Genomic DNA, 286654 nt, shown 5'->3' on the forward strand with positions numbered 1-286654 from the left:
CTCTGGCACTCTGCCTTTCAAATAAACAAGATAAATATTTATTTTTAAAAAAAATAATAAAGGTTCTTAGAGCTGGTGTTATGGCATAGCAAGCTACTCCTCCGCCTGTGGTGCCGGCATCCCATATGGGAACCAGTTCAAGTCCTTGCTCCTCTAGTTTTAATCCAGCTCCTGCTTATGGCTTGGGAAACCAGTGGAGAATGTCCCAAGGCCTTGGACCCCTGCACCCACATGGGAGATCTGGAGGAAGCTTCTGGCTCCTGTCCTCTAACTGGCCCAGCTCTGGCCATTGTGGCAAATTAAGGAGTAAGCAAGCAAATGGAAGATCTCCCACATGCCTCCAATAGCTAGGGCTGGGCTAGGCTGAAGCCAGGAGCCAGGAGCTTCATCCACTTCTTCCACATAGGTGGCACTGACCCAGGGATTGAGCCATTGTCTGCTGCCCCTGGGGTACACGCTAGCAGGAAACAGCATTGGAAGCTCAGGTTAGGCTGCCATCCACTCTGCTGTGCTATCCAGCCATCCTAATGACTACCTTAACCCACTGTGCTGCTACGGCCATGTCCTGGAGCAGCATTTTCAGGATTAATGTAATATCCAGGGTTCACACCAGATTCCTAGAAACCAGTTCTGAGGTTGTATGTGAATTTCCGAGGGCTACTCTAACAGCCACAGGTGGGATCATTTACACAACATAAGTCGGTTCTCTCACAGTTCTGGAGAAGTCCATCTCCTTGTACAATGCAGGGTGGGTCTTACCAAGGCTCCTTCTGGCTGCTGCTGATTCCTGGCACTCTCTGCACCTGACTGTTTTAGTCTGTTAAAGACTTATTTATTTCTTTTGGAGAGGTGGAGATACAAAGAGAAACACAGGGTGAGATCCCTGACCCACTGATTAACTCCCCAGATGGCCATAATTGCCAGGACTGTGCTAGGCCAAAACCAGCATCCTGAAACTTCCTCTGGTCTCCCACATGGGTGCAGGAGCCCAAGCACTTGGGCTGTTCTCTGCTACCTTGCCCAGTGTATCAGCAGAGAGGAATGGGTCAGAAATGGAGCAGCTGGGACTTGAATTGGTGCCCATATTGGATGCTGGCACTGTGAGTGGCAGCCTAACCCACTATGTCACAGTGATTACCCCAGTTTATCTATGTGCTAGGCAAAGTTGAATACAGAGAAAAAGAGAGAGATTTTCCCTATGCTGGTTCACAACCCCAACTGGCCACAATGGCCAGGACTGTGCCGGGCCACAGCCAGGAGCCACGATCTTCATCCTGGTTTCCCACTTTAGAGTAGGAACACAAATACTTGGGCCATCCTCTGCTGCTTTTCAAGACATTTCTCCATTGCAGGGAGCAACCATGGCTAGAAGCAGTGCCCATATGGGATGCCGGCACTGCAAGCAGCAACTTACTGTGCGTACCACAGTGCTAGCCTCACCACTTGACTTTCTTAGAAGGACTCAGTCATTGGACTTAAGGCCAGCCCTAACCCAATAAGACCTCATCTTAATGAATTACGTCAGCAGAGACCCTGTTTCCAAATAGGCTCACGTTCAGAGGTTTTAGTTGCCCAAGGAGACCCTAAGCACTGGTGACAGACACATCAGGATGGGTTTTTATACCCATTGTGTGCTGGACCCCAGCAGCTTTGTTCATTTAACAAATCCCATGTTGAGAGAAGCATGCCGGACAGTGCTACAGGCATTGCACAAGGTGCTGCACATGGGCAGTCTGGGGTAGCAGTGCTGAGAGGGCCTTTGTGGCCTCTGAGTCCATGCCACAGTAGCCATCAGTGCCACAGGGAACCCCAGATGGAGAATTAGTCACCCCGAGTTCACGATGTAACTGAAACATCACACTGAAATGCCTTCTAGACCAGATCACAAGTTCCCCTTTCTCTTCAGAGCAATGCAATTCCGTTAGCTCTGGAGAACTGAATCCCTTTAGAAAATACAAGGGTACTACAAAAAGTTCATGGAGAGCACCCAGAAGTTTGTTGTGCAGTCCCACGGGACTGTAGTTCTCAGTAATGCATTCTGCATCGTATGAAAAATTGCCAAGAGGAGTGGGTATTCCAGCTAGTAGTCAAGGCACAGGTGTGACCCACAGGGGTCCCTGGTTCTGCATCCTGGCTATAATTCCTGAGCCCAGCCTTCCTGCTCTTCCTGCTGTATGTGTGTGTGTGTGTGCATTTCATATATATATATATATATATATATATATATATATATATATATACATATATATATATACATTTTAAATATATATACAGTGCATCATGACATGACTGCATGCATCACAAGGCAAGGCAGAGTAAGTATGCTTTTGTTTGTTTGTCTCAAGACTTGTTTATTTGCTTGAAAGGCAGAGGATCGGGTCTTCCATCTTCTGGGACATTCTGATCATGAGCAGGAAGCTGGATCAGAAGTAGAGCCGCGGGAACTCTAACCAGTACTCACAAGTTGGCAGCGTCAGATAGGCAGTGAGTCAACTTACTATCCCCTAGCACTGGCCCTCTCATCCTTCTCTTATAAAGTGATCAATGCCATCATGGGGACTCCACCCTCATGACTTCTAATCCCAATCGTTTTCCAAGGGCTCCACCTCCAAATACCTTCAGCACATGAGTTTGGGCGTTGAGTTTCCAGCGTGTGAACATTCAGAGGATGCAGCCCAGCCGTGGCACATGTCTGCACTGGCTGCTGTACATTGTTGGTCAAGGCCCCTGCTGAGTTCTCTGTACTCCCTCATTAGCACTGCTGCTAATGCAGATCCTGGGAGGCAGCAGTAATGGCTCAGATCATTGAGTTCCTGCCACTCCTATGGGAGACCTGGATTGAGCTCCCGTATTCAGGCACAACCTGGCTGTTATAGGCATTTGGGGAATAAACTAGCAAGTGAAAGTACGTTTTCTTTCTCTGTGCCTCCTCCACCTTTCGCTCTCAAGTAAAGCCTTTAAAAACATTTTTTAAAGAAGGTGGGAACATGCAGAGACTAAAAGCATGCAGAGAGAGATGTGGTGTGAAACACAGAGTTCCAGAGGAATCCAACCCTGCATGGACCTTGTGCCTGAACTTCCAGCCTTCAGAGCAGAGAGACAACAAAAGCCTGTTGCCACAGTCACTCTGCCTGTGGTGTCTCCCTGTGGAAGCTACAGTAGGTTAATGCAGCCTGTCTCTGAGGTGGCCAGCAAGAGCCCTGGGAAGGCACAGATACGAGCAGGCGCAGAACTCCCAGCAGCAGCTGCTCTAGTGGTGTTAGTCAAAGAGGGCAGCGTGAAAGCAAAGGACTTGAGACCACGTTTACCTAGACTAGTGTATCTTGGATGTTATAGCTCATTAGCTTTTCCTTTTTTTTTTTTTTTAGATTCGTTTATTTTACTTGAAAGTCAGTTACGGGAGGTTGGGGGAGAGAAACAGAGAAATTTTCCATCCACTGGTTTACTCCCCAGATGCTCACAACAGCCAGAGTTGGGCTGCTCTGAAGCTGGAAGCCAGGAGCTTCTGGGTCTTTCATAAGAGTACAGGGGCCCAAGACCTTGAATCATCTTCCACTGCTTTCCCAGACTGTGAGCAGGAGGCTGCATCAGAAGTGGAGTAGCTGGGATTAGAACCGGTGCCCATCTGAATAGTGGGGTTTGTTGGGCTGAGTTAGGTTGCAGCACCCATTGATGTGTACAAGAGTTGACTGGGAGGCAGGACCAACTAGGTCAGTCAGCATGTGCAGCATGCACATACCAGTATGCATAGGAACTGGGGCTGGTGGGGCTGGGGACAAGCGTGAAGAGAGTTATTAGGGGTCACTTCAACTGGGCTGGTGTGCATAAGGGTCAAATGTATAGTGAGCAGGGTTAGGCTCGGCCACAGCATCCGCTGTTTTGTGTGTGAGATGGGTCTGGAGACAGAACTGACCAGGCAGCTGCAACCACCAGTGTGTGTGTAGACTGATGTGGGTGACAAATTGAACCAGACCCTACACTGGCTAGCACTTATGGGAGTCAGGTCTGGGGCCATCTCTGGTGAGGTTTCTTTGTGGACCACCCTCCCCCTCCCAAAATTGGATGCTGGATTAAAAAATCCAACCACAGGAAAAAATCACAGGATGTGTGTTCTGTCAGAACTGGGCCTCTGAGGTTGCTGAAGTCTGCACAGTGGCTGGCACGCCCAGATGCACATGGGGGACACGACACTCATTGAGGCTTGAAACCGAGGAAAACCTCTTACTGCAGCCTCTCTGTTGCTGGTGAGAGCATTTCGGAAAATAATTTGGTAATATACATTTATGGTCTGATAATTGTCGATAGCTTCTATCTAAGTTATCCCACTTGTGGAAAAAAAAAGAATACTATCGTAAAGACACCAAAATCAGGGAATCTTTTGTTTCTGAGACACTCAGTAGCATTTTTATGAGCAACAACATAAACATCCAGGAACAAGGGAAGGAAATCTGTGATACCTCCATCCATGGGGATATTATGTGATCATTAAAAATGTTGTTTACCAGCTATGTAAAATGAATATGGGAAATGCACACCAGAGAATATATAGTACTGAGCAATAAAAATAGAATGAACTAATGATCTCTGTAAGAACTTGGATGAATCTCAAAGGAATTATGCTGAGGAAAAAATACAATCTCAAAGATTCTGTTTATATGAAATTTTGAAAAGAACAGCTCTTCAGTATTTAGAGATGGAAGATGTGCTGGTGGGTGCCACGGCTTAGGGGTGACTGGCAGCAGAGAGGGGGTTTTAGCTTATGGAACAAGTCTGTGTCTTGGTAGTGGCTACAGGGACATGTGAGGAAAGCTCACAAAGTTTACAGAAAAATAGAATGAAGTGATAAAACAGAAAATTTACAGAAAAATAGAATGAAATGATAAAACAGAAAGTTTACAGAAAAATAGAATGAAATGATAAAACAGAAAGTTTTATCATTTAACTTTAGTTCTCAACATCATTTCCATAAAGTTCCAGCTTTGTAATTGATCGTATCAGCCATTTAATCCATCCCTTAAGAACTGAGGATTATAGGAATTTTTAAAACATTTAAAACATATTTATCTGAGTTACAGAGACAAAGAGACACACAGAGGGCTCTCCTCCGATGACTCACTCCCCAGGTGCCTACAATGGCTGGGGCCAAAGCTGGGAGACGTGAGTGGCAGAAACCCAGCTCCCCGAGCTATCACCACCGCCTCCCAGGATCCACATCAGCAAAAAAGCCAGAGTCAGGACGTAGAGCTGGACATCAGACACTGGCACTGCTGTGCAACGCGGCTGTCACAACCAGTATCTTACCCGTCAGGCCAAAGGCCTTCCTCTACAGAGTTTTCAAGATGAGGAAGAAAAGTCAGATAAGGACTAAACTATGGATGCCTAATGACTTAGCAGGTGCCTCATTTGTAAGAGACAGGTGTAACAGGACCAACTTCAGAGGATTGCTGTATACGAGACAATGAGCAGGGTGTTCAGCACACACATTCTGGCCCCAGCAGATGCTCAGAATCATTCATGTTCTCGCCCCGGGGTTTGTGGACTATCCGCTGCCTGAATCTCCCTAGTAGCACGTAAGTGTCCTTGACTTCCAGATCCCATATCTTATTTTTTATTTATTTTTAAAAGATTAATTTTTAATTTTTATCACAAAGTCAGATATACAGAGAAGAGGAGAGACAGAGAGGAAGATCGTCTGTCCGATGATTCACTCCCCAAATTACCGCAACGGCCAGAGCTGCGCCGATCTGAAGCCAGGAGCCAGGAACCTCTTCCGGGTCTCCCACACAGTTGCATGGTCCCAAGGCTTTGGGCCGTCCTCACCTGCTCTCCAGGCCACAAGCAGGGAGCTGGATAGGAAGCAGGGCTGCTGGGATATGAACCTGCGCCCATATGAAGATCCCATATCTTAAATTAGCAGTTCTCAGGTTAACTGGTCTCGGGAACCCTTTGTACTGTTCAAAATTATTGAGGATCTCAAAGAGCTTTTATTTTATATGGGTGATAGCTTCTAAGATTTATCATGTTAAAAATTAAACCAGATAAAATGTTTGAAAATATTTACTCACTTAAAAAAAAACACTAAAAAGAGAGCCTGGCATTGTGGTGTAACAGGTAAAACACACAACCCATTGCACCGATATCCTATATCAGCAATGGTTCAAGACCTAGTTGCTCTACTTCCCATCCAGCTCCCTGCTAATGTGCCTGGGAAAGCAGAGGAGGATGACCCAAAGCCTTGGGTCCCTACATCCCTTCTCCTGGCTCCTGGCTTTGGGCTGACCCAGGTCTGGCTGTTGTAGCCATTTGGTGAATGAACCAGCAGCTGGAAGATCTTCTGTAACTCTGCCTTTCCAATAAATATTTTTTTAATTAAATTTATTCATTGATTACGTTGTGTTGTAATTACATAGAATCTGGGATTCTCCCCCACCCTCCCCCCATGGTGGGTTCCTCCACCTTGTTGCATAACCATAGTTCAAGTTCAGTTGAAATTCCCTCTTTGCAAGTATATGCCAAGCATAGAGTCCAACATCTCATAGTCCAGTTCCAATAAGTATTTTTTAAAAGTAACAATAAGGATGTAGGCATTTGGCTTTCAACGTCAAGGGTGGCTTGCCTGTTCCAGCTTCCTGCTAGTGTAGATCCTGAGCCACATCAGGTGATGTTCAGGCAGATGCGTCCCTGTCACCCAGGTGGATACCTGCACTGAGTTCTGCACTCCAGCTGTTGCAGGCATTGGAGAGTCGAGCTCTCTGTCTCTCCTCTCGCTCACACACTCTCTGTCTTTTAATGTTAATGTTGTTATGTATTTGAAATATGAGATTGCAGCACAAGAGAGAGAAAGAGCTTTCTTCCAGCGGTTTACTCTCCAGATGGTCACAATAGCCAGGGCAGGGCCGGGCCGATGCCAGGTCTGGGTCAGGCCAAAGACCTGAGCTGCATCCAGGTCTCCCAGGTGGGTGCAGGGGCCCAAGAACTTGAGCCTTTCTCTGTTGCTTATCCCAGGCCATTCACAGGAAAATGGATAGGAATAGACTAAGTGAGACTCAAACCTGATCCCATATGGGTTCCAGTGCTGGAGGTACCCACTAGGTGTTTCAAAAAACTAAACAAGGGCCCACTGCGGTTAACTAGTGGCTAAAGTCTTCACCTTGCATGCGCTGGGATCCCATATGGGCACTGGTTCTAATCCCGGCAGCCCTGCTTCCCATCCAGCTTTCTGCTTGTGGCCTGGGAAAGCAATCGAGGACGGCCCAAAGCATTGAGACCCTGCACCCGCGTGGGAGACCTGGGGGAAGTTCCTGGCTCCTGGCTTTGGATCACCGCAGCTCTGGCCATTGCAGCCACTTGGGGAGTGAATCAACGGATGGAAGATCTTCCTCTCTGTCTGTCCTCCTCTTTGTATATCTGACTTTCCAATAAAAATAAAATAAATCTTAAAAAAAAAAAAAAACCCTAAATAACTAACAAGGAAAAGAGCTGCCTTCAGCCAAGCAAAACACATTTTGCAGAAAGAGTAGCATTGTTTTCTGGTTTTGCAAATGTTACCATCTGGCTTAAAGGAAGACATCTGGTTTCTCACAGTTGCTTTTCTAGTTAATCTGTTGGGATTTGTTTCAGTTGATGCACATGAAGAAAGCCTAGCCAAATTCAGACATGTAATTGAAAAGGAAAACTTTCCGTAACCTTCTTACATAACTGTGTCTGCATGGGTGCTACAACAGGCTAGGGTGCTAAGGTTCTGCAATGATGTGGAATCTGAAACTACATCAACGAAATTTTTAGTTATATTCAGGTTTGTTAGTGCTTCTTACACATTGTGTAGACCTTCTACCATGTCTGAGTTTTGGACAATTGAAAGTCAATTTTTGGGAAAACATAGTTGAGTGTACTTATACAATCTTCCAAGTGTTGTTCAAGTATCTACATTGTATATGGTTAAAAACCACATCTGTTAAAAACCCCATCACTCATCTCATTAGAAAAACTGTGGTAAGTCTTGAAAAGCTGGAGCTCGTAGGGACAAAGACAAATTGTCCCAATTCATAAGTTTCATAAGAAGATTTAAATTTTTTAAGAGTTTATTTATTTTTATTGGAAAGGCAGATAAACAGAGAGAAAGAGAGACAGAAAGGTCTTCCATCCGATGATTCACTCCCCAAGTGAGTGCAACAGCTGGAGTTGTGCTGATCCAAAGCCAGGAACCAGGAGCTCTTCCGGGTCTCCCACGCGGGTGCAGGGTCCCAAGGCTTTGGGCCGTCCTCGACTGCTTTCCCAGGCCACAAGCAGGGAGCTGGATGGGAAGTGGGGCCACCAGGATTAGAACCGGCACCCATATGGGATCCCGGTGAGCATGCAAGGCGAGGACTTTAGCTGCTAGGCCACCGTGCTGGGCCCGAAGAGTTAAATTTTAACAATGACCAAAACATTGTCAGTAGTTTTTCTTCAGGATTACTTTATCTATTTTAAGGAAAGTTGTCCAAATTGAAAAAAAAAAAAAAAAAAAGTAAAACCAATAGTGCATCTGTTAATAATGCTTTCAGGTAAACGTTCCACGAAGAGAAGGCCGATGCACTCGATTCAGCTCACAGACACTCAGCTGGGTGATTTTTTTCTGGGGCAGCTAGGTTTACAGAAGTACTTTTTACAGATCTCTCACTTCCTCAGCATGATGTGAACAAGGCAGGTACACAGAGGATGAGATCTAACAAATGGCTAGCTTTCTGTGGTTCCAACCGGCACATGCTTCAGGAAACGTCCTTCCTAAATGTATCTGACCCGGACCATCGTACTTTACGGTACAGGGCGACGCTGTAAGTGATGGCAAATACGCCTTATGCTTATCACTACAGTATGCCTCCCGGAAAGGAAAAGCTCCTCAAATTGTACCCGTTCATTTTTACCATGCTGTGTCCTGCTTGCTGAGAACTGCTGCTGGCCGTGAAGAACCAGCCAGGACTTCCTAAGGAGCTGGGCAGCCTGGAATCCAAGCATCCCTGCACAGTGGAGTGTTCTAGACTGGCTGCAGCTGGGCTAACCCTATGTGACATGGTTGCCCTGGAGGCAGAGAATACACAAAGGAAGGAGGGCAGGCCCCCAACATGTGAGTTCCCTGTGGACCAAGATCAGGTTCATGGCCCAAAGCCCTCGAGAAAACATGAGCTAGGTGAGCTATCTCTGACTGGACTGGGCTGGGTTTGGACACACCCAGGCGTGGCATGGACTTCAGGCCATCTCATTACCTGGGTGGAAGAAGCCTGGTGGGGCCAGACTCCAAAGAAATACAACACACCTGGGCCCGGCGGCGTGGCCTAGTGGCTAAAGTCCTCGCCTTGAAAGCCCCGGGATCCCATATGGGCGCCGGTTCTAATCCCGGCAGCTCCACTTCCCATCCACCTCCCTGCTTGTGGCCTGGGAAAGCAGTTGAGGACGGCCCAATGCATTGGGACCCTGCACCTGTGTGAGAGACCCAGAAGAGGTTCCTGGTTCCTGGCTTCGGATCGGCACGCATCGGCTCACTTGGGGAGTGAATCATCGGACGGAAGATCTTCCTCTCTGTCTCTCCTCCTCTGTGTATATCTGGCTGTAATAAAATGAATAAATCTTAAAAAAAAAAAAAAAAAAAAGAAAGAAAAGGATATCTGGAACCTAGAGCAGGGATTTAAAAAAAAAAAATAAAGAAATACAACACACCTGTAAGCTCTGCGTGCCCTAGCGATTGTAAGGACTGGGTTTTTGGGTCAAAGGTTGACTGCTGGGCATGCATGTAAAGTTTGGATCAGAAAAGCGTTGCTACCTGAAGTGTTCTGTGTCTTGTGTGAGAAACACTGGGCAGTGTTTCTGTTTTGCTTTTTTGGGCCGTGTATGTTGAGCAGCCAAGCAGAGTCGGAGGCCTCGCGAGGACCCAGAGGACTCCTAAGCTGTCTCAATGCAAGGGCATATATGGCTGGGATCCTCCGTTTGGCCCTTTATCAATTTAAAATTATCTCTCATCGTTACATGCATAGCTAGGCAAGCAGATGCCAGGAGACATTGGATGAATGTATATAGACATGTGTCAAATATCTATCTTAATATATCGCCAATTAATGTTGCAGGAGAACTGGTGAGATGAGCCCGGGTTCGTGTTCTGTTGTCGATGACAACTTCTGAGGCTGGATACAAGAATGAGAGTGGAAGAAGTGATGCTTAAGAGAAAGAGAAGCTCCGAATGACACAGAGGGGCTGACGGAGACCCCGGGCCCTGAGGTCTTTATGTCTTCACCACGATCTCTCCAAGGAACAAAGGTAGTGTGCTACGTTATTGCAGCCCTTTCCAGCTTGTTGGAAACCTAGATATTGTCACAGAATCCTACATCTTGTCACTGTTGACAGTCATTTCTTTTAGGGGCTTCCATGCTCTGTGAAGCTGGCAGGGAGCTGTGGGGTGGAGCCAGTCTGGGTTGTTTCTGCTCCCAGGCTCCCTAGGCACTTGTGCACATCTGTAAAATATACCAGTTTATTAGCGCATTGTGAAGAGGCCGTGACTGCATGTTTGATGTGAGTGTGCGCGTAGGCAAGCCCCAGTGTATCTCTCTAGGAACAATTATTATCACTAAAAAAATGCCTAACTCCTAAATGTGTTAGAATCTGAAGACCCTATATAAATTGACAAAAATATGGCATATATATGTATATATATAAAAATATATTTAATTATATGTGTAATATAAATATATATTATTATATATATATATAAAAAACAGAAAATCTGACCCACTTCATCCACTCAGGACAGGCTCCTGCAGATCATCCTGTCTTCTTGAAATCATGGAAGGTGGGACCAGCATTGTGGGTTAAGCTGCCACTTGCAAGGCTGGCATCCCGGATGGGCGGTGTTCATGTCCCCGCTGCTCCACTTCCCATCCAGTCCCTGCTAATGGTCTAGGGAAGCAGTGGAAGCTGGTTCAAGTGCTTGGGCTCCTGCATCCATGTAGGAGACCCAGAAGAAGCTCCAGGCTACTAGCTTAATCCTGATGTAGCCCTGGTTGTTGTGTTCATCTGGAGAGGAAACCAGCAGATGGACAATAGCGCTCTCTTTTAATCTCTGCAACTTTGGCTCCCAAATAAATAAATAAACCTTAAAAAATGGAGGTCTAGCCAGTAAAGTCCTCACCTTGCACGCGTCAAGATCCCATATGGGTGCTGGTTCCAATTCTGGCGGCCCCGCTTCCTATCCAGTTCCCTGCTTGTGGCCTGGGAAGGCAATCAGAACAGCCCAAAACCTTGGTACCCTGCACCTGCGTGTGGGAGACCCGGAAGAGACTCCGGGCTCCTGGCTTTGGATTGACTCAGCTCTGACCATTGCAACCGCTTGGAGAGTGAATCATCGGACGGAAGATCTTCCTCTCTGTCTCCTCCTCTCTGTATATCTGACTTTCTCATAAAAATAAATAAACCTTTAAAAAAAAGTTATGGGGGGGCCCGGCGGCGTGGCCTAGCGGCTGAAGTCCTCACCTTGAACGCCCCGGGATCCCATATGGGCGCCGGTTCTAATCCCGGCAGCTCCACTTCCCAACCAGCTCCCTGCTTGTGGCCTGGGAAAGCAGTCGAGGACGGCCCAATGCATTGGGACCCTGCACCTGTGTGGGAGACCCGGAAGAGGTTCCTGGTTCCTGGCTTCGGATCTGCAGTCTCTTGGGGAGTGAATCATCGGATGGAAGATCTTCCTCTCTCTCTCCTCCTCTGTGTATATCTGACTGTAATAAAATAAATAAATCTTAAAAAAAAAAGTCATTGGAAAAAAATTACCCAGGGACTGTAGACCCACACCTAAGGACATCCACTGAGGCTCAGGCCGACCAGGGCTCAGATAGCAGAGTAGTCTATACAGTTTATCTGGAGTGGTCAGCTTGGTGCTTCTGTTGCAAAACAGACCTTAGATAATATGTAAATTAAGGGATGTGGCTGTGTTCCCAGAAAGCTCTATGTACAAACATTGATTTGGTTCAGGCAGTAGTTAATTGTGCCCTGCTTTATCTAATCCAAACCAGCAGTGACCTATCGAACCCCCTGGTGACTGGTCCTATAACTTCTCTAATCCCATCAGAGCATTGTGGAGTGTCTCAGCGCCCCCAGCCCACGGCCTCTTCCCACACCCTCATTTCAAGCTTTACCCAGTGCGGGACGAGGCTCTGAGTCTGCTGTCACATTGCATTTGTCACAAGTAACTCAGCCAAGGTTCCAACAGCAACAGGTGGCAAGTTCCAATTACTGATCTCCACGGAGGGCGGCTGGGTGGGCGGATCAGAGGGGAAACGGGACTATTCCAGAGCTGGTGGCAGCGGAGCAGTTAGCACCTCCAGGCCCAGAAGGCAAAGGCAGAACCTGGGGGAAAGGACTGGCCTGGACTCTCAGCTACCTCATTACACAATGTTACAAACCCGGTTATGTTACAAACAGAGGTTTGTTTGGCTCCCATGTACGGTGCAAGGCTGAGGGTGGCACAGTGTCTGAGTTGGTGAGATGCAGATTGCATGGGCTGGCTCTTACAGCAGACCCACTGCTGAGATCATTCAGTGTGCCGTTAGTCACCTGAACAGATCCAGCCTTTCTTCGGAGCGGAGCCCTAATCAGCTCCTACAGCTCCCTCTTGGCCCCAACTCTTCTTTCACTCGGAGGATTAAATGACCACATGAGTTGCAGAAGGGACAAACCCTATTGAAACTGCAGCATGTCAATCAGGGAACTTCATCTGAGCTAGGAAGACAAATAAACCAAGACAGACTGCCCTGCCCATTCGGTCTCCTGCTGGCCCAGCCCAGCTGGGAGCGAGAGACCGGGGAAGCCTCTCCAGGGCCTCCTTCAAGGTGTCCAGTGGCTGGGGTGAGGCAAGTGGGAGATGGGCAGCTCCGCAGGGCCCTGTCGCGGCCGGTAGGCCAGCCGCTGTGCTCAGCTGGCTGCTGTCCACAGTGATGAGGGGCAGGTGGGCGCCCTTCATGGTTAGAACTGCAGCTGCAGTTGAACAAAGAGAAATTTCAGGTAAGGGGATTCTGTAACTAGCAAAGGCTGCTGGTTACTCTGTGCAGTTTTGTTCTGTGTGCAGGAGGGCCTCTGGAGCAGGAGCCCTAGGAAGCCAGTGCCACCTCAGTGCAGGAGGGAACTGCAGGGGCTTGCAGGGGTCGCCTTGGGTTCTAGAGCAGCCTCTGCATTCAGCTGTTTCCTTCTGTTTCCCTTACTCAAGATGCACGGTAGCCTAGTGGTTAAAGTCTTTGCTTTGCATGCCCAGGATCCCTTATGGGTGCCAGTTCATATTCTGGCTGCTCCACTTCCCATCCAGCTCCCTGCTTGTGGCCTGGGAAAGCAGTCAAGGATGGCCCAAAGCCTTGGGACCCTGTATCCATATAGGAGACCCAGAAGAAGCTCCTGGCTCCTGGCTTCAGGTGGGCTCAGCTCCGGCCATTGCGGCTACTTGGGGAGTGAACCAGCAGATGGAAGATCTTTTTCTCTGTCTCTCCTTTTGTCTGTAAATCTGCCCTACCGATAAAAATCTTTTTTTTTTAAAGATGCATAGATTAAGCATCCTAGTCCTCAAGGATCTGCAGAAAACTAAGTGGGGATTCCACCCGCACACTAGGCATGACACCTGACACACAGGAAGCACGCAGCCAGGGTGGAACCCCGCAGCAACAGCATTGTGGTTGGTTCTCTCCTGGCTCACGGTGGCCCCACCCACCTGGCGTTCCTGCCGCCACCCTCGCTCCCTGGAGCCTGCTTTCCCTGACATGGAGTGACCTTTGAAACACGTCAGTGAGACCCATGTAAAGCTGCCCTGGTTTACGTGTGCGGTAATAATTGTGCAGGGAGGGAGGAACCTGATATAAAGAGAGTTCTGGCTCTTGACCAGCTGGAGGGTAACTGCTAAGCGTGGGATGCCCTGCCACTTGGTCAGAAGGCACAAACCCTGTTCAAGTCCTCGTTTACCGGGGGACTTAGGCCACCCTGGTCATCCGTGCCAGCTGATTCGTAACTGGGTTATCCAGAATGAGCTCGGCCTCTGGAGGGCCTGGGGACTAAAACCAGCCACATGGCCAGTCAACACCACCGACCTCAGTCACGACCTTGGATATCTGGGGCTGGCCTCATGGCACAGCAGGCTGAGCCACTGCCTGCCACACCAGCGTCGCATATGAGTACCGGTTCAAGTCCTCGGCTAGTCTGTTCTGTATCCAGCTCCATGCTAAGGCACCCGGGAAAGCAGTGACTTCTTTCTAAGTGGAATCCAGCTGAACTGGAGGAGGCGGTGGTTGGACACCGTGACTGCGTTCCATTAATACCTGCTGGCTTGTGTCCCTGCCACCCATGTGGGAGACCTGGATGGAGTTCCAGGCTCCAGGCTTCAACTGGGCCAAATGGCAGCTATTTTGGCCATTTGGGGGAGTGAATGGAAGACCTCTGCCTCTCTCTCTGTCTCTCTCCCTCCCTTTCAAATAAGGTAATCATTGTTTAAAAACAGAAGGCCCTGAGTCAATGCTCTTCTAGTCGCCCTGGTGAGTGATTCCCCAGATGTCACAGGCCGTGCTGGGAGAGTGAGAGCTCACGTGACTCCACTGGGAGAGCCGCCTGGAAGCCTGCACCTGGTGTCTCCCGGGCACAGCTCTGTGCGTCTTCCTTCTGTATCTTTGCTCTGTAGCAGATCATAACTGTGAATTCTAGAACATCAACGAACTGGAATGGTCTTGGGGACCATTCACCTATTAAGTTAAAATTTAACAGAGAAACCAACTTCAACAAACAGCACATATCTAAGGACTACCTACCTGAGAAACCATTTTTTTATTTAAAAGGATTTATTTAGGGGCTGGCGCTGTGGTGGTGTGAGTAAAGCTGTCGCCTGCAGCACCAACAACTCACAGGGCCACAGGTTTGAGTCTGTCTCGTTTGTATTGGAACGGTGGTTATCCATCTTGACTCTGCATTAGAATCATCTGAGCAGCTTTTAACAAAGTCCAGGTATGGGGGCCAGTATCAGTGTACAGGGTTAAGCACCTGTGGTGCTAGCATCCCATACGGGCTCGGGTTCGAGTCCCAGCAGCTCCAATTATGATCCTGCTCCCTGTTAATGTGCCTGGGAAGGCAATGGGAGATGGTCCAAGTGCTTGGACCCTGCACCCACGTGGGAGACCAGGAAGAAGCTTCTGACTCCTGGTTTCAGCCTGGCACCACCCTAGCCATCACAGATGTTTGGGAATGGAAGATCTCTTTTTTTTCTCCCTCTCTCTCTGTTACTGTTCCTTTAAAATCAACAAAATAAATCTTTAAAACAGAAGATGAAAATCCCAGGCATCCACGCAGGCTGTTCCTAGCTGCTCCTAGTCCGAATCTCCTGGGGCTGGTTCAGCCATGGGCGCTTCCTGCTGCTCCCAGAGGGTTTTGCAGGCTGACCACCGAAGGCCACGCCCAAGGGCGGTGTTGTGACCACTAGATGGCGCCAGAGACCGGTCAGCTGTCAACAATTCTCAGGCTTTCAAGTTAAGCCCTCAGCTAATGATAAACCCATTATTTCCCTTTTATGATTAAGGAAAAAACAGAATGTCGACTGTAATTAGTAGTTGCATGAGCATTTGCAGTAAACTCCAACTCATTATAATAAACCTTTGAGTTCTAATAAAACAATACAAATATGCAGTTTGTGAAATTAACTTTTGAATGAGTTTTAACTGTTTCTAATTCCTTGTATTAACTTTTTGTAGGCATACTAAAAAAAAAAATTATTATAACAGCACCTCTGTGGTAAATGAAAGGAAAGCTTACCTTCACCCTCAGCAGGCTCCCTGGGAGGAAGTGAGGGCAGGCGGAGTATGTAGGAGACTCACCGGTCTGAGGGGGTTTACAGGTGCATGAGTGCCCAGCGACTCCGTGCTAACCTGTACTTCCATCCCCTCCTTCGTAGAGCAGAGGGATGAGGAAGGTGACAGCTCTGTGGGATTCTAAATGATCATTAGGGGAATGGACTTAGCTTGCCAAACAGTTTTTCGGAATTGAAATGAGCCCAAGGACAGACATGATTTTGTCACCAAGTCCATCCAGGTGCCACTCCTCTTCTCCCCTGCCATAGATGGGAGGTGTGGGCAGGGGATGGACTCTGCTGTTTATTCTAGATAGCATCCACTTGTTTATTTATTTATTCGAAAGCTAGGGGAGAAGACAGAGAACTACAGCTTCTGATTCATTTCCCCAATTCCTGCAAACAGCCAGGGCTGGGCCGGGCCACGGCAGGGAGCCGGAAACAAGACATCCCTCCATGCAGAAGCTCCCTAGCCTGCAGCTGGGTCAGCAGGAGGACTCGGGCTGGGTGCCTCCTGGGGAGGCCACGGGATCTGAACCAGGCACCCTGAGGCAGGGCATGGGTAGCCCAGATGATGTCCAGCACTGTGCCAGAAGCCTGCCCCGTCAACGGCCCTGACCACATTGGAGACCATGCTTCCCACACAGGAAACAAGGACACACTTAACCCACAGCAGGGTCGAGCCCTGGGCAGTGAGGAGGGGCAGAAAGGGATGCCGATGCTGAAAGGGGAGGAGAGGGGACAGGCATCTGGTGCAGCAGTTGAACCGCTCCTTCCTGGCCGGCCCACTCTGATGGAGCTTCGTGTGAATGTGCGCCCTGGGAGGCAGCAGGTGGCGGCTCACTGCTCCTTGGCCTGTCGTCCAGGAGGGACACATGGATTGAGATCAGCCCTGGCTGTTGCATGCATGTCAGGGCATGAACCAGTGGATGGAGGGTACCTCTGTGTGCTTCAGATAGAAAACAAAAGTAAAATAATTTTCAAATTCATTTTTTTTTTAATTTGAAAGGCAGAGTTATACAGAGAGGAGGAGAGACAGAAGGCAAGAGAGATTTTCCATCCTCTGGTTTGCTCCCCAAATGACTACAACAGCGAGAGCTGTGCTGCTCTGAAGTTGGCAGGCAAGAACTTCTTCCGGGTCTCTCACATGGGCAAAGGGTTCCCAAAGAGTTGGGTCCTCCTCTGCTGCCTCCCCAGGCTGTCAGCAGGGCGCTAGATCGGAAGTGGATCAACTGGGACTTGAACCTTCCCCAATATGAGATGCCAGCGCTGCAGGCAGAGGCTTAGTCTGATAAGCCATGGCTCTGGCCCCAGTTTTAAAAAAAAAATTAGAAGAGAAATACTGGGAGACAGACAGCTGCAGGAATGGCTGCTCTGCTGCAGCCCCCACACGCTGGGCTTCAGGACTCCCAGTATCGCTTCTCGGCCTTTTGGCTAAGATCAAGTGTAGGACTCCCTCAGTATGAGTATTTCTTTTCTTTTTTTTTAAGATTTATTTTTATTATAAAGGCAAATTTATGGAGAGAGAGAAAGATATTCCATCTGCTGATTTACTCCCCAAATGGCCACAACCAATGGAGCTGAGCTGATTTGAAACCAGGAGCCTGGAGTTTCTTTTGGGTCTCCCACGTGGGTGCAGGGTCACAGGCCTTGCGACATCCTCTGCTGCTTTCCCAGGCACATTAGCAGGGAGCTAGATGGAAAGTGGAACAACCAGAACATGAACCGGTGCCCGTATGGGATGCCAGTGCTTGGAGGTAGAGGATTAGCCATTGAACCACAGTGCCAGCCCCAATGCTACCATTTCTAAGCCCCCTTGTCATCCCAGGAGGGCCCTGTGGGAGTCCACAGTTGCCATGGAGGAAGCAGGCTCTCCTGGGAATGGGACTTCATAGGTCACAGGCTGGCACAGGCAGCTTGGGGGCTCCTCGGGGGTTGCCCTGTCCTGGGTCCCGTGTTCCATCCAGCCTAAGCTTCACCTTCCCACTGGGTGCTGAGACCCAGCCCCACTCCAGCAGCTGCCTCTAGCAGCCAGAGTGGGAGACCATGAGAGGGAGGGCCTTGAGGGCACAGGGCAGGCTGCTTCCACCTGGGAAGTGGTGATTTCAGCCTGCTCCCCACCCAGGAACCCCCACAAGGCCCTACCCTCTCCGGCACACCCAGGAGAGGAACCCCTACAAGACCCTGCCCTCGCGGGCACACCCAGGACAGGAACCCCCGCATGGCCCTCGCCTCGCGGGCACACCCAGGACCCTTTCTGACCCCTTGAGTCACGTATGACTTGCTTCCTTTTCATCACCACATTCCCAGGGTCCTTTGCAACCCTTGGATGTTGCCAAAGCTTTAAATACACTTTAATGGGACATAATGGCCATTGTATGCACTCAGTAAGGAGTTATTGATTTTTCGGTGTCAACCCACATGCCTTTCAGCGCTATTTATGTATATCATTAGAGCACAGACCCCAGGATGGCTCTTGATGTCTTAACCACACCAACACTGATTTTCCTTTCTGGGAAAACACTAAGTATTTACCGCATTGCATTCCTCCCCCCCATTCCGAACACCCCATCATAGCAGGGAGAGGCTGGTCCCGTGAAGGCATCAGCTGCTCCCAGTTTTCAGGGGTCCACTCTGCACATTTCTAGAACTATTTGTTTCCATTGGTATCCCACTGACCTGGTTTTCGGTAGCACAATGTAAACTCACACATTCAATTGCTGTAATTTTGTCCCTCTTGAAATTCACATGCAAACCATTTTTTGGCACATTTGAACTTCGCAGCTTTCCTCTGTTTGTGTTTATTTGTTTGTTTATTTGTTTGTTTTGGCAGAAATACATGTGACAGAGTGCAAGGTCATGTGCATCAAAATGCAAGCGTATGGTGAAGCCAGGTGGGCCAGGCGAGCAGTGCTTCTAACCGTGTGTGCTGTGTGGCTGCTGCCATGCTCTGTGTTGCCAAGCCTTTAAGCCTTTAATGCCCGGACTCAGCCCCTAAAAACCTCCTGTCTCCCGGCTGCTTGGGAAGCACAAGTTCCAGGGTCTAGGGAGGCAGCGCGAGATAGGAGGGTCTTTAGCCTCACACGGGACTTGAATACAAATGTTACTATTTCATGTGTTGGTGCTAAGATCTCTCTAGAGTAGCTGATCCTTTTGTGATCATCAGGTGTGAACTGACTCCCACAGCCTAAGTTCCTTGTTTGGAAGAGTTCCTTTTTTTTTTTTTTTAAGGTTTATTTATTTTTATTATAAAGTCAGATATACAGAGAGGAGGAGAGACAGAGAGGAAGATCCTCCATCCAATGATTCACTCCCCAAGTGGCCACAACGGCCGGTGCGTGCCGATCTGAAGGTGGAACCAGGAACCTCTTCCGGGTCTCCCACTCAGGTGCAGGATCCCAAGGCTTTGGGTTGTCCTCAACTGCTTGCCCAGGCCACAAGCAGGGAGTTGGATGGGAAGTGGAGCTGCAGGGACTAGAACCGGCGCCCACACGAGATCCTGGCGTGTTCAAGGCAAGGACTTTTAGCCGCTAGGCCACGCCGCCGGGCCCTGGAAGAGTTTCTTGCTCCGATAATCAGCAACATTTCCGCTTATCTTTGCTCACACAATGCAGACCATCCCACAGATATTATTATTCCAACACATCTTTGTGTGTCTTCTGGGGAAATGTGACAGGCTGTCTTCCTAGGACCCTTTATCTGCAGGTGTCTCATGGGAGCAGCATTCCCAGGATTCATTTGGGGAAAATGCTGTTTAGAGTCTTACAACATGGGAAGTGGGAAGCAGGACCACTGCACTCCATGTGTTTCTGGAAGTTTCTGAGGTGGTACTCAGGGGGTGGCGGGAGACACTGCCATAATTACTGTTTGTGGGGAGAAAGACAACCATCCACACAACTTAAACAAGATGACCAACGAGTCGTCAGAGTGAGGCCGCCTCCACATTTCCAATTCCTGAGTCATGGACTTACTTCCCTAACCTGGTGCAGAAACCAAAACCCAACCTAGGGCTGTGTTTCTGGGTAACAAATAGCTGGATTTTAGCCAGTGAAAATCAACCAAGCTTGAGCCAGTCATGGCAGCCAATCAGGCACTGCTGTGCTGATTGCTCTGAGTGGATGTTGTGCTAAGCCTATGAAAACTCACAGCTGTCCCTGCTGGACAGAGCCTTCTCGACCTCCCTTCAATGCTCCCTGCTTCATGAATCAAACTTTTAAAATATATATAATTTTATTTGAAAGGCAGGGAAACAATATCACCTGCTGGGTCACTCCCCAAGTGCCCACAGTGGGTGAACTGTGCCAGGCCAAAGCTGATCAGCTAGGACCTTGGTCCAGGTACTCCATGGAAGCAATCAGAACCTCACTGCCTGAGCCATCACCAGCTTCTTCCCAGGTCTGTATTAGCAGGAAACTAGAATTGAAAGTGGAGCCAGGACTTCCAATAGGGGTTGTGGGTGTTGCAACCAGTGGCTTAACAGTGAACTCAAATGCTCACCTTTTTTTTTCGTTAAGATTTATTTTTTTATTACAAAGTCAGATATACAGAGAAGAGGAGACAGAGAGGAAGATCCTCCATCTGATGATTCACTCCCCAAGTGACCACAAAGGCCGGTGCTGCGCCGATCCAAAGCCAGGAGCCAGGAACCTCCTCCAGGTCTCCCACACGGGTGCAGGGTCCCAAGGCTTTGGGCCATCCTTGATTGCCTTCCCAGGCCACAAGTAGGGAGCTGGATGGGAAGTGGAGCAGCTGGGATTAGAACTGGTGCCCATATGGGATCTTGGCACGTTCAAGGCGAGGACTTTAGCCACTAGGCCACCGTGCCGGGCCCAAATGCTCACCTTTCATCAAGCATTCTTTGCTCACCTAAACTTTCTTCAATTTGTTTTGCCTCAAGTTTTCTTTTCAATACTTTACGAAGCCTTCAAGGCCTTAGCCTAGACCAGACAAAGCCATGTCAGGCGGCTGATGCCCAGAGCACTTAGCTCTAAGTAGCACAAGCACAAAAAATAGATAAGCTGGGCTTTGTTAAAAACTGATGTGTTTCCAAGAACACATTTCAGAACACAAAAAGATGACACAGAATGTGGAAGAAAATATTTGCAGACCGTGTCTCTGATAAGAGATGTAGTTTTCAGAATTTATGGAGTATTCTCACAACTCAGAAACAAAGAGGCAAGTGAAAACCTCTTTCCCCAGAAGAGATATGCAAACAGCCAACAAGAACAGGAAAAAATACTAAAATCTTCATCAAACCCACGGGGAGTAACTCACTGTTTCCACAGTGGGTTTTTGGCTGCTACACCAAAAAAGAGAGACAAGAGCAAGTGTTAGCACAAGGAGGAGCAGTTGGTGCCCTGTGGGTTGCTATGGAAACATAAAGCCGTGCACCCGCTGTGGGAGCGAACCTGTTAGTTTCTAAGTTTAAGCTTACTGTGTGTCTTGGTAGTTCTACTCTCGCTTGACCGTCTACCCAAGAAAAATGAAAACATGTCTATGAAAAACCTTGTACAGAGAAGGTCATTTTTTTTAAGAAAAGAGAGAGAATGAGATCTTCCATCTGTTGGTTCATTCCTCAGATATCCATAACCGCCAGGACTGAGCTAGACTGAAAGCAGGAGCTTCTTCCAGGGCCCCTATGTGGGTATCACAGGGACCAGGTACCTGGGAGAGCCTCTGCTTTCCAAGGAGAATTGCAGGTAGCTAGGTTGAAAGTGGAGCAGCCAGGCCCGGCATGGTAGTCTAGCAGTTAAATTCCTCACCTTGAATGCGCCAGGGTCCATTTGGGAGCCAGTTTTAATCCCGGCAGCTCCACTTCCCATCCAGCTCCCTGCTTGTGGCCTGGGAAGGCAGTCAAGGACGGCCCAAAGCCTTGGGACCCTGCACCCGTGTGGGAGACCTGCAGGAGGTTCCTGGCTCCTGGCTTTGGATCAGCACAGCACCAGCCATTGTGGTCACTTGGGGAGTGAAACATTGGATGGAAGATCTTCCTCTCTGTTTCTCTTCCTCTCTGTATATCTGACTTTGCAATGAAAATAAATAAATCTGAAAAAGAAAGAAAGAAAGAAAGAGCGAGCAGCCAGGACTCAAACCAGCACTTAGATGGTGTGCTGATTCTGCAGGATGTAATGTAACATGCTATGCCACAATGTCTGCCCAAAAATGTTCCCTTAAAAAAAAGTCATTTATTTGAAAGGCATAGTTACAGGGAGAGGGAGATACACAGAAATCTTTCCTCTGCTGATTCACTCCCCAGATAGCCACAAAGACCAAAGACAGAACTTGGCATTCCATCTGGGTCTCCCAGTAAGTAGAGGGGAGTCTTACACTGTTTTCTCAGGCACATTGGCAGGAAGCAGGATCAGAAGTGGAGCAGCCAGGACTCAGACCAGCACCCACGTGGGATAGAAGCATTCAGCCCGCAGCTTAACTCACCCTAGAAATGTTCTTAAAAAAAAAAAAAAAAGAATCTACAATAGTTCTAAAGTAATGTCCAGAAATCTCTATCCACTTGTGAATGGATAAACAAGATGTGGAGGACCCAGCACAGTAGCCTAGTGGCTAAATTTTTGCCTTACATCCATCAGGATCCTATATGAGCACCAGTTCATATTCTGGCTGCTCCACTTCCCATCCAGCTCTCTGTTTGTAGCCTGGGAAAGCAGTCAAGGATGGCCCAAAGCATTGGGGCCCTGCATCCATATGGGAGACCCAGAGGAAGCTCCTGGCTCCTGGCTTCGGGTGGGCTCAACTCTAGCTATTGAGGCCCCTTGGGAGTGAACCAGCAGACAGAATATCTTTCTCTCTGTGCCTCCTCTCTGTAAATCTCCCTTTCGATAAATAAATAAATCTTAAATAAATGGATAAGACATGGGACAGTCATATCATGGAATAATCTTTGGAAATGAAAAGGAGTGGAATGCTAGTCCATACGGTGACATGAATGGACTTTGGGAGCATTGTGCTAAGAGAAGGAAGCCGCACATAGAGAAAAGAGGCCCCATAAGGTATACCTCCGTGTCTGTGAAGTGTCCAGGACAACCGGAAAGCAGATGAGTGGTTGCCAGGAGCCAGGGAGAGGCTGCTGAGAAGTGCTAATAATCTTCTGGAACTAGGTAGGAGTGGTGTGTTTATGATCTTTTGAATATAAGAAGAACATTGAATTGTACATTTTAAAAGGGTGTGTAGCTGATACCACTGGAAGTAAGGTACCCATGAATTAGGACTTTTTAAACTTTAAAACAATTTTTATTGGAAAGGTAGATCTACAAGACAGAAACAGATACAGAGAGAAAGATTTTCCATCTGCTGGTTCACTCCCCAAATGGCTGCAATGGCTGGAGCTGTGCTGATCAGGAGCCAGCAGCTTCCTCTGGGTCTCCCATGCAGGTGCAGGGTCCCAAGGCTTTGGGCCATCCTCGACTGCTTTCCCAGGCCACAAGCAGGGAGCTGGATGGGAAGTGGAGCAGCTAGGACCCGAACTGGCACCAATATTGAATTGTGGTGCTTGATGGGGGAGGATTAGCCAATTGATCCATTGCACCAGTCCCATGAATTTAGACTTCTACTGGGACTGTTCACACAGCTGGCAAAATGTAAAATGCCCTCAAAGGTAAATACAATCCCAATGAAGACATTCTCCAGCAGCACAACATCATCCTGCTGAGCGGCGCACAGCACGTATGTGACATGGATCGTCGCTCCACGCAGCCAGGGACCCAGACTTGAACCTGAGACCAGCCAGCTGAGAGTCACCCTAGGGGACAGCAGGGGGCAGTGGGGAGAGCTGACCGCCAGAGAAGGGTAACTCTTGGCATTATCCAAATCGAAAGCTTCGGATCAGAAACTAGCAGAAGCACCCGGGAGAGCAAGAACTTAAGGAAAAGGGACTGGATTCGCCATCTAGTGCAGCTGGAGAAGACTCCTGAAAAGGTGTTTTGAGCAGACCTCCTGGAGTGCGAGCCACTGAGCATGTCCAATAGCTAGCAGAAAAAAAAGTCACGGGAAAGAGAGGTCTACACTAATCCAAATGGTATTGTGTAGGGCCTGCCCATGGTCAGCCAAGCCCCCCCATCTCATGGAAAAGGGCGGACAGGGGCCAGGCCCCTTTCTCTGAAACAGAGATCACCCTGAGTGCAAAGCAACCCCGGCACACTGTGATGTGGGAGACGCTCCATCCACACTCTGTGTCGCTGCAGACCTGTGTGCGCCTCTCTGTCTACCTGCCCCGTCACACCCGGGCTGGCCTCTCCCTCACCATCGCGAATGTTCTCCCTCCCAGAACACCAAAACAGCTGAACAAAACCATCTCCTCAACTGGCCAGGACTTTTTTTTTTTTTTTTTGGTCTTTCACAGACACATAATAAATCCTTTATCATGGACATACAAAAAGAAGTGTATAGTTTTCATTATAGACAATCTGTTCTTTCTGCTCCTATTAAGAAAATGTTGAAAAACTATTTGAAGCATGTCAGTCTGAAGGGCTGCCAACGTGTTTTCCAGCCAAGAGTGCCCACAGCCAGAGTTGTCACAGCTTTCTGTCTCAGATGAAGAAGGTGGCGGTAGTCTCCCCAGAATGAAAATTCACTCCCCGGTGGGGATTAAACCAGGGATCTGTTTTATTTCTAGCAAAACTTCTCCAAGCACACTACAATTTTCTATTTCTGGAATCTGGGTCTGCATCCCCAAATTCAGTGTTTTCTGTTCCCAGAGCTCTCTGAATTCCAACCGTCCAGCTTTGCACAGGGTTCCTGCAGATTTGCCTAGGAGTAGGAGTGGGGATGGATATTGTATAGAATTAATGTCATTTAACAAAAAAATTTATTTATTTGGAAGAAAAGGATAAGGGGAGAGAGAGATAGAGAGATCTTCTATGCTATGATTCACACTTTATTCCCCAGATGGCCACGATGGCTAGAGCTGAGCCGATCTGAAGCTGGAATCCAGGAGCTTCTTGCTGGTGTCCCATGTGGGTCCATCCTGTGCTGCTTTCCCAGATCATAAACAGGGAGCTGGATCAAAAGTGGAACAGCCAAGACTTGAGTTGCTGAACATGTAGGATGCCAGCACTGCAGGCAGAGGATTAGCTTTCTACGCTGCTGTGCAGGCTGCTTTTGTTTGACTGTTTGTTTGTTAACTGTTTACTTATTTGTTTGAAAGGCAGAGTGATAGAAGGAGAGACAGAGTTATCTTGTATCTGCTGGTTCACTCCTCAAAATACCATAACTGCCAGGGTTGGGCCAGGCAAAGCCAGGATCCAGAAACTCCATCCAGGTCTCCTACATGGATGGCAGGCATCTTTAGCATCCCAGGTACATGAGCAGGAAGCTGTGTGAGAAATGAGCAGCTGAATCTCAAACCGGCCCCCTGATACGGGACGCCACTGTCAGCAGCTGCAGCTTAATGTGCTGCAACATGACACGGCCCGCTCGGGATTTCTAAAAATGTATTTTAGCTATTTTTTTCTCTCAGTGTTTTACCTTCAATATTTCTTTATTTGAAAGAGAGAGGGCCCAGCATAATGGCTCAGTGGCTATACCCTTGCCTTGAATGTGCCAAGATCCCCTATAGGAGCTTATTCAAGTCCCAGTTGCTCCACTTCCCATCCAGCTCTCTGTCTGTGGCCTGGGAAAGCAGTAGAGGATGACCCAAAGCCTTGGGACCCTACACCCGCCTGGGAGACCCTTAAGAAGATCCTGACTTCAGATCAGCTCAGTTCTGGTTATTGTGACCACTTGGAAAGTGAGCCAGCAGATGGAAGTTATTTCTCTCTGTAAATCTGCTTCCCAGGGACTAAGATTAGGCCAGGCTGAAGCCAGGATCCCAGAAACAACACTGGCATCCCACGTGGATGGTAGGAACACTTTGACCTGCCCCATCATCGCCTGCCTTCCAGGGTTTGCACTCACAACAAGCTGGAACCAGAGCCGGGAATTCAACACAGTACTCCATAGTGGATATGGGTGTCCCAACCAGTATATATAGATGTTTTATTTATAAATTAATTTATTTATTTGAAACAGTTTGCAGAGAGAGAGAGAGAGAGAGAGAGAGAGATCTTCTATCCATTCCCCAAATGGCTCCAATGGCTATTGCTGGGCCAGTTCAAGCCAGGAGCTTCACTGAGGCTTCCTACTTGAGTGGCAACATTTGGGCATCATCCTCTGCTTCCGGGGTCCATTAGCGGGAAGCTGGATTGGAAGTGGATCAACCAGGATGCAAACTGGTACTCAGATGGCTTCTGTTTTTGCAAGAGATGGCTCAAACCCCTGCCCACAACTCTGGCCCTCCTGAATGCTGTTTCTTTTCTTTTTTCTTTTTTCTTTAAAGATTTATTTTCATATTATTGGAAAGTCAGATTTATGGAGAAGAGAAACAGAGAGGAAATCTTCCATCAGCTGGTTCACTTCCCAAGCAGCCGCAACAGCCGGAGCTGAGCCAGTCCAAAGCCTGAAGCCAGGAGCTTTCTCCTCCAGGTCTCCCACATGGGTGCAGGGTCCCAATGCTTTGGGCCATCCTCAACTGCTTTCCCACAAGCAAGGAGCTGAATGGGAAGTAGAGCTGCCGGGATTGGAACTGGCACCCATATGGGATCTTGGTACATTCAAGGCGAGGACTTTTGGTTTTTTTTTGAAAGATTTTTTTTTTTATTACAAAGTCAGATATACAGAGAGGAGGAGAAACAGAGAGGAAGATCTTCCATCCGATGATTCACTCCCCAAGTGACCACAACGGCTGGTGCTATGCCAATCCAAAGCCAGGAGCCAGGAACCTCCTCCAGGTCTCCCACGTGGGTGCAGGGTCTCAAGGCCTTGGGCCGTCCTTGACTGCCTTCCCAGGCCACAAGCAGGGAGCTGGATGGGAAGTGGAGCTGCTGGGATTAGAACCGGCGCCCATATGGGATCCCGGGGCGTTCAAGGTGAGAACTTTAGCCGCTAGGCCATGCCGTCTGGCCCGATAAATCTGTTTTTTGTTTTTTGGTTTTTTTTTGTTGTTGTTTGTTTGTTTGTTTGTTTGTTTTTACTTTTTATTGGAAAGGCAGATTTACAGAGAGGAGAGACAAAGATCTTCTGTTTGCTGGTTCACTCCCCAAATGACCATCCTCTACTGCTTTCCCAGGCCACAAACAGAGAACTGGATGGGAAGTGGAGCAGCCAGGACATGAACCGGCACTTGTGTGGAATCCAGGCTGTTGCAAGGTAAGGATCTAGCCACTATGGCCTTGCCCCAGGCCCAGTAATGACAAATCTTTGAGGAAATAGATATGCTTACCTTTATTTGAGTGTTAGGCACACTCAAATATGTAAACATCACATAAGTCACAAAAATCCCCATAAATATGTATAATCTTTATGTGTCAATTTAATTTTAAAAAATAAGATAAATAAAACAAATCTTGCCTTCTCCAGTTACCTTGAAAGTGTGAGGGGAGATTTAGTGACTTCTCTGACATTTACATAATAGTTCCTGCTTTTCCTTTTCTCTTATTATTTTTTTAAAGATTTACTTATTTTTTATTACAAAGTCAGATATACAGAGAGGAGGAGACAAAGAGGAAGATCTTCCATCCGTTGATTCACTCCCTAAGTAAGTGCAACGGCCGGTGCTATGCCGATCTGAAGCCGGGAACCTGGAACCTCTTCCAGGTCTCCCACGCAGGTGCAAGGTTCCAAAACTTTGGGCCATTCTCAACTGCTTTCCCAGGCCACAAGCAGGGAGCTGGATGGGAAGTGGAGCTGCCAGGATTAGAACCAGCGCCCATATGGGATCCTGGAGCATTCAAGGCGAGGACTTTAGCCGCTAGGCCACACCGCCGGGCCCAGCTTTTCCTTTTTTCTAAAAATATTTATTTGCTTCTACTTGAAAGGGAGAGAGCATGAATGAATGCAGGAGATCTTACATTTGCTGGGGTGCACTCCCCAAATGCCTACCACAGCCAGGACTAGGTCAGGCCAAGGCCAGGTGCCCACAGGTCCATCTAGGTCTCCCGTGTGTGTGTTAGGGGCCCGAGCACTCGAGCCAGCTCCTATTGCCTCCCAGGTGCACTAGCAGGAAGCCGGATTGGAAGCAGAGTAGCCAGGACTTGAACTAGCACTCTGATATGGGATGCTGGTGATATAAGCACAGCTTAACTTGCCACAGTGCCTGTATCCACCCTCCACCATTCAGGAGTGAAATGTCCCATGCCTGCCACTGGACTTCAGACATAGTAAGTCTTTTCTTCTACCCATATACTACAAATTAGGCACAATAAGAGATTATCAATAATAGCTAATAATAAAAAGAGAACAATCATAACAATGTAATAATGTAATAAGAACTTTAAAATGTATAAATTGTTTATCTCTGGAATGTTCCACTTAATATTTTTGACATAGAAAGTAAAACTGGGGCCCTGCACAATAGCCTAGTGGTTAAAATCCTTGCCTTGCACATTTAGGGATCCCATATGGGTGTCGGTTCATCTCCCAACTGCTCTGCTTCCCATCCAGCTCCCTGCTTGTGGCCTGGGGAAGCAGCAGAGGACGGCCCAAGGCCTTGGGATCCTACAGGGAGACCCGGAGGAAGTTCCTGGCTCCTGGCTGCAGATTGGCTCTACTTCAGTCATTGTGGCTACTTAGGAAGTGAGCCAACGGATGGAAGATCTTCCTCTCTGTCTCTCCTCTGTAAATCTGACTTTCCAATATAACTAAACAAATAAATAAATAAAGTATGCTTTAAGAAAAAAAAAAGGAACAAGAAGGTAAAACCAAAATTTAAGGGGAAACAGAAATAGAATTAGTAGCACTGGATATCTCTGACAAATGTACATTTATCATTCTTCTGAGACCTTTACTGAGAACCTAGTAGGTGTTTGATGAAACAATGAGGAAAGAAGTCTCCATTGTGATGGAGCTTACAGTTCAGCAGATACAGACTTTAAATGATACATATGGTAAACTTATAGTCAACAGATTGCATAGTTGGATGATGCCAACGAAGGTGGAATACCACAAGTGGTTTACTTCGCAAGTTGGTTTAAAGGCTTTGATACTTGACTCCTCTTTGAATGCACTAATCAGATCCCTCCGCTGTGGAAAGAACGGGAGCTGGAATAGATATCAAGTGATCTGGATGCTTCTCTTAATGTTGGTTCTGTCTGCGGGTCACAGAACCGATTCATGGGGCCAGCAGTGTGGCGTATCGAATGGAGCTCACTCTGAGTCCCGGCTGCTCCACTGCTCTCCAGTTTCCTGCCAGTGTGCCTGGGAGGCAGTGGATGATGAGCTCTGTGCTTGGGCCCCTCACATCTCTGTCAGATGCCCGGTTAGAGTTTCTGGCTCCTGGCTCTAGCCTGGCCCAGACCTGGTTCTTGTGCCCCTTTGTGGAGTGGGCCACATCTCTCTTTCTCTGTCCCTTTGCCTTTCAAGGACAAATATATCCTTTTTAAAAATAATTCACCAATTCAAACTAGATTAAACAAAAAGATCCAGGGCTGTGTCAGAGACCCCAGAGCCGGACCCAGGCTGGAGGCTAAATTGCAGGAGCACACTTGTAGAAGGCACTCCAAGTTCATGCAAGAGTAGGCCCACACCTGCAGAGCTGACCTTGGTCAGGTGTGTAGGAGGGGAAGCCCTCGAAGAGGAGCCGACAGCAGCCTAAATGCTTCTGCGGGAGGAGGCTGGGGTGTCCTCTCTCACTGGCCTAGCACCTGCTACTGCAGCAGGCACATGCAAGTCCACAGAAAGTAATTTCACATTATATTTTAAAGTGGGGACTGACATCATGGCATAGAGGGGTAAGCTGCCACCTGCAATGTCAAAATCCCATGTAGGTGCCAGTTCAAGCACCGTCTGATCCATTTCCAATGTGGTTTCTTACTAATGGCCTGGGAAAAGCAGTGGAAGACGGTCCATTTGTTGGACTATCACATTGGAGAACCAGATGAAGCTCCTGGCTCCTAGCTTCAGGCTGGCCCAGCCCTGACTGCTGTGGCCATTTTGGGAGAGTGAACCAGTGAGTGGAAGATCTCTCTCTCTCTCTCTCTCATTCACACTCCTTTCTTCTCTGTAATTCTGCCTTTTAAATAAGTAAATCTCTTTTAAAAATTAAAAAGTAATAAAAGTAATGATTTTTCTAACATAATGCTAAAAATTAATATTTTGATTCTGCCATTTTTTCTTGTCATATACTGGGGCCAATACGGTTTCTTTCCAGGGACTCACATGTTTTGAGAACCCTTGAAATGCCCAGAGCAGTGCTGCCCTCTGAGCCCACATAGCTCAGCCACCTGAAACCTCAGCCACCCAGTTCGGGTTGCTTCCTCTGCTAAGGGCCTGGCTGTAATAAATCCCACCACAGTGTCTGATGCCAGATTTGATAAAGGAGCCAGGTAAGAACCCGAGCGGCCTTGGGGACCGCTTATGAATCTCAAAGCAGACACACATTCCCCATTAGCAGCCTTGAAGGAAGCCGGTTTCAGCAGAATCATTAAAAGTTGATGATTCTGCAAATGCCCTTTTATCCACGGAGCTGTGTGTGGTGGGGTAAGTGGAGAAGCTTTTTTTTCCCCTTGTCTTTAGAATAGAATCAGATACCAGGCAAGGAGTGATGGTAAGATAAACCCACACTTAACTTTAGACTGACCGTAACACTCAACATGTCAGACTTCTGAGGTGGCGTTAGGAGGAGAGAGAGAGAGCTCCAAAGTCAAGAGCGGAGGCAGGAGGCGAAGGACTGGGTATTCAATAAATCAGAGAGAGAACCACCAGCCAACATTTAGCATAGTTTTTCTTCCCCCTCCCCACCACCCCCACAGCCCTCACCACCCCCCCCACCCCACCCCCACCCCCGCCCAGGCAGGGCGTTTACCCAGCCTTGTGATTTGGGCTTAGATAGTTATTTTAAGACCCGGAACAACATCACCCCAAGTAGCATCCTCCTGGCTCCAGCGCCTGGGGAGAACAGAGGCTGCGGAACTGCCTGGGGCACCAGATACACAGAAGAGTGAGCAACCTAACCCTGGAAGGGCTGAGCTCCCTGAGTGGATCTGGGCTGGAGCCCTATTTCCGCATCACTTGATCCCAGTTTTGCTCTTAACACCCCACAAGATGTGGGTGTGAGTTGATTCGCTGGGAGAAGACATTCAAACATGCAGGATAGGGGTTGGCACTGGACCACAGCGGGTCTAGCTGCTGCCTGCTGCATCCCCTCGAGGCTGATCCAGCTCCCGGATAATCCGCCTGGAAAAGCAACAAAAGACGGCCAGGTGAGAGCCCTGGAAGAGGCTCCTAGCTCCTGGCTTCAGCCTGGCTCCGCCCTGGCTGTTGGAGCCTTTTGGGGAGTGAGCCAGCAGATGGGTCATCTCTCCTAGCCTTGAACAGCAGGTGAAGCCAACAGCTAGCTGTGACACCTGCCTTCTATATGCATGCCAGCTTAAGTCCTGGCTGCTTCCCTTTCAGTCCATCTTCCTGCTAATGATCCCAGAAAAGCAGAAGAAAAATGTCCCAAACGTTTGGGCCCCTACAACTCACATGGAAGGCCCAGGTGGGTTTCCTGTCTCTTGGATTTTGTCTAGGTCTTGTCTCACCCAGGTCAGACTGTTACAGCTATTTGGGGGAATGAACCAGCAGGTGAAGTCAACTTCTCGCTCTCTTTCTCCCCCTTTCTCTCTGTTGCTGTCTTTCAAATAACTAAATATTTCAATCTTTAAAGATGAAATTCTGAATGACATTTCTAAATGTTTTGCTGAAGTTTGTAGTTTAGCAACGTAGTCTTTAACTTTCGCTGCACTTCTCTGCCTTAAAAATAGAGTCGGTGCTCGGTGGGTGTTGCTTGTTGAGCCACTTCATTCTGGTTATTAGTCACAGACATGCCACTGATCAACATAACCACTGGAACTGGGAAAAATAGTCTGTGAGCAGTTTCACATTATAAAAAAAAACCTCCTGCTGTTATCAGACAGCAGAAATGCCTGTCCACTGTGAAGACAGAGAGCTCTGCCCACGGGATCGGAGGGGAATTCGTGGTGGCTTCCCCTGCTTCTTCTCAGTTCTTCCCTGAGCAGTTCAGATGGCCTGCTCCCCTTCTCCCAAATGAGCTGTCTGTCCATCGCCAACCTCTTAGGAAAGAATCCTTAGGGGCTGCGCTTATCTCAGCACAACGTGGGACACGCTCTCAGATTAGGATCGTTCTTTTCTTCTGTGTTCAGTGTTTGATTATTTAACTGAGACATAGAGAGATGGACACACACATACATACACACATACGTAGATCTTCACTTGCCATATGCTCTTCACTTGCCATATGCCTTCGGTAGCTAAAGCTAGAGCCAGGATCTGGGAACTCAATCCAGGTCTCCTACTTGGTTGGCAGGAACTCAACTACTTGGAACTACCACCACTGCCTCCCAGGGGTCTGTCCTGGCTGGAGCCAGAACTCAAACACAGATGCTGTGCTGTGGGACGCAGGCATCTTAACTGTCAGGCTAAATACACGCCCCAGAATAAGGGGTGGTGTCTGTGGCAAGGCAGCATGGCCTCCTCCCTTTTACAGAGGGAAGTGGGCCCCTTATGTGGTGACAAGCTCACCTTGCGGGGACAGGTGGCTTCAGTTCCACCCTGTTCGCCACAGACCTACTGGCCCACCTTGTCTTTAGCATAACTACTGCAAATGCTTTGTAGACACCAGAAGCAGTGCTGAGGATGTCCCTGGTTCTCACGTTCCAGACCACTTGGTGAAAGCAACGGGAGTGGGAGGGACAGCCTGAAGACAGGTGGCTCCCCAGAGCGGGAGACAAGTGCCACAGCAGGAAACTGCCTCGTGGAGAACACCCTGCCTTTCAGGCTTGCAGGGAGGTACGGCTACCCTGCTGTCCTGTCCTGTCTGCCTGCGGGTGTATGAGGAGTCAAGGGAACTGAGAGCAGAGGGGGAAGTGGGGAGGACTCCCAGCAGGGGAACTTCAATACCCCTGCAGCTCTCCCAGTGTGTATGGTAGGTGGACCCTTGAAGAGCCGGAACACAAAGGAGCAGGGACCAATGCCTGGAGGACAGCTTCTGCAGGAGAAATGATCGCATCCCCTGTCAGAGTGCCAGTTTGAATCTCAGCTACTCTGCTTCCAATCCAGCTTCCTGCTGTGCCTGGGAAAGCATCAGTGATGACCCTAGTACATGGACACCTGCCACCCAAAGCCTTTTGCAAGCCTCAGCTTTGCAGAGGATGACATCACGTGAGGGAGAAGGGAGCCCAGAGTGCTGGGAGAGTGCCCTTTCCGCACTGGCTCATTGCTTACACACCTGCGTGTGTCATCACTGAGCTAGGCGCTGAGAGGTCATCAGAACGAAGGCCTGGCTCTGGAGCTGACGGGGCAGTGACAGCCACAAGGTTCAGTTATGGGACAGCAGGGGCAAAAATCCTGTAAAGTTTAGGGCGAGGAGGAGTTTGATGGCTGGATAGAGGGTAAAGGGTTGGGGAGAGGGCAGGTGCTTCCTGCCAAGGGCAGCCTTGAGGGTGATGGGGCTGCAGAAGGTGGCCGCGTGCATCCTGAACACAGCACACAGGAGCCCCAGGAAAAGAGGCTGTTAGGGTGGCTGCTCTGGTGGCACCATCCCCAGCTAGGAGAAAGGGGACAAAGGGAAAAGATCTCATGAGAAGCTTTGCAGACCAGGTACAAAAACAGAACCAATGTTTCTGCTCAGTTTGGTAAGCATTTGAGGGGGTGGGGCAATAACAAGTAAGGGCTGTGCTAGGTGGAAGCCATGAGCCTGGAGCTCTATCTGGGTCTCTCACATAGGTAGCAGGTGTTCATGTTCATATACTTGGATCATCATCCAGTGCTTTCCCAGGAGCATGGAGGCTGGATTGGAAGCAGAGCAGCCGGGACTCAAACTGGCACTCTGATAGGGGTATGGCAGCATCTCGATCGGTAGCTTAATCCACCATGTTACAACACAGGCCGCTTAGCAAGAATTGTTTTTTGAACAGCCATTCCAGGCTGTACTGGAGCCTGGGAAATGTGCCTTGAGTCCAGGAAGATGGGAGGACGAGGCTTTGGTGGGCAGCCTATAGATGGCATAAACACAAACAGGAGTGCATTTTGATGTAAATGCAGAGTTCATGTGCTCTCCTATGTTAAGGAACCTGCCTAGTTCCTGTCCAGGAAGGCAGGACTTTTCACTCAGAGGCCTGCCCTGCCGGTGGAGCCCAGGGACTCAGAAACCTTGGGCTTCTTGGAATCCATAGCGCCTGTGGTCCTGCCTTTACAGCCAAGTCTTTCTTCTGAGAATGTATTGCAATCAGTGATGCTGGACATTGAGATGAAGAAAGGGTCCTTCAGAGCTAGCTTTGCCACTAGCAATAGTGAAGTCTTATTTACACAGTTGTCAAGGCAGATAAAACCTTGAATGGAATGAAATGTACAAGCACGCTCCTTCCACAGAATCCTCGGATCCTCTTGGAAGGCCCCTGACCCCACAGAGATAACTCGTATGAGCAAAACCCTCATGTATCATCCATCACCTGTTAAATGCTAGAAAACATCTTGATATTCAAGAATGGAGTGTTCCTAGGGGGTTCCTGTTTTTCTCTTACTTACAAATCAGATCTTCTCTTGAAGTTAGGTTAGCAGTGGAGATTGAGTTTATCAGACTTTTGGTGAGCGTAGCAGCAGAATGCTATCCTGGGACACATCCAGGGTTCCACTGGGAAATTATTTCTAAGCTGCACAGTTAGTAGAGGGCTTATGACTCATAATATTTTGGTTTAAAGTATGTTGAAGAAGTAGCTCAGTGTTTAATACCAGGTACCTAAATTCCAACGTAAAACTAATAAAACCAGCATCTTGATTCTTTTCAACAAGTTCACACATTAGGAGACAGTTGGCCAGGTTATATGCTGGCTAACTTTGTGCCTCCTTTTTTTTTTTTTCTCCTTACACATGATCTTAGCCAAAAGATCAAAAATCAATTCTTTTCTTTTTCCTTGTTAAGATATTGTGTGGTTTCTTTGTATTTAACCTGCACAGAGGCCAGGCAAGATGAAAGTACAGAAGCCCAGCTCTAACCACAAGTGTTGCTCCATCAAGAATCAGCTATGAGGATGAGGCTGGGCCTGATGCTTTGAATCCAGTCCTTGCCCTGCGCGCCAGACGGTGAGCCTTGATCAGAGTAGGCGTTTCAGCTGTACCTGAGCCCACTCTGACACTCGAGCTGCAGTCAAGGTCAGAGTGCCTGTTTCTGGTGCTCTGCTTGGTGTACACTGTGGGTCCATGCAGGGTGACATACCCACCTGCTCTCTCTTCCATCAACTGCGGCGCTGGAGATCTGGCTAGAGAGATAAATGAGGTAGAAAGGATGTCTAAGGCTGTGAAACAACCATCTATGAGTAATTGCTTTTTAGCCATTTGCTGCAAACAAAAAGGAATCCAGCTCTAATGCCAGATACTGGGGTCTGCTGTTAGCAGTTGCTTTCGTTTAGGGCTGTAAATGACTGAGCAAAGTGAATCATGGACATTGGATTCATGGATAACAACCTCTATCTAGGTTTGATACCAGCCTCAGCCATGCTGAAAAAAACACCAGGATAATCTGGCATTATGATGCAAATCCAAATCCCAGGATGCCTTGGCCTTCTGTAGGTTTTTCCATTACTTTCCTCCCCCCCCCAACCCAGGGGGGAGACTTAAGAGGCAGTAGCTTAGGTGGTACAGTTTGTATACGTAATACTAGGATACAAAAGGTCTTCCTTGTTGGCAGTTAAAGAAAGGAACAGCTGGTCTCCTTGCTTCTTTATTCCACTCCTTATTTTTGTTGCTATTGTTGTTGACCTTAGAGAGGCTAGTTACAGCTTGTTTTTACCTGTTCTAAACGCATATATTCATACTAAAGTAAGGTGATAAAAAGCCAAAAGCACTTTTTCAATCTGCTATCTGCGGTGAGGCCGCCGCCAGGATGCAGATCTTTGTCAAGACCCTTACGGGCAAGACCATCACCCTCGAGGTTGAGCCCTCGGATACAATAGAAAATGTATAAGCCAAAATCCAGGATAAGGAAGAAATTCCTCCAGATCAGCAAAGACTGATCTTTGCTGGCAAGCAGCTGGAAGATGGCCGAAGTTTATCTGACTACAACATTCAGAAGGAGTGCACTCTGCACCTGGTGCTGAGACTGTGGTGGTGCCAAGAAAAGGAAGAAGTCATACACCACTCCCAAGAAGAAGAAGCACAAGAGGAAGAAGGTGAAGCTGGCTGTCCTCAAGTACTACAGGGTGGATGAGAACGGTAAAGTAAGCCGCCTGCGTCGCGAGTGCCCCTCTGGCCTGCGGTGCTGGCGTGTTCATGGCCAGCCACTTGGACAGGCATTCCTGTGGCAAGTGCTGTCTGACCTACTGCTTCAACAAGCCTGAAGACAAGTAACTGTATGAGGAATCAATAAAAGACGCTGACCAGCAAAAAAAAAAACCAAAAAACAAAAAAACCAAAAACCAAAAGCAGAATTTGGGGGGGGGAAGTTTTATTGATCACCACTCTGAGAGAATTATTTGTTTCCTTTTAAAGCTGTAATTCTGTTTCCCATAGACACTTAGCAATATAGCTCCATTTTTAAATGAATCATTTATTTTTATTAAAAAGGCAGATTTGTAGACAGAAGAAGAGACAGAGGGAAAGATCTTCCATCTTTAGGTTCACTCTCCAAATGACAACAATGACTGGAGCTGAACCAATCCAGAGCCAGGAGCCAGGAGCCAGGAGCTTCTAATGGGTCTCCCATATGGGTTCAGGATACTAAAGACTTAGGCAATGCTCTGCAGCTTTCCCAGGCCACAATAGGGAGCTGTGTCTAAGTGGAGCAGCCCATATGGAATGCCCACATGGGATACTGGATCTTGAAGGTGGAAGATTAACATATTGAGCCATAGTCCAATACAACTCCATTTTAAAAACATTTATGCAAACCACATTTATTATGCCATCAAAAGCAATCATACTTAGGGATAATCTTAATGAAATAGGGGAAAGACTTATATCCTAAAAATGACAAACATTTTTGAAAGAAATGTAAGAAGACTTAAGTGAGTGGCAGACATCCCATGCCCATGGAACGGAAGACTTAGTAATATTATGATGATAACAGTCCCCAAAAGTGATCTACACATTCAGTGAATTCCTGTCAAAATCCGGATGGCTTTTTTTTCCCCACAGAAATTGACAAGTTGTTCTCAAAGTTCTGTGGCAATGCAAGAACCTCAATAGCAAAAACAATCTTGAAAAGCAATAAAGTTGGAAGATTCACATTTCCTGATTTTGAACTTACTACAAATCTGCAATAATCCAGGATAAATAGTACTGGAGTAAGCATCTAGAACAATGGCACAGAACTGACACTGCAGAAATGGTGTGCCAAGAGAATTGAATGGGAGAAATAATGGTCGCTTCAACAAATGGCCTGGGACAACTGAGTAATTACATGCCAAAAAATGAAGCTGGACTCCTGGCTCATACCATGTTTAGAAATTCAAAACAAATAAATACAAGTGGAATTAAAACTATGAACTCCTAGAAGCACACAAAGCTTACACCTTTGTGACCTTGAATTAGATATTGTTCTCTTATATATGATATTAAATGTACAAACAACAATAAGACAGAAGAACTGGGCATCATAAAAATTTAAAATAATGCCTCAAAGGCTATTATCAAGAAAGTGGAAAGAATCTACAGTGGGAGAAATGTTTTTGCAAATCGTGTATCTGACAAATAATTTTTTTTAAAGATTTATTTATTTTTCTTACAAAGTCAGATATACAGAGAGGATGAGAGACAGAGAGGAAGATCTTTCGTCTGATGATTCACTCCCCAAGTGACCACAACGGCCTGTGCTTCGCCGATCCGAAACCAGGAACCAGGAACCAGGAACCTCTTCCGGGTCTCCCACGTGGGTGCAGGGTCCCAAGGCTTTGGGCCGTCCTCAACTGCTTTCCCAGGCCACAAGCGGGGAGCTGGATGGGAAGCGGGGCTGCCGGGATTAGAACTGGCGCCCATATGGGATCCTGGTGGTTGCAAGGTGAGGACTTTAGCTGCTAGGCCACGCTGCTAGGTCCACACCTTACGGTTTCATCATGATTTGTCTCTTGAACTATGAAGAGTGCTAAATTCCAAAGTCCTAAGTTAATGGTTTTAAGAGAGTGGAGGAGGCCAGTATTGTGGGGTGGCAGGTAAAGCTTCCACCGGCAATGCAGTATCCTATTTGGGGCCTGGGTTGAGTCCTGTCTGCTCCACTTCCAATTCAGCTCTCTCCTAACCAGCTTAGGAAAACAGCAAAAGGTGGCCCAAGGTCTTGGGCTCCTGCACTCAAGTGGGAGACCTGGAAGAAGCTTCTGGATCCTGGCTTTGGTCTGGCCCAGCCATGGCTATTGCAGCTATCTGGGGAGTGAACCAACACATGGGAGATTCTCTCTCTCTCTACCTCTGCTTCTCTTTTTAAACTCAGCCTTTCAGACAAACAAATCAGGAAAAAAGACACCGTGGAAACAATTCAGTTATGATGTAGAGGAGATGGACCTACTAGGAGATCCTTAGGGCACCAGAACCATGCCTTTGGAATACAGTTCTCATGCGAGGGTTGCCTATCAAAGCCAGGTGGGGCCCAGACATAATATCATCTGTTTGTCATGTGTCCCCTCTTCACACATGTTCTGTAGTTGCCATCCTCACCAGATGCCCAACCAACAGGGCTGCCCAATCTCAGACTGGAATCTTCAGAACCATAGGTTGAATAACCTCTTAATGAAGTTCGTTGTCTTGGATATTTTGTTGTAGTGATAAGAAGCTGACTAATGTACAACTCAAAATGAAACTCCAATTTAAAAATGGATGAAGGATAGGCATAATGTCCCAGCTAAGACATGCAAATAGCCAGTGAGTTCTTGAAAATATGGTCAACATCATCACCATTAGGAGAATTTAAATCGAAACCATCAAGAGAATACCACTTCACATTTTTGACCACCACAGCAAAAACCAAAAGGACAAGTGTTAGTAAGGGAATGGGAAAGTCAAACTCCTTTTACATTGCTGATGGAGATTTGAAATGATTCATCCACTATGCAAAACAGTGGGGACAGTTCCTCAAAAAGTTAAGCCAACCTTCTATTGACTGAGTAATTCCACTCCTGGGCAGATACCCACAAGAAGTGAAAATAGATATGTTGTACATCAGTGTTCATAGTGGCATTATTTGTAACAGCTAAAATGTTGAAACAGGGCCTTGTGATACAGCATGCAAAGCTAATGCCTATGATATCTGCATTCCACATGCGTTCCAGGTCACTTTCTGGCTGTTCCACTTCCTCCCTGCCCATGGCCTGGAGAGCTGTGGGAGTTAGCCAAAGCATTCAAGCTCCTGCCACCCCTGTAGCAGGCCCGGATGCAGCTCCTGCCTTCGGCCTGGCCCAGCACTGTCCAGTACAGCCATCTGAGGAGTGAACCAGCAGATGCAAGTGCTCTCTCTTTCTCTCTATCTCACTCTCTCTCTCTCCCCCTCCAACTCTACCTTTAAAATAAATACATAATTTTTTAAACAGAATGTTCAAAATAGAAGCATAACAGCCTACACCTAACTTTGAAAAGCCTCCAGCCCACTTACTGTGTTAGTTTTTCGTGCCTGGGCTTTTTCCTCTTTCCTGTGTGAGGCCTTGCGGATGAACATGGTGCCTTCCTGCCTCTTCCTTTATAGAGCTGTACCCCGGAGTAGACTTCTCAGCGGACAGCACTGCTCCCATTGGATCCTCCCCATTCCTTCCGGAAGTAGGGCAGAAGTCACAGGGAAGGGCAGAGCCTGCGAGGGCCAGTGCTCACTGCATTTGCAGCCCAGAGTGCCTCGGACCCAGGACTGGGAGAGCGCTCCTGCAGAGGCCTGTAAGCTGGATGATCATTTCCGTTGGAGGAAGTAGGACTGGAGGCAAGGTGAATGGGAGCTGTGTTCCTCGGTGTGTCATGCCTGCACACTATTTGAATCTTTACCATGTGTTATGTGGGAGAAGGGTGGTGTTCTCCCAGGTTCACAGGTTGGAATTCTCATTTCCCGTACACCTTGGAATATGACGGTACTCAGGTTTGGAGACAGGGCGTTGGGTGAAATTATTAAGGTTAAATGCACTGCTCTCATGGGACAGGTATCCTTCTTAGAGACATAGACACTAGGGGAGAGGGAGACTAAGAAAAGCTGGGCAAGGATGTGTGGGGAGATGGTCATCTGGACTCAGGAATCCCACCAGAATCCAACCCTACAGGTGCCACCAGGGCTGTGGGAAGACAAATGAGTTCTATTGATTAAGCTGTAGTTCATTACAGTAGCTCTCATGGAGTAATATACCATATGACCATGCTCTCATTTTTATTTGCCCTCATGGGATTAATTATAGGAACACAAAAGAATTGAATAATTTAAGGCTTTGTTGTTATTGTTGTTGTTGTGTTGTGTTGTTTTAATTTGAAGCACGCATTTGCAGTGAGTGAGAGGAAGAGATAACAGAGAGAAAAACCTTCCATCTGCTGGTTCATTGTCCAAATGGCTAAATCAGCCAAAGCTGGGTAAGGCCCAAGCCATCCAAGTCTCCCATTGGGTGCAGGGTCCCAAGACTTTGGGCCATCCTCTGCTGCTTTCCCAGGCCACAAGCAGGGAGCTGGCTGGGAAGTGGAGCAGCCAGGAAACAGACCGATATGGAATTCCGATATGTGCAAGGCAAGGATTTAGTCACTAGGCTATCACACTGAACCCAGCTCTCTCTGCTTTCCCATGCACATTAGTAAGGTCCTGGATTGGAAGAGGAACAGCTAGGAATCAAACCAGAGCTCCCCAATGGGAGGCTAGTATTGCAGGAGGCATCATGCTGCCGTGGCAGCCCCAACAATTCAACTTAAAAACATGAGAAGAGAATGGGTGGATCAAAGGAAGTGCTGCGGGTGGAAGAGCAGCAGTGTTTCAGCGCCTGCTCTCAGCCCCCCTCCCTCAGCTTCCTGCACTGCTGAGGTCCCGCTCCCCTGGGCCCTGCTTGGGGGGATGCTTTCCTACCAGCAGAAGACGGGAGCTTGCCTTCCTCTGGACTCCTAGGAAAACCACTGCCTCCAAGCCTCAACTTCAGCAAAGGATCCGATCTTCTCCCCACCATCTGTTGGGTCAAGTGTGTGAGGATTTGGTCCCCCTTGGAGGGTTCTATATTTGCAGTGAGAAAGTGGGAAGAGAGAGTTGGCTTATGGAGTTTAATTAATTCATCCAATCAGATCAGAAAAAAAGGTGAAACTCCAGTTCCTTGTATTCAGCTGAGAAATTAATGTCTCAATTTCTTTTAAAATTTTTTTTTTTATTAAGATTTATTTTATTTTTATTACAGCCAGATATACAGACAGGAGGAGAGACAGAGAGGAAGATCTTCCTTCCGTCCGATGATTCACTCCCCAAGTGAGCTGCAACGGGCTGATGCGCACCGATCCGAAGTCGGGAAGCTGGAACCTCTTCCGGGTCTCCCACGCGGGTGCAGGGTCCCAAAGCATTGGGCCATCCTCAACTGCTTTTCCAGGCCACAAGCAGGGAGCTGGATGGGAAGTGTGGCTTCCAGGACACAAACTAGTGCCCATATGGGATCTTGGCAGCATGCAAAGTGAAGATTCAGCCACTAGGCTACCATGCCGGGCCCAATGTCTCAATTTCTTAACTGACTTGGGCCCGGCGGCGTGGCCTAGCGGCTAAAGTCCTCGCCTTGAAAGCCCCGGGATCCCGTATGGGCACCGGTTCTGATCCCGGCAGGTCCACTTCCCATCCAGCTCCCTGCTTGTGTCCTGGAAAAGCAGTTGAGGACGGAAGATCTTCCTCTCTGTCTCTCCTACTCTCTGTATATCTGGCTGTAATAAAATGAATAAATCTTTATAAAAAAAATTTCTTAACTGAGAGTTTGAAAAGCCATTTCCAAGAATGGGAGTTTTAAAACTATACCTAGGGCCCCGTGGCGTGGCCTAGTGGCTAAAAGTCCTCACCTTGAAAGCGCCAAGATCCCATATGGGCGCCGGTTCTAATCCCGGCAGCTCCACTTCCCATCCAGCTCCCTGCTTGTGGCCTGGGAAAGCAGTGGAGGATGGCCCATTGGGACACTGCACCCGCGTGGGACACCCGGAAGAGGTTCCTAGTTCCGGGCTTCAGATCGGCGCAGCACCGGCCGTTGCGGCTCACTTGGGGAGTGAATCATCGGACGGAAGATCTTCCTCTCTGTCTCTCCTCCTCTCTGTATATCTGCCTTTCCAATAAAAATGAATAAATCTTAAAAAAAAAGAAGTGATGTTGAACATTACCAAGTTCTCTGCTTAAACTTGCAATGTTTAGATCTAGTTCCTCAAATGTTTGTAGAATCTTAGTTACCACATCTTCCTTTGTTTCTAAATAATCAGGTAAATTTTTGACATATCTTCATGTTTGCCTGAGAGTAAGAATTTACTGTTCTGAAAAACATACATTCTAAAAGAGTAAGAATATAGGTATAGTTTTTTTTTAAAAGATTTATTCATTTTATTACAGCCAGATATACAGAGAGGAAGAGAGACAGAGAGAAAGATCTTCCGTCCGATGATTCACTCCCCAAGTGAGCCACAATGGGCCGATACGCGCCGATCTGAAGCCAGGAACCTGGAACCTCTTCTGGGTCTCCCACACGGGTGCAGTGTCCCAATGGGCCATCCTCCACTGCTTTCCCAGGCCACAAGCAGGGAGCTGGATGGGAAGTGGAGCTGCCGGGATTAGAACCGGCGCCCTTATAGGATCCCGGGGCGTTCGAGGCGAGGACTTTAGCCGCTACACTATCGGGCCGGGCCCTCCATTTCTTTTGACCTAGGAAATAGCTCTGCCCATGAGATATCCAGTCGCTAAAAGGCATAGTGAATGAGTTGCTGGTGTGCTTGGCCTGTTTGGCTGCTGCCCCAAAGCACCTTACACCAGGTAGCTAACAAGAACAGACATTTGTTTCTCACAGTTACCAAGTTTGTAAAGTGGACGATGAGGGTGCTGACAGATCTGATGTTTGGTGAGGGCCCACCCTGTGCCACACAGATGGTCAAAGAGGTTTGGGGTCTCTGGAGTCTGCTGGTAAAGGCAGCACTAGAGCCCCACCTTCATGCTTGGTCTCCAAAGGCCCCACCTCCTAATACCATCACCCGGGGGTCAGTTTTCAATGTATGAATGTTAGGGAGCTGCAGGCGTTCAGACTGTATCTCCCATTAGCAAGCATCTAAAGCAGGATGCGGATGCAAGGGTGTGCCCTACCTGGAGTCAGCGCTGTCCAAGACCCGCACCTCCGTTCTGGTGATTGGGTGAGAGAGAGGAATCCGTAGCTTTTTGTTACGCATCTTCCCACGCTCCAAGGAACTGAAATAGACAATTCAAAATGCACTGTCAGATCTCTGGAACAAAATTAATCATTTCTACTTCTAAATTTTACTGTCAAACATTCTATTTTTTTAGCATCTGCCCCATTTTTTAAAGATTTTTTTTTTTAAATTGGAAAGTCAAATACAGAGAGAGGAGGAGAGACAGAGAGGAAGATCTTCCATCTGCTGCTTTACTCCCCAAGTGACCACAACAGCTGGAGCTGAGCTGATCTGTAACCAGGAGCCTGGAGCCTCTTCGCATCTCGCACGTGGGTGCAGGGTCCCAAGGCTTTGGGCCGTCCTCAACTGCCCTCCCAGGCCAAAAGCAGGGAAGTGGGGCTGCCAGGATTAGAACTAGCACCCACATGGGATTCTGGCACATACAAGGTTAGGACTTTAACCGCTAGGTGATGGTACCGGGCCCTCTTTTTACACATACTTTATTTATATTGTGCTTTTTTAAAAAAAGATTTATTTATTTTTATTACAAAGTCAGATATACAGAGAGGAGAGACAGAGAGGAAGATCTTCCGTCCGATGATTCACTCCCCAAGTGAGCCGCAACGGCCGGTGCTGCGCCGATCTGAAACCCGGAACCTGGAACCTCTTCCGGGTATCCCACACGGGTGTAGGGTCCCAAAGCTTTGGGCTGTTCTCGACCGCTTTCCCAGGCCACAAGCAGGGAGCTGGAAGGGAAGTAGAGCCGCCAGGATTAGAACCAGCACCCATATGGGATCCCGGCGTGTTAAAGGCGAGGACTTTAGCCACTAGGCCAAGCCGCCGGGCCCCATATTGTGCTTTAACAATTGTTCTTGAACAAACATTGTTGTTTTACTTACAGTAGGCACCGAGTGTGCCATCACACGCTCCGTCCTGCAGTAATGCCGTCCAGCTGCTTTCCTCTTTGGTCACTTACCTCTTCCTTTCTAAATAATGTTTAAACAACAAAGTCTTGCTTTTCAAAGGAAAAGATGAAGATTTAATTTTTCTGCCCTCTTCCTCCTCCCTTAGAACCTCAGCCTAGTCATTCTATTAAATCATGTTATAATAGTCAGTTGAAAGCAACATTGAATGTTTCTCGTTTTTCCTTAAGTTGAACACTATTCAACATAAAGCTATGTTTAAACGTTCTTGCCTTATGAATCTTGGTCTATTTTCTTTATTTCTGTGAATTGTGGTATTAGCCACTCCTCTTTCCCTATCCAAGCTCCCTCTAAGAAGTCCACTAATCTTTGCAGAATGAATCACTAAAACAAGGGGAAAAAGCAGTGTGGGCATGCAGGCTGCTCGTGCATGGCTGGTTATCATTGCAGAGAATCAGCTCTAAGCTGGTCTCTTCACGGCAGAAAGCCCAAACGTCAGCTATGTGGGTCATTTTTCTTGAACTGGACACTCTTCCTGGTGATACATATGGGCAGGAAGTGCCCCCCACAGCTACCCAACACTTACTGCTGCCACGCAATGGGCCTCAGGGTACTCTGAGGACACGCAGGCCCACTGAGTAGCCTTTGCTCTGCTCTGTCGCAGGCTCCCCTGTGCCAAGTCTCTAAGTTTGTTCTGTTTCCATCTACTGATCCATTTTCCATCCCATCCCAGTTCCTGGAATGTTATTGCCATCTAGTCTGCCGACTTCTACCTCCTGGTCTTTTTATTTCTTTGTAAAAATCGTAGTTATGTATTTAAGAGGCAGACAGAGAAGGCCCAGGGTTTGTTTGTTTTTGTTTTTTGTTTGTTTTCTTTTTAATTTATTTTTATTACAAAGTCAGATATACAGAGAGGAGGAGAGACAGAGAGGAAGATCCTCCATCCGATGATTCACTCCCCAAGTGAGCCGCAACGGCCGGTGCTATGCCGATCCGATGCCGGGAACCAGGAACCTCCTCCGGGTCTCCCACACAGGTGCAGTGTCCCAATGCATTGGGCCGTCCTCGACTGCTTTCCCAGGCCACAAGCAGGGAGCTGGATGGGAAGTGGAGCTGCCAGGATTAGAACCAGCGCCCACATGGGATCCCGGGGCACGTTCAAGGAGAGGACCCCAGCCGCTAGGCCCATAGGGTTTGTTTCCCAAATGCCCAGGGCTGGGTTGAGAACGCAGTGCAGCTCTCCGCCAGGCAGGAACTTCATTACAGGATAGGTGACTGCTGCCACCCGGAGTCTGCACTGTGGGCAGCCGGAGCCAGAGCCTGCAGTCCATCACAGATACGCTGATGTGGGAGGCAGGCGTCCTCAGGTCCTCAGCGCTAAGCCAAACTCCTGCTCCCCCTTCCTGTTCTTTTGATTCTTGCAGATTTCAATTCCCCTAAACCCATTCGTTATTATTTTAATGGAGTTTTTGGAAGAGAGATGAGCTAAATCCCTCTGATCAATAAGCTTATTTAACCTACAGTCTTCTGGATTGTTAAACGATGACCTTGGATTCCACATGATCAGGGCTCAAATGCCCCACTTCCAAGTGTCTGTTCTCCTGAGTCAATCCCACCCACCCCTGACAGACATTTTACCCCATTCTCATTACTGTTGAACTGTTACAACCCAGGTCTGCTGTTCCTCCTTCCTCTGTACACACTGGATTCAGGGCCCCTGTATAATGCAAATAAGCATTGCAGGTACTAACGGGTATCATCTTCACAAATGTTCACTTTAAGCCTAACAATGTAACTTGGTGAGGTGGCCGGTTATCTATCAAGAGAAACTTAAAGTGACAAACATTTAAGACTTGATTGTACTTATCACAGGGTTATGTTTCCATGAGCTCCAACTACGAGACTCCAGGTTGCCACCAGCCACATATACATACAGCTGGTGAAATGAGGCTACGGGGGCTGATGAGGGGGCACAGTAGGCTAATCCTCCACCTGCAGTGCCAGCATCCCATAGGGACACCAATTTGAATCCCAGCTGCTCCATATCCTATACAGCTGCTTGTTTATGGCCTGGTAAAGCAGCAGATGATGGCTCGAGGCCTTGGGTTCCTGCACCCACAAGGGAGACCCTGAAGAAGTCCTGGCTCCTGATTTCAGATCAACTCAGCTCTGACCATTGCAGCCATTTGGGAAATGAACTAGCAGATGGAAGAGCTCTCTCTCTCTCTCACTTTCTCTCTCTCTGTAACTCTGACTTTCAAATAAAAATAAATGAAGTTTTAAAAAATGTGGCTACTGTGGCTGAGAAACTTGCTGATAAATATTTCAGAGGTCTTTGGCACATGGCTAAGAAGCCACTTCGGATGTCTGTGCCCCATGTTGGCATACCTGGGCTTGAGTCCTGCTCTGCTTTCAGTCCAGGTTCATGCTAATGAGCAACCCTGCAGGCAGCAGATGCCCGATTTAGTTTCCTGCCTCTCCCCATGTAGGACCAAAAGCTGGAGTTCTGGGCTTCTGGCTCCAGCCTGACCCAGCTCCGGTTATTAAGGGTATTTAGACATGAACCAGTGGACAGAAGATTTTCTCTCTCTCTCTCTCTCTCTTTGCCTTTCTAATAAATAAAAGATACAGAAATTGAAAATGTTTCTTTATAAAAAGATTTATTTATTTGAAAGTCAGAGTTACAGAGAAAGGGAGAGACAGACAGATCTTCCATCCATGCCCCAGGTGATCACAATGGCTGGGACTGGGCCAGACAGAAGCCTGGAGCCAGAAACAGTCTAGTCTGCCATGTGGGTGGAAAGGGCCCAGGTGCTTGGGCCATCCTCCACTGCTTTTTCCAGGCCATTAGCTGGGAGCTGGGTTGGAAGTGGAGCAGCCAGGATTTGAACTGGTTCGCACATGGAATGCTGCTATGTCACAGTGTTTACCCAATTAAAAAAACATTTCAGTTATTATCATGACTCTGAATGATGGGATTGTTTTCTGGGAACCATACCAGATGATTTTGTTGAGCGAAAATCACAGAGTATATTTGTACAAATCCAGAAGACAGTGTAGGTCAGTCACTCGATGTGGCTTCTTAATGTGAGCCTGAGATTCAATACATACATGAGGCATCTCTTTACAGTCATAGCATACTGCTTTACAGTCAACCTCTTTTACAGATGCTGGGTGGCAGTCATCAGAAATCATATATGATAGGGCTTGGCAGCGTGGCCTAGTGGCTAAGGTCCTCGCCTTGATCCCATATGGCCGCGGTTCTAATCCCGGCAGCTCCACTTCCTCTCTATCTCTCCTCCTCTCAGTATATCTGACTTTGTAATAAAAATAAAATAAATCTTAAAAAAAAAAGAAATCATATATGATAGAAAGAGATTCACTCTTATTGGCTCAACAGTGACTGAATGTGCCAAAATACTTTAAGATCAAGTCCTAGGCTGTCAGAAAGAAGAGTAAAACTGGTATCTTGGGCAGATTCCAGTTTATGAAGGGTCTAGAATTCTATTTCTACTTAATAAGCCTAGCCTTGAAATAGAATACAGGGACTGTTTCAGCTATACATTATAGTACTTCAGAGCTAATTTTTAAATATGTGTTGTTTGTTTCAGTGCTATTCTAGTACAAGTGAGAGGGTTATATCTTTTGTGGGAATTATTAGTGCAGGCTCTCTGTCTTATCAAGAAACGAGACAACCTGATTATAAAAGAGGGGCAGGGGGACCAGTGTTTGGCCTACCAGCAGGGCTGCAGTTTGAAACACCTGAGCTTGTTGTCAGTATGCCTTGTCTGAACTCTGAGCTCTGGCTTCCAGTTCTAGCTTCCGGTCAATGAGGTGTCAAGCAATGACTCAAGTGCTTGGATCTCTGCCGCCCCCAGGGGAACCTGGATTGAGTTTCCAGTTCCAAGTTTTGGCTCACCTCAGGCCTGGTTGTTGTGAGCCTTTGAGGAGTAAATTAGTGGGTTGAAACCACTCCTGCTTGTCTGTCCATTTGTCTTTCTCTGCCTATTGAAAGAAAAAAAACAAGCATCAAGCATAGAAAGCAAAAATGAGAAGCTCATTTAGTCCGTTGCCCTCTCTCTGTCATGCTGCATTTTAGGCAAATTAAAATAAATTATATATATATATATATATGTGACTGTATATATATACACATACACATAAATAAAAAACATGGAGTAGAACATAGCTCATTTGTATATTGTAATTTTTAAAAGATTTATTTATTTTTATTGGAAAGGCAGATATACAGAGAGGAGGAGAGACAGAGAGGAAGATCTTCCATTTGATGATTCACTCCCCAGGTGACTGCAACAACTGGTGCTGTGCCAATCCAAAGCCAGGAACCAGGAACTTCCTCCAGGTCTCCCACATGAGTGCAGGGTCCCAAAGCTTTGGGCCGTCCCAGACTGCTGCTTTCCCAGGCCACAAGCAGGGAGCTGGATGGGAAGCAGGGCTGCCGGGACACAAACCAGTGCCTACATGGGATCCTGGTGGTTGCAAGGTGAGGACTTTAGCCACTAGGCCACTGTGCTGGGCCTATATATTGCAATCTTTTTTTTTAAAAGATTTATTATTTTTTTTATTACAAAGTCAGATATACAGAGAGTAGGAGAGACAGAGAGGAAGATCTTCCGTCCGATGATTCACTCCCCAAGTGAGCCGCAATAGGCCGGTGCGCGCCAATCCGAAGCCAGGAACCTGGAACCTCTTCCAGGTTTCCCACACGGGTGCAGTGTTCCTAATCCTTGGGTCATCCTTGACTGCTTTCCCAGGCCACAAGCAGGGAGCTGGATGGGAAGCAGGGCTGCCGGGACACAAACCAGTGCCTACATGGGATCCTGGTGGTTGCAAGGTGAGGACTTTAGCCACTAGGCCACGCCGCCTGGTCCCTATATTGCAATCTTAAAAAAAACATTTATTTATTTTCATGTACATATGAGACATCAACTTATAAGAGACAGAGAAAGAGAGAGGAGAGAGAGAGAGGGAGAGAGAGAGAAGTTCCCATCTGCTGGTTTACTCTGCAAATGCCCATAATGTCTAGGGCTGGGCCAGGCTAGGGCTGGGCCAGGAGCCAGGAACTCAATCCAGATCTTCCACCAGGTCTTCAACTACTTGGGCCTCCAGCTGCTGCTGCCTCCTGGGGTCTGCACTGGCAGGAAGCTAAAACAGAGCTGGGACTCCAGTCCAGGTACTCTAATGTGGGATCAAGGGATCTTGACTGCTAGGCCAATTGCTTCCCACTGGGGACTGTGTTTGAGCCCATTGGATGGGAGGCACCATGTCCAGTGCATGTCCACACTTTCTCTTTAGCTTATGCCACACATAAGCTGTCAGGAATGAGACAAGCATCACTGGTCTGCCCCTACAGAATTCTTACTATAAGAGGAAACACGAAGCCATGATTTAGAGAAGTAATAAAGCTAGAAATGTGTCAAAAGTCAAGTCAACTAAAAGAACCTGAAAGTAATTTTTGAAAGAAAATCAATCACTAGAAAAGCACACATTGTTTTAAAGATCAAAAAAGGAAATTGATGCAAAACCCAAAATAACCCCATTTAGTAACTACCTACTATGCTAATGAAGAGAAAGCCCTCTAAGAACTAAAGCATGTAAATTATGAGGAAAAGCCAAAAATGCTTTATGATTTGTTTCTTGCTTCAGGACTGACATCCACAGGTGTCTGGAGAGGACTGACCCAGGCTGGCTGGGCTGCTAGACAATGAGCTGAGACAGAGCCCCAGGTCAAGGAGAACAGGTCCTCGCCCCAAGGCAGCCCCGAGGAGAAGCAGTGGTCACTCTGACAGCAACTTCCTCCCCTCCGTAGAAGATAGGGCTGATGTTTGTCACCAAACCCATGACCACTCAGCCATTTGCCTGCTAGCTCAGTTCCGGTTCCCACAGGCTACCGAGGACATTTTGAACAAGCTGTGTGCTTTCATGTCTGAAGGCTTGTCACCCCACATCCTGGCGGGCAGTATGTTGTTCCAATGCTCTTTATAGACCATCAGTGAGACTGCTTAGAGGATGGTCACGGTGGGACAGAGCCCTGAGTTTGGGTCCTTTGGAGGGAGGGAGGTGACCCAGCCCAGGCAGGCCACTTACCCCAGGTGTGGTGGGCCAAGGGCGTTAGCCTAAGGGACTAGCATCCAGAGAAGTGTTCCACAGGGTGTTTGTGTATCCTGAAGGGGAGGGCTCTAGTATCTCTTGAAGCTCCTTTTCTCTTCTCTCTCCAGAATAGTGTCACCTTCCTGAAAAATCATCCTCCCCTTCTAACTGCCAAAGTCAAACATTTTTTAAGGATTTTTTTTAAATTGGAAAGGCAATTTTACAGAAAATAGAGATAGAAAGATCTTCTATCTGCTGATTCGCTCCTTCAAATGGCTGCAGCCGAGCTGACCCAAAGCCAGGAGCTTCTTCCCGATTGCCCACATGGATGCATGGCCCCAAAGATTTGAGCCATTTTCTGCTGCTTTTCCAGGCCACAAGCATGCAGCTTGATGGAAAATGGAGCAGCCAGGTCAGGAACAGTGCCCATCTGGGATCCTGGTGCTTGAAGGGGAAGGGTTAGCCAGCCAATCCAACCATTGTACCACCCTCCCCTCCCTCTTTTTAAACCAAAGTCAAAATTTTAAAAAAAATTAAAAGTATGACTCTCATTGTTTATATAAAATGACCATATGTTCTCTCTTATATAAGGAAACCAGCATGAAAAGTGTAACTTCAATAATGTGATCCATACTGTTTTTTGTTTGGCTGTATCCCATGTGTTTTGTTGTTTTCTTTATTTCAGTTTTGTTTATTCCAAATAATTCTTTTCTCTTGTCAAATTCATCGCTGGCTCATGGATTTCACAGTGGCATCATTTTTCGCAAGAGACTTTTGTGTTTCCTTTTTGTCACTCATGTGTTGGTTACTCAGTGGCACGTTTTTTCATGGTGCTGTAATTTGTTGTTGATGTTGTTGTTGTTGTTGTTGTGACTGCTCTAACTCATACTAGTTGTTGACCTTGTTTCATGGCTTCTCAATTAAGGAAATGTATAATGATGGAGTACTGGGGTCTATCATTTACAGATGTGGGGAAATAATGGAACATGCATCCCTGTTTCCAGATGAAAGATGGACTCCTAATGAAACTGTTGGACATGTGTAGACAATGGGATGCTGGACTGTCTGACATTGTCTGTACCAACAATGTCGGGGTACACTTAAATAAGAGACTGATAGGATTATGATTCATGTCTTTGGCCATACTACCCTGAACGTCCCCGATCTCGTCTGATCTTGGAAGCTAAGCAGGGTCGGGCCTGGTTAGTACTTGGACGGGAGAATTATGATTCTTTATGAAGGACTACACCATTGTAGTAAAATGGAGAAAATCTGTCAGGGGGTGGGAGTTTGGGGGGAGGAATCCCAGCCTATATGAAATTGTACCACATAATTCAAAATTCAAAACAAAGTCTATTTAAAAAAAAGAAAAAGATGATTATATATATAAAATGGATCAAGAATTTAAAACATATTTATTTGAAATGGAGAGTGATAGAGGAAGAGGAGAGAGAGATCTTCCAATGGCTAGTTCACTCCCTACATGCCTGGGCCTGGTGGAAGTTGGGCCAGGCATTCCCCTGAGCTATCCCATGCAGGTGGCAGTAACACAAGTACTTGGATCATCAACTGCGGAGGAGTATCTGGGATTTGAACCAATACTGCCATGTGGGACATGGTGTCCTGTTCTGTAACTTATCCAAGTGTGCCACCATGTCCACTCCTAGATTTTATTCTATTTGTTTATTAATGAAGGAACCAACAAGTTGTGAAGATTAATTCAATGGAGCATTTCAAGCATGGATAAAGAGATTTAGAAATGGACCCTAGTCAGAAATGTTGAAGTGAATCTTGGAGACGCAAAACTAGTGAATATCCTTTTTTCTTTTAAAGATACATTTATTTGTTATTTTAAAAGCAGAGAAGGAAACACTCTCACAGAGAAAGATCTTCCATTTGCTGGTTTACTCCCCAAATGGGTGCAATGTTGAAGCCGAGCTGATCCAAAGCCAGGAGCCAGGAGCCTGGGGCTCTTCTGGGTCGCCCATGTGGGTGCAGGGGCCAAGGGCTTGGAAGCGCCCACTGATTTCCTATGCCATAAGCAGTGAGCTGGATTGGAAGTTGAGCAGCTGGCATATAAACCAGTATCCATATGGGATGCCAGTGCCATAGGTGAAAGCTTTATAGTATTAGAATAAATTTATTATAATACACATTCTTCATATATAATTATGATATAAATAAAATATAAAAATTTCTCAGTTTTGGAATATTTGTTAATATTCTAATCAGATCTTTGTTTGCATGGCCTTATTTGCATTATAACACATAATAGTTCATAATTATAAAACACACTGCCCTTTTTCTGTACATTGTCTTTTAAAGTGCTCAGGGTGTTCAGCACACACTACTAGATCCATAAGCACCTCCCCATTTTCTGAAATATTTCATCATTCCCATATAGTAAGTCATGAATCCCAGGTGGGTGCATGTGTGACAGTGACCTTATAGTTCACCCTTCCTGGTCTAACCCTCTGGCATCCCACACCTGGCATCCAGCCTCTTCTCTCACATACTGGCAGGCTATCCCATTTCTTTGGCATATCATGTTTCCCTTTACCTCCTTCCCTGGCTGGCCTTGGGCTTCTCCTTCTGGGCTCTGTTGGCAGGGGAGTTTACCTTTTTATTATTTTCATTTGATGTGAAAGGCAGAGATCCATTCTCTGTCAGGGCAGGGCTGAGCACCAAAGCCAGGAGCCTGCAACTCAGTCTGGGTGGCAGGAACCCAAGGACTTGGTCCATCACTTGCTGCCTCCCAGTTTGTGTGCTAACAGGAATGTTGGGTTGGAAGTGAAGCAGCCAGGACTTGAACCCAGGAATTCTGCAATAGGGAATGTGTTGTCTTACCCACTGCCCCGCCCTGAGTTTACTGCTCCTGTTTTGCACCTTGAGGTGAAAAAAATAAAAAGGCTTAGAGAAGAAGAATCCAAATAGGAGGCCAAGCCATGGACAGTCTTGAAAGGTCTTTGTGTAAACGGTTCATTCACTGGGATTAATTTCTTCCTGGGGGATGGGGTTGCGTCCACAGGCACAGGAATACTTGGGATTTGAGAATTCAGCTTTATGTTTGCATTACACACCCCTGCTCCTACTGCTTCCACCCTTGGCCAGAGAGCTAGTTGCCTGTGGTTGATTGCTTAACCTTTGTGATTATTCTGTGACCTACAGCTATATTTGGGGTCTGAGCATGAACCCTGTCTGTCCTGTGGCTATACCAAAAAAAGAATTCTCTGAATTTCACCACATCTGTTGCTGGAGATGGTAGTTTTTTAAGCTTCTCCTCTTTGTCATTCTTGTCAATGCTCCAGGGCACTCCCAAGCAGGCATCCATCTCATTTAATGATCTTGGCAGTGATTCCTGTTGTCCTAGCAACCATGTGCAATAGCATCAATAGCCCCCTAAAGCCTTGGTCCCACTGGCCCCTCACCCCCCCACCAAGGGCTAATCTGTGGAATGCTGTGATTACTTGCATTTTTCTTGTGCTCTTCACATGTACCTACACATGAGTAACCTGGTCAAACTCCCACGTGTTTTCCAGGGCACCCTGGGTATCACTGGAGTCTTGGCAGGAAACTAAATCCATCTCAGAGTGGTCTATGAGATTCGCTGCTGAGCACTTGTGGATTAGGAAAGCAGACCTGGGGGTTTAAGCAGTGGAAATAAATTCTCTCACAGTTCTGAATGCTGAGTTTCCAGGAGCAAAGTGTTGGTTGCAAGGGTTCCTTATGCATACACCAGGGAGGGATAACTGCAGGCTCTCTCCCGGCTTCCATTGGCTTGTGGCAGCATCACTCCAGTGTTCACATGGAGTTCTCCTTGGGTCATTTGCATTTCCCTGTTTAGTAAGGACATCAATCCTAGAGTGGGTTAAGAACTACCCTAAGAACCTCATCATAACTAAGTGTGCTTCAGAGAGGCCGTCCATCTGTTGGTTCACTTCCCAATTGGCCATGACAGTCAGAGGTAAGCCAATCCGATCTAAGAGATCTAAGAGCTACTCAGTTTCCTTTATGGGTGCAGGGGCCCAAATATTTGGACCATTCCTCATGGCTTTGTTTTTTTTTTTTTAAAGATTTATTTATTTTATTACAAAGTCAGATATACAGAGAGGAGGAAAGACAGAGAGGAAGATCTTCCGTCCGATGTTTCACTCCCCAAGTGAGCCGCAATGGGCCAGTGTGCGCCGATCCGAAGCCGGGAACCTAGAACCTCTTCCAGGTCTCCCACACGGGTGCAGGGTCCCAATGCATTGGGCCGTCCTTGCCTGCTTTCCCAGGCCACAAGCAGGGAGCTGGATGGGAAGTGGAGCTGCCGGGATTAGAACCGGCACCCATATGGGATCCCGGCGTGTTAAAGGCGAGGACTTTATCCGCTAGGCCACGCCGCCGGGCCCCATTCCTCATGGCTTTGTTAGGCTGTTAGCAGGGAGCTGGATCAGAAGTAGAACAGCCAGGACTTGAACTGGCGCCCTTATGGGATTGGAGGGATAATCTACTATTGGGGGATATAATTTTTTTAAATTTATTCATTAATTACATTGTATTATGTAACACAGTTTCATAGGTACTGGGATTCTCCCCACCCCTCCGCAAACCCTCCCCCCATGGTGGATTCCTCCACCTTGTTGCATAACCACAGTTCAAGTTCAGTTGGGATTCCCTCATTGCAAGCATATACCAAACATAGAGTCCAGCATTTTATTGTCCAGTCAAGTTCAATGACTTCTTAGGGAGACCCTCTCTGGTCTGAAGTCAGAGCCAGTAGAGTATCATCCCGATCAATTAAAAGCTCCAACATACCATCAGCAACAATCCAGGTACGATGAGGTTGGTGCAGAGTCCACTGATTGACATAGTCCATCATAGAGTCTCCCCTTGTCCAGTATTTCGCTGCTAATATATAGCTGAGGTGGTTGATTGATCTACTCCATCTTCCATCTTTTCTTGGTTAATGTTCTGATTCCTCCATTTTGATTGAGGGGATCCCCAAAGAAACTTTGAGGTGTTTCCAGACCAGGTTCCTTTATGTGCTAGCAAGCACAGTGCCCGCCACAGTCCATCACCCCATCAGCTGGTGGTTGCAACTGCTGGGTTGGTTCTATTCTCAGCCCCGACCACCACCGGAACCAATGAGTACTGCAGTCCATCCTGGCTCTGCCCATCACACACTCGGCCCTCACCTAAACCAGTGGGAGGTGTGCTGGTTGCGTGCTGCATTCCTAACCGGCACAGGCAGCCTCGCCTTGGCATTTTTGGCATTTTGTGTTGTGAACTATTTTTATCACAACCAAACCTGGCCCGACCCCCAATGGGGAATATAATTTAACTCATGGCACCGTCAGAGGGCGATAAGTCCCAGAAATAATTGAAAATAGAGTTGTGCTGGACATCCTCTGATGGCCCACTGGGGTCCCCTCTCTAACCCTCTCACCTTCCTCTGCAGCCTGGAGGCTGACCCCAGCTGTCTGCTATAGCCCAGCTCCCTCGCTATCAGCTTCTGTCTGGCTTGGCAAAGTCTTCGGAGGTTCGAAGACAGAAATTTCTTATAATTTTCTTCCCATCTTCTCCCAATTATTTGCACATCCCTTTCCATGCTTCTATCTATGTTTAGTATTTGGTAGATAAAAGCTTTCTAGTGTTTAAAAGAAGGATGAGCTTGTATGCAGATACTTTGGGGAGCTTTTGTACACTTAGTGACAATGGCCGTTATCCGCTGAGTGCTTGCTATCTCTTTCATTCTACAGCAGAATACCAAACTTGGTAATTTATAAAGATGAGAGGCTTTGGGCCTTGGCCCAGTGGTATAGCAAGCTAACCATTCACCAGTGGCTCCTATATTCCATATGGGCGCTAGTTCATATCTTGGCTGCTCCACTTCTGATCCAGCTCCATGTTTATGGCCTAGGAAAGAAGCAGAGAGTGGTCCAAGTCGTTGGGCTCCTGCATCCACATGGGAGATCCAGAAGAAGCTCCTGGCATTGCAGGCATCTGGGGGGTGAACCAGCAGATGGAAGACCTCTCTCACTCTGTGTCTCTCTTCTCTGTAAAATATGCCTTTCAACTGAAAATAAATCAATCTTGTGCCTGGTGTGATAGCCTAGTGGCTAAATCCTTGTCTTGTAACCACCGGAATCCTATAGGGCACCAGTTCGTGTTCTGGTTGCTCCACTTCCCATGCAGCTCCCTGCTAGTGGCCTGAGAAAGCAGCAGTCTGGGACGGCCCAAAGCTTTGGGACCCTGCACTCATGTGGGAGACCTGGAAGAAGCTCCTGGCTTCAGATCAGCTCAGCTCCGGCCGCTGCGACCACTTGGGGAGTAAACAAGCAGACAAAAGATCTTTCTCTCTGTCTCCCCTTCTCTCTTTAAATCTGCCTTTCTAATAAGAATAAACAAATGTTTAAAAAACATGCAAGAAAATAAGCAAATAGCAAAAACGGGGAGAGATTTCTTTGGCTCCTGGTTCCACAGCCTGGAGGTGGGAAGGCACAGCACTGGCATCTGGCAAACCCCTTTATGCTGTGAGATTGCTTGGTGGAAGGTACAAAGGCAAGAGAGGACTCAACTTGCTTTTCTGTAATAAATCTGCCGCTGTTATAGTAGACTCATTTCTGAGAGAACAGTATAAATCCACCCATGAGCAAATCACCTCTTTCATAGGCTTTGCCCCTTAGCAGTGCTACATGGGGAACTGAGTTTCCAACACGTGAACTTGGGAAAGCACAAACCATAGCACCATGTATTGCAAGTGCATGAATAAAGACTCTCAGGTCTTGCCTGAGGGTGCAGGTTGCAGTGCCGCTTAGCAGTAGTAGCAGGATTTGCTTGCTCTAGGGCTGCTGGTTCCTCGGGACTTCCCTTGACCACAATGTCATATATGCCAATCTGCTTGCCAGATAAGCTCTCTCCAACCTGACTTCATGGCAATTGCATGTTCATTTTTCAAGTTCAGGACTAGCAACAGCTCCTGTGGGGACTTCCTCAATGCCCTTCCCCAGGAATTTGCACCTTACCTTCTCCTATTGTGAAGCCCACTACACTTTTCTGAAGCTGATTTTCTTCACCCTGTAAGTTTTTTTTTTTTTTTTTTTTAAAGATTTTATTATATTGGAAAGCCGGATATACAGAGAGGAGGAGAGACAGAGAGGAAGATCTTCCATCCGATGTTTCACTCCCCAAGTGAGCTGCAACGGGCTGGTACGCGCCAATCCGATGCCGGGACCAGGAACCTCTTCCGGGTCTCCCACGCAGGTGCAGGGTCCTAAAGCTTTGGGCCGTCGTCTACTGTTTTCCCAGGCCACAAGCAGGGAGGTGGATGGGAAGTGGAGCTGCCGGGATTAGAACCGGCGCCCATATGGGATCCCGGGGCATTCAAGGCGAGGACTTTTAGCCACTAGGCCACGCCACCGGGCCCACCCTGTAAGTTTTTGAGAGCAGGTCCATCTACCCATTCCTCTCTGCCACCCTAGGGCCTGGCAGTGTGTTTGGAAGCAGGCAGGGCCAGTGCCTGTTTCTGGAAGGAGTGTTTCCTTGCCATTCCTCCACTTGGAATGTTCTGACAACCCTCAGCACCCCATCACAGCTGACACACTTCCTCAGTTCTGGACCACTGTCCCCAGGGAAGGTCTTCCTAACTATTCCCCGCCCACAGATTCTGGTCGGTTACGTTCAGTCTGAGGTTTTGAAATATTTTCTTTGGAACCTATGCAAACGGCTTCCACTGTTTCCAGGTCTCACTGGGGGGATTTATTTCCACTTTTCAGTTCTGTCCTGGTTAACAAGCAGGTGCTGTCAGGGAGAGCTCTGCCCCAAGTTTTTCCTTTCTTCCTTTGCAAAGGTGTTGCATTTACTACCTTCTCATAAAGACAGCTGGAGGGCTCCCAGTCTGTTCTAGGCCAGCTACCCTGTGTCTGTTTCCACACCAGCTTGGGAAAACACTTCTAAAAAATCTTCTATTTCATTTATTTTTTTCTTTGAAAGGCAGAGTTAGAGAGAGGGAGAGACAGATCTTCCATCTGCTGGTTTACTTCCAGGATGACCCCAACCACAGGACTGGCCAGGAGCTAGGAGCTTTATCTGGGTCTCACATATGGGTGGCAGGGGCTCAAGTATTTGCGGAATCCTTGCTGCTTTCCCAGATAAATCAGCAGGGAGCAGGATCGCAAATGGAGTAGCTTGGGACTCCAACCGGATTCCATATGGGGTACTACCCCCAGCCAGGGGAACTTGGTGTCTGTCACCAATTTCTCATGGCTCTTCAGTTAGCATTTGCGCCACGCTTCCAGCTTCTTCTACCTGTTTCTCCAGAACAAACAGGACTGGTCTCATTTCTGGGTAGGGATTCACACCGAGGCTCTAATGTTCAGCGAAATGTTCAGGCTTGCTGTTGGTCCTATACTAGCCTCGGGTTCCCATGCTGTGGCACAAGGCAGAGGGACAGAAAGACTTGTGTCCCTCCACTGGCTCACCCCACCCACCGGACCATAAGGGCCAGGGCTGCAGCCAGGAGCCAGGAACTCACTCCATGTCTCCCACGTGGGTAGCAGGGACACAAGTCCTTGAGCCAGCACCTACTGGCAGCCTCGAGGTGCACCTTAACAGGAAACTGGTTGGGAAGAGAGTAAATGACACTAACCAAGCAGTCAGATACGGAATGCCCGCGTCCCAAGCCGTGTCTTGACCTTTAGGCCAAAAGCTCGCCCCGCCTGCGCCTTTCAAGGCTACATTTCTCCAAGCCCTCAGCTCTTCTGGTGCCTTGGGTCCTGTCAAGGATAAATGTGCCGGGCCGGGCACCCTGCAGCTGCGTGTCCTCCAGGCCCCTCTCTAGGTGGGCTCGGGGGAGACAGTTCCCCCGCTCTCCAGGCTCCCTCACTGCGGACTGGGAGGGATCGAGGCGGCCCGGTACCCCCTCGGCGAGCGCGGCAGGCGAGCAGGGAGGGGACCTGGCAGCGGGTTTGGACTTCCTCCCTTGGCTCCGGAACTGTGCGCGGGAGCGGCCGGGACGCGGAAACCCGGGAGGCGCCGTGGGAGCTGGAGGGCCGGGCGGGCGCCGGGGGCCGGGGCCGGGGCGGGGGCGGGACCGGGCCGGGGGCGGGGCGGAGGAGGGGCCGGGCCGGGTGGCGCGCGGGCTGCGCGGGGTGCGCGCGGCGAGCTGAGCCCCGAGACACTCGGAGCGCTGGGCACCGGCCGGGCTGCGGTCCGCGCGCGCAACCGCCGCCGCCTTCTCCTCCTCCCGAGCAGACTGGGCCCGGTGAGGCCGGCGGCAGGGGCAATGGGGTCGAGGTGAGCCGGAGGCTCGCGGGCGCGGCCGGACCGCCGCGATGTGGCTCAAGCCCGAGGAGGTGCTGCTGAAGAACGCACTGAAGCTCTGGGTCACCCAGAAGAGCAGCTGCTACTTCATCTTGCAGCGGCGCCGCGGGCACGGCGAGGGGGGTGGCCGTATCACCGGTAAGGGGCGCGTGGGGCGAGCGAGCGGGCGGACCGGGTCCGGGCCTCGCTCCCCGCCGGGCCGCGGCCAGCCCCACGGCGTCGCAGGTGGCGATTCCGTAGTGGGGAGACGTCGGGCCAGCACGGCCCTGCCTCGGGCTTGTTTTCCTTTCTTCTGCGTTCTTCCCAGCTCTCAACGAGGTGGAGGCAGAGGGACTCGCGGGCTGGTGTATTCTTTTCCGGGCAAGGCAGGTGCCTTCGCCACCTGCCCGGGTGTGCACCTTGGGTGGGGGGCAGGTGGTGGTGCGGACCGGGCTTGGATAGAGAAACCCGACCGGAGCGGGACCGGTGCGAGGCCAGGTGGCTAGGAGGTGCGCTGGGCCACCATGACCCTGCCATCTGGACGCCACGAAGGCGTCGCGGCAGGGGCACCCGTGGCCAGCCCCTCAGCAGGGCCTGCAGCCAGGGAGATCCCGCGATCTGGGATGTGGAGTTTAGGTTCTGGACCAGTGCAGTGAGCATGCCTAAGGGAAGCCAATGCAGTTAGGGAGTACCAAGCTCATAGGCTTAGTATTAGTAGCCAAATGGAGCAGGTCAGAGTCCACGCTGGCCCCTACCCTTTTCGTGTCTACTCGAGCACAAGTCCGTATTGTAAAGAAAATAAAAAGGAAGGCATTTATTTGTCTAAAAGTTGGGATCCAAAGCTTTCTGAAATTGAGACCAGTTTACATCAGCCGGGACAGATCAGTAAAGAAAAACTAGGCAAAATCCAGGGGCCCTTCATGATGTGGGGACGAGTGAAGAAGGACCTCAGGTCTGCCTTGTGTGTCCCTTGCTGGACTGAGGAGCAGAGCAGAACTAGCGTAGTCAGAGGACCAAGCTTGGCCTGGGCCGGTGGTTGGGGACTCCTGTCTGGAGGCCACTCTGGAGACGGGCTTGCTCCTTGGGGCGGAGCCTGCAGGGGGAACAGATACACAGAGCAGCAGGCCAAGGGCCGGGGTGGGGGGTGGGGGGGAGGTAACACCTGTGCTGAACTTGAGCTTCAGAGCCAAACTGCAGTTGGGTTTGTCACAGGAGGGAGGATGTCCCAGCCACACAGGTAGCTGATGGGAGTGGACAGCTGGCTGCCCGGTGGTCTGGTGGGCAGTAGGAACAGCTTGGGCAGCAGGTGGGCCTGCCGTGGAGCCTCTTGGATCTCTGTGGGAGGAGGGAGACCCCGGTGTGGCACCGTGGGGCTAATTCCCTGAGTTCAGAAGGTGGAGGTGGGTGGTGCCCCATGAGATGGACAGAGGATGTAGGTGTGTTCCCTCTGTAAGGGCAGGAGGGTCCCCTGATTTCCCGTGTGCTGAGCAGGCTCCCTGGTCTACACACTCTCTTCTTGGTGGAGGCTGAGAATGGGGCTTGAAGCATCACCGAGCCGAAGCATTGGGACTGTGAGTCCTGCAGACAGTTCATTCACTCCCTGTCTTCCCTGTATGTGGGCTGTGTGGGCCAAGGGCAGGTGAAGGACGGTGGCCTTGCGGCCACTCCCCATGTCAGAGGGAGGCTACTGAGCAGGGCAAGGCCACCTAGCTGATGGCTGGCTGAGCTTCAAGCCTGCTTCCCTTCAGGACCTTTTCTCTTGTCTAGAGCCCACTTGTGATGCACTCACCATGACAGGGTCTCCTGCTTGCTGTGACCTGTCATCAAGAGGCCTCATGTTGTCATCTCACTGATGACCTTGGCTTGCCTTGGTATTTCCTTTGGTTTGAGCTTACTGTGACTATATAAACTTTTTTTTAAAGATTTATTTATTTTTTATTGGAAAGGCAGATATACAGAGAGGAGGAGAGACAGAGAGGAAGATCTTTCATCCATTGATTCACTCCCTAAGTAGCTACAATGGCCGGAGCTGAGCCAATCTGAAACCAGGAGCCAGGAGCCTCCTCTAGGTCTCCCACATGAGTGCAGGGTCCCAAGGCTTTGGGCCGTCCTTGACTGCTTTCCCAGGCCACAAGCAGGGAGCTGGATGGGAAGCAGGCTGTCAGAATTAGAACTGGCACCCATATGGGATCCTGGTGCCTGCAGGGCAAGGATTTTAGCCACTAGGCTGCCATGCCCAAACTTTAAAAAAAAAAAATGTATTTATTTGGAAGACAGAGTTAAAGGGAGAGAAAGAGAAAGAGATAGAGAGATAGATGGGGTGGGGAGAGATGGAGAGAGGTGTCTTCCATCATTTTCCAAATGCCTTTGGTGGCTAGGGCTGAGTCAGGCTAAAGCCAGGGGCCTGGAACTTTGAGTCTTCCAAGTTTAAGAGCTAGATCAGAAGTGGAGCAGCCAGGGCTTGAACTGGTGATCCTATGGGGTGCAGGTGTTGCAGGTGGCAGCTTAATCTAATGTGCCACAACACGGGCCCCTGTAATGATGAATTTCTTATTGAGATTTTAAAAACACGAGATCTGACATAGTGGCCTACTAGTTAAAGTCCTTGCCTTGAATGCGCTGGGATCCCATATGGCCTCTGATTCTAATCCTGGCAGCTCTCACTTCCCATCCAGCTCCCTGCTTGTGGCCTGGGAAAGCAGTCGAGGGCGGCCCAAAGCCTTGGGACCCTGCACCTGTGTGGGAGACCTGGAAGAAGTTCCTGGCTCCTGGCTTCGGACTGGCACAGCACTGGCCATTGGGTCACTTGGGGAGTGAATCAGTGGATGGAAGATCTTCCTCTCTGTTTCTTCCTCCCTATATGTCTGCCTTTCCAATAAAAATAAATACATCTTTTAAAAATATAATATATATATATATATATATATATACATATTAATAAAACCCCCCATGAAATCTGGCAGTTAAAGTCATTGACTACCTGGAGAAGGACAAACTTCTGTTTCATTGAGGATGGGAATTCAGTGTCCCGCTTGCAGACACACAATTACTGTACACATCTCCAGCTTGGTAGGTATTTTGTTTTTGTTTTTTTCCCTATTAGCCACCTTTCCCCCCTTTTTTGAAAGGCATGTATGGAGAGAAAGTGAGAGAGAGAGAGAGAACAAGAGAGAGAGAGAGAGAGAGAGATGTCATCCAAATGCCTGGGATGGTTGCACCTGAGGCCAGGAGCTGGGTCTCCCACGTGAGTGCAGGGGCCCAAGCACTGGGGCTCATCTTCTACTGTTTCTCAGGCCATAAGCAGGGAGCTATTTTGGAAGAAGAGCAACTGGTTCAGAAACTGGCACCCATGTGGGGCTGCCAAGGCTTCAGGCAGAGGCTTAATGTACTACACCGTAACAGCAGCCCCATTCCCATTTCCCTTCTCACTTTCTCACGTATAGTGAGTATCCTTAGCTATTTTCTGTGTGGATTCTCCCAACTAAATTGCCTGTTCTGTGATGGCACCCAGCATGTCATATAAACTTGTAAATGTTTCAAGGTTGAAGAGACCAGTGAAGTTGCTGGGCACAGAGACCCAGCTTTTCTGATGGTAGGAATAGGGCCGTGTCCTGCCTCCTCTGGCTTCCTGGTTCCCTGGCAGTCTGAGCACTCCTGGGAAGCTGGAGAAGAGTGGGTGGGAAGCAGCATCTTCCATCCCTTTTCTTGGGGCCAAGGATGATGGCACTGATTTTTCTGATGGCCAGAAGGACAGTTGTGGATGTGGTCCCTGGGCCCAGCTCCTAAGGTCTGCCTTGCCAAGGAGATCCGGGCCTCTGGGCAGGGCTGCGAACTCCCCCTCCTCCTTCCCCTGAAGTTCAGAAGGTGGTGTTCCACTTGGACATTTCCAAAGCTCTGCTGACAGAAGCTGTTTTGTTGCCTTGGGTAGGAAATAAAGGTATCCACTGTCGGCTTGGATGCAGCTCCAACCCAAGATGTTTCTTCTCCAAGTTCAGCATGCTGCAGAGCCCCAAAGGTTGCCATGTAGGAGGCAGTAGACAGAGGCTGCCTGGTGTTAAATCGCACTTGCAGAGACCAGCTATCAGCACCCAGATGTGCCCCTCTGAAGGGCTTCTTTCCTCTTCTCAGGGTCTTATGTGCCCTGCTGCCTGATGTCACAGTGCTTTACCCAGCGCTTAGCAGTTAACGAGTTGTAGGGGAGTTTGGTGTAAGGATAAAGACACCTGCATTGCACATTGGAGTGCCTGGGTCTGACCCTTGGCTGTGCTCTTGGCTCAGCTTCCTGCTCTTGCAGTCCCTGGGAGGCAGCAGGGGATGGCGACAGCATGGGTCTCTGCCTCCCGTGTGAGAGAACCGAGTTGGGAGTTGCCTCCTGGCTTCTGCTCTGCTCCTCCCATGCTTGGTTGGTGTGGGCATTTGGGGAGTGCAGCAGTGGGTCGAATCTCTCTCTCTCTCTCATGCCCCTGTGTCATTGATTTGTCGCAGTGATGGACTAAGCAATTCCCGTAATAGAGCATCAAGGGAGAAAGTGTGCACCAGAAAATAGTGCAAAATATGAATTTTTGCAGTCCAGATGTGTCTGTTGGCTATGAATGCTGTGAGAGGCCTCGGGCTGGTTCAAGGAGTTTTCTGTGAGCCTTTGTTACAATTCATTGGGGGGTCAGCCACAGGAATGAAAGTTGCCCCATGAGACTGGAGACCACCCTCCTCCTGGCAATGCTTACAGGTAAGAGAAGGACTAGAATAAAAAAAAAGTACATCAAGGGCATAGTTGTGCTTGGCATCTACTAGGTTTGAAAAAGAAAAGGAAATTAAAAGCACAAAAAAATCAAACAAGAGGGCACCTGGGAATAAATGTGTAACAGAGTCCATTGATACGAAGGAGGGAAGAAACGTTCACTTCTCTGTTACAAAGTGTAGTGTTTAATCAGTGCAATTAAAAGATTAAAGAGTTAAGTAGCAGCTTGGGCTAAGCGTTGCCCAACAGCCAATGGAAAGGCATTTTGCAGAATGTGTGAACAGGGCTAGACCACATGAAATGAGAACTTGACCTTGGTGTTCTGTGCATTGAGTTTGTGGGGCTCACAGGGCACCTGGTCAACTGTCTCCTGCCTGTGGAACAGGCCTCCCCAGACTAGGGAGGGTGGCAGTGGCCCTCTGGGGATTGGCTTGCTCTGGGTGACTTAGTGCCAAGCGCTCTGTCACGGTGTTGCCTTTCCGAGTTGTTCCAGCTGGTGCTGCCTAGAGTCTGCTCAGGTGGCCCAGTTCTTTGGTGGATTTTATTCCCACTGTCAATGCAGGTGTTCAGCAGGACAACCTGTTGCATTGTGTAGACTGCTCAAAATGTTGTCTAGTTTCCCAAAAGCACCATTAGGGAGTTAAAAAGAAAATCCGCATGTAATGGAGGCAGTTTGGTTTTAGGATTAAATCAATAAGAGCTAAGTGGGTAAAGTATGGCACATCTTTTTAAGGTCTGGTAAGTCATTAAGATAAAATGTGAGGTTTCCAAAAGTCACATTTAATGATAGCAGAATGAGGGCATTGTATCTGTCAGGAGATAATCAAAGGAGGCCAGGAGTGGGTCACTTCAGGAAATAATAAGTGGTACAAACGGTGTGGGTGGTGAGGCTAGCCATGTCAGCTCAATCGGAACCCTTTAGCAAGAGCCGAAAATAACTAGGAGCCTGGGAGGTTTTCTAGCCTTTGCTTACTGGCAGCAAAGCGATGTTTATGATCTTGAATCCACATTAGACAAAGGAGGACTTCATTTAAAATGAAAGTCAGTCAGGGTTACTGCTGTACGCATGATCCATGCAGAACTAGGGTAACGTCCCCTGTCTAGCTACCACCACTGAACACAGCTCGTTCGTTTTCTCGAACACTTGTTGGGTCTGCTATGCTGGATTTTGTTATTTCTCAGCTTCCTCTTCAAAATAAGGAGGGGCTGGCATTTACCCACATCTGACATCAGGTGCCTGGGCTTGAATCCCAGCTCCATCTCTGACTCCAGCTTCCTGCCGTTGCCGATCCTGGGCAGCAGCAGCAGGCGGGTCCTTGATACTGACACGGGACACATGAATTGAGTTCCTGCCTTTGGCTTGGTCCAGTCTTGGCTGTTGCAGATATTTCTTGAGTGAAACAGTGGATGAGAGATCTTTGTCTTTCTTTCAAAATAACAAAAATAAGTAAATAAATAAATGTCTTTTGGAAAAGGAAAGAAAAATCAGTGACAAGATGTACATTCCCTAAGAAGATATGGCATTTTTGTGGTTTGCTTTTTAGTATTAAATCTTCCATCTGCGTGAAAGTGTGTAGTATGAAGTTTAATATAAGGAACATTATATACTCATTACCTGTTACAAAACAAAACAAAACAAACCCAGAGTTATCTCAGTGCATGAGAGCCCCCTGCTGTAGTTCCTGGTTATATTCCCCTGGGGTTCTAGTGGAAGCCAGTGTTGTAAATTACGTGATAATAATGGTCCTGCTATAGCGAAAGATAAGTTAGGTTAATAAGAGAAACACCACAACAGCTTTGTTTAGTTTAAGGTTTATGAAATGAACGTGTCAGATACTCAGGGAAAACTTTGCCCATTCAGAGTCACAGAAGCAGGTGCAGCAAGATGGGAATGTGGTGTGGACGGAGGGGATGAGTTAATGGGAGTAGACTGGGAGTGGAGACCCAGCGTCTGAAACTGTCTGCTCCGATTTTCCTTGACCTTGCCGTACGACCTCCTGTCTGGGGCAGGGCCCTTCTGGATTGTGGGTACTCAGGGAGAAGGGGGACAGGGACATTTCTGGGTTTGAACGGTGTGCTTTGCGAAGAGAGGCCTTCTAGTGCCTGGGAGTCTTGCATTGAGGAAGAGGAGTTTTGGTTTACTCCTTCTGGTGTAAGTCTAGGAGATCCGGGAGAGTGGGAGGTCCAGCACACTTGCTCCAAAGCACACCCTGCTCCTGGGGGTCCCGTGTTCTGAGCCCCAGCAGGGCTGAGGCGAGGTCTTGAGCTGATGGGGAGAGTCCCTTCCCTGTGCATGTTCCCCTCCCACCCCAGTCCATGTGGAGAAGGGTGGCAGGCTTCAAGACAGCACCGAGAGGAAAAAGCGACAGAACTCACTGCGTGTGTGCACATAATAAAGGAAGAGCTACACACCAGGGGAGATTTTGTGATTAGGTTATTGATAACACAGAAAGCCAAAAAACAACAACAACAAAAAAAACCAAAACCAAAAAGTAGGAATTCTGAGAGCATTGCTAACATTGGAGGAAATAAAAAGTGGTGTAAGATAGGGCAAGTTCCCTTGCATGTCTGCACAGCTTGTTTGCACAGTTAGAACAAATGTCAATTTTAACTTCTGAAATAATTACAGCTATTGCGTAACTGGGACATGTGAGGATTGGGGCAGACCATGGGAGGGGTCAATGAAAGGGAACTGAGCCCCTCTAACTTCTGAATGTTGACAGCCGATGCCCACCCACCTGAAAAATTCAAGAAGTAGAAATATGAGTATGTGACTTGGAGCGATTAGAGTCGATACAGGAAGAATCTGCTGAGAATTGGAAGAGGGATGGGAAGAGGGCGAGGGAGGGGATGCAGGGACTTGGTGAGTTTCTTAGGAGCCTTGTAAAGTTAGATGCTTCTTTCTCTGCACCTGGAGCATTGTCAGACTGTGGCTGAAATTGAAATTTGGGAGAGCAGGGTATAGTTCCTAGCCAGCAGGTCTGTGTGGGTCTTAGGCTGAGGAAGACACCAAAGAAGGGTGCCAAACCTATCCGTGAACTGTGGTATCTACCCCTCCCTCGCCCCGCATGCACTTGGGCTGTTTGTCCTCTTGGTGAACTATATTTAGCCTTGGAAACGGACAGCATGTGTGGGGTGTGTCCTTTCACAGGCTTGAAGCTGTTTTCAGAAGTGCATCTTATCTAGTCAGATACTTTCCTGTGAAATTGAAAGATACACGTTTGGGGACTTTTGCCCTGCCCTCTCTAGAGGGAAAATCACACAGTTCTAAGGGATATCAGATTCATTCATTCATTCATTCATTCATTCATGCAGGATAGAGAAGGCTAGGGAGCTCCCATCTGCAGCAGCTGGGGAACGGAAGCTGGGAGCCTGGTACATAACCCAGGTCTCTCATGTAGGCGACAGGAACCCAACTCTTGGAGCCATCATTCCTGCTTCACTGAGTCCATGTTAGGAGGAAGCCGGGACTGGAGCTGGGAATGGCATCCAGGCAGTCAGAAGTGGGAAGGGTGTGTGTGGGGGCGGGGTGGCCTTAAGTCCTTCGGTCAAACACCTGCCCCTGCGGTCTCATTTTTCAGTGTGCAAATGGCTACAATCATCATACAGTTACAAGAGCAGTTTAATTATGGTTTTGCATTGTGCATGTATTTTAGGCTTTAGACCATTCTGTTACCCAGATAGGTTGGCTAAGTTGATTTAGCCACCTGTACTTAAAGAAGGGCAGTAAACCAAGTGTTTCGTTCTGTAGCGTTGGGCTCAGTACAGCCGTGAAAATTACAGTTTGGGGAGGTGGAGTTGGTGATGGTGGGCTGAGACTCCACTGTGAAATACTGAATTGCATACAGTGGTGAGTGTAGAACATCTGGAGTGACAGGGAGTATATTTCAGAGGACCCGGGTCTGCCCTGAGACCTGCAGGGTAATGTCCACTGGGGGAGATGTTGGAGCAAGAACCTTATGAGCAGAGGCATTGGCATATGCCAAGTCCCTGAGGCCTGCAAGGGTCTGCGTATGCCAAGTTCATAAGGTCCCAAGATGAGGAAAGCACAGAAGGGAATAAGGAATAGTTAAGGGCAGGGGAGGAGGATGGGTGGAGAGGGAGGAAGGAGGATGTCAGCCGAGTGTGAGTGTATTTTCCCTGAAGCCCAGAGGAGAGTGTGTACTAGAAGTCGGGAAGGAGCCGACCTGTGGTGCAGTAGGGGAAAGGCTGGTAAGTCACTTCAGCAGGATCGGCTTGCAGGAGGTGGGGGAGGTGGCGTGTCTAAGTGGAAGCAGGGCTGGAGTGTGAAGGCAGCTTTCTAGGAGTGTGAGTGGGCTTGTTTTTAACTTGCACATCTCTTGTTTGCCAACAAATACAGAGTATCAGTTGAAGACTGGCCCTGCAGGTGTTGTGGACTTGGGAAGCATGGGTTGACCAGGAGGTGGCCCCAGGTGGGCTTTGAGTGGGTCCCACTGAGGCACCCGAGTGCAGGGACTGCTCAGAGGCCGTTCTCCAGGGTGGAGTACTTGGTGCTGGCACAGAGACTACCTCCAAGAATCTGCTGCTGGCCCCTGTGGCACCATGAGCAGCTCATGTTTGGGTTCTGCTTCTAGTTCCTGACAGAGCCCCTGCAGCCCTTGCAGAGTGCTGGGTGATGGAGGGCCAGAGCCTCTTGGCTTCTCATGTTCCTGTTCTTGGAAGTCGATGGGTGATGGGAGCACTTTTTGTTCCAAGGTGACTCTTGGAAGCTTTCACCAGGAAGACCAAACCACCGGTGGCAGCTTGGAACCTTCAGCCCTGCCCCCACCCACTGAGCAGGGAAGAAGGGCGGAAGTTTGAGTGAATTATGGCTCATGTCCAGCTAATTAAGCCTCCACAGAACTTGCTAAACCATGAAGGCAGGGGGTAGGTTTTTTTTTTTTTTTTTTCTCTCTAAGATTCATTTCTTTTTTTGGACAGTCAGATATACGGAGAGGAGGAGAGACAGAGAGGAAGATCTTTTATCCGATGATTTACTCCCCAAGTGGCTACAATGGCTGGAGCTGAACCAATCCGCAGTCAGGAGTCTGGAGCCTCTTCTGGGTCTCCCACATGGGTGCAGGGTCCCAAAGCTTTGAGCCATCCTCGACTGCTTTCCCAGGCCACAAGCAGTGAGCTGGATGGGAAGTGGGGCTGTCGGGATTAGAACTGGCGCCCATATGGGATCTTGGCACGTTCAGGGTGAGGACTTTAGCCACTAGGCTATCGTACCGGGCCAGGGGATAGGGTTTTAGAGATCTCCCAAGTTCGTGGACATGTTGGGTGTCAGAAGGTGTGGCTCCTGCCAGGTTCTTGGGGACAGACCCCTATAAAGTTAGCTGGATGCACCTCTTCATCTTGCTGTCCACCTGGGTCCTTCATCATGTCCTGTGTAATAAACCAGTCCATGAAAGCCAGTGGCTCCCTGGGTTCAGTTGGCTATTACAGTGGATTACCTACCATGAGGTGGGTGGACCTCGTCAGAACCCTGAGTTGGAGCTGGCTGGGCAGACCACCTGGGACTTGTGATTGCTGTTTGAAGTGAGGGCAGTCTTTGGGGCCTGAGCCCGTGACCTCTGGGGAGCCCCCTGATCCCCAGGTAGTTAAGGTCCTGGTTGAATTGTTGGCCACCTAATTGCTATCTGGAAGGTTGTGGGGGAAAAAACCCTGGAGGTATGGTGTGGAGAATGTTGCAAGTAGATTTCTCTTTGGCCACTGATTTAAGTGGAACCTAAGGATGTTGGCTGTGACTGGGCAGTGGTTGTATCACTGAGCCAAGTGTCTTCTTTGAGGAGACCACAGCACTGGCTGTTGCTGATGCCCCTTGCTTGGCATTTGGCATCCCACGGTGCCTCGTACACTGTGTACTCTGGGATGCAGATGCTGCTGAGTTAGGTATCTACTTAGAGCATAGAGAACTCATGTGTGTTCCGGGTTTCTATTATGTTGCTGTTTTGCTGTTAAAAGAATAAACATGAAGCATAAGCCAGCCTTGAAGATTACTTCCAGAGTGTATAGCATGTGATAGTCTGTGTAGTGAGGACTCAATTAATGCAAAGATTTAGCTGGAGAAAGAGACTAGATTGTAGTAAATACAGTGTCCCCCCAAACTGTGTTCATGTGTGTTTTTAAGATTTTAGTTTTTGTTTGAAGGGCAGATTTACAGAAAGAAGGAGAGACAAAAAGAGAAGTCTTCCATGTGATAGGTCACTCCCCAGATGTTCCCAGCGGCTGGAGCTGAGCCAGTCTGAAGCCAGGAACGTTTCCTGGCTCTGCCCATGTGGGAGCAGGGGGCCAAGCCATGGTCCACTAACCTCCCAGCAATAAGCAGGGGACTGGTTCAGAAGTGGAGAATCTGGGACACGTGGGATGCTGGTGTTGCAGACAGAAACTTAGCATGTTGTGCCACTGCACCATCTCTGTGTGTGTGTTAACCTGTTGCTTTGTTTACATTCCTTAAGCAAAGTAAAGTTGGTTAGTCATTCAGTGTTTAATATTGATGTGGGTGGGGTGTGTGCTAATGTGGGGAGTAGGTTCTATTCAGCAGTATTTGCAAGAGGCCATAGATTTGGATTGGGCGCTTGTCCTGGATGTGGTAGAGTGTAATCTCAGTAATGAGCTTTGGCTGATTGAGGGCGCCTCTGTGGCCACTTAACTGATTGGGCAGTAAACAACCACCAGCTGAGCTGTAAGGAATTGGATAGGCTGTAGTCACATTGTGTTCTATGCCTCATTCCTCTTTTCCTTTTTCTTTCTTTCTTTCTTTCTCTCTTTCTTTCTTTCTTCTTTTCTTTTCTCTTTTCTTCTCTTTTCTTTCGGTTAATTCCCTATTTGAAAGGCAGAGAGGGGTTTATTTTCCATCTATTGGTTCACTTTTCAAATGTCAGTAGTAGTCAGGGCAGGACCAGACTAATCCAGGAACCAAGAACTCCATCTTTGTCTCCCACATGGGTGGCAGGGACCAGAGTACTTGCACTGTCATCTGCTGCCTCCCAGGAGCACTAGCAGGAAGTGGGGTTGGAAGCATGAAGATATGATTTGAGGCAAAGTGCTCCAGGATAGGATGTGAGCTGCTCAGGTGGCCACTTAACCCACGGAGCTGTAACACCTGCCCCCTGTTTTTCTATAAATAGTGTGTGATCAAGCTGTTGGCTCCAGTTCTCAAAGCCTCCTATGATTCAGGAGATGTTTGGTGAGTTCCTTTTCGTCTCCCTTTGCTTCAGTAGTCTTCATTAAGTTTAATCGGTCTAAGGATGTTTCCTTTTAATGCTCCTACAAGTGACATGATGGTTAAAAATGGCCGGGGATGAAAATGGCCTGAAATCCGGTGAGGTTATATTTGTAAGCATTCCTGGGAAATGAGAACTTATAGCTTGGGAAGCTTCTGTTTTCCCAGTGGCTTCACACAGGCCGTGCGTCACGCCAGCGGCCGTTTTTTCCTCTGTGTTTTAGCTAGGGCATAATATTGAATTGGGGAAGTTGGGGCATGAAGCATGAGTCTACCACACTCTCAGCTGCATAGTGGAAGTACCCCAGGCACACTCCCAGCAGAGAGCGGGCCCATGCTTTGGTGTGTTGTTCTGGAGAATGCCGTCAGATGAGGAGGTTGGTGGTGCTCACTGGAGCTCTCATTCTGGTTTCTACTGTTCAGATGGCTTGGAATGAAGAGGTCTGCACAAAGCACGTGCTGTGTTGTGTTTTAGCCTTTTGCTTGTCTCCGTGTCCAGAAAAAACTCAGATTTGAGAAGGGTTCGAGAGCTTTTTCTAAAACTCGCAGATTCTTTGGATGAGCATCTCCTGGTATGAGCTGTTCTCCCTGTTTGATTTGGAGCTTTCTGTATGACATAGAAAACCAGACTTGAGCCTTCTGTGTTAAAAGCCAAAAGTTTGAGTCTGCTAAGTACCATTTGTGGGTGTTCCTGGGTTTTGCACTAGACTAGTGAAGAGTTTCATCATGGCCTTGGTGCTCTGGCTGGACACAGGAGGCCTGGTAGCCCTTCAGTTTAGCTGTAGCCAAACCTCACTTGAGTTTTTCTACAAAGGCTGTCAGATTCCATTGGTGGGAGTTCTCAGAACGTGCCTTACTTAAATAGACCCAACTGAGTTTAACTGGGCTTGAGAATTTGCCTCTAAGCAGTTCCTGGTGGCCAACAAACTAGCAGCGGAGTCAGCCACCTGGCGTCACAGCCGCTAGGCCTGCTACACTCCCTCTTACTGTGTTGGGAGTCTCCGGGTAAGTTCTCTCAGATTCTAAAGTTTCGCCAGTTTGTGCTTTGAACTGAGTTTTTTTTTTTTTTTTTTTTTTTGCCTTAGACTGGGTCAGGTGTCTTGACTGATCAGATAGAAACTAGACTAGGTCCCCGGGCTGCAACCTAACCCCTCTATTTGCACATCTAGCTGGACTCCTGTGGTAAGAATTCTTAGCATTTGTACTTTTTCTAGAAAATGAGTGAACCTTACCAGCATGAGCTTGAAGTTATGGTGGTCACAAGGAGAGAGTTGTGGTTTGGGCACAGTTGTTTTCTTGTAGGGTGTGTTAGAAAAGGATCATGACCCCCATAGGAATAATGGAACAGGTTTTTAAATGAGCACAAAGGCTTTGAAAAGACTAAAGGAAGGCAAAGATGACCTAGAGGAGATCCGTGTTTGTCTTTAAGCTTCTCTGTGTTGAAGTCCTAAGCTCAGAGGATGGCAGCAAGAAGGATGTGTTGTCTACCCTGAAGATTCAGTGACTTTAACATCGCGGGAAGGAAGCTGCGTGCTTTTCTTTCCCTTCGGTAGGAATGGCCTGCAGGCCTGCAATCTGACCTGCAGCAACAGTCTGGGAGGACCACCAAGACAAGGACAAGGGTCCTTCGAGTTAGCGCCTCCTCTGCAAACCCAGGTGACAGTCGGTCAAGGATGAAAATGTGGTTGGGGTGGGGGGGTTTTGAGGAACAGGAGTAGGCCGTTAGGAGACTGGATGATGGTTTTAACAAGGTCTTTCTGGGTGCAGAGCTCTCCTGTGGGGAGCAGGTCTTCAAAAGAAGATCTCTGTGAAGTCCCCCCCTGTTTAATCAGAAGGGAACTTCTATTTTGCTGCTCTCAGATGCCTTGCAATTAAATAATAATATACTAGAGCAACATATTGGGACGGTATTTCCTGAATTCACTAGCTAACCTTAATGAGTAATTTCAGCATAGCTAAAATAGATAAATTAGGTGATTATAAATGTATACAAATTTGTAAATGAGCTTTTTAGAGGTTTTGGAAATCTTTCAATAACTTAGTCTTAGAATTGTGTTAAGTTGAATTAAGTTTCTTGTGAAACGCTGAGTCTTTTTATTTAAACATTTATGTATTTTTATTGGATAAGCAGATTTTACAGTGAGATGGAGAGGCAGAGAAAGATTTTCCATCTGCTGGTTCATTCCCCAAATAACCAAAGCTGAGCCGATCCTAAGCCAGGAGCCAGGAGCTTCTTCTGGGTTTCCCATGCAGGTATAGACTCCTGAGGTTTTGGGCCATCCTCAACTGCTTTCCCAGGCCACAAGCAGGGAGCTGGATGGGAAGTAGCACAGCTGGGACACTAACTGGCACCCAGATGAGTTGCAAGTGCTTGCAGGGGGAGGATTAGCCAGTTGGGCCATCACTCTGGCTTTGTCTGAACGCTTTTAAATATTACAGTTAAAAGAATGTGATTCTGACTAGTGGAAGATTTCCAGTTACCTTTAATGATCGAAGTGGGATACTGAAAGTTATTCTGAGCAGAAGGTAGCTGTTTATTGCTTTCATTGATGTATCTGGGAAAACTTCTAAGGAAATGACAAGTCAGTTGAGGTTGATAAGTGACACGTGGCATTTAATGCCTAGTGAAATGCTACACATTGCTGACCAGATAAGGTCCAGAGAGGTTCCTTCCCTCAGAGAGACTCATAGCAGGAATCCGGTGATAATCACAGTTCAAGCAAGAAAATCATTGTCAGTAATTGCATTAAGAACAGTAAGAGGACCACCTGCCCACTGCTTAGTGGACAGATGAATGGTTGAATATAACTTATTTAAGCCATTTTTATTATTATTTATCTAACATTGGTTTGGTAGTACTGCCAGTAGTACCAGGATATTTAGTTTTTGTGCAATAGAACAAAGCTAGGGTTACTTGGGTCTGTGAGTAGATAGGAAAAAGGCTGTGTTAGGAGGAGATGTGTTTCTAAAGGTTATGAAATGCTGATATAAACCAACGATGCAGAATTCCAGGGATGTCACCAAAAGGCAAGGGTAACTAAGAGTTACCATTAACATGTATGGCAGTTGAACCTAGAAATAGTTTCTTTTGCAAGGAATATGAGAATTGTTTTTGCTAAGTGAAGGTGGAAGGCATAACTAGGCAAAACCAGGATTTTGTTTTCTGGTCAAGTAAGCTTTTCTCAGGTAATTGATCTGGTCCTCCTTGGAGATAGAGATTGATTAGATCTTTCTGACTTCAGAAAACTGAATCCTCTTAATTGAAGAGCTGGAATTTTTCCTAAGGGTGTACAGCTTTGTGTACCTTGTCATTTGTCATTCTGGTTAAATAAATAACTCTAGTTTTGATCTTATTTTGCCTTTGCCTTTGACACACTCTCAAAGTCTAGTTCTAGGTTAGATCTTTTGACTAAATTATCTTCAAGATACTCCAGAAGGACTCTTGATAATGCTTTTTGGAGACACATTAACTAGGCTTATTTCTTAAAATAATTGGGAAGCATTGTCAAATAAGTGATGCTAAATTTTTGAATTATATGTATATTTATGTTAATGTTTATTTCAGAAACTATGAAATTTATATAAAACATTTTACCAGGTCTAACAAATAAAATTCTACTTATCTTAAAATGTTGTATAACAAACAACTTTGGTTGTCAGTTGCAGCAGTTGCAATGAAGTATTTCTTCTTCAAGGTGACTCATGAGACTCTAATACAGGTTGTTGGTAACTGAGAGAATCATTGAACTGGGTTAAGAATTCTGCAGCAGAGAGGCTGATTGTTCACAAAACTGCTAGCCCAGTAGCCAGTGGAACAGGAATTAACTAGTGGGGAAATGCTTTGACAGGTTGTCCCACTGGGTAAAACAATGCCGATGGTTATAATACACAATGTGAACTCAAGATTGGTCGTTTATGATAACCTACAAACTGTGCCCTACAACTGAATGAAGGGGATAAGACTGCTATTGGAAGAGGAGTGAATCTAGTGTTAATCATGGACTTGGGGACACCCTGGGTGGCTGCCTGGTCTTTCAGTAAGTCTGTAACCCTCGGAAGATGGTCAACATTTCATTTAGTGCACTTCTGCTTGATAGACCTTTTAAATATGAACAGAGGGGTGTTGCTCTGTCTCTGCTACATTCACTGGGATGGGGTTATATTCTTGAATAGTGTGTTCTGTGGTTGTGAAGGCTGCTGTTCTAACAGTCGGTAAAAGATTCTCCATTTTAACACACCCTTTTTTGGGGTGTGGGGGAGGGGTGAATTATGAAGGGACTGTGCTGCGTTTTTCTTGCCACCCAACTGCAGTGAAGGTTCAGGTCTTGGAAACTTGACTCTGTCTCTTACGAAATTGGGACATCTTTCTGGATTCTTGGAACTTCACACCTGTTGGAGACGTTAAGGTTACCAGTTAAAGCTGACCAGAAAAAAACTTCCCCAGAACTGTTTTAGAAATGAACAGCTCTCCCCGGGTTAGTTGATGAGATGGGGCGTCTCATCATGGAGACACACCTCTTTCTCTTCCTTTGCCCATCTCATTAGTTTGACAGGTATCTCTGCAACTGGTCTTCTAGCCCATGTATAGACATTTGTTCCTATTCATCTACTTAAACCTGGTTATGGGGTGCTGGATGACTGGCTAAACTGGCAGGAGTGCATTGTTGCTAGTGTTTTTTGCTTGCATGTGGATCGATACCTTGGGCGTTGTAGACACTTGGTTACCACACAATGAATGACTAGGCTATTTAGTCAAAGTGGATTGACTCCTCATCTAGACAGCGTTTGATTATTGGTTGGTATGGTTCATGGGGAGTCTGGGTGAGGAGAGTACTCCCTGTTCTGGATATCACCCTCATAGTCATAATACTCCTCTTAGTGTGTCTTCTCTCAGGGTCGTAAATAGCTACATGCAGGTGTCTGTGAGCACTTATCTCTCTACTAAGAACTCAGATTGAGCATCAGGACACTGTTACCTAAGGAGGTTGTGTTGAAATTCAGAAACACCAGGACAGTGGTGACACAGCTGAGGCCCTTAGTTTTAGCTAGGTTGTGACATGGGACAGTGAGATTTGTTGGAGACTCTGGGTTTACACTGGGCAAGCAGAGCAGACCAATGTAGGGTTAGATCACTAGTGTGGTTGCTGCAGAAGGCCCTGTGGCCAGTTAACTGAGTGGTGACCTATTGGTTTGCTAACTAAGCTGCAGCTAACTCAATTTTCTGTACTTCACCTTTGTTTTTCTCCTGTAAATGCTGTCTGGTCCTGGTGGAGTTCTCAGAACCTGCTGTAGTATTGGAGTTAACCACTTCATAAATTGTTTCTGCTTTGCTCTCAAATAAACTGAATTTAGTTGGTCTAAGGAAATTTTCATTTGAGTTCACCATACTCATAGGTTGATTTACTTGCTCTGGATTAAAATATGTAAAAAGCCTTAAACACAGGGTCAACAACCAGGAATCTCCTCATGTTGATGTTGCCTGAAATGTTACTGAGGTCAGAATCTGTGTCAGTGATCATCTCTTTATACCAGAAAGAGAACTAGACAGTGTGTGTGTGTTGGAGTAGAGGGGGAAGGGAGGATGGATGTGGAGGGCAGGAAGAAAGGGAGTAACAGTTAATGAACTTGCACAAAAAATACTGTAATCCTGGAAGTGTTTGACAACCCCACATTTCTAATACCTGTGTTGCTACAGACGTTTTTTGGAGTCAGAATTGTATAAACTAGATGTACGAGGATTATTCAGTAGAAATCACACCATTAAAAAACCTATAAATTTGAGTAACATACCAGTGTTCCAAATGAAAGGATTTGCCTGTTACATCCTAAAAACAGTTTGATTGATCTGGGAAAATAAGGAAAGAGGATGAAGACCCTCAAAACGAAGTCTTCAGAAACAAAATCACGAAAGACAATGAGTGGAAATAGTCCCTGTGGAAGGGGGCTAAAGAGACCTCGCTGCAGGTGATCCCGGAATGGGAAGGGGAGTGCTGGGTCAGCTGACAAAGCTGCTGTGTGGATGGGGAATCGCACGTGTCCCATTCACTGCTGCTGTGGGGACCATCCAGAGCAGTAGGCGAAATCCCCTCGCATGAGTCAGGGAAGAGTGTGTGACTGTTGCGCAAGTGTAAATGGGATAAGCTGTCAGCCGTGTCTTGGCAAAGGGGGCGAATGTCCTGTGTGCAGTTCTTATAGTTTCTCTTTGAATTTATTTCACTTTTTATTTGGACATAAGTTGAAGTATAATCCTCAGCCTTCATCTACTTCGAGGTTTATTTATTTTTTGAAGAAACACAGAGACAAAGATCTCCCGCCTGCTTGGTTTATTCCTTTAGTGCCTGTCATGGCCCCTGGCTAGGGCGGATGTCAGGATCTTGGCCCTGAAAGGCCGCCAAGTGAATGGCAGGAATCCAGCCACGGGAGCAATCGTTGCTGCCTCCCAAGGTTTGCACTGACAGGAGGCTAAAGTCGCGGGCTGGAAGCGGGGCTGGAACGTGCTATCCCTGATATGGAACATGCACATTTCAGCCAGCATTTTAGCAGTTGGGCTAAACGCTCAATCCAAGATATTTTTAGGTTGTGTAAATGATAGTTGTTGCTATTTTAAGCACTTTTAAAAGTGGGAAACTTCTGTAAAAGAATAACTTCATTGAGAATCTAAAAATATTCCCTGTCATTCTCAGTGAAATAGCTTTGCAACCTTGTGTCAAAGGGTTAAGGTTACCTCTAGTTCTGGATAAGTGTACATTTGTGTATATGTATGTGGCTGCCCTCACTCCCTCAGTGAGTTTTTTTTTTTTAAGATTCATTTTATTTTTATTACAAAGTCAGATATACTGAGAGGAGGAGAGACAGAGAGGAAGTGGAGCTTCCGGGATTAGAACCAGCGGCCATATGGGATCAAGGCGGGGACCTTAGCCACTAGGCCACACCGCCGAGCCCCCCTCAGTGAGTTTTAAGTGGCCTCAACATTGGCCTCACTGTGCTTGCTTCTACCTTCATGGTAGACAATGAACAGTTCAGTTTAAGAGAATGATAACCTTGGCAAAGGACATTGAACAGGTGTCTCCCGTGTGCTTTGGTCTCGTTCAGGTCCCTGGATGTGGAAGTAAACAAAATCCTGCCCTCATAGAGTTTGAACATCTAAGGCTATAATTCCACTGTGCATTGCAAATCCCCATAATTATTAGCCTGGACAGGATTCTGAACTTCTTCCTCCCCGCCCCAATAAAACACTTTGTATTTGTTCCATATGCAAGAAGTTCACTTTTTGCCTTTGAAATACCAAAATGTCCACCCTGTGGGTTAGAGCCTCTGAGTCCTATGCTGAGATCTTACTTTCCTAAGTCAGTCTGTGGTCTGCAAGCTGTTTTGCTGGGCAGGGAGCAAGATTAAGTAGCTTTTGCCCCCTGAGAGTTTTTCTCAATGAAACTCCTGAAGGGTCTAAGTGAACTTGGCTCAGTCCTCCAGGCCTGGTGGAGTGTAGACTAAGGTGGCTGTGGGGATGCTTCCAGCCTTCCTGCACACCCCCCACCTGCCTTGTGGCAGCCTTCCATAGGCCGCTGGGAGAAAGCAGCCTCCTTTTCCTAATCATATATATATTTATTAAAAATCGCCCTAGTGGCCATGGGTTCAAGGCCTGTGATTGTGAGAATGGCAGCTGGCTCAGCTGGGGACTTGTGGGTGCTGTGTCCCCTGAGAATCACGGCAGGACAAAAGTCAGAGCTGGGATGTTTGGGAGAGCACCTGCTCGCACTTGGCACAGAGGGGGCACCTCGGTGGAGACTGGCGCCCTATCCAAGACCGAGGTGTTCTCATCCTGCTTTCACTTACTGACTTGGGGTTAGAGCTCGTAGCAGGACAAAGAGCCACCTGAAGTGAGGGTTCCCAGCTCAGCTTGGCTTCTCTCGCCAGACTTGTTCCCACTGCACAGGTTCTGGGCTGGCATCTTTTGAGACCTTGAGTGTGTGTATGCTCATGCATGTGTGTGCGATGGTTTGATATTTTCAAAACTAGTAAAATGTACACAACTTGAAAGCCACCATTCAATCATTTCTCTGTAGAGTTTAGAGGCAAGCCTCCCCCACCCCCCACATGCATTCACAGAACTTCATCTTAAACAGAAAGTTGGTACCTGTTAAGCACTCACTCCCCATTCGCCGCTGAGCATCTCCCCATCCCATGTGTAAGAATCTGATTTCTCCTGGTTCTTCCCGGAGGTAGAATCAAACGGTATTTGTTTCGCTGTGTGCAGCTTGTTCTGCTTAGCGTGATGTTCTCCAAGATTGTCGTGGGATATGAAGCCTGGGTGATATTCCACGGTTGCTGTATAGTATTTTTGTTTATTCATCCATTCAGGGACTCCTGGGTTGCTTCCACCTGGTGACCACAAAAAACAATGCTGTTCCGAAGGCAGGTGTCCAGATCTCTGTTCCAGTTTTTGACCTTAAGTAATTTTTTTGGGATATACCCAAGAGTACAGTAATTTGGTGTTAGAATTTTCCTTCCTTGATTTATTATTTTTTCATAACAAAACCATTACTTTAAAAAATGTTCATGACAGAGGTAAAGGGTTGGGATTGCAGACCCATGTGGGCCTCTGGTATGGATAGAGATATGGAGGGGAGGAGAGACAACTTGGATGTGTCTGCAGTGGAGAGAGGGTGTGCAGCTCTGGCTGTCAGACCACATCAGTGGCAGGAAACAGAGATGCTGTCTGGACATCCCCAAGGGGCTGTAGAGTGTTACTGGAATGGCTACTGTGTAAGTGGTGACATGTTCCATCTGTCGTCAGAGGGGCTCTTCGTTGTGTTCTTTGTGTAAGTTCTAAAGCTGTGGGTTGTCCATGTCAGCCTCAGCCTAGGAGTTTTCTGTAGAACTTGCCTGAACTGTTGGGGTTTTTCTTGTTGTATCTATGGTGTTTTTGGTGGGATGGGGAGGTACACACTTGTTTTATATCTGGCTCTGCGGTCTTGGCCTCTGTGAACTTGACTTTATAGCTACAACTATACTCAGTTTTCTGAGGACCCTTAGTCTGACTCCTAACAACCTTTACATTTTTCCCCATTAAAACTGGGGAATTTGGGCCTGGCGGCGTGGCCTAGCGGCTCAAAGTCCTCACCTTGAACGTGCCAGGATCCCATATGGGCGCCGGTTCTAATCCTGGCAGCTCTACTTCCCATCCAGCTCCCTGCTTGTGGCCTGGGAAAGCAGTTGAGGATGGCCCAATGCTTTGGGACCCTGCACCCGCGTGGGAGACCCGGAAGAGGTTCCTGGTTCCTGGCTTCGGATTGGCGCAGCTCCGGCCGTAGCACTCACTTGGGGAGTGAAGTATCGGACAGAAGATCTTCCCTGTCTCTGTCTCTCCTTCTCTCTGTATATCTGACTTTGTAATAAAAATAAATAAATCTTAAAAAAAAAAAAAAAAAGACTGGGGAATTTGAAAGAGAACTCAGGCTTGTTTAGAGGTGTGTTGTAATTCATTAAAAAGAAAAAAGCAATTAATTTGATTTGAGAATTTTCAGGTTTGCCATAGGGGTCTTTTGTTTTAATTTTATGTAGTTTTGTTTTTGCATAACTAAGACGTGGATGGGATGCTTAAGATTACTTTGGCTTTGGGATTTTCTAACATGTTCTCAGTTCCATTTGTATATGTATTGTTTTGGGGAAGCCTGAGGACTAATGGAAGGTAGAAAAGTCAAAAGAATCTAATGACTTGTGCGACCTTGGACATAGATTTTCTCTTCCATGGCATGGAGCTCATAGTACGTAACTTCTGACGGATAATCAGACATTCTTGGGATCAGAGGTGCCTCAGATTCTGGAATTGTTTGGGGGTGATGGGATGGGACGTGGAGACACTTGTGTATATGTGATGTCTTAGAGATGGGTTCCAAATCCAAGCCAAATCCACTTGAATTTTATATATACCATGTAGCCTGAAAGTACAGTTAGGTGATATTTCAACTCTTGTGGTGCAATTTCATGGTGTGGAACTTTCCACTTCTGGTGGCATGTTGGCGCTCACAGAAGGTTTGAGATTCTGGGCGTGGAGGACTTGATTTCTGAACTGGGGCTCCTGAAACACCTGGGCAGTACCTGATGGCCTATCCCTAGGTCACAGTTGGCCTGTCTGGTGCATTGCTGTCCAGGAAGCTGTGTGTGCTTCTTGATCTCTGAAGAAAGAAGAGGTAGACGAGAGAGCCTCTTTGTGACCTTGGTATTGTGCGACCCCTGCATCCCCCACCCAAGTTCTTTTTTAGCACCTGCTGGAGGAAGAAGGTGAGGAGGCTCTCTTGCCCCAGTGGTTCCCTGAGGCCTTGTTTGTGCTTCATCTTCTGCCTGCAGCTGAGTATGTTCTTTGAAAATCCAAGTCTAATCTCTGGTATGTGTGAGTGGAGAGATGGACAGCCCCAAAGGTGGGATCCTGGGCACCCAAGATTAACTTCAGAGCCAGGGCGTGAGTCAGAAGCTCACCGGGGTTAGTGGGGAGTCCTGCTGTCCCCAAGTTCCAATACCTGTGAGTCAACCCCCCAGTGGGGCTGGGCTCATTGGCTGTGAGGGTAATTTTTACTTGTTCAGAAATAGTGATGCTGTCTTTCAAGAATGGACAAGGACGTTTTGTTCTGCCCACCTCAAGACTTGGTCTGTGTCTGTAACTGAGTTTGTCTGAGTTGTCCATCTAAGAACATCCAGCATGGAATGCCTTTTTTTCTCCTAATATTCTTACCTTAACAAACTTGTCCAGTTGCTTGTTTGTTTGCATATTGTATAGTGTTGTCGCCTGTGTTAACCCCATTCAGTCTGTATGCCACATGTGGGGCCCTTGGTACCTCGTTTTGCTAAGTGAGATCCCATGTGGCCATTGCGTTTGCCACAAGCTTCTAGTAACAGGGCTCTGGTGCTGTGCTTTCTTTCTGTGAAGCTGACCAGTCAGTGATGTTCACTCCAGCATTTCTGGGAAGTCCGCACGTCTCTAGTTGAGGACTGTGGAGATGTTGTGACCTCATAAGGTCTGAAGGAAGGTGGATGGAGTTCACGTTACTGGGAAAAGGAAGCCTGGGAACGCAGGGGAACCTGGGGGTGAAGTGAGTGTGTGAGTGTTGGCTGCCCACTGGATTCCCGCACTGGGCAGAGGTGGCCGTTGGACTCCATATTGTGTTGCTGCACCATCAAAACGTCTATACCTTATCTCTGCCAACTATTTCACATCATTGTTAGGTGCAGAAAGACAGGAAGCACTGCCCAGTGTTTCTGATCTTGTGGTTTCGTGGTTGCTTTTTGCAGAGGGTCAACTGCAAGTAAGGACATGGGGGCTGAGCAAGGACTTTCTTTGGAGCACGAATGAGGATTTCAAAAATAACTGACATTCTGGTAGATCAAAATATGCCATGCTTTGTGGAACTAAGACTTTTGGAAAGAGGACTGTGTGTGTCTGTATGTGTGTGTTCTCAAGTTCCTGACTTTGCAAGCATTTTCATAAATCTGTCAGAATGGAATTCAGATCTGTGTGCACAAGTCATGGAAAATGTGATGTTTGCTATACTTTTCCTTGAGCAATTCATCTTGTACGCCCTGAGGAGGGAGTGGCTGTGGGGATCAGGCTCAGGAATGTGGGGTTGTGTTGTCAGAACCTGAACCGTGGCCCTTCGGGCTCTGTGGGTGCCATTTTTGCGGAATTGCACTTGCTGGCTGGAAGCGATCCTGGCTGCAGGAGTGGCTGGAAGGCTGCTGGATTGTTTGGTGATGAATACATTTGTCCTGGGAGATGGTCTTTTTTCCAAGTGGGCGTAAAAATATCATGGACTCAGAGGAAGTGGATTCGTGCATGCGTGCCATGAGCCTTGGTGAACTTGATTGTGTATCTGTGAGCTGATTTGGTTACTGTAGAACTTAGTTTCCAGGAACTGGAGAAAGTCGGGGCTCCTGCTCTTTTGGGGTTGTATTTGGCTTCCTGTCCTCAGCTGGGACAGCTCTGATATGCTTGTGAATGTTTGAAGAAGCGGTTCTTGACTGCCAGACCTCCTTAGGCCTCTTAGCAAGATGTACTGCAGTCCGAGTCCTGAGCTTCCAGTGTTTGTTCCTGCGATCGGTGGACCTGGGCACTTTGACAGGGCTTGTGGCCTCAAGGAAGTTGGACAGGTCACCTTGGGTCCACACCCCATTCAGCCTTGGCTTGTGGTGGTACTATTGGGTGGTATTGCTTGCTGCTGGGAAAGAGCTATAGTCTATCTTACCTCTGCTAAAGGTTGGCTTAAAAACCCCTGACAAATCTCTTTACTCACTTCTGCTGATGAATCATTCCTGGGAATCCTCAGCAGACTCTTGCTAAAACTCTGTGCAGACCAAACCCTGCAGTGCTCAAGTCCCTTATGTGCCATATGTAGTGTGTATACAACCTGCACACAGCCTCTTGTGTACTTTAAAAGATCTGTGTACGTGTAATACACAATATGATGTGACTGTTGTGTAAGAGGCTGTTAATTTGTGTCTGGGGAATAGTGATAAGGTCTGTTCATGTGCAGTGCAGATGCAACCCTTGTAGGTCTAACTACACACTATTGATCTGTGACTGACTGCGTCCTCGGATGACAGAGAAGACTTACGCCCAATTAATGCTTTTCCTTAGGCTTGAAGAGTATTTTTAAAGATTTATTTATTTTTATTTCAAAGTCAGATATACAGAGAGGAAGAGAGACAGAGAGGAAGATCTTCCATCTGATGAGTCACTCCCCAAGTGATTGCAATGGCTGGTGCTGCACTGGCCCAAAGCCAGGAGCCAGGAACCTCCTCCAGGTCTCCATGTGGGTGCAGGGTCCCAAGGCTTTGGGCCGTCCTTGACTGCTTTCCCAGGCCACAAGCAGGGAGCTGGATGGGAAGTGGAGCAGCCGGGATACAAACTGGCACCCATATGGGATCCTTGCGCTTTCAAGGCAAGGACTTTAGCCGCTAGGCCACCATGCCGGACCCTTCAAGAATTTTTAGTGTTAGTGTTTTTGGCCTTGGGGAACACTAAAGTTTTCAGCCTAGAAACAACCCTTATGGAAGTTTCTAGAGGTTATTTTAGGAAATTGGAAAGCATTTGTCAAGGAGCATTGAAACGCACTTTGTTCAATGTCTGTATGTGGCAACACTTTTATAAATGCATTCTACAGGAAAACAATTAGAATTATTTTTCAGTTCTTGGACACAATGCTATTTCTATTACCTTGCTGGTGGCTTCTAGCTTGAATATTTTTAAAGTGTTCTAGACATGGCTAGTGGCTGTGGAAAGAGAATGTTCTTTAGCAGATGAACAGTTTACAGCTTTAGTTCTCCATGAGCACCTTGCTGAACAACAGCAACCAGCTCTTATGGTAATGAGTCCTCCTCTCTCGTAAGATGGACCTAGCAGGGCCAGTGCTGTGCCATAGCACGTTAAGCTTCTGCTTGTGAGTCCGGCCTGTTCTACTTCTGATCCAGCTCTCTGCTAACATGTCCGGGAAAGCTGCAGAAGATGGCCCAAGTACTTTGTCCTTGCACCCACATGGGAGACCTGGAGGAAGCACCTGCTCAGGCTCACCTAGCCCCAACTGTTGAGGCTACTTGAGGAGCCAGTCAGTAGATGGAAGGTAACTTTCTCTCCTCCTGCCTCTGCTACTCTGCCTTTCAAGCAAATAAAAAATGAAACTTAGAGGAAAAACCTATAGCCAGGAAATTCTACTGGGCTTCAAGGCATTTTGTTGTATGCAGCACATGGGATGGGTAAAAAACTTTTTTTTTTAAAGATTTATTTATTTTCATTACAAAGTGAGATATACAGAGAGGAGGAGAGACAGAAAGGAAGATCTTCCTTCTGATGATTCACTCCCCAAGTGAGCCGCAACGGCCGGTGTGCGCCGATCTGAAGCCAGGAACCAGCAACCTCTTCCGGGTCTCCCACGCTGGTGCAGGCTCCCAAGGCTTTGGGCCGTCCTCGACTGCTTTCCCAGGCCACAAGCAGGGAGCTGAATGGGAAGTGGAGCTGCTGGGATTAGAACCGGCGCCCATATGGGATCTTGGCACGTTCAAGGTGAGGACTTGTAGCCGCTAGGCCACACCGCCGGGCCCATGGGTAAAAAACTCTTTTAGGTAGTAGTGTTGAGATTCAGTCACAGGATGGAAGAGTTCAAAAAAGCAGTTTTTCCATAAACCATTGTGGGGGAAGTTGACAATCAGGTGCAGAATCTCCCTCCCCATCATACTGGTTTGGAGGATGTTTGCTAAGTGACATTCCAAGCAGTGGCTCCTCAATGCGTTTGAGGTCATGACCTATCTTGAATTTTTCTAGAATTGTCGCTAAGTTCATTACCAACAATTCCAGCAAGAACACACCCACAGTATTGCAGTCTCTTGGCCACCGGGTCCCTGGCACTTTCCATCTCTCTGGTTCCCTACTCTGGAGTTCTGTGACTCACAAGGCCTTGACCTTGTGGTGAACACAGGTGCTGCCTCGACATTAGGCTGTGCTTTTTCACAGCAGCTGTTGACACTCCCTGCGCCTAGCACCACCACACTGCTGCACTGCCTGCCGGGCCTGATGGTCTGGCCGACAAATGCCACTGAATGGAAATGTGGTTCTGGCGGTAGCAGCACGTGTATGGCAGCGTGGCCAGCATCTGGCTGTAGGAGCCTGTACAGGACTTGGGGGTGTAGCTGCTGGGAGCTGCACACCTGCAAGGGGCACAAGTAGACTGCTCAGTGTAAGGAAAGCGTCTTTGGAGTCTTCAACTAGAAGCTTGATTAATCTGGGGATTCGTTTTGGTTCCACATACAGTGTGATAATGATGGAACCAGTCTGTCGCAGCACTGGCTGTCGTTGGCAGGGAAATGTTGCAAAATGTTTACGGTGAGTGTAGGCTTACTTCTAAAGATGATTTAAAAATGATTTTCTGTGCTATTCTTTTGAGTCAGAGAACCAATACAGCGGCATCTTCCTTCATGATGCTTTAAATGCCAACTGTAGGCAATTGGGGGAAAAAAAGGAAAAGCCAAAGTAGTTTTTGCATGAATCTCCCAGCTTTATCTATGATTTTATAAGACAGAGCTTATAGTGTGTGTGCGGTTTTGTCATCATGTAATGGCATAGCAGCATTTAGCTATGGCCCGCAGAGTGCGTACATGAAGCAAGATCACTGGCATTGGCTCCGTGACGAGGTAGTTAGCTTGTGAGTGTGTAATCTTCTATTTTTATTTATTTTTGATGATGTTTACATAGTTGATCAGGATGGGAAGGATTGAGGGTTAGGGAGAAGTGGGTGTGATTTTTGTTTCCAAATTTTCTATTTCTTCTTCCTGTATCTGGAGGAAGGGAGGGGAGGAGCCATACCCAGACTCCCAGCTGCCTCAGTACTTGAGGATGGGGAACAGCCCCGATATCAACCCAAGGTGCATGCCCCGAGGGGTCTGCCCAGGTGGTTTTGATAGTTCTGAAATGCTCTCAATCTTGTTGATCCAAGGATGAGGGAACCCTTCCAATGTCCATTGGCTGACAGTGTTGACCTTAAGGTCTCCATTCAACCAGATTTTTGCAGTGTCATTTGGCTGGGGTAGTTGTCCATAGGTGCTGATCACATTCATCTGCTGTGGTACCAGATGTCCTCTTCAGGCCCCAATGTGCTACTATATCCTCCATGTGCATCAGGGCCAGCCATCTACTGCTCAGGCTTTCCACTCAGGAGGACCAGTTCTTGCAGGAAGACCCAAGGACTCCAGCCAGGCCCCACCAGATCCCCCACCCCTGGGGCTCATGGACCTACCACCCACCACACAGGCGGGCCCAAGGTCTGGGACCATGTGACCCAGGTCCTGCTGTCCCCCTCCTCCGACCTCCCTTGCACACCCTGGGACTCATGAAGAAGGTGCAATATTCATGACTGGGGTTTGGGACCCCAGGGAGCTCTTGCACTCTTCCATCATGTTGAGGACACAGTTAGAGGTGCCTCTGTTAGGCAGGTCCACACCACACAAGTTGGCCAGTGCCTTGCTACCAGGTCTGAGAATTTGTTTAAGCCTCCAGGTGATGTAGCTTATTACAGCAGTCAGAACTAAGTCCCCTGGGAAAAGGCATCAATATGTGTGTGTGTGTGTGTGGTTTTGCACTGACACCCATTTGCTGCATGCATCCCTTGTTACAGGGGTTTGTCTCATGGTGCTGAAGGATTATGACACAGACAGTGAAGGGAGGTTTGAGCACAGCAAGCGAGAGTAGATTTTTAATGGGGAAAGACTGGTACTTGCCAGAAAGGTTTTCCAAGGGAGGGGGTTAGTCCAAGTCTGGGATTTGGGAGCTTGTATAGTGACTAGGTATCGGTTAATCAGTTCTACAAAGTTTCAGTATGTTAGGTGGCCTGCCTTTTTTTTTTTTTTAATAAGTCTCTTGTGTAGGGTTCATGGTTCTTGACCAGTTAATGAACATTACCATGTCCACCACTTGGGGGATGTGACAGTTGAAATACTGTTGGCCTGACCAATTAAGGTGGGTTCTGCCTGCCTGGTCAGTTGCTAAGCATTTGCAACATGCGGCTTTGTGGTGTGTTCCAATGTGATGCCAGAGCCCAGTTTATCATTTGGTTACTTATGGGTACAGGACCCATTGTGCTCACCAGCTGTCTTTGTCTTTTTGGAACAATGTATTCTGTCTGATTTGGTGGATGGCAGCATTCCTAGGACACCTGGTTGCTTGTCTCCAGGGGGCCCTTCCTAATTACCCATTAACCCCTCTGACACCTCACATCCTGGCATGTTGTTCCATCTGCTAGAGTCAGAGGATGCCCACGTGATGACCTCACTTTGGTGATGTCATTTTGAAGCCTGTGCACTGAATCCTCAGCACAACCTGGAAGTGCATTCAAGCCTAGTGCTAGGAGGAGGAAGTAGGTCCTAGGAGAGGGGTCTGCTTCACTCCTGTGTCCCAGCCTGCTCAATAGTATCGGGCTGCGTCCAGCTGTTAACGTGGCTTGCTCGTGGTCATGTACTTAACAAGCAGATTAAAATTGTTCTTTCAGCATCCACAAGCACTGCTGGTAGATGGTGGCAGGTGGCTAGAGCCTGAGGAGTCAGTGTTTAGATAGACTTATACATTGGTAACTTCAAGACCCCTGTTCCTGTTGGGTGATGCTAACTGTACTTAGTCCTGCTGTGGTTTGACTGTTGGTGTCCCTTCAAAAGTTTGTTGTTGAAAAGGAGGTGATTAACTCTTGAGGGTGGAGGCCTTGTGTCTGGGATCAACTTCTACCACAGGGCTTGAATTGATTTCCTTCCTTCCCTTCTAGCCTGTGAGGAAACAGCACTGAGAGTGCCACTTTGTAAACACAAAGAAGCCTCCACCACAACACAGCCTGCTGACTCCTTGCTGCTGGCCTCCTCAGAGTCCAGAATTGCGCAAACGAGAGAAACAAAAGCTCACTCAATACTGTTTATGAACTACCCTGCCCTGCCTGGTGTTTTGTTATAATGGCACACATACGTTAATCACCCATCTGCTAGGATTGCTTCTTCCAAGTTCTATGGAGTTACAGATGTAGACTGTCTTTGAAAAGGGCATGTAAAGCATCAGTTTCCTTGGAGGTAACAACCCTGGGATTTGTTGAGAACTTACCTTGCTGCAAGTGACTTGATTTAGCGTGTCATCCACCCAAGTAGTTTGCCTCCTTGGGACAGGAGTCCTACCTCTCTCCCCTCCATCCCTTTTTATCCTGCAGTTGGCAGGTGATAGGGACTGAATGTATCCCCCTTGATTATGTATTGGAATCCCATCCTCCAAAAGGATGGTATCGGGAAGTAAGGAAGTCAGGAGGGTGGAACCCTTGGAGAGGCTCGGAGTATGTATGAGATTCTGGAGAGCTCTTTGGTCCTCTTTCTGCTGTCGGAGGTCTGGGGGAGGGCCCTCTGCAGAAACTGTCCAAGTTGAACTTCAGCCTCCAGTCTATGGCAGATACGTTTATTTACAGCCCACCCAGTCTGTTAAGGCACCTTGAATGGAACGAGATGGCAGGTCTGCTTAAATAAAAGTCAAGTCATTGCAACTGAGCCTCAGGCAGAGCTGAACAGCAGCCAACCTGGCTCCTCCCAGTCAAGCCTCATGGTAATTCCATGGTGGGAGCCAGGGGCCAGCTCCCCTTGGAAGCCCTCCTACTCCCTTATGATAGTCCAGGAGTATGGATGGTGGTTCTCCAGGGGCCCTATTGTGACTTTAGGAATCGTCATAGTTACCTAGAAGTGGGAGGGCATGGATGTTTTCTGAGGGAGCCACCCTGGGGGGTTGCCCTGAAACAGCCGATGGAGATCGCCCCCTGACACTGATGATCTCTGCTCCATGCTCCTTGTTGGGAGCACAGGCCCGACTGCCCAGAAGCCCCACTGCTGGTCCAGGCACCATGGAAAGAGGCTGCTTATGGGACAACTTCCCTGTGTGGCATGTGTGTGCCAGGCCCTCCCCCACACTAGCATGGTCATCCTGCCCAGCCCGTCTTTCTGGACTCAAGGTGGGTTGCATGACAAGTTTATACCAGCTGTTAGCCTTGCTCTTTTACCTACTCCCCAGACTTGTGATAACCCATGTACAATATGAACAAGTTCACGGCTCGTTCACGGGTTGGGGGGTGGTGTGGAGGTGGTGGTGGGTTGGGTGGTAGAACTTGTAACCTCTCACGAGGGAAGTGCTTAAACTGTGTGTGAGCAGGGAGGTGGGTGCAACCCTGATCATTTCCTCCTGCTCCTCCTCAACATGAACATAGTGCTGACACGCTGAAGTCCCTGAAAAGCCAAGGCCACTCGGCATCGTTTTTGGTCACCAGGTCTGGGGTCACTTCCATGTGGGGTCCTCACGGTTACCTGGCTGCACAGTCAGACCCCTCCCAACCAGGTGTCCCCTGAGCCTTGGCCTTGGCATTCCTGAAGGCTGCTTAAATGATTGGCGTACACAGAAGGTGAAAGCCGTTGCTCATTGTGTTTCCCAGCAGCTATTCTGCAAAAACCAGTGACTGGGTCCCTCTGGCTTTCTCTCATCCCCTGCCCTGCCACTGCAGGAAACCCCCGACCAGCCAGTGGGCCAGAGTGCCAAGGGAACAGGGCTAGCCAGATGCAAGCCACACCAGTTCAGAGGGCTTTGCTGGAGCCCACGGCTCCTTTCCATCCCAAGCATCTGCCTGCACCTCCTCCTTTCCCTGCCTGCCCAGCAGCCTCAGCAGAGAGGCGAGCCCTGTGTTTGTGTTGCTGATTCCTTTCCTGCTGGGTTCTTCCTTGCCTTTTCTTAATCTCGGGTGTTTTGTTGACAGCTTCTGGGGATCCTTGCAGCCAGTCTGCTTTCATCATCATATGGTGGTCTCCCTGTGTGGCTGTCTTCGTGTGAGGACCTCAGTGCTATTAGGGCACTAGTATGACCTCACCTAGTAACATTAGTTTTATTTCTAACAGTAACATTGCACCTGCCTTTATTTAAAAAAATATTTACTTACTTGGACATAGCATGATGGCTCAATTGGCTAATCTGCCCCTTGCAAACATCTGGATTCTATGTGGGTGCCAAATCATGTTCTGGAAAGTTCCACTTCCCATCCAGCTCTCTGCTTATGGCCTGAGAAAGCAGTAGAAGATGGCCCAAAGCCGTGAGCTCCTACATCCACTTGGGGGACCTAGCAGAAGCTCCTGGCTCTTGGCTTCCAATTGGCTCAGCTGTGGCTGCTGCAACCATTTGAGGAGTGAACCAGCAGATCTGTCTCTCCTTTTCTCCATAAATCTGATCTGTCTTTCCAATTAAAAAAAAGAAAGAAAAGAAAAAGGTGAGGGCAGTTGCCCAGTCTGCAGAGCTGACAGGGACTGTCAGGATTTGAAGCCAGGATTTTGACTCTATACCTACCCCTTTCCCCAGTGAGGCCAGTGGTAGGTTCCTGTAGAAAAGAATCCATGAGCCTTTGGGGCCTTCTCGGATCACTGGGGCCATGCCGCAGGTGGAGCAGACCAGTTAGATCCTACGACTTTTTTGCCCCCTTTCCTTTCTGGGCACGGTGAGCATTGGCCCATGGGCGGGACAGGATCACCAGGTTTGGTTTGCGGAGGTGGTGGGATTTGGAGGGTTAGCCTTTTTCTTAGGTTGATTTTTATTTCCATTCTTACTGCACGACATGCTCCATTCCCTGTCCCCCCTTCCCCAGTCTCTCACGCTCTACCCAGCACTGAGGCCAGGTATTAATTTTCTTATAGAAATATAGAACTTGCTTGCTTATAGAAGTATTTCTCTGTGTATGCCTCTCAAGTTGAGAATGGAAGGGGTTCAGGTGTTGTGAGATATGTGCATTCCATCATAGAGCCTGGGATTCAATCTCATGCCCACTTTTTAAGATTTATTTATTGGAAGACAGAATTAGAGAAACAGAGCACCTCCATCCGGTGATGGATTCTGCAATGGCAGCAACAGCTGAGGCGGCGCCAGCCCGAAGCCAGGAGAGTGGTTTCCCATGCGGGGATTGGGTGCGTCAGCAGGGAGCTGGACTGGAAGTGGAGCAGCCATGCCTGCAGCCAGCACTCGCATCACAAGGAGAAGGGTGTTTTTTGTTTTGTTTTGTTTTGTTTTTTTAGATTTGTTTTTATTGCAAAGTCAGATATACAGAGGAGGAGAGAGAGAAGTATCTTCCGTCTGATGATTCACTCCCCAAGTGACCACAACGGCTGGAGCTGAGCCAGTCCAAAGCCAGGAGCCAGGAACTCTTACTGGTCTCCCACGTGGGTGCAGGGTCCCAAGGCTTTGGGCCGTCCTCTACTGCTTTCCCAGGCCACAAGCAGGGAGCTGGATGGGCAGTGGGGCTGCCGGGATTAGAACTGGTGCCCATATGGGAACCCGGCACGTGCAAGGCAAGGACTTGAACCACTACGCTATCGCGCCCGGCCCTAGGAGAAGGTTTTTAAAACTTGGCTGATGGTCCTGCTGACTGTCCCTCCAGTTCCTGTATGTCACCAGCTTTCCCTGATGAGCAGGTTAGTGTTTCATGTGACCATGGCCTGCCTGGCATGTCAGTCTGAGTGTAATAGCCTGGTCCTGAGGTGGCGTGGGCTGGCCTTGTACGTACATCTGCAGATGTCAGTGTACTTAGCGATCATGCACTGTGCAGTGGCTGAGCTGAGGGCTTCACGCACTTATAGGCTGCAACAGATCTTCCCAAAGGCTTTCATGCAGTCGGATTCCAAGGTCGGCACTTGGTGCTGGAAAGACTCCTGTATTCAGAAGGCGTTCAGGAGGCTACGGAAGTCGGCAGCGGCTGCTAAGGCTCATCCATCTTACTGCAGTGCGATTTTATTTTTTTCTAAATTATTGGCTCTGAAGTGGGTTTTTCCCATAGGTTCTCTGCTCAGGGAGGTTGGCAGAGAGGCATCTTGGGGTCAAAAAGACTAGTTTTCCTAAAGGTGTGATTGGGGACCACTTTTTCCCGACGTGTTGGCCCTAGAGAGAACAAGGCAAGCTGTTGTCTTAATCCTGTCTCGCGTTCTTTGTCTCTGCGTCAGTCGTTATAGGGACCCTCATGCTGAGCCCTGTGGAAAAGGCAAGTGGTGTTGTGAAAATGGTAGAGCCGATGGGAAAATCACCTTACGAGGAAGTCACACCCCGGGCAATGGGCTCACATTTGTTTCCCTGTTTCTATAAGAGAGACCTTCTCTTCCTGGGGGGCGGGGAAGGAGGGCTCCGCTTATCTCCAGCTTGCCCTTTGCCCTGCATTAATGGTTAAATTCCCAACTCCGAGTACGTGAGCCTCCTGTACATGGAGGTTTTGTGGGTTTTTTTTTTCTTGTTCTCCAAGTGCAAAAACAAAAACGATTTAATCTGTGAGATAAGTGTAGTTACTGAAACACTTAGATTTCCCACAGTTCAGGATAAGACCGCGGCAGCCGTGTAACAGAAGCATGGAACAGTTGCCACAGTGCAAGGTTTCTGGAAGAGTGACAGATGGCCGCTTGGAGGGATCAGGTTTCAAGACTGGAATCCGCAGTGAACAAAACGCCAGCTACATGGAACATATGGAAAACCTGCTTGCTTCAAGTGAGCATAAAGAACTGTGCTGTTCGAATTTATTTCAGTCAAAGGATTCTTTAAACAGATATTTACTCACAGCACAGCAGGAGCCGAGTGTACCAGGTGTGCTAGCCAGGTGTTGGGAACTGATAAAACAGCTCAGCTCTTAGCTTTGAGTCCTCCTGTATGCCACTTAAGCTAGCCTCTGCAGGTTGTAATGTCTTAAAGTGATGGCTGACAACAGTCTGTAGTTACACGAGACAGAAGTAAATGAAAAAGTAAGTTTAGGTAGTAACGGACATGGTAAGCAACCGTGATGGATCTCAGTGTGCAGAGCTTGACTATTGTTAGAAGTGCCTGCCTACTTTGAAAACAAACATAGCCCACGATAGCCTCTCTGGGCTACGGTTGGCTGTGGTCGGTAATGCATTTTTCCTGGAAAATACGTAACTGACTGCCGTGTCCCTGACATGCAGTGGGTGTCCCGTAGGTGGCATTTTGAAATGCACACAGCTTGGGAAGCTTGCACAGGCACTCTCCTTCGTTCTCAAGACTCGTTTTGGGGCTCTGGGGGAACCCTTCTACGCTAGGAGCTGGAATCCTCTGCCAAGGTGCTGTCTTTGGTTTTGAACTTGAGCAGAAGGAAATGTCATCTTCCTTTGCTGACCCTTTACGCTCTCCTTTTGATGTTCATTTTGCAAAGCAGGTACCCTGGCCGTACTGATTTTTTTTTGTTTTCTGTGAATCTTGAATGCCTCCAAGTACCATTTCCAGCCATTAAACACAAATGTGGCTTGCGAGGCGAAGGCAGCATGGAGGCAGCCAGTACATCAGGTGCTGTTTGGCAGTCAGCTGCCTGAGATGAGATGTGACTGGCCAACTGGGGGGTGCCCCACGTGCTGTGTGGGCCTTGTGGAACAGGTTTAACGGCCTTTCTCAAGGCTACTGTGTCTGAGCAGGAAATGAGAAATCCTTGTGTTTCACGTTCAGTCTTGTCTCTTTTTTTCCTATCAGTCTTCCCCTCTCTCCCATGTTGCAATTAAGTGGTCTGTATCTGTAGCGAGGGGTAGGGTTTTGACATAACAGTTCAGCCACCTGCATTCCACAGCAGAGTGCTTGCACCTCCTTGCTAAAGTGGCCTCGGAGAGGCCCGGGTTGGGTTCCTGGATCAATGCTGGTGGTCTCAGACTCCAGGGATTAAAACAGTGGATTGCATAGCATTCCTTATCTGTCTCTCTAGCTCTCAAGTAAGTTAAAGACACACAAAAAGCTAGATAGTTAGGAAAAAGGCTAGAAACATACATCAAGTGATTATTGCTAAGTGCTATGAATTTTCTTCGTGTTTTTGCATCATTCCCAAAATTTCTGTCATAAAAATGAATTGTAATCTAGGACCCGGCACAGTAACTAGTGAACAAATACTTCGTCTTGCATGCCCAGGGTTCCATATGGGTGCTGGTTTGTATCCCAGAGGCCCCACTTCCCATCCAGCTCCCTGCTTGTGGCCTGGGAAAGCAGTCAAGGATGGCCCAAAGCCTTGGGACCCTGCACCCACAAGGGAGACCCGGAAGAGGTTCCTGGCTCCTGGCTTTGGATCGGCTCAGCAGCAGTTGTTGAGGCCACTTGGAGTGAACCAATGGGTGGAAGATCTTCTCTGTCCTCTATGTATTATCTAACTTTCCAATTAAACAAAAATTTTAAAAAGAAATGAATTGTAATCCAGAAAAGAGATCATTTTTAGGGGTGGCAAATGGAAACTCAAACTTTTGGGGGGGGGGGTGGAAATACCAGTAATCCCTGCTGGGTTTGTTAAAACAGGATATCAAAAGTGGCCAGCTATTCAGACTTTGATGGAGAGTCTATTCTTAAAATTGACCTGGGGATCAGGTCCTTGGCCTGTTAAAATACTTGATCTGAGGTGGATACCGTCCCAGCAAACTGGAGAAACCGGAAATGCTTCACCACAAGGTTTCGGTTCCCCTGAAGAGGCGTACTTGAGAGGATTACTGCCCGTGCCGTTAGGGCCGATTGTGACACAGGGTCATGGAGTAGTTCTGTGACTTTTTTTGGTCTTGGTGGCTTTTGGGATGGTTCTACTTCTCATGGACTGGGGACGCGTGGTATCAAAGGGGTAGAGAGGTTTGGGGTTAAGATGGAAGACGGTAATGTGTCTGGGCCGTGCCTGATGGTGGGGAGGTCAGATGAACAGTAATGTTCCTTTCTGTGACCTTCCGGAGGAGCTGAGAGTGGCACACTTTGGATTATCCTTGGCTTGACAGGAAAGGCAGACAGATAATGTACCTGTCTTGCACAGCTGCCATCGGATTGGGAGATTATATCCGATTTTACAGCCAAGCTGTTTACGTCTTGCTTTTCTTTGTCTCGTTGCTGGCGCCCTGGCCTTTCACTGCGTAGCCTGGGATAAAATAATCCTTTCCCTGTGACAAATTAATGACTCCACACAATCAACACTTGGGCAGAAGTTCGCTTCAGGGCAGCAGTCGGCTTTGTGGTTGAAAATCCCAGGGAGTTTCCACCAAATTGCGTTCCTCGCACCCCCAGCTGCAAGTGTCAGGGAGGCCCGGGTGAAGCCAGCCAGCGGCTGGCCCCATGGTATTTCTTGGTCGGGTCCCTGGGCTTGTGTATTTGGGAACATTACATCACCCTGCTTGGAAGCTCAGCGCAGCAGGATCTCTCATGTCGGTCGGTGTGAGGCAGAGCAGAAGGCTTGGTCTGCATCCAGAGGTTATTTTCAGAGATGCTAGAAGAAATCCGCTAGGGATACCAGAGCACATCATACTCAGGATTTGTCACTTGGGGAATGGGGTTAGGAAGAGTTGGGTTTTATTTGTTTTTGGAAGTCCACAGCAGAAGTCACTGTTAAACTGACACAGGTTGGTTTTAATTTAATGTTTTTTTTTTAAGTGTAGGACATGTAATGTAAACTGGTCCATCAGAATCATTTAAAAATAGCTCAGTGGCACTGGGTGGTTTCACATTGTTTTATCACTCCTCTCCAGCTACGGCTTTCTATTTATCCTGCAAAACTGAAACTCTGCCCAACAAAGATTTTTGTTTTTGGAGTGAAGACCATAAGCAATTGTCCCTCTCATTGAGGCAGGAATAGTACAGTCCGTGTCCCTGGCTGATAGGGTTTCTCCTGGTTTCCTGAGAAAGCAAAGGGCTATTGTGTAGCTGTTGTATCTGGGGCACAGCGTGCAGGTGACTGCATGTCCCATTCTTGAGTTCAAGGCCAGATGCCCTCTGTGGTGCTGTCCTTGAGTCGCGGCTCTCTGGATGTACACTGAGCCTCACGCTTGTGTGTCATATTGTGGATTTAATGGGCGCGTTCCAGCAGCTGGGATGGATGCTCTAGCCACTCCCTTTGGTCATTGGTTATAAACATGCCTTGTTGGATGGCTGTCATGGCCTTGGTCTGCATGGTTTTGTTTCCACCCTGTGGCTTTTCCCGTTGATCTGCTGCCCACCCTGAGGACAGCTTGGCCATCTCCTGTAGCAGAGCTAGCTGAGGATCCTAAGGGGTTCCCTGATGAGAAGCATGGGTTGTGTAGGTGCTTGGTCATGTACCCAAAGCTGGATCATTTGGGGCTATGAGTTCTTTTTTTTTTTTTATTGGAAAGCCAGATATACAGAGAGGAGGAGAGACAGAGAGGAAGATCTTCCATCTGATGTTTCACTCCCCAAGTGAGCCGCAACGGGCCGGTGCGCGCCGATCCGATGCCAGGAACCAGGAACCTCTTCTGGTTCTCCCACACGGGTGCAGGGTCCCAAAGCTTTGGGCCGTCCTCGACTGCTTTCCCAGGCCACAAGCAGGGAGCTGGAGGGGAAGTGGAGCTGCCGGGACTAGAACCGGTGCCCATATGGGATCCCGGGGCTTTCAAGGCGAGGACTTTAGCTGCTAGGCCACGCCGCCAGGCCCAGGCTATGAGTTCTGAGTAGGACTGACCCTCGTGTGGGGGTGTATAATTCCTGCCCCACCCACTTCAAATTTGGTTTTCTTTTTTTCGGTGGTAAAAAGAGTTCTGACTTTTCCATGAATGTATTTGTTCTTTTACTGTTGTTCCTTTTCTCTCTCTCTCTCTCAAAAATTTATTTTCACTTGAAAGAGAGAGGGAGGGAGAGAAAACAAGAGATCTTCCATTTACTGGCTTACTCCCCAGATGACTACAGTGCCCGGAGCTGGACTGGTCTGAAGCCAGGAGTCTCCTTTGGGTCTCCCCTGACGATGCTGGGTCCTAAGGCTTTGGGCCACCCTTCACTGCCTTCCCAGACCAAGGCAGGGAGCTGGATCAGATGTGGGGCGTCTGGGACAGGAACTGGTACCCATATGGGATGTCAGCACCGCAGGTAGAGGCTTAGCTTACTAGACCACAGTGCTGGCCCCACTCTGGTTCATTCTTTTGTGCTTTTTTTTTTTTTAAAGATTTATTTATTCTTGTTAAATTTTTTTGTTGTTGTTGATTTATGAGAGAAGGAGAAACAGAAAGACCTTCCAGCTGCTGGTTCACTCCCAAAAGGACACAATGGCCAGAGCTGAGCTGGTCAGAAGCCAGCAATCTCTTCTAGATCTCCCAGGTGGATACAGGGTCCTAAGGGATTGGACAATGCTGTTTTCCCAGGCCACAAGCAGGGAGCTGGATGGGAAGTGGAGCAGCCGGGACATGCTCACAGATTAGACTGTAGAGCTATTGTGCTGAAGCTCCCCCCACCTTCCATCCCAGCTGCATTCTTTTTTTATCAAGATTTATTTATTTTTATTGGAAAAGCAGATTTACAGAGAGAGGGAGAGACAGATCTTTTGTCAATTCATTTCCCAAGTGGCTGGGTCTCCCACACAGGTGCAGAGCCCCAAGGTTTTGGGCTGTCCTCCACTGCATTCCCAGGCTGCAAGCAGGGAGCTGGATGGGAAGTGGAGCTGCTAGGACCAGTACCAAGTGTGCAAGATGAGGACTTTAACCACTAGGCTACCGTGTTGGGACCCCCCCAGCCCCATTCTTTACTTACTTTTCCCCTGAGCCCTCGAGAGCAGTGAGGACAGAGCAACCCAACTGTGGTTCTAGTGTAAAGATGAAATCTGGATGAAGCTGGTCCACCCACAGGCCCTGGGAGTCCCATGAATAGGCTGTCAAGGTTGGATGTGTCAAGAGGAGAAACACATCGGTCGACTTGAAGGATTTTCCATAACAGGGATGCTGGGATAATGTGTGTGAGCCCCCATATTATGAAGGTGTTGAAGGAAGACCTGCTCTTTAATGCAGGGGCCAGGGAAGGAGACCTGAGGTGTGCTGCCTTCAATTAAAATGCCTTCCCAGGGTGCACCTTGAGCCACCTTGGTTTCTGTGCTCCCAGTGTACAGCATCAGGGTACCTGGGTTTGATTTAATGCAGACCTTGAGAAGCTGAAGCAGTTGGGTTCCTACCATTCATGTGGGAGGCCTAGATCGAGTTCCTGGACCCTGGCTTTGACACTAGACAGTTCTGACCACGGAGGGCATTTGGGCAGTGAATCAGATGGTAGATGAGCGCTTGCTCTCTGTGGCTCTCAGAAAGAAAAAGGCTTTGGGGGTGGGAGGTGGGTGGTACTGTATTTTTGGAGCAGGTTTTTTTTAGACTGCGAAGCTATTGCTGCGAAGAGTGCTTCCCCACTGCTGCCTGTGGGAAGTACAAGGTCCAAGCAGAGGATGTGAAACTCACACGGCCACAAGAAGGCTTCTGAGTGACCCCATTCTGTCCTGTGTTGGTGGCTGTTGTCTCATCTCAGGTTCCATACCATCCCCATGTATCAGATGTGTCCCAGAAGGATGCAATCACAGCAGAATCACTGAGAAGCAAATTAGTAGGCTCATGTCTGGACCCTAATTCCAAGATTTGCCATTTGGCTTCCATCTCAGCTAGTGTTGTTATTCCCGGAGCCTAAAAATAGGAGTGTTTTTGCCTACGGAGACGCCAGGAGGATTTTCCCGCAGTGCCAGACAAGCCATATGGAGCAGCTGCCCACAGGGACTGGCAGGCAAGCCTCCTGCAACCCTGGGGAGGCATTGCTTCCTGGGGACAAGGTGACAAGTTGGCCAGCAGGGGCCCATGGAGGGGGAAAAAGCTGTTGTGGCTGGAGCATTTCTAAAAGTGATCATGCTCTGTACGACAACAGCATTGGGGCGGGGACTGGGGAGGGCTAGCATGGGTTGGTGGTGCTCAGTCTTCGCTGCTTTGTCCCATGTCCAACTCGGGGATCCTCTGACCTTTGGGCAAACTGAATTCTTTTTGGCCAGGACAGGCATGTTATGTAGTAGTTAAGACACTGCTGCACATATCCCACGTTGGTGTCCTGGGTTTGATACCTGCCTCCTGACTTCAGCTTCCTGCTAATACACGTTCTGGAAGGCATCTGTGATGGCTCAAGTGATTGGGTTCTTGCCTGCCCACCTGCCCAACCCTGTGGGAAGCCTGGATGCAGTTGCTGGTTGCTGGCTTCTGGCTTTGGGCCTGGGCCAGCCCTGACTGTTGCTGGCCTTTGGGGGGATGAACTAGTAAATGGTAGCTCTCTTTTTGCTCGAAAAACAACACATAGTAAACATCAAGGTTCATTGATTGTACTCTGAAGTTCTGTGGACTTTTTTTTAAAAGGACTTACTTATTTGAATGTTGGAGTGATGGATAGGAGAGTGAGCTTCCATCTGCTGGTTCACGCTTCACATGGCTGCAGCAGTCAGATCTAGGTTAAGTTAGAAGCCGAGAGCCTGGAAATCCATCTCAGACTTCCACATGGAGAGTAGGGGCCCAAGTGCCTCGTCTGTCGTCTGCTGCCTTCCCAGACATGCTGTCTGGAAGCTGGACCAGAGGTTGAACAGCCCAGACTGCAGTGGTGTTCCCATAGGGCATGCTGGCATTGTGAGCAGCAGCTCAAGCCCTGACCCCACACCTGCAGCCAGTCCCATATACTTGGCCACAAGCACTGGACCATGCCTGCACAACTCTTTCGGGGAGTTTCACCGTCCTAACGTTTTCCTGTTTGGTTAATTTTACTTCCTCCCCTTTGCATCCTCTGCTTTCTACCCTTGATTTCTCCTTTATTTTTTCCTTTCTACCTTTTTTTTAAAATATGTTTATTTGAAAGTCAGTTACAGAGATAGTGGGAAAGACAGATCTTCCAGCTGGTGGTTCACTTCCCAAAGGGTCACAATGGCCAGGGCTGGGTCAGATTTTATTCTCGCGTGTGAATGCAGGGTCCCAGAGATTTGGACTGTCTTCTGCTTGCTTTCCTAGATGTATTAGCTGGGAGCTCAGTGGGAAGCAGAGCAGCCTACGCTTGGGATGTTCGTGTTTCAGGAGATAGCGTGAGCTGCTAAACTACAACACTGGTTACCTTAGTTTTCCTCTTCTGAGATTGAAATCATGGTTTTGTAACCTTTTCCAAACAAACAAAAAAAACTTTAAAAATGCATTTATTTATATTTGAAAGACAGAGTTAATGAGAGAGATGGAGAGACAGAAAGAGATTGTTTATTCATTGGTTCATTCGCCAAATGGCCATGACAGCCAGAGCTGGGCCAGTCAAAAGTCAGGCACCAGAAACTTTCTCCTGGTTTCCCACATGTGTGCAGGGGAGGAAGACTTATTTGAGCTGTATGAATTTAAGGTTCCTGTCTTTGTGGTGGATAGATTATTTTTCCATCATTGAAAAAGAAAAGTTGAATTGACATACCACAGTTTGATTGTCTAGTCAAAGGATATCTTGGTTGCTTCCAGTTTTGGACAATTAGTAAAACCACCATAAATGTTCATGTGCAGGTTGTTCTGTGGAAACATTTTCCAATCAGCCAAACATGTGACTGCCACCTGGTACCAGCACATGGTGTTGAATTTACATAAGAAACTATCAGGTTGCCTCCAAAGGGTTACTGTTTTGCATTAGCGTGAGCAAAAATTGAGTTTGTGTTGCTCCGCACCCTCCCTCGTATAGTGTTTAAAAGATAGTTGGGGAGAAAGAGATAGATCTTCCATCTGCTGGCTCACACCCTAGATGGCTACAGTGGCTTGGATGGGGCCAGAGGGTAGGGAGAGTTCTACCTGGGTCTCCCATCTGGGTGACAGGAACCCAAGTACTTGAACCACCTTCTGCTACCTTCCTGGCGCAGCAGCAGGAGGCTGGATTAGAAACAGAAGAACTGGAACGCAAATGGGCAGTCCCAGATGGGACACAGGCATCTGAATGATGGCTTAAGTTAGGCCACTGCACACATATGAAGGAAACTGTTAATTCAGTTTCGTTGATTGATTTCTTCTGACTCTTCCTGTGTGTATATCTAAAGTGTTGACTTAAGATATTGTCTTTTTCCCTGAAGAAATTCTTTGACATTTCTTGCAGCTGCAAATGAACTTTCTTGGTTCTTATTGTAGGAAGTCTTGGTTTTTTCTAATTTTTGCAGGACAGTTTCACTGAATAAAGAATTCTGGTTTGTGGTCTTCTAGTGCCTTCAATATTTCATGCCACTCTCTTGTTTGCATACTGTTGAATGAGAAAGCCTGTATCATTTTTATTGTTGTGCCTCTCCTGCGCTTCCGTCCCCTCCCAGCCCTGTCAGCTTCCTTCATGCTTTTCTGTTTGTCTTTGGGTCCTGCTGTTTGGGTGTGCTATTGGCAAGGCCTGATGTTGGCCTGTTTTTGCACATTGATCCCACGTGGCATTCTCTGTGCTCCTGGCACGATGATTCGGCATCATGAGCTTTGTATAGTTCTTGGCTGGTGATACTTCACATGACCTCTGACCTTCTGCACTGACTGCCTCTTAAGGCTATCCCACAGTTGTTGGATGTTATGTCTCTGCCTTCCCATTTGGGACATTTTTGTTGACTTACTTTCAGCCTTACTGATTTTTTTTTCTTGGTTGTGTCCATTCTAATGAGCCTGGCATCAAAAGCACTTCTCTCCCCCCCCCCCCCCAAAGTTTCTAACGTTTTTTCTTAATTCTGCTTCGGAGTTTCCATCTCACTTAAATTCCTTATCTGTTCTTACAGATTGTCTACTTTTTGTCTGATAATTCCAAGATCTACATTGTATGTAAGTTTCATTTTGATATGCGTGTTCTCTTTTGACACTGTTTTTTCTTGCTCTTTAACGTGCATTGTGGGCTTTTTTTTTTTTTTTTTTTGAGTGGTTGAAAACCAAATCTGAGTTCCACATCCATGGGTACAACCAACCTTGAGTTTCTGAAAGTACTGCTCCTGGGGAAGAGAATTGCATCGTCTTGACTGAGAACTATACACAATCCCCCCCCCCCCATTATTCCCTAACTAACGTAGTATAGTAATGATCTCCAGGGCACTTCCATTGTGTTGGGTAGTGTAAATCATCCAGAAGTGATTGTAGATGTGTGTAGGTTGCATGCACCCATGGATTTTGGCATTCATGGGGGGATCCCGTAACAGACCTCTGCAGACCCTAAAGACAACTGCATGCTGCAAGGTGTCAAGGTTTCTGGTATTAAAACTTACTCAAGAAGCCAGTGTTGTGGTGTGGAGGGTTAAGCTGCCGTCTGTGACACCAGCATCCCATTCTAGTCCAGCTTACTCTGCTTCAGATCTGGCTCCCTAATGCCCCTGGGGAAAGCAGTGGAAGATGGCCCCTGCACTCAGAGAGACCCGGATGGAGTTTTGTACTCTTGGCTTTGGCTTGGCCCTGCCCCGTGGGCCTGTGACTCTCTCCTTACTCTGCCTTTTCAAATACATAAACATTTTGAATAAACAATAAAGACCTGTTCAAATTGGGGTTCCTCTTAAGATCTCACTCTCTGGCGAGTTGTCATTCAGCCTCCAGAAATTGGTCAGAATCACCATTGAGTACCTGAACCTAGTGACTTCTATAGTGTCTGTGCCAGGAAAGCAGAATGCAGCCCTGACTTGGTAGCTTCTCCCAGGGCTCTGCGCTCAGCATTGTGGCTTCATCTGTGTCCAAGGAAAGTTCTAGATGTTGAGTTTGCTCAGCTTTTCTGGTTGTAACAAATGGACATGGCGACTGGCAAGCTCTTTGTGGGTTGAAACTGAAACTGGTGATTGCCTGTGACCTTCTGATTGATGGCCCTGGGCACAGCTAAGGGAGCAGGCCTCCTGGTCTTTGCAGAAGCCCCGTAGAGGAACAGGGAAGAACCGCCACTCCTCACAAAGGGCATCACTTTGGTTTGGTGGGTCTCTGCATTTTGTGTTCCCTGGTTCCTCGTTTTGATGGTGTCAGAAGTCCTTCGGATTTTTTCTTATTTACCATAATACATGTGGGTTCCCTAGCAGCACTCTGAATGTGATGGTAAGTCTCCAGTGTACCAGGTATGGAATCAGCATGCGACCTTTAGCCTCCCACACCCCTGTGCCTGTGGGGGGCTGTTTGATTTAATCTAGTTTAATTTAATTATTTTTGAGTCTTTAGTTACTTTTATTGGAAAGTCAGATACAGAGAAGAAGATCTTCCGTCCGCTGATTGACTCCCCACATGGCTGCAATGGCTGGAGCTGAACTGATCTGGAACCAGGAGCGTCCTCCGCCCCCTGCCCCCCAGGTGTAGGGTCCCAAGGCATTGGGTTGTCTCCAGCTGCTTTCCCAGGCTGGAAGCAGGGCCACCAGGATTGGAACTAGTGCCCATATGGGATTCTGGTGCCTGCGAGGACTTTAGCCACTAGGCTACTGGTGCCAGGTCCTAATTTTATTTTTGATGCTGTTTACATAGTTGATCAGAGTGGGAATGCTCAAGGATCAGGGGAAAGTGGGCAAAACCATTGTTTGCACATTTTCTTTTTCTTCCTGTGTCTGGGAGGGGGAGAGGATACAATGGGAGCGATCACGCCCAGCATCCCCAGTACTCAGTGTCATCCCAGACTCCCTGTTGTGGAGCATGTTCTGAGAGTTCTACTCAGGTGGTTTTGATAGTTCTGAGATGCTGTTGATATTGCTGATCCAAGGATGAGAAAATCCTTCCAAGGTCAATTGGCTGACATAGTCCACCTCAGAAGTTTGCTGTCAAGTCTCACTGAGGTAGTTGATCAATTTGTTCTGCCCTTCTTCCTCTGCAAACCAACAGGTGCTGCGGCCCAGTCCAACCCTGCCCACCACACGCTCAGCCCTCATGTACACCAGGGGTAGCTACAGCCCAGTCAGAGTGACCCCCAGTAACCCCCGCCACCGGACTGCTCCCCCATCCCCCCATTCTTGTTCCTGTGCCTGCCAATGTGTGATGGACTGGTCCGACCTGACCCACATTCCATTCAGCTTTCATACACATCTTTGGATGTTGAAGCCTAACTCAACCCAACTGATTTCACTCTCTAGCTCACACTCATGCCAGTGGGTGCCATCACCTGTCCACCCAGGCCCACCCCTAATCCTGGGTCTAATGCTCACCAGTGGGAGCTGCAGCCCATGTGAGTGGTGCCCACAGCCTCCCCAATGGACCTATTCCCTGCCCTAGATCTTGCACACTCCAGGTGGTCCTGCAGTCTAGCTTGACAGGACTTGGCCCCCCAGTTCCAGCACTTGCCAGCTAATGTTGTGGAATAGGCCGACCCACCTGTCCTCATTCTGGCTCATGCCTGTACCTGTGGGTACAATCGGATACCCCAGCCTGGCTCTCTTCCTAATCCAGTGCACATGTAGGCCAATAGGTGTTGTAGCCCTGCCCAGCATGGTCTGCCCCCAGTCATAGCTCTCGTACTCACCAGCAGGAGCAGTGGCCTAGCAGGGGAGTCCCCCCTGTTTCCTATTGAGTTCACAGACCTATCCCCGTCTCGCATGTTCTAGTGGGTGCTGTGGCCCAGTCTGGCATGGCCCATCTCACCTCAGCATTTGCCGGTGGGTGCTGTAGCTTGATCTGGCCCAGTCTGCCTCCAGTTCCAGCTCACGCTGGTGGATGCTGCTGCCCAATCTGGCACAGCCAGCCCCCAGTCCCAGTCCTAATGTGAACTGGCTAGTGATGTGGCCAGACCTAGCCTATCTTACATCCCTTTCTGGTTCTCGGATCTGCCAGTGGGTGTTATAAAGTGGCACAGCCTATCCTGCTGCCAGACTTGAGCTGGCAGGTACTATAACCTTGTCTGGTCTGCCTTGCCTTGGATCTTGTGCTCACCTGCAGGGACTGCTCCCCAAGCTTGTTGGGTCTCCTCCCAGTGGAAAATCTCATGCACACCAGTGGGTCTTTGGCCTGGGTTGACTTAGTCGACCTCCTGCCCTCACAGAAACTGAATGCTTGCCCAACTGGCCCTTACCCAATCCGGTTCTTATTCTACTGGGTGTTACAGCCCAGCCAAACCTAGTCCACACCCTGACACATGTCTCACATGACCCGGTGGGAGCCCAGACCTCTCCTAGCTCTCATGAGAACCAGTGCGTGCTGGAGTTCAGCCCACCTTGGTGCACCCCAGACCCAGTCTATACTCGTGCTAAGGGAGACTGCAGCCATTTTCAGCCCAGACCACCCCCCCATTCCTCTTCTCAACTCACCAATGTGAACCATAATCCAGCTAGGGCATCCCCTATGCTCCCCAACCAGGTTTGCTCCCAGCCACAAATTTTGAATGTGGCAGGGTTGCTCTGACCCAGCTCGGCATAGTCCATTCCCCATTTTGACCTTTGCCATTGGATGATGCAGCCTGGCCTCACCTGACCTGCCCTAAGTCCTATCTCTTATGGTAGGTGCTATAGCCTGTCCACTCCCATTCCTGACTTGTGCAAACCGGTAGGTGTGATAGCCTGGGTCGGTATGTGCTGTATTCCAGCCTGGATCCTGCACTTGCCAATGAGCTAAAGTTGGCCTGGCCCTCCCTGGTATGTCCCCCTCCAGAATCAACCTGTATACCTGCCAAAGGGTGGAGCTACCCTGCCAGGTCTGACCAATACCCTGGCCTGAATCACATGCTCACCAGTGGGAGCTACAGCCCACCAGAGGAGTTTCCCAAGTTCCCATCTAGACCCACCCCCAGACCAGATCTCGCACATGCTAGTGGGCACTAGAATCTTACCGGTCACAGACTACCTCCTTTGTCCTGGCCTGTGTATGAGTGGTGGATGTTGTGGCCTGGCCCACCCCACATTGTATGCTTGGATGTGACTCGGGTGCTGTAGCCTGGGCCAACCCAGCTTGTATCCAACTTCAGTACCCATGAGTGTTGGAGGGTTCCATGGTCATGCCTAGCTCAGCCTGTTACCACCCCCAGCTCCTAAGAACATGAGCTGAAATGCAGATCACAGGGGTAGACCCACATATTCCCCACAGAATCTGCCCCAGACCCAGTTCTGTCACATGCTGGTTAGTGCCATAGCCCAGCTTAACATTTCCTGTATCTGTTATGACTTTCACTGGTAGGTACTGTGATCTAGCCCTGCCCAGCCCAGACTTTAGTGTGCACCTTTGAGTGGTATTCAGTATTGGTAAATCCTAACTACCCCAAGTGTGATCTCCCACAAGGGCTGGTGCTTCTGTCTGACCTTTAAAGGTCCTTGCGTTCTTCCCTTAAATAAAAATGTCAGGTAGGCTGAGAGCTTTGCCTGGCACCATTGGCAGCTGAGCCACCTGACCCAGGCTCCACAGCCTGGGACCCCACCACTGGGACAAACCAACCCACCTGTCTCTGAGCACATAGCCGCTCAAGCCTCTGACCTGAGCCATACTGCCTGGGAGCCGGCCCCCACGGGAAGCCCAACCTTTTTTTTCCCCCTTAATAATTACTAAAATTTTATTTGACAGGCAGATTTACAGAGGAGGGATGGAGAGGGAAAGAGATCTTCCATCTGTCAGTTCACTGCCTAAGTGGCTGCAGTGGCCAGAGCTGAGCTGATCTGAAGTCAAGGTGCCAGGTCTCCTGTGTGGCTGTAGGGACCCAAGGACTTACGCCTTTCTCTATTGCTCTCCCAGGCCATTAACAGGACTGTAGGTCAGAAGTGGAGTAACCAGGACATGAATTGGCACCCATTTGGGATAGCAGTGTCACAAGCAGAGGATTCGTGTGCAATGCTACCACATCAGCCCCTTTTAGTCTCTTTGTAATCTTCATGAGTGTATGTCATGCCCCACCTTTGATGTGGCAGATGTGTTTTTGTCAGTCTTGGGCAAGTCAAACCTTGATTCTTCCCTTGACCTGACATTTGTAAGCTGCTGCTCAGACGTTTGATTGAAGTGGCAGCCCCATTCCCACAGCAAGGAGTTTAAAAACACTGACATGCGTTTCAGGAGCAAACCAACAAGGGGCAAGAATTCTGGGCAACCTAAGAAGTAGTGGCACCCTTGTTTCCTTCCTTTTCCTGTGGTCACTAAGTGGGAGACAGACCAAGAGATTACAGGAGTGAGGTGTGTGACATTGGAGCCTGGGTGTGGTGAGGAGACACCTGTTGGGGAAGAAACTGTCCTTGGCAACAGGGGACTAATCCAACAAGTAATAACAACATCAGTGGAAGCCAGGATTCTCGGCGCTGGACAAGAGAGTGGCTAATGTGGAGGAACTGGGAATGGACACCAAGGTATTGGATTGTGGTATGAACTCAGTTCTCATGTACGTAGATACATACATGCAGGTGTATGCAAATATGTGAACAGTTGTGTAGCATGTGTAAGGCACCCCAACAGGGATAACCTTACCGTCTGTCTCGAGAGAGTGAGTTTCCCCAATGACCACCGAAGACGAGACTTGATGCAAAAGCAGGAGGCTTTATTTGTTCAGCAGCGCGCTGGGGCCGGGGCCAGTTCCTCACGCAGGAGACTGGGCACACCGACCTCGAGTCATTTTACTGCCTGCTTTTCAAAGGCTAAAATTACAGGCAGGGAGGGGGCCAACACGGTTAGGGGCTTTCCGGTTGTCTCTTAGTTCTTTATCGTGCCTCTCCTTTCTGATATCTAGCTGACCTTCTGAAATTGTTGCAGTTCTCGGGAAGGGGTCAGCTGCTTCCTATTTATCTTGGGCTCAAGGCTTAATCCAGATGCAACTGCAAGTTAAGGTTTTTGCAACAGCTGTTGGCCTAATCGCAAACAAGTTACAGAAAGCAAGAAAGCAAATTAAACCCCTCTGTACTTTGTAGCCTTCTTCAAAACTTTTGATCCTAAGTATTCCTTTTCACATGCACGCATGAAAGTACATGCATATACGTATGAAGGGTATCCAAGAGGTTTATAGAACGTATTCTATGGAAACCATATACAGATATCTTTGCACTGATACACTTTGCTTTTGATTTTCCATGGGCTTTTTGGAGGTACCCTTATACACAGACTTCTGTTCCCTGGCTCTGTCCATTGAATGGTCCCAGAGACACTGTGAGTAATATTTGGCATTGGTAAATCCTCACATTCTCAGTGAACATGTTGCCTCCTAAATACCATGTCTCCCTGAAGGGACCCAAACTCCTTAGAGAAACAGCTGGTACAGGGAGAGAACAAGACGAACTTGGGAGTGTATTATGATCCCAGGAGATAAACAGAATAATATGACCATGTGCAAAGGGAAGAGCCTTGGTACAATTTGAGCATTAAAATAATGATAGCAATGGATCCGGGTTCACTAGACTAGAAAAAAAAATAAGACCTTACTGATAGACACGTAGAACATGGAATATGTTTGAAAGTCTACACACTTGCTCACAAAAGAATAGCTGCTTTGTAGGGCAGAAGGCTGGCAGCAGCAGCATCTTCAGGTGTTAAGAATGGACTTTACCAGGAAGGGGACAAGTTGAAGTTTTCTGCTATTTGATATGATATAAAGAATGAGCTGCATTGTTGCCAAAGAGCTTTTTAAAAGACATTTACTTTTATTTGATAGAAGAGTTAGACAGATCTGGTGGTTTACTACCCAGATGGCTGTAACAGAGCTGGTCTGAAGCCAGGAGCTGCTTCTAGGTCTCCCATGTGGCTGCAGGAACTCAGGTATTTGGGCCATCCTCTGCTGTTTTCCCAGGCACATTAGCAGGTAGCTGGATCAAGAGTGGAGCAGCCAGGACATGAACCTATGTCCATATAGGGTGCAGCACCACAGATGGGGCCTTAGTGTGCTATGCTGCCACACTGGCTCCATTGCCAAAGGTTTTTAACCTGAATTTAACCTTGATAAAGCATTGGACAGACGCAGATTGTGAGTTTTGCTACTGGGAGAGTAGCCTGTCATCTTTAGAAATATCAAGGTCATGAAATGCGTGTTGAGGCCGATTTGCACTGACTTGGCCGAGCGAGCTGCGACACCTGGGTGCAGAGTTGGAGTCTAGACTGAGTCCATCAGCGCCGGAGGATATTACGGACAGTCCTTGACTTGGAGTGGTTAGACTGAATGATGTTCAACTTCACAGTAAATGTTCAGTCGCGCCCGATCTCGTCTGATCTCGGAAGCTAAGCAGGGTTGGGCTTGGTTAGTACTTGGATGGGAGACAGTAAATGTTCAGTCAAAACTGCACTTTGGGTGTGGAAAAGGATCTTTTCTGAACAGAAGTAGCGAGTGCAGTCCCCAGTTAGTCCTGCTGGGATCGCTAGGGAGGACACCCCCAAGCCTTCCAACATGCCGATGGCTCAGGAGTGCAGGTGCCTGACATGCAGTTTGACCTACGGTGCTTGCTGCTTGGTGAGCTTATCAGGATTCTCACCCCGTTGGGACCTTGGCCAGTATTTGAATGGGATCTGACTGTCATGTGATGATAATGTATCAGTGTCACTGTCCCAGAGATGTTGGTTGTCTTCTGTTTGTGTGAGATGTCCTTGTCTAGGCAATATGTCCTTGTCTAGGTAAGTGTCCTGGGGATTATGGAGGGGGGTGTGGCCGAGGTGAGTTACTTTGTAATGATTCAACTTTACAGTTAGGATTTTTTGGTGAAGATCAATATGGGAATACACGCATTGCTTGCTCAAGGCGATGGCCCTCATGGGGCTCAGTAGTTAAGGGGTATGTATCAGGTGAGGGGATGATGCACTCAGCCACTGGATTCCCAGACAACAGCTGACTGCGGAGGAGCAGGTTTGTTTTTGCCTTTGGTTGATGGACGACACCGTCACCATCCGTCACAGGAGATTATGACCCTTCACTTGCCTTAGGTGTTTGTGGTCTGTGAAGGGCTTGGTTACCTCCCTGCCCCATTTACTCCTTATGAAGTGGCAGGAGTTTTTCTACCACATTTGTCATGAGGTTCCCGATGATAACAATAGCAGACAACACTGAGTGGTGTTTGTGGTGGGTTAGGCAATAGCCTAAGCAATTTGAATGTTGGGTACCTAACTCCTTATTCCCATGGTGACCTTGTGAAGGTAGGTGCCTATGGTTATCTCTCGGTTTCTGAGCAGGCCTCCTCAGGCGCAGGGAACCTGAATGACTTACCCCAAACCATGCAGCTCCAGGACGGGATTCAGAGGGGCGAGTCAGACTCCAGAACCTCCCACTCTTGTGAGTTTGCTGGCTTGTGGGTTATATTGCTTTTCTGGGGAGGTAACTGGTCCAGAACTCTTCATTTCCCCCCAGTTTATGTAGTTATTGATTTGGCTAGCTATGCTGGGAACTTATACCAGGCTTCAGTTCCAGATGATGGGGATGTGGGTATAGGCAGCTAGAGCCCTTGGCTGCCCAGAGCTAACATTGCCTGGAGACGAGTGGAAGCATAAAGTCTGAACTGTGCAGCCTCGAGTTGCTGCATGATGGCCAGCCTGGGCAGCTCCTGTGCTCACGGGCTTTGTTCTCTTCTGCAGGTCGCCTGGTGGGCGCTCTGGATGCAGTGCTGGATTCCAACGCGCGGGTCGCTCCCTTTCGAATCCTGCTTCAAGTTCCTGGGTCTCAGGTTTATTCCCCCATAGCATGTGGTGAGTTACTGAATGGATCAGACGTTTACTGGGCCATAGCCACTGGTGAGTTTTATTACAGATGGAATATTCCAAAGCTTAAAGTCTGAGCATGCTGGTACCTGCATGTTGGTGAAGCTTGAAGGTAACCCTTGAAAACCTCGCCAGCTCTCAGGGTATCTCTCTCTGTCTCTGTCTGTCTCCCCCGTCTCCCTTCCTCTGATTCATTCTCTTGCTGTATTCTGCTCTTGGCCTCATCTCTGAGCCTCCCTCTCATTTGTGACCATCAGAAGTATAGCTCGGGCATGCTAGGCTTGTTGGGTGGTGTGTTCCCAGGTGCTCGACAGCTGAGCATGTGTCAAGCCACTTTTCCCGGTAATCCTGTTCGTGACTTAACCTGTGTGCTCCCAGCTGCGCACATGTGTTGCGATGGTGAGCAGCGGAGTCCAAGGGTAGTGTCTGCCTTGTGCCCTGCTTGAGCTGGGAGACTGTATGGGAGTGCCCTGTGTGAGGGCTCTGTCGCTGCAGGCACCACCTGCTGCTCTGTCCCACCACTCAGGGCCCCTGGGGTTAGGCATCCTCACTTCCTGAGAAGTGGTTCTTCTGTTTCTTTGTGTCTGTCTCTTTTATACAGCTAATAAATATTCACCTACAAACTAAGACATCTGTACCAGCCTTTACTCAGTGTTAATATCCTGTCTACACATACAGAGGCTTTCGTGGTTTTTCTGACACTTTATTCTTCGACTGTCATACCCTTGGTTGATTGCCACGTGCTCTCCAGCACCGTTTGACTGTACCCAGTCATCACAAAGGATGACCACAAAGCAGTGAAGAAAAATCTCAGTTGAATCTTGCCATCTAAACTAAATGACCGTCAAGTGTGTTTTTCCATGTTTTGTCGTCTTTGGTTTGAGTTTTAAGTCATTCTACAGTAACCACATAAAACAGTAAAAATCACGCCTGCTGGGCATACAGTTATCAATGAATATGGAAAAGTAGAAATGTGCCCCAGATCCCAGCCTCTGGTTACAGGAAGCAACATCAACTCACTGGCTGAGGCATTTAGACCGGGACCAGTATGGCTATCATAGCTGAGTGCAGCTCATCTGGTGCTGCTGTTTTGTAATAAAAATGTGGGGTTAAATTTCAGCAAGACAGTGGATACAGAAGTGAAACCAAAAAGAGTGTTTAACTTCAAATCAGTGTTACTTTAGGACCAAAGATGATTTTGTAAAAGGTTCATTTGAGGTTAAGGGAAGTTTTCTTGGGGAGGGCCAGTTAGGCTTTCTAAGGTTAGATTTGTGGTTTTTGAAAAACAATGTTTCAACTCAGACAATGTTCAGGGATCCCCACCCTATGAACTCAGTGCCAGCATTCTTATTCACCCCTCTGCTTCCCTAATCTCTCGATCACAACCCTTCACTATTCTAACTTCTGTTTCCCTTCTGGGCCTGTCACTCTGCTCTCTGTCCCTGTTTGGATCTAAGTTGACTTAATGTGTCCTCTTGGGTATGGCCTTCCTAGTCCAGAATCTTTGATTTTGGGTTCATCTTATTGGGTGAACTCTTGTTCCCTTCCCCAATAATGTTTCAGTGTATCCTAGTCTGAATCTTTTCACATCTGCTGCTCCCCATTTTAAGATTTATTTGTTGTAAGGCAGAGTGACAGAGATCGTCTTCTAGCCACTGATTCACTCCCCAGGTAGCCACAATAGCAGGATCTGGACCAGGTTGAAGCCAAGAACCCGGAGGTTTCATCAGGTCTCTCGCCTAAGTGGCAGAACCCCATTGCTTGAACCATCTTCTGTTTCTCTCGCCGACATGTTTGCAGGGAGCTGTATGGGGAGTGGAACAGCTGGGGCTTGAACCCTCACTCCAGTATGGGATGCCTGCATTTCAAGTGGTGACTTAACTTACACTACAGTGCTGCCGCCACCTCCCCCCCCACACCCCATTTTTGGACTTGTGATATCTTAGCTGGGTATGCTAGTCATGACCACAAACCAGATCTCAACTCGGAACAATGGCCATTGCTTCAAGGTCTTCTGTGTTGGGTAGGGCGGTGGAGGAGGCTCAGGCTGGTCCAATTTTCTTGTTTTGTTTGTGCTCTCCCTTGCTCCCCATTCCTCCCCCCTTCTCTTGTGGATGATGTGAATTTTGTATATGTATCTGTCATTGAAGATTAATATATTGGATAGTTAGGTTTTTTTTTTTTCCTAACACAGTTGTGGGCACAATGTGTTGACATTTTCTGGAAGTGCTACATCCCTGCAGTTTGCAATTTTATTATTTTACATCTGTATTGTCTCTATGCTGGTTGTTGCTGCCTGCCTTCCTGGTGGGTTGGGGAGGCCTGAGAGAGCCCCGGGAAGAGTAGAGTTTCCTCCTTAAAGAGCCAAGGCAGGGGAGATGGATAGTTAACCTCAGGAGCCAGTCATGCTGTTTTTGCCTTAAGAAATCCATGGTTGACTCTGCTGGGAAGGAAGGGGATATCTTGAAGTTGTAACTCAATGTGGACCGAAGAACCCCAAGTCTTTGTAAGATGAATGGCCTCGATGAATGAAGGTTTGTCATCGGAGAGTGGGTGTGACCCACCACTTCTGTCCTAGCTTTTTGGCTGCCCTGACTGCCATGGCAATAAACATTCTCTAAGAATCATGGTCACCATGGATTCTCTGGTGGCCAGGACTTCATGTAACATGTGGTCAGCACCCAGGAAATCAAGAGGAGGTGATGGGCTCTGATAGGGCAGCAGAGGCTTGGGGATGGGGAGTTCATTATGAATGCACCCCCAGTCCCTTTCTGATAAGGTCAAGGTGGCAACCTTCTACAGAAGAACATCCGCCTGCTTTGAGTGGTCGTAGAGGTCACAGGCTGGGAATTGTGCTTTTTAAAAATTTTTTTGTTGTGATCAAATACATGCGACATGTAGCTTCCTAACAGTTTTTGGAAGACTTATGTATTTACAGACATGTTTATTTTTATTTGAAAGGCAGGTTTTTACAGAGGGAAGGAGAGACGGAGAATTCTCCATCCATTGGTTCACTCCCTAAAGGACAGCGATGGTCAGTGCTGTGCCAGGCTAAAGCTAGGAGCTTCTTCTGGATCTCTGATATGGGTGCAGGAGCCCAAGGCTTTGAGCCATACTCTGCTTTCCTAGGCCACAAGCAGGGAGCTGAATTGAAAGTGGGGCAGTCGGACATGAACCAGTGTCCGTATGGGATGCGGGTGCTGCAGGTGGAATCCTAACCTATGCCATGATGCCAGCCACACAGGAGGAGTTATTTATTGAAAATCCAAGTGACAGGAGTAGAGAGAGAGCGAGAGCTTCCAACTGCCACTTTAATCCCCAAATGGCTGTAACAGCTGGGCCTGGGCCAGGCTGAATCTAGGAGCCAAGAGGGTTGATATCTGGATCTGCCGCCTGGGTGGTACAGACTCATCTACTTAAGCCACCATCTGCTGCCTTCTCAGGCACATTAGCGGGGAGCTGGATCAGAAGTGGATCAGTCGGGGGCCCGGCGGCGTGGCCTAGCGGCTAAAGTACTCACCTTGAAAGCCCCGGGATGCCCTGTGGGCGCCGGTTCTAATCCCGGCAGCTCCACTTCCCCTCCAGCTCACTGCTTGTGGCCTGGGAAAGCAGTTGAGGACGGCCCAATGATTGGGACACTGCACCCGCGTGGGAGACCTGGAGGAGGTTCCAGGTTCCCGGCTTCGGATCTGCGCGCATCGGCCCGTTGCGGCTCACTTGGGGAGTGAATCATCGGACGGAAGATCATCCTCTCTGTTTCTCCTCCTCTATGTATATCTGACTATGTAATAAAATGAATAAATCTTTTTTTTTAAAAGGATCAGTCAAGGTTTTGAATTAGCTCTCTGATACAGGATGCAGGCATCGCAAGCAGTGGCTTAATGAGCAGCACCAACCTCTTCACCCTGTTTAATGTGCACCAGTGGCATCTGCGTATCAACATTGTCAGGAACAGATTTTCTCTTCCCTTTGCCCATGAAGCAGGTCCCGTTTCCTGTGGCAGCCCCTGGTGACTGTCTCTACCATGCTGGGTGCCTCCTGTTGGTGACTGTGCGGTGTTTGTCCTTTAGGGACTGATGCCTTGGAATTGCTGTAGTCCTCATAGTTGAACTGTGAATGTCGTGTGTCAGAATTCCTGTCCTCTGTAAGTGAATAATCTGCTGCTGGAGGTCTGCTTCCCTGTTGGAGTTGAGAGTAGGAGAAGCAGGGATGTGGAGGCAGAAAGCACAAGGGCAGGATCCTGGGAGTAGACATCTAGTGAGGTCAGGAGAGGGAGAGAAGCCGGGGGTGGGCACTAAACCTAGGGTTGGGGACTGAGTAGGCCCCTACATCACAAAGGATTCTCGGGGTCCCTGGGAAGACATGGACATGTTTGCTGCCATCCTTTTGCGTGCCGTGGTCTCATTCATGGTTCCTTCTGCACTGAAGTCGAGGCCATGCTGAGCCATGCGTTAGCTGTTGGATGTGGACTGAGGGGAGCCTCCTCTTAGTCCCCGTGGGTAGGGGACTCTCATTGACACACATGTGTTCTTTACCATAGCCCCGAGCTTTGAGGGAATTGTCATCCTTGCCCAGTTTCCAGGAAGCAAAGACTGCAAGAGCTACAGGACTCTGCATTCTCTGCCTCCCCCATCCATCCAAGTATTGACTTGCTTATGAAGTGATTGTCCTCCTTTTATCGTAGCTGAGCAGATTCCTGGGGTGAACTGTCTTTTCTGGTTACTGAAACAGGACTTAAAAAAATTAAAGCACAGACTCACCGAGTGGCAGAGTGGGCGAGGGAGAAGGAGATGGAGAGTGGGACAGAGCTGCCCTTCACTGCTGCTTGATTCCCTGGATGCCTGTTAGGGCCATGGCTGTGTTGAGCTGAGCCAAAGCTGGGAGCCAGGAATTCGATCCAGGTCTCCCACGGGGGGTGGCAGGAGCCCACGTTAGAGCCAACACCACTGCCTCTCGGAGTCTACGTTAGCAAGAAGCTGGAGTTATGGTGGGACGTTGACCTGCTGAGCCGTGCTGCAAGCCCTGTGGGCGTCTTGACAGCTGGGCCAGATGCTGAAGAGATGACTTGATTGGCAGCTAAGGGGCTGAGATAGCAAGCAGTAGCTTGATGAGAAATCCACCAACCCTTTATAGAGATTACCTTGTAGTAACACACTCTAAGTATGTGACTCTGCTCCTGGCAGCAGAAGTGCCATATTGCTGGCAAAGTCTGTCCCGGGACCTGGAGTGAGATGAGGGAGAGAGAGGACAGGAACACAGGATACAGTGGAAGGGGTGAATCGTAGCCAGGGAGGGACTGCAGGGGTGTGCAGGTAGAGGAGGATGCTGCCTACTGTTTACCAGGCAGGCTGCATCGGCATGTACCCATTCTGGGGAGGGGTGTGTTACTATTCTCCCTGATCCCACACCTGCAGGGTCGGTTAGTGCTTGCCACGCAGTACCCAGGGTCTTAGCATCACTTCCAGAAGTACAGGATTGAGTAGCAAAAGTAGCGTGGCACAGAGGAACGTGTCAGCTGAGTCCGACAGGCAGGCTGTTAAGTGAAAGAAGAAATGCATTCTGGTAAAGGGGAAGCGAATCCGTGATTGTTCTGGGAAGTAGGTGGAGGATTGTCCGTTTGGGTTCCCGAGGTGATCCTATGTGTCCCGTCATGGCGGCTGGTAGGTGTGTCATTTAATTTACTCACATGCTATGAGCATTTTTTAAAGATTTATTTATTTTATTGGAAAGTCAAATATATGGAGAGAAGGAGAGACAGAGAGGAAGATCTTCCATCCACCGATTCACTCCCCAGGTGGCTGCAACGGCCAGAGCAGAGCTGATCCAGAACCAGGAGCCAGGAGCTTCTTCTAGATCTCCTACACAGGTGCAGGGTCCCAAGGCTTTGGGCCATCCTCGACTGCTTTTCCAGGCCACAAACTGGGAGCTGGATGGGAAACTGAGCCACTGGACACAAATCAGCACCCATCTGGGATCTACATACAAGACAAGGACTTTAGCCACTAGGCTACTGTGCCAGGCCCACTGTAAAGGTCTGATGAACTGTGGCTCAGGCCAGTTCAACTTTGGCACCCCAGCATGGTGTGAGCATCCTAGTCTAGGGGTGTGTGTGTGTGTGTGTGTGTGTGTGTGTGTGTGTGTGTGTCGGGTGGGCAGAGCTTCATGTCAGGGAAAACAAACCATTGTCCTGTAGGACTTGAGGGTAATGGGAACTGTTTTTGTCATCTCCAGGTAGTCCAGCTACTTGCTCTGCCTCCCAGCCTTGGGTCATTTGTGTTCATTAAAACAAAACAAAACCCTACACTGAGCATGTAGACTATTCACACAGCATTCACATTGGATTACGTGTTTGTAAGTACTCAACAGGTGCTTTAAAGTATATGGGAGGATGTGCATAGGTTACATGCAAATGTAAGCAAATGCTGTGCATATATACAACTTTTTCCTGGAAACAGTCCCTATGGATTTAAGGTGGGACTTTAGGTTGAAACATCTTAATAGTTTAGAAAACAAAACTTCTTTGGAAATTTCTAAAACCATGGAAGGCAGCTGTGATAAGTTCTGCTGGTCCAAATGTGTGTGCTTTAAATAAACTGAAGGTTGCTGGAGCTGTGCTTCCCAGTTAGAACTAAAGAAAAAAAAATGGCCCGTATGCTCCTCTCCTGGATTCCTGTCAACCGTGCGTTCCCAGGAACAGTTTTAGGACTGTGGGCAGTGTAGCCGCTTGCCAGGGGTGCCGCGTGGCCAGCTCAGTCGTGGCTGAGACGGAACGTTTTTTCAGAGTGTTCTTTCCTACAAGGTCTCCTACCCTTGACCACAGCTGGTGTTTTGCATTTCTTTTGTTCTGCAAAGCAGTGTGCTTTGTCTTCTGTAGAGAGAATCCTCTTGAGGGAGGAAGTGTTCCCGCATGGGGCAGATTAGCATCTTTCCTGGACTCGGTGCCAGGGTGGCAAAGGCCGTGCCAATTGGATCTGGTGTTCAAGTACAGATCCCATGGGAGGGGGCCTTGAGGACAGTCTGGGCGGCAGGCAGCGCAACAGGAGCTAAACCAGACCCTTGGGGTCTACGGCCCGCGGTCAGGCCAGGAGGCGTCACACTTGTTTTTTGATTGCTTGGAATTTCCTTAGAACAACAATGACTGGAACCTTCTGCTCTTGGAAACGACCGAAGGATGTATGGGCTAAGGTTTTCTTTTCTCACTTTTGGATCTAGTTCATTTTGAGGCTAAAAGTGATGCTCTCTAGTGTTTCACAGGTTGCATTACTTGTGCACAGAGCGTGACTGACTTAACCCAGGAGGCCTCAGCTGATTTTCAGTTTGATTCCTCTCATTTTTAGTAGATAAGAATTCAAGGCAGATGTTATGTTTGACTTTTTTTTCTTACAGGCACAGGGACAGAGAGTCATCTTCCATCTGGTCATTTATGTCTCAGATAGCTGCCACAGCCAGGGCTGGCCCAGGCAAATCCAAGAACCTGGAATTCCTTCTGGTTTACTCATGTGGGTGACAGGACCCCCAAGTACTTGGGCTGTCCCTGGCTGCTTTCTCAGACACGGCAGCAGGGAGCTGAACTGGAGCGCTGACGCCCAGCAGATCCACTTCCAGGGTGGGATTCAGGGTTGCAAGTGGTGACTGAACCCACTCTACTGCAGTGTTTGGGTCTGCTGTCCTGCTGATATATTTGAAAAAGGAAGGAGAAAGGGCATGTATGTGCTGGCTCACTCCCCAAACTCCCACAGTATCTGTGGCTTGGCCAGCCTGGGGCCAGGAGCCAGGAATTCTATCTGGGTCTTTCACAAAGCTGGCAGAAACCCAAACACTTGATCCATCACCTGCTGCCTGCCCCGTTGGCACATTAGCAGGAAGTTGGAATCCTGAGTGGAGCCGGGGCTTGAACCGAGGTACTCTGATACAAGATGTGGCATTCCAATCAGCAGCTTTTTTACTTATTGGAAAGTCAGGTTTACAGAGAGGAGAGAAAGAAAAGATCTTTCATCTGCTGGTTCACTCCTCAAGTAGCTGCAATGGCTGATGCTGAGCTGATCCGAGGCCAAGAGCCAGAAGCCTCTTCTGGGTCTCCCATGCAGGTGCAGAGTCCCAAGATCTTGAGCCGTCCTTGACTGCTTTCCCAGGGCACAAGCAGGGAGCTAGGTGGGAAGTAGAGCAGCTGGGATATGAACTGACATCCATATAGGATTCCTGTGAATGCAAAGCAAGGACTTTAGCCACTAGGCTACTGTGCCAGGCCCAATTTCCTAGCAGCATCATAACCACTACACCAGACACCTGCTCAGAAATGACTTTGTAAAATGACCATCTACTGAACACAGGGCATGGTGGAGGAAGCACCAAGGCTTGCTCTTCTCCTGGCACACTTCTGATGGTTTTCCGGTTTGGCTGCTGGGCGTGTCTTCAGATTTTGTGACATCCCACCTCAGGGTAACTATTTCTCTAGCTTCTAGGACTGTGCTAGTTGCCGGTCTTGAGTTGCCTGGGGCAGGGCGTAGTCCTGTCTGTCCTGGTGAACTTCTGAATTTGCGGTTGTCATGGATGGGCATGAGCTACTCGACTGACCTGTACTTACACCTTTTTCTTTTTTTTAAAAGATTTATTTATTTTATTACAAAGTCAGATATACAGAGAGAGGAGGAGAAACAGAGAGGAAGATCTTCCTTCCGATGATTCACTCTCCAAGTGACCTGCATCGGGCCAGTGCACGCCGATCTGATGCCAGGAACCAGGAACCTCTTCCAGGTCTCCCACGTGGGTGCAGTGTCCCAAGGCATTGGGCCGTCCTCAACTGCTTTCCCAGGCCACAAGCAGGGAGCTGGATAGGAAGTGGAGCTGCCGGGATTAGAACCGGTGCCCATATGGGATCCCGGGGCGTTCAAGGCGAGGACTTTAGCCGCTAGGCCACGCCGCCAGGCCCACACCTTTTTCTTTGTGTTGCTTGTTACGAGCATTTCGCACGTACCCCAGAGTCATGAGGGTGGTAGAAAGAAATCCTACAGATGCTGTGCCCAGATGAGTTGGACTCCAGGCTTTTCCTGCCCATCTCTTCTCTCAGCCCTTCCCTGTGCACCAGGGAGTGCACCTGTGTCTGTTTCTGAATGACTGGTCTGTTGTTGTCACTTGGGTTGAGCCCTTTTGTGGGCTTCTTGCTCACACCGGGAGTCCTCCGCAGACCCAGGAGGGGAGGTTCCCTGTGTTCAGCAAGCAGGACCCACCACGTTTGGGGGATCGTATCTTTTAAGTCTTTTCCTGCAGGAGGCCTCTGCCCTTCTTGTCTCTTTCTCCCCTCCCCTCTGCCTGTTTTTCTTCCCATGTCATTGATGTTGAGAGATTGGGCCAGTGTGGATGTAAACTGTCCTATAAACTGTCATCTTGCCTTCCGTAAGGGATTATTTGACTCCCATGTTGCATCCTTGACATTTCCTGAGTACTGGAAGTTACTCATAAGGCTTGATTAAATTTAAAATTTAAGCCCATTTTTTTTTTGGTTTGTTTTTAAAGCAGGGAAGCTGGGAGGTATAGGGTAGAGAAATCTGAATATAATGCTTTAAAAACCCTTGGGGAGGGGCCAGTGCGATGGCTCAACTGGCTAATTCTCTGCATGTGTCTGGTTCCATATGGGCGCCGGTTTGTGTATGGCTGTTCCAGTTCCCATCCAGCTCTCTGCTTGTGGCTTGGAAAAGCAATGGAGAATGGAGCTCCTGGCTTCGGATTGGCTAGCTCTGGCTGTTGCGGACACCTGGGGAATGAACCAGTTGATGAAAGATCTTTCTCTGACCTTCTCTCTGTAAAGTCTTGCCTTTCTAATAAAAAAAAAAAAAATTAAGTTTTGAAATAAAGTCCTTGGGGAAAATGGAATTAAAGCTCACTGCAAAAAAAAAAAAAATTTCTGAAATCTATGCATAAGTTTTTCCCTCTTTTTTTGTGAAGAAAGTTTGTGGACAATGCCTATTATATAAAAACTGGATTTTGAGTCTTTTTGCACCAAAATGAACTTAGGTTTTGATTCCATTTTCTTTGTGTTTGAGGTTTCTCTCTGCCAAGGGCCACGGGCTTCCTGGGTGTCTTAACTCGGCGTGATGCTGAGGGGATCAAGGAAGTTCCACAGCCTTCTTCCTTGGCTGGCTTTCCTGTTGTGCGTCAGTGTGCAGTGAGCAGTGCCTGAATGCCCTGTGTACAGCTTTGGGGTGTGCGGAGGTTAGGCTGTGGGTGGGTCCCCAGACACTGGGGGAGGCTTGTCTGTTCACTGGCACGGTTCTGAGGTGGCAGGAGCCTTGGGAAGTGAGGGGCTTCATGAGGGGTCCGCTCGAGGAGCGGGTCAGTGTGTCTGGAGGGAACAGGCTTCCCGGCCTGTTACGGTTGGGTTATGCTATTGGAGGCTGGATTAGTTACAGGGAGACGTGGTGTTATCATAAAGTAAGTTGAGCTTCCCCAGCTGCAGCTGGCACGTGTGAAGTCACTCCTAGTGTGGTACCTTGTGGTGGGTCACAGCGCAGCAGCGTGGGGTACCCCGCTGTGTGGGGCCACCCAATGTTGCATGCAGAGTCCCCCGGCCCAGATGGTGAGCTGAATCCACCCTCTAAACTAGGCTGCTTCCTTGCGTCTCATCTTGTGTGTTTGCTGCCACTGTAACGAAGGGACATTAGTTCATAGCAGTTTTAGCTTGAAAACTGAAATTGATCATTCTTTCATAGCTTAGTTTACCATTTGGAATGCCTGTACCAGGGTCTTGTCCATTTGCTTCCAACTGAGTTGGCTACTTAGAATGTTGAGGTTTTTTTTTTTCAAAGTACTGCATGTGAACGAGTTGTTTGTCTTACAAAAATCTTCTCCCACTTGGTTGCTTTGTTTTTTACTTTGGGTTGTCCTCCTGATCCAAAGCTCTCCTATCAATCTTCAGGTTAGTAACTGTTAAACACTCTTACCTGGCCCCAGGACAAAAAAAAAGCACTCCAGTGGCTCTATTTTTTTCAATTCATACCTTGTTTTTATATCAATGTTTCATACTAGTTTATTTGTTACAATTATGAATAACACCCAGATTGTCCTGTTTATAAAAATTAAAATCCTTCCATCCTCATCCTTTGCTCCCAGCCTGTACTAATAATCCTCTGTGTTCAGATGGAGTTTTTTAAAAGGGGCCTGGTGCTGTAGCCTAGTGACTGAAGTCCTGGCCTTGCACATGCTGGGATCTCATGGGCACCAGTTAATGTCCTGGTAGCCCTGCTTCCCATCCAGCTCCCTGCTTGTGTCCTGGGAAAGCAGTCGTGGACGGCTCAAAGCCTTGGGATTCTGTACCCACATAGGAGACCCAGAAGAGGCTACTGGCTCCTGGCTTCGGATTGGTTCTACTCTGCCTGTTGTGGCCGCTTGGGGAGTTAATGAACAGATGGAAGATCTTCCTCTCTGTCTCTCCTCCTCTGTGTATCTGACTCTCCAATAGAAACAAATCTTAAAAAAAAAAAAAAAAAAAAAAACTTCCACATAAGGAGAAAGTGAATTTCTATCTAGCTGATTTCATTTAACATTACGTCCTCTGGATTCTATTTTGCTGCAAATTACTGGATTTTATCTATTATGACTGTAGGGTACCCTGTCCTGTGGACATATAACGTGATTTGTCCCTGAGTCTGAGGGTGGACAGCTTGGTTGGTTCTATATCTTGGCTATTGTGAATGATGCTGTAATTAACGTGGTGGAGCCAGTATCTTTTAGGTGCAATGAGCTCGTATCCTTTGGATATCTACACAGTAGCCCAGCCATACAGAATTTCTATTTCTAGCTTTTTTTATAAGTTCATTTATTTTTAGTTTCAATAGCAGAACATTACAGAGGCAAGGACAGAAAAGGAGACTATTCATCTGCTGGTTCACTCCTCAAGTGGCTGCAGTGGCTGGAGCTGGGCCAGGTTGAAGCCAGGAGCCAGGAGCTTCCTTCAGGTCTCCCATGTGAGTGCAGGCACCCCAGGACTTGGGCCATCATCTTCCGCTGCTTTGCAGGCCATAAGCAGGGAGCTGGATCAGAAGTGGAACAGCTAGGACTTGAACCAGCGCCCACATGGGATACCAGCATTGCAGGCAGAGGCTTAGCCCAATGTGCCACTGCTCCAGCTCCTATTTCTAGCTTGTGAAGACCTCTCTGTACTGTTTCCTACAGTGGCTGTACTAACATACATTCTCACCAACAGTGTGTGAGAGTGCCCCATTCCCCATGTGCCAGCCAGCTTCTGTTCCTTTCTGTCTTTTTTGGCATTCGCCATTCTGACATGTTATTACCCTTGTTTTGGGTACAAGTAGCATAGCTCATCTTGTTGGACATTTGGATTATCCTCTCTTTTGGTCCTGACAAATAATGCCCTGGTAAATATCTTTGTGAGTGATTTCTTTTCCCCTTTTACTGCCGAATCTTTGGTGTAGATTCTTAGAAGTAGGATTTCTGGTTTGAAGGGGAAATGAATGTGAAGGTTTTAGACATTGCCAACTTCCCTATCTTCCCCAGGGTGCATGTCCTTCAGCTCCCTGTCAGCGATGTGTAAAAGCCCCTGTTTTTCCATAGGGCGTCCCACTTAGGGCTTCCTGCCAATCTTGTGGGTGAGCCCTGTGCAACTTGTTCCAGTCTGCATATCTTTTTATGAGAAAGTTAGCATCTTTCAGTTTAGTGCCATTTTCCGAAACTCTTTTCGTATTATTTGCACAATTTTCTTTCCGGTGATTTTTCTTTTCTTTAAGCTTGTAAACATGCAACTAGAAAGGTTGGCCCCTTTTCTAAGATAAAATTAAGAATATTTTTCTTTGGCTTTGCTGTTGATGTGTTTTACCATGCAAGGGTTTTTTAGTTTTTTTTAAGGTAGTAGGATTTGTTACTCATTTCTTTGTTAAAGTTTCACTTTGAGTCATGTTAAGCAGGGTTTTCTGATTACTAAGTTGCAGGGGAATTTAAAGCTTCACATTTTTCTGCCAGATGCCAGTTTTGTGCCATTGTAAAGTCAAAAGAATATTCAGTTGAATTGTTACAAGTTGGCAGCCGTATCTTTAAGATTTATTTCTTATTTGAAAGTTAGAGTAGGATAGAAGACCGAGTTCTCATCTACTGAATGGCCACAGTGGCCGGGTTGGGGTCTGACTGAGCCCAGGAGCCAGGACCTTCCTCTGGGTTTACCCACGTGAGTGTGAGGCCCAAGCTCTGGGTTCATCAGCCCTGTCTTTCCTAGATGCCTTCTCGGAGAGCTGGCTCCAAAATGGAGTACCCAAGAATCAAACTGGTGCTAATATGGGATGCTGGCGTTGCAGACGGCAGCTTAACTTGCCACCCCACAGCATTGCCTACTCCTCTTTTAAAGATTTATTTGCTTGAATGGCAGAGTAACAGAGGAAGAGAGACGGAGAAAGCTTCCATCTATTCATTTTTTCCCTGAAATGGCTGCAAGAGCCAGAACTAGGCCAGACCTAAGCTAGGGTAGTTCTATCTGGGTCTACCATGTGGGTGACGGCGACCCAAGTACTTGCACCATCATCTGCTGCCTTCCTAGGCCATTGGCAGAGAACTGGATGGGAAACAGAGCAGCAAGGGCTGGAGCTGGCACCTCATAGAAGATGCCGACACCGCAAGCAGTTGCTTAACCTGGTGTAGCCCAACACTGGCCGTGGAAGCTCTATGGTTTAAAGATGCTACCCTTGTGTATTGTAGCTTGTACCTTTTTTTGACTATTAAAAATGTTAGCTTTATTTTCATTTATTTATTATAAAGACAACAAACTTTATATGTTCTACTGTTACAATTCCAAGAAGACAATCATTCTTGCCCTGTTTTCCTACTTTTTCTGCCCTATACCCTTCCTGCTCTTCAACAGTACATGTAAAAACATAATTTTAATCTACTCTATAGTCATGGGCTTTATTTGCCACTGATCATAATATTTAATGAGTAAAAACTAAGAAGTGCAGTGACTCAGTTGGCTAACCCTCCCCCTGCAAGTGCCTGGATCCCATATGGGCACCGTTTTCTATTCCAGTTGCTCCACTTCCGCAACCCACTCCCTGCTTGTGGCCTGGGAAAGCAGTTGGAGACAGTCCAAAGCCTTGGAGTCCTGCACCCATGTGGGAGACCCAGAAAGAAGTTCCTGGCTCCTGGCTTCAGATCGGCGCAGCACCATCCATGGCAGTCACTTGGGGAATGAACCGTCGGACGGAAGATCTTCCTCTCTCTCTCTCCTCCTCTCTGTATATCACCTTTCCAATAAAAATAAATAAATCTTTTTTCTAAAAAAGTCAGAATAACATGAGACCAGGTTTCTACATGGTCTGAAAATGACAGTCTCATCCCAAAGTGCTTTAGCAGGGAGCTGGATTGAAAGTGGAGCAACCGAAACTAGAACTAGTCCACATAGGGGATGCCAGCACCACAGGCAGCAGCCTTACGTGCTGTGCCACAGCACTGGCCCCAAAAGATACGGTATTTATATATTTGTATTTACATATTTGCATATCATTCCTACTTTTTTGTGTGTTCTGTATTAGCACCACATGTCAAGGAAAACATTTATCTTTTTGAGACTGGCTTATTTTGCTAAGGATAATTTTCAGTTGTACCCATTTTGTTGCAAAAGACAGGATATCATTCTTTTTGTGACTGCATAGTATTCCATAGTGTATATTTACCATATTGTGATTGTGCACTCATCAGTTTATGGGCATTTGGGCTGACTGCGTATCTTAGCTACTGTGGGTGCTGGATTGTGTTCCTGCTGGTCCACTTTCCTTCCAGTTCTCTGCTTGTGGCATAGGAAAGCAGTAGAGGATGGCCCAAAGCCTTGGGACCCTGCATCCACAAGGGAGATCCAGAAGAAACTCCTGGCTCCTGGCTCAGAATTGGCTTAGCTTCAGCCATTGCAACCACCTGGGGAGTGAACCAGCAGATGAAGATCTTTGTCTCTACTTGTTGTAGATATGACTTTCCAATAAAAGTAAATATTTAAGGGGGGAAAAAGTTGGACTCTTACCTAGCTCTTTGTCATTTGTGTGACTTGTGTACAGAGCATACAGTGGGATGGTTGATGTTTGGCCAAAAGAGAACTATCCTGTTTTAGAGATTCATGTGTGAACTGTGCATACAGAATTGGCCTGTTGTCTTGTAATTCGCGACTTGAGTTTCTGGATAATGCACATTAGCCAGTCGGTTATCCGTTCTGCAGATGGAAACAGTTGCTTGGGCAGATAGAGGCTCAGATGAAGTTATTTGTGGCTGTGTTCGTGCAGGAGCTGTAGGTACAGACAATGAGGTGCTTTCTGCATTTCCTGAAAATACATCTGGGGGAAAACCTAAGGGAAGAAAAGCTCCGTGGATTTCAGTATGACACTGGTGAGGCTGCAGCAGATGCAGTAGAATGCTCGGAACGTCAACAGGCTTGGGAGTTGGCTATTTTCGCTTTCTTTCTTCCTGTTCTGGATGTGGAGAGAATGCCTGCCCACCTAGTGAATCATATATATTTTTAGAAGGATAAGTGTTAAAGTATCTGGCATACCTCACAAATGCTGACTCTTGCTGGGCACCCAGAAAATGTCCTCTGTCAACCCCTCTGAGTGTTCCAATATAGAGAGGCAGTTATTTGCAAATGGTTCATGTGGTCTGTGATGTAGTCTTGGTTAAGATTTCCAATACAGAATCTGTAAGTCTGATCCACCTGTCAACTCCCCAACAGGCTTTACTTTTCTTAGAAAATAGAAGCCATTTTCTGTGAGATTAGTGGCCCTAATAAAGCATAATCTTACAAATTGGATTCATTGTGTTCCAGCCCACAGTGCTACTACGAAATAGGGCTTTGGACAACTTCGTTAGTTGGCTCCGGTTGCCATAGCATGTGCTGAGGACTTTAGCAATAGACATTTAACTTCTCAACAATGTAGGGACTTGCAAGTTCAAGATCAAGGTGCTGGCAGGTGCTCATGAGCCCGATCCCCAGTTTGCAGATGGTCACCTCCTTTCCTTGTCTTTATGTGGACTTCCATCTGTGCCCTGCACCCCTGGTATCCCAGCTTATCCCAAGGACAGCAGTCCCATTAGCTGAAGGGTCCAACTCATGACCTCACTGCACCTTAACTACCTTCCTGAAAGCTCCGCCTCCAAACACGTTAGAAGTGAAGGCCACAGTGTAGGGGTTCTGGGGAGACACACTCCAGGCCACAGCAGAAGAGCTTGGAAGCATCCTCCTCATGTTCATTTGAAGACTTCTTTTCCTGACTCAGTGAGCGTACTTTAAAAAGTTCGTGGAAAATGGAATTAAAAGGTGGCTTATTTTGGTGGTTTTTTTTAAAAAAAAACCTTTGGAATTTCTGTGTGGTTTTTCATGGCCATGTTTTCTGTGAGCATGTTGGAGACCCCCCCCCCCACACACACGATAGGGCAGTGTCTCACTTTTTCTTGTGTTCCCCCCACTTGTGCATCCAACGTGCAGTGAGTTTGTTTTGACCGTGACACACAGACCAAGTTAGGTCTCTTGCTTGTGTTTCACAACAGTTAGCACAGGTTCTGTTTTCTGTCTTCACTGTTTCTTGTTACGACAAGCTGTTTTCAAATGGTCTCCTGTCCTCCATAGCTGGAAAAACTCTGCTACTGTGTTAGGTCCAGGGCTGCGAGCAGTTCCATGTGTTGAGTGAGTTTCCTGTGGAGCTCTCTGAAGTCACGGATATGCAGTCGACTTGCATTGATGGATGGTATTTGTGTAGCCCATCATAGGACTTCCCTGCAGAGGAAATGATAGTTTGGAAAATCTCCCTGTCGTTTGGCAACGTTTTGTAGGAAATACGTAGAAGACAGAAGGGTGGAAAAGTTTCACCATACTGATTGTCTGTGCTGGGAGAGGCAGACAACTGCGTCCTAGGTGCAGGAGCAGCCCAGACTGTCAGAAAGGTCTGACTTTGGCTCCGTGACAGACTTTGTGCTTATTTTTGCTTTCGGAGTGGGTTTGGTTTTGTCCTAGAATGGTGCTGCCTTATCACAAGCTCCTTCCTAGTGGGGAGGCTGACTCTTTAGAAAACAAACCTCATGTTGTTGTTTTTTGGGCTGACTTTGTCTCGGGTCTTTAATTCTACAATGAAATACTGCATTGGGGCTTGGCTTTAATTTTATCCACATTAGCTAAAGTTACCAATGGAGATAGACACAGCTGTGTGCAGTGAGCTGCGTGCTGCTTTATGAGCTCTAATAGCACGATAAATGGAAGACCTATGCCACCTCTTTGGGGAAGATGCATTCAGAAAGACGAGGTTGCAGAGGGGGAGAGAGTGAGCCCATTCAGGTGCAAGCACAAGAGACCCTTCATGGTCCAGGCACAGCAGGTGCTGCCCTGAAGAATTAGGTAAATCAGGGCCCAGCTTGGTAACCTAGCGGTTAAAGTCCTCGCCTTGCACGTGCCAGGATCCCATATGGGCACCGGTTCTAATCTCAGCAGCCCCGCTTCCCATCCAGCTCCCTGCTTGTGTCCTGGGAGAGCAGTGGAGGATGGCCCAAAGCCATGGACCCTGCACCCACGTGGGAGACCCGGAAGAGGCTCCTGGCTTTGGATTGACTCAGCTCTGTCCATTGTGGCCTCTTGGAGAGTGAATTGAAAGATGGAAGGTCGTCCTCTCTGTCTCTCCCCCTATTTGTATAAAACGAATGATGAATATATCTGAAAGAATCATTTGCTTTTTTTTTTTTTTTGAGATTCAAACATAGCTGCTTAGGAGCAGCCCCAGGGTGCCTCAAGGCTGTAGGAAATTGAAAATCCTGGTTCACCTTGTGTCTGACATAAGCCCTGGGATGGGTGTGTGAGCCTCCACCCATGTGTTCCGTCTTCATCATCACAGGCCAGTAGGAAGCACCTGGAACAGATCAGAACCACAAACGCGAGTCCTCTCTGCCCTTGCCCACTCAAAGCCAAGGCCAGACCCCAACTTCCAGAGTGGCTCCTCTGGCACTTCCTTATGTGGAGTTCGAGTTCTCTTGATCAAGCATCTGCCATGTGTTGCACCCTTTGCTAGGAGCTGGGCACACTCCCTGAGCTGAACTGCCCATTGTCCAATCATGATGGTTAACAGGCTCCAAGGGCGCAAATCCAGCTAAAATAACAGCTTTTTTATTAACGATGCTGCTTGATACATCTGTGAGACAGTGAATGTTTTTGCAATTGCTTTGAGAAAAATTAACTTACTACATGTGATTTAATGCTTTTGTGTGTTTGAACAGATACTGCTGGACTGTTTTCATTACAGATTTTTAAGGGGTATGGGATATAAATTTGTCAACCTGTACATTTCCTAGGCTCTTGTTTGTGTTGAACAACTGTTGGAAGTGGCAACACCTTTGGGCAGCCTTTGCCAGAGGCTCTTCGCTGTGAACTTGGGTCTGAAACCTGTATAAGAGATTGTTCAAAATCAGCCCTGGTACTTCGCCCTGGCATAGCTTCACATGGGACGTGTCGCTAGCGTGGATGTGGTTGGGTTTTCAAGCAGTGTTATCAAGATGGGCGGTTCAATTGCAGGGCAGTCCCAAGGGTAACTGTCTTGGTCGCCTGGCCTGTCACCTGGCAGTGAGTTCCCGGTGCTATGGCAGGAGAGAGACTGCCTCTGCAGCTGGCAGACCCAGAGCCCAGGAAATGTTGACAACGTGTTCGGAAAAGGAGGTCATGCTTGCAGACTTGCTTCGGTTTTCCAAGCTCTGTCCTTTCTTCTTGGAACCTAGGTGCGACGTTAGAGGAAATAAACCAGCACTGGGACTGGCTGGAGCAGAACCTCCTCCACACTCTGTCTGTCTTCGATAACAAGGACGACATTGCCAGTTTCGTGAAAGGTAAAGTCAAGGTAGGGTCCTTGATTTCCATATTTCTCCCTGTCTCCGCCCCTTTCTGATCGTTCCCCGTGACACTAAACACCGTGGTATCCCCACAGTTTTTCCCACTCAGACTGAATTGTTTGGGTTCCTTAGACAAAACCAAATAAATCCAACTTGTTAAATGTCACAGTTCAGCAAGAAAACCTGAACTTTAAAAATAGCCTGAGTCCTGGGACTGGTGCTATGGCATAGCTGATAACGTGGCTGTCTGTGACACCAGGATCCCGAATGGGCACCAGTTCAAGTCCAACTGCTCCACTCCCCATTCAGCTCCCTGCTTGTGGCCTGGGAAAGCAGCAGAGGATGGCCCAGAGTCCTAGGCTCCTCCCCCCCGTGTGAGAAACCTAGAAGAAGCTCCTGGCCCAGTTCTAGCGTTGTGGCCATCTGGGGAGTGAGTGAATGGAAGACCTCTTTATTTCTGTCTCTTTTTCTCTAAGTCAGTAAATCTTTTTAAAAAAGAAGTTAAAAAAAAAAAAAAACAACAACCATGATCCATAGGCCTATTTGCTATTATCCTTGAAGCCCCTTTTGTGAAGAAAGCCTAATGATTTTTGGGATTATTATCTAATTATCGTTAATTACTGGGATTGACTCCTTAAATTGGTCATTCCTATCCTTGTTGGAGCTGTGATATCCTGCCCTTCTATTTTGCTGGACCTAGGGTTTGCCTCCTGTTGAAGGTGGATGTTTCTGGCAGCAGCCCTCTCCACTTCTCTCTCCTCTTCCCCCAGTTACAGGAGACAAAACAAAAACAAAAACAACCCCCCCCCCAAAAAAACACACAACCTGGAAACGATTGTCTCATTCACTTTGCCCTGTTCCTCGACCCTTCCTACTCTAATCAGTGGTCCACATAGGCATGTATCCTTCTTAATTATGTAAACATCATCAAAAATAAAATTTATTTTTTAAAAAAGAAGAAAGTGGATGTTTACTCTTAAAATATGTAATGAGTTCAGGGAGTGAACACTGAGCTACAGTTTTCTGTAACTTCTGGTTGGAATAACATGAGTAGCTGTGCTTTGAAAATCCTGGCAGGCGGGGAGCAGGGTTTTCCAGGCTAAACACAACCTTGTCATTAGACACTGTAACACATTAGCCTGCGATCTGGTTTTCCTCCCTCAGGATAAAACATCCCAGGCCGTCAGATTCCTCAGCTTCCTGACACGTTAAGTGCCACAGCTTTTAGCAAAAGGTGTCAGAATTTTTTATTTTTTTGAAGAAAAAAATAGAAGCATCTTTTCCTTTGGGATTGCAAACCACTCATGTAATCAGGTGATAAGTGAAGGCTTCCCCATCCAGCCATTTGGTGGTGTCAGCTATTATTCGTGCCTTGGTGGGCTGGCTCTTGGGGCACTCCTATGTCTTTCTAGTTGACCATGGCTCTGTTTTTTTGGGGGCAGATCCTGTTAGGACTTAGCTGGAGAAGTGTCTCTTACATTTTTATGTAAGGTTTATTTATTGACTGGCATTGTGGCATAGCAGGTAAGGCTGCTACCTGGGATGTTGCATCCCGTAAGGATGCCAGTTGGTGTCCTGTCTGCTCCACTTCTGATCTTCCTCCCTGTTAATGTCCTGGGAAAAGCAACGACCTTGGCCCAAGTGTTTAGGCTCCTTTACCTGCATGGGGGACCTGAATGAAGCTCTTAGTTTTGGTCTGGTGGAGCTCTGACCATGATGGCCATCTGGGGAGTGAAATAGCAGATGGAAGATCTTCCCCCATCCTTCAGATACATGAGTAATTTTTTTTTTAAAGATTTTATTATTATTGGAAAGCCGGATATACAGAGAGGAGGAGAGACAGAGAGAAAGATCTTCCATCCGATGTTTCACTCCCCAAATGAGCCGCAACGGGAGGCGGTGCGTGCCGATCCGTTGCCGGGAACCAGGAACCTCTTCCGGGTCTCCCACGCGGGTGCAGGGTCCCAAAGCTTTGGGCCATCCTCGACTGCTTTCCCAGGCCACAAGCAGGGAGGTGGATGGGAAGTGGAGCTGCCGGGATTAGAACCGGCGCCCATATGGGACCCCGGGGCTTTCAAGGCGAGGACTTTAGCCGCTAGGTCATGCTGCCAGGCCCATGAGTAAATTTTTTTAAAGATTGATTTATTCAAAGTTCAGGATTAGACAGAGAGACCAACGCTCTCTGCCAGCTGCTGGTTCACTTCCCAAATAGCTGCAGCAGCAGGGGCTGGGCTGGCTAAAGCCAAGAGCTTCTTCCTGGTCTCCCACGTGGGTGCAGGGACTGCTGCCACCTCCCCAGGGCACATTAACAAGGAGCTGGATCACAGGTGGAGCCACCAGAACACGAACTGGTGACCGTATGGGATGCTGGTGTCCCTGGTGGAGGCTGGAGGCTTTGCCCCCTCCCCATGCTCAGCCTCGGTTATTTTGCATGCTCACGTTCCTTGCTGTAGCTTGGGAAGGTTGCTGTGAGTCCCTGAAGTATTTTTCTTCGAAGGAGGGGAATCATTCCTGCTGCAGTGATCTTGGAGAGGCTTCTTTAAAAGATGAAAAGATTTTCCTCAACTCTCCTTCAGGGCTTGCATTCTGGAAACTGGCAAGAGAAAAGTAGTTTAATGCCTGCAGCATGCAGGGGGAGGAAACTGAGAGGAGCAACATAAAAGGGTGGTTAGAACTCAAACACATTTGATTACGTATGTATACTGTAAAGCTCTATCTTTAAAGAAATATTTATCTGAAAGCAACAGACACACACAAACCCAGACACTCACACAGATCGTCCATCCACTGGTTCCTTGTCCAGATGCCCACAGATAACAGCTTGACATGATTGTTTCAAATTTTGCTTTTAAAATTTTATTAAAGGTGGAGTGACCTAGCAGAGACGTTAGGATCAGGCTGCCACCTGCAGATCACTCCCCAAATTCCTGTAACAGCCAGGGCCAGGCTGGGCCAAAGCCAGAATCCAGAACTCCTCCATCCCAGTCTCCCAACTGTGTGGCAGGTGCCCAAACATCTGAGCTGCCCTCTTGTACCTTCCCAGGCATTACTAGCAGAAAGCTGACTCAAGCAGAGTTCTAGAATTTAGAGCAGCTTTCCCATGAGGGATGCAGGTGAATTGAGCATTGGCCTAAGATCCGCCCTGACACTGTTATCTTGAATGCCCAGTCCCCAGTTTCAGTTTCTAAATATCTTGTGTTGTGCAAAGGCTCTGAAGCCGTTCTCCCAAAACAGCCTCTCTCAAGGGACATGGCATTTCTTAAGACATATGTATCAGACAAAAATAAGGAAAATGTTAAAAAGACAGAACTATAAATCTTTTTAAAGGCAAATGTCTCGCGTGAGCGCTAGGGCCCTGGAGTTCTTATGTACCAATGCTATGTTTTCAGCGAAGACATTGGCAGTGAGCCAATGTGATGGGGAACCAGAATCCTGGCATGGCAATACACTGCCATCCCTCCAAAGCAGTGCTAGGTCCTTCCTACCACCCTAGATTATAAAGGGTCTGGGCCTCTCTTTATTGTAGAAATGAGGAATCTCCCAATTAGCGCTTCACTCCTCTAATGCCTATAATGGCCAGGCCTGGGTCAGGCCAGAGCCAAAAGGTGGAAACTCAATCCAGGTCTTGGCTTTGGGCAACAGGGGCCCAACTCTGAGCCATCACCTGCTGGCTCCCAGGGTGTGTGCCAGCAGGGACCTGAACGTTACAGAATGCCTGTGTTCCAAGTAGTTAGCTTAACCACTGTGGTAAATACTTGCCCCCATACCAATGTTTTTGAACCTGGTAAAGAGACATTGAATAGTTTGAGAAGACTAACCTTTGGCTCCCACTTGGATAGATCAGGGCTGATACGGCAAGTTCACAGGCCTGAACCTGGTCAGGGCCTATGTGCCTGCGGGTAAGAACAGAGACTTTAGAAGGTGACAGTGTGTTTGGGATCACAGGGGCATGGCAGTCAGGTAATTCTGCAGAATCCATCTTTTCTGTGTGTCCATCTTTTTGGCTTCCCTTGCCTTCTCTTGGCCCATCTCACCAACTTCTTTGTGCCAGGCCCTGATCGCTGAGGAGACCAGCAGCAGGCTTGCTGAGCAGGAAGAGGAGCCAGAGAAGTTCCGGGAAGCACTGGTGAAGTTCGAGGCCAGGTTCAACTTCCCCGAGGCCGAGAAGCTGGTCACCTTCTACTCATGCTGCTGCTGGAAGGGCAGGGTGCCCCGCCAAGGCTGGCTCTACCTCAGCATCAACCACCTCTGCTTCTACTCCTCCTTCCTGGGCAAGGAACGTGAGTGATGCTCCCGGGCGCCTTGCAGGGGGTGGGCAGGTAAAGGTAGTCTTGGAAATGCCCCTGGTGAAAGCCATCAGCACACAGTACTGAAAGATGAGCGTTCTTAATACTATGATTGACAACTGTTGATACTTGATGAACTTCCGAATGACTGGTACACACAATTACACCCAACTGCATGTGCTACTACTCCCAGCAGGTTTGATTTTTGGGGAGAATTCATCTTTTTCTCTACTGCCTTCAGGCATATTTCTCTGTGGTTCGTATCGCATGGCAAATGGGTTTTTACAACTGTTGGTTGCCTTGGAAACCAACAGTCTGGGCTGATGGCCAAGTACTTCTCAAAAGGTAATAGAGTCCTGTACTGTACATGCAGCAGGGATTGATTTTTTTTTTGAAGTGGAGCTCTGGACCTTATGACCGGCCCTTGAAGAGGGCTGGTGATGCAGCTGCTTCTAGAAGGGAAGCTTTCCCCCCCCCCGCGCTCCACTTAAAATTCAGGCGGCTTCTCTCATGTTCATCAAACCGCAGGTGCTTTCCCAGGGCATGGGATCCCATGGGGAGAAAGAAGCCACAGGTGCCAGTCACATATGAAGTGTTAAAAGGTCACAATTTTAAAAATTCCCACCAGAAACTCCAGAATCCAGTCTTGTTTGGAGCGTTCCTGCTACCCTTGCACGACGGTGCATGTGCTGGTAGTACCTGTGTCATCACATACACTGTGAACTATAGACATGGTTTGTAGAATGTCACTTACCCCGTAACTTGCTTTGCATTTATATTTTAAACAGAGGGGTAGCTCGGGCTCCTTGTAAGTGTCTGCCACAGCCGGCGTCCTGCCCGCGGCAGGCCCTTCTCTCCCCGCTCTGCAGCCTCTGCCTTGAGGCTCCAGGATGTGTACCCGGTCTGCACGGTCCTTCCCTTGGGATGTGCCTGATCTAGCCATGGCTGTTCCCGTTGCTGTTTCTGAAGTGCTCCTCAAAGTGAAGACGCTGCCTTCCCTTCCTTTCTGCCGTGTTGATCCTGCCTGGAAACTCCCATTCATCCTTTAAACCCAGTTTGTATCTTGTCACCTTCAGGAAACCTCCCCTGGTCCCTGTGTAACTTGTGCTGTGTGTGTCTCTGTGCTAGGTCCCCTCAAGTCAGTGATCCTTAATTGTTGGTGTGCATGTGTATGAGTTTTCTGTCTGAGTGAACTTCTTAAATACAGGGCTGTTTGGTAAGTAGATACTTGATGAATTAAATTTTTGTGTAGGTAAAGTATGTGTGTCTCTGTGTGTGTGTGTGTGAGAGAGAGAGAGAGACTTGGTGTGAAAGCAGCTGGAGAAAGTCTCAAGCTGATGTACAACCGTGACCTTGGGCCCAGCGCTGTGGCCTAGCGGCTAAAGTCCTCACCTTGAATGCACCAAGATCCCATATGGGCACTAGTTCTAATCCTGGCAGCTCCACTTCCCATCCAGCTCCCTGCTTGTGGCCTGGGAAAGCAATTGAGGACAGCCCAAAGCCTTGGGACCCTGCACCAGCATGGGAGACCTGGAGGAGGTTCCTGGCTTCAGATCGGCACAGCACCGAGCATTGCGGTCACTTGGGGAGTGAATCATTACACAAAAGATCTTCCTCTCTGTCTCTCCTCTTTTCTGTATATCTGACTTTGTAATAAAAATAAAAAATCTTAAAAAAAAGTGACTTTGCAAAACAAAAGCTTTGAAAATAGTTTTGCAAAGTAGATGGAAACAAGTTTGGTAGACATAGAAACACTTCTGCATTCCCTACTTTCTTTGAAAAGGAAATGATTTTGACACTTAACGGTTGTCATCATAGCAAATTGTGTTTGTAAATCATTTGGAAAGGATGCTTGCCATTCCTGTATAAGCTTTATCATTTTAAGTTCTTCTGTGTGACTCTTCGATCAAGCCAGCCAGAGGGGCTGTGAGGCCTCACATTGTGTCCACTGAGTACCACTGTGTTAGGAGCGTTGCTGAGAACGGAATTCTTGGTCGAGTTTCGTAAAAAGTGCTTGTGCTCTGTTCTGGAAGACAGAGTGTGTGATCGTGTGACATAGGCTGAGTGTGAAGTCCATTTCTCTACATGCAATCTTGAATAAATCCTGCTTCACACTCCTCTTCCCCGATAGTTTGTACCACAGCAGCTGTCTTTGAAACCAGAATTGATGTGGCATCAACTTAGGCATCTCTGCTTAAGCTCAGGTATTCTTGAGTAAGTTTACATGTTAACTTGGTATTCCTGCGTAATGTTCCTTGGAAGTATGCAGTAGACAGCAACATAGGAAATTTTTACTTACATCTTTGAGAGATGACTTGCGTTTTCATCAACAGGGACCAAGCAGTTTTCTATACTTTTCTCTCTGTCTTATTTGAAAGGGAGAGTTAGAGAAATATTTCACCTGCTGGTTCACTTCAGAGACAGCCACAACATCTGGAACTAGGCTGAGCTGGGAGCTTTATCCAGATCTCCCACGTGGGTGGCAGGGGCTCAAGCGTTTGTGCCATCTGCTGCTGCTTTCCCAGGTGCTTAAGTGGGAGCTGCAGCCAAAGTGAGCAGCTGAAACATGAGCCAGGGTCACGGGCAGTGACTTTACCTGTCACTCCAGTGTTGGCCCCTCTGTCTTTACAAGGCATTTGCAGGGGGCCCAGGATAGTGGCATGGCATGCTAGTCCTCTGTCTGTGGCACCAGCATCCTAGAACAGGCACTGGTTCAAGTCTCTGCTGCTTCAGTTCTTTTTTAAAGATTTATTTTTATTGCAAAGTCAGATATACAGAGAGGAGGAGAGACAGAGAGGAAGATCTTCTGTCCGATGATTCACTCCCTAAGTGACTGCCATGGAGGGTGCTGAGCCGATCTGAAGCCAGGAGCCAGGAACTTCTTTCTGGGTCTCCCACGCAAGAGCAGGGTCCCAAGGCTTTGGGCCGTCCTCGATTGCTTTCCCAGGCCACAAGCAGAGAGCTGGATGGGAAGTGGAGCTGCTGGGATTAGAACCGGCGTCCATATGGGATCCTGGCGCGTTCAAGGCGAGGACTTTAGCCGCTAGGCCACACCGCCAGGCCCAGCTGCTTCAGTTCTAATCTAGCTCCCTGCTTATAGCCTGGGAAGGCGGCAGAGGATGGCCCAATTCCTTGGGCCCCTTTGTCCACATGGGAGGTCCAGGAGGAAGTTCTTGGCTTCGGATCAACTTCAGCTATTGTAGCCATTTGGGGAGTGGACCAGCAGATGGAAGACCTCTCTGTACTCTCTATAAAATCTGTCTTTTAAACAATGTATAAAGGAAAAAATTTTTGGAAGGCATTTGCATTTCAGCTGGAGGGCCACTTTGGACTGCTGCTTGCTGAGTGACTCACCTGACTCACATTGTACAGCACTGCATGCATTTTTTTTCCCTCTTGCAGTTAAACTTGTAGTCCCTTGGGTTGATATCCAGAAATTAGAAAGAACATCCAATGTCTTTCTGACGGACACCATTCGGATCACCACGCAGAATAAGGAGCGTGACTTCTCCATGTTTTTGAACCTGGACGAGGTCTTTAAGATTATGGAGCAGCTGGCAGACGTGACTCTCCGGAGACTGTTGGACAATGAGGTCTTTGACCTGGACCCAGACCTGCAGGAGCCGAGCCAGATCACCAAGCGGTAAGAGCTTCCTTTCTGAAGTGTCCCTCGCCTGCCCAGGGAGCAGGTTGTGTACAACCTTGCAGCCTACTCGAAGCCTTCTTGTGCATGGGTGTGAGATGACCTCAAGTTGCACTAGGTTCAAATGTACTTTTGTGGCAAAATCTGGATTTTTCTGTAAAGTTCATCACAACAGGTACAATCATCATAAATCATTATTGCTTTTGTAGTTTGGTTTCTGTAGTCTGAAGTTCACCCCTTCAGATATTGCAAAACTGACGTTCATTAAGAAGATTGCTTCTGTAAAGTGAAGGATAGGTAATGTCAGAAACCTGTTTTAGGGACTATGCTTGATTAGTAAACAAAGAACTTTAAGACATCTTGCATTTTCATGTTCAGCTACTTTGTTAGAAAGCTGTCAGCACAGCAGGATTGACTTTTGGTACTAGTTTGTCCTGTGAAATAAACCCGGTGGCTACATCAATATTGTTATTTGTTGCAAACTGATAGTAATTATGAAGATTTTGGAAAGAATTATTTAAATTGTTGGCCACTTTAAGGAAATTCAGCTTTTATTATTATTTTAATTACAGTATTTGAGCTTGACTTTGATTTCCCGGTTTGTGGTTCAGGACCGGGTCATTACAGCACTGAAACAGAGCTAATTTTCTACAAAGGGGTCCTTTGAGAAATGAGGCATTGGTCAAATGCTGACCTGGCTGGGTGTCACTGGTGAAGTTACACAATGACCTGTTAATAAGCTTTGGGATATTACTCATCATAGAACGATTGACATGTCCAGTGGTGTTGAGTACAATCCTGTGGTTGTGTCCCATCACCTCTGTTCCTCCACAGAACTTCTTACCTCTGCTTGGTGAATGCGAATCCATTTAGCACTGATTCCCTAAGCCTGTCCCAGGCCTACGTAGCCCAGTTCTGCTTTCTATCTGTATGCCTGGTCTAGTAGATCCATCATGGAAGTGCAATCACCCAGGACTTGTCCTCTGGTGTTGGCTTATTTTGCTTGGTAAAGTGTCTCCAAGGCTCACCCATGTAGAATGTGTGAGAATTTCCTTCCTTTTATGTGTCTGCCAGGGCGCGCTGGGCTGGTTTGCACCTTGGGGCAGTAGTGAATGATGCTGCCGTCTGCGTATGCACATGTTATGACACTGTCTCTGAATCCTTGCCTGTTCTGTTCTTATAGAATACCCACAGTGGAATTGCTTGATCATATGGTAATTCTCTTTTTAGGAACCATCATTCATTTATTTAGTTTTTTTGTTTGTTTGTTTTGTTTTTTTAAAGATTTACTTATTGGAAAAACAGAGAAGGGCCGATCTTCCATCTGCTGGTTCATGCCCCAAGTGATTGGCACTGCCAGAGCTCAGCCAGGCTGAAGCCAGGAGCCTTGAGCTTCACCCTGTCTCTCATCTGGGTGGCAGGGACTCAAACTCTTTGACCATCATGCACTGCCTTCCCCAGGCACACGGGCAGTGAGCTGGATCGGAAGTGGAGCTGTGGGACCTCAAAACTGGCACCCGTGTGGAATGCAGATGTTGGCAGGCAGCAGCTTTGCCACAATGCCTGCTTACTGATTTTTTTTTTTCAAAAATTTTTATATATTGCAGCATGCTGATTTTCTTCATGATTGAACTTTTTGGAAAATGTCCAAAAAGAAGACTTGTAGATGTGAGGCTTGTGTGGAGGGGCCACTTTAGAGCAGCAGCGTCAGGATTGGTTTACATGGCTGTTGGCTGCGTCCCCTTGCTTCTCCGACCATCAGATATTAATACAAGGGTTGGTGATACACTGTGAGCCAAGAAACCTTCACTTAAAGATCCGAAATGCTCAGTCTAAAGTGCTCCACAATCCGGACTGTTTGAGGGCCACACCCAAAACTTTTACATATCAGAATGCTTTGGATTTGGGGTTTTTGGATTAGGGATGCTCAGCTGGTACCATCTATGCAAATATTCCAGAATCTGAATTTGAAATGTTACAGTCCTGGCATTTCAGATAAGGGATACTTAACTTGTCCTAAGTTCCTTGAAAGCTTTCACAGAACCTGCTTGGTAAAAATACAAAGTTAAAAAAATTTTTTTTTTTCTTTAACAGCTCTATTATTCCTTAAAAACCTGCACTAGCTTCTTCCAATGTCAGGGGATTTGGTATCTTGCTAATTAGCGGTTCCTGAAGGTCAGCATGCTGATAGTTTTCAAGTGGTCAGAGAATTAAAATCCCTTCCTGTTGGATACAGTCCCTGTAAACTGATCATGCTTCCTCACAAGTAGGACAATCTTCAAAAACACTGGATTTTTTTGATAAAATTCCAGAGGAGCTTTGCATGATTTTGCGTCATTTCTGATAATCAGAGTTCATTTTTCAAGAGCGAGCAATGGAAGGGAGTGGGGTGGGGAGGTGGGCATCGGCCCTTTCTAAAAGGGAACAACCTGGAGCCAACAGCTTTATGGGTTTGGGACATCCCTGGGGTCATGGGGGGGTGGGGCTCCACTGGTAGATAATGCAGCTTTTAAGTTTGGGTAGAAGTGGGAAAAATAGAGAAAAATGGAAGATTGTTAATGCCTAAGACCCTTGAGATAAAGCCATCTGCTTAGGGGCCAGAATGTTGTTGGCCTTCTTCATTCACCTTCCACAATCCAAGGGGGGCGTCTACATAGCCATTCTCCCCTCTCCTTCCATCCTGAATACTATTAGGATTGAGTGAGAAGGACACACGGGGCCCCTAGGCTGCCCAGCGCTGGCCCCAGGAGAAAGGCTCACCATCACCTACTCACTAGTTCTTATTTGCAGTTTTTGTCATGGAGATGCAGCCTTGTGAGCATAAACAGGTAATGACTCAGTCCATTTGGCATTCTGCCACAACAGCCCAGGTTTCAAAGTTTAGAAAAACAGTCTCTCTGGGCACAGTTAAATGTGCTGGCTCTCCCCAGCTCTCTTCGGTTGATCCATTTTTCCCTTCCTAGATAACAGCTTCTCTAGGGTGATGACCCACCAGTCACAGCCACCTGTGTGCTCACTCCAGGGGAACTTAGGGACTCGGAGCAGAGCACAGCCCAGGCCTCCCTGGCAGAGGGAAGATGGGATGGGACAAGCTGGGCCCAGCAGGGCTTGGGGGTCCCAACCTCAGCATCATCCACAGGGACCCTGGTTGTGGGATTCTCATCAGGGGGAGATGATTCAGAGGCAAGCAGGAGCTGCCTTGGGGGTGAAGAGAAGAAGGTAGGTAACAGACTGGGTAGATTTCAGTTCTGGATATTTCAAGACAAATCTCTGTCTTGAAGCTGGACATGAGAATTGAGCCAAGAATATACAAGTATACAGTGGCTGTCTGGGTGGGGGGTGGGGGTAGAGGTCAGTGGTTGGAGAGGTCATGGGCTTCACTGAATTGAGCTAAAATCCATTTTGACTGGCTGAAAAATCCTGGAGAAGTCAATTCAAGCAGTGGAGAGTGGAAAGACTCATGCTGTCGGCTCTCGGTGCTGCTCTGTACAGGTGAACTGCAGCTTCTGGGGACAGCTGACCTTAGCAGTGAACCTGAACTGTCTCCACCCCTCCCCTATGAGGTGCTTTACTGCTGGTCTCCTGCTTGTACTAGAAATGCCTATTTTCCATCCTCTGTTTCCAACCTTGGCCCATCAGCCTGAGCATCCTCTGGGACCAACTGAGACATCTTTGAGGGCTTTTGCACTCCTGACGGGATCCCCCCACCCGACCTCACAAGGGTAGGCCTGTGGCTTGTCCTCTGCAACCCTGCAGTTCCCAGGATGTGCCAGGGGTCCTTGCAGGTGGGCTCAGGTGCCTGTCTGGGACAGCATGAAGAGAAAACAACTAAGGCAAGGACACACCCCATCTTGAGAGTGGAAAGGGCTTATGGATGGCCCCACTTTGTCAGGGTCCTGGCTTGTCATGGACTTTGTACAGAGAGACTTCCAGAGGAACCAGAGGGCCGTGGGGGCCAGCCGAGCCTGCCTTACCGTGGCTGGCTGTTGGCTTGCTGAGCCTCCCATTCCATCCTGCTGAGTGAGTTCTACACAGGCTGCTGTGCTGACGTGTTGCCCCAGTCTGTAGGGCATTTGGAGGTCACAGGCAAAAGATATGAATGAACACATGTTGGAGAGATGTTTTCTGTGTGAATTGGACATTTTTGGGCAAATCATAGGAATCTAGATGGCCAGTTCTTGGCATTTCTGACTTCAGTGTGTAGGGAATGGACCTGTGGGAGGGTGCGACAGAGAATCCTTGAGGAGGCCCACTGACCTGGGGGTTCTGGGCTTGCTCTGCTTTGCTCTAGGATGCACGCCATGCCTCGGGGGGCCCAGCCCGGGGCACAAACGGCAAATCCTTGCCCCCTAAGCTGGTGCGCAGCCAAGCCTGCTGAATTGTCTAATGCCTGCAGGCTGAATGGCCAGGTGGAGTGAGTGTTGGCATGTAAAGCCTCAATGGAATTTTCTTCGAAGCAATCTAGGTCAGTAGGGGAAGAGGGAAGGAAACCTGTTTCTTCCTTTTATTTCTTTTCTTTTCCTTTCCCCTTTCCTTTCTTTGTTTGATTTGGAAAACAGATTTATTTTATTTAGAAGGCAGTTAGAGAGGGCTTCCATCTGTTGATTCACCCGCTGAATGGCTTGCCACTGCCAGAACTGATGCTGAAAAGCCAGAAGCTTCTTCAAGGATCCCCACGTGGGGACAGGGGGGCCAACCAGGCTTTTTCCCCAGGCACATTAGCAGGGAGCTGGATCAGAATTGGACCAGTTCAGACTCTAACCAGCGTGCACATGGCATGCTGGCACTGTGGGTTATGACTTCCTTGTGCCACATTGCCAGCTCAGCATTACATCTTAACATCTTACATTAAGATATATCTTAACCTTATCTTGGAAAGAGAAGTCTGATTCTTTCTTTGCAGAAACATAAAAGAACTACCTACCCTTTAGGTTTCTCGGTTCAAGGCTGTAGGGATTAAACCTATATGTTTATGAATGGTGTGCATGTAGTCCAGAATTTTCCACACAGTTGTCATGCATAATTGTACTTGTAAATAGCAATTTCAGCACCGTACTTGATGTTGCTCCATATTCCCATCAATCCATGCAGACTAGAGTCACAGGCTTGTCCAGTGGCAGGTGTTAGGAGAGGATGGTTAGGGTACCTTTCCCTGATGGTCTCAGCTGTAGCTCTCTGACAGCTTTGGTCTATGCTCGTTGGCACCATGGGTCCGCCCACCCCTCCTTGTTTTGCCAGACTGTGTAGGAAAAGGGTTGATGTACTGAGAACCAAGTCACCACCTGCTGTGAAACACACCTACAGGATAAGATGCTCTTAACTGGACCTCGTAGGGCACTAGTTTTTCATCTCTCCCGTCACTCTGTCTCTTGTATCAGTTATATTGCCTGAATTTCTTCTACTCATTTCTGCTAGAGATTTAAATATCCTGTGTTGGGTTTTTAGTAGAGGGAAAGAAAAGTAACCCAGATCTCAAAGTCCTTCTTGTTGCTTTCTTTTCTTCAAAACATGAGGTTTTGTGGTCTGTGGCTACCGAATGTGCAAGAGACAGACATCTTGAGGGACATAGAAAGGGGAATGGAGATTTTGTGTCTCGTGTATCCAGGCTGCTCAGAAGCCACAGAGAAGCTGACTGAAGCACATGGTTGAATAACACAGCAGGTGCCTCACTTAGGAAACAAAACAAAACAAAGTACTGTTCTTTGCCTCGGGTACCTGGGCAGCTTATTCTTAACAGAAGGGGTTGCAAGTCAGTTCTCCTGTTCTTCCTTGAACTCAGGGCATCCTTCTGTAATCTCTGTTACCCTGTATTCACTGTGTTTCACCCTTGTTCCAAGGGGTATGGAAGACATCTTCCAGAAAGATAAAAAATACATGGCAATAAAAAGGGAGGGGCCTGGTGTGATAGTGTAGCGGTTAAAGTCCTCATTTTGAATGTGCCGGGATTCCATATGGCCGCCGATTCTAATCCTGCTGGCTCCGCTTCCCATCCAGCTCCCTGCTTGTGGCCTGGGAAATCAGTTGAGGACAGCTCAAAGCCTTGGGACCCTGCACCCGTGTGGGAGACCTAAAAGAGGCTCCTGGCTTCGGATTGGTTCAGCTCCGGCCATTGCAGCCACATGGGGAGTGAACCATCGGACGGAAGATCTTCCTCTCTGTCTCTCCTCTCTACACATCTGCCTTTCCAAATAATAATAATAATAATAATAATAATAATAATAATAATAATAATGCAGTGCTAAAACCATACTTATAAGAAATACACAGAGAAGAGGCGATGCTAATACATAGCAGGTACTGCTGCCATCTGAGGTGCCAGCATCCTGGTTGTTCTACTTTTGGTCTAGGCAGTTGCCTGTAGGCTGGGGTACTTTCTGTAATTTTTCATGTGTTCATACAAATGAGATCCTCCACTTTGTCTCTTTTGTGATGCTGTAGATGTCACAGGGATAAAAATGGCACACAGCAATCCTCAGCCAGGGATACAAAACTACAAAGAAGGCTGAGAGTTTGTATTCCTGACTGAACCAAGTGCTAATTCTATTAGATAAATGTGAAGAACTTTGAATGTGCCAAAGAAATTTTTCTCTGTTGAATTTTGGAGTATGGTACAAATTTCATCACTATTTCCAGGTACTATAGTTTGACTGGTTTACTGGAGTTCTAGAAATAAAATTGGTATATGGGCCTGGTGCAATAGCGTAGTGGTTAAAGTCCTCACCTTGCAGACACCAGGATCCCATATGGGTACCGGTTCTAATCCTGGCAGCCCTGCTTCCCATCCAGCTCCCTGCTTGTGGCCTGGGAAAGCAGTCGAGGAGGGCCCAAAGCCTTGGAACCCTGCACCCACGTGGGAGACCTGGAAGAGGTTCCTGGCTTCAGATTGGCTCAGCTCCAGCCATTGCGGCCGCTTGGGGAGTTAATGAACAGATGGAAGATCGTCCTCTCTGTCTCTCCTCCTCTCTGTATATCTGACTTTCCAATAAAAATAAATAAATCTTTAAAAAACTGGCATATGTGCACTCTCCTGGGAGCCGGATGCCTGTCTCACTTCCGTTTTGCTATTGTCAAAACTGATACAGCACTAATGAAGGTCTTTCTATGGATACTTTCCTGGCATTCTCTTAAGCAAGTTATTTTTAAAAAGTTAAGAGATGTTTAGAGAGCAATCATTGTATGCTAGATACAATTTTTTCAAGATTTAATTCATAGGCCATTTGTCCTTTTAGAATGCACTGCACCAGAATGTTCCAACACTTCATCACAATGTAAAGCAACCCCACCTATTACTTCCCCATTTCTCTTTCCCCCAAACCTGAGCAATCACTAATCCGTTTTCTGTCTCTGTATTTTTGCCAATTCTGGACATTTTGTTATAAATGCAATTGTGTAGTATGTAGTATTTTTTGTATGTCTCCACTTGCCATGTTTTCAGGATTCATCTATATTATATGTTCATTTCGTTATTGCTGAGCAGTAGTCTACCATGTGGGTACTACTGCATTGTTTACACACAGCTGAGTTGTTTTTGACCTTTGGTTACTGTGAACAGTACTGCTATGTGCGGGTTTTTGAGTGGGAGTTTGAATATCCCTTACTTGAAATGCTTGGGAGCATTTCCTGGGAGCAAATCCCAATAAATCTCCAAATCCAAAGTTTATTTTTTGAAAAAACCTTGTTTGAAAGGCCGATCTGAAGAGAGAAGAGAAACAGGGAAGGAATCTCTTCTTCTGCTGGTTCACTTCCCCCAGCGGCCACAACAGCTGGACCAGGCCAAAACCAGGCGCCAGAGCTTCTAGTAGGTCTCCCACATGACTAAGGGATCCAAGCACTTGAGCCATCCTCTGCTGCTTTCCCAGGCTCATTGGCAGGGAGCTGGATTTGAAGTGAAGTAGCCGGGACTTGGACCGGTGTCCATATGGGATGCTGGCACTCTAGGCAGTGAATTTTTTTGCTATGTCAGTATGCCAGCCCCCCAAAAGTTAGCTTATATATATTTGAAAATCATGCAGTTGAGTGTCAGAGGTAGGTCTTCCGGTTGTTGGCTTGTTTCCCAAATACATGAAATAGCCAAAGCTAGGGCAGGCTGAAGCCAGGAATTGGGACCTCAATCTAGGTGTCTCAAATGGGTGGCAGAGACTCCAATAGTTGCGTCATTGTCTGTGTGTACATTAGCAGGAAGCAGAGGTGAGATGTAGAGTTCAAAGTGGTGATTACCAGCAATGCCACAACACCTCCTATTTTGTATGTTTCTCATCTTTCCTTTTGCCTAGGACTCTTGGGGATGAGAGCTGAGTCTACACTAAAGTTCATCTGTCCCTCCTGTCCCTCCTGCTCTAGGGACCTGGAGGCTAGAGCACAAAACGAGTTCTTCCGGGCTTTCTTCCGGCTGCCGAGGAAGGAGAAGCTGCGCTCGGTGGTGGACTGCTCCCTGTGGACCCCGTTCAGCCGCTGTCACACCGTGGGGCGAATGTTCACCTCTGACAGCTACATCTGCTTTGCCAGCAGAGAGGACGGCTGCTGTAACGTGGTCCTTCCGCTCAGAGAGGTAGGCACTGCACCCCCGTTTCCCCGCCCTACTGTGAGCTTCCTGAGGCAGACCCGTGGCAGTCCACTTTCTGATGCTGTGAACTGAGGCTGGATACTTCAGAAAGCTAAGTGGTTTATTTAGCTCCATTTTGGACACCTGGCAACATGGTGCTGGCTTCTCCTTTGCTTTGGTAAATGCCTCAGGGTGGACGGATCACAGTGTTGGAAGCATCTGCAGAATGGAGAGATCACTTGGTAAGAAAGAGGACTGGGGATTGGCCAGTCTTTATTATAAAAAAGTTCCCCAGGAACTAACTGGGGTCCCATGAGAACTAGGTTAATCCCTTCTGAGGGTAGACCTCTCAGTGACCCAAAAACCTTCCTTTGCGTCCCACCACCTAGTAGTACCACCACATTGGAGACCAAGCTTCCAATACATGACCCTTGGGGAAGATGCACTCAAACCCTATCTAGACCATGGGAAACCAGAATGCTGGCTGTGACACAGAGCCCAGGAAGAGTTGTTTGCAAAGCATGGTTTTGCCATCTGTACTCAGTCATCTGGATGGCCTGGCTTTTTGGAGGAAGCATGGCTTGAATTATGTATTTGGTTACAGTTTTATTACTGCTGTGGTAACATGAAATTTACCTCGTGGTGATGGATAAAAGCAGGGCACTGTATCCTCTGCATTATTGATCAGACTGTTATTAGAAAGCCCATGCCTAGCAGTAGTTAGGCATGAATTCTCCCCTTTGACCCGCAAGAAAAAAAAAAAAGGCAACCTATAAAAAGCAACACATTTTTAGAAATAAGTGGAAATTTTTTATGTTCCCCTGGCATTTTAGTTAAAAATTTAGAAGTATTTCCTTAGATTCCTTTTTTTTTTCCTGTAAAACTTTGCATTTTTTTTCTTGGAAATGGGGGAAACTTGAAATCAGTTCAAACCTGTTTTTAAGTTTTTCAGTGTTAGGACATGGCTGCTCAATGTACTTGTAGCTCTTACACATCAAGAATGCTGTATTCTTTCTGCATTCTTGGGAAAAAAGGCACAAAATTCTTCCATTGATGTGATTTTCTACCTACAAGTTATTCTGCAATAGAGATCTTTGTTTTTATAGCTATTTTGACTGATGAGTGGAGCAGGAAATCCAAGAGTGACCATTTACATTTTTTTCTTTAAGATTCGTTTTACTAGAAAGTCAGAGTTCGAGATTTCTCTCACTGGCTCACTCCCCAGTGGCAGCAATGGCTAGAGCTAGGCCAGTCTGAAGCTGAGAGCCAGGAGCCTGTTCCAGGTCTCTGACATGTGTGCCGTGGCTCAAGGCCTTGAGCCATCTGCTGCTGCTTTCCCAGGCCATTATCAGGGGGCTAGATTGAGAGTGGAGCAGCCAGGACTCAAACCCATGCCCATATGGGATACTCATATCACAGGCAAAGGACTAATCCACTGTGCCATCACACTAGCCCCACAATATGTATTTAATATATATTTAAAATTTATTCGAAAGGTAGAAGAGAGGAAGGAAGGAATAGGTGGATAAACAAGGAGAGACAGTTTGATCTTCCATCCACTGGTTCACTCTCCAAACGGCTCCCACAGCTGAGTCTGGGCAGGGCCAAAGCCAGGAGCCAGGAACTCCATTCTTTTCTCTCCCATGGGTTGCAGGGGCCCAGGTACTAGGAGCAGCTTCTGCTGCTTTCCAAGGTGAAGGAAGCTGGATCAAAAATGCAGCAGCCAAGACTTTAAGGGTGGGGAGTTAGACAGCTTACTTTGAAAATAAATATATTTGAAAGAGTTAGAAGGAGAGGCACACATATGCACACACACTCCACCTCCCACCCCACCCCACCCCAGTCTTTTCAGTTATTGGCTTACTCCCCAGATGGTGATACCTGTTAGGGTTGGGCCAGGCTGAAGCCTGGAGCTTCCTCCAGGTCACATGATGGGTGGCAAGGGCTCAAGCACTTGGGCAGCCTTCTGCTTTTCCAGGCCATTAGCAAGGAACTAGGTTGGAAATAGAGTATGCCTGTAGGGTATTCAGGTGACATCTTTACATGCTAGGCCTTTAGCCCAGGCCCTGAGTAGCTGAGACTTACACTCTGGAAGCTGGCTTTGGAAATAGTTGTTTAACCCACTGTACTACAATGCCACAGTTTTCTTACATACATTTTTAAAGACATATTTATTTTTATTGAAAATGCAAATTTTGCAGTGAGGAGAGACAAAGATTTTCCATCTGCTGGTTCACTCCCAAGTGGCTGCAACAGCCAGAGCTGAGCCATTCTGAAGCCAGGAGCTTCTCTGGGTTTCCCATGTGGGTGCAGAGACACAAGGCTTTGGGGCTGTCCTCTACTGCTTTAAGTACCTTGTATGAGTGGATCCATTTAACATTTGTCCTTTTAATGGCTTCTTTCACTTAGTGCAGTTCCCTTGAGGCTCCATGCAAGTTGTAGCATGTGTCAGAATTCCCTTTCATGATTGAAAGATATTCCATGGTCTTAGACCTAACATGAGTTTGTTTGTCCACTCACCAGTTAATAGCCATGGTGACTAATGCCGCCGTGTACCCTTGTTAACCCGCCTCCCTCCGTACTCACATTGTTGAATTCTGGGCCGTGCCCTGGAATAGGGTCTGAAGATGTGGCTGAGTATCACTCTCCCTTTCTTGCTGGACACCCTGTGTTGTCTTTTGCGGCAGGTGGTAAGCATTGAGAAGATGGAGGACACCAGCCTGCTGCCCAACCCCATCATCGTCAGCATCCGCAGCAAGATGGCCTTCCAGTTTATTGAGCTCAAGGACCGAGAGAGCTTGGTGGAGAGTCTGCTGGAGAGGCTGCGGCAGGTGCACGCCAACCGCCCTGTGCGCTATGACACATCGGACAGCGACAACATGGTAGTAGGAGCCTTCACAGCGGTGTCCTTCCACAGCTCGGATGTTCCCTTTCCCACACCTCTCTAGCAGGGGTCGCTGCAGGAGAATGCAGTGAGGGAGAGGCTGGTGGGCCCATGTGTCACTCATGGTGTCGTTTCTGATGTACTGTGTCAGCCTGACCTAACATGACATGGCGCAGCAGGGCTTCCTTCCCCAGCATGGCGGGGCTGATGGATGGTGTCCTCTGTAGGCCACTCTTCACCTTCCCACACTGGAGGGGAGGACCTGGTCATCAGTGCCGACACCCTCCCTGCCGCTGCAGTTAAAACCCAGGGACAGATGTCACACGAGGGAAAGCAGCTTTACAGTCTTGGGGCTTGGACCCCTGCAGGAATTCACCAAGGCCTGCCGCAGCGCCTTCTCCATCCTCCTCCTAGACCTGCCGTGGCCACTTCTCCAAGGCCTGCCGTGGCGCCTTCTCCAACCTCCTCCTAGACCTGCCGTGGCCCCTTCTCCAACCTCCTCCTAGACCTGCCGTGGCCCCTTCTCCAACCTCCTCCTAGACCTGCCGTGGCCCCTTCTCCAACCTCCTCCTAGACCTGCCGTGGCCCCTTCTCCAACCTCCTCCAAGGCCTGCCGTGGCCCCTTCTCCAACCTCCTCCTAGACCTGCCGTGGCCCCTTCTCCAAGGCCTGCCGTGGCCCCTTCTCCAACCTCCTCCTAGACCTGCCGTGGCCCCTTCTCCAAGGCCTGCCGTGGCCCCTTCTCCAACCTCCTCCTAGACCTGCCGTGGCCCCTTATCCAGCCTCCTCCTAGACTTGCTGCGGTCCCTTCTCCAAGGTCTGCCGTGGCCCCTTCTCCAACCTCCTAGACCTGCCATGGCCCCTTCTCCAACCTCCTCCTAGATCTGCTGCGGCCCCTTCTCCAAGGCCTGCCGTGGCCCCTTCTCCAACCTCCTTCCAAGCCTGCCGTGGCCCCTTCTCCAACTTCCTCCTAGGACTGCCAAGGCCCCTTCTCTATCCTCCTCACCTGCCTCCTATCTCTTGATCCCTTTTCTCCCAGATAAGGAGCGGGGATAGACTCTGTACTGTAGAGGTATTTGCTTGGGATGGTCTTGGCTCAGCTCTGGAAGCCGAGGATGGCCAAGGCTGCCCTGCCTGGACACAGCTGGAGGGCCCCGATTGTGCGTGAGGCCCGGGTCCTGCTCAATTTCCCTCTGAGGAGCTGGGAGTCTTTGGCGCTCACGCATTGGAAGGCGGCGGGAAGCCTGTGTGTGACTTCTCATGCTGTGTCTCTCCTTCTTGCTCAGACATCATCCGTGTTTCACTCAACAAACATGTGCAGCGACCACAAGTTTGGGGATTTGGAAGCGGTCTGCCCGCAGAACAGGGAGGAGGGTGACAAGGAGATGAGCCCGCCGCTGCTCCCCGAGGCCCTCCTGGTAGGTAGGCCTGGCTGCCCCCAGCTCTGAGGGTCTCAGCTGTCCGGCGGCCCTGACTAGCACGTGCTCTTCCTGTCTTTGCTTGCCCTCGCTCTCTGCCCTGCAGTGGTTCTCAGGCTGGGATGTGGCTTGCCAGGGACAGCGCTGTCCCTGGTGAGCTCCAGGCACATAGCAGACCCTTCTCGGACTAGCTAGTGGTGTTGGCATGCACTCCCCCAGTGTGGTTTTGGTTCTCGTGACAAAGGGTCCATCTGACTTTGAGTGTTCAGCTAAAATATGTGATTTTTCACGTGGCCTCAAGATATCCTGTTTGTAGGGAGCATGGGAGGCATGTGGCAGGTGCAGCCAAGTAAGTAGATGAGGTGTTGAAATGGAGTCACAGCTATGGGTGGCTGTGTTTATAACCCTCAGGAGGGAGCAGTGGCTGTGAACAGGGTCACCCGGGACCCCAGTGTGGGTGCCTGAGGCTCCCGTGTAAGCAGCTGTCGGCTCTGCTTCTCCCACACTGAGCCTTCCCTTTTGTTCCACACAGACGCATAGCTAACTGTTGCTGACTCAATCCCTGAGCGTACCCAAGTCTGAATTTCTGTCTTCCATTAGGGCAGACCACTAAAAGCAACTTGTTTAAAAGGCACAGAACATTCCTGCCCTCTGGTGATGGTTTTAACGCATTTTTAAGGGTCATTCTCTCAGGTCTGGTAATGGGAGGAAAGAGAGGAGAGAAGAGAGAGAGAGAGTTGTGTGTGTGTGTGTGTGTGTGCCTGCTTTCTGGTCGCTGAGCTGACCTCTGCAGTCCCACCCCGCCCCCTGGTCTAAGAGTCGGCTGCCTTAGCCATTGGGATGAACATATCCTTGTCTGCTGGTGGGGGTGGGGTGCTCCTTGCAAGCGTCCTTGACTGCAGGATGTGCCTGGAGACCGGTGTCGCTGCACTGTCCCAACAAGGTGTGCCAGCACGGGTTGGGGGGCTCCAGTGTGTGGGGGGCTGCAGGCGGGGTCTGCCCTCCACCAGCGGAGCATGTTTCTGATTCCAGTCCAGGGAACAGATCAAAATCAGTCTGTGGAACGACCACTTCGTGGAGTACGGCAGAACCGTGTGTATGTTTCGCACTGAGAAGATCCGGAAGCTCGTGGCCATGGGGATCCCAGAGTCCCTGCGGGGCCGGCTCTGGCTGCTCTTCTCAGGTGAGCGGCCCGGGGCCCCACCCCGCGGCACACAGTGTGGACGTGCGCTAGCTGGACCGTGTGCCCGCGGCTCCTCCTGGGTGCATCCTGCACCAGGAGGCTGGACCGGGCAGAATGTCGGCTCTCCTGGATACCCAGACCCAGCGGGGCATCGGTTCCCACGGTGCCGCCTCACCGGGACACCCAGACCCAGCAGAGCATCGGCTCCCATGGTGCCGCCTCCCAGGGACACCCAGGGCCTCCACAGGAGGCCACGTGGCGGGGGACCTCTGTCATCTGTGGTGTCCTACACCGCTTAACTAACCCTTCAGTCCATGGCCGCCCCGGCTTCAGCTTCAAACGTCTGGGACACTCCCTCTCTTGCTGGTGGGCGGGACGATAGGGGGGCAGTCTGACTATCGCCAGGTAAGCAGTAAGCAGTTTTCTCCATTGGCGTCTGGCCCCTCAGCAGCTCGCCTCTTCGTGGTCTCGCTCCTCCTCTTGCATTCATCCTTGCCTTTCTCCTCTTCCCCCATCTCTCCCAGCCGCCAAATAACCTGCTCCAGCCCTCTGAAGTCCCCGATTCTCAGACCCAGGTTTCACCTAGGGCATCAGGAAGCCCCAGCCTAGAACTGCCAGGTCCATCTCTGCTGTGCGGTGACGGCCAGCTCCCATGGTCTGTTGGCACTCCTGCGTAGTAAGCAGCATTTACACCAAAAGCTGCTGAGCAACTAGCAACAGCTTGGACACCTGCAGTCCCCCTGCCCATCCATCCCAGCACCAGAAGGCAGCCAGCCCTTTATGAAGCCACCCACAGACCCCCCCCAGACTGGAGAGACCCAGAAGAACACGGCCCTGCGGGGTCACAGGTGTCCCCTCGGGTGCTGAGTCATCCAGCCACTCTCTCTATTCAGTCCTCCATGTGGGGTTTTCAGCTTGAAGCACAGGAGGCCTTTATATGTCATGTGTTTGGGCAGCTGCAGGAGCAGGCTAGAGAGCAGGAAGCAAGGTGGACGCCAGCCATGCCCTTGGCCATGGAAAACTTTGATACCTGAATCACTATTTTCAAAAGCCATCCTAACATGTCTGTGTCATTATTTTAAGTTTCAAATTTTAATGTAAAAGGCATAGACAGAAGTCTTCCATTCCCAGTTTGCTCCCCAGGTGCCCACAACAATCAGAGCTGGTCGGTCTGGAACTCAGGCCAAGTCTTCCACCTGGGTGTCCAGGACCTAAAAGCTGGAGCTGTCACCTGCTCTCTCCCAGGGTGGGCATTAGCGAGCGTTGGAAGCAGAGCTTGAGTGGACATACCTGTGTGGGATGTGGAACTCGTTAGTGGCATCTGAACTGCTTAAATGCCTACACCTTTCCTTTGTTTTCTAAAAAAGATTTATTTTATTATAATTTTTTGGGGGGGAAGATTTAGAGAGAAGGAGAGGGGGAGAGAGAGATACATGCACTGGTTCACTTCCCAAGTGGACACAACGCCTGCAGCTGAGCCAATCTGAAGCCAGCAGCCTCTTCCGGGTCTCCCACGTGGGTTCAGGGTCCCATGTCTTTGGGCTGTCCTCAACTGCTTTCCCAGGCCACAGGCAGAGAGCTGGATGGGAAGGGGAGCTGCCGGGACATGAACTGGTGCCCTGATGGGATCCTGGCACATGCAAGGCAAGGGTTTAACCACTGAGCCATTGCGCAGGGCCCTCCTTTGTTTATGTGTGTAGACCAGGCTGTGTGGCAGAAATGAAGTTCTTTTGATTGTGTGTGGCGTCAGCAGTGTTTTTGTGTCCCTCGGTAAGCAGTGCGATACTGCGGGGGTCCCGCTCTGTGGGGACACAGTCCCTGGAGCTATTCTCGTGACATGCTGCTCTGTCAACCCTCAGATGCTGTGACAGATCTCGCACTGCACCCCGGCTACTACGGGAGCCTGGTAGAGGAGTCCCTGGGCAGAGGCTGCCTGGTGAGCGAGGAGATAGAGCGGGACCTGCACCGCTCTCTGCCGCAGCACCCCGCCTTCCAGAACGAAACCGGCATTGCCGCTTTGAGGAGGGTTCTAACAGCCTACGCCCACCGGAACCCCAAAATCGGCTACTGCCAGGTGACGTGTGCATGGGGCTGAGGGCTGTCCTGAGAGGGTGCTGTTCTTGAGCCCTTTCCTGAATGAATGCATCATGGAAGCCCACCCTACTCTCTCTCCTCCCCTGCCGTGGGAAAACCAGCTCTGCCCACCCCATGGTGATACGCACTGCACGGTCCCTGTTCCCTGCCCCCACAGGAGCCCACTGTGGCCTGGGAGAGGCAGGACTTCTGAACCTCTGAAAGACAGGGGTTAGTTAAGGAGGCAGTGTTGTCTGCGGAGGAAAAGGTGACCAGGCTGGGAAGCGTGGATGGGAAGAAAGGCGTTCTCAGAGCAAGCGTAGGGGGAAACGGTGAATGAAATCAGCGGAGTAGACCTAGCACGGCCTTGGAGTAGAGACGGGTGCTGCTGATGGTGACAGACTTAAACCTCACTTTTCCTGCTGTGGATCTGTGTGTGAGAGTGTAAGTGAGCAAGTGTCCACGGGGCCAGGTGTGATCCAGGCCTCGGGCATGGCCGTCGACGGGCTGGGTTGGATGGTGGCTGACAGCTCAGCCCAAGGTGTATTATGAGACGCACATTGGCAGTCCCACTTGATGCGCATGGCTGCATCGCTCACCTGCACCAGGTGGGCTGGTGTGTGCTTTGTGCCTATGTGGGGTTCCAGGCGCTGGGTCAGTCACTGGCCGTCCTCTCTGACCCCCTGTGCAGTCCATGAACATCCTGACCTCTGTGCTGCTGCTGTACGCCAAGGAGGAAGAGGCCTTCTGGCTGCTGGTCGCTGTGTGTGAGCGGATGCTGCCGGACTACTTCAACCACCGGGTAATCGGTGAGCCTGCCTGCCCCTGCCTCTCCCCATGGTGGTGACAGAGTCGCTGTCAGCACTCCTGTGTATAAACTCTCCCCCCCCCTTGGGTGGGAGTGCTCCCCAGCTGATTGCACAAACACACTTTTGCCCTTGAGCTTGCCCAGTGTCTTTGGGAAAATCTCGGTGTAGTTTTGTCTGCTGCTGCAGACGCCTGTGGAGTTTGGGTTAAACACCAGCGATTGGGCCCGGCGGCGTGGCCTAGCGGCTAAAGTCCTCGCCTTGAAAGCCCCGGGATCCCATATGGGCGCCGGTTCTAATCCCAGCAGCTCCACTTCCCATCCAGCTCCCTGCTTGTGGCCTGGGAAAGCAATCGAGGACAGCCCAAAGCTTTGGGACCCTGCACCCACGTGGGAGACCTGGAAGAGGTTCCAGGCATCGGATTGGCGCGCACCACCGCCCGTTGCGGCTCACTTGGGGAGTGAAACATCGGATGGAAGATCTTCCTCTCTCTATCCTCCTCTCTGTATATCTGGCTTTCCAATAATAATAAATCTGTAAAAAAAAAATTTCGTGAGGCCAGGGGAGCTGGTGGAGAGGATCTGGGGAGACAGCGCCTGGGGCTGGTGCGACCCACACTGGTGGTTGAAATGGCGGACTCTCCCAGCTCCCACATGGGTGATCTTGCTGGCCTGCACTCCTTGCCGCCTGGCCTCTGTCCTCCCCACACCTGTCCCTTGTGCTGTCACTGTGCTCCAGCTACCCGCTGGTGGAGAAGCTAGAGGAAAGGCTTTTGATGCTGTTTGACAGATCAGATGAGAAATGGGTGGTGATAGGCATGGGAGAAGAAGAGGAGCTTTGTGAGATGGTGTTTGGCAGCAGACTGAAGTAGGGGGTGAGGTGGGAGATGTCGTGAGAGCTGTAGGAGGTGGCGGGGACACCGCAGGGCACAGAGACACGTGGTTCCCTGGGAGGAGCTGTGTGGCTTTTGCACACAGCTGTGCTTCTCCGTGAGCCTCTGGCTGTCCTCTTGGACTTTCTGAGGGGCCTGAGAGGTTTATTGGTTCACATCTCCTTTCCCTTTGTGTTGTGGGAGGCAGTGACACCAGACCGAGGAGGAGTAGTTGGGAACCCAGTGAGGTGTGAGGTGCCACCCCCGTCACAGCCTGTGTACAGCTCAGGCTCAGCAGTGAGCAGCGAGGACCTCTGAGATCATACATGCCCCTGTGACCATGACCCTCAGATGGGGAGGAACATCTTCCAGCTGCATGCAGCTCCCGCTCTTGCTGTCTGTCACCATGGATTCCTGTCACCTGCTCTTGAAGCTTGTGCACTTTGCCCTTAGGTTTGACATGTGACACTATAGAAGGGCGCTCGCTTGAGCTGGTGGCTTCCTCTCAGTGTAATGTCCGAAGGGCGTGCACTTTGGAGAGAGCTCAGGGGTGTCCTGCTCCCGGTTGCTGAGTGGTGTTTCAGGGTGTAGTCATACCACAGTCTGTTCCATCCAGTCTCCTGTTGATGGGTGTGTGAGTTAATGCTGATGAGGGTCTATGATAAAGTTACAATAAACATTCCACATGTAAGTCTTTGTAGGACTATCTATTGTGATTTTTTTCCTGGGTGTTTGCCCGGGAGTAGGATTTCTGGGTCCCAGGTTAGGGGGTGTGGTATAGTGTGTGTATGTTTAATTTCACATGCTGTAAAGGGAGCATAATGCCAGGAGACCTCCAGTGCCTTTGCATCCTGGCAAACACTTGGCCTTGTCTTTTTAATTTTAGCTGCTCTTGTAGAATAGAAATTGGCATGTGTCATGATACGCTTTTCAAAAAATAATTGTTTTTATGAAATTTATTCATGAGACTGAGGTAGCTGGGAGAACTCCCATCTGCTTTCTTCGCCCTCCAGCTGCCTGCGACGTCCAGGGCTGGTCCAGGCTGCAGTCTGGAGCCAGAAACTCCTAGTCATGCTTCCCTTGTGGGTAATACACTTGAACCCCCAGACCCCACGGGGTGCTTTCTCAGCCTCATGTCTGCCTGGTTGTGGTGGTTATCTCAGGGTAGTGGATATCAGAGCGAGGCTAGTGGCCCTGAGCCTCCCACCCACAGCCTGTGGCCTTCCTCTTGCAGGGGCGCAGGTGGACCAGTCTGTGTTTGAAGAGCTCATCAGGGAGCACCTGCCGGAGCTGGCGGAGCACATGCAGGACCTCTCGGCCCTGGCGTCTGTCTCACTCTCATGGTTCCTGACCCTGTTCCTCAGCATCATGCCTCTGGAGAGCGCCGTGAACGTGGTCGACTGCTTCTTCTATGACGGGATCAAAGCCATCTTCCAGCTGGGGCTTGCCGTGCTTGAAGCCAACGCCGAGGAGCTGTGCAGCAGCAAGGATGACGGCCAAGCCCTGATGGTCCTCAGCAGGTGGGCCCCGGCCCGGCCACTGGCTCCCGTGGCCGACCAGGGCAGTGGGGAGGGCGGGCAGCGGCATGTGCCAATGCTGTGGGAGGTTTCTGTTCCGCTCTGCTGCTTGCCACCTGTCACCCAGGGGTTCCCCCCGAGCCTGTGGCACTGTCACCAGTGGCATCTTCCTTTACCCATATCCACCAAGGGACCGTCTAGGCAGACAAGGGCTGCAGATGCTGTAAGAAGAGTAAGGGGCTTGAATTGGTGTAGACTGTGAGCAGTCTTGTTGGGGCTGCGTGGGCATTGGGCAGATGCCAGGAGGTTTCAGACCCTGTGTATCAGGGGTGCTAACGAGTTGCAGTTTAAGGATCACAGTGGGGTGAGCCCTGGAGCCAGATGACATGTAGAAGGCAACTTCCTTCCAGAACAGTGGGGATGCTTAAAATGAAATGCATAGACGTTTGCATTCACTACACTGGAGCCGTGGCCACCAGAAGACTGTCCTGGGAGCCATACTGGGCAGGCTTGGTTTGCTGAGTTTCTCTCCTGTTCTCTAAACAGCAGTGGTTGCTGCCTTGGTCTCCTCCTGGGTGCTGGTATTTGGACGGTGCCAGCCCACCCACTGCTTGCCCTGTGGCCCTCGTGGGTGATGTGTGGCACCTGGTGTGGGTTGGTCTGGGCTGTAACTGATGCTGTGCTCAGGTTTCTAGACCACATTAAGAATGAGGACAGCCCCGACCCGCCGGTTGGCAGCCACCATGCCTTTTTCTCTGATGATCAGGAGCCCTGCCCTGTGACTGACATCACAGACCTCATCCGGGACGCCTATGAGGTAATGCGGTGCCCTCGGACGGGAGGGTGCCTGCATCCGCAGCCCAGAGGCCGTGGGGCCCCTGAGCTGGGCCGTGTCTGTCTCCCTGCAGAAATTCGGAGACCAGTCGGTGGAGCAGATCGAACACCTGCGTTGCAAGCACAGGATCCGGGTCCTCCAAGGCCATGAGGACACCACGAAGCAGAACGTGGTGGGCAGCAGTCCCCTCACCGTGGGGCCCCTGGCCTTGGAGCTAGCTGTGCAGGCGGGTCCCTTCTGGTCACCTGATGCAGGAGTGTCAGAATTTGTTTGAAGAATAGGGTGGAAAAATCACTGAATTAATGTACTGGAGGTTGATATGCATAAATGACATTGGATTTTGGGGTCCAACTGGGACCCTCAGTTGCCCTGGCTGTAAAATGGGCCTGATTAGGGCTACCAGATAGGATTTAGCTGAGGGACTAGTTATAAAATACCTCATGCAGGTGGCCCACAGTAAGTGCTCATTGTTTGGTTGCCTGGGCTGTAACTGCCAACTGCTTCCCTTCTGTCAGACTTCATGTGGTTCTCACTGGGTGACCTGGAAAGGGAGAAGAGCAGAGAAGATGCTGTAGAGCACCTTGGTATCCAGAGGAGCAGGTGCTGCTCCAGTGCGCCAGGAACTGTTGCCCAAGGGAAGCTGCACAGCCCCCTCCCTGTGTCCCCGACTAGGAGGGAGAGCTCCCATCCCCTGCCAGGTGTGCAGGCCTAGAGCTGCTCGCTCACCGTTTCTGTTTTCCTTAAGCTCCGCGTCGTCATCCCCGACGTCTCAATCCTTCCTGAAGACCTGGAGCAGCTCTATGACTTATTTAAGGTGAGTGAGTCTGGGGAGGAGGAGTTCCAGGGCCCTGAGCCAGGCCTGAGCCCACAGTGGGGGTACCTGTTATACACTGGCAGAGCCTACAGCTGCCCCACCAGCCACTCTGCGATCCTTGCTTGCTTGCTTCTGCCCAGAAATGTCTCCCGTTTGTTCGGTCGAGGCTCCCTTGGACACCAGCCCACTGTGTAGCTTCCGGGGCAGGGGAATGGGGAGGGCCCAAGGTACAGGAGCCGCCCTGGGATGAGGGCTCTGTGAGGGGATCTCCTCACAGTCGTGCTCTGCCCTGATAAGCACAGCTCCACTTCCCAGTCCAGAGTGGATGGAACATCCACACTTGATGTACTTCCTAACTAATCACAGTCCCCTGACATGATCCGCATGTTGGATGACATTTACTAGGCTAGCATGCATGGTTCTTCGCATATTTTTCCCTTGATGCTGTTGTTAATGTTTTTCTGTGGTACCACATAGTCTGAACCATTTCTTGAATGACTTTGTAACCTTTCCTGCAGTACTGCTTAGTATAGCAAACCAGATTTCTGATGTTCAGATGTTTAGGCGGAGTTTTGGGTTTTACGGATTACATCATCAGGGACTTTGCTGGAAGTTTTTTTCTTGGGTCAAGCCCCGTGGGGTGTCATGTACTTAAGTGTGTTTTACACGCACCTCCTGTCTTTGGGACCAGAATTCTGTTTTTGCAAGAGAAAGACCCTCATGGGAATTCTCCTGAAGTGTTCTGTAGGCATGTGGCAGGATGTGCCTGAGTGTGTTCTTTGGTCGGCTCACCCCAGCCTCGCAGGCGCAGGCACAGCCACCCCTGGTAGTAGCCAGTGGCCATCAGCTCGGACTTGATGAGCGTTACAAATGCTCGTTATTTTAAAGCAGTCCTTGACCTCTCATAAATGCAGTGCCCGGATGTCTCCTACTCTCCAGAGTAGAAGATATGGCCTTCTTGAGGGCTGTGAGGGGTGTGAATACAAACTGGAATACTCAGCTGCTCCTGGAGGTGCCCAGGACCAAGACAGAGTCTGTGTATTGCATAGACACCTTCTTACTGGTGACTGGCTAACCTCACCTGTTCTGGCTGGATTCCTGGGCCCCAGAGGTCATTTGGTCTGTTGTGTTTTGAGAAAGACTTCTGTTTTCAAATTCTAATTGAAACACAAATAAAAGTACCCTACTCAAACCTTTAAAGAGCACTTTTCAGCAGAAGTGAGAGGGCCTTGCCTTGGTTCCCCTGTGAGCCACCCTTGGGTAGGTCATTCCTGAGCGTGCGGAGTGTGTCTCCTGATTGTCCTGTGTTTCTGTAGACACACATGTGCACTCAGCACATACAGTATCCATCTCTTTGCTCATGTGGAAGTGTGAGTGTGCTATACACAGTGAACTGTGGTTTTCAGTTGACCAAATGTTGTAAACTTACTTCTAGGTCAGTATCTACGAATCTTTCCTCATTCTAATCAATACCCAGTTCCATTGTTGGGCTGAACCATGGTTTACATTCACCTGTTGAGGGACATTAGTGTTTTATTTGCTAATTTATTTTTTAAAGCTGTATATGTGTGTGTGTGTGTATAATTGAAGTTTTTAATTTTTCACTTTTTAAAATTTTATAATACAGTTAACTATTCATTTTTATTTGAAAGAATTAGAGAAAGAAAGGCACACAGAGAGTGCTTCCATTCGCTGGTTCGTTCCCCAGATGACCTCTGTGGCTGGAGCTAGGATGGTCTGCAGCCAGGTCTCCCATGTGGGTGCAGGGTCTGAAGGCTTTGGGCCATCCTCTGCTTTCTTCCCAGGATATTAGCAGGGAGCTGGATTGGAAGCAGAGCCATCAGGACACACACCAGCATCCATGTGGGATGCTGGCAGCACAGGGGGAGGCTTAGTTTGCTACGGCTCAGCTCCATCTCCAAAGATTTTCAAAGATTCTTAAAATGATTTATTTGTTTGAAAGGCAGAGTGAGAGAAGAAAAGCGGGAGAAAGATATCTTCCATCTGTTGGTTCACTCCACAGAAGGCCACAGTGGACCAGGGCTGGGCCAGGGCTGGGTCAGTTCTAAGGCCAGGAACTTCATCCAGGTCTCCCACATGGGTGGAAGGGGCCCAAGCACTTGGGCCATCTTCTGTTGCTGCTTTCCGAGGCACATTTGTATGGAGCAGGGTCAGAAGCGGAGAAGCCGGGACTCAAACTTGTTACCCATGTGGAATGCCGATGTTGTTCGCAATGTAGTATGTCACAACATTGGCCATAAGATTTATTGCTTTATTTGATAGAGTAACAAATAATCTCCACAGGGCCCGGCGGCGTGGCCTAGCGGCTAAAGTCCTCGCCTTGAAAGCCCCGGGATCCCATGTGGGCGCCGGTTCTAATCCCGGCAGCTCCACTTCCCATCCAGCTCCCTGCTTGTGGCTTGGGAAAGCAGTTGAGGATGGCCCAATGCTTTGGGACCCTGCACCCACGTGGGAGACCTGGAAGAGGTTCCAGGTTCCCGGCATCGGATCGGCGTGTACCGGCCCATTGCGGCTCACTTGGGGAGTAAAAACATCGGATGGAAGATCTTCCTCTCTGTCTCTCCTCCTCTCTGTATATCCGGCTTTCCAATAACAATAAAATCTTTAAAAAAAAAAATAATCTCTACCCTGCTGATTGATGTCTCAAATGGCCACAAGCCAAGGCTAGGCCAGAAGCTCCACTGAGTGATGGAAACTCAGTTGGAGTTGGTGGATCATGGAGTAGTACTTAATATATTTTAGTGCTGCTAAAATATTTTTGACTTTTCAAATGACAGTCCCACTGATGTGTAAGAGGACCCATTTGCAACACTTCATTTCCACCCAGCATTTGATAATAATCATGGGTCTTTTCAATCTGGTAGGAAACTATTTCATTGGGACTTACTTATTCATTAATGACGTTGCATTCTGTTTCCTAAGTTTATTGGATAATTACATACTTTCTTAAATCACCTGTTGATGTCATTGGTTTAGTCTTTTTTTAAAAGAATATTATTTTTATAGTTTTTACTTTTAATAATTACATGGCTGATTAGGGTGGGAAGGATTGAAGTTTAGGGAAAATTGGGTGAACTCACTGCTTCCAAATTTGCTGTTTCTTCTTGTTTCTGGGGGAAGGGGAGAGACAAAGGGGGAAACCACTCACGACTTTGCACACATCCCAGTATCCAGGGATGAGTCAGATATACAGAAAGGAGGAGAGACAGACAGGAAGATCTTCCGTCCGTCTGTTGATTCACTCCCCAAGTGGCCACAATGGCCAGAGCTGCACCGATCTGGAGCCAGCAGCCTCTTCTGGGTCTCCCACATGGATGCGGGGTCCCAAGACCTTGGGCCATCCTCAACTGCTTTCCCAGGCCACAAGCAGGGAGCTGGGTGGGAAGCAAGGTGGCCGGGATTAGAACCGGCGCCCATATGGGATCCCAGCCCGTTCAAAGTGAGGACGTGAGCCACTAGACTACAGCGCCGGGCCCCATTGGCTTAATCTTATATTGGTTTGTTTTCCTACTTAACTGAAGTAGTCCTTGGCTAATATTTCAAACCCTTTTCTTGACACCATTTTAGGGGCCTTAAGTTTGATTTCATACACATGGACATGTGGACATTCACTTTATGACTTGAGTTTTTAGAAATGAGAATTTCTCTGACCTTTGCTCCGCACACCAAAGTTCCGGGCTACTTTTTACGTGATTGTTTAAAGAATATGGCTGTAATTAATGATAGTGAAATTATGAATGACTTTTTAGCTTGCATGTTATAGCATCTGCACTCATTTCTGTCCCATCCTTAAAGACAGAAGACATTGAAATTGTTAAGAACCAGGCTCAGTGCAATGGCTCAGTAGCTAAATGCTCACCTTGCAATGCTGGGATCCCATATGGGTGCAGGCTTGTGTCCCAGCAGCCTCGCTTCCCATGCAGCTCCCTGCTAACAGGCCGGGAAAGCAGTCGAGGTCGGCCCAAAGCGTGGGGACCCTGCACCATGTGTAAAGCTCTTGGCTTCAGTTTAGCTCAGCTGCATTCATTGCAGCCATTTGGACAGTGAACCACCAGATGGAAGATTCTCTCTGTGAAATCTGCCTTTTCAAAAAAAAAAAAATCTTTAAAAAAGAAATTGTAAAGAATCGTGCAGCCGCTGAGACCACGTCAGGCCCGGTGAACTGAGATGCCTCTGAGGAGAGTGAGCACGAGGGTCGGCGAAGCTTTGTGAGAGGCTCCCCTGCCCTGCTGTCTCCACAGCTGCCTTAGTTGTCAGTGTGTTCCCAAGGCTTCAGCTTGCATTTTGTTCCCTTTGAATCCTTGAAATTGTCAGTGCTTTAAGGCTGTCAGTCTTCAGAAGCTTCCGCCTTTGGGTCTCGCTGCCCACTTGGTCTCCGTACAGGTGAGCAGTGTTGCTAGTTCATTTTATATCCTGCAGACTTTTACTTTTTGTTTCAAACAATACAATTTTAAGTGAAATGATGTCAGAGTAAAAAATGTGTCTGATTTGCCACGATAAGCAAATAATTTAAAAATGTATATGTCAGCCAAGGACCACAGGAGGGAAACCAGGGAGACAGTGTTTTGTATGTGGTTACCATGGGGAGCCTGTGAGTCACTTGAGACTGTCATTCGTTTGTGTCACTGCATGGTGTGTTTTAAGCAGCGATTTAGGAGGTGAGGCAGTACAGGGGAGGAGGGCCCATGGGCCACAGCTGTGGAGGGTGCAGCCTCCCACAGGCCCAGCGTCTCACAGCACTCTCCCTCTTGTGTTAAGAGAGAGCACATGATGAGGTGTTACTGGGAGCAGCCCAGGCCCGAGGCCCTGCGCCACGACCCCAGCAGGCCCTACGTGGAGCAGTACCGCATAGATGCCCGGCAGTTCGCACACCTCTTCCAGCTGGTCTCGCCGTGGACCTGTGGGGTGCACACGGAGATCTTAGCGGAACGGACTTTCAGGCTGCTGGACGACAACGTGGACCAGCTCATTGAATTCAAGGCATTTGTGGGCTGTCTAGGTAGGCTGGGTGTGGGAGGGTAAAAGACAGAGTGGATCGTGGCGGGGAGAGCAGAGCACCAGAGTGGAACATCTTTGTGACTGGCCTGGGGTGGTTTCTAGGTACCACTCTGATGCCAGCTGTTGGGCCCAGCTGTCTACTCATAAGGCCATTGAGCTGCTTCTTGACACCACCATGATGCGGTGTGGCTGCTTGGGAGCCAAGTCCCTAGTTTTGTGCATAAAATGAAAATCTTTTAAAAAAACAGTAGGACCAGACAGCAGATTCCCTCATTGCTTATTCATTAGCCACCACCTTTATTGCTCTAGTTTTTCATGTGGTGGGTGTCTGGGGTGGGGTGTTAGAGTGACAAATACTGACTGCTCAGAATTCTGTTTCCACCAAGAAGTTTGTATCATGCCAAAGGAGCTTGAGCCCTTTGCATCCTCTCAGTCTCTTTGTGTGTGCTTGCAGATATTATGTATAATGGAGAAATGAATGAGAAAATCAAGCTGTTGTACAGGCTTCACATCCCTCCAGGTAAGAAAGGCCGTAGAGAAAACTCGGGCAGTGTGCTGTACCCTAACTTAAACCAGCCCTGTGCAAGTGTTAAAGTCCTTCTCTTTTTCGGTTCTGTTTAGACTCAGAACAGCAGGTGTTTCTAGCTTGGAGTTTCAGATCAATACAAAGTCTCAGCGAGGTTCTGCATGGTCATGGCAGAACATCTCACAAGTGATTCATAATGGCCCAAGAGGGCTTGTTACAGCAGGTTCCCACCCACATCACGGACTCGCTGAGTCCGAGGACCACACTGAGAGCTGCTGGCCTGGGGAACATTTTGGGGAGCCAGGCCTAGGTTGCCGGGGTAGTTATTTTGGGCTGCTGTCTTAGAAGGGCCATTCCATTTCCCCAACACATGAGACAGCACTTCCTTCCAGTGCAAAGTAGCAGTTAACTACAAATGAAGGAAGACATTTTAAGACACATGAGGTCAGACTTGACATTGGCAGGAACAAGAACAAAGAACCCTGCATGTGTTGCTTGAATCTCCAAGAGATGAATCAGACATCCCAGTGTCCAGAGCCCTGGGTTGCGGCTGGCGGCCGGAGGAGACTGCCCGGGACGGGAGACCCCGTGGCCTTTTGTGACTCTGGGCATGCATAAAACTTGCAAAGGCTCAGGGACATTGTTTGTGGGCTTCCTAAACTGAGCCATTTCTGAAATTTCATGTGATACCTAGGTATGTTATCCCCAGAGAACATCCTGTCCAGGCCACACACAGCCCTCCTGGACTTACTCCAGGGCTTGGGATCATGTTGTGCACGTTGGCACCAGGGCATGTCTGCCTTTTATGCCAGCTTGTTACTGAGTTGTATAGTTTTCATTTAATTGGCCCTTATTTTTCACGAATGTTCTCCTACTGATGTGCAAGAATTACATAAGACTTCCTCTACCCTCATTAGTAGCGTCAAAAATTATATCTGATACTATTATTTAGAATGTGATTGGTTTTTTTTTCAGATTTTTTCTCATAAAACCAAAATTGTTCCAAAATTAAAAGTTGCACAAGATGGTACATATAGAATTTCTACCTTGCCATATTTTAAATGTATTGTCTTTTGAATTCTCACTTATTATTTTTGACTTTAAAAAAATTTATTTTTACTGGAAAGGCAGATATACAGAGAGGAGAGACAGAGAGGAAGATCTTCCATTTGATGATTCATTCCCCAGGTGACCACAATGGCTGGTGCTGAGCCAATACGAAGCCCAGAGCTAGGAACTTCCTCCAGGTCTCCCATGTGGGTGCAGGGTCCCAAGGCTTTGGGGTGTCCTTGACTGCTTTTCCAGGTGAAAAGCAGGGAGCTGGATGGGAAGCGGGGCTGCCAGGATTAGAACCGGCCTCCATATGGGATCCCAGCATGTTTAGAGCGAGGACTTTTGCCACTAGGCCACCACGCCGGGCCCTATTTTTGACTCTTGATCTGATTTTAGCATGAATTACTATTTTCCAATTGCAAGTTCTAGAAGGCATTTCATTGCATTTGATGTATTAAAAGGCATTTGTAGGTCTTAATGGAATCAGAAATTTTTTTTTTAAGATTTATTTTTATTGGAAAGGCAGATATATAGAGAGAAGGAGATACAAAGATCTGTTAGCTCACTGCCCAGATGGCCACAATGACTGGAGCTGGCTGATTCGGAATCAGAGGCTTCTTCCGGGTCTCCCATGCGGGTACAGGGTCCCCAGGGAGGGAGCTGGATGGGAAGTGGAGCAGCCAGGACACAAACTATTGCCTGTATGGGATGCCAGCGCTTAGAGATGTAGGATTAGCTAATTGAGTCATCACACCAGCCCCTAAAAAATCAGTTTCACATACTCTTTTTGGACAAATATAACTAACACCAGGCTGAAGTTTTTGAATAAAAATTAAGATTTGATATTTTGTGTGTGTCTAAATATTTTTTTGATTTAGATAATCTAAAAACCTTTGTTGGTAAACATCAAGAGGTTTTTACCTCAGGCCATGATGACTCTCAGTATATTGGGTGCTTTTCATTTAAATCTATTTAACCAGCAAATATTTCCTTTTAAATTTTAAGAAACAGTGACTTTTCATAATAACTAAAAGGTGGAACAGGGACTGGTGTTGTGGCACGATGACTAAGCTGTGGCCTGCAGTGTTGGTATCCTGTATGTTCAAGACCTGGTGGCTCCGCTCTCAGTCCAGCTCCCTGCTGATGTGCTCGGGCCCCTGTATCCATATGGGTGACTGGGTCAAGTTCTGGCTTTGACCTGTCCACTTAGCCATTTGGGGAGTTAACCAGCAGATCAGAGAGTTCCCCCCCGCTTCTCTGTAGCCTTGCCTTTAAAACATGTCATTAAATATTTTTTAAATGAAATTAAGACAAAGTCCATATGCCTGTGGAGAACACTTTCTAGCCAGTATAGCATGAGCACGTTGCTGGAAACACCCACCGAAGCGGACACTCAGCACTCTGCCAGCGTGGGCAGAGATACAGAGCTTGGTTGTGAGCTTGGTTACAAAGGTCTGTGATGCAACTTGGGAAGCCAGGAAGAGCCAGGAGCCACATAATGGTTCCAGGACAGCTCGTCCTGGCTGTACGACAATTGCAACACTGGCACAGGAACTAGACATGAAATTTTGCAGATGACGTGCTGTGGCAGGTCACAGGGAGCAAACAGATTTTGAAGCCAAGAGTGTGCATTGAGGCTGGACAAATTGACACTAGTCATTTCATCTAATTACACTAATTGGATTTCTAGTGCAGAACTTTCTGGAAAAATTTTTTGGTGTCTTAGAGTATCAGAATGACACTTGATATTGCCAAAGAGCATGTGTGCCTGCGCACACAACCTTGGAGGTGTCCTGTAGGTCTGTGTACCCAGAGTGAGTCACAGTTCCTCATAGACACGCTGAGGCCCAAGGAGTACACAATGCAGAGTAGCTCTCCTTGAAGGACTGCCTGCTGGTCTGCGTCCTCTCCAGGTGATCTTGGGGTTAAATCTAGTACAGCTGCAGCTGCTCCAGACTGTTCTAAGTGAAGACACCAAGGTTTCCTCCTGAGGCCTTATGTATAGCAAAGTACATCAGCTGTGCGAAGGAGGGACCTCGCTGGGATCTTCTGGATAAGAAGGATAAGGACTGGTTTAAAAAGCCCAGGGTTCAACCTGAATGGGACTCACTGGAAAGCTGAAAGAGCACATGAAATTGTATTAATGCGTCCTGATAATGCAAGGATTCAAAACAAAAATTCAGCTTAGAGGTTCTAAGTGCTTCACTGGTGATGTAGAGGCAGTGTAACATAAGTGTTAATGTGGACAGGTACAGCAGTGTCTGTAGGAATGAGGGGAGACTGTTGGAAATGCTGTGCGGACTGGATTGACGATGTATGTCAGTGGGAGGGAGGAGCTGGTTGATAGAGGGATCACGTGACCGACATTCAGGTGAGAGCGCGTGTGTGAGCTGTTCAAGTCGTGGCCGTGTGAGGGCTGTCTGGAGTGGAGGAGTGTCCATATGTTTTCTCACCAGTGGTGATGGTCTGTTATGAGGATTCGTTTAGATGTTCTAATCATGAACTGCAGGTAGCCATTTTCATATCAGTATGAAAATTCAGCTGTGCTATTTCAGTCACGTTCCTTGCCTTGGACGTCGGGTTAAGTAGCAGGGGGCCGGAAATCCCACCAGTCTTTGCGTGGCACGGTCCCTCCAGATGCTGTATGCAGTTGCAGGTTTCAATCCCAGCTGTACACCTGGAGCATGCTGGAGCAGTTAGGTGTTGGACATGAACAGGACTGAGGGTTGAGGGCAGGTGACTGCTCTTTGGACACTTTTTGCTAAGCACTCATTGGTCAGTCCCTTTCCTGTGATTCCCAAGAAGCGAGACTGAAGATAACTGGTAAGCTCCTGGCTTGGGAATGTGCTAATCCATCCAGATCCCTGCTGGACCCTAGAAGCTGAGGGATGCAAATCCTCCAATGCTCCAGCAGCCAAAGCCATCATGAGGCTGGCCCGGGAGCCCGCCAGGCTGCAGGGCAGCTGATGATGCCAGGCCTGAGCACTTCGTGCCCTCCTGAAGATGCAGGTGCAGGAGAGAACCCTCCTGTAAATGGAGGATACGTGGAGGAAACCTGCAAAGCTCGGCTGCTCAGGACTTGTGCATGGTGGTCACTCATGTTCCAGTTTTTATAGTTCAGGCAGCGTGGTCAGCTGTATCAGAAACGTCTGGCTTGCTAATAGGCAGTTTAAGGGTAGGTAAAGATGTTGTGTTTTGGATCATCCTGAGTTGAAAGTGTCACTAAGAATTTTGAGAAGTGGTAAAGTCAGAGATTGCATGGCACTTTGTTCAGTGACAGTGGAGCTGAAGATGGAGTTCTCCAGGAAGCCAGTGAGACCCCAGATGTGTTGTGCCCACCTCCAGGAGCAGCTGCACTCCAGTGTTTCTCACAGTGGATGACACAGATGCGAGCTCTGTGCCTCAGCTCTTGGTCCTATGAATACCGCTCTGTGTCTGAACTCCTGACTAACCTCCTTGCTGTTGGGACCAGGATGTCCAGTGTACCTGGCCACTTTGCCTCCTTAACAAGAGCTAAAGATATGGGGTGTAATAGGTAAAGCCCCTGCCTGCAGGGCCAGCATCCCATACGGGCACTGATCCAGCTCCCTGGGAAAGCACTGGAAGATGGCCCACGTGCCTGGGCCCCTGCACCCACATGGGAGCCCCCAGCGAAGCTCCTGGCTTCAGCCTGGCCCAGTCCCACTGTTGGTGACCTGGGGGAATGAACCAGCAAATGGCAGACCTTTCTGTCTCTGCACGCCTTTCTCCTTGACTTGCAAATAGATACATTAAGAAAAAGTGAAGATAGCAGAAGTAATCAAAAATGAGAAGCCTTCCTAGCACAGAAGATAGCTTAGCCACAATTTAGTGCCATCTTGTGGATGCTTTGCTGAATCACAACAGAATTTTGCATTTGATGTTTTCAATTACAAGGCTTTTAAAAAAAAATTTTTTTTTTTATTACAAAGTCAGGTATACAGAGGAGAGACAGAGGAAGATCTTCCGTCCGATGATTCACTCCCCAAGTGGCTGCAACGGCCGGTGCTGTGCCGATCCGAAGGAGGAGCCAGGAACTTCTTTCCAGGTCTCCCACACAGGTGCAGGGTCCCAAGGCTTTGGGCCGTCCTCGACTGCTTTCCCAGGCCACAAGCAGGGAGCTGGATGGGAAGTGGAGCTGCCAGGATTAGAACCAGCACCCATATGTAATCCCATCACGTTCAGGGTGAGGACTTTAGCCACTAGGCCACCGCACCAGGCCCAAGGGGTTTTTTTTGAGACTTATTTTACTGGGAAGTCTGATATATAGAGAGGAGAGACAGAAATATCTTCCATGCAATGATTTACTCCCCAAGTTCCCGCAAAGGCCGTTGCTGCACTGATCTGAAGCCAGGAGCCTTTCCAGGTCTCCCACGTGGGTGCAGGGTCCCAAGGCTTTGGGCTGTCCTCACCTGCTTTCCTAGGCCACAAGCAGGGAGTTGGATGGGAAGTGAAGCTGTTGGGATTAGAACCGGTGCCCATATGGGATCCCGGCACATGCAAGGCGAGGACTTTAACCACTATGCTATCGCACCTAGGCAACTCTGGCTTTCTAAGCAACTGTCAAATTATTTTACAAAGTGGCTGCCCTATTTACATGTCCACCAGCACCAAATGAGGTCGCTGATGCTTTGTTCCACTTCAGGAAGTCCTGGTAGGACACTACTTGGAATTCAGTAAGGCTTTCCTCAACTACAGCAGTAGTGCGACTATAGAAATCACTTGGAATGTTGAAAATAATTACCAACTACTTTCACTCAGCTGCTTAGTGTATTTCTGGAGTTTAACATGCAATAATGTACAGAACTTTGCTGGACGAGGTTCATCAGTTCATGTCTTCCTGTGCATATCTGCAGTGTCCCCCGAGGACCTGTGTGCAGTGACAGTATCTCCCAGGACCCTGGGGAGGGGCAGAGCTGTGCATGAGGCTGCCTGTGCTGGGTCCTTGGATCCTGTGCAAAGACTGCAGCCCATACTCTGGGAGCTGCTGACTTAGCCTGGTAAAACAAAGTTCCCGTATGTGTTTGGGTTAATGTGAATTTAAATCTCTTAAGCACTCACTGAGAACGACCGGGACAGCCAGTCGCCTTTGAAGAACCCACTGCTGTCAACATCAAGACCCCTGGTTTTTGGGAAGTCCAATGGCAAGTACTGCTTTTCACCAGCCTGCACCTGGGCTGCCCCAGCCAGTCTTCCTCCCATCCCTCCCAGGATCTGCCCCCGAGCTGGCTGCCTGCAGAGCCAACAGTCCAGAGGCGTTAGGCTCCTTCCACTTGAACACCCCCCTGGATCAGCCCCAATCCCACTCTTCTAGTAAACTCTGATGTCATTTGCTAAATAGAATCCCTCATCTCTTCCCCCTTCCTACCCATTTCTCTGCATGCTTTCACAGAGTTTGCATTTCATTCATTGCAAGGTGATGCAGCTGACTATCAGAAGCAGCTGAAGCAGATGATCAAGGACTTGGCCAAAGAAAAAGATAAAACTGAGAAAGAGCTGCCCAAAATGAGCCAGGTATGAACTTGGACCATTCACCCTGCACCCCCTCTTCACTCCAAAGCCCATCTTAGAACTCAGGCTGAGCATGTAAAAGTCTAACGGGGAGCTACTGAAGCTGGCTAGCCACTCAAAGCCCTTAGTGAGAGGACTGATACAGAGGTGGTATCCTTTCTGTCAGAATCACCCAGGTTAAGTGTCCAAGGCAACTATGGATTTAGCATTCTTAAGTTATGTTACATTGCTATTTATATGGGAGGGCTTACCTCAGCTCTTGCTGGCTGCTCACTGCTGGTAAGTCATCCAGACACATGCGTGGATCATGTCCTGCCACTGCTAGGAAGTTTATTGTCTGCAGGAGCACAGGGTGACAGCCTATGCTCTGCTTGTCCCACTGCCCCAAGATGCCAGACTTAGTTACAAACCCCAAGGATGGTCCCATAATCACTGTAACCCAGACAGGCCACACCAACACCGTCTTCCTCTACTTTGGGACTAGTCAACGGTGCTTACAAAATTTCCAGTAACTGAATGTGTAGCTAATCCTCTGAAGCACCTCGTCACGTTACCATGGACCCTCCTTTGGAAGGAGCACATGTTCGGGGGGACCATAAAGCATTGTTTTCTTTCACCCTTTCCTGCCATAATCATTTTATTGAAGGAGCTCCAGGTTTCCTGGTAACGTGACCTGGTTGGCACTGTCCCATAGGGTTGCCTGTCCACACATTTCTCATACACATTTGTTTTCGTTTCAGAGAGAGTTTATTCAGTTCTGTAAAACTCTGTACAGCCTTTTCCACGAGGACCCAGAAGAGAACCACCTGTACCAGGCCATTGCCACGGTCACCACTCTCCTGCTGCAGATTGGGGAAGTGGGCCAGAGCAGCAGCAGCTCTGGGAGCTGCTCCCAGGAGTGTGGGGATGAGCTCGGGGCTGGGGCTCCTTCCCCGGAGCAGGACTCGGTGTTTCCCGAGGTGGACTCCAGGGCATTCCCAGAGACGTCAGAAGGGGACTGGACAGTCTCCCTTGAACACATCTTGGCATCACTTCTGACTGAACAGTCACTGGTCAACTTTTTTGAAAAGCCGCTGGACATTAAATCCAAACTTGAAAACGCCAAGATCAACCAGTACAGTCTCAAGACTTTTGAAATGAGCCACCAGTCACAGGCCGAGTTCAAGCTATGTAACCTGTAGCCAGAGTTACACTGGAGCCTGCTGTACCAAAGCACAGAGCAGCCTGTGGGAGAGCCTCACCCTGTGCACGCTGCCCTGGCGAGCAGCCTGACAGCTGTGGCTGGGGAGCTGAAGCCCCACAGCCTTTCTATTTATTCTGAGAACCTTTCCCTCAATGCTGTGACTCCACGTCCCTGCTGGCAGATTTGCTGAACTGGGCTTGTCTCTTGGGGCTAGTGTGATTTTAAATTGCTGGGTGAAACCCACAATTCAGAGTTGTCTCATTAACCCAGAGTAAAAGCCCTGGGCTCTCATTTTTCATTTGGAACAATAATGAGCCCCCCCCCCCCCTGCCGAATGAGGTTTGCTTTTAAGATAGTAAGAGCCACCTATCTGTGCAATTGTATGACTTTTTTGCACTAATTTTGTTTCAATGCTGGTAATTGAAACCATTTTAATATTTGGTTATGACTTTGTATGTCCTTCCAAAAAGTGTACAAACCATGCTTTCCAATATTGGCCTCCAAGGTTTTTTTAATAAGACTTTTTTGCATTGAGGTCTCTACGTCATGCTTATTTGTCTTACAGTGCAGAGCGTGCCAGTTAATGGGCAGAGCTGGAGCCACTCCAGGTGGCTGACCACAGGGGCCACGCACTGCAGGGATCTAACTCCTGCCAACATCCTGCTCATCTAGCCCTTTACACCTCCTCAGCTTAGCGCCAAGTAGCTGAGATGTCCTCAACTCACAGGGTCTTACAATGTGTTGCAATCAAAATCATCGTCTTGTAGGAAAAAAATACCTTAGACTCCACGGAACCTGTAAGTAAAAGCATCAGCCTCACCCCTTCCATGACAGACCCTCGCTGTCCAAGACAGGAACCCCTACTTAGGAAAAAAAATTTCCACATGAGGCCATAACCGTAACGGGGTACTGCTTTAAGGCAGACACACACACACACACACACTACTGCTAGGAAAGGAAAGAACAAAGGCAGTCTTACAACTTTATTTAGTTCTCATCCACATTGACAGTCTGTAGATCTGAAAAGAAGAAAATAAAAAGTGATAACCTGAGAGCCAGTGTCTCCACCCACATTAGCCGGTACCTGAACACCCAAAACCTTTTCTACAGGGGCCCTGTCCCGCTCTAGAAGCTTTGAACGGACTTGTCTTACTTTTCCCATACCAGCATCTGCCTGCTGTGATCTGTTCCCCTGCCGCGTTACCAGGCATTAAAAGGTGCCCAAAGGTACTGGACCAGATGCCCTAATAAAAGGATTAAACCCTCTTTACATTCCAGGAGACTCGCTGTCATAGGAAACTTACTTTTGAAAGTGGTGACAGGCACGTAGGTAACCAGAGTATAGAGCTTGTTGGGCGAATCTTCATCCTCGTTACGTTTCCTGGACAGTCTCACGCGGATGCGGTACGGGACGTTCCTGACAAAACACGTGTCAGCAAAGTCAGTGGCGGCCTCCATGGGTGGCAGCTGCACCCACACAGCCCAGCCTTGCTTCTAATGCTGTCCTCACACACGTCAACTGGCCACCCTGTAACCCCTGGAGCATAACCACATCCCAGGAGGATAGGCCTGTTCACACAGGTTAAAGCAGCCACCACTGTGCCCAACCCATGGAGTCCAAGCACAAACGTGGGTCCAAATGAACTAGGTCTTTCCCCTCCACCATCCTTATTAGGGCAAATTTCCTGGTAAATATCAAAAATTGCCCAAATTGGTTTTGTCTACCACATCACACACACCTCTTGTCTGCATTTCACCCCTGCTCCCAAGCAAGACTGGTGCCACCTCTTTGCAACACTTCTCTCCAGGTCTCCTAACTGCCAGACAATTGGTGCCAGCCTCCCCTGGGTCGAGTCTGGTTCAGTCCAGCAATGAAAAGGGGTGCTCCTCCGATGCGCCTCACCTATACTGACCCTTTGACTTTGGCTGGTGCCCCCCTCTTGTACCCCGTGATGTCCTGCACAGCTTACCCACCTACACGTTAAATTGCCGTGAGCTGGGTAAGCTGGTGCCCCCCCGCCACCCAAGGACACCTTCACACACACGGAGCTTCATACCTTATTCCTTTGGCCCACACAGCTTTGTTTAGCCTCGTATCAATGCGCACATCCGGCGTACCCATTTCTTTCATGGCAAACTTCCGGATCTCCTTCAGCGCCCGAGGAGCTCGCTTCTTGAAGCCCCTGGATTCAAACATAAGCAACTGAGTCACTTAGCACCCAAATACATAATCTCATCTCATTTCCATAAACCTTGTACTACACACAAAAAAACACTTCCCACCAGAATTATGCCCAGCAGCTGGAACTTAAGACAAGCTGCATGCACTCAGATCAGAATACAACTTGGTAGTGTCACACATTTTAAGATCTATTTGGGGCCTGGCGCGATAGCATAGCGGGTAAAGTCCTCACCTTGAACACACCAGGATCCCAAATGGGCCCCCGGTTCTAATCCTGGGGGCCCGACTTCCCATCCAGCTTCCTGCTTGTGGCCTGGGAAAGCAGTTGAGGACGGCTCAAAGCCTTGGGACCCTGCACCCAGGTGGGAGACCTGGAAAAAGCTCCTGGCTCTGGATTGGCTCAGCTCCAGCCGCTGCAGTCACTTGGAGTAAACCATCAGATGGAAGATTTTCCTGTGTCTCTCCTCTCTGTATATCTGACTTTCCAATAAAAATGCACAAATCTTAAAGTTTATTCTATCAACCTGCACTACTTTAATGTCTACCTGTAATAGTATATTCCTGTTCAAGGTAAGCGAAGTCACCTAATGGTAATGCTCAGTTAAGACTACACAGCGTTTCTGCAACTCCTTCAGAGCCCTTAGACAAGCACACTGTCTTCACTGAAGACTTAACCCATCTCTATGAATACAAAGCTTTAACAGTACTGGCAAAGCAAAAACCTGACCCGCTAGGTATATATACCAGATGGATAGCCAGCTTCACACAAAGGGGACCCAGCACCCTGAGGTGCCAACCGCTTAGCTTCTGAGCCAGCTTACTCCTGTGTTTGGGAAAGCAGTGCAAGATATTCCAAGTACTGGAGCCCCTGCCACGCACATGGGAAATTCTGATGGAGTTCCAGGCTTAGCAGCAGCAAGCCCTCCCCAATTTTTTTTTTTTAAGATTTATTTTATTACAAAGTCAGATATACAGAGAGGAGAGACAGAGAGGAAGATCTTCCGTCAGATGTTTCACTCCCCAAGTGAGCCGCAACGCCGGTGCTGCGCCGGGGAACCAGGAACCTCTTCCGGGTCTCCCACATGGGTGCAGGGTCCCAAAGCATTGGGCCGTCCTCAACTGCTTTCCCAGGCCACAAGCAGGGAGCTGGATGGGAAGTGGAGCTGCCGGGACTAGAACCAGCGCCCATATGGGATCCTGGGGCGTTCAAGGCGAGGACTTTAGCCGCTAGGCCATGCTGCCGGGCCCGGTTTATTCTCAATCCTTGCAGTAGCTTATGAGCCTGTTGACATGCGCTAGTCCATTTACTTGCCCGAGTCGTACTGCGCATGGACCTGTTTCAGAGCAGCTGTGGTGTTTTCTTACACCTGAAAGCCAAGTGTTACCTTGGCTGTTTTACTAAAGCCTGTGATCCCCTTTAGAGATGCTTATTAGAATTGGGGAGGGCCTGGCCTAGCGGCTAAAGTCCTCGCCTTGAACGGCCCGGGATTCCACATGGATGCCGGTTTGAATCCCGCCAGCTCCACTTCCCCTCCAGCTCCCTGCTTGTGGCCTGGGAAAGCAGTTAAGAATGGCCCAAAGCTTTGGGATCCCCGCACGTGTGGGAGACCTGGAAGAGGTTCCAGGTTCCCGGCTTCGGATCGGTGCGTATCGGCCCGTTGCGGCTCACTTGGGGAGTGAAACATCGGACGGAAAATCTTCCTCTCTGTATATCTGACTTTGTAATTAAAAAAAAAAACAAAAAAAAAAAACCCTAGAGATAAACCATGCTTGGGGAAGGCCAGAGAAGCCAGAACCCTGAACATGGTACTGCCACCGCTCACAGAACTGGCGGCCCCAGTGCAGTTGGACGTTAGAATACGTAGTGGGAGGACTCGGTAGCTAAATGCTTGCCTTGCATGCCCAGGATCCAATATGTGTGCTGCTTTGTGCCCAAAGCCTTGGCACCCTACAACCACAAGGGAGACCTGGAAGAGGCTCCTGATTGGCTGAGCTCTGCCCGTTGCAGCTACTCGGGGGTGTGAATCAGCAGATGCAAGACCTCTCACTATCTCTTGTATGTCTGCCTTTCCAATAAAATAATCTTTCAAAACAAGTGGGGGACCCCGTGTGGTGGCCTAGCTGCTAAAGTCCTCATCTCGAACGTGCCAGTTCTAGTCCTGGCTCCTCCACTTCCTATCCAGCTCCCCGCTTGTGGCCTGGGAAAGCAGCCAAGGACGGCCCAAAAGCCTTGGGATCCTGCACCCGCACGGGAGACCTGGAGGAGAATCCTGGCTTCGGATCGACTCAGCTCTGGCCATTGCAGCCACTTAGGGAATTATCAGATGAAAATCTTTGTCTCTCCTCCCGTCTGACTTTCCAGTAAAAATACATACATTTTAGAAGAAGAAAAAAACGGGAGAGGCTCTGGCCTAGCAGTTAGGACCCGCACCAGGACTGCCGGTGGCCTCGGGGAGGGAGCAGTGATGCTCACACGCACCCTTCTTGGAGAGCTGGACCAAATTCCTGGCTCCCAAGCCTGGCAGCTGCGTCTGCCTCGCAAGCAAATTAAAAACCAATATCAACATCCAGGAACAAGCACAGCCTTTAAATGGACCAAGTCCGAGAAAGCTCAGCACACAGGAATACATGGAACCGAGGAACAGCAAGCGCAATGGGACCAAACCACCCGGGGCACAACAAGCGCCAGGGGTTAACCAGGCAGGGCCACGGCCAGCTCTACGTAGTGGCATGGACCCTCCCAGGCTCTCCTACATCCACCCAGCCCGGCAGCACAGCGGGCACTCTACCGGGAGCCCCCGCGCCGCCTGGAGCCGCCCAGCTGGCGCTTGTTTGGAGAGCATCCTCTCTACCTGCCCCACACTCGGGCCCAGCTCCCCGGGGGCTGCGAGGCGACGCCGTCCTGGGAGCCGTTTACAGTAGGAAACGCCAAGGGACAGCGGGAACCGTCCGTGTTCTCGTGAGCAGCTAAGCGTCCCGCAGGCGCGGAGCCCCAGCCGCAGGGCACCCCGACAGCGCAGCAGCCCAGGACACAGTGCACCCCGACAGCGCCGCAGCCCAGGACACAGTGCACCCCGACAGCGCCGCAGCCCAGGACACAGTGCACCCCGACAGCGCCGCAGCCCAGGACACAGTGCACCCCGACAGCGCCGCAGCCCAGGACACAGTGCACCCCGACAGCCCCGCAGGGCGCCCCGACAGCGCCGCAGCCCCACGCCCCCGGCCGGCCACTCACACTCCATGGATGCGCTTGTGGATGTTGATGGTGTACTCCCGCGTCACCACCTCGTTGATGGCCGAACGGCCCTTCTTCTTCTCGCCGCCCTTCTTCGCGGGAGCCATCTACACCGAGACCACAGGGAAGAGCTCAGAGAAGGAACGAGCCCGAGGCCGCCGGGGGAGGGTCGGCCGGCCGCCACTGCCCGGGTCCGGGGGAGGCTCTGCTGGCCGCCCCGGTCCGAGTCCGGCTCCGGCTCGGCTGGCCATTCTGCGCCTCCCGCAGGCCCGCGAAGCCGCGGTCCTCATTTGCCCGGAATGCGGAGTCGGCAGCTGGGTCAGCCGGGACCCCGGCGGCCCGGTTAGCACAATCCCGGGGCAGGATGGAAGCAGATTCTCCAAGCCGGGACACGGCGCCCATACTCACCTCGTAGGGCCCAAGCCGGAAAGGAAGAGCGCGCAGGATTGTGGGACAGAGAAGGGAGGGACGGCGAGGGCAACTTCCGGGTTGGCCGGCGGCGGCGGAGGGGCGCCCCCGTGACGTCGAAGAGCGCGCCGCAGGGCGGAGCGAGCGGGCGGGCCGAAGCTGGGAGGCGTGGCGTTGCGCCGGAGCTCCTAGAAGGGCCTTGTCGGGCGGGAGCAGGGCCAGAGGGCGAAGAGGCGGTTTGCTTCTGCCTGTTCGTTCTTTCCTTGCCCCCGCAGGTGCGTGTCAGGTGCTGTCCCTGCAGAGCGGCCCCCCAGGGAGGTCATACACAACTCGGGATGAGAGCGCTTGATGTGCCACATTGCTGCCTGGCGCTGCAGCGCGTGGGAAAAAGGGCTCGGTCGAGTCGAGCCCCCCGAGCTCCTCCAGAGGGGTGTCAGCAGAGGACAGGTTCTGGGATCTTAGCTCTGCAGGCCGGAGGCAGGCTGCAGTGATGGCCCTCGGGGACCCGGCCTTGACGCCCTCCTCTGGGGCAGGAGGCGGGGAAGGGAGCGGTGCGCACTCTCCCCCAAACGCCCAGTGAATGGGGCTAGGAGAGCACTCGCCCGCCCAAAGCAAGTGGGGGCCTCGTGGTGGGTTACCTTTCCTTTCTGCGCTCCCACCCCCCGCCCCATCGCTGGGGTTATATTAACAGAAAGGGGAGGGATACAGTTGGCTTTGACCTGCTCACTTCCACGCTCTTCTCTTTGCTTCTGACTGCACATCTTCGTCTTCTCCCTGCGGCGCCTGGTCCTGCCTCACACTTGATGACTCTTTTGGGCTCACTGCTGTGACCTGACTCTACCTCACTTTCCGGAGGGTGGGGTGTTAATCCCATCCTTTCTACCTGGATTCCAGGTTTTTGTTTTTGTTTGTTTGGTTGGCTTTTTTAAAGATTTATCTCTTTTTTATTGGAAAAGCAGATTTACAGAGAGCAGACAAAGATCTCCCATCCACTGGTTCACTCCCCAAGTGGCACAATGGCCAGAGCTGAGCTCATCAGGAGCCAGGCACTTCTTCCGGGTCTCCCACCTGGGTGTAGGGTTCCAAGGCTTTGGGCCATCCTCGACTGCTTTCCCAGGCCACAAGCAGGGAGCTGGATGGGAAGTGCAGCAGCCTGGATGTGAATCAACACTGATGTGGGGTCCTGGCGTTTGGAGGTGGATTAGCCAATTGAGTCATTGTCCCAGGTGCTGGATTCTAGCTCTTAGGTAGAGCTCAGGGGCCTTGCCCGGGGAGCTAAAGAACGTGAGTGTGGTCAGAAGCTAGCTGCTAACTTTGGGGAGAATGGTCAATGAAATCACATTAAAAAAAACAGTCTTGTACCATGTACAACAGGTTATGCTGGAGAAATCAAGGGATTCCTTGACTCTGAACAAAGCACAGGGACAGGGCCTGGCGCAATAGCCTAGTGGCTAAAGTCCTTGCCTTGCATGAGCCAGCATCCCATATGGGCGCTGGTTCATATCCTGACTACTCCACTTCCCTACTGGCTCTTGCCTGTATCCTGGAAAGCAGTCTAGGACGGCCCAAAGCCTTGGGATCTTGCACCCATGTGGGAGACCTGGAAGAAGCTCTTGGATCCTAGCTTCAGATGGGCTCAGTCCGGCTGTTGCAGCCACTTGGGGAGTGAATCAGTGGACGGAAAAATCTTTCCATTATCTCCTTCTCTCTGTAAATCTGACTTTGCAATAAAAACAAATTAAAAACAAAAAAAGCATGGGGACCAGACACACAGCGATAGGATAAGCTCTGGGAGATGTGTTGCTCGGTGTGCACATCAAGGTTGTACACAACCCAGAGGGTTAGGGTACAACACACCTCTGGCCTACTCCTTCGTGTATGTGGTCTCTTGACTGGAACATGGTTCTGTAGTGTCTGACTGTTTCCAGGTTCATTAGAGCAGTAACAGTAACAGAAACAGCACTTCAGCCCCACACAGCTCTTGTTCTCACGCTTGGGCATCTGGATTTTAATCTGTACTGCTTCAGAAGGTTTGTTTCTTTGTTTTTGGAGGGTAGATGATTTCAAGCTTTGGGATAGAAAAAAAAAAAATATATATATATATATATATATATATATATATATATATATATATATATATATATATCAAGATGTGCCCCTGATCCTAAAAAAGAAATCTGGAATCTGTGTCTTCCAGGTAATGTCAGAAAGATCAAGCAGCCACACGAGGGGACAAACTACTGCATGCTTAGGCTGTACCTGTTTGAGACTCAAATAACAATGGCTCACTGGAAAAGCTTACTTTTTAGAAAACAAGTTCATGACTTCATGCTTAAAATCAAGCATGAGTTATTTAAAAAGGGAATTGTAGCTTAAACAGAAGTCAGTATGAAACATGTACCTAAGTGTGATTTGACAAAAGTCCTATTAAAAAAATATTGTTTCTGATGACCATTTGTCCATCGAGAAATTAACATTCTGCTGTTTGGGTATATCATGAAATTCATGTGGATTGCCTGGAAAGCCAGTACTGACGTGTCCCTGGAGGACCCACATCATCGTTTTCTAGGACATTGGAGCTGACCTTATGGTTGAAACTATCCAGACTGAAGAGACTAACTAAATTAGTTTTATACTAGACGCTCCAATAGCAAGAATGCAAAATATCATAGCTAAGAACAGTGTAAGAGTGGGCCAATTCACCATATTTCCTGTGTAAACAAAATTTTAGGATTAAGGAATTTGGGTTGCCATCAGAGGTGGAAGATGACATTTTAATCCAGTTTACAATATCTCAAGCTTAGTACATTTCCAGACTACACAATTAGACCCTTCTCAGGAGCCAAGACTTTATACTTTTCCAAACAGAAAGGTCATTTTTTTTTTTCCTGGAACTAAGATAGAGCTGCAAAAAAGATTTTCTAATGAGCAAAATTTAATGACTCAATAGTTTAGGGATTAAACTTCCCATGTTTGTGGGTTGAGAGAACTATTATACAATGAGTCTCCTGAGTTTACCCAAATTCTGAACATGTGTAAGACTTGAGCAAAGCTAAATTAAATTAGTAGCATGTCACACCCCACCCTCATCCAATGGCTAGGATACTCTAGGACAACAAATATACTGTTCTCATTAAAAATCTTGTTCCACTTGGAAGGATTCTGACATTCAATTAAAATACACGATCTTTTACAGAAAATTCTGACCTATAAAACTTTGAATTGACAACATTAAGCTAAAAAAAAGTTACATATAGTTTTTCTTTTTGAAAGGGTGATCTTTCCTTTCTGATTCTTTGGAAGTTTTCCTAGCATATGCAAAATACTTAGACTTGCTGCTCATCTTCTCCCACCCCTCCCAACTGTTTTTAAGGACTAAGGCAATTACATCAACTCTTGTCAGATGCAGTTCTATAGTGTCACCTTGTGCCATCTGAAACTGATCATAGTCATAGAACTGTGGCCTAGCAGGAGCATCACCAAAGATCCCCTACCAGGTCCACCCTAGTCCCAACTCTCACTAACAGGTGCTGCAGCCTGGCTTAGGCCCAACCTTCTCCCAGCCCCAGCTTTCCTGTGCACCAGTGGGTTCTGCGGCCTAGTCAGGGGGCAGAGAATGCCAAAGAACCCCTGCTGGACCTGTTCCAGAGAGGATTGCTGAGTTTCTGTAGGTGCTTTGGCATGGCCTGGTCCTGGCCTGGACTGCCACCAGCCCTGGCTCTTGTGTGTGCCCACGGGTGCTTTGGCTAACCTAACGGAAGCCCTTTTTGATCCACCTATCTGAGCTCCTTTGATTGCCCGTGGGTGCAGTGGCCCTGTCCAGTCTGTGGAAGCCCTAATATATGTCAAACAAACCCTCAGTGACTCCCATTCCAACCAGTCCCCAGCCTCTTCCCTTCTTCCCCCAACAATTTGCACGTGATGGCAGTAATGGCAGTGGGGTGGCCCCGGTTGGCATATGCCTGTGATGGCATACAAGGTGCTCCAGCTCTTCCCTATAGATCTTAAAAAAAAAAATAGAAAAGTATGCTGGCACACTGGTATAGTTAACACAGAGTTGGCATTAACCAGGCCCAGAATGCCTGCCAGCTACTGGCTATTTTTCTCCCAGCAGTGTAACATTTGCCCAGGTACAAGGCAACCTAGGCAGCTGCCCACCGCTGGAGGCTGGCTGCTCCTTTTGCAATTCAGCTTCCTGCTAATATGCCTGAGAAAGCAGCAGAAGATGGCCCAAGTCCTTGGGTACCTGAACCCACATGGAAAACCTGGAGGAAGCGCCTGGCTTCAGATTGGCCCAGCTCTGGCCATTGTGGCCATTTGGGGAATCAAGCAGTAGTTGAAAGATCTGTGTCTATCTCTGTTCTCTCTGTGACTCTGCCTTTCAAATAAGATAAAATCTTTAAAGAAAAAAAAAAAAGATCGGGAGCCTGATGGGTGGATGCGCATTGCAACTCAAAAGCCTAACACCATCACTCAACGTACTGTTTACCTCCTGTTCCTTTTGGTGTCTTTGGTTGTACTTGGGAGTATAGTAGTTGTGGCTGAGCATGGAAATCTGCAGAAATTCTCATATTTTTGAAACATTTTTGTAGTCAAAGATTTCAAGAATTTTTGGAACATCCTGAAATTCTTAAAAAGAGTTAAGAAATGACCAATTAGTAGATGTATGCATGGATGTATATCAAGGGACAGAAGGAGTTATAAAAATCTGTTAATTTATTACAAAATGTCCACTCACAGAAAGACACAGAAATCTTGGATACTTTTTATATATTGGGGAAAGGAACTGCTGTCTCAGTACAAAATAATTTACACATCATCCATACAATTTTATTTTATATAGAAATAGTTCATTATTACAACAGCTGTACAATTCACTACACTTCGTCTTATAATTACATAAAATCTTTTCTTTAGAAACATCTCAACAAAACATACAAAAAAAGCAAAGTGCATTTGGAAAAGGGAAATGCAACCGCTGGAGCATCATGAAAGACATCGAGAAAGATGCAGGGTTCTCACTCCAGGGGCCCCAGGTGATGGGGGGCCCTCCCAGGCCTGCAGCACCCCACTTCCCAACCCTCAGGCCTCCAGGGGCCCCAGTGATGGGGGGGCCCTCCCAGGTCTGCAGCACCCCACTTCCCAACCCTCAGGCCTCCAGGGGCCCCAGGTGATGGGGGGCCCTCCCAGGCCTGCAGCACCCCACTTCCCAACCCTCAGGCCTCCAAGCCTCCCATCCTCACTAGAGTTCCTCAGCTGCTGTTGTGCTTAAGTCCACCTCTGTAGTTGCAATCAACAAGGTAAACAGGAAATAGTCCAGTGTTCTATTGGGGGAAGGAAGTGAGGGGTTGGAAGGTGGGGTGGGAGCTGGGGTCGGGGTGGGGTGGGGAACGAAGGGGGAAGATCACCACCAGTAGGGCAGGGGGTGAAGAACCTCAATCCTTTAGGGTTTACACCAGAGGGGACGAACTGCAGCTTGGCTAATAACAACCAGCGTTGCTATCTGATTAGTGAGCTGTTTTTGTTAACCGAGGCCTCCACGTGAAGTCATGAGACCTTATTATTAAAAAAGGAAAAAAAGTGCCTAAGTTATTTTCTCTGTGCAGCTGTGCAAATTAAAACAAAAATAACCATTTAGAAATAATGAAAAAATAACCTCTTCATTCTCTTTCTCTTGTACATCTCTGACTCAGTCCTTTTCAAATGCAAAGGAAAACCCACCTAGAGTGTGAAGGCCAGCAAGCGGGAGTGGACGGGCCGGTTCCAGGGGAGCGGCCCCTGCACGCTGGAGGACGCGGCAAGGTGTGCTCTCTGCGAAGGCCAACTGAGCCACAGGTGTGCACCGGTCCGGTTCCGTTCCTTATGGCTGTAGAGTGCGCCCCAGAAGCTCGGAGGCAAGGGAGACACAGCTGGTATTCCGGGTCATTTCCCACTGTACCGGCAGCGTGCCCAGCGCCCAGCGCGCGAGGTGTTTATTACCTGGTAACTCTGAGATGTATGCACAAAAGCCTAGGGTGTCACTCAAACTCCCAGAGCCACCATCCCTCCCCTCACTCCATTGGTTAAAGCTGATTACGTCCGACTTCAGTCCCAAGGCGAAGACTACCGAGGTGGTTGCTGGAGGCCAGCGGACTCAGACAGACTGCTGAGCCTTCGGGGTGGCCGTTGGGGCTGGGGCTGCACGGGGGGCGGTGGCAGAGGGCTGTAGCTCAGGGTCCCCGGCTGTTGGGAGTAGGTGGAGAGGATGAATGAGTCCTGCTGCTCACTGTGCAAGGACGCTGGTGCCTGCATCAGGGTGGAAAAGCAGAAGGTGGTTCTGAGAAGCGGGGCTTCCCTACTCAGTACCCAGGAGGCAGGTGGGGGCAGGGGCGCTGCAGGTGCAGCCGGACTAGAAGCTCTTCCTCCTGGGACGGACGGTGGGGGTGCTGACTAGGGACCAGGCTGCCCCAGGTAAGGCTCAATGCTGAAACTGTTCTCCAACAGAGGACAGGGTGGAGTGGGCTAGGGTGTTTCTTCCGGCCCCAGGGACATCTTTCCCAGGCAGTGGTTCCCAAGCCTCATGTTTCAGATTTCCAGGTAGCCTGGATGTTTTGCTAGGAGGCTGATCAATGAATGGAGAACCCGTAGGCTGGCATTCTATCTGTGTGCTTTCTTACTGCTGGGATTCCATAGCCACTTTCAAATCTGCCAGGCACCAGCGTCTGCTAGGAAGCAGATACTTCACCAGGTTATCAAATATAGGCTCTGGAAACTTCTCTTACCTCTCTCCATGAAACTCAGGTGTTCAGAGCTATGGGCGTACATGTTGCACACTTCTGCCCACACTGTCCTGCTGGCACACTGTCCCTCAACTGCCACTCCTTTACCTGTACTGGGGCGTTTCCAGGAGCTCCTTCCTCCATGGAGGCTTCCTTGGCTCACGGGGCTGTCCCTCTATGCTGCCCCCACCCCGAGTCCTCTCACATGGCGTGCTAATCCACCACCCACAGCGCATGCACTCCAGGACCTCCAAGAACAGAGCACAGGCAGGAGAGCTGTTTGCATCACAGCTGTCTGCAAACGTGTTACGTGCTCACATACCTTCCTGCCCTGCCCCTGGCCTCCTCTCACCTTATCACCTGCCATCTACAAATCACTTCCATGTCTCATGCGCTGATAAGATCTCTGATCCTAAGTCAGAGGTAACCCAGGCTATGCAGACACCCACACCTGGCTTAGCAACTTTGGCCCTGGAAAGGCTTTCTTTATCTGCATCCCAGTCTTCTAGCCATCTCAGATGCTGCACACTGCCCTAGGCCAGCCGTCAGGAGGAGTAGGTAGCGCTGAAGGCTGGGGAGGAAGCCTCACAGGACAGGTTAGGGACCGACTGAGAAGGGGCAACCCAGGCACATGTGTGACAGAAAGCCAGAGCCCTTCCAGGACCACAGCAGACACATGGCTCCCACTGGAACCCATGCCCAGTGGCTCCCCTCTTTCTTCTAGGTGGATTTGGGACATGCTTGAATTCAGTTTGTGTTCTAGGCAGCAACCACAGGTAAAAGTATTTCAGCAATATGATAAATCTCTAAGTAAATGGGATTTCATTTTGTCTTTGTAGAAGTCTTTATCTATGACTACAATGGCAAATCTGACAAGCATAGTCAACCATATTGGGTTTTTGCTCTGCAGCATGGACATACCAAGATGTAAATAACAATAATAATAATAATAATTTTGGGACAATTATTTTTGACAAGTGAGCCTCTGCATCACAAAGCCAGATGAGATCATAATGGCTAACTCTTGTGGAACTCAACAACTTTGGAAGCAAGGCAGGAAGAGGCCGGATAAGACTTGTGGTGTAGAGCTTGGCCCTGCCCCCTTAGACCCAATGCTTGGCCCGGCCAGGCCTGATGCCCACCTGTAGGTAGTGCTGCTGTGGCTGCTGCTGGGCCTGAGCTGACTGCAAGGCTGATGGCTGGGATGCGGGGAAGCTGGGGTGAAGCACGGCCTGGCCCATCAGCAGGATGGGGGTGGAGGAGCTGCTGCTGGCGGGGTGCACATCTGGGCTTGGAAACAGAGCCTGGTTCTGCGCATACCTGTTTGGATCCACGTGGAGAGGAGAGAACAGATCCTTTAAGAAAGAAACACTGATGTGACTCCAAAAAACACAGGTGACAACACATGCTTAGGTAAGGAGGACTTCATCAGCACCCCTTAGGCATCACAGGACTCGGTCCGCAGAGGGGAAGGCAGGCCACAAGAGGAGAGAAAAACGTTTGCATTCCATATTCCTGATAAAGGACCTGCAATAGGGCCTTGTAAGATTTCGACAATCCCAATGGAAACCGAAACAGACCAAAATGAAGGCGGGGAGGGCTTGAATACAGATTTCTCCAAAGGAATATTAGAAACGCCCAATGTGGCTGCGCACATGAGAAGATACCTAATGTTGCTAGTCATGGGAGGAAAGCAAATCAGAACCAAGATGAGGGGCGGGCATTTGTCCTAGAGCTTAAAATGCCCATGAGAGCAGCTGTGCCCAATGCCAGCTTCTCTAACAACCCGAGGTGGCAGCAGATGAGGGCTCGAGGGGTTGGGTTGAGTTTCTGACTCTCTGGCAGTCACGGGAGTTTGGGAAGCAAATCAACAGGCAGGAACTGTGTCTGTCAGTCTGTGTCTGTGCCTCTGAAAGAGAAACACACAGACGAAACCTCCCAAGATGAAGAGCACTTCATTCTGATTCCATGGTTATTATAAAAAAACAGAATGTTACAAGTGCTGGTGAGGATGGGGAGAAAGAACCCTTGTACACTACTGGTGGGAATGTGGAATGGTGCACCTGCCATGGAAAACAAGCTGATGGTTCTTCAGAGAAGCACACACAGAACTTCCCTATGATCCAACAATTCACTCCTGACTTGTACCCACAAAAAGTGAAAGCAGGGACTCCGAGATTTGTATGTAATGGCAGCATGATTCGCAACAAAGGGCATATAAATGGATAAAGACTTGGGACACATCTATACGGTGGAACATTATTCAGCCTTAAAAAGGAAGGAAATTTTGACTCATGCTACAACATGAATGGGATGTCATCTAGTAAAATATCTAGTGAACAGCAAATATCGCGTGTTTCCTCTTATGTAAAGGCCTCGTATGGTCAGATTCACAGACACCCAGAGGGGACTGTGCACAGCAATGGAGAGTTAGTGCTTCATTGGATTGCAAAGATGGAAAAGTTCTGCGGACAGATAGTGGGTGTGGTTATATACCTGTGTAACAGGTTCAATGCTAACAAATTATACACTCAGAATTTGTTAAAATTGGGGCATGCAGTGTGATGTAGCGGATGAACCCTCTGTGAAGCCAGCATCCCCTATGGGTGCCAGTTTGAGTCCTAGCAGCTCCATGTCCAATCCAGCTTCTTGCTAACGTGCCTGAGAAAGCAGCAGAAGCTGGCTCAAGTTCTTGGGCCCCTGCACCCACATGGGAGACCCAGAAGAAGCTCCTGGCTCCTGGCTTTGACATGACCCACTGCTGTTGCAGCCATTTAGGGAGTGAATCAGTGATGGAAAATTTTTCTTTCCCCTTCTCTGTATAACATCACCTTTCGAATAAACAAAACAAACCTTAAAAATAAACTTGATGCAATGGTAAATATTATGGGAGGTGTTGGGACTGGCACTGTGTCATAGCAAGCAAAGTCACTAAAGTCACATGGTATGGCCGTGCTGCCACACCATGGCACCAGTTTGAGTTCTGAATGTTCCATCTCTGATCTGGCTGCTTGGTAACACGCCTGGGAAAGCAATGAAAGATGCCGCAAGCGCTTGGGCCCCAACATCCATGTGGGAGACCCGGAAGAAGCTCTTGGCTCTTGATTGGTCTAGCTTCGGCCATTGTGGCCATTTAGGGAGTTAGCCAGAGGATCTGTGTGTTTCTGTGTGTTTCTGTGTGTGTGTGTGTGTGTGAGAGAGAGAGAGAGAGAGACTCTGCCTTTCAAATAAATAAATAAAACCTAAAAAAAATAAATAAAAAGGAGGTATTAATAATGGCCCACTAACTAATGAAAGTTCTGGAAGATAACAGATCAAGAACAGATACCTCAAGACTCCGTAGAGGTATGTCTGACCTTGTCCCTGGGTAGGGATCTTGTTTTCCAACCTGGGGACATCAGCCACACCCAGGAGTGAAATTCATTGGTCTGATGGAAAGGACAGTTAGAATCCCCAGAAGACGGAATTTCCACCTCACTGCATTTTAAGCTTCGCTGGAACATAATGTGATGTAGGAATCTGTTTCCACTTACTCAGATCATTAAGGAAGAACAGGCACAATCCCAAACTCAGCCTCCCCACCTCCCACCTAACAGAGCTTGCTGCAAGGTGCTTTCCCTTGCCTGCCCTCCCATGGCCACAGGGAGGGCAGGAGGACGCCGCCGCCTAGAGCGCCATCCAGAGGCTGTGGGGAGACCCCAGCAAGGGTTGCAGGCAGGGGTGGCCTTGGAAGATTCAGGAAGGCACAGCAAGCTCCAGCTGTGTCATCTACAAAGAACATATCTTAACCTCATTCACAGGCTGTCTCTTCTTCATTGATTGAAAGAGAGCAGCTTCACTCTAAGGTTTTTAGGAAGACAAAATACTGAACACGCGGGGCCCGAACCCTGAGAAATGCATGTAGTAGCCATCTGCTGTCACTGCTGGAGCTGGCTACAGGAGGACACGGGAACTGTCCAGGGGACAGCCCCGCTGCAAGGCCTCTGCAGGAGGTCCACCACTGTCCTGGTGAAGGATGTTGTGACATAGTGGGTTAAAGCCATTGCTTGCAATGCCTGCCTTCCACATCAGAGTGATGGTTTGAATCCTGGCTACTCTGATGCCAACCTAACTTTCTCCTCATGCATCCTGGGAGGCCGTAGAGGACGGCTCAATTGCTTGAGGCCCTTGCTACCCATGTGGGAAGCCTGGATGGAGCTCCTGGCTCCTAGTGTAGGCCTGGCTCAGCTCTAGCCATTGCAGCCATTTGGGGAGTAAACCAGCAGATGAAGATCTCTTTCTGTCCCTCCCTCTCTCTGTAACTCTGCCTTTCAAATAACTAAATTTTTTTTTAATTTATTTATTTATTATTGGAAAGCCAGAGTTACAGAGAGAAGGAGAGACAGAGAGCAAGACCTTCCATATGCTGTTTACTCCCCAAGTGGCTATAACAGTTGGGGCTGAACCAATCTGAAACCAGGATCCTGGAGCTTCCTCTGGGTCTCCCACGTGGGTGCAAGGGTCCCAAGGCTTTGGGCCGTCTTCGACTGCTTTCCCAAGCCACAGGCAGGCAGCTGGATGGGAAGTGAAGCAGTCAGGATATGAACCGGCACCTACATGGGATCCTGGCTCATGTAAGGTGAGGAATTTAGCCGCAAAGCTACCGTGCTGGACCCTATATCTTTTATTTTTATGAGATCTTTCTCTGTCTTTCTTGCTCTAACCTTTACATCTAAGGGCTAGAAACCATCTTCTGGGAGTTTTTACACTATTGGGGGCCTCACGTTTCCAGTAAGCTTTCTGCTTAGCAATTGGCCAGCAGGCAAAGCTGCTTCTGGTCCCAAGGGTTCATGTGGAGGAGAGACTGGGGAGGCGCCGTGGTTCCAATGTGCACCGCAAAGTTCATGCTCTGGAATCTCAACCCTCAGAGCTGAAGAGGACTCAGAGGTGGGGCCCTGGGACGTGACTCAGACTTGACAAGGCCACACTGCCACTGTGGGAGGAAGAGCTCCGGGTGGCCCTCTCCCACCGTCTTGCTGTGGGATGCGTTCTGCCAGCCCACGATGAAGTGAGCAGGGTCCCATGAGATGCTGGGGACATGCTCTTGGCCTTCTCAGCCTCTTACACGTGTGAGTCGCAACATACTTCAGAGCTTTCTAGATGATCTAGGCTCAGGAATTCTGTTCCAGCTACAAACAACAGACTAAGATATGAAGTCGGCATGCGGAGGTTTGTGCTTCTGGCAGGAAAAGGGGACCCCATGTGCGCAGGGTCTTGTGGTCCTGGAGCAGCAAGGGGCAGAAAGCTACTCATGTCAGGGATGTCCCCAAGCATGTAGGCCCCTAAAAGATGATGGCAATCTAGGACATGGTTCATTGTTTCATCCTGGTCTGTAGGGAGTAAGTACATCCTGCCTAGATGGGAACAAGGACTCACTGTAATCCCACCTGGAGCCCGACGTACCCAGCAGTGCTGCCAGCCCAGGTACTAGCCTGTACTGTTCAGCACAGCTCTCTGCCTCCCCACCTCTCCCCAAGGCCACGCACTTGACTTGCCGTCCAGTCCTGCCTATCTCTGCGGATTGTCTCGCTTCACAAGATCCAGGCATCATGGGCTGAATAGGCTGGCTCAGCAACAGCCTGTGAACAGAAGAGGCGGGAAAGGAAACTCCGGTCAGTACCCAAAACTCCAGCCTCTATGCCAGATGCTCCTCCTTGTTTCCTCTGCTCCATTCTCAGAGGAGCAGGGCAGATTCAGGGGATCCCCATCACCTGCCGGTCCAAACCCCGAGCCCTCTCCTGCCACTTCCTTCACTGGGACAACGCTGGTCTCTTTACCTGAGCTGCCGATCGTGGCTGAAATCGGGACTGGGCTGGCACGGGCTGGCCTCCTGGGAGGCGGGAGCAGGCGTGGTCAAGTTCAGAGTTGGTGGCAGCACAGCCGTGGCACTGGTGAACGGGGACGTCAAACTGCCCACTGGGCGGCTGCCCCCTTGAAGCAGCTGTGAGCTTCTCAGTGGCTTGGGACCCTGGGGCACAGAGAGGAGTGAAACCCAAACCAAGCTTGCTACCATGGCCCTAGTTCCTCTGGGACTTCCCTCTAACATGGGACCTGTCACTGGTTCTTAGGTTATTCTTATCACTGTTACCCACTGCTCTGTAAGCACCTTGAGGAGGGTCGTTCGTAGAGTTCCTTGGGTCTTGGCCAGTGCCAGGCTCTCTGCAAACAAGGGTCACATGCACACCGAGCTGACTGTAGCTTCCCAAAGTCCACCCACGCATGTGCCTGCTGCTTCTCCCATGCACCAGGCCCACTCCCGTGCTCAGGTTCTTTGTGCTGATCGACCCCTCCACGTGGAATTCTCTCCCCGGCTGAGATCCATAGGCACCTTCTCGTACCTTCTCGGGTGTCTGCTCAGCCACTAGGCTCTCACAGATGGCTTCCCTGGCCACCTATGCCAACCCAGCCAGGGCAGGGATCGAGGCACAGAGATTAAGATGCTGCTTGCAACATCTGCATCCGGTGTCAGGGTATCTCATTCAAGTCACAGCTGCTCTGCTATCCAGGGCAGCTTCCTGCTAACGTAGATCCTAACAGGCAACAGGTGATAGTTCATGTACTATCTCTACCACCCACATGGCGACCTGCATGGACTTCCAGGCAACTGCTTTGGCCTGGCCCAGTCCTGGCTAGGAAAAAAGCACATTTTCTCTTTCTCTCTGTCTCTGAAAACCAAACAACTCCAACCCATTGGCTAAGCACCAGCATTCACGTGACACACTGTAATCTTTAGTTTTCTCTCTCTGTCTCCCCCCCCCCTCCGGTTTGGAATGGAGAGTCTGGTTTTATTCCTCCTCCCCCTCCCCTTTTTTCTTTGCCCACTGTTGTCCATCACCTATGGTGTTCTGAATTTCAGGCCAGGCACACAGTGAGTGCTCAGTGAATATTTGCCGAGGGAAGTAATGAATGAATGACGCAATGGGCTTGCATCTGCTTTTGGGTTTTTGCTCCACTGCTCTCTCCCTACAACCACCTATGGTGGTCCCCTCTCTGCTTCTCTGTCCTCCTATCCCAGGCCTACGGTGATAGCACAGTTATTCAATTTTGGGGGCTTTTATAAAATCCTTCAGTAGGGCCCGGCGGCGTGGCCTAGCGGCTAAAGTCCTCGCCTTGAAAGCCCCGGGATCCCATATGGGCGCCGGTTCTAATCCAGGCTGCTCCACTTCCCATCCAGCTCCCTGCTTGTGGCCTGGGAAAGCAGTCGAGGATGGCCCAATGCATTGGGACCCTGCACCCACGTGGGAGACCCGGAAGAGGTTCCAGGTTCCCGGCTTCGGATCGGCGCGCATCGGCCCGTTGCGGCTCACTTGGGGAGTGAATCATCGGACAGAAGATCTTCCTCTCTGTCTCTCCTTCTCTGTGTGTGTCTGGCTGTAATAAAATGAATAAATCTTTAAAAAAAAATAAAATCCTTCAGTAGTATATCATGTAATTCCTTTCCTGACTTTTTGTTTTCCAAACTTCTTCTTGGCGGTTCCTCTCACTTTTCAGATAACTTTTCAAATCAAAAGGCTACATTTTTAGTAGAATCCTTGCATTTGGATAAAGATGGACCCAATTCTTAACCAACCTTCTGTGTGGTGGATTCACTTGGCTGTCCATTGCAAAACAGACTAGACAGCTGAGTCTGGGCTGCACATCTGCACAGTTCGGTCTTGTTATTATTCCAGAAACAGTACAGTATGGCACCATTTACACAGTTTTATATTGTGTTAGCAACCCTAAGGCAGCTGGAGGTGATTCAAAGGTTTTGAGAGGATGAGTGTGGATTCCATGGAAATGCTACATTATTTTACATATGAGACTTGAGCATTTGTAGACTTTGGAATCCCTGCAGTGGCCTATAACTAACCCCGCTGCGGATACTGGTGGGCGACTCCATCCACCCACATCCCATTGGACATCATTTGCTTAAGGTCCCAGGTTCCCTACTGGCTAAGGCCTCAGGAATCCAGATGTTCTAGCCTGTGGAAGTGAGTCTGCTCCAGTGGCTGGCATGACCTGTGGACAAGGGCATCGTTACCTGCGTTGATATCACACTCGACTCTCTGAGCAGGTGCTGGCTGCTGACCGGGGCCGAGGTCATCTGCCCTGGGAGCTGAGGGCTCACCACGAGCTGGGGCTGAGACCCTGAAGTCCGCTGCTGTAGCTGCTGCTGGGTCTCAGGCCGCTGGGGGCTACTGAAGCTCAGGGAGACGGCCGGCTGCTGCAGGAACATCTGGGAGCACATGAGAGAGACCAGGAGTGAGCGCAGGTGTCTCCTGTGCCCGCAGCAAGAGGTCAGCTTTCCTTGACCTGCTAACAGTTCACTGACTCGGCTGGGAGGCGGCGAGTGCCTGTGCTGCTGCAGCCCAGTGCAAGGTGCCGAGCATAGAAGGTGGGCGGGAGAGACACAGTCCAGGAGGCACAGGTCACAGGCCAGTCACTGAAGCCTGATGGTGAAACATGCTTGCTCTCAGATATGCCTGAAAGAATTTGGCATATTTCCTCAGAGACCAAGTTGATTTATCAGAAGGGAGGGTCTAGGAGCAGGTGGGGTGACTTGACCTCAAGTCCATGGACATGGGCTTTCTAATCATGACAATCTCGATGTGTTCTGTAGCTGAGATGAGTTAGACATTTAGGACACTGTCAGGGCTGGCATTGTAGCACAGTGGGTTAGGCTGCCACCTGCAATGCCAATATCCCTTTTGGGTGCAAGTTCCTATATTGGTTGCTCCATTTTCAATCCAGTTCCCTGATAATGTACCCTGGGAAAGCAGAGACTTTCAATAAAAACCCTCTTGGGTTTAAAAATATCAAATGATTTAGTCTCTATATCACAGATTTCTTCTTTGCTTATTTCTCTCTTTTACATATTATTATTATTATTAGACTGGAAAGTCAGATATACAGAGAGGAGGAGAGACAGAGGAAGATCTTCCGCCCAATGGTTCACTCTCCAAGTGGCTGCAATGGCCAGAGCTGGGCCGATCCAAAGCCAGGAGCCAGAAGCCTCCTCCAGGCCTCCCACATGGGTGCAGGGTCCCAAGGCTTTGGGCTGTCCTCAACTGCTTTCCCAGGCCACAAGCAGGGAGCTGGATGGGAAGTGGGGTTGCCGGGATTAGAACCGGTGGCCATATGGGATTCTGACGTGTTCAAGGTGAGGACTTTAGCCATTAGGCTACAGCATCAGACCCTCTTCTTTTTCTTTTAAAAGCTACTTGAGAGAGAGAGAGAGAGAGAGAGAGAGAGAGAGAGAGAGAAACTATCCTATGTACAGGTGCAGTCCCTGGGTGCCAGCAAGGGCTGGGGCTGGACTGAGATCAAAGCTGGGAACTACTAATACAAGCCATGTCTCCCATATGGGTGACAGGAATGTGATTCTTTGAGCCATCACCCCTGCCTCCTGGGGTCTGCCCTGCCAGAAGGCTGGAGTCAGGAGCCAGAGCCAGGGATCAAACCCAGGTGCTACAAGGTGGGACACAGGGGTCTGAGCTGCCAGGCCCAACCTGCCTCTGTGTCACGATTCTTGACATTCAACACACCCATCTGGGCCATTAGCTTTGACTTCTCCTGGAGGAAGGCCCACGCTCCCCCAGTATCTGGCATTTGAAACTTCAACTTGTGCTGACTCGGTGCACTGCCCACTCCTCCACAGTCCAGATCATGTGGCCGTGATCGCTGGAGTATGGAGCAGTACCGGAAAGGCAGGTGTGGAACCACACCCTGAAGATGTCAAGAGGAGTGCTCCAAAAAGCAGGCAGCTCAAGATGAGCCATGCCCGCGGGCCACGTCCAGGGCCTGTGTGCAGTTCCTGGCTCTGACACCAAGTCCAGCTTCTTGCCCATGCAGGCCCTGGGAGGCAGTGTGATGGCCCAAGTGACTGCGTTCCTGCCACCCCAGGGGAGAGCTGAGCCGGATAATGGATAGTGTCGGTCATCAGCCAGCCTGACTGCCCTTTCCCACACCACCTCTCGGGCTCCTACCCCATCAGAGAAGCCTGCAGTGCTGAAACGAGGGCTCTTGTCATTTTAGAGGGTGACGGTCACTTTCCAGGTGTCCATCATCCCGATGATGCACTCACATGGTTGGGTGTATGTGCAATTCAAACAGGCCTTCACAAACGGTTTATTTATAGCACAGGGGGTCAGTCACCCACATGGCATCACTTTAACATAAACCCAGCACTCAAACCCAATGACCATTTCTTTTCCTTGTAGGATATGATTTACTTTCTGATTGGAGTTCAAATGAATGAACCCTTATTATACCCCTTATAGACTGTCGCTGAAGTTAGACACAACCCAGTTCAAATTCCCACCCTACCATCTACTACAAGCATGACCCAGGACAGTGTTCATAAAAGCCTATTTTCCTCATTAACAAGACAGTGGTATTAATAGTACATAACTCATAAAAGATGAAATGCAATTCATGCATATAAAGTACCCGAGCCACAGTAAGTGCTGAATAAATGTGAGCTACTCATAATAATATTTCCAATTAAAAACAAGGATTTTACTCCTCTGATTCTGGGCATATAAAATGGATGGGATGAATGGAAAAATGAATGAAGCTTTTGCACTACCGGTGTTTGCAGGCAGTATGGAACGGGCTGTGCTGTGAGCTCTTGTGCCCATTGCTGGAGCTCTCTAAGGAGAGAAACCTGGTCCTGCTTATCTCTGTGTGCCACAGTGCTCAACCAAGTACAAAACAGGTGTCTGTCAGATGGAAGGATGGAGTAAAAACAGACTGATGGGGCCCGGTGGCGTGGCCTAGTGGCTAAGGTCCTCGCCGGGATCCCATATGGCCGCTGGTTCTAATCCCGGCAACTCCACTTCCTCTCTATCTCTCCCCCTCTCTGTATATCTGACTTTGTAATAAAAATAAATCTTTTAAAAAAAGAAACAGATTGATGGGGCAGGTGTTTGGTGCAGTAGTGACATCACTGCTCGGGTTGCCCGTATCTGATGATCGGGGGCCCTGGGTTTGAGTCCTGGCTCCACTTCCGTTCCAGCTTCACGGTGATGTGCACCTTGGGAGTCAGCAGGTGCTTGGATGCCTAAGCGCTGGTCCCCGCCTCTCCTGTGAGAGACCTGAGCTATGATCTATGCGCCTGGCTTTCATATGGCTCACTTAGTCAGCTGGAAGATCTTTCTCCTTTGTCTCTGCTTCTGTCCACCTTTCTTTCTTTTTTAAAAAGATTTATTTATTTTTACTGGAAAGTCAGATATAGAGAGGAGAGACAGACAGAAAGATCTTTTGTCAGCTGATTCACTCCCCAAGTGGTCTCAACAGCCAGAGCTGTTCCGATCTGAAGCCAGGAGCCAGGAGCCAGGAGCCTCCTCTCAGTCTCCAACACGGGTGCAGGGTCCCAGGGCCTTGGGTCATCTTAGACTATTTTCCCAGGCCACAAGCAGAGAGCTGGATGGGAAGTAGGGTGGCCAGGATAAGAACCGGCGCTCAGATGGGATCCTGGCGTGTGCAAGGTGAGTACTTAAGCCACTAGGCTACCATGCTGGACCCTTCTGTCTACCTTTCAAAGAAATAACAAACAAAAATTTTGAATAACAGATGAATTAGATAGATGAATAGACAGACTGATGAATGGGGCCCAGTGTGATGGCTTAGTGGCTAAATCCTCGCCTTGCAAGCATTGGGATCCCATATGGGTGCTGGTTCATATCCTGGCTGCTCCACTTCCCATTCAGCCCGTTTGTGGCCTTGGAGGGCAGTCGAGGATGGCCCAAAGTCTTGAGACCCTGCACCCGATTTGGAGACCCAGAAGAAGTTCTTGGTTGCTGGCTTCAGATCAGCTCAGCTATGGTTGTTGCAGCCACTTGGGGAGTGAACCAGTGAATGGAAGATTTCTCTGTATCTCCTTCTCTCTGTAAATCCGCCTTTCTAATAAAAATAAATAAAATATTTAAAAAGGAACGAAAGACTGATGAATGGATGGATGGGAGGACGGACAGACAGGGTGGACAATGGGAGGATGATTGGACGGACAGGTGTGTGGACGGAAAAGACCAACGAACATTGTCATCAGCCATGGTTTCGGTTGCCGTTCTAGACATTCCTCGGAGTAACCAGCAGAGGGTGACATGTTCTCAAGGAGAGCCGTGCAGTGGTTGAAGGGGGCCAGGAAGGGTTACAGACCCCAGTTGGAGCCCAAGTGCGCCCCCAAGTACAGATTTTAGTGTCAGGCCGGGCTTATCGTCTGGTTTCAACACTGAGCAAGGTCCCGCCTGTCTCAGTTTATGGTGAGTCTTTAATCAGGGTTTTTATTTTATTTTTAAAGAGCAAATACCACATTTTGGTTAAGCATTTGGGAGCATTCAACACTGCTTCAAACAAGCTCAGAGAAAAAGCTGGAGCCAAAAAACAAAAGCGAAGTTTATGGCTCTTTCATGATTACACATACTTGCCCTGTGGGCTTTTGGAAGATCCCTATATGCATGGATTTAAATCAATTCGGCACCAGAGGAAACTTCTCTTTAAACTTCCTCTTCCATGAACTTTCTAAAGTATGCTTGTATTTCTTTAAGTCTTGAAGAGAAAAAGGCAGGAGGCACACTGCTGGAGGACGCATCCTTGGCTTTGACTATCTGTGGATTTCCATGTTCTCTGGAAAATTCCACTGCAGAGAAAAGGTCCAGAAATGCAGGCAGGGCCGGAACACACGCGGGTGCCTGCCCACCCTTGCAGGTCACAGAGCCCGTGTGGCCCAGGCTCCTCCAGGGGTTAAGCAGGTGCAGCAGGCATAAGGAGGTCCTGGCAAGGGGAAGGGATAACCTGGCTGCTAGTTATATCAAAACCCAGTTTTTATGCCCACAAGGCTAAGTAGTTGAAGCAGTTTCAGGCTTAATTTTCCACCCTTCCTGTTGGTGGAAAAACTCCATTAAGGTAATTGGAGTCACATGAGCTCAGGGACCAGGTAGGTCCTGGATTAGAGAGAAAACGGCACTAGCTAGGAGAGAATAAATCGGAAAACCCATGGTCTGCTGGCTTAATTTCTTTCTAGTCTTCCCCCTTGTCAATGCAGAGAGGGATGTGCAGGGGTGAGGTGGGGGGAGGGGAAGGAGGGGGATGTGGGAGGGGGCTCACTGCAGTGGGGGCAGGGAGCAGTAGGACTCTGGGGTACAGCCCAGGCTGTCTGAGCTAGGGCTGCACAATGCCGTGCAGGGGCAGGGTGGCAGCCTGCCCTGGCCTCCACTTCCTCTAGCTGAAGACTGAGGTGTTTATCTAAACAACAGTTAGAGAGGGGAAGCAGCACAGGCAGAGAGAGAAACCTTCCCTAGATGGCTGCAATGGCCAGGGCTGGGTCAGGCCAGATCCGAGAGTCAGGAGCTTCCTCCGTGAGTAGCAGGGGCTCAAGAACTTGGACCATCCTCAGCTGCTTTCCCAGGTGCATTACAGAGAGTTGGATTGGAAGTAGAGCATCCATGATTCAAACTGGCATTCATATGGGATACTGCTGCCACAGGCAGAGCCTTAACCTGATGTACAACTCCAGCCCTTGGTCCCATCTCTCTGTTGTCTTTTCTTTCCTCCCTTCTTATTTTTTAACGATTTATTTATTTTTATTGGAAAGGCAGATATACAGAGAGGAACAGAGACAGGAAGATCTTCCATCCAATGGTTCACTCCCCAAGTAGCTGCAACGGCTGGAGCTGAGCCAATCTGAAGCCAGGAGCCAGGAACTTCTTCCGGGTCTCCCGCGTGGGTGCAGGGTCCCAAGGCTTTGGGCCGTCCTCGATTGCTTTTCCAGGCCACAGGCAAAGAACCAGATGGGAAGTGGAGTGGCTGGGATACAATCTGGTGCCCATACAGGATCCTGGTGGCTGCAAGGTGGGAACTTTAGCCGCTAGGCCCGTTTCCTTTCTTATTCTTTTTTTTGAAACCAATTTATTTCAGCCCAGCATGGTAACCTAGTGGCTAGAGTCCTTGCCTTGAATGTGCCAGGATCCCATGTAGTCGCCAGTTCTAATCCTGGAGGTCCTGCTTACCTTCCCACTCCCTGTTTGTGGCCTGGGAAAGCAGTCAAGGACGGCCCAAGGCCTTGGAACCCTGCACCTGTGCGGGAGATCCAGCGGAGGTTCTTGGCTCCTGGCTTCAGATCAGCTCAGCTCAGCTCAGCTCCAGCTGTTGTGGTCATTTGGGGATTGGATCAGCAGATGGAAGACCTTCCTCTCTGTCTCTCATCCTCTCTGTATGTCTGATTTTTTTCACTAAAAATAATAAATCTTTAAAAATATCCCAACTTATTTGAAAGGCAGCAAGGCTTGGTAGCGTGTGGGGTGGGTGGGGTTATGGGATATAAGTTGGAGGGGGCTTCTATGCGCAGCTTCCCTCCCCAAGTGCCCACAACTGCAGGGGTTGGGCTGGGCCAAAGCCAGGAGCTGGGAACTCAATCCAGGCCATGTATTTGGGTGGCAGAAATGTAACTCCCGTGGAGCCACCGCTGCTGCTTCCCCAGTCTGCATTAGTTGGAGTCGTGAACAGAGCTGGCACTCCAATCCTGGCACTCTGACACAGGATGCAGGCTTCCCAGCCAGGCCCAATGCCCACATCTGGGCTCTTCTCTTTAAGGTGAGGTGCCAGCTCTGCCAAGGAGGGCTGTGAAGGGCAGAGGGAGAGTAGGGAGGTTCTGCGAGGCTGCTGAGGGAGAGGCAGGATGGTCCTGACAAGGCAGCTCCTGCCGATCAACAGACGTGTGCAGGGTGATGGGGCAGGGGGTGCTCCTCTCAGCATGTCCCTGGCCTGGGCACCTGTCACAGGTGCTGCTGTGCTCAATCGCTTCAGGGGCTGTGTGGCCAGGGCAGGGTGTGGTGACAGGCCTGGGGCAGCAGCAGGGAGGATGCTCTCCAAGGAGATCCAGGTGCCTAGCGCCCCCAGGGCAGGGTCACAGGTTCACTAGCCTCCCATTCACACCTGCAGGCCTGGGTGAGCTCCTGCCCTTGTGAAGTCAAACAGACCCACAGGAGGTCAACCTTCCCGAGGTCGGCTGTCCTTTTCAACATATGAGCACAAAGTTTTTCCTGCAGAAAATCTCTCTTACAGGGATTCTAAAGAGTGACATTGGCAGGGGAGCTATGGTAAGAGCCACTGCAGTCAGAGCATGTCAGGTAACCCCCCTTCTCGGGCATGCCACACATGGGGGACAGGCAGGGGCCTTCCCTTGAGCAAGAGCCACATCACATAGGTGTTAGGAGGAACCAGCTGACATCTGTGCAGAGTGCAAAGGCCACATGCCCGGATGAGAAATGCAGGGTAGGCAGTGAACAGCGTGTGTCCCCGCAGGAAAGGCCGAGCAAGGTTCATGTCCTGCGTGCTCAGCCAGTGGACAGGCATGTCAGGCTGGACTCATTCCTTGCATTTTGACAGGGAAGGTTCCAGATGCTTTGTGAAGCACAGAGGGCTCCATGAGGCGTTGTAGAGGGTACTGAGGAGGAAGTGTTGTGTGTCCTGAAACGATCGCAAAGGATGGCTCCATAGGGCAGGGTAACGGGGCCACAGTGGGAAGGGGCATCACCTGGACGTTGGAGTCTTGGACCAGGCACAGCTGCTCCTGGATCTTGTGCAGCTCTTCCTGCTGCCACCGGATATTGGCCTGCAGGATCCGTGTCCGCTGCTCCAGCTGGTCTTTGATGGTCTGGAACATGCTGAACTGTGCTGAGAACTGCAAGGTCAGAGAGTCATGCTCACCTGCAGGCTTGTCTTACCTCTGTTTCCACACAGCCCATATGTGCCTCCCTTGCCTGTCCTCTGAATTTCCAAGGAGTCCATTGCAGGATGGCTGCAGTGAAGCAGGGGCTGGGGTTGAGGGCGAGGTGGCTCAGGGTTTGACTGCAGGCTGCACCTGAAGTTGGCCTACTACACTGCAAGTCTGGGAAGCCCCCAGCACACGGACGTGACTCTGGCAGGCGAGGCTCACACATGGAAGTTAAAATGCTACTTCCTATGACTTCAAAAACATCCGTGCTGCACCAGACAGACTCCAAGCTGCATTGGAAGGTGTAGTGGGCTGGGGTCTTGAGCAAGCTCTAGCAGGTGTGCAGTTTAGAAAAGAAACAAGTAAGAAGCTTCTAGGGTGAGTTCTGCCAAGTTAGGAGTGGCTCAGAGATAACACCTGCCACCTCCAGGGGAGATAGTTTGTGGCCACTGAGCTGGTTCCAGCAAGGTGCATGATGAGTGTCAGCTACTTCTAGCAGGATCCTAATTTTCACAGTGTTCCACACAACCAGTGGTCAGTCTCATCTCCCTGATGGTGGCCTGTCTGGAAAGGAAATGGATCTATGTTCACTTAGGAACATTTCTGAAAGACAGGGAGGCTTGACTGAGATCGCTTGGCAAACCACCCTGTCAGCTCCCACAGTTTTGATTTCTGTGTGTTTCCTGGAAGGCAGTTTCCTGGATTACCCTGGGGAGTGTGGGGAAAAACAAATCTCAGGATCTCACTGACTCATTGGAATGAGAATTGTTTGAAAAAATTGTATGGGACCCTGCATGGTAGCCTAGTGGCTAAAACCTTGCCTTGCATGCGCCAGGATCCCATATGGGCACTGGCTTGTATCCTAGCTGCTCCATTTCCCTTCCAGCTCCCTGCTTGCAGCCTGGGAAAGTGGTGGAGGACGGCCCAAATTCTCTGGACCTGAACCCATGAGGGAGAACTGGAAGAAGCTCCTGGCTCCTTGCTTCTGATGGGCTCAACTCTGGCCATTGTGGCCATTTGGGGAGTGAACCAGTGGATGGAAGATCTTTCTCTCTGTCTCTCCTTATCTCTGTAAGTCTGACTTTCCAATGAAGAATAATAAATCGTTAAAAAAAGAAAAGTTTGGGCCCGGCGGCGTGGCCTAGCGGCTAAAGTCCTCGCCTTGAACGCAGCGGGAACCCATATGGGCGCCGGTTCTAGTCCCGGCAGCTCCACTTCCATCCAGCTCCCTGCTTGTGGTCTAGGAAAGCAGTCGAGGACGGCCCAAAGCTTTGGGACCCTGCACCCGCGTGGGAGACCCGGAAGAGGTTCCTGGTTCCCGGCATCGGATCGGCACGCACCGGCCATTGCGGCTCACTTGGGGAGTGAAACATCGGATGGAAGATCTTCCTCTCTGTCTCTCCTCCTCTCTGTATCTAATCATAATAAAATCTTAAAAAAAAAAAAAAGAAAAGTTTGTATGGCACAGGATGTGGAAAGGAACACAGTTTAGTATTAAACATAGAATGTCTAATAAATGTCTAATAAACTAGGAGCAGTTGACTGAAACTCAACAAATGGCGCCTTAGCCACAACATTCGGTATTGATAACACACATGTTCTCTCTAATGTAGGAACCTGAAGTCAAAGCAATTCTCATTTCATCTGCTGGTTAACTTTCTTTTTTAAACTCACTCATTTCATGCCACATGTGCTTTGGACATTAAGAGAGTATAAAATTATTTTGATCCACACTGTTTCCAGGAGCAGAGCCTGGAGGAGGGGTCTCCATCTTACCAGGCCAGCCTGGTCCCAGCAGGCAGCAAGCACTAGCTCGTGTTTTCTTACAGCAGGAAAACAGGAGGGTCCCCCACCAGCAGCAGCAGCCAAGCTCAGGTTCCAATACCCTGATGGCCACACCCTGGCAACTGGAACGGCTGGAGAACCATTTCCTGGGACCCGGATCCAGCTCCAGAACCGGGGCTGGCAAAGCTAAAGATCCCGGAGTGAGAGCTCTGGCTTCCCGAGAGGACTGGAAGTGGTAGGATGTGACCACAGATTGGATGGCCCATGCCGCCCAGCCTCCCAGGTTCTCTCTTGACTGCCAAGGGCAAGGGCTGTGTTATAATCCTCTTCTGCTCCATCCTAGCATCTCACTCATTCTTTGACCCAAATAGTAACCGACTGCATGTTGTTGAAACCAGGAAGGAATTACTCAGCAAAGCTGGATTTTTTTTTTTTAAAGCAAATGTGATATTTATAGTCCCAGATTCACAGCTTTTAGGTACTTTCAGAGTCTTCTGACATCTGACCTCATTCAGACCTTTTCTAGAATATCATGGCCAATTCAGAGGTGTCAACAAAGAAAGAAAAAAATGACAGGAACATAGCAAAGTGGCAAAGGGCTGAGCTCAGGGGTCAAAGGATTCAAAAGCAGACCCTAGAGGAAAGGATGTGGAGCGTGCCCACGGACAAAACCAGGGTGGAGGAAGGAGGCAGGTACGCCTGGAGGGAGGACTTGTAACACCAAGGGCCCCAGCATCCCACACTCACCTGGGTCATTGGAACAGGAGAACTCTGCACTACAGTCTGTGGCAGGAGCTGCTGCGTGATGTCACAAGGCGACGCTGATGGCAGAGGAGCCTGGGGAAGAGAGTGGAGCCTGAGGAACAAACCTGCACCTCTTGGGCACTTGGGTTAGAGGATTCTGTAGGCACGCAGTGGGGAGTGCGGAATAGCTCAGAATCAGGACTTCTGGAAGGTACAGACATCTGATCGCTGGCTGCTCCACTTCCCAGGCGGGGCACTGACACATGGACGGAGGGGCCAGACTGCAGTGGGCTGGAGCGAGTCCCTGGGACACAAGGTGCCCCAATGCCTGCCTGCAGTCTCAAGTTGCCCGCAGTCCGCAGGGCTGCTTCCACTTTCCTTTCCTGCCTCATGTGTTATGTTCAGGGCTTGGTGGAGCCGGTGGCTTTTCTCCTGAGTGGATTAATGCCACGCAGTGTTGTCTAGCCTGAATCCCATCTCCTCAGCCCATCACTAAGCCCACATCCTCATCCAGGACCTCACAATGGCTGTGAAGCCCAGGGCCACTTTGCCTGCCTTTCTGTCTAGGATCCTGAGAGACTCCAGGGGAGTGAGCAGTCACATCTTTGCTTCCTGTTCACTCAGGTGGCTGGAGTGGGTGGGGGACGCTTTGCAGAATCCAGAAGGGTGATCCTCTGCTTTACTGGAAGGCTATGGGAGTATTTAAAAGAAAAGTAAAACAGTGCTTGTGAAGCTATTTCAAAACTGCACCTGCCCCCAAGACACTAAAAACAGCAACCCAGGGGAGGGTGTTTAGCTTAGTGGTTATGACACCCACATCCTGTGTCAGAACACCTGGATTGCATTCCCAGCTCCTGCTTCCAGCTTCCAGCTTCCTGTTACTGCTGATGAAGCAGCCAGCAATGATGGCTCCAGGAATGGGGGTCCTGCCACGCACATGGATTAGGTTCCCAGTCATCTAGTTGACCTGGTTCAACCTTGACCATTGCAGACTTTGAAGGGTGTTCATGTCCTTCTCTGCCTCTCAAATCAGAACTTAAAAAGCAGCAAAAATGTGACAGAGTCACCAAGGATGGCATGGGGAAGAAATGGCAACAGGAATCTTGTTTTGCAGAATCCCCAGGCACGGGACTAAAGCAGGTCTGGTCTCTGCTTCTCAGGTTCCCTGCAGAGCTGGCAGCAATCAGGGGTGCTCTGGCTCCTTCAGCATCTGGTGCATCTCTGGACTGGAGGAACTCCGGGAGAAGGGCAGATGGTGCACTTAGAGATGACTGCAGAGAAAGAGAGTGAGTGGGCTGTTTGGAAATAAAACATGTCCTCATCCTGATTTCCAAGCACAGTGGGCATAACTTCTGGGGTGGCAGCCAGTGAGATGCAGTGTACTCACTCTGTCTCCAAAGTGCCAGCAAGCAGTGGGACACAGCTACCTGGTGTGTGTCTCCAGATGTGCTCCATCAAGTTCTTGGGCCCTTGCACATCTTGCCCTGCACGTGTGCTTGGCACTGCTTTGGGCCAGGAAGTTGGGTAGGAATGAGTGACCCTACGTGACTTCCAAGGTTGGGTCATAGAAGGCTGTGGAACTTCTAGCTGGCTCTCCAGGGGCTTCCTCTTGGAATCTCTGCTGGAGAAGCCTCATGCATGGCCACGCCTGTGCAGGGCAGCAGACAATGGTCTCTGCTGAGCCTACCCTGCAGCCACCCCAGTCCAAGTGTCATCAGGGATGGGTGTTCTCCAGCTGGGGTAGTGAGACAGAAAACAGTCTTCTCCATCTTGACCCTTCTGATTCCTGACCCAGGCTCCGGGGGCATGCCTGAGACTTGATGAGCTAAAGTAGGCAGAATTTGTTAGGAGGGATCAAATGACCCGGATGTGGAAGTCAGTGCCCTTGTACGTTGGCCAGGGTGCTTTCCAAGAGGCCGCTCATTCCCTGAGGTTCTGGAGAGGTCTTGGAGCATGTGAGATATACCATGAGCTGGAGACAGGAGCTGTGTTTCTGTCACTCCCATGGCTCTCCAGTGTCCTCACAGGAGTAAAAACAGGAGTCTCGTGGCCATGCGCCCGCAAAGGCTCTGGGAGGCTGAAGTTTGGAGCTTTGTTTTGAAAATCCACTTGGATTTTTCTGTTCTAAAGCTATACCACCCAGGTTAATTTTCTTGTGAAACTCAACGTAGTTGCCGAATGAGTGATTTAACTGCCCTTCCCCAACATCCACCATCCCATTCTCAATCCCTAAGCCAACATATGGCTCTTGCAGCCCCTGGTCCAAGGTAGTACATTGCTGTTGAGAAGTCTGGGGTTGAACACATACGTACCGGCATTGTGGTGGCCTGGCTGGCCCCAGGTCCTGGTAACTCTCGGGGCAGGGTGGCTGATCTTGGCAAAGTAGTGGTGTTGGCCTCTGCCATTAGCTTGGTTGGGGTAGCTGTAAGAAAGCAAGGGGTTATCTCCTGACTTATGTGTGCTTCCCAAAAGAGGGGACCCGTGACTATGGTGTGCTGGACACAAGGGCTTGGTGGGAGCCTCTGATGAAAAAAAATTGCCCAGTCTGGGAGCAGGCAGAAGGTAACACAAGCAACCCCCCATTTCATTTCCACCAGGTGATCAAGCCAGCCACCTGCCCAATCAGACACCTCACCAGGGTACTAAGTTATCTGACCCATGCCTCACCCCTTCTGTGTCTTTGGTGCTGCAGTGGAGAGACTAGAATGAAGAGGGGAGATGTTTGGTACGCGGGGGAAGTCTAGGGAATGGAAACCACAGATGCAAGCTGTGGAACAACTTCTGTTTCCCAGGCACAGACTGCTCTGACTCCAAGTGGGTCTGGGACTCTTCATGGGGTTCAGTGAGGTGCCCTGTGCCATGCAGCATCCACAAGAAGGGGACTCACAGTTGGGTTCAGACATGGCCGTGTGCGAAGACTTGTGGGAGCTTCTTGAAGACGCTGATGGAGAGGGGCTGGTGTGAAGGCCGGAGGTGCCCGTGTCCAGTGTGCTGAAGGGCTGTTGTGGTTCCAGGCTGGAGCCCTTGTCCTGCAACACACAGACACAAGGCCTGCGTTTTGGCCCCTAGGTGGAGTGAGGGAATGACACACCCTTGGTTCCAAGGCAGCAGGAAGACTTGGAAGCTGCTGAGACAAACACAGTAGCCGTATGGGGACACTCCCAGACACACTCAGCTTGGCACGCAAGCATCATCAAGAGGACTGTAGCTGATAAGTGGCTGTTCCTATGCTTTCTCACCTTTTATTTGGAGTTAGATTTTCACAACTGGCTTTGCATTGCATTTTGCTTTTCCCTGGAAATTCTCACCTTGCCACCCAGAGGCCTTGGGCTTCCCAAGAAGCGGGGAAGGGTTGAGTTCTAGAAGCTACGGTGCCGCCATAGTAGCTAGTCAGCACATCCCAGGAAACGGACATCCCTGGATCTTCCCAGGGCTCCTTGCACACGGTCTCCCATGGCTTGCTCTCTGCAAACCTCCTGCCTTCCATGTGCAGCAAGGGCAAAGGCCTGGGGTCTCCCTTCCCGACCTCTGGTTTTGCTCTGCTCCTGGCTCCCAGCATGCCTCTGCCTCAAACAAAGCAGGCATCCCTGATGGCTGTGACCCAAAGGGACACATTCTCATCTGCCATGGCACAGGGATCATTTTAATCAAAAGAAGAAAAACAGAGTCTTGTTCTTCCCCAGTCTTCAGGGAGAAACTGTTAGAACCTACTGGGCTACGTGCACTGTCTGGTCTATGTCCCATAGATTAGGGTACAAATCCTTTGTGTGAGTTTACACGGTGGTTGTGCCCATTGTGTGTATGCAGAAGAAGGGCTGATGTAATTGGAGTGTGACCCACAAGCAGGGTCTTGTCCAGAACAGAATTACAGGAAGGGCTCAGAGATGTTGGGACAATGCCAGACATGGTGTCACTGTGCAGTGACAGGGGCCTTTGGACTATGGCTACTGCTGAATGCTGTGTTCCTGCTTCCAGAGGCACCCTCACAGCCCATGGGCACCACTGCATGGCCCCTCCAAGCATGGGGATTTACTGGCACTTTACACAAGACTCAAGCAGGGGCAGATACACACACACACATGTACATACACACACATGTACATACACACACACATATATAGGAAGCCTCACCCTAGATGCTTTCCTTGCAAAGAGCGTTTCTGAACCTGGTACCTGAGTTTGCAGTTGTACATTTTTTACAACACTATGTTTTTTTTTTTTAAAGATTTATTTTATTTTTATTACAAAGTCAGATATACTGAGAGGAGGAGAGATAGAGAGGAAGTGGAGCCGCTGGGACTAGAACCAGTGACCATATGGGATCAAGGCGAGGACCTTAGCCACTAGGCCATGCCGCCAAGCCCAACACTATGTTTTTTATGAGAAGATGTCCTAAGGATTCCCAACAGAACAGAGACCTTAATGATCAATTTTCCACTGGATGAGATGTATTATGCCTGTTCTTTGGCCGTGAGATAGGGTGAGCCTAACACCTGTGTATTAAGGGCTTAATTCCACTTTCTGACATGATGCTTGACAGAATGTGTGACAGGGCTGGGTAATAATCACATCCATAATTCCTGATAGCTGTGTCAGAGAGGGGCATCAGCGACCCTTCAACATGGGGTGCCCTCACCTGGCTCTGATGGCCAAAGGGGATCTCTGTCCTCGCAGTGCGGTCCTCAGTGGGTGAGAGATGCTTTCATGGGCTCACAGGGAGCCTGGGGGACTGAACCCTGGTTGCTGCACAGCCTCTGCCCACAACCTGAACCAGGACCCCTGATTCTCAGTCACTGACTAAGAATGGAACTTGAACTCCATCAGCGCTACAGGGCTACTTCAGAAAGTCAGAGGGGAAACATGGGAGGAAAAGATCTGTTTGCTTTGGTGCAAAAACAGTTTGGAAAGCCAAGCAGTTTTTTTTCATTTGATGCAAACATTTTCTGTGAGCATTCTAAAGGCTACTTCTCTCTGTACAAGCATAGTTTTCCATTCACACGTGAGCGTATCTAATGTCAGGCTGTGTCCTCTGCTGGATGAAGAAAGAGCATTTCACACATTGACTGGCAGCATTTTCTCTTCCCTAATGGGAGACAGAATAATGGTGGACTTTGTAGCCTCTTAGCCTGGATGAAGCACAGCACACCTTTCTTATTCTCTCTCCTTCCTTTCCCTCCTAATCTTTGTGTCTATTTTTAAAATGACCTTTGGAGAATAGGGCTCCAGTTTACTTGCAGATGGTCTCCAAGCTTCCTGTGAGCCATGAGACAACTGAGGAGCAGAGACTGGGAGGGGCTGGGCTAGAGGGACTCCCCAGAGTCCAGGCTGGGGAGGGAAGCAGAATGTGGGCTCCGGAGAGGGAAATGCCTGCTGACAACATAGCCTCCTGACGCAGAGCTGGGGCCCACAGGGCTGGGAAGCAAGATCTGGGCCCTGGGAGCAGCAAGTTGGGTGTGTGTGTGTGCCAGGAACAGTCCATCCAGCCACAAGATGCTGCCTGAGTTGGGGATGCAGTGCACCTGCACACAGCTCAGAAAAAGGACAGGGGCACTTGAACTGTACCATACTCCAAAGCATTGAGGAACTGACCACCCAGCGTTTTTCTGTGGAAGAAATGCAATGTGAAATCCCAGGTATCCTCAGGAGCTTTGCCAAAGCCATGCTTTCTGTTCCCGAGGTGTGGGCTGCTGCTGCCCTGGGAGTCCAGAGTCAACCCCTGCATGCTGAAGGACAAGGACCACAACATCCACCCAGAGGACAGGCACAAAGAGTGAGTTGGAAAACATAACAACAACAACAACCACTGTGACCGTGACACAGGTATACCAAGAACTCCATATCTATAAGCTGCTCTGCTTTGATTACTATTTTTATGAAGACAACACCCGAAAAGTTCTACCTATTGCCCCCTAGGAAGGGACAAGCTTACCTTTAGTGTTGAGGGGTGCATGGCCTCAGGTGGGTCTTCCAAAGCCAGTTCCTGCCTCCTTTCCACCCGGACATCTGCGTAACTGCTCAGAGAACCAAGAGATCATGATGGATGGGGAACATTCCAGGAGGCCAAGGGCTAAGTGAGCTTGCAAGACACTGAGGCCTCTTTGTACAACACACACTCCCAGGGCAGTCAGTATGAGGGCCCCCACGTAGACTGTGACTTGTGTGAGGAAAGTCAACGCTGACTTTCCTGCCGAGGCTTCACTGGAGGGACATCTGATATCACATGTGCAACCATTTTCCCAAGTGTCACATTCAAAATCTTTTAATGTCCGAGAGTGAAACACTATCATTCGAGAGACACAGAGAGCTAGCGCCCATCTGCTTGTTCACTCCCCGAAAGCCTGCAGTCACTGGGAGCCAGAACTCCATCAAGAATGTCCGTGGGCATGATAGGAACCCCTGAGCCATCACCACTGCCTCGCAGGTTCTGCTCAGGCAGGAAGCTGGAGGTGGGGCCAGAAGAACAAACCCAGGCACCACCGTGTGGGACACAGGCTTCCCAGCCGGCATCTCCACCTGTAGGCCACATGCCCACCTCGCTAAGATGCTTGGATTCCCTTCTCCTTCACTATTCTCCTCTTCCTCTCTCAATTCTAAATGCATTTTTTAAAAATAATATTTTTGATGATATTTACATAGTCGATCAGGGCGGAAGGACCGAGGGCCAAGGGAAAGTGGGTGAGACCACTGCTTCCAAATTTTTTTTCTTCCTCCCGCATCTGGAGGAAGGGGGGAGGTAAGGGGAGAAGCCACATCGCACCTCCCAAACACCCCAGTACCCAGGGATGGAGAACAGCCACCTGACATCAACCCAGGGTCCCCAGCGTGGAGCATGATCCCTCCAATCATTATTATTTAATAGATACATTTCCATCTACTTCCACATAATTGTATACCTTCCTGAAAGCCTGCTCAACCTGAACTGCTAAACTGGGATTTTTTTTTCAGGAAATTCATTATCAGAAAGTTTTCTCTTAGGTAAACCAAGAGCAAACCCAACCAAGGCAGCAGGTGAGTCTTAGAGACACTGCACCATGACTGAATCGATTCACCCTGTGCCAGTGGCCCGTCACCGATGGCACCTCATGTGCGGAGGTGAGGCCAGAAAGGGGTCTTTGAGAAGAGATGAGGGCTCCTGGGACTCTGGAACCTTCCCTGCTGGGTCAGAGCTTCTTCCTAAGATGCCGGAGGTGGAGGCTGGGAGGCCTGCTGGGGTGGCGAGCAGAGCCCAAAGAACAAGGTCTAGATGATATCTGCCCTTCCCTTGGGGCAGATGGGTCCTTGGCAAAAATCTCAGCGGGGTGGCAGTGGGTCAGGGGTGGGGGATGGTGGTAGCGGTGGGAGGGACTGGCTTGCAGGCAGAAACCACTGGCTGCTTACTGCCCTCCAGGGTGGGCTGAGAACCAACACCAAAGGCTGTATGTGGGTAGGAAAGCAAACCAGGGCGGCCATGGGCCCAGAGAAAAGAGCATTTGTCTCTCTCCTCTTGTTCTGCTTACTTGGGCAGAGTGACGGCTTGTCGCCTCTGCTGAGCTGGGAGTGGCATCTGTCCATCTCAGTACCTGCATCTGTTATGAAGCTGCATATATATAGGGGTGTCGGCAACTGCCCCTTGAGATCCAGGGCACTGGCTGCAGGGCCCCCTGAGATGCCAGCTCAATGAATCGCAAGTGCCCTACATGAAGTGGCACAGTGTGTGTAAATAATCTACACACACCCCCTCCTATGCGTAAGGCATTTCCAGGTGAATGCGGGGCCTAATACAGGGTTGGTAAAGGGCTATTGCACCGCAGTTTAGGCAGCAATGACAAGAACAGCCCTCAGTGCTATGTCCAGCCCCCCCAGTCCCCTTCATTTGGGCCTTCAGTGGATTGACCCCTCAGACACGGAGCTCAAGGATATAGTCACGTGCAGACAAAATGGGATTCCTGCTCCCCCCTTCCTCCATTCTTTTCAAAGGCTTGTCTCAGAATTAGCTCCAAACTGATTCCTTCTGCGTTCTAGAGATTCCGCATGTGTATGCGTGTGTGTGTGTGTGAAGATGACCTCTCTCCTTCATCGTGGCGAGCTGTAACCCCGCTCAGGTCATGTCTATGAATTGCTGGATACACTGCCTTCCTTTGAAATCCTCCCTGTTCCCCAGCCATGGGCTGGGGGGCTCCCCGAGGCCACCAGGGAACCTGCCAGGAGAAACCTTCTCCCGGGAGCAGTTCATCTGTTCTCCCAACACGGTCTCCGAGGCCAGCAGGCATTTTCAAAGCCTTACAGAAAAAATAAGGGAGAGGATGTGCTCGAGTTACTTAGAGGCAACATTTGAATTTTCTTCTCAAAACAGCAGCTAGGGAAGGCTGGGGGATATAGACGGAGATGAGAGAAAAATATGGAAGTGGGTCAGTGAAGCAGGAACTTTCTAAGTCATATCCTGGCAGCTTGAGCCCTCACGCGGCTTTCCAAGGGGCTGGAGGGAGGCGGTGTTTAACCTAGCGCTGAAGACATTCGCATCCCACACTGGAGTGCTGCAGACTCGGGATGGCACAGTGATAGTCAAGTAACTGGGTTCCTGCCCCCTAACGTGAAAACCTCGGTTGCATTCCTGGGTCCTGTCTCCGACCCCCAGCACTGGGCCCAGTCCTGGCCATTCTGTGTATCTGAGGGCAATGAGCTAGTGACTGGGAATCCTCTCTTTCTCTCTGGTCTCTCTGTCTGTCTAATAAATTTATTTTACCAATGGAGGGGTCAGGTAGAAAACTCGGAAGAAGTCTGAGCAGGCTGTGTACCTAGAAGGGGGCTGAGCCTGTGGGGTCGTTCCCTTGACCTCAGAGGACTGCCTGGGCTCCAACTTCCAAAACAGAGAACACCTGAGGCTACTGCTGATCTATCTTGGTCATCGGGGGTCTCATTACTCCCTCCCCCAGGCACCACAAGGACACCGGCCAGGCCCCTCTCCCCAACCCTCCGCAAAATGGTACCTGACCACTGAGTGCGTACACACGATGAACTCGGGCTTGGAGTTCCACTGGTGGTAGGTGATGTAATAGTGTGTCTGCAGCCAAATCCACTGCTGCCCTTTGGTCAGAAACCGGTAGCAACACGACTTGCCTTTGCCAAACTGCATCACTACGGGCAGAGAACGGGTCCTGCATGAAATATGTGCTGACACCCAACTACCCTTCCCCAAGAGTTACATTTCTGTCCAAGCCAGAAACAGCCAAAAACTTCCAAAGCAGCTGAGCCTCTCCAATTGTTTGGGAACATGCATTTATTTCTTCATTAGAGAAAAAAAGAGTGGCGGTTGGGGAAAGAAACACAGACACAGACAGAAAGGCCTCCCCTCCATTCACAGGTTGGTTCCCCGTGAATGGCTGTGGTGGCTGGAGCTAGGCTAGGCTGGGCTGGCCTGCAGCCATCGGGGCCTTCTGCCTGCAGGGTTTGCTGCTTCTCCAGTTTTTCTGGGAGAACAAATCAAATCGGGATTTGTGAATGAGAAAAAAAAAATTACTCTGTGACTTGTAGGCCAGTAATTGTACACATCTTGTCAATCTTTCCTGTGCATGTGGTCCTAGCACTGTGCTTCGAGGAGGGGCTAAACGTGTCAGACACGAGTGGATGCACCTGCACCTCAAGCTTGTTCCTCCTTCCATAAGAACAGCACAGAAGAGGAAGTTCTAATGGGGACTCCAGGCAAGGCTTCTAGGAGGGAATTTCCAAAAGTTTGTGGAAAAACGGAATTGAAAGATAAGTTTATCCTGGTGGAATGCTTTTTTTTTTTTTTTTTATTTAATGCATACAGACTGGAGTTTCACAGAGTTTATGCAACATGTATTAACCTCCAGGCCAAAGCTGGAAGGCATGAACTCAACTCAGCCATGAACTCCCTCGTGGCTGGCCAGGACTCAGCTTCCCGAACCACCACCTGCCACCTTCTAGGGCACACATCAGTAAGAAGCTGGTAGCAGGACTGGAGCTGGGATTGGAGCCAGGCACTGTAATATGGGGCAGGGATAACGGAACTGGGCCAGTCATTCGTCCCCAGATTTAACTTTTTTTTTTTTAAAAGATTTACTTATTTTTATTGGAAAGGCAGATATACAGAGAGGAGACAGAGAGGAAGATTTTCCTTCTGATGGTTCACTCCCCAAGCGGATGCAATGGCTGGAGCTGAGCCAATCAGAAGCCAGGAGCCTCTTCCAGGTCTCCCATGTGGGTGCAGGGTCTCAAAGATTTTGGGCTGTCCTTGACTGCTTTCCCAGGCCACAAGCAGGGAGCTGGATGGGAAGTGGAGCTGCTGGGATCAGAACTGGCACCCATATGAGATCCCAGCATGTTCAGGGCTAGGATTTCAACCACTACGCTACTGCGCTGGGCCCCACACTTAACTTTAATTTCACGAGTTATGAATTCTTTGAAGGACCCTTGTATTACAATACGATGCCAATAATCAATTGACGTATTAGGAGCCACAGGTCATCACTACAGACATTGCTCTTTGAAGCTGTAAGAGCTTCATGGAAAAGGGAGCGCCAGGTTGCTAGTCATGGCCCCTCTCACACAGTGCGAACCTAGACATGCACGTGACTGCATTCCCCCAGAGCACGTGTCCTAACCCCCACAATGTCTGCCACTCCTGTGCAGCAGCTAGCTTCCTTTCCCCTCCACTGGCTATAGAAGCGGTCCTCTTGAACCCCCCAGTATCCCATGTACACCCCTTTTGATGAACGACAACATGGTATGAAGTCACCCCCTTCTAGCTTTTCTGGCAGACGCCATTCTACAGAACAAGAACGGGGTGCCAACTGGCCTTACGTGCCAAGCTAGTTCGGTATCTGGTTTGCAGCTGCAGACCCATACCTGCCTGCTGATTAAGGGACAGCAATGAGGGTTCAGTGTTCTGTCCTTTGAACTGTGTTATATAACAGCAAACCCAAATCCCCAGTAGCAGCTTAGTTTTTCAGTTAGGATTAGAGTGTGATCTGGGGGAGATAACGGGTCACGGAGGTAACATGCGAAGTGTTTGGAGTCAGTGCAGACAAGGGCCTCTGCCATGGCCCCAGGTCATGTCTGAGAACACCAAGTCCTACAGAGAGCCACCAGGACAACAGCAGCAGCACAGCATGAGCTGGAGGCCTGCGCCTGGACGGGACAGGCAGTACTCACAGTGCTGGTGGCACCTGGCCAGGAGCTCCAGGTCGTCGATGTGGTAGTAGTCGTAACCCGAGGTGCCCAGCACTTCAAAAGGCAGGTAGCCTATGATGGGAGGGGCTCTGCAGGAGGACAAAGTGGGTGCTCATGAAGGGGGAACCCTCCTCCATGCAGGTGCAGGCTGTTCGGTTAACACCAATCCAGAGATCTCACTTCTCAAGGAAGGCAACTTTGCAACGAAGACAACCCGAGAGGCTGTGTTCTCCCAAGGGGTTCTACTGCCTTGGTGTTTTTCAAATCAGTTTTATTTCATTTGAGAAGCAGAGAGAGTGAATTCTCGTCTGCTAGTTCTCGCCCTGAATGCCTCTGACAGTGAGGGCTGAGTCAAGCTGAAGCCAGGATCTGGAAATTCAATCCAGGTCTCCCGTAGAGGAGGGAGGAAGCCAAATGCTTGAGCCATCATCCGCTGTCTCTCACGGGTGCATCTGGGGTCAGGAGCAGCCCTGGAACCAGGCAGCTTCTTCATGGCTACAGCAAATGCCTGCCTCTGCATTGGACCCTCGATCCCTCAGTTAGCCAAGTGGGGGAGAATTACAAACATCATCACTAGTGGATCATTCAATCAATTGGGTCAGCCCAGGGCTGGACGGGCTGGGAGACTGCTAGTTCCCAAACGGTGATGGATGTTACAAAGTACAGAAGAAAAAAAAAAACAAAGCAAAACAAAAAAATGAAAGACTGGGCCAAGGGATCAAAGGGGTGGTGGCAGCAATGAGAATGAGCGGTCGCTCACATCTGCTGCCACCTTCCTGTGAGCTGGAAAAAGCCTCAAGTGTGGGTTAGTCACAGGAAGCCGCAGGGCTGAGGGGGCCTGTGACCCAAACACAGGAGCCTCTTCCGTGAGTGGCACAGACGCCAGGCAGGGGCCAGCCACCTTGCCCTTGGCCAGCAACTCCTCCTTCTTCCCCCACACTAGGCTGCCCTTTTCCCTCCCAAGGACAGCCCGGTGCATGTAAGCAACACTTGAAAGGAACCCAACCCAAACATGTTTTTCTTTTTCACAAACCTGTGATCCAGAAACAAAAATTTCCATTCCAAGCTATGCCTTGAAGTGAATTCCTCTAGCGGTTCATCAACTATGCACATTTCCTGTATTGGAAGGCGAGGGAGGGGGAGAAAAAAAGAAGTTGTTTAGGGGTGCCAGACGCTCAGCCCCGGTTTGTTCCAGAGGAGTGTGTGGTAGGTAACAGAAGTTAAAATCATTCGGTGCGAGTCTCCGAGGCGTGTTGGACCAGAGCTCATCATCATCTGAGATAATTTTGGTTGGAGTTGATACTAAATTTATTTCCCAAGCTGGGGAAAAATACCTAGGAGCCCAAATCGCATATCATTGCAAGTGTGGGAAACATGTGGAAAATGGCTTTCCAGCTCCGTGTGAACTGCCCATGTCACCGACATGACAGAATCGAGACATTTGAGATTCCCAAAGCCCAGGGACAGCCTTCATGTCCTTTCCATCCCATCAAGCAGGCAAGCAGGGAGGGAGGACCACACGGGAGGGAGGAGCCTGAGGCTCACACAGGTACTTGCCTTTAAGAACTGTGGTGTTGCCAGACGCACAGTGGCAATGAAGTAGACTTCCTTTCCTAGTGGCACACGGCACGGCCTTGAGAGGGTGGTGTCGAAGCCATTACAGGAGGGGCTAGGCACTGCTCGGGGGTTGTGGGATGGGGGAGAAGATACACAGGTTAGCATCGCCGGCCCCACCTGGCACTTGCTGTAAGCCAAGCATCATTCCTACAGCTTCAGAGATGTGAACCCATTTGGTTCTTAGGACATCTGGGGGAAGTAGCTTAAGCCAGTGCATGGATGTACCCATTGCCCAAATGAACAAACAGAGGCACAAAGCAATGATATTATTTGCCCAAAGCCAGCTCGCCAGGGGCTGAGCTGGGGTTGGAATCCATGCTGGTGACCACTATGTGGCTTTGCCTTTCACTCTTATTGAGTTGGGGAAAATAATCTGTGGTATGAGACGGGCCCAGGCTGCAGGTAGGGCCATGGTGCCTGAAAAGGGTTTCTGATACCAATGGCCTCATGGACATAGGGGGTCATAGCTCCAGAACCCCCTTCTACAACGTCAGGCCCTAACATGGCACTCCTGGGGACACCCAAGTCAAGAGCCCAGGCTGCTGCCAGGGTGGGGACTGGGCTATTGGGCAGGTGGTCTCAAATGGCCATCTCCACAGGTATAGAATTACCCATTCTGTTGACAGCACAGGTGAGGGGGGTCTAACTGTACCCCCATTTTGCAGATGAAGAAATTGAGGCTCATCATGTCTCCATCATTAGCTGAGGTCTCTTAGAGCAGTAAGAACAGAACAGGGCTGCCACTGAGGGCTGGGGTCACCCCTAGTCCAGGTTTCTAACAGACAAGAGAGAGGAGTGCTGTGGTTTAGCCTGACCCAGTGCTGAGGTCAGGAGTCCCATCTCCACCTGCTGCTTTCTGGGCAACTGACGGACCTTGTGGCTCCCAGGAGACTCCTGCTATTATTAGGTATAGCTCGCTAGGTGGGGAAAAGAACCCTGCTAAACTTGAGAAAAGGCAGCTTGGCACACATATGGGATTCTTGGAGCTGGCTTTGTACTTGGTTCCCTGGAGGTGTGGCTGCCTGAGCCCAGCTCCCCTAATTCAGAAGCTCTGCGAGATGGTGGTGCTGGGGTGTGTGGCAACTCCGACAGCCCCACAGGCTGTCAGCGAATTGAGGTCCCTGTGGCTAAGAATCTACACTACCCCTTTTCTTTTCAAATGTAACAGATAACAGTTGGCCCCATGCCCCAGGGGTTCTGTAGGTAGGGAGCCAACCAGCCACAAATCTGAAATATTTCACAAACCATTTTGTCTGTACTGTCCATGTGCAGCTGTCTTTCCTTGCAAACAATACAGTTTAGCCAAGACTGATCTGGCATTTATATTAGGCATTACAAGTAATCCAGAGATGATTTAAATTCTATGGGAGGGTGTGCATAGGCTCTTTGCTGATGTGACACCATGTTACATAAGGTATGTGAGTATCCACGGGTTCCAGGGGTCTCAGGGGTCCTAGGATGAATAAATTCCCCATGCAGTTGGGGGAGCTGGCTTCCATCCTGGTACATACTGGCAGATTTAAACCTTGGCCTGTTTGCCACCATGAGCATACAGTGCACCAGAGAACTGAATGCATTATAAAAGGAAGTCTGCAAAATTGTTTTGGGATCTTTTGCTTTCCAATCACTTGTCTTTGTTCTACTAATTTTTAGGTTTCTATGTGATTCTGTGATGTGGCCTTCCTGCTGCTAACACATTCATTTGACTCAATCTAATCTCTCATCACATAAACTATGCTAAGAAATGTTTCCAAACAAGACTATAAAGGAGGTAAAATAAAAAAAGCAGTCTCTTGAGAGTTTATATCTGTCATGAGTTGGCTTCCAGGATCGCAGATTAATTTGTAAGGGTAAGCCAAGAAATTTACTAAGGGGAAGAAAAACAATTCCACATTAGGGAAGGGTTTGCAGCTGTGAACATCTGCATGATGAAAAACAAAGACACATTAAAAAATGTCCCAGATGTGAGATGCTTTCTGCTTGAATCTAAGAAAGATGACCCAGCCAGACAATGATCTAATAAAAAACCCTCCCAACTCTTGAGAACCTAGACTCAGACCTTTCAAGTGAACTTGGGAGGACTTCCCAGGAATCAAAAAAAAAAAAAAGCCTCCTGCTTCTGCTTCGTCCTCTCCTCACCTTGGGTCCTACATCCTCTGCCTGATTTACTGTGAGGAGAAGGGGCAGGGAGGGTCCATGGGGGTCCCACAGCTGCTAAGTGGGTGTTTGACAGAACTGAGGGCGGGCTGGCTGCCTCCGGCACTGTTCTGTCCACTGTTGCATAACTTCTAAGACTTAACGATGAACACACACTGCCCAAAGGGAAGTCTTCCTTCTTGCCCGCAGCTGCCCTTGATAAAGACATTTTATAGATGGTCTCAGCACAGAACAGACTGTTTTTTTCAACAAGCTCTTCCCATCTGCAAACCTCCAACAAGCCAGGGCTTGATCCAGGGTAACTGTAAGCCCAGGAAGGATGTTTTAGTTGAGGACCAGGGGAAAACCTTGGGGGAAGACCAAACAGGAGAAGATGCTGTCAGCCTTACTCCAAACCGACTTATCCCAGCGCGAGCTCCCCTGTGCTTTGTGGATCCATGTGGGAGCCAAGTGCTTCCCAGGACTTCGAAGTCATATTTAGCACTTCGAAGAACTCTCTGGCACTTTGTGTCCCCAGGTAGTTTAAAGGCATTAATTAAGGAATCAATTAGTTGCTTCAATGTAAGTAATAAAAAAAAAGGGACAGCTAATTACAGCTGGAGCCTCTCTGAAGAATTAACCACTACACATAGGCACGGCCCTGTCTGCTCACATCTCTGACAGCTCACCATACAAATACAAGGGATTCCTTCTTGCAACATTTTTTTTTCCCTCTGCCTAGACAGCTTACTCAGATCTGACTCTCCCCCAAAGCCAAGCCAACACTGTTGTCCCCCTTTCCTGGCAGCAACTAGATCTTGTTCTGTCTCCAACGCTTAGCAGGTGTCCTGCAAAAAACAGGTGCTCTGTATGGGTCCACAGATGAATTTCCATTTCACATCTAAACCAGACAGCTTCAGGCAGCCTGGGTTGAGAGGGGATCCTGTGTGCTTGCCAGTAACCAGTGCACAACTGTGGGACACCAGGCTGCTTCCTGTCTGCGGCTTCACCTGGTACACTACCTGAGGGCCCCGTGGGAGAATGTGGGAGGAGCACAGCTCTCCACCCTAATGATGCCTGAACACTGGAGAGGATGAGGCCTGGGCAAGAAGACTTCCTGCACATCAGCATTCATCCATGGCTACTCTGTGATGGAAAAATGGCGGATGTGCCTGTCATGGGCTCCTGCTCTGAGAGATGTTGGAGGGTGCTGTGTGGTGGTCCCCTTTTGAAACTGGCCTGTGTGTTATCAAATATCAAACCTTTTGTGAACAGTCTGACTTCTGAGCTCTTACAAGAGCTCTTCCCTTGGGCTAGTATTCTTGAGATTCCAAGAGTCCCAGGGCTTTCTGGAGCTCAGGATGACAAACGTCTGAGACACTTGCCAGCTCCTGAGGATGGCTTCCAAGCATGTCCCATGACAAAGGGGAGCTCGCAATCAGGATGCCTGTGGCCGCTGGGAGTTCCTCTTGCAAAAGAGGTTGGGAAAGCGGAGAAGAAGCTGTCATCAGGGGACTCTGTGAGCCTGAATTCACGGCAGCAGACTCCGTCACCTGGAATGCACACACTCGTCAGGTGTAACACGTGTTACACGAACTAATCCATGGTGAGGCTTGCTCCAGGAACAAAATGATCCAGAAGTCCCCCACTGCCACAAACGTCTGCATGGGTAGGCTCTGCTTTTGGAACATGGGGAGGAGAGTAACTTTATACACATTCACAGGAAATAGTCTCCCTCTAACTGAATACCATTTTCAGATTCTTTTTCCTTTTCTGTAAGTGACATGCTTTCCCCTAGGCGTTCTGAGAAGACAGGGGGACAGGATGCCAAGCAGAGCAGCAACCCAAGAATCTCGCCTATTTGTGTGTGTTTCTTTTCCACTGGCAGTGCTGTGCAGTACAGGAAAAAGCTGAGAGAGACGGAGGGAGGGAGAGGGGAAGAGAGAGAGAGAAGTGAGAGCCTCCAGAAGTACTTGGGGACTTGCTAGATTGAAAAAAAGTGTGTGTCTGGGGGGGCACCAGTTTTGGGCCAATGGTCATTTGGATATTTATACCATCATTCACAGTCCATGCAAAATTATCCACTTAGAGACGAGCCTGCTGTTGGAGCTAGTGTTGGGACACAGTAGGTAAAGCCGCTGCCTGTAACACCAGCCTCCTGTATGTGTGCTGGTAGGAGTCTTGGCAGCTCCACTCCCGATCCAACTCCTTGTTAACGTACCTGAGAAAGCAGTGGAAGATGGCCCAAGTTCTTGGACCCCGTGGCCATGTGCAGTATCTGGAGGAAGTTTCTGGCTTTTTACCAGCCCACCTCAGCCTGTTTTGTCCATCTGGGGACAGCAGATGGAGGATCCTGCTCTCTTCATGTCTCTCTACCTTTCTCTGTAACTCTGGCTTTCAAACCATAAATAATTTTTTTTGAAAGAGAGGAAATTAGCCATCTATAGATTTATTGAATTTCAAGTCCCACTTCCCAGGGCAGAGCCAGTTCGAAACAGGAATCAGGAACTTCTTCTAAGTCACCCCCATGGGTGCAGGGGCCCAAGGAATTGGGTCATTCTCCACTGTTTTCCCAGGACTAAGAAGGGAACTAGATCAGAAGTGAAGCAGTTGAGACTTAAACTGGTATCCTTATGGGGTGCCAGCACAGCAGCCAGAGCCTTAACCCACTATATTATGGCACCAGCCCTATTGTGAATATTCTTTGCTTTGGACATATTTGTTTGTTTGTTTGTTTGTTTGTTTGAATTACAATTATGGGCAATTGGTATCAAAGCTCTCACTCCCAGACTACAACCAAAAGCCACGAACCTCCACGTGTTTGGCTGGTGATTTATTATTACCATGATCTTATCTCCTGTGTGGGCTAATCTGGCAGGAATGACCTTCCGGCGAACGATATGAAAGCTGCTTTACTGGGTAAAGGAGGACATCCTGCCGGCTACTCTCTAGTACCCAGGAGGGACAGCCCTTCCACCAGGCTGTCCTGTACTCCCAGTGAGTTCTGGCATGCATGTGCCTTGTTCCCTTCGCTTAGATATCTCAATTCATTCACTTCAGAAGCAAGAAAACAAAAACAAAACCACACCTTGTGAGTTGTCAAGGAAGGCAACTTACAGAGCTGTCATGGCACACACGGAGCAGAGGGTTAGAAGCTCAGTGGCCTCTGCCTGTCGCCAGCGTTGCAGAGCTGGCTGGGTGGTTAGAGGCATGTAGGTGAAATGAGGGCAGGGGAACTTTTCTGTGCCGAGAGTGGCTTCTGGAAAGGCAGAGTGGAATGTTTGCTGAGGGTGACCTATTTGGAGCAAGACCAGCGACTTTTGAAATTCTGCGTCTGGCTTGCAGTCACACACATCCAAATCCCAGTCTGGGGGAAGGAGTGAGAGCGCCAATAAAGACTTGTCTTCCTCTTGGCACCAAGTTATCTTTCGGGAACTGGAACCTGTTCAGAAGGACCCTGCCAAACAGGGCCGGTTCATCCCACCTTTGCATATCATACAGCCGATTTTTTTTTCTCATTGATAGAAACATGCAACTGGAATGTGTGGGGTTCGAGGTAGGACCATTGAAAGTCATGCGATGGTGGTGGGAGGTGGCAGGGGAGGAGGAAGATGGCACGGGGATTTCACAAGGCTCATGGGAAAGTGGTATTAAATGATAAGCTTGTTAAGACGCAGAGCAATCTTGAGATCCATGTCTATGGGAGAGTCTCCCAGAAGTCTGTGGAATCATATGAAGCTCAGCCAGGATTTCAATCACTTCTTGCCCCCAGGGAATGTGTATTTTCTAATCCAACTTATACTGTTTTTAGAAAGTGTCCTCAGATTTGTCTGAAAGAATCTCTCTCCTTTTTCTTTCCTCTCCCTCTTTCTCTCACAATATCTGTTACTGGATGAAATCAAGACCGAATCACCTCATTTCACTTCCACTCTGTTCAGGGAAAGGGTGAAGGAACAGCACGGAGGAAGGAAAGGGCCCTGTTGCTGCCCAACAGCCAGTCAGAGTCCCAGGATCCCGGGATTCCAAGATCCCAGGATCCCAGGATCCCAGGGTTTGACCACAGGGTTACTGAGTGATAGGATCACAGGGTCACAGGGTTAGTGGAACACCAGATCACAGGGTCACAGGGTCAGAGGAACACCAGATCATGGTATAACAACATCACAGGCTTACTGAATAACAGGATCACAGGGTCACAGGGTGAGAGTCACAGGCTGGGGAGATCACCAGGTCATAGTATAACAGCATCACAGGGTTACTGAATAACAGGATCAGAGGGTCACAGAGTCACAGAGTCATAGGGTCACAGCTGGAGGATCACTAGATCACATAGGGTCACAGGATCGCAGAGTCACAGGATTACTCAATGACAGGATCACAGACTTAGGTGGTTACCTACTCCAACAGGATTTCACAGAAGCTTTCCCCAGCCAGGATCAGAAACCATCCCCAAGAGAACACTTGGAAGAAGGCCAGCTCTTTTATCCAATGCCTCCTTCCTAACTATGAAACCTCTCAGTGGAAGGTGTAAAGCCCTGGTCTTCCCTCCTCTCCTCCTGGGACATGGGCAGCTGATGACAATGTCCTAAGAAGCTACTAAGGTATGTAAATATTGAAGCAGAGTAAATGCCACTTGGGTCAAGAAGTTGGACAATGGCCACTGTAGTTAGACGGCAGAGGGAAGAAGGGCAGGACTGGAGAGGGCTTTACTGCCTGCTGAGCCTAGACCCTGTGCAGGATGAGGGTGCAACCTCATTGAGGTGCAATTCCTACTCACCCAGCTCAGCCACTGTGGCCAGAGCAGCAGAAATCCCAGGCAGTCATCCGGGTTAGCACAAGCCAGATGGGACCTTTATCTCTCAATTACAAGGTCATCTGAAGCCTTCTCTGGCTCAGGCCCACTCTCCTTCTTTTCCGGGGAGGCCAGTACATTTATTTTTTTTTTAAAAAATTGAATCATAAAAGTTATATATACATGGACAAAAAGTTCATGGAAAAACATGGAAAGACCAGTTTACTTTGGTATAAAACATTTTTTTGAAATCCATGCATAGCAGTCCAAAAATTTCATGAAAAAATACACACGCTGTTAAATAAAGTATGGCTTTAAAATTTTGGGGCACCAAAATAAATTCATCTGTTTATTCCTTCCTTCCTTCAAACTTTTTGAAGGACCCTCATATTATGGGGTATTCAGTGATATTTCCATACAGGTGTATACTGTGTCATGTGCCAACCACAGAAGGTGTATGTCTGTTTCCTCAAACATCCATCACTTGCGTGCAGTGAGAATCTTCAATATTCTTTTCCTCTATTATTTGGGAACAGACAGGGTGCTAGCTCAGCCCCCCTTCCATGCAGCAGAACATCCACTGGAACACCTCTTTCTTCCCCAGCTGTAGGGAGCTGGCACGTTTCACTGTGGGCCCTTTGCTTGAGGGCCAGAGAGTCAGCGTAATTGTGGAGTAGCAGGGGCAGCCCTCGACTGTGGGGCCTGGGTAGGGACTCCAGGAGAGGAGTCACTGGCTCTAAGCACGAGGAAGAGCCAAGGTGGAGGGGAGGGAGCCTCTGGGGCAGAGGCACTCAGTAGGCAGTGAGTGGAGGCCATACACTAACGTCATGCATGGTTGCCTTGGGAGCAGCCAGGGTGGACAATTCCTGGGCACTGAGCAGGGCCTCAGCTCACCCAGCATGAACCCTTGTGGATTTCATCTTCACTTTGGACCTCTTGCCAACCTGTATACTGGGGTCAGTCAGGGAGAGCTCTGTTAGCTCTCGGGGAGTCTTGGCTCTGCCCCCTACCAGCCATGCACCGGGACCAAGGGCTGAGCTGCAGTTTCAAGCAAACTCACTGCTATTGAGTGCTTATTTATGTGCTAGGCAGGGACTATGCTGGGCCCAGAATGGGATGTGGTGAGCCCACATGGAGGAATAAGGGCTGCTACCCTCTGCACTCCATGGTGCACACACAGTGGTGCCTGTGGAGTCGGAATGCAGAAGGCAACGGAGGCTTCCGGTGCTACCCAGTTCTGTAGGGTTGTTAAGGTATCTCCATGGACACAGACTAAGGAAGTGATTCCTGAATAATTCCTGGAGGTGTGAGTAGGTAATCTGTGAAGACACAATTGATCTGTGTACTTACACTTCTCTTACATGGTTCCTAGGGGTGGAGGATTTCAACCCATGACACGGCTGGGAACACAGCCCAGTTAGATGGGGTGGCCTGAGGAATAGGCAGGGTTTCTGGTTCTTAGACTAGGTACTTTGATATCTGGGGCTTCCCAGAGTCAGCCAGGCCCCAGGGAGAGTAATTACCTTCCAGCACAGCTTTCACATGCAAGCCAACCAAACCAGAGCCTGCCCCCCTCTATCCCCAATCCCTGACCCTAAATAACTTGGGGCTGGTTGAAGCAACTAGTACCCAGGCAACTGGGTACCTAGAGTCCACTAAACCAAGCCATCTAAACCTTAGTGCCCCCTGTGAATATTCTATCTACATTCCTGAACATTCCTACCTTGGAAGTCACCAGGAAGACCCTTACCTGTGCTCACTGCTCACCTCCTCTGACCTCCTGCCTGATCCAGCTGGCTCCATGCCTCCCCCTTCTAAACACTGGAATGCAGGCACCTCCCCTTGTGATAGGAACTTCTATGCCCACCTGCCTTGTCATATTTGATTAAAACAAGCCCTGGATCCCTTTAACACAGCTCCGCACAAAGAGGACGGGCATTTGGTACCGATGGTAGGGCTTGGTCCAAGATCTGAGTCTAGTGTTTCCTTTCAACATTGCTTGTAGGAGGCAACTCATCACTGGGATAGCAGGTAGGTTCTGGGCCAGAGTCTGGGATGAATGAGACTGATTACTTTCCTGAACCTTAGATGTAACCTTTTCCATATCAATTTCTTCCCCTATAAAGATGAACTGGTGCCCCATGCAAGGCTGCTGGGAGGATTCATGCGGTGATCCACGCCAAGGTTGAGCCCAGGGTCTGCTACTTAGGCAAAACTCCTTGTTCAATGTCTACTGCAACATAAACCATGAACTTACATCATATTAAGCCATATCACATAGGTCAAAAGAGTCTGACTCTCAGCAGTTACTTAGGATCCAATCTCAGAAATCCATCAGTCTCTGATCTCTGGCCATCTATTTTATCCTGGGTTGCACAGTTACACTGGGGACTCCTGTCTCATGAAAACTCTTCTATGTTTGGTTTGTACAACAGATCCCAAAAAGATATCCTGTACTCTTGGTTATGAATTTTCCACCCTCGATGCTGTGTCTTTAGGGCAGCCACGGTCTCCCAAAACAAAACACAACACAAATCACACATAATCTCCACAGATTCCTCCAGGCAGACAAATGCTCTCATGTTGGAGTGAAAGTCAAGGCTTAGTAGTTAAAAAAACAAACAAACAAACAAAAAAAAACCCAAGCCAAAGCTCAGGTATTCAGAATGAAGCTGCCTCTTTTCTGAAGTCCTCTAAAACATAACACATGACAAGAGGATGCAAAGTGACATTTGGCTGCATCACACTGGGAGCTGTGGGCATGTAAACTCACAAAAGATGCTGCTGCTGTTTATTAGCCAATCACCAGTTTTTTTTTTTTGTCAATGACAGGCATATATGCTGTTGTCATGGGGACATGAGGACACAGCATCCCATACTTCTTTAGTCTTGGTATTCTAGGGATGAGGATGCTTTTCTTGTATGTGCGTGTGGCCACCTTGGGTAAGCTATTGTCCCAGCAGCTGGCATGATGGCCAAAGCATATGCATTTGTTTTAAATGTGGTAAAATACATATAACACACAGTATGGCATCTTACACATTTCTAAACACATGGTTCTGAGTGCTAAGTACACTGATGCTGTGTGACTATCACTATCAACCATCTCCAGGATGCTTTATACCACATAGAGCTTAAACAAGGTACCCTGGCCCCTCTGCTCTCTGCAACTGCCTGCCTCTTTCAGTCTGACGACTGTCACTTCCTGACCTGGGTAGATGCACGCAATACCTGTCCTTTGCTGCCTGGCTCATTTTTACTGGTTTGTTTCACTTCAGAATTCCTCTATGTTCCAGCATGGGACAGAATTTCCTCTCTTTTGAAAGCTGAATAGTAAGCTGCTGAAGACACAGACCATAGCATTTTCATGCCTTCAGCCATGGATAAGACACTTGGGGTTGCCTCCACATTTTTGCTACTGTACAGAACAATACTATAAACATAGGTATGCAGGTAGGTCTGCAATTTTCTGGGTATATATCCAGAGGCAGAATTATTGGATCACATGGCAATCCAATGCATAATTTTTAAGAGACCTACATAAGCATGTCAAGCAAATTCCAAGCCACTATTCGTATTAGCTTGATGGCACAGTAATATAGAAGCAGTATCATTGAAATCTCTCCAGGGTGGCTTTTGATATTACACCAGGGTGTGATTCTAAGAGTTCATGTACCTTTGAACCATAAGCCCACAGTTCAGTCCATCTGCAGGCTCCTGGGTTCTATCTGTAAGTGTCCTAAACTACAGTCCTTCTGCCCAACCTGAGAATTTGCATTTGAACCAAGTCTCATCCACAGAGCCACTGTACTTGAGAGTTGGCATGATGCTGGGAAAGCAAACTTCCTACCATTTCCAACTACTCATGGGGCACTGTAATCCCTGGCTGGGTTGGTTCTAGAAGGGTCTCTAGGTTGGCCATGGAGCCTTCCATCCAGTGCTGCCCCTGAAAATCACTCTGGCAGGAGGGCGCAGTTTAGCTTCTAGTTGGAGGATTCTGAACAAAGCATGTGTATTCATGCAAAGCACACACAACAAAGGGTTGTCTGAGGTTGATGGAAAAATCCCAGCTAGCTGCACTGTCAGGACCCAGTGCCCATTCTCTGGGGGTCTAAATGGAAGCAGTTGGACTCCTTGGTGGTAACAGACCAGCGGAGACAAAGCAGCAAAAGTGATCACTTCTAGCATCTTCTGCTTGTATTCGGCACCTGTACTCCACTCCTCTCTGTAGCTCATCTTTGTCTTCCTGTAGTATTTTCCTTCTTCCTCTTTACTCCGTCCTTCATTCCTGCCAATATGTTTTTTCCTAACTCTTCCTATCTTTGCTCTTTAATGAAATGGTAGTTCTTTACAAGTTACTTGTTTTGAAGACTGCAGCTAACAAATCACAGGCCTGTCTAAGCTTGGTCCACAATGAAACTTGGCTTCTGCATTTTGGCATCAGGCCTGCGTTCTCATTTCACATGGGTTCAAAGTGACAATGAGTGCTTATGCCTCGTTTGGAGCAGATGTCTCAGCAGCCAGAGTTTGGACAATTCGTTATCTGGGCAATTTCAGTGACTACAATTTTGCCACTTGATTTCTCCAGCTCCATCATTCCTCAGATACAGGCTGCTGGCTCATGGTGAAATGGCCCTTGAGAGAGAAGACCCACGTGCCAGCTGTGTCAAACCTGCTCCCAACAGGACCTTAACAGGGAGGATAAAAAAATGCAGTTCCCGCTCTTCATGTCACAATGAAAGCCTGTTTAGCGGAGTGTGTAGGCTGGGCCTGCTCTTTATTAACTATAAGTTGTTCTCAGAGTACAGAATTCTTTCACTAGCCTGAAAAGAAATGAATCACATGCATTTTGGGGGGGACTATGGGCACTGGCACAAACAGGTGTGGGAGTGTGTCTTTTGGGATGGGAGAGAACATTGATGAACACACAAAAAATGCACCTTGGGAACACAGAAGTCCAAATGCAAATGTGAACAGCACCCACTCTCCTCCTCTTTAATCCAGCCCTCCCTAGGACCCCACGTGCACGTTTGCATGATAAAAGACACTGAGGCAGTTATATGACAATTAAAGCTTACCATTGTTGTAAGAGCGAAAATTTCCTACGAATTTTATGTATTCATAAGTTGGAAATTCCTTTGGGTTCAAGCTGCCTCTGAGAAGATGGCAATAAAACTCTAAATCGTTGTCAGCTGGGCCGTTAAAGGGAGAAGAGGAGAGAAAGGCGGATCAGCGTTACACAGACTCTAAACAAGCAGCGGCTTAGTGAAAACGCTCCAGGAATCTGCTCCACCATAGGCACAGTGGTTCTCTCACCATGACTAACCCTTGAATGCACTTAACCCTCTTTGCCGCCCGGAGTTTGCTCCCAAAATATCCATAGATACTTTGCCTTCCATACTTGGACCCAATTGCATATATCATTGTGCAAGGGGGATGCGGAGATCTCATGTCTCCATTTGTTCTGAGGTGTCTGTGGCTGGCCATGTCGGCACTGATTAATTCTGGGCATTTTCAAATAAAGCTGCTCATACGGAGATACTCCCTTCAACGAACTCTCTTCACTTTGGGAGTAAAATCACAGTACAACAGGATGAATTATTCTTGGAGAAAGGACTAAGTCTTGAACAAATGCAACCCTATTTGCTGTCTCATGCTACCATGCATGCTTTATAGAGTGGCACCTGCTAAAGTCAGCCATCCACCTAGGCTGCCAATGATTTTGATACAAATATCAACATTCCTTCAAGAACTGCAAGCGTGTATAAATAACCCAAAGACAGCCTCAGGAGGCCAGAATCAGGATGTGTGGCCTCGTTCTTCAGTTTTCTGTTGGTTACTTGGCAAATTTAGCATCCTGGTGTCCTCTAACATCAGCAAACCATGCACTGATTTTTGCACTGTTCATTAGTGAATGGCTCTGGTCATGCACACAAAGCAAACTCTTATTCTGAAGCTTCCAAATTTTCCACATGAAAGCTAAATGTCTTCCATATTCTGAACTCCACTTTTAGCTTGAAACTTAAAATATACCTCTAAGGATCTTGGAGATGTTCTGAGTCATGAGGAAAATTATTCTTAAAATTAGTCCTCCCTTCTTAATTCATCCAAACCTCCTTTCTAATGTGACATTCTCCTCTTTGGAGCTGGTAAAGCCAGTGGAACAAAACAACTCACATTTTAAGTATTCTGGGGAGGGTGACTCCGTCAAGAGCATATGCGAAGAGAGCATTTTATACACTTCTGAGTGTTCTTGTTCTGGAAGGAAGTTTAGCAAGTTCTGATCCATGACATCCGCCTGGAAAGGAAAACAAACAACAAAGGTACACACTCCACAAAGACGCCCAGCAACCGGAAGGCAGCTAAGGTACGCTTCCCACTCAGATCTACGCTGTGCATGGGGGATGCTGAGATCCGACATCCCTGGAATCTCACATTTGTCCACTCCAGAGTGTGGAACCATGACCCACATGGCTTGACTTGCTCAAGGCCTCCTGGGGCTTGTCTGTGGCCCAGGAAAGAGCTGAAAGTGAAGTCAGACAAATACAACAAGAATGCAGTCCTTGGCTGCCCTGTTGAGCCCCACCTGCCGACACTGGCAGTCTGGCTGGAGCCCTGGTGTCAGGCCAAGCACACACGTAGCTGACCTCTAGGGGCACATCGGGTTCCTTTACCCCCTTGCAGCTGGCAAAGGGTGCCGTTTTGCTTCTTTAAAGATTCCTCCTCCATGGAGTTGCACCTTTTTTAAAAAAATTCTTAAGTACTTGAATACAAAATAAATAAGAGGAAGAGTCTAAGAAAGTGTTGTCCAATAAGTGTGTCAGTGATATAAGGTCTATACTCACCACCACTTCAGAGATTGCAAGCCACATGGCCATTGCGCACCTGCAACATGGCTGCTGTGACCAAGGAACTGGATGTTCAACTTCATGTAATTTTCATCACAATCTAAATGGCCACATTGGCTAGCAGCTACTATATTTGATAGTCCAGGTAGTAGCTCTCCGAGGAGGAAGGAGATATGCCATTTTTCTGTCTCTTCCTCTATTTCTCCCTGAAAGTTCAACTACCCCAGATTTCACAGGTTCTCCAAAGAGACTGTTAAATTTGAATAGCCAGCTAACACTCTCCTGTCCCCAGGCACTAACTTCCAAATGCTGCAGACTCCACCAGGGGCCACTGATTGACACGTGTTCCAGTGTCATTATTTTTCACTCCCCATTATTCTTCATCCCCATTTAATTTCCCTGCCTTGGTTCTCTCCTTAAATGGAACTGCCATTGGGTCACTGGTCCTTACCACACACCCAGCTGCCTTCCCCAGCTCTTCCCCTTACTGCCACTACCTGCACACCCATACAACATCCAGGTGCTGGCTCCATTCTCTTCCATCTCTACAGCTTCGACCTGAGTGCTGTCCAGCACCCTAGCAAAGCTGTTCTTCCCATGGCAACTTGGGTCTTGTCTCAGTTTGCTCTCCCTGGGCAACCACAAGGAGCTCAGGCCAGATGCAGTGCCCTGGTTGCTTCAGAGACAGAGCCTCTCAATGCACGTTTCAGGCTCTGCTTTCCTGGCCTCCTTCTGCCCTTTGCTCCCTGGACTTTCTAATATTCCCAACACAGATACATGCACAACATTTCCATTCTCCGGTTTGCCAGACTTCCTCCTCCCTTGTGGCCTTTGCCCGGCTGTTTCCTCAGCCTCTGCACCCTCCCCCCACCATGCTCAGGGAATCTTGTGCATCCTTCAGGTCCCTCCTGAGAAGGCGCTGACCAGGTGCCTTCCTCCAGCTAGGTGGCCATCGCACTCGGTACACTGCATTATCACTTCCGGCTCCAGGGCCTGTTAAGGTCAGCCCCTCTGGCCAGATGAGCTCACTCCCAGATGAGTCGTCAATGAAATCGTGCGATTCACTACTGAACGGTTGTTTATGGGATGATGACAAAGGCAGCTACACTGTGGCTTTATTTTCCTGCTTGTCTATGTGTGGACTTGTGTCCTGTGCCCACCTCACTCCGAACAGCCGCTCCTGTGTCTGGGTCTTGCCACGTCCCCAGCACACAAAATGGTGCATGGCCTTCAGTAAAAGTGTGCTGTTGACTGAACGGACAGTAGCCAGTACTGAGACTAGCACCAGAGTGCCCAGAGAACAAGGAGGGTGATGTGTTCAATCCAAATGATGGAGGACGGGAGGCCCCCAGGGAGCAGGACCCAGACAGAGCCATCTTCAATTGGGAGCAGGCTGTGGCTTTCTGCTGGTCAGGGTGGGAAGGGTGCTTGTGCTAGGGGCACGCAGGTGGGAGCTGTTACTACGTCACTGGAGGGAGTGGGCAGCCAAGGGCAAGAAGCCATGGAGAGAAGGTTGCAAAGAGAAGTCGGATCACAGCAGAGCTCAAGGGAGTTAGGGCTCTATCCTGTGGGCAGGCAGACATGAAGGGGGCTGCTGGCTGATTTAAAAAAAAAATGTATTTATTTTATGACACAGTTTAGTGGACACTGGCATTTCCCCTCCCTCCGCCCCCGTTCTGCTCTCCAGTCTTTTAATAGGTGTTTTTCGAGTATGTTGCTGGAGGACTTAAGGAAGGGAGGGACACCAGCACAGACGATCCTCAGAGCCACACCCATGCAATAGAAGGTGTCAATTGGGCTGTCTCCTGGGTTTGCAATGTGCAATCCTCCTCTCTCATAGCGCTGGCCTGTTGCAGGAACAGCAGCTCTGTCAGTGCCAGGGCCAAGAAGATGAACATCTCTTACCCCTCAGGGCACTATGCTGCTCAGATAGGACGCCTGGAAAGTTAGGTACATTCAATCCATTTATGATATTCCCAGCATACGGTAGGCTTAATAGGATGTAACCCCATCACTGGTCAAGAGGCATGTGAACTTGAACCAGGAGCAAATGGAAGACAGAAAGCAGCAATCTTTCCCTGCTCTCACTCCCTAAACAGTACATACAGTGTAACAAGAAAAACAGCATTCATGCTGTCTTAGGGATTTTAAGCTGTCATCTCCACAGAGATGATTTCAAGGGTACGTAAGTGGTGTGTGGGCTCTACACAAAGACCATGGCATGTTAAATAAGGGGGTTGAGCATCTTTAAATTTTGGTATCTGGAGTCTATACCCCCATACCCCGGTACTGAGGTATGGCTGCATTTTGAGCCAGGTAGTGGTTTGAAGGGTAGATACATCAGAGAGGCCAAGGTATGCACAGGGACAGACAGGAAATTGATGGGAAGTAATGACAGTCCAATTTACTGGACACTCCAATCCAGCTGACATCATGATAGCTCCTAGGGGCCAGCTGTTGTTGTAGATATTGGGAGATCCAGACAGAGGGCAACGTTCCTCTGACCAGAGTCAACCTGCCGGTGGGGTGAGGAGGGTGCTTACAGCTCAGTGGCTCACCAGAGGACAGGAAGGACTCAGGATGGCACCAGGCTCCCCAGTGGAACCATCAGGTTTTCCCTCCCTGACACTCCCGACCGATGCCCTCGTGGCCTGCGCTGCCGGTTCCGGCCTTTGCCAAGCTCTGGTGATACTCTCGAGGATATTTTAGCTCCTTCCTGCTGGGGTTCGGAAGGTGACTCATGTTCACAGATGATAGGAATTTTTTCCTTAAAGATAGTTCAGTTACTTAGAAAGGATAACAAAGCTAGTCCATGGCCTCTTCCTGGAGCATGCTGTCTGAAGCTGCTTCTGCCCAGGGTAGTGGAGTGGCAGAAGCTGGGGTGGGGGCGGTGCTTGGCCTAGCTGCTGGCCTGCAGCTCTGAGGGCCATGGGGTTATCTCAGGCTGAAGAATAAAGATGCACAGGTTGGAGGTGGGGGTAGGTAGGATATATGGGAGGTTGTGAAAGTTACGAGTTCATACCTGGAACAGGATCAGAACTGTGATAGGCTCTTACGTGAGGGCGCTTCATAAAGTTCACAGAAATGGAAGAAAAAGATAAGTTTATTAAGGTGCAAAAAATTTTGAAATCCATGTTTTGTTTTTTTCATAATAAACATTTTCCATGGGGTGGGGAGGGCAGTGCCATGGCAGAGTAGGTTAAGCCTCAGCCTATGGCGCCAGCATTCTGTCTGGGTGCTGATTTGAGTCCCAGGCATTTTACTTTCTATTCAGCTTCCTACTAATGCGCCTAGGAAAGCAGCAGAGGATGGTTGACCCCTGTGGGAGACCTGGAAGAGGTTTCTGGCTCCTGGCCTTGAGCCAGCTCATTTCCAGCAATTGGGCCATTGCAGTCATTCTAGGAGTAAATCAGTGGATGAAAGATCACTCCCTCTCTCTCCTTCTCTTTTTGCAAATCTATGCTTTTCAAATAAAAATAAACATAAAAGAACAAAAACACTTTCCATGGATTTTTTCCAAGACCCTTAGAATGCATAAATTTCAAAACGTTCTTCTGCACCATAATAAAGCTCTTTTCATTTCATTCGTCTGTGAGCTTTTTGAAGTGTTTCTGCATTTGCCAGTATATTAGAATGATGCCACTTCCACACGTTGAAGACCCATGCAGACCATGACAATTCAGAGTTGTAGCCCTAGGGCTGACAGGAGAGTGGATCCCAGCTGCACCGGGCCAGCCCCTGGATGAGCTGGGATCCACTGATTGAGTGGACAGCAATCGCAGAGACACAGGAGGAAAGGCGCCCTCTGCAGTTAGGTGGGCGGCAGAGTCACTGCATCAGGAAGTCCCTCATCTGTCACAGGAGGGAGGTTCTTCCTCCTAACTGCCTGGGAGGCCCTTGGCTGCTATGGTAGAGCTGCGGCTTTCCCGAGCTTCACCACGAACAGCTGTCCTAAAGGCCACATTGCACCCCTCCCACTTCTCCTCTCGAGAGCCAGGGATGAGCTGAAACTACAGCAGGACATTGGAAGGCATCCTAGCCTTCCCTCTTGCACCGGCAACACCAAAGTGCAATGAGCCCTTGCGTGATGCACATGGCAGCTGTCTGGAAGTGAGCTTGGGGGACACTGAGTCCTGGAATGTCCCCTAGGCTCAGAAGTCTGGGTGGGGGATCTCAGGCTGGCCACAATGAGTGGGAGCATCCGTGAGAAGTCCCGGGGAATCTTCCCCTTGGGAAAATGTGGAAGTGGGCTCAGGGAAGTACAGGGGGTCTTGAGCTGGCCCGAAGAATCAGGGAGTTTAGATTCAGAATCAAATGGATGGCCAGATAACATGGTAACAGCTTTGGCCTTGGAGGAGTGATTTAATAAAATATAACAACACACTTATATAAAAAATAGCATTTCTGGGGGCCAGTGTTGTGGCATAATGGTTAAGCTGCAATGCCAGCATCCCACGTGGGTGTTGGTTTGTATCCCAGCAACTTCTCTTCTGATTCAGTTCCCTGCTAATGGCCTGGGAAAAGCAGTGGAGGATGGCCCAAGTGTTTGGGCTCCTGCTACCCACATGGGGGACGTGGATGAAGTTGCTGGCTCTTGGCTGGAGTGAACTAGTGGGTAGATGATTTTTCTCTCTCCATCTTCAATTCTCAAATAAACTAAGCTTTTTTTCTAAAGAGTATCTCTGTCCACAAAATGCCCAAGTATTTGTAGGATAAAATCTAAAATTGAGGCCAATGTCAGGTGTTACCTCAACACAGGTCAAGTCTGGAGGGCCTGGACTGGTTTACATGCAAGCTCTCTTCCAAGGTTAAGATTTCCCAGCCAAACACTGCCCTTACCATGGGACCAGGTACAGTTCCTGCTCATGCCCAAGTCCAGGGTTCTGCTCTCACTGTTCTGTGAGAAGCAGGGTCCACCCCGCCCTGTTAGGATTCTACAACCTGCCCCAGGATGATTCTTGCATGGTGTGGGATGTTCTTCCCCAGGCTGAGTACAGGACAGATAAAAGTCTATTGGCCTGATATGTCCAGTGAGGGCTGTTGTGTGTTTGGACATCCCTGCTACCCAAGAGGTGATTATAACAGCACTCTGAGACCTGGATGGAATTCCAGGCCTGGATGGACTTGTAGGTCTTATGGCTTTGGTCTGGCCCAGCCTTGACTGTTGCCATATGGGGAATGAGCCAGTGTGTGAAAGGCATCTTTTCCTCTCTCTCCCTCTCCTTCTCTACATCTCAAATAAAACCTTTGAAAACAAAAACAAAAGCTTGCAGAGGTATAGTGTCCAGACCATGGAAAGAAGGCTTAACCTTAATTACAAGAAAAAAAGAAGTCCAGAAAATTTAATAGGAAAATGTTAAAATATCCAAATAGGCACTTAAGTCCAAATAGTCCATCAACATATGAAACATCAGTCTCCTTCTCACTGGTAGAAAAACCAAGCCAAGCTCCTTGAGATGCATGAAGAAGTCTGACAGCAAACACCCAGCTCTGAGACACAGAGCGCCTGGATCTCTCTGAACTGGCACACCTGCTTAGAAGCCGTCTGGCTTTACTGCCAAGGGAGGAGGGCACCAATCTGTCCTGCCTCCCAGCTTGTCTACACCTGGGCGCATGTCCAAGGGATGCCTGCAAATGCTATCGGGGCCACACAATGCAGTGTTCACAGAAGCGCCTTCCAAGAGTCTGAAGATAGAAGGGAGGCAGGACTCACTGCGCATTCCTGCAGAATGTGTCGAGAATTCTCTACGGTGTCATGAAAGCGAGCCAGCAACAGCTACCCCAAGCAGTGTTGGCTGGATGAAGCTCACAAGACTAAGCAAAAGAGAAGTCACAAGGATCTATTTCTGGAGCTAGCATTGTGGCTCATCAGGTTAATCTCCTGGTTGCAAGGCTGGCATCCCATATGGACACTGGTTCAAGTCCCATCTGCTTCACTTTCCACCCAGCCCCTTGCTGATGTGCCTACATGCCTCTGTTTCCTGACCTATGTTCAGGGTCATGACCTAACTCATGGGATCAGTGAAGGCCAGGACAGCAAACTTGGTCTGACCTCACTCTGTGCTGGAGTTGCACAGGCAATTTGCATATTAACATAGGTAAGGGACTCTGATGTGTCTGGTATATGGCAGATGCTCAGCATGTGTTCACTGATGATGACTGAGTGGGTGAATTTTTGACATCATCACAAACCCCTAAGGATGACCATGCCCTGAGGGCCTTGGAGAGGCCCCATCAGCTGCAGTAGGCCTAGAGCACCTCCCAGGTAACAGGCACGTATGAATCCTGGTAAATGGTTGGAGTACAGAGCTGAGCACCAGAAGTCCTCAGCCTCAGAGAGGCACCAGCACAGGGCAGTGACTGGTGTGGGCACTGCAGAGCTGCACCTACAGGCTTTGCTGTGTTGCTCACTGGTGGGACTTCGCGAGACATGAAAGCCATGGCTCCTCTGCCCATCAGCTCCCCGCGGATTTGATCAGGCCTCAGATCCACTTGCAACTGACAACAGGAGGGCAGGGAGGAAATCCAGACAATGAAGCCAAAAGTGAAATGAGGATGGTCCAGCCCGGGTTCACCTTCACTGGGGAATCACCCTGTCCAGGTGGGGATTAATGTGCAGACTTGTAGTAAGCAGTCACATATGCCTAGCATTGACAAGTGGTAGCTGCAGTCACTTCTAGCCCTCCTGGAGTTAGAAGGGAGTTTATAAAAGTGGTTCTGAGGTGTTCTCTGCCATGGGCAGCACAGGGTCATCAGATAATTACAAGGACAAATCCTGTTGACCCCAGAGATGGCTCTGGGCTGCTCTCTCTCTCTCCCAGGACATTAAGCAGGCTGTGTTTGGTCCTTTTCCATCAGTGCCTGGAACTGCCCAGGCCTTTGCATTCTGTACAAAACTCAAGCTCCCTTCAAAGAAGCACCCATCTCCTCTTTCCCTGACCATCCTCAGACGAAAGGAACCCTTCTGGATTTGTCACTGTCATCCCAGGCTGAGGAAAAGCAAGGTGCAGCTGGGCACACAGACTTCTCCAAGCTGAGGAGGAGTCTCTTCCAACAGCTGTCAGGAGGACAGAGCCCCCCCACCCCCTGCCACATGGTAGCCTGACACACCCTGGCTTCAGGGAATGGGCTGGGACACAAAGGTGACATAGATGAGGGAGAGGGTGGTATGACAGGAAGACAGTTACCCCACAAACATGCTTCTTAGTGCTGGCGCACGGTGACTGCCCTGGGAGAACGTATTTGGTGGCTTGAATGAGAAATGATCCTAAATGTAAAGGATTTGCAGAATAGTGTTACTCTCAGGACAATGGGGAGTCCTGAGCTCTTAGAAGAGCTGGCTCAGCATCCCATGGCAGATGAAGGTGCCCATGGAGCAAGGCCACACTTCTTCTGGGGCAAGTGAAACTAATGTGAAGGATTCAAAATCTCCCAGGATCATTCTGACCCAAGACTTTCTAGGTATAAACTCAGGGAAAGCCGTGACTTTCTTGATCATATAAATTGGCCACCCATGTGCTGGGGTACGGGGTAGTGGGGTAGGAGTTGGCTGTGCTTATAGGAAGGAAAGACAAGAGAGGATGTTTTATCCCAACCAGTCACACCTGACGCTGATGGGGGACCTGTCATCAAGGTCAGGTTCTGCAGGAACAAATAGTGGATGTGGCAGGAAATGGAAGGCTGACCCAAAGAGACCTTCATGGGGGGGAACCCCAACTGGCCAGACAGGGATCTAAGAGTCCTTTCATCCCAAGTGAGGAGGTCAGCAAGGTGTCTACAGAGAACAGGGAGGGGAGGACACAGAAGAGGAAGGCAGGGGGAGAGAGGGGATGGAGAGGGACATCACACAGGAGCTGGGGAACATGCTGCTTCACCCCATCTCCAGCCTCCACTGCCCACCCCTTCCTGCAGAGCCTCTACTCTGTGCTGTCCAAGGCCATCTAAGACAATGCCCTCCCAGGGGGATTCATCCCAGCATCCCACCTGCTACTGACCTCACCACCACTAAGCATTACTACCTGTGTGCAACCTCAGACATCTCCCAGTGAGCCCCAGACACATCCTTGCCCAAGCCAGCTGCTGACCATTGCTCTGAAGGCCCTCAGTTGACCTGGGAGGCCCATCCGCCTCTTGGTTCCACGACCTGTGCTGTGACTTCTGAAGACCAATACAACTCTGGATGCATCAGGATCTCCGCTCTAGGTCCTGCCTGGCTGAGATTAGGGTATCTCGCCTTCTCCAAAGAGTGTGCTAGCACCTGCCCTTCAGTTTTGCCCCTGGCGTCTTGACCTTGGCCTGGTCTTGCCCGCCAGGAATCAGGAACACCTACCCTGCCCTTTCTCACATACAGCCCCTGATAGCTGCACCATGTGCAATCTGAGACCCGAATGATTCTCCTGGAGAAGATGCTAATGCTTCCAGGTAAGTGATGCAAGAACAGAGACTCACCGGCAAATGCCCGAGGAGAGGCGTAATACTGTCGGAGACATAGATGATGCTGCCGTCTGTGGTCACTGCGATAATGAAGCCATCCAATGCCTGTGGGAAATGCAACATTGGAAGCATTTGGTCACTCCTTTTGTGAAGACAAGAACATCCCAAGGTAGAGGACCCTGCTCGATGACACTGATTTTCTTTGCTAAACCTCTGAGTGTTTCCATAGAATTTTTCTGCCATTGTGGAACAATTTCTCACATGGAATATCTCTAGCCCAGGAAGAAATTGGCTGCAAAAACACTACAGGCTTGTGGCTGGCATGGTTGTGTAGCAAGCTAATCTTCTGCCTGCATGCTGGCATCCAGTTGGGCATTGGTTGCCCTACACCTGATCCAACTCTCTGCTATGGCCTGGGAAATCAACAGAAGATAGCCTAAGTTTTTGGGTCCCTGAGCCCTTGTGGGAGACTCAGAAGAAGCTCCTGGCTCCCATCTTTGGACCAGTTCAGCTCTGGCTGTTGACACCATATGGGGAGTGAACTAGTAGATGGAAGACCTCTCCCCTATGTTTTGTTTTCTTCTAAAACATCTGCCTTTCAAATAAAAATAAAACAAATCTTAAAAAAAAAAAGAAAACTGCTAGTCTCAGTAAAATAAAAATATGGCTGGCGGGTATCATCAAACAAAACTGAGCTAGGGAATTTGCCTAAGACGGCTGAGTGACAAGCATGCTACTGGACTAAACCAGAAATACCGCCCTTCCAATTAGCAGTGGCGCTTCAAAGTTCCCACACCCTTTCCCACCTCTCGCTTTGGGCTTAGCAATAAAAAGTCTTCATAAGGATAAGAGATTAACCAATGCCAAGTAAAAACAGAAGTGTGCCAATTGGCCAATGTGAACCTCTGCCTACACTCCGCCACAGCACAAGTGCCTACTGGGTCACATTGCTTGGGAACTGTGTGCACATCCATACTCAAGGCTGGGTGACCATGGGGCATGTGGAACTCATCTGGATCCATAAGCATCTCAGAACATCTGAAAAATGCATGGCGGCTCCTGGGTGTCTGCCACAGCAGGTGCTCATCAAGTGGGATGCTGAAGGCCAATGGGGCTTTCTCACAAAGAACATCCTTGTGATCTCCCCTTCGATGTCTTTTCAAGTTCAGACTTATTTTCATGTGGGTAGTGCTTTCCTACCATCTATCTGAAAGTTGATCACTACAATTCCAGCATAATCCGCAAGGGCCTTGCACCTAACCACACCCTCCTAAGCTAGGTCAAAGATGGACTCCCAATGAAACTGTTAAATATAACTTGGCAATAGGATGCTGGACTCTGCCAGTGTCCATGCCCACAATGATGGACATATGACTGTTTATGAAGAACTATACTATTATAATAATATAGGGGAACTCAGTGGAGTTGGTGATTTGGAGAGGGGGTAAAGGAAATCCTAGGACCTATGGAGCTGTATCATAAAATGATAATTAAAAAATGAAAAAAGGGAAAGAAAAAGACAACAGCAAAAAAAAAAAAAAAAAAAAAAGAAAGAAAGAAAAAAGGGAAAAAGAAATTGGAGCTGAAAAAAAAAAGATCAAATGCTTTCTATACTTTGAACATCACTGGGGGGCTGAGGGGGGAGATGTTGGAGCCCAAGGCTCTTCAAAAGAGCTTGACACTGTAATGCAATGTGCTTTTTAAACTACTTCTCCACAAGAATTACAAGATAAATTGATTTATATAAAGCAGCAGAATGACGCATTAATTCGACATTCCACTTCACAAGCTGCTTTAAATTTAACAGACTTAACATGCATTGCTTCTGCAGAAGGTTCTGTATTTTCTTTAAATATAGTTCACATGCAGATTTAAGTATCTTTCACTTTATGCAAATGTTCATTAATGCATTTATATTTCATAATATTTGGACATCTTCTTTCTGGCATTTTCTTATTCCAGAACTTTCTGTTTTCTGCAGTTAATCTATGTAAATGAAAGTTTACATAAGTCTTATATAGGCACAGAGATGAGTTATAGAAAGATTCTGCCCAAATTCTGCCAGGGACGAATCACGTGACACAGTCAACACACACATTCCTTTTGCTGAAATCATGTGTCCCTGGCCTTCCTTTTGTTGGTTGAGGACCTGGTCAATGTTATGTCTGGGGCATTCTCTGCCCTGGCACTGCTATATGTACATACTTCTGGGCTTTCCCCCAGGTTGGAAGGTCTGAGCAGTTGCCCTGTGGCCTTGTACAAACTTATCGACTCTGTGCCCTGAATTCACCCACAGCGACAGCCACGGGCCACAGTGACAGCCACAGGCTCTGAGCGGTTTTCACAGATGCAGCCTGCAGACGGATGGGAGCAAGCAAACTGAACACCTTATTTAGCACAGCAACACAGCAAAGCTGGGTGGGGAGACATGGGGTCACTATGCTGGACACATGCCATGTTGATGTAACAGGAACTCGAGTCTAAAGCCTAACTTGAAGGGAGATTTTATCTTCCAAATTTGTTTTTACTAAGGAGAACAGAACATAACCAGTGCATACAAAAGAGGTGGATCTCTAGGTTAAATGGCAGCACCAGCTGGCAATGACCTTCCTCTCTCTACCTGACCCTAACCTTGCCCCTTGCTGGCCACCAGGCGAGACTTAACCCGCAGTCACCATCGTTAGAGCACACCACCACCCTCAGTTTAGGGGTTCTTGAATTTGTGCACCAATTCCAGAGCCAACAAGCAAGCAAAGGGAGTCACAATCTCTCTGGGGGCGGGGGGTGAGGTTGGGGGTGATTTGTTTTAAGACCTGCCTCCAGGGTCAAGGGCAGCTATTCCTCTAAAGCACAGGATCATACCAGGACCAAGCAGCTAACATTTTCATTTGCGACCAATGAAGCTCATTTGAAAGTGCTTTTCACCTCCAACATCAGCTGGGTGAATTCTTCATTACTGAGGAATGAAGGCTTCCAGTCTTGCTGAATGTCACAGATTTCCGTTTGGGCTGAGACTTCTGAAAACAAAGACATAACAGATAATTTCAATATTCTTTCATGACCAGAAATTGAAATTATCAAATGAAGCACATGTCACGTTCATATAATTTTGTATGAATTTCATATAGTTTGCATAAAAAAATCAGTATGAGGGTGCTTTAAAAAGTTAGTGGAAAAGGAAATAAAAAGTTTATTTTGTTGTAAAAATTTGAACTTTGGACCTGGCATGGTAGACTAGCGGCTAAAGTCCTCGCCTTGAACGTGTTGAGATCCCATATGGGTGCCAGTTCTAATCCCAGCAGTCCCACTTCCCATCCATCTCCCTACTTGTGGCCTGGGGAAGCAGTCAAGGATGGCCCAAAGCCTTGGGACCTTGTCCCCATGTGGGAGACTTGGAGGAGGCTCCTGGCTCCTGGCTTCAGATCAGCTCAGCTCCAGTCATGTGGCTGCTTGGGGAGTGAATCAATGGATGGAAGATTTCCTCTCTGTCTGTCCTTCTCTCTGTATATCTGACTTTGCAATAAAAATAAATAAATTTTTAAAAATTTGAACTTTATGCATTTTTAGGTTTTTCCTTAATATATATTTCCCACATTTAAAAAAAAAAATTTAAACTGGCTGGTTCCATCTTTTTAAAAATTTAGTTTTTCGCTTTCATTATTTTTTTAAAAAAGATTTATTTATTTTTATTTGAAAGACAGATTTTATTTTTCCTTGTTAGAGAGAGAGACAGAGAGAAAGGTCTTCCCTCTGCTGGTTCACTTCCCAAATGGCTGCAATGATCAGAGATGGGTTGGTCTGAAGCCAGGACCCAGCAGCTTCTCTGGGTCTCCTGCGTTGATGCAACGACCCAAGGATTTGAGCCATTCTTTGCTGCCTTCCGAGGCCATAAGCAGGGAGCTGGGTCAGAAGTGGAATAGCTGGGGCCTGAACCAGAACCCAGATGAACTTCTGACAGCACATGCATCGGCTTAACCCACTCCACCACATGCCAGTCCCTCCCATAGATCTCTAAAAGACTCTTTGTATGAGGGGGGAAACATTCTGACTTCTAAGTCTGGAAACCTTGATGTAATGGCCTTACATTCTTTTTTTTTTTTATTTCACCTTCCGAGATAACATATTTTTTGATTCATAGTATAAACAAAGGCTTAGTGCTTTACTAAAGAAAAGATTTCAGCAAGTGAAAAAGGAAAAAGATCATGGTTCAGCAGGAGTATGGCCAGGTCTATAAATAACAATCAGACAATAACAGTTTCAGACTCAGTAAATTCCAAAACAGGCAGTCTATTAAATCTATAGAAGTGTATCCTTCTTAATCATGTTACACTCTTGATGCAAACCCTCACATCTGTTTATTGAGGCTTTTGTGGGGAGGGGAATCCCCCATCTTCAGCCTGGGCACAGTGCCTGTCCCCTGCAGGTGGCACCATGCTCTGGAGTTTTGTCATGAACAGCATCAGGACCAGTTGCCACCCATCAAGGTGACAGAAACAGAAGATGGGGTGGTGTGTCAAGTTGTTGCTGCTGCCTCTTGCTCCTCCTTAAGCTGCTTCTTCATAGCAGGGGAAAAGTACAATACTTCAAAGATCTGGAAGTTTTTAAATTCCCAAAGCATTTTGCAGTCAGTGATGCACATTGTCACACAGAATACACCATATTTTCCCAGCATCTGTATCATCAAAATATGGCATGCTAAACCAAGGCAGAGCACTTAGCTGCGCTCAAGGCCAGAACTGAAGCTTCTCAAAAACTTTTCTGGGTTAATCTGTGGTTTAACTGTTTCATGTAACCTGCACTGAAGAGCTATTCGCAGATGCAAATTCAACAGCTGTTGGCCTACACAGGACTACTTAAATATTCTAGTTCATCTGCATTTAAAAAATCCTTTATTCTGTTATTTCTCAAGTGATTATCAAAGGCAGTGACAACGTAGTATCCCATGTACATTTGCTTCTTCTTCACTTCCTCCTCCATCTTTTACAAACTATTTTAGAGGCAAAGACAGACAGAGATCCAGCTCATCTGTGAGTCCACTGCCCATTGCCTGTAACAACCAGAACTAGGTCAGGCTGTGGCCGGGAGCTGGCAACTCAATCCAGGTCTCCTACATGAGTGGCAGGAACCGAAATACATGACCACTGTCCTCCGGGATCTACATTAGCAGGAAGTTGGAGTCAAGAGCTAGAGCTGCATATTGAGAGCTCAGATACTTCAGTATGGGACATGGGACATTGGTGTCATAATCCTTTTTTTTTCCTCAAGATTTGTTTACTTTTTATTTGAAAGGCAGAGAGAGAAGGCAAGACAGGAAGAGAGATATCTTCCATCCACTGGTTCACTCCCCAGTAGCCACGGTGGCTAGAGCTGGGCCAATCCTAATCCAGGAGCCAGGAGCTTCTTCCAGGTTTCCCACACAGGTGCAGGGTCCCAAGGCTTTGGGCCATCCTCTACTTTCCCAGGTCATTAGCAGGGATTGGAGGGAAAGTGTCCCCAGTTGTGATCAACTGCCCAGGTTGCATTGTACCTAGGCAAGTGTTACACTGCTGGGAGAAAAGCATCCTGGGCCTGGATAATGCAAAATCTGTTAATTATACCACTGTGTCTGCACAGTCACCTAGCCTATTCTATTTTTTTGTTTGTTTTTTTCTACTAAAGATTTGTGGGAGGGTGCCAGGTTTGAGAGCTTTGGCAGCGAGGGTGTTCAGCAGGGCCTGGGTCCTTTTTTGTTTTTCTGTTTTATACAATTTTTTGTTAAATTTTTATTTTTGATGGTTACATGGTTGACCAAGGTGAGAATGATCGAGAGTTATGGAAAAGTAGGTGAAATCATTGTTTCTAAATTTTCTATTTCCTCGTCTCTGGGGGAAGGGGAGCGATAAAGGGGGAAGCTACACTCAGCCTCCCAAAGGTCCCAGTATCAACCCAGGGTCCCCATATAGTGCATGTTCTGAGGGTTCTTAGCAAGTGGTTTGGATAGTTCTGAAATGCTGTCAATTTCACCAATCCAAGGGTGAGGCAGCCCTCCCAATGTGCATTAGCTGCCACAGTCAACCTCAAGTCTCACCTAGATTTTTGCAGTCATCGTCTGCTGGGGTGGTTGTCCAATTTGCTCTGTTCTCCTTCCTCTGCTACGGTACCAAACAGGCTGCCATATTCTCCATGTGCATCAGGGTCTGCACTGCTGCTTCGCCTTTTTCACTCACAGGCATGTCCAAGGGCCAGGGCCAGATCTGCCCCGCCAGATCTCCCACCCCTACGGCTCACAGACCTGGTACCTACCTCGCTGGAGGGCCCCAGGACCCAGGCCAGGCAACCTGGGTTCTGCTGGATCCCCAGCCCCTGGGGCTCATGAGTGGCCTAGGTCCTTAGGCCCACCTGCATGGTGGATACCAGGCCCTGGGGGGTGGGGTATCTGGCAGGGCCTGGGTTGCCTGGCCTGGGGGCTTGGCCTTCCTGCATGGTGGGTGCCATGTAAGTGAGCCCCGGGGCTCAGGGGGCTCTGCCAGGACTTGGGTTGGGTGGTGTGGGGTACCAATGATGATGGGCTGCCCAGTGGCATGCTTGTGGAGTTGTGGTGTGCCAGGCAGAGGGTATGGGGATGGCATAGGTGGGGCAGGCAGGGACATGAGGGCTCATGTCCAGGATTGATGGTCTGATCGTAGAATGCATGTATCAGAATGGGGTCTCCTCAGTGGAAAACTGGAGCAGTGGATGGCTGGCCCAGATGCACATGGAGGATATGGTAGTTCATTGGGGCCTGTAGAGGCCATCTGGTACCATAGCAGGGGATGGAGGGCAGAACAAATTTTACAACTATCTCAACCCAGTAATGACAGCAAATATCTGGGTGAATGGAGACTCTAAGGTGGACTATGTCAGTCAATGAACCCTGGAAGGATTTCCTCATCTTTGGATCTGTGAGATTGACAGCATTTCAGAACTATCAAAACCACTTGGGCAGAACTCTCGGAGTATGTGCCACACTGGGGACCCTAGGTTGATATTGGGTGGCCATTCCCCAACCCTGGGTACTGGGTGGTTGGGAGGCTGGGTGTGGCTTCTCCTCTTATCTCCCCTCTTCCCCGAAATACAGGAAGAAGAAATAGAGAATTTGGAAACAATGGTTTCACCCACTTTCCCCTAACCCTTGATCCTTCCTATCCCGATCAACTATGTAAACATCATCAAAAATAAAAATTAAGAAGAAAGTGGAGCAGCAGGCATGGGCACCAGAAACACTATTCACATGAGATGCCAGCACTGCAGGCAGAGGTTTAGCCTGTTAAACTACTGTGCTGGTCCCAGTGGCTGTTTGAGCAAAGAAGATGTGAAGAGCTGTGTGACTCTGCCAGTTTTTACTCATTGTGTCACCAATGTTACCAGTCATGCTTGGCTTACTGGGAAAGTCTCTTCCTTTGAGAATTACAAAGTACCGTTTGCTGCTATTGAGCCACAGAACTGGATTGGACCCTTGGTAATGAAACACAGGAGGAAAACCAGAGGAAACTGTGTTGACCAGTTAAGAGCACCCATGAGGACTGCTCGCAAGGGCCAGCAGGGAGCTGGTTCATTTTCACGAATGTCCACACAGATGGATGAAACCAGGTGGAAGCTGAAACTGGGTCTTCCATGCAGGTGCCAGGGCCTGAATTACTTGAGTCATCATTTGCTGCCTTCTAGGGTGCAATATTAGCGGCAAACTGGAATCAGGAGCAAAGCCAAGACTCAAACCCTGGCACATCCATGATGGGAAACAGGCACCTTACCTAGAGGCTTAACCACTACGTCAAACACCCACCCCATAGCCAGAGTTCTTAACCTTGGCTGCCCAGTGGAATCACCTGGGGAGACTAAAAAATGTTGATGCTTGGGCCTTACCCAGCAATCTACCAGCAAAGGCTTGGAATGCCTACGACAAAGAGCTTTGGCTTGACCACTGCTGTGCTATAAATGCTCTGACCGCTGATTTCAGGCTGCCAATTGCATGTTTGCAAATTTCACAATCCTTCCTTACAAATGAGTATGAGCTGGCTCCAGCACACTGCTGGGGCCCATCCCCAGAAATATTGATGAATTGATGGTAGGATGTTACCTGGTTATACCTAAAGTTTTAGAGTCTGACAGGCAGCCCAAGTGGAGATCCAACAGCCAGCTCTCCACAGTGCAGCTGTGACATGAACATCTAGGAGAGATGCATAAATCAAGGCAGTGCAACGTTAAAGCCTTGGGCCCTGATGGCTGCTGGGTTTAGATTCTGCATCTGAATTGGGACACTGACTTCATTGTGTACCTTAGGACTTGCTTGGGGCTGTGGGAAAGCTTGGAGACCTAGAACCATGCTGGCTTCATTGTGAGCATTAGTACCTTCCACCCGATGACAGAGACCTGAGGAGTTCGTGTCCATGTGGATTACGTAACTAAAGGAAAGGGACCGTGTTTGCTTTGCTTTTTTTTTTTTTTTTTTTTTTGCTTTAAATCAATTTTGGTGCAAGCACTCCCATCCAGTATAAAGAATGTCATGGAGCTCCTGCTTCTTTTTGAACATGGCATTGGAGAGCTGTGTGAGATCCCACAGCGATCCTGGTAACCCTGGAGAATGTGGAGACCAGAGAGGCACTGTTGGGGTTAAGAAGATGCATTTCAGCTGGCCCATCCCTCCCAAAGCTCAGATTTGACAATTCTGTAATTCCACAGTGGACAGAACCCAGTATAAATGTCACACTGATGAACTTGAATCCAGCTGTCCTATTTAACAGCTGCCCTGCTTCTCGGTGGCACTGACCTAGTTTGAGTAATTTGCACAAAATATCTTGGCAATCAAACCAACCTGCTATTTCACATGACTGGGTCATTATTTTGGGGGAAATCTAGCCATTCTGATTAAATTATTGGGGTACTAGAATGCTGTAGCACTTTATGCCAGTGCTGTTGGATTAGGCTTCCCTGACTGAACAAAAACAATGAACATGTCCTTTCCTCACCCTCAGGGGAAAAGGGAGGAAAAATTAAATACAAGTTATTGTGGTGCAAAAAAAAATTGAAATCCATGCATTTTTTTCATGCTATGAATACTCTTATTATTACTGTCACATTTGGACAGGTACATATAATTACTAAAGAAATACTAAGATAACAAGTATAATAAAACTTTCCCATGCCCCTGCCGTGCCCTCTGCCATGAAAGACTCTCATCTAGGGAGAGAAGCAGCACTGTAAGCATAGGAGAACTAATTATTTCCTCAGTAGTTCGGATGTCTCTGACCTGCTCGTGCTTGGTGTCATGGTTAAGCAAAAAGAATCATGCTCTTTCTGCTGGCTAACAGCTCTTGAACCCTTTTAACTCTGAAAGAACTTTTTTGGGCACCATTTTAGGCGTGTGACAAGATAGGTATGATCAATGCCAAGAGGGAGGGAAGGAAGAGGAGATGATTTGAGACAGACCTAAGCACAAGGAAGAATGTCAACGGTAAAGGAATGTATTGGTAATGGAATACTATACACCTGTTCAGATGAACTCATCATCACACTGGAACATCACAGATGAATTCACAGACATCGTGCACAAACTGTGTGATGCCATCTGAAACAAAGTCCCACCAGGCACACTCCACATGGTATTGGACTTCAGCATAGAGGTGGCCTTCAGGGAAACCAGAGGATTAAAGGCTTCTGTTGGAAAAGCTTCTATTTTTTGGCCTGGGCCCCAGTTCCTCAGCTGTGTTTGCTTCATGATAACTAATTCAATGACATAGTTTTACTTTGTTTATTTCCTTTAGCATGTTATACTTCCATAAAATATTGCAGTAAATGTGGATCATTGGTTTAACTGGATGACTTTGACTCTCCACCTCATGCCATATATAAAAACATACTCAAAGTGGAATGAATAAGCCTATGACTGTAACATACATTTAAAATGGCTTCTAAAAAATCACAAAATAAGTAGAGAGGGAGGGAAGGAAGAGGGAGAAAGAGGAGAGAAAGGGATAGGAGGAGGAGGAAAGAAAGCAATTATTCTTAGAATTGCACTGGGGTTGGTGTTACGGAGTAGTGAGTTAAGCCATTGCTTTTAATGCTGGCATCTCATATGGGGACCAGTTCAAGACCAATCTGCTCAACTTCCAATTCAGATTCTGGCCAGTGGATCTGGGAAAAGCAGCAGAAGATGGTCCAAGTACCTGGGCCCCAGACACAAATGTGCGAGATCCAGACGAAACTCCTGACTCAGCCTAGCTCAGGTCTGGCCATTGTGGCCACTGGGAGAATGCACTAGCAAGCAAATGGAAGAACTCTCTTCTTCCCCATCTGTAACTGTTTTTCAAATAAATAAATTAATTAAAAAATCATATCTATGAATTGCATGGAATCTGTCCTTTTCTTATTAATATCACATTAACATGAGAATTGATAAGAATTACGTTACAGACATTATCATCATTGCCATGACCCTGAGAATCTAAAAATAAATTAATAAATTCCTTAAAGATAAATAAATAACCGGTAGCTTAATATTACAAAAATCTTGAAACTGAACAAAGGTGTAACTCTTCCCTATCTTAGATTCTTAATTATGACACATAATTTTCTTAAATATGTTTCTTAAATATGGCACACAAAGCACAAGTCACCCAAAGGAAAAAAAAAAACTAAATCTGATTTCTCAAAATTTTAATGTATTTCCATGTTAAAAGGATGAGACAATCCACAGAATGAGGCAAATATATTCATTTTATACTTGATAATGGTCTAGTATCCTGAATGTTTTAAGAGCTCTTATAATTCAGCAATAAAATGAGAATGACTCAATAAAAAAGTAATAGGACTTGAATAGATATTTCTCCAGAGAAGATACACAAAAGGCCAGTAAGCACTTGAAAACCACAACATTATTGGTTATCAGGTAAATGCAAATCAAAATCAGAATGAGCTGTCATTTCCCACCCACTGGGGAAGTAATAATAATAATAATGAATCGCAAGTGTTGGTGGGGACATGGAGGAACTGGAACCCTCATACTTTGCTGCAAGTGGAAAATGATACAGCTGCTCTGAATAAAATCCTTCAGCACTTCCTGACATAGTCAAACACTGAGTCACCATTTGACCCAGCAATTCCTTCCCTAGGAATGCACCGAAGAGAAGCAGTTCTTAACTAAACATTTTGTACGTGAATGTTCATAACAACCTTCTCCCTAATAGTCCCCAAATGGAAGTAACCCAAGATTCTGTCAACTGATGAATGATAAACATCATGCGATCCATCCATATTACTGAGCAGCAATCATTCATAGAACAAACTGAAGTCACGACACCAAGCTGAAATGTGGATGTTAAGAGAAAGGAGCTGGCTGGACACAGAGACGTGCGCCGTATGATTCATTCCTGGGAAATGCCCGGAATAAGCAACCCAGAGACAGAAAGCATATTAGTGGTTAGTGGCAGGATCCAGACGGAGAGGAAATGGGAAGTGACTGCTTATGCTTATTGGCTTTCTTCTGGAGATGATGAAATTAGGTAGCAGAGATGGTTGTACAACCTTGAGGATCTATGAACAAACCACTGAACTCTACACTTCAACATGAATTGCATGGTGTAAGAACTGGGTCTCAACAGAAATTGGGCAGGTATAGCATTTAGTAAATGAATGACTTCCAATTCAATTGTTTTCATGGTGTACGTCAGAAAACCAGAGTTGAGGGCCAGTGGCAGAGAAGGATGAAAAACCCAGCACAGTGTGACCAGGGTGGGGGACGGGTCAGTACCTGGGCATCAAGGTGCTCCCAGGGATACTTGACCAAGATGCTTTCATGGTGTATGTACTGGGGACTGCCTGGGAGGTATCCCTGAGCTCTAGCAAACAAGGCTGTTGAAGAGAGGTCTGTCCTCTCCCCAACCTACTGGAGATGGGCTGTTAGGGAGAACGCAGGACTCCTGCAGAAGCCTGGCTGGGTAGATGGATGAAGTCATCATCACATGATATGGGTAGGGTGGCCTAAGCCCAGGAGGGGTGTAACCTTTACCATTGTGTTTCTGCAAGAATCCGATGACCTTTTCCAGCACGGTGGTTTTGTCCATTTTCCGCGTGTTGCCAGGGAGCATGGAACTAAGCTCTTTGATGAGAACATTGAACTGGTCCCGACGCTTCTTCTCAGACTTGTTTCGAGAAGCTCTGTGAACACAAAGAGCACGTACACGCACGCACACACACACACACACACACGTTAACATGAATTCTGCTGCATAGAGCTCCTGTTAGGAAATATAGGTACTTCCTACTGTAATCATCTTATCAAACCTCCCCAGGAAGGCAATGCGAGCCACACTTCAGAGCTGGATAATGGAGATAAACAATGTTTTGCTAGGGGTGGGTTTGGGTATGGCAATTGAGTTGCTGCTTACAACTACCACCCTCCTAGGAATGCCTAGCCCTACTGCTGACAGTTACGTGAACCCTAGGAGGCCGCAGATAAGGACTGAAGTATTTGGGTCCCGGTTGTCCACATAGGTGACCTGAATTGAGTTCTCGATTCCTGGCTCTGGCCTGATGCAGGCCTGGCTATCTAGGCAGTCCGTCAGTGCAGACAAGAGCTAGATTTCTTTCCATCTGTCCTTCTGCCTTTCCAATAAGTAATTTGCTTTAGAAGATAACAAAAAAAATGTTTTGCTAGACTCTTGGCTACAGAGAGACAGCATTAATAAGCTACATTCTGATTCACATGCAAAATCTTACATGGATGAGCTCTGTCGCCAGACTTCATGAGCTCTGCCACTGACTTTATGGAGACTTCATCTCCAGGGTGCAAGTGACATGTCATCTACAGAGATGGCTGCAGCCAAGAGGCATTTTCTCTGACAGCTTAGGTTCATATCCTTCTAATCCAGAGCACCCAGCCCACGTCCAGTCACAGGAGTGGCCCGGTAGTTTAGGTGTGCCACCCAATGCATTTGTCCTGACCCCTGCCAGGGGGAAGTCACCATCCTGTTGGGGAGACAGGGCTCCCCCCGTCTGCATAAAAGTCTACAAGTCCTGAAGACTCAGGGCCAACATACGACAGATACTCCATGCGGCTGTCAAGCTGCTAAGAGCAGCTGAACCTGTTTGAAATGACATGGGAGAAACTCAAACACATATTGTTCAGTCAAAGAAGCCAGCCTGAAAAAGCTGCATACAATTCCAACTATATGACATTCTGGAAAAGACAAAAGCAGGGAGGCAGTAAAAAGATCAGTGGCTGCCAGGGGCTGAAGGGAGGGCTGACTAGGCACAGTAGAGGACTTCAGGGCAGTGGAATTACCCTGTGTGATACTACAATGGCGATACCACACATTACACCTGTATCCAAATTCATCTGGGGAACGGACAATTCCAGAAGTGAGCTCTAATGTCAATGATGGACTTTGACTGACAATAATGTGTCAACGTGGGTTCATTAACTGTACCAGCGTGTCTCTCTAGGGCATGTTGACAGCTGACAGTGTGTGTACGTATGTGAGAGGAAAGGTGGAGTGGACAGTAATGTGGGAATCCATGACCTTCTACTTAATTTTGCTGTGTAACAAAAAGTGATCTAAAAAAGCAAAGCCTATTTTAAACAGTGATGGCCTATGCAATACACTTATAGAAGAGATCAAAGCAAAGTGTTTAGTTTGAGGTAGAGGACCTTCCCCGAGTTGCTGTGGTACCTTTGAGAGAGCCTAGGAATCCCAAGAACTTGAACAGGGCATTAAAGTGGAGGGGTTGAAGAAGTGTAGTAAGCCATGCTGTCCAAAGGCTTGGTCCTCAGTGATTCATCAAAGACCCTTCATGAACACCCTACTGACTTGAAGGTGACTGAGGGGGCTGGGAAAGCAGGTCCACTCCTTGTACAACCACCCAAGTAGGACTCGCTCCAGAAAATTGCCTCACTGACAGAGACCAAGGGCCACTGTAGCAGAGCTGTTACAGTTGGTCAGCCTGCCAGTTCCGGTACCTGGGCCCTGGGGTCAAGGTTCAGGCTGCTGGCCAACAGGTAGCCAGGACAGAGGTGTTGATGGACAATGACTCACTCCCCTTTGGCCAAGGGTCAGCCAAGACTCTGCTTCTCCAAGCAGCACTTGGAAGCACAGGGACGCATCCCAAACACGCAACCTGTCTCTATTCTGGCCTATGTTAACAGGGTCCTTCACTCCTCGGGCTACTTCCTTTTCATCCCATTAGTTCTTCTGGGCTCACCTCCAGGATGTGGTCGCCAACTTCTCCTCAGGGTCTTTTCCTTGGCCCGACTTCTCCCACCTGCCTCTCTGTTCTTGAATTCTGGGTTGAGAGATTTTGTACAAAGCCCTCACTGCTACTTGAGTAGCTCTTCACATCACAGTCGGGCAGGAGGGGCTCAGGTGGCTTTTTGCTAGTGCAGGGTGAAAAGTGTGGTGTTCAAACACCCAGCAAAGAAGAAAGCAATCCTTTAACTTTTTGAGTGGCTGTCTATGCATTATAAATAATTTTTTGGCCTAGATTTAAAAGAGTGACATGCAACCTCCTTTGCTGAAAAAAGCTCTGTTCCTGTCCTAGTTTGCCCATGATAAATTATTTGTTACTTGAGAATACCCCACTCATGATTACTCTGTTCTCTTCTTCAATGGGTGTGATGACAATGATCATGGCCTGGCACAGAATCCCATGAAGGCTCCTATCATTAGCGACAGAAGTACAAGCTTGTTTCCATCAGCCTCCGCCTGGGATGTGCCGTGTTGCCCAGCAGAAATTGGTCACTGTCAGCCGGATCATGGTTCCAAGGCAAGGGAAAGACAGGAGCCTGGAGTGACTTTATTTCCAGTAAAGAGGCCTGCTCACATGCAAGGCACTGGGATGGTGGGTTGAAATACATGGTTTACATTCTACCATCTCTATCCGTTTCAAGTGTACTTTAGTGATTGTGTGATCACCACAAAACACATACAATAGTCCTCTTACCCTGAAAGGTTCTCTTTCAAGTTGTGTTCCTGATCTCCCATCTCCCACAACCAGAGCCACAGGCAACCGCCACTGATGTTTTCTTTTCTAGAATGATCACATCAGTGGAATCACATGGCAGGAGCCTTTGACTTTCATTTAGCAAAAAATTCTTGAGTCTTCCATATTGTTGCACATGTTAATATTTCATTCATTCTTATTAGCAACTAGTATTCTGTTGTGTGAATGTGCAGCAATATTTGCATGATTTTTAGTATGGAGGATATGAAAACTTATGCACTTCAGGGGGAGGGGTACACCATTGCTTGTGACACATGCATCCCATATTGGAGTGCCAATTCATGTCCTGCTTCCTTTGCTTCTAATCCAGCTTCCTGATAGTGCACCTGGAAAGTCAATAGCCCATGCTAAAGGTACTGAGGAGTGGGGCCCAGCGGGAGATGACTCAATCACCAGAGAGATCTCACGTGGAAGGGATTATGTCCAGCTTATGGGAGTAGGATAGTTCTTACAGGGTGTAGTGACATACTAACTTTGGCTTTCTCAGCTCACTTTCCTGCTTTTCTCTCATCACTTGACCTTTTGCTTTCACCTCTTTCCCCCAAGTTCTATCTCTAGCTCTTGCACCTGTTCCTGCCGGGTGATACACACATCCCAAGACCCTCACCAAATGTGGATGCTACCCTTTTGGAACTCCATAAAGGTCAACTAAATAACCATCTTCTCCTTTATTTCTTGTCCTTCTGCTATGAGGGTTCACCAAGAAAGAATATTCTTCGATTAAGCATGTTCTGTGCAGAAAGCACTCACTCCATCAGGTAATAAGGAAGTGGCAAAATCAAAGAATCTTCAGAGCCAGAAGAAGAGACCCAGGTTCACATAGTCACAGCTACTATACAAAGCGCCTTGGCCTGGGCATCTGCTGAGATGTTTGGACAGAGGGCCAAGGGAGGCCACAAAGAGGAAATGAGCCAGGGAAGGGTGGCAAGGAAATCCTTCGAGGGGCTGCCAGGTGAGGTGGTCCTGAAGGGACATGGGCAGCTGGTGGACAGGCCGTATGTGAGAGACGAGCTGGGAACATGGGCAGGAGTAAAACAGGAAGAGGATGTGCAGGAAGAGTAAGGTGAAGCACACAGGTTTACACGGCAGACCCAGCAAGCTGGTCTGAGCCTTTGGGTGCACCTGTGAGAAGATGCCGACAGATTGTCTGCAGGAGGGAAACTGACTGGGGCACTGGGAGAAGGAGAAGTGGGTCCCAAATGAGGGAGAAGTGAGCAGAGACAGAAAGGATGGGTGAGGCTCCCTCACCTAAGAGCACAAGGCGACTCTGCTCCTCCATGTCACGTGCAGGGAGTCACAGAGATGATGGGGATGGAGCCAAAGGGGACTCCACCCAATTCATTTGTCTAGGAAATGGATGCTGACGATAGCTATTGACACACGGCTTTGAAATCTCCCAAAATCAACATGCAGAAAACTTTTTCTTTTGGTCACAGTTGTATACATTTCTGCACAGGCATGCATTCATGCATGTCAGAACCAAGACACAGAATTGTTTTCTCCAACACTCCCTCTTGCTTTTGAATTTGGATCTCTTCTCTGTCCAGCAATTGCCTGACTCAGTCTCTTCTCTGATGATGACAGGCAGCCGCAGTCACAGCTACCAGTCAGCTCCTGATAATGAGGGGCACAGTTTATGAGTTCTACAGGATACTGTGCTGCTCAACTAGGATGCTGGGAGGGTGGGTGGCTTCAATGCCTTCTAGACTTACAACATTTTCAATTTAACAACAGGTTTGTTTGGATGGAACCTCGTCCTAAGTCGAGGAGTATTCTATTTCTCTTTTTGGAATGTCATTTCAACACAACCAGGCCACCTGGAACCTTTGGAGCCCTGGTTTTTTTCTACTAAGCCTACGTTATTGCACCTAACACCTCTGCTGTCTTACTACTGAGTAGTTTCCTGCTGTATGAATTTGTCATGGCTCTTTTTCATTAAAGATTTATTTATTTTTACTGGAAAGGTAGATTTACAGAGAGAAGACGACACAGAGATGAAGATCTTCTGTCCACTGGTTCACTCTCCAAGTGGCCACAATGGCCAGAGCTGAGCCAATCCGAAGGCAGGAGTTTCTGGTTCTCCCAGGTGGGTTCAAGGTCCCAAGGTGTTGGGCTGTCCTCGACTGCTTTCCCAGGCCACAGGCAGGTAGCTGGGTGGGAAGTGAAGCAGGCGGGATGCAAACTGGCACTCACATGGGGTCTTGGCATGTGAAAGGCGAGAACTTTAGCACAAGGCTACTGCACCGGGCCCGTCATGGCTCTTTTGTCTGCTCCCTTGCTGAAGGAAATTGGGATCATCTACAGTTTGGTGATGATGAATATATCTGCTATAAACACTTGTGTTCAGGTTTTTTGTGGGAATATAAAGGATTCCTGGTCTCTGAAGTAGAAAATGCAAGAATAGGAGGGCGGATCATACGGACACCATGTGACAACTTTATAAGAAGTTGTCAAGCTACTTTTCAGAGTGGCTGTGATCTCTCACCTTCCCACCAGCAATGTGCTAGAGGTTGTCCAACAGCTCACAGAAAATACTACAAAAGACTGTGCATGGGTTTCACTTTTTTGCATCAAAATGAACTATACTAACTTGTTGTAACATGACTAAAAAGGATCTAGTTTGCGGCAACGAACAAGATGAGTCATCGGTTGAAGAGTCCCAAACAAAGCAACATAAATTCTGAAACTGAAGCAAGAACAGACATCAGATTTATGGAGACTCTTGGGTGGGAGAACGGTGAATCACTGATACGTTATGAAAAGTCTATAGGAACAATGCCCAAAGAAATCAGCATAATTAGAAGGATAACTTGATGTTTCAGAAGAAGCCTGAAGAGGCCGACTATCCACATCAAGTTATAAGAAACGAATTAAGCCCTAACAACAGAAACGATAACCAACACAAGTGACATTTCAACAGATTCGTCTTACATGATTTTTGATGGAAAAATTAAAGCTAAATCATGTTTCTGCTCAGGGGGTATCAAAACTGTTGTGCCCAGACCAGACTTTGAATATAAATTTTGAAACAAATGGGATGAAGATTCTGTTGCATTTCTTGGAGGACTCAGAGCAGCAAATAAAACATGGTTTTACCAGTACAATCCAGAAGACAAAGCATGACCAAAATGACAGCTACCAAGAGATGGAAATTGTTCAGTCACAACTAAGCCGGTTAGTCAAAGCAGAGGTCCTGGCAGCAGTTTGGGGAGATGCTCAAGACATTGTGCTTACTGGCGTTTCGAAAGGTCACTGACTGACAGCATCCATTTGAGAAAGTTAGCTAAAGCTTTGGCAGGAAACCACGTGGGAAAATTTCACCAGAGAGCCTTTCTCACCACAGTCACCCTCCTGCTTGTTCCTCTCGTCCGACAAGGGCAACAGTGTGAGAGTTTCGGTGGAATGTTTTGATGCATCTTCTTTACGTTACAATCTTTTCATTTTATTTTCAAGTCTTTATACAGTTCTCCTGTACAAGTGATCCAGTTGTTTCACACCTTCAAGGTTATTTATTGTTATCAGTATTTTAAATTTTAGTTGGCTGGGGCCTGGCACTGTAGCCTAGTGGCTAAAGTTCTCACCTTGCACACACTGGAATCCCATGAGTGCCAGTTCTAATCCCAGCTGCTCCACTTCCCATCCAGTTCCCTGCCTGTGTGGCCTGGAAAGGCAGTCGAGGAAGGTCCAAAGTCTTGGGACCCTGCACCTGTGTGGGAGACCTGGAAGAAGCTCCTAGCTTCATATTGGCTCAGCTCTGACCACTGGGGTCACTTGGAGAATGAACCAGTGGATGGAAGATCTTTATCTTTGTATATTCTTCTCTTGATATCTGCCCTTCCAATAAAGATAAAATTAAAAAAAAATTTTTTTAGTTGGCTGAAGGAGTGTACAGTAGCACCTGAAGGGAATTTTAATTTTTTTCTCATAGGTTATAATGCTGAATATGTTTTCATGTTTGTTTTGGCATCTGTGAACTCTCTGATGAAGCATTTCCTCATATCCTTTTGTCCATTTTAAAAGAGATTTCTTTTTATTGGAGAAGCACATTTACAGAGAGAAGGAGAAACAGAGAGAAAGATCTTCCATCCAGTGGTTCACTCCTCAAGTGGCTGCAATGACTGGAGCTGAGCTGATTGAAGCCAGGAGCCAGGAGCTTCTTCCTGGTCTCCCACGTGGGTGCAGGCTCCCAAGTACTTGGGACATCCTCTCATGCCTTCCTAGGCTGTAAGCAGTATGCTGGATGGGAAGTGGAGTAGCTGGGACAGGAGCCAGCACTCATATGAAATGCCAGCACTTGCAGGTAGAGGATTAGCCAACTGAGCCATTGTGCCAGCTCCCCTCCCGCCTTTTGCCCATTTTTTAAATCGGGTTATTTCCTTGCAGTTGAGTTGTAAGAGTTTTATATATACTGGATACATGTCCTTTGTCAGATATGTGATTTGTCAACGTTTTTTTCCCCAAACTGTAGTTTGCCATCTCAGTCTATTAATGATGTCTTTCACAAAGTTCTTAAACACTTTTTTCCTCCTATAGATTGTGCTTTTGGTTTCAAGCTTAGAAACGATTATCCTACATTAAGACCACAAAGATTTTCTCAGATATTCTCTGCTGATTGTCTTAGAGGATTACACATTTTACTTTTAGATTGTGATCTATTTTCAGTTCAATGTTGATTTTTATTTTATGAATAGATACTTTATTCAAATTCCTTTTCTGTAGCACTTGTTATGATCACGGAGATTTTCTTCTGCAACTTGGTTCTAAAATGTGTGTGTGTGTGTGTGTGCATAATTTCCTAATGCTTTATTGAGGAATTCTATATCTATGTGCATGAGGGATACTGGCTCAAAGCTTATTTCATAATCTGTTGAGTCTTCATAAGGCTGGTCTCATAAACTGAAAAGCATTTGTTTCTTTTCATATTTCTGGAGATCACACAGAATTGCTAATATTTCTTTTGCTAAGGTTTGGTAGAATTCACTAGTACAACCACTTGGTCTGGAGATGTTCAGGTTTTAAAATTTTAAAAATTCAGTTTATCAGCTACAGGATTCTTGAGGTTATCTACTTAATCTTGAATGAGTTTGGTAGTTTATAGCTAAGAAACTGACCCATCTCATCTGTTGTTGAATTTATGTAGATGAATTTTTTCATAGTATCTCCTTTTAATGTCTGATGTTTTGTAGTGATATTTCCTCTTTTATTCCTAATGTTGATATTATATCTTTTATTTCCACCTGTCTTTTCTCTAGGTTTTTCACTTTTATTGACCTTTCAAAGAATAAACTTGTGGTTTAATAGATTTTCTCTAATGCTGTTCTGTATTCAGTCTTATCAGTATCTGCTCTTCTATCCATTATTTTCATCTTTTTTCATGTTATGAATTTATTTTGATTATCTCTATCTAGTTTCTTAAGGCAGAAGTTTAGTTGTGGATTTGAGAGCTTTCATCTTTCCTAATAAGCATTTAATGCTCAGATTTTTCTTTAAGCATTGCTTTAGTAACAATCTACAAATTTTGAAATGTTATATTTTCATTTTAATTCAGTTAAACTATTTTCTAATATTCTTTGAGAAATTCTCTTTGATCCATAATTCCACGGAAAATGTGTTAATTTCCAAGGTTGGGAGATAATCTTCTTGCTATCTTTCTATTTCTAATTCATTTTACTTCAGTTAGGTTTTTTTACATTTATCTTATGAGGAAGAATTTGCTCATGAAAACATGTGGGTTCTGCTCCTGGGTGGTATATTTTCTTAATGTAAAACAGATTCTGTGAGAGCTGTTTTTTGGTTTTTCTATATCTTTGCTGAGACTTGGTCTACTTCTTTTATTATAAGAGAGGTCTAGGAAGGGTTTAATTCAGTTCTTCAAGTTGTGCTTCCTGTATTTCAAGCTCTGTTCTTAGGTGAACACACATTTAGGACTGTCATATCTTGGCTGAATTGATTCTTCAACACCATGATGTAACATCCTTTTTGACTCCTGGTAATTTGCTTTGCTCTAAAGTCAACTTCATTTTCTATTAATATAATCACTTTGGCTTTTTAAAAGTTAGTGCTTGGGCCTGGTGGCGTGGCCCAGTGGCTAAGGTCCTCGCCAGGATCCCATATGGTCGCCGGTTCTAATCCCCGCAGCTCCACTTCCTCTCTGTCTCTCCTCCTCTCTGTATATCTGACTTTGTAATAAAAGTAAAATGAGAATCTATAAAAAAATAAATAAAATAAATCTTTAAAAAAAAGTTAGTGCTTATGTGGTATATCACTCTTCAGTTTTAATCTACTTGTGTAATCATATTTGAGATCAATATCTTACAGACTTTATGTACTTAGGTTATTAAAAAATCCATTTTGGGACCCAGGGCAGTGGCTAAAGTCCTTGCCTTGAACACCCTGGGATCCCATACGGGCGCCGGTTCTAATCCTGGCTGCCCTGTTTCAACCCAGCTCCTTGCTTGTGGCCTGGTAAAGTAGTCAAGGATAGCCGAAAGTCTTGTGACCCTGGACCCATGTGGGAGACACAGAAGAGGCTCCGGGCTCCGGGTTCCTGGCTTCGGATCGGCTCAGCTCTGGCCATTGCGGCCACTTGGGGAGTGAATCATCAGACGGAAGATCTTCCTCTCTGTCTCTTCTCCTGTCTGTATATCTGACTTTGTAATAAAAATAAATCAATCTTTTAAAATCATCCATTTTGGGGACTGACCATGCAAATCCTCTCTATCATGTTAGCATCCCATGTGGCACCAGTTCATGTCCCAGCTGCTCTACTTCCAATTCAGCTTTCTGCTTATGACCTGGGAAAGCAGCGGATATTTGTTCAAGGTATTGGTAGCCTACTTCTACATGGGAAACTCAAAAGAACCTCCTGGCTTCGACCTTCAGTTCAGGTCAGCTCTGACCACTGTAGCCATTTATGGAGTAAACCAGTGGATAGAACACATTCTTTCCTTTTTTTCTCTCTCTGTAAAAATCTGCCTTTCAAAAATAAACTAATAAATACATTAAAAATCCATTTTGCTTTTAGCTGGCATATTTGGACCATTTTCATTTGAGGACGTAAGAGCAATTACTTACATGTTTGGATTAATACCTCTCATTTCACCATGTTTCTACTTGTGGTTTGGGTTTTTGTTGCTACTTTTGTTTCTCCTTTTTTGCTTTGATTGGGGATTTTAAAACATTTTTCAGTATTCCGTTTAAATTTACTTGTTGCTGCTTTTCCTTGCATAATTTTTTAGGAAAAATTTATTTATTTTTATTGCTAGTCATATACATAGTGAGGAGGAGAGACAGAGAGGAAGATCCTCTGTCTGATGATCCACTTCCCAAGTGACCACAATGACCAAGCTGAGCTGACCCGAAGTCAGGAGCCCAGAGCCTCTTCCAGTCTCCCACCAAGGTGCAGAGTCCCAAGGCTTTGGGCCATCCTCGACTGCATTCCCAGGTCACAAGCAGGTAGCTGGATGGGAAGTGGGGCCGCTGGGATTAGAACTAGTGCCCATATGGGATCCCAGCATGTGCAAGGTGAGGACTTTAGCCACTAGGCCACTGCGCTGGACCCTCTTTGCATAATTTCTTCCTGGATATTGGGATATATACAGCTCAGCTTTTCAGAGTTCACTTAGAATTTTCCCTGTTTCAGGTAGAACGCAGCCCTAGCTTTTATGCTATAATTATATATATCATCCGTGCAAGGGAACTTCAAGAAGCTTCAGAAATACAGACTGAAAATATAACTTCATTTTGATTCCAAAACAGATTTATAATCCATCTATAGGTTTTTCATAGGATATCACATGCCTTTTCCACAAACCTTTTGAAGGTCCCTGCACACATACTTGATGCTCCATCAGACTACGCCATTTAAAAAATTCCAGAAAATTTATTTAGTTTGCCAGATAATTTTCCATTCCCGTTGTTCTTCCCTTATTTCCCATATTCAAGTTTCCAATGGATATCATTTCTTTTCTGCTAGAAAAACTTCCTTTAGCAACTTTCAAAGCGGATCTTTTGACAAGAAATTTTCATCTTTGGAGGAATATATTTTAACCTCATTGCTAAAGGATATTCTCATTGGATGTATTTCATAGATATAAAGAAAAATCTGGGTTAGCAGTTGTCTCTTTCTGACTCTCTCAGTAGCCTTCTGATGAGAAACCCGGAGTACTATTTACGTCTGTCCCTTGTGGCCAGTCTTGGATCTCGGGTGGTGATGTATGCCAAAGTCTACAGAGCATGATTCCTGCCAACTCAGCTAGGGGGTGAGCTAGGAACTCCCAACCTGCTTAACAGGGTCACCTTCCCTGAGATTTTCCCCATCCTTTGGATTCCTGGCTCCCTTCTTACCCTTTTAGTTCTCCATCTATCTTGCTCTGTCTCATCCTTCCTCCATCCCTTCATCTGAGGATTTGTAGTAATAAGACACACAAGCAATGGTGTTTTACCCCATCTTCTTGGAAACCCAATTCCGCTGGTTGGAGAGAACGATACCCCTCCTTCAGCATCCTGAGGGCCTCCCCACTGCTACCCTTGCCATTCCCACCAGCACAATCAGGCAGTTGTTCACAAAAAGAGCAAACAAGGAAGATTTCACCCTGTTGGATTTGAGCCCTAGGAGATCCTGTTCCTGCTGGGAGAGCTGACCCTGGTCCCTGCTGTCAGTGCAGTTCGGGCCCACTTCTGGGCTGGGAGCTGCGCAAACTGGGGGGTGGTGAATGTATTTCTTGTTTTCTGGAACTTCAGATGTTGGTATCTTCCCTATTCACTCTTTGCTCAAAGTGATGGACAGGAGGAAGCAGGCTGACTACCTTACTGAGAACCAGAATCCCTGCATATATATTTTTTAAAATATTTATTTATTTTTATTGGAAAGTCAGATATGCAGAGAGAAGGAGAGACAGAGGATCTCCTGTCCACTGATTCACTCCCCAGGCAGCCACAACTGCTAGAGCTGATCCGAAGTCAGGAACCCGGAACCTCTTCTGGGTCTCCCATGTGGGTGCAGGGTCTCAAAGCTTTGGGCAGTTCTTGACTGCTTTCCCAGGCCATAAGCAGGGAGCTGGATGGGAAAGCAGAACTGCTGGGATTAGGACTGGTGCCCATATGGGACCCCAGCACATACAACGTGAGGACTTTAGCCACTAAGCTGCTGTGTTGGGCCCAGGTTTTTTGTTTTTTAAGTGTTTTTTTTTAAAATCTGAAAGGCAGATCTACAAAGGAAAGACAGAGGGAGAAAGTTCTTCCATCTGCTGGTTTATTTCCAGATGGCTACGATGGCCAGAGCTGATCTGATGCTGAGCCAGGAGCCTCCGCCTTGGCACGTGGATGCTGAGTCCCAACGACTTTGGCCATCCTCCACTGCATTCCCAGGCAATAAGCAGGGAGCTGGATCAGAAGTGGAGCAGACAGGACATGAACCAATACCATAAGGCATGCTGGAGCTACAAGACAGAGGATTAAGCTATTGAGCTTCTGTGCTGGCCTCTTTACACATCTTTCATCCTCTTTTTGTGCATTTGTTAAAGAGCCATAATAATCCAAGATTGGGAGCCCAGATCCTAAAAGCCGTGTGATAGGAGCTGTAATGAAAGCTGGGAGGTGCGTGGGGATGAACTGGACTATAACAGGAGCCTGTTGACAAGACTTTTTTCTGGGGCCTTTTGCAGCATTGGAGGGCGACAGATGAACTGGCCAGTCCCCTCTGCCCTTGGCCTTAGAGCATCACTCTGATGTGAGCTAGCATGACAAAACAACAAGGAAGCAACCATCACATGTCAACATGGAGCTCCACTAGTGCAGTAAAGCCACTCTCCCACACTCCCCTATGTACTGGGCATAGATATGGGCACTCACACTGGCTAAGCTTAGCTGCGGGGGTATGGGAGTTTCAATACAGCTAACTAATTTAACGGGAACATGCAGTCTCTTGTGCTTGTGGCCTGTTGTCTTTTTTTTAGAATCACAAGGACACATGGACAGCAGTAGGGTGCACTTTATACATCCCCCTAAAGCCTGTGCTTTACCCACAGAGCAAAAACAACAGCAAATGATTGCATCAGAATGAGATTAAAAATCATTAAAGAGGAAAAGCATCACCTATCATCATAGGTAGGTTTTTCCTTTCAATCCATTTCTGGTGCAAACTGAGTTGGCTGGTCAGCCTGAGCCAATTCAGTATCCAACGAGACATCATCTACAATGCCTCATAGACTGCTGTATCACTAGGATGCTTTTCCTCACACTTCATTCCAGGACTGCCATCTTCCAATGGGCTCTAGCAAGCCTAAGTCTGTTTGATAAATAAACAGGGAGTGCTGATGGGGCAGCTGGCCAAAGGAAGTGAAAGCCAACAAGATCAAGTGTTTCTCAATGAAGTTGGAAAGTTACAGCCAGAACTAGTAAAGGAAGCACTAAGGGCTCCCCTCACTGCTAAGGGCAGTTGCATTTTTGAATAATAGGTATAAAAAGAAGTAGCGGAATGAGTACACAGTCTGTGAAGAATGACTTTCTGTTCCTGGGCGCTGTCAACAGGGAGGAGCAAGGGACGTTGTTTGAGGCATCATATTTTCACTTTCCCTGACACCACTGCACGTTTAAGATTGGTTCGGGGTAACTGGAGAATGGTACAGTGGGGCCCAGCTGCAGGAGTACATGCTAAGTTTTCAGAAGACACAAGTCCTCATCCTGGTTCTGTCATCAATGTCCAGGAGAGAAGACAAGGCACCTCAGCTGCCCAGTATAAAAGACAGTGGACATTGACACGGCAATTTGGAGACAGAGTTTAAAATTTTCTGAAAAGGGTCTGGTGCGGTGGCTTAGCAGCTAAAGTCCTTGCCTTGAACATGCTGGGATCCCATAATGGTGCCAGTTCTAATCCCGGTGGCTCCACTTCCCACCTGCTCCCTGCTTGTGGCCTGGGAAAGCAGTTGAAGACAGTCCAAGCCTTGGGACCCTGCACCTGTGTGGGAGACAAGGACACAGAAGAAGCTCCTGGCTCCTGGTTTCAGACTGGCTCAGCTCTGGCCATTGTGGTCACTTGGGGAGTGAGTCATCAGATGGAAAATCTTCCTCTCTGTCTCTTCTCCTCTGTATGTTTGACTTTGCAATAAAAATAAACAAATCTTTAAAAAATATATAAAACATACTTTGAATGTCTCTTTCCCCTTCCCCTTGGGTTCTAATTTCCCTTTTTGTGATGGCCAGCTGGCCTCGGTGACTTGCTTTTAGGAATATGGTGGCAGTGACATGGCTTGATGTTCCAATAAGGACTGAGTATTAAGGGGAGATGGCTCACAAGCCCTAGAACCTACCCACACATTGTAAGGAACCCAGACCTGCACATGGCAAACCACAGAGCCAGCTGCCAGGCAGCCTCAATTGCCAGACATAGGAATGCACATGCTTGCAAAGGTCCAGCCACCCTGAAACCAAGTGGGAAGGGAGGAGCACTCCCTGCCAATCTCTACCCTGGGGGAAGACCCCTAAGCACAATGCTGCTACTACCCTCTGTTTCACAGCAACAGGTACCCTCAATGCCAATGCCTGAATTTAAACACTCCCTGATACCTGAAGTTCCTTCTAAGTTAGGAACTCTGGCATCCCATAGTTGGGCTAATTCATTCTTCCTCACAGGATGAGACAGCAGCTGGTGAGGGATCAGGTGCATGTCTGCCAAATCTGAGTTTGAGAAACTGAGCAAGCTGAACTTGTATTCACACAAATGACTTCTCAGGTTGAGGTCTCAGTCTTTCTCTTCTTTCTTTCTTTTTTTTAAGTCATAGTATGTGATATGGAAGGGTGGTTGTAGAAGGTATCACAATGTCTTACAGGATTGAAAGAGACTACACAGGTGCTCAGTCCCCATCAGACGAGGTGAACTAAACCCTAAGTGTTGTTTTTGTCAAGACACTGCTTTCTGTGAAAGGTGAACTCCCCTAAAGAAGAAGAGACGCCAGACACACACAGTCACCAAGACCTTGTAAGAGCATTCCTACTAAAATTGGACAGAGAGGTAGACAAAAGGCTAATGGGAAGCATGTCTCAACGCCAACGGCAGCTATCTCAAGCTATCTTTGCACGCATTTTTCAAATGTCATTTTGGTATTTCAGGATAAGAAGCCATATCAAGAACGAAAGGAATGGAGTCCATATGTCTTTTGCAGAAGACAATGCTGGTCAGAAAAGCAGAGAGTTATTTGAAGGAAGCAGAACGACAGAGATCAGAAAAGCTTACATTGCTACTCTTTTATTTTTCCAGATAAAAATTTCTGAATGCTGGAACACATCAAATTCAGCAGACTTTATTTGTTTATTTGCTAACTGCAGTCTTACAGCTTTTAATATGCCGAGGATCCCTGCAAACTCCCAACAAGGGATAAGCAGCAAAAAGCTCAGTGTCCTCCTTCTCTGGAGGGCATTTCCTGGGATTAGTGCTACCTGGAACAGATTTTGGGTAACTGGCATAAAGCAAGGTCCATCCAAGGTCAGTGCAGTATCGTCCATTACCTGGGCTGGGTCATACCTCATTTCTGTTAACTCTGGGATACTGGAAGACCGGATTCCACTGGGCTCAGAGCCTTAGGCAGAGAGTGCAAGAATGAGATACTCTCAGAGTGTGAGTCACACCATGTTGGGTAAAATGGTCAGGCAGGGCCACCATCATCTCCCGGAGAGCCCAGGTGAGCAGTGTGGTGTTCACTGTGAAGACCTCGTGGCCAGTCCACACAAGGATAGCAACAGTCATTTTTTCCTCTGAGAGGCAACATGTGCCTCTTTTAAGCACCGTTATCAGAAAATGCCTGGATCCCCGAGGGAAGCTGGCCCAATTTCTCATTGAGTCTTAGTTAACCATGCCCTGGCAGTGTTTAATTGGAGCATGATCCTTTGGAACTCATCAAACAATCCCTAAAGAGGAATATTTTGCATTTTCTAAAGAAAGGCAGCATTTTCAAGATGGTGGGCAGTTGGATCACCATTCCCTCCCCCCACCCCCAGAACATATGACAAGGTGCTTTGAATAAATGGCGCTTGGCTTCAGACATCTCTCAAAATACCCAGGCCCTTCATAAACTAGGATATTTCTCAGTTTCTGGGACTGTCAGACAATGCCTCTTCTGTGGATAATTTTTCTTAGGCAGCTAAAGGAGCTCAGCTGGGGTCAAAGGCCCTTTTGCAGTTTGCTATCTACCAGGGCACAAGGGGAATTAGCCTTCTACCTCCAAGCACAGTTCTACTGCTCCCTCAATTTTGAGTGCGGAATTCCTCATCTGGAAGTGACAGGGTCATTTTAGTAGATGCTCTGCTGAAGCAAGCTCTACAGGGTCACTTTACGCATGTTCTGTTTCCTGCCCTTGTTCCCAGGGTGCCTGCTGCTATTTTGATCGCCAGTGAGACAAGGAGCAACCCTCACAATATTCCTTTCTCCATGTTGGAGTTTATGCTGATGTATGGATAATCCAGTCAAAGCTGACGAGAGGAAACTGCAGCAAAATCAGCACAACATGCTCTAGTGTGGATCACACAATGGCATGGCGTCCACATGCCTGGCTACTCCACACCACCTGCACAGAGCTTGGGGCATCCCAGGTCACAGCCTTCACGATGGGCTTTTCCTTTCCAACCTATGGCACACATATCCAAAGACACCAGAGCATTCTTTGCTTTCCACCACTATCCTCTTCCCGAAAGAGCACTGGGCTGAGTTCAGTTTCCAATCTGGCATCACCAACCCGGCTTGACCTAACACAGATGGAAGGCTATGGTTTTTCTTCTTCCCTCTTGTTCGTGCGAACGCCTTCCTAACTCATTTGAAAGATCTCAGAGGGCGGGATGATGCAGCTTCTTCTTGGCTCACCATGTGACTTCTTGCACATCTGCTGACCCGTCCCTTCTGTCCCTTTCCTTTCCCTTGGGGGACCTGCAGAAGGAGTCAACTTGGAAGCACGAAAGCCCTTCTTTCTGAAACACCTGCTCCCTCACTATGGCAAGCTATAGGCTTCCTGTTCATTGGACCTAGATTCTTGCCTCTTGTTGGAGCCATGTTTTCAGTGTCAAGATGAAGGATCAGGATCGAAGACTAACACAACGGCTTCACTCTACTGCAGAAGCAGTAGGCACTGTGTCAGCTGTTTCTGTCGGACACTCTCCAGTCTCATGAGAAGACAGAGCAGGCATCAGCTCACCACCCACTCTGCTTCCCTCAACTGCATGGGGCCATGCACCCAGAGCTCATAGTCATAGCTAACTAGCGGGACTTCAATACTGGGTTGGCTATGGTGGCAAGGATGAATCAATCCTTCCTAACAGGTGTTCATTTCTGTTTAAGCTTATTCCCCGCCCTCAGGGAAAAAAATGGATTGAGAGAGAGAGAGAGAGAGAGAGAGAGAGAGAGAGAGAGAGAGAGATAGATCTGTAATCTGCTGGTTCACTCCCCAATGGCTACAGTGCACAGGGCTGCACTGGTCCAAAGCCAGGAGCTTCCTCAGGTCTCCCACTTGGGCACAGGGGCCCAAGGGCTTGAGGCATCTTCTGTTGATTTCCCAGCCCATAAACATAGAGCTGGATCCAAAATGATATAGCTGGGACAAGAACCAGCACCCACATGGGATGCCAGCACTGCAAGGTGGAAGACTAGCCTGTTGAGCCACAGTGCCATCCTCTAGGTATTTACGCCTACAAAGAAATGGAGCAAACTGTATTTTACAGGACTCCAAAGTCATGGGCAGTTTCTGCCTGTACCCCATGGCCTAGGGTAAATCAAATGGGGCGCAGTCTACAGCATAGGAGTTTGGCCATGTTTGTGACACCTTCATCCTACATAGGAATTCCTGGCTTTCATCTGTGTTTCTGCCAACCACATGAGAGGCGTGGATTGAATGCAGTCCTGGGTATTGCAGGCATTTGGGGAGTGAGCTGCTGGAGGAGAGCTCTGTGTCTCTGAAATTTTTTTAAAAAGGGGGTGGGGGTCGGGGAGCAGCTTCCATGTACTGAATGCCATCGGAGTCGTCAGGAGCCCAGGTTTTAGAAGTGATGCCTGAATCTGAATCTGCCTGCCGTTGACTGGCTGTGCCCCAAGGCTTGCCAACTGTCAAATGGAGCTAACAATAACTTGAGCTGGAAAGGGTGGGTGAGCTGCCACCCATGAAGTGCTCCAGGTGCAATTGTGAATGCTTCAGAAGTTTTTCTTGCAAGCATTGTGTGCGCTGAGCTCCCCCAGGTGCTCTTACATGGCTGCATTTCATGGCCACAAGAACCCCATGGGAAGGTGCATTTTACTGCCCTCCCATTTTACAGAAGAAAAAAATGAGGTGACGAGAGGCTTCATACTATACCAGAGAACAGGCAGGAATCAAACTGTGACTGATTCTTCGCCTGTGTAACTTCCTGCTATACCACATGGCTCTCTGGGTGAACACACACATACACACAGAGTCCACAACACTACATCAAGTCAGGATTCACAGACCTACTTAAGACTGGAGCACAAAATGGCAATAACTCTGAACTTCCTCATCTGGGGTTTCCAAGTTTCTTTCTTTTTTTTTTTTTTTTTTTTTTTCGATTTTATTTGGATGATGTTTGAGAGGGATGCATGCCCATGTGAACCACTGACCAGAGTGGAAAGGGTCAAGGAGTCCGAACATCATGCTTTGGCATCTTCTCTTAAGAAAAACAGCATGCAGTCCTGAATACACAATAGGCATTCAATGAATACTCCCTGGATTTCCATGGAAAATGATGGAAGGAAATGGAACTGTGCCCTGGGTCAGAATCCTTGATCAACGAGCCAATACCCCATGCGTACCCTGAAGCGTTCAGTCTTGCCTCACACAGAGAGTGTTTTCTGGAGACAATGGCAGTTTTGATCTCAAGCTAAATATTTCTGATCTCATGAAAGGTGCCGTGTGAGTGGAGACCTGGGCCTTCAGGTGGGGCTGGGAGATGGCCTTCTCTGTTGTTGCTATAAAACCTGAATAATGAGATGTTCTAAAACAACTGTAATGTCAGGTTTGGGTTTGCTTTCTGTTCCTTTTTGTTTTTTAAAAATTTATTTATTTTTATTGAAAAGGCAAATCTATACAGAGAAGGAAATATAGAAAGATCTTCCACCCACTGGTTCACTCCCCATGTTGCCACAATGGTCAGAGCTGAGCTGATCTGAAGCCAGGAACCAGGAGCTTCCTTTGGGTCTTTCACATGGGTACAGGGCCCCAAGGCCTTCGGTCATCCTCTACTGCTTTCTAAGGCCACAAGCAGGGAGCTGAAAGGGAAATGGAGCAGCTAGAATATGAACCAGTACCCATATGGGATCCCAGTGCCTGTAAGGTGAGGAATCTACCCACTAGACTACTGCACCAGGCCTCTGCTTTCTGTTCTTTCCAGAGGTTACACCCATAACTCTTATGTTAGACCTTTTAATCATATCTTTTAATTTTTGGATACTTTTTTTAGCTTGGCCTAGCTCTGCTTCCAGCTTTTTGTTTGTTTCTTCGTGGTGGCAGGAAATATCTTCTAATTCTGAAATTCTTCTGCCTCATTCATTCTGTTTTTGAGACTCTCCATTGTATTTTTAATTTGCTCTACTGTGTTCTTCATTTCTGATATATCAGCCTTAATTTGATGTATTACTACTATTTCTTCTTTGAACTCTTGTTTGTACTTCTCATTGTTGACCAACAGCTTTGCAATGAGTTTTCTGAGTTCTTTGTCCCCCATTTTCTCAATGTCTTCCTCAGTTAACTCTGAGAATGGGCAAAGCTTTTGCTCCTTTGTTGGAGAGACTTCAGTAACATTCATAGTGTTTTTTTCTTGTCTTTTACCTTTTGTAATTGCCAATCTGTTTGACGACATCTCTATGGTCTGTTATGGGTGTTCCAGAAGGTGCAGAAAGAGAAGCTGGGATTAGAGGTGTATTCAATGAAATAATACAGGAAAACTTCCCTAAGCTGAGCAAAGAATTAGAAAATAATATACAGGAGGGCTACAGAATTCCCAACAGAGTTGACCAAAAACGGACTTCATCACGACACATGATAATCAAGCTCTCTTCAGTTGAACAAAAAGAAAAAATCCTTAAATGTGCACGAGAAAAAAAAAATCAAGTGTCATATAGGGGAACCCCAATTAAACTCACAGCTGACTTTTCAGAGGAAACGTTACAGGCCAGAAGAGACTGGAGTGACATATTCCAGATTCTAAAAGAGAAAAATTTTCAGCCCAGAATAATTTACCCTGCAAAGCTCTCCTTTGTCTTTGAAAATGAAATAAAATTCTTCCACAATAAAGAAAAACTTCAAGATTTTGTCTCATCTAAACCTGCCCTACAAATGATATTCAAGGAAGTTCCTATGAAAGAAAAAAAAAATAGCAACCATCAGAAACAAAGGCAAATGTGGAGAACATCCAACTAAAACGCTAACACAAGACCTAATTTAGAACAACACATCGCCAAAATGACAGGACCAAACTGTCCCTTATCTATAATAACGCTGAATGTAAATGGCTTAAACTCATCAATCAAACGCCATAAATTGGAGGATTGAATCAAAAAACAAAACCCAACTATCTACTTACAGGAGACGCATCTTACCAACAAAGATCAGAAAATATTGAAAGTGAAAGGATGGAAAAAGATATTTCAAGCAAATGGTAAGGAAAGGCAAGCAGGTGTAGCCATTCTTATATCAAATGACATAGCCTTTGATGTGAAGAGCATCAAAAGAGATAAAGAAGGATACCACATAATGATCAAAGGATACCTCCAGCAAGAAGAGATCAGCATAATAAATGTTTATGCTCCAAATGCCAAAGCATCTAGCTACGTGAAACAAATATTAATGGGATTAAAGGGAGAAATAGACTCCAATACGATCATAGTGGGGGACCTTAATACCCTATTAACACAAATGGACAGATCAGAGGTTACAAAGGTACCACAGCATGGTTGCTCTCTTGGCATAGACCTGAGTACTGCCAGTCATCCTAATGCTGCCTTTCATCTAAGAGCCAGAGTGGTGCAGGTTGTCAACCTTGCTAAGGAGGACAAGTTTGGGAGAATTTGTGCTTGTGACCAAAGCATAGGGGGTGAGGAATCCTTAACTATCTCATTTATTTCTAACAACTTTTATTTATTTATTTAGAGAAAGGGTACACCCATCTGGCTGGCTCATATCCCCAAACACCTGCATGTGGCCCCAGCTGGGCCAGGGCTGCTGCTGGAGCTGGGAATGCCCTCTGGGTCTCCCACATGGGCAGCAGGGTCCAACGACTTGAGCCACTACCTGCTGCTTCGCAGGGCACACATTAGGAGGAAGCTGAGGTCCGCAGCAGAGTTGGGAATCTAACCCAGGAGCTCACCAGGGAGATATGGACTCTTTAACCAGCACTGTCACTTCTGGTCTAATGCCTCCTCTGATCTCTAAGTATTTTTTTTTTATTTGTTGATCTCTGTGTATGACAGAGCCTAAATATGCATTTTTAAAATATCTTGATTTAGAGACAGGGCTAGAGATTATGGCAAGAGTTAAACTCCCATGACTTCCCAAGGGAAGTTGGAATTTAATTCTTAGTCCAGGCCTACCAGGGAGATTGAATTTATTCTTGCATAACGAGAACCTTTTTGTGGTCTGGGTGATAAGAACAGGGTCTGAGGTTAAGGAAGTTTGTAGATAACTTGTCAGTGGCTAAATTCTAAAGCCTTCTGATCTCTGGCAGCTAAATCGGCCTGTTGAGCCTTTGTTGTCTCATCTGTCTAATGGGAACAACAATGGCACATACCTCAAAGGAATGTGGAGGGGAGGATACAATGCATAGTGAGGTACTTAACTCAGTACTGTGGGTTATGCACTGGGGCATACAGGAGGCCTCCAATGAATGCTGGTGATGACTGCTGCCCTCTAATTAGCTCTACTATTGCAGTGACTCCTGTAAATGTATTACTGTAAGATATTGTATCTTTTCCCATACATCTAGGAAGGTGCTTCAAAAATCTCGTGCACATGGACTTCAAGGATAAGTTTGTTTTGTTGCAAAAACCTTGAAACCCAGGGATAGGTTGTTTTCGTTATTCACACGGTACACAAACTTGCTGAAAACCTGTCTTGAGATCAATATTTAAAGTGGGGGAGGATGGTAGGTACAGGTGTTAGGCCTGGAGGTTAAAGGGATGCGGGGAATATCCATTTGAGCCCTGACTCCGGCCATTTGCTAATGCAGATGCTGTGAGCTTCACATAATTGGGTTCTTGCTACTCCATGTGGGGGACCTGGATTGAGTTCCTAGCTCCCAGCTCTGGCTCGGACTAGCCCAAACCACTGCAAGCATTTGGGTTGTAAACAAGCAGAAGAAATTCTGTCTCTCAAAAAAAAATTTTTTTTAAAGAGATCTACTCAGCATATTTGCTGTGGTTGGAAACTGTGGTTCCCAAGGCCAAGGGAAGAGCCTGCTCCTTCAGCCTAGGCTGGGGAATTATTTGCTGTAGTTATCTGTTTGACTTGTTGGTGCAGGGATTTTCAAGTACATGGAAAAGCAGAGATAAGCATAAAACCAGATAAGAGTGGAGATGAATCCCAGGGCTGGCCTCCTAGCTTCCCAGCCCCCATCCCACACCAGCCTGGTTCCACGTGCATCACTGGTCAACTTCCAGGCCTGGCATCCTACTTCCTCTTCTAAGGGAAATGGGGCAATTTATAGCAGTGGAGAGCCCTGAAGCCACTGAGGTGGGTGACCTCAGAGGGCTCCATCATGGGCCATTGACAACCAGGCAGGGGGTCCTGTGAATGGCCATAAAGGCTGCTCCACTGTACCAAGAGCCCTGCCACAAGCAAGCAGTGACAGAGGTTGAGAGGGATATGACCAGAGGGAGAAGGCCCATCCCCTGGTGAGAGAGGGCCAGTCCATGTTGCTACAGGTCTAGTGCTGGGCCTGTCACCCTGTATTCTAATGACCTGTAGGGACCTCCCAGTTGGCTCCATTCACCTGTGTACCTGGGTCTTCCCACTCATCATTGCTTTCCCAAAGTTACTGTGTCAGGCAAATCATCCAAAATTTCTGATCTCTAGGCATACATGAACTTCAAGCTTCAGCCTTATCTTGTGCCTCTGCCTCCCCCCTAGCAGGGCATCTGTACACCTACAACAAGGGACAAACCACATATGGGATTGTAAGAGTTCCCACCTACCAGCTCTCAAGCTAGGCTTTCTCCCTGCAAGGCTGCTGTGGGGTCTCACAGTTACAGATGACGACATGGAGTTCATGTGTGTGAAAGTGCACAGTGCAGCGCTGGGCAGTCACTGTATGCTGGGTGTGGATTAACCATCACTTTCCACAGCTGGGAGGCTTCCCAACAATGGACCCACAGTTTGAACCCTGGCCAGCTGGTGGGGATGGCATCAGTTGCCTTTCCAAGCAGTGCCTGTCCTGCAAGATCAGCCACTCAAAGCCTCAGCTAGAGAGCTGGAGTTGGAAGGGCGCACAGATGGGCACGTTGAAAACAGACAGCACACAGCAAGCCTGAGCTGGTGAGTGGCGAAATGGAGGGGATGGCTCTAACATGTTTGCACAGAGCACCAGGACATTTCAAGGACAGAGTGTGCGGACACATCCCCCAGCTTGCTATCCCACTGGGGCTTTTGTCAGAGCTGAAGATGAGCCATGTTCAGCCAGGGTCAGTGAGACCCAGGTTGATTGCTGCTGCTGCCGTGGCCGCCACGGTAGCCCCTGCTTACCTCTTGGCTCTGTCTTTCTCATCTTCATCCATTAGATTTTCTCTGCAGTTTTTTTTCTGTAAAATAAATAAATAAATAAAAAGAGATCAGATCATTACTGTTTCTGGAACTTTCTGGTTGTTACCATTTTGGTCCTATCTAATCCAGTGTTCTCAAACACCATGGAGGCAGCAACCTTTTTTTTTTTTCAATGCTTGCAGCATTTGCCCTGGTAATCTCACACAGGTGAGTTAAACCTGGAAAATGTTTAAATGCACAAACATTCACCACACAAGGCATCATAGTGGTACAATCACTGAATGTCCAGCGGCTTCTAGAAATGAGAGAATGAGTGTGAACGAATGTGCTAATGATACTATGAATGAGGGTTTGGATCCACAGATCATCCTTGGAGAACCTCCATTGAGCACCTGTTACATGAAGCAGCATCTGCTTTTCTCATGCCTGCAAAAGCATGAGAAAGCCCCTCCTGGTGGATACTTGGGATCTGTCAGTGAGATTACACCAGGCCTCACATAGATGGTGGTTGGCACTATACTCTAAAGCTGGTATTTATTTCTCCATTCATTTAAATGCACGTGTGGCCCTCTGACACATGGCCTTGAGGGATCAGCCCCAAAGGAGAATGACCCATGCCATTCCCTTAAGGAATGCACACTTCCCTAGGCAGATGTGAAAAATGAAGAAATAACACAGGAATGTTCTCAGAGATCCCCCCAGTCACCAGAGGCTAACCCAGAGTCTCTGCTCTTTCAGCCCACAGGCTCACTGCCTCACACACCCATTGGTGCAGTTTCCTCTTCCATCCTATGCAAGCCTGGGCTTCCTTTCCTCATCAGAAGCTTTGCCCCTGATTCCTTCTCTCATTCATACATTTCTCACAGTCCTGTCTGTCTGGGTATTCTGTGTCCATACAGGACATGAAACAGAAACATCTCTGGCTTCCCAGAGCCTACTGGGAGGAACTGAAGGCAAGTCACCACAGTGGAGAGGGCCCAGTGTGACTGAGACAGGGTGGGGAACCTCAGAAAGGGCAGTATCACTACTGCCATGTGCTTCTGTTCTCAAACACAGAGGGTCTGAGATCAGAACGCCAAAGCCAACACTGTGCCAATGCACCAGCAGCCACGCACGAAACTTAACTTTTTAGATAAGCAAAAAAATCATGGAGCCAATGTATCTTTTTTGCTTGGCATTGTGATATTGGTCACCTGCTTGCATGATGGGTATGGGTCTGAGACAAAGCAAGGGACAGGAATTCTGTAGCCACAGCACCTGCTGGCATCCATGCCACAGTCAGTTCATGGCAGACGCAGAGTGATGAACTTACAAGAAGTACCACTCAGGAGTTGAGGTTCACACCATGGTTAAATGGGATTAACACATCTGCCAACAGGCCTGCACTTAATGTCTTCCAGATGGATTCTGCTCAAAGCCTTATGACATGAAAAAAGTGATGTTGATTCACTCCATGATGCTCTACTCCAGGCCTGTAGTCTCAAGGGAGTGGTGGCTGCCCAAGTGCCCAGGGTAGCAGTGAGGACCCAGCCGAGCTACGTCCCCTCCCAGAAGTCCCTGGACAGAACCTGCTCATAGAAAGGCTGGGCTGCCTGAGGTTCTGGGATCCTGTTTGGATGCCTGGGGTGGCTTAGTCATAAATGAAACATCTGAAAATGACTAATAGCTATTCTTAATCAACCACGCTGTCCCTGATCTGTATCTGTTTGTACTGAAACATTTCCGGAATCCATCAAGCCTGTAAGATTGACACCCACGTCCTCTCCTTCCTCAGCACCCCAGGCCCTGCCCTGGGAGCCCTCTTGTTTGACCTCTGCTCGAGTCTTCTGGCTGAATGGCTGCTGCTGTGAAGAGAAGGCACTGGACGAGCCCACAGGTGGCACTTGCCATGGAAACACCTCCGCACTGTGGGGTCATCTCCGTTGTCTTCCCCTGTGCCTGTTGAACTTTTAAGGCTACTTGCGAAGCATGAAATTGCATACTATGATGTACCATCCTAGCCCTCTGTAAGAGCACAGTTCAGGTGCCCTGGCACAGCTGTCACATTATGCAATCGTCGCCACCGCCTAGAACACATTTCCTCTTGCAAAACTGACATCTGTATCTGTTCATCTCCAACTCTCCATTGCTCCTCACTCACACCAGCCATTTAACTTTCTGCTGCTATGAATCTGACTTCTCTAGGAACTGCATGTAAATGGAGTCGCACAGTATTTGTCCTCTTGTGACTGACCTATTTTCTTTAACACCATGTTCATCTGTGCTGGGGTATGCATCAGAATTTCCTTACTTTTCAATGACTCGGTAGTATTCCATTGTATAAAGATGCCCTGTGTTTATTCATTCATCCACGGATGGACACGTGGGTGGCTTCCAGCTTTCAGCTAGCTTGAGTAGTGCTGCTGTGACCATGGATGCCATCCTAGTCACTGTCTCACTTCATACTACAAAGAAGCCACAGAGGCATGACGCAGATGAAGGAAGACAAGAACTGAGGAAGAAAAAGAGTCCCATGAGGTCAGGTCAAAGGAAGACTAGAGGCAGATAAATCTATGGTAAGTTGAAGGATCCTAAGTTCATTGACTCTACCTGACCCAGTAAGCATCACAATACTGCAGAGTATTGGTGATTCCCTCATGGTCTCAGAACTGAGAGGAGCTGCACCTGCCCAGCATACAGAAGAGGCCTGGCGGCAAACTCATTGTGCTACAGTAGGGTAACCTACTACTGGGGACATCTGCATGTCATGTGAAATGCTGGGAAGTGAGTTCTGCCTCCACTTCCCATCCAGTTTTTAGTGAATGCGCATTCTGGGAAGCAGCAGAGATGGCTCAAGTGCAGGGATCTCCAGGAGACCTGGCTAAAGTTCTCAGTTTCTGGGTTCCACCTGGCCCAGCCCCAGCTGTCGTGGGCACTTGAGGAATGAACCAAGGGACAGAATATCTCTCTTTTTTCCTCTTTCTTCCACCATTGTTCTGCTTTTCATTTAAAAAACATACACACACAATTGGTTCAAGTCAAGCACAAACTTCAAATCAGAATTCGAAGTATGATATCTATCACTTTGGCATCGATGTGAAGTTGAAAAATTCTAAGTTGAACATGCAGGTCAAGAGCTATCTACACCTCTTTCTTAGCAGTTATCATAAAGAGTTTCCACTGAGAATGATTCTATGCAGCTCTGTTTTTATGAGCGAGGGGTGCCAGAGAAAATCCTAACTGAAGGTAGAGGAGAGAGCACCTGCTGGTGTGATTTGCCTCCAGAGTGAACCAACTGTGAGAAGTGGTTTCTCCAGGTAGCCATATAGTCTGCAGGGGTCAATCGTTGCCCAGGTTTATCAGTCAGGAGCCTCTCAGCAAATGGGTGGCTAGGCTGCAGAGAAGAGAGAGGGCTGACTGACAGACGAGCTCTGTGCCAAGCATGGACACTGGGACCAAGAGGGACAGTGCAGTCACCCAGGGTTGGAATGGCAGAGTTGTGAACACCTCTGAGGGTGAAGAGACAAGCTGGACATGATTTTCCAAGCCTGGGAGGAGTGTATCTCCTTCAGAGAACTGTGATGCAGGTGCACAGCCCAGAAGGGAGCCAGGGGAGTAAGTGTCCTCACCTCGTTCATGACACCTCCAACATCACACATGTGTCACCTATTTGCTGCTCTACCCAAAAGCAGGGGACAGGAGCTTATCTGTGCTGTCCCCCAGGGGAGTGCTGGAGACATGTGGTGGTGCTGGTGGGGACACATGAAAGATACCCAGAACATCTGGGAATCTCATCTCCTGGCGATTCCTCTATTCAGGCTTTCTTCGATTTTCCTAAGTCATGCACTCGTTGGAGTCTTTTAAAACCTGATTACATTTGCCCAGATTTGGTGTCAAAGGCATGTATATCTGGCAGCTAATTACACAAGAATAATGATCAGCAATAATGATGACAGCCAGAGGCAAAGAGAGGTTGAGAGGGAAGCCTGGAATAGTTTGAACCATAGAATAAGTAACAATAATGCTGATTATAACCTGTGAATGATGTTTCAACCCATGACAGGCTGCAGACATGACAGTGGTGCCCTAAGACTATAATGGACTGAGAAATTCCTATCACTGTGTGACTCTGTAGCCCTCCTAAGGTAAGACTGTAGCATATGGCATGACTCATGCTGGTGTAAACAAGCCTACTGCACTGCCATTCATGTAAAAATGTAGTATCTACACAAATAATGTGCAGGACATAACACCGGACAACGAAGCAAAAAGATCATTACTGGTTATGTATGTACGATACTACACTGTCAGTTCAGAACGTACTCCTACTTAGAAAATGGTTACTATAAGGCAGTGTGCCATGTTAGGCTGGCATCAATTTCAAACATGGGTACTTCAAAAAGTTCATGGAAAATAGAATTAAGAGTTAATTTTGGTACAAAAGTTGAACTGCATGTACAGAAACTTTTAAAATTTGAAAATCAGAGTTATAGAGGGCGGGGGGGGGGTGGGAGGAGGAGAAAGGAGGGAGGGAGGGAGGAAGGCAAGGAGATTCTATCCACCGATTCACTTCCCAAATGGGTGCAATGGCTGAGGCTGGGTCAGGCTGAAGCCAAGAGCCAGGAGATTCTTCCCACATGGGTGCAGTGGCCCAAAGATTGTGGCCCTCGTTCGCCACTTTCCCTAGTGCATTAGCAGGGAATTGGATCAGATGTGCGGCAGCCAGGCTTGAAGCAGCATCCATATTGGAAGCACTGCAGGCAGAGGCATAACCTGCTTGGTCATAGCAGTGGTTTCCCTGCACGTATTTTTAAAAATACAGATTTTGCGTGAATTTTGTGAGGACGCCTGTAATCTTGCTTTTATTCCATGCTCTAATTGCATCAAGAGGTCACAGTGAATGATGGATCTGCACTAAGCTTATATAAATGCACCTCGCAATGTTCACACAGTGGCAAAACTGCCCATTGATGATACATTTCTTGGGAGGCATCCCTGTCTTTAACTGACATTTGACTGTATTCATAAGTTCATACTGATAACAAATTGTAAAACAAATGAATAAATGGAGTTGGAAAGGGAGTTCTCCCTTATAGAAGAATTCCAATTAATGTAGAAGGAATACAGGAAACAAAACCCACATCAGCAATCATAATACCAGCTGTTGCACAGGTGATCCACCAACAGGTGTCATGGTTGGTGGAGCATGTGGGCTCTGGAAGTTGCCACTTTGGGCTCAAGTTCCAGCTCTGTTCATCATTCCAGCCTTCTGCTAATCTACACCCTGGGAAGTAGCTGATAAAAGCTCAAATATGGTGTCGTACCAACCAGATGGGAGACCCGGACTGAGATGCTGGTTTCTGGCTCTGGGCTTTGGTGTGGCCCAGTCTTGGCTTTTGTGAGTTTTAATCTAACCTAGCGCTGACTTGTGGGCATTTGAGGAGTGAGCCACTACATGAGACATCTCTTTCTGTCCTCTCTATCTCTCTGATTTCAAATAAACTTTTTCAAAAAGTGAGAAAAAGTTTGAAGAGAAGCATGATATTTGCATGTTTACAAAGTAGCTCCCTCAAAATGTTTATTCATCACAAAGGAAAGGCAGTAACATTATGGTAAAAAAAAGGATGGTGGTCAAAATGAACATCCCCAGTGATAAGCTGCACACAGCCTTCAAGTGAAAATGAGCATTGCCTTCTTGTAGGTGTACATGCCTGCACTTCTCTTGGATGTACACACCTAACAGTTGAGTTGCTGCAGTAGCAATAGGCTTGCCTGTTAAGTACTGCCAAGCTGTTTTCCACAGTGACTGCACAATTTCACGTCTGCACCAGCAGTGTGCAAAAGTCCAGGAGCTCCGTATCCTTGTCAGTACCCAGCACTGTTTGTCTTCATCCAGCCCCCCGCGTGAGTGTGCGGTGAGATTCTGCTGGGGACCCCGGATTGCCTTCCCCTGAAGACTAGGCGGCAGAGAGCATCTTTTCCCGTGTGCTGCTGGCTTCAGCTCTCTTCTGCACTTGCCTCTCCTCTTCTCCCTTCTGACTCTTTCATACAGCATCACAGAGCTAACCTGGATGCAGATACTGGGACCAATGTCTGGATCGAGACCGTTTGCTTCCAGTCTGTGACTTGCCATGGTGCTTTCCTGATGTTATTTCTTGAGGAACATTTTTTTCCTTTTTTAAAATTACTTTTTGTTTTAAAGATGTATTTATTTTATTACAAAGTCAGATATACAGAGAGGAGGAGAGACAGGAAGATCTTCCATCCGATGATTCATTCCCCAAGTGAGCCGCAACGGCCGGTGCATGCCGATCTGAAGCCAGGAACCAGGAACCTCTTCAGGGTCTCCCATGCGGGTGCAGGGTCCCAATGCATTGGGCCGTCCTCGACTGCTTTCCCAGGCCACAAGCAGGGAGCTGGATGGGAAGTGGAGCTGCGGGGATTAGAACCGGCGCCCATATGGGATCCCGGGGCTTTCAAGGCGAGGACTTTAGCCGCTAGGCCACGCCGCCAAGCCCAAAATTACTTTTTAATTATTGTTTTATGACGCAGTTCCGTAGGCTCTGGGATGTCCCATCCACGCCCCCAAATCCTCTCCCTCTATTACTTATCTCCCCTCTAGTATTACAGTGGGTGGTCGTTCCTGAGCAGTCAAGCCCATCATGCTGCTATTGAAGTGTTTCCTGACATTGCAGGCATGGACAGTGTTGGAGAGTCCAGAATCCTACTGTCAGGGTGTTTTCAACTGTTTCCCCGGGAGTTCATCTTACTGTATTTTGTCTCCACATTTGAACATATCGGTCTCTGCTACACTTCTACGACACATCTCCTTAAACAAAACGCCAGAAAACACAGTCCACAACAGGGAGAAAAACAAAATTTTCATCAACATAACGTTAAACAACATGCTATAGCATTACCAATGTGTGGCTAAAGTGATGAAAAAGAAAATCAAACAACTTCTTGTAAAAACCAATACCACTGTATGACCCTTGTGGCGCTGAAGAAATGGCAGTAAAAAAAGAACATCACTGACCCTGAGATGTAGCAAAAACGGTGTTGAAAGGGGCATTTACAATTTCAGGTGTTTACAAGCAATCAAAAGGTCTCTAATGCACGATCAATGAACAAATCACAAGAACTTATTGAAAAAGATATCAATGACTAGAAAGTGCAAAAAGGAACATTTGAAAATTCAGATAAAGTCTAACTTATCAGTGTTTCATTTTGTGGTTAGTGATGACGGGGGCCTTGGTCACCTCCGCGTTGTGGAGAAGTGTCCCGTGCCTTGTTCCAGGAGCTGTCACTTCAGCTTTCACTTTTTGCTCCACTGACAAGAAAATGCTGTGTGTGCTCTAAGGGAAGGCAGGATCATCCCTCCCGTGCGGTGATTCAATTACGACATGACCGCGGATTCCTCAGGCATTCCTCTCCCTACTGAACTGTTCCGGCACTTCTACCACACACTGTATATCGACTGGCTCTAATTCAGTCCCACCTGTCTACTCAGTGTCTGGGTAAACTTAAAAACACAACTCTCTAAGATCAATTTTCAATTTACAGAATTCCGCAGACAGCACAGGGAATTCCTGTACTCCCTGTGCCTGATCTCCCTCTTGCTCACCTCTCACATTAGTACGGCACATTGGCTACAATTTCTGAGCTGATACTGACGTTGTTAGAATGCAAAATGCACATTTTATTCTTCAGACGATCGTTTTGATTAAAAAAAGATATTTGTTTATTTATAAGGCACAGTTACAGAGAGAAAAGGAGAAACAGATATCACAGCTACTTGTTCCTGCCCCAGATGACCGCAATGGCCTGAGCTAGGCAAGGTCAGAGCAAGCAGCCTGGAACGCTTCAACCGGTCACCCACGAGGATGGATGGAGGGGCCCAAGCACTCCTGCTGCCTTTGCCGGTGCATCAGCAAGGAGCTGGACTGCAAGCAGAGCACTTGAACTCAAGTCACTGCTCCTATGGGATGCTGCTGGGCCCAGATCTTTCTTGATTTGATGTGATCTCATTTTTCTGTTCTGGGACCAATTCAGACACCATATGACCCTGAATCCTTGGCCTCCTTAGAGCCCTCCTGTCTGCGCCAGCTTCTCAGGAGGTTTTCCTGGATGTTGAACACCTTGACAATTTTCAGGAGTGTTTATAGAACGTACCACAGTTTGGGTTTGTCAGGAACATGTTCTCACAACCAGATCAGGGAAGATGACATTGGAGGAGGGAGACCAGAAGGCAAAATGTCCTTCTTGGCACAGCAGGCCAATTTGTCACTGACTCAGGCAGCGGCAAACTCACTTCATTATTTTCTTTTATTTTTAAAATATATTTGTTTTATTTATTTGAAAAGCATAGTTTCAGAGAGAGAGAAATAGAGCAAGACTTCTATCTCTTGGTCTACTCTCCATATGGCCTCTATAAGCAGGCTGAGACAGGGCCAGACCATAGCCAGGAGCTAAACACTTCTTTTAAACCTCTCATGTAGATGCAGGGTCCCAAGCATTATGGGCCATCCTCTGCTGCTTTTCCAGGCCATTAGCAGGGAGTTGGATCAGAACTGAAGCAGCCTGGACTCAAACTGGCACCCCTACAGGACTTCAGTATCGCAGCTAGAAGCTTAACACACTAAGCCACAGCCCTGGCCCTGGTAAGTTCACTTTAAAGCACTATGTTGACAACATTTACACACAACGTGTGCACTGTGTTTTTCTTCAACTCTCAGACAGCTTCTTTACAGGCTGTGGGAAGAAATTTAAGGATTTGTGAGCAGGCCTCTGTGCAGCTCCTGGCACAAATTAATGTATGAATTACAATTAACAATGGTCATGGGTTAAAGGCCTAGCAAGAGAAACCGGTATTTGGGCTGCAAAAATGGCTTTAGGAGGAGCCAGATTACTGTTCTTGTCTACGAGTGAGGCTGGGGAGTGTGTGCATGCACACGCACATGCGGGCACGGGAGAGAGACACACATATCCATTCACCTGTGTGTACTGGTGCTGCTGTCTGCAGCAAAGAACCCTCTAGCGACATCTCAAAGAGAAGATGATGGCAGGTTGTGAGGTGGTGAAGAGGGAGAAAAGGGATGGGGGCATGTGGAAATGTCCCTTACCTAGCAGAGCCTTTAATAACAAGCCGTGGACTCCGATCACATGGAGGCCTGTAGAAGCCATGGGCATAAAATGCCCGTTCCCAGGCTGTAGGCAGGCACCTGCCCATGGCGGGTTAGAACACCGGCCCTTGGAAGATGGGGCTGACCAAAGACTGCATGACACCTGCCTTGGAGCCTACAGCGTGCCAGCAGTGAGGCAGGTGACAGGGATACTCTGGGGATTGGTACTTTGCTCCTGGGTGTCTAGAGAAGGTTGTGTGGACTCAAAGAGAGGGGTTTTTAAAGGCTCATGGAAGATGCTTTTGAAAAAAAACTTTGCATGGATTTTAAAAAAATGTTGTACCAAAATAAACTTTTTTTTTTCCCCTGAAGATGTATTTGAAAGGTGGAGTCACACACACACACACACACACACACACACACACACACACACACTTCACTCTGCAGATGCCTGCAACAGTGGGGCCAAGCCATACTGGGCCATACTGGAAGCAGAGTCACTGTGTCCTGCTCTGAAATGCAAGCTTCCTTGCCACATCACAGTGTTCATCCCAAACTGCTTTTAATTCCACTTCCCACGAACCTTTCGGAGGCTTCAAACATAGCAAGGCATGCGATTCCACTAAAGCAGGGCAGGCAACAGTAAGTAAATATATTTTTAAAAGATTTATTTATTTTATTGCAAAGTCAAATATACAGAGAGAAGGACAGACAGAGAGGAAGATCTTCCGTCTGATGACTCACTCCCCAAGTGACCACAATGGCCGGAGCTGAGCCGATCTGAAGCCAGGAGCCAGGAGCCTCTTCTAGGTCTCCCATGTGGGTGCAGGGTCCCAAGGCTTTGGGCCATCCTCGACTGCTTTCCCAGGCCACAAGTAGGGAGCTGGATGGGAAGCGGGGCTGCCGGTATTAGAACCTGCGCCCATATGAGATCCCAGTGTGTGCAAGGTGAGGACTTTAGCTGCCAGGCCACGCCGCCAGGCCCAGTAAATCTTTTAAGGGCAGATCACAAAGTCTTTGTCCTCAGCACTGTGCTGTGTGAGGTGCCCCAGGCAATAGTAAAGGAATGGATATGACTGTGTTCCAATAAAACTTTATTTACAAAAACAGGCCCTGGGCTCAATCTCTCTCTCTCTCTCCTTTTCTTCCGGGTGTCATCTTTTACATGAGAAGTTTCGATACAGTCTTCACCCAACTACTCAGCCATCCTGGCACTGATAAGGTTGTTCTAGGCTCAGCAGCCATCCCTTAAGGTCATCATGAATTCTCCCTGGAGCCACTACCATACGCTTGTTATGTTACAAGGGCAGTGTTTCTTTTTCTACAAAATAAAATCATGATGTTTTCCAGTTGGCAGAGAATTGGCTTGAATTAGAGGTCTTAAGTTGGACAAATCCTAGTCCCCCTCCCCACCATACCCCACCAAATCTGGTGAATTGGACTCACTCCAAAGGAAAAACATTTAAAAACCCGAATGCATCTCCCCCAGTCAACAGGGCCTGTTTCTTGCCAGCAGAGCAGGGAGGGGAGCCCAGGTCCTTTTGGCTGAATACCTGGGCTTCACAAGTGGGAGCTTGATAATGACTTTTCCTTGTTCTATTTAAGCCATTGAAAGGCTTTGAGAGGCAGTCCCTGGGGACCTGCGAGGCTCACTTGCTTCCCTTGTCATCTGGGGAAGCCAGAAAATAACTCCCATATGTGTGATTCTTCCTCTCCGGGGAATGGCTTTTTGGGCTGCAATGATTCATTTGCTGGGAGGGGAAAAATAGGAATGGTTGTTCTAAGGGAAATGGACAGTGAAAACCTGGGAGCTTGCTGCTCTTGTAACCCCAATTCCAAGTATGGAATTCTTATCATGTTCTGGAATATTCCCTGACCTGGGACAGACACAGCAGCTGGATCCAGCCAGCCCATTGGCTCAGGCCAGCACTTTATCCTAAGAGTATTGTCTCCTGGTGCTTGTTGGGGCCTCATACTTAGAATATGAGGCCTCATACTTACTCGGTACTTAGAAGAAACCAAAATGAACCCCTACCAGAGAGCACCGTGTGGCCGGAAGTGACCGCTTCCCTGTGTCCAAAAGAGCACAGCTGAGCCACATCTGCCCACTCCAGCCAGGCTCCCTCCTTCATACTGTTCTTTTCTGAAGGTCTGATGACTCATTACGGGGGAGATAATGACATTCATAAACAAGTAATGGATAGGAAATCAAAAGGTTTGTCAAATAAATTTAGAGTATCATTTGGTCAGCATGGAATATCCTGCCTAGAAAAGATCCTAATATCTGGATAGCAGTAGGAGCCTCCTAATACGACACAGGATTCTTTGAATCCTGGAATATCTACATTCTAATCACACAGGAGTCCTTTTGGGGGGAAGTTTTATTACCAGTTCAAACCACACAGCAAGAGTCTGATGAGGGAGGAAGGCAGTGGATGGTCAGGGCGTGGACAATAGATGCTGGAAAAATCAGCCAGAAGGGAAAGGAGAATTATGAGTCACCCTTGGAGCTTAGTCAGTGAGAGCCTTTGTCATGAACCGTTGTTCAGCTGCCACAGACAAACTGAGATGAATTCATAAAACACTGCTTCAGCCCGGGGTCCCCTCCCACATAACTGTGCGTTCAAGCACTCCCTAGGCTGGGTTGAACATCAGAGCCAACAACAGGAGGAGCAGGTGTTGAGGCTGGAGGTTAGGAAACCTTTGTCCCACACTGGGGTCCCTGGGTCTGATGGCTGCCTCAGGCTTCCTGCTCATGCAGACCCTGGCAGGCAGTAGTGATGGCCAATGTTACTGGGGTTCCCGACACCCAGATGGGAGATCTGGATTGAGTTTTCAGAGCCTGGCCTCGCTGCAGCCATTGCGTGCCTTCGGGGAATGAACCAGCAGGTAGGAGCTTTCTCCTCTCTCTCTCTGGTTCACTACCTCTCAAAAATAAATAAATAAATAAAGGTGTGGTGCTGTACTTCATGTGGCAGGCTCACTGCAGGTTGTACAGAATCAGAAGGGAGGATTAGCCGAGATATGGAATTGAATGTCTCCATCGCCTTTCCTTCCTCGTGCAGTGGTCTGTGACCGAGCCTGGAAAGGATAACTCCATCTGTCAGCTGGAGTTGGTAAGGCCCATTTTCACAGTCAGCCCAGGAATCCCACAGGACACCTCCTCCAGTTAACCACCTTCCCTCCCACAGAGCAGCGGTCAGGAGCTGTGACTCCAATGAGAACTTGCTGGGACTTTGGGAACCGCCATCACTTGGCCCTGCTTGTCCCTTACCACATTCCTTATGGGTACAGGCCAGCCTCATTCTGCATTGTCTTCCCTCTTCCACTGCCATCACTTCTGTCTACAGGTGGCCTTCTATTCGATTCAAACACAGACTGTGCTGCCTGCCTGTGCTACAGAGCCGGGCAGCTGTGCTCACTACCTCTGCTACAGCCTGGGCTAAGCTTACAGACGGCAGGTGACCCACAGGGCAGCCCTCTTCCCTCATGCAGAAAGACCCTACAGTGATTTATATTTAAATGAAGTTAGGTCTTCCCATGTTTCTTGTCTTAGTGCCTCATCATACATTTCAGCTGAGAGATGAAGGAGGCTTCCAGGAGGAAAGAACTGTTTGTTCAAAGGCCCTGAGGCAGGAAAAAACTAAGG

At 48.3% G+C, this 286654-nt stretch overlaps 3 protein-coding genes and 2 pseudogenes across 3 annotated transcripts; 3 read left to right on the forward strand and 2 right to left on the reverse strand.

Moving 5' to 3' along the window:
- Positions 1–17240: 17240 nt before the first annotated feature.
- LOC118760797 (U2 spliceosomal RNA) lies at positions 17241–17444 on the forward strand (annotated as a pseudogene).
- Positions 17445–35717: 18273 nt separating this feature from the next.
- On the forward strand, positions 35718–36264 carry LOC131480915 (ubiquitin-ribosomal protein eS31 fusion protein-like; annotated as a pseudogene).
- A 23050-nt stretch (positions 36265–59314) lies between these two features.
- Positions 59315–172344, forward strand: TBC1D8 (TBC1 domain family member 8). Its single transcript, XM_058667507.1, has 20 exons — positions 59315–59631; positions 111165–111275; positions 130017–130135; positions 134179–134407; positions 137816–138056; positions 146397–146604; positions 149286–149480; positions 150768–150899; positions 151932–152082; positions 153942–154156; positions 154847–154964; positions 157067–157352; positions 158037–158166; positions 158258–158356; positions 158930–158998; positions 163778–164018; positions 164472–164537; positions 170669–170758; positions 171031–171128; positions 171866–172344. The coding sequence occupies exons 1-20, from the start codon at positions 59505–59507 to the stop codon at positions 172304–172306; spliced, it is 3366 nt and encodes a 1121-aa protein (XP_058523490.1). The 5' UTR covers positions 59315–59504; the 3' UTR covers positions 172307–172344.
- Positions 172345–173263: 919 nt separating this feature from the next.
- On the reverse strand, positions 173264–178225 carry RPL31 (ribosomal protein L31). Its single transcript, XM_004594209.3, has 5 exons — positions 178134–178225; positions 177726–177832; positions 174366–174491; positions 173613–173725; positions 173264–173327 (listed from the first exon to the last, which is right to left on the reverse strand). The coding sequence occupies exons 2-5, from the start codon at positions 177830–177832 to the stop codon at positions 173296–173298; spliced, it is 378 nt and encodes a 125-aa protein (XP_004594266.1). The 5' UTR covers positions 178134–178225; the 3' UTR covers positions 173264–173295.
- Positions 178226–182938: 4713 nt separating this feature from the next.
- Positions 182939–273937, reverse strand: NPAS2 (neuronal PAS domain protein 2). The gene is made up of 20 exons (XM_058667508.1): positions 273887–273937; positions 250174–250322; positions 241077–241168; positions 238167–238256; positions 229048–229168; positions 227949–228062; positions 215883–216001; positions 215359–215441; positions 214308–214414; positions 212123–212270; positions 209086–209167; positions 206044–206185; positions 205469–205578; positions 203160–203249; positions 200448–200594; positions 192954–193148; positions 190708–190898; positions 190417–190509; positions 186034–186211; positions 182939–184418 (listed from the first exon to the last, which is right to left on the reverse strand). Exons 1-20 carry the CDS (start codon positions 273916–273918, stop codon positions 184236–184238), a joined length of 2466 nt encoding a protein of 821 aa, XP_058523491.1. The 5' UTR covers positions 273919–273937; the 3' UTR covers positions 182939–184235.
- Between the last annotated feature and the right edge of the window lie 12717 nt (positions 273938–286654).

This window comes from Ochotona princeps, chromosome 8, assembly GCF_030435755.1.
Source record: "Ochotona princeps isolate mOchPri1 chromosome 8, mOchPri1.hap1, whole genome shotgun sequence".
Classification (NCBI taxonomy): domain Eukaryota; kingdom Metazoa; phylum Chordata; class Mammalia; order Lagomorpha; family Ochotonidae; genus Ochotona; species Ochotona princeps.

Excerpts from the sequence above, each read along its gene's own strand:
- TBC1D8 (XM_058667507.1), top strand. The coding sequence starts at position 59,505 with ATGTGGCTCAAGCCCGAGGAGGTGCTGCTGAAGAACGCACTGAAGCTC. Across the intron at positions 154,965-157,066 it reads CTTCAACCACCGGGTAATCG|GGGCGCAGGTGGACCAGTCT; the intron begins GTGAGCCTGCCT and ends TTCCTCTTGCAG. Across the intron at positions 164,538-170,668 it reads CAGGCTTCACATCCCTCCAG|CACTCACTGAGAACGACCGG; the intron begins GTAAGAAAGGCC and ends AAATCTCTTAAG.
- RPL31 (XM_004594209.3), bottom strand. The coding sequence starts at position 177,832 with ATGGCTCCCGCGAAGAAGGGCGGCGAGAAGAAGAAGGGCCGTTCGGCC. Across the intron at positions 174,492-177,725 it reads CACAAGCGCATCCATGGAGT|GGGCTTCAAGAAGCGAGCTC; the intron begins GTGAGTGGCCGG and ends GTTTGAATCCAG. Across the intron at positions 173,328-173,612 it reads GCCTGTCACCACTTTCAAAA|ATCTACAGACTGTCAATGTG; the intron begins GTAAGTTTCCTA and ends TCTTCTTTTCAG.
- NPAS2 (XM_058667508.1), bottom strand. The coding sequence starts at position 273,918 with ATGGATGAAGATGAGAAAGACAGAGCCAAGAG. Across the intron at positions 212,271-214,307 it reads GGCCAGGTGCCACCAGCACT|TGATGCAGTTTGGCAAAGGC; the intron begins GTGAGTACTGCC and ends CTCTGCCCGTAG. Across the intron at positions 190,899-192,953 it reads CGAGTGTGATATCAACGCAG|GGTCCCAAGCCACTGAGAAG; the intron begins GTAACGATGCCC and ends TCTGTGCCCCAG.